The 288,358-nt window shown below is 35.2% G+C and overlaps 2 protein-coding genes across 4 annotated transcripts; one reads left to right on the forward strand and one right to left on the reverse strand.

Moving 5' to 3' along the window:
* Positions 1-14,257: 14,257 nt before the first annotated feature.
* Positions 14,258-232,192, reverse strand: LOC142344850 (uncharacterized). Of its 3 annotated transcripts, XM_075396871.1 has the most exons (27): positions 222,296-222,467; positions 219,401-219,500; positions 206,012-206,120; positions 200,284-200,421; positions 195,931-196,089; positions 192,772-192,935; positions 159,320-159,613; positions 155,354-155,584; positions 144,405-144,576; positions 129,530-129,800; positions 84,880-85,180; positions 82,040-82,071; positions 81,877-81,962; positions 81,498-81,612; positions 72,081-72,323; positions 68,956-69,121; positions 68,399-68,505; positions 65,230-65,342; positions 59,307-59,474; positions 48,147-48,274; positions 47,667-47,867; positions 47,233-47,295; positions 46,478-46,654; positions 39,984-40,134; positions 39,298-39,441; positions 37,520-37,536; positions 14,589-14,812 (listed from the first exon to the last, which is right to left on the reverse strand). In XM_075396871.1, exons 1-27 carry the CDS (start codon positions 222,339-222,341, stop codon positions 14,725-14,727), a joined length of 3,984 nt encoding a protein of 1,327 aa, XP_075252986.1. In that variant the 5' UTR covers positions 222,342-222,467; the 3' UTR covers positions 14,589-14,724. The 3 variants fall into 3 exon arrangements, with proteins under 3 accessions (XP_075252985.1, XP_075252984.1, XP_075252986.1); XM_075396870.1 differs by lacking the exons at positions 37,520-37,536; positions 222,296-222,467 and adding an exon at positions 232,094-232,192 and having other exon boundaries at positions 14,258-14,812; XM_075396869.1 differs by lacking the exon at positions 37,520-37,536 and having other exon boundaries at positions 14,258-14,812; positions 222,296-222,466.
* Positions 232,193-239,026: 6,834 nt separating this feature from the next.
* Positions 239,027-273,342, forward strand: LOC142344214 (uncharacterized). Its single transcript, XM_075395764.1, has 4 exons — positions 239,027-239,208; positions 243,770-243,942; positions 271,970-272,124; positions 272,819-273,342. The coding sequence occupies exons 2-4, from the start codon at positions 243,789-243,791 to the stop codon at positions 273,293-273,295; spliced, it is 786 nt and encodes a 261-aa protein (XP_075251879.1). The 5' UTR covers positions 239,027-239,208; positions 243,770-243,788; the 3' UTR covers positions 273,296-273,342.
* Positions 273,343-288,358: the final 15,016 nt, after the last annotated feature.

The following is a 288,358-nucleotide window of genomic DNA, read 5'->3' on the forward strand; positions in this document are numbered from 1 at the left end:
CATAAAGATTTGCAAGTGCACTTTAAGAATCCCAATCAATATTTAGTATGCAGAAGGTGTAGAGTAAATAAACACATCTCTCAGTATAGATTTAAACATTTTATTGTAGGTTATGCACATAACTTCATAGATATGGGTTTCATCATACAAAAGAAAGATTCTTGGAACATGCAAAGAAATATATTATTGAAGTAAAGCTATAACTAATTATAATAAGTTTTTTAAAGAATTAACAATTAATGATGATAGAAAGTTTATTGAAGCCGCTATTAGATAATATAATGATTTGTGATAATTATTTTTATAAAATGACTAAACTAGAAACACTCATAGAATTAAACAATCTAGAAAAACAAAAAAGAAAGAATAGATTAGAAGATAAATTAAAACAACCAGAATTTTATGGTGAAATAGAAGAGTTATTTGATCCTCTAACTAAAACTTTAAACACAAATGCTGAAACAATGCAAGCTCTTCAAAACAAAACTTTGGCTGTGCTAGACAGTATCACTAATACTTTAAAGAGTCTAGGACACCATCTACAAAACAGCTTTCTTGATGAACGGGCCGCCCTCTTAACACCCACACCCGATCCACACACAATATTAAAAGATGATAGAGGGCGAACTTTTGCCGTAGACAATGATATGATTGATATTTTATTACTAAATCGTAAACAAGTAAATAAATAATTCCAATTAATATCAGTTGATCCAAATTCAAACAAATTTAAAATAAATGATGTAGATGTATCTCTAGTCCCCGATGGTATAGAAATAAAAGGTAAAGTCTATGATTTTTCTAAGGGTTTTTCTATATTTTTTACTAATAAAGATGTAACCGAAAGAGATATAAAAGGTGATGAAATCAAAATAAAACAATTTCTAAGGGATACTGGCTATAAACAAAGAGGATATACTAAAATTAATAGACCAAAACTTATAAGAAGAATGTTTTCTAGTATCGGCGAAGCCGTTTCACGGATCGGTGAACCCACTTTTCGTGTTATATCATTACCAACTTCTAGTGAAGATGAAATATATCGTCGTGATACTAGTGATTATAAACAAGGGATAGTAGAAGAAGAAACCAAGGAAGGGGCTCTGCCCTTGGTTCCCCAAGTTGCCACCACTATGTGGACCCAAAAAATTTAGTAGAAAGACTAGAAATATTAATACTAGAAACAAAAGCTGGTCATGATGGATTATATGATGAAATGCTAGATATATCTAAGCAACTATTATCTATGAATATTATTAATCAAGAACACTTAGATAATTTTGTTTTTAATTATGGTAAATAGGTGAAACCATGACTACGTCCATGAAAAATCTGGAAAAACAACAACGACAACAACTAGCTAAAGAAGTATGTAGCCCTCAAATAACAAAATTTAGAAGAGAAAGAATAATACCATTTTATAAAGATGAAACATGGTCAGCTGATTTAATTGATAAGTCAATTCTAAGTAAATACAATAATAATTATAAGTTTATATTAACTGTTATAGATACATTCACAAAATATGCATGGGCTATCCCATTGAAGAATAAATCTGGTTTATCTATAACTAATTGTTTTAAAATAGTATTAGGCGAAAGTAGAAAACCAGAAAAGTTATGGGTAGATAGAGGTAGTGAGTTTTACAATAAAACATTTAAATCTTTACTTAAAGAAAATGAGACAAAACTATATTCTACCTATAGTGATTTAAAGGCTGTATTCATAGAGAGATTTAATAGAACATTATTACACATAATAAATAAACCTATGTTCATCAATGGTGATGGTAATTGGGTAAATATATTAAATGAAGCTGTTGTAACATATAACAATAACATTCACTCAACAATTAATATGACACCAGTTGACGCTTCTAATAATCCTGATAAAGTTAAATACACTTTTAGTTTTAAGAATATTAAACCTAAATTTAAAGTTGGTGATTATGTTTGAAATGCAGATAAACGTAATATCTTCTCTAAGGGATACACTTCTAAGTGGAATAGAGAATTGTTTAAAGTTAATGAAGTTCTAATAACACAACCACCAACAAATAAAATAGAAGATATTAATTGTGAGATAATAGAGGGTAAATATTACGAACAAGAATTATTAAAATCCGAGTTTGATTTCGAATCTAATAATAAGGTTTTGGATTCTTTAGATATAGCCCTCCGGTCATCTGCGAAGCAGGTTCCCTAATCTTCGGAGAAGTTACGCTTATAAGCCAGCAAGCTGGATTCAAATCTTTCTGTAAACAAATACAAAGATAACAAGAAAAAGATTCAATCAAGCTAAACATCAATGGCGAAGCATGACCGGAGGTCCATCGGGGAACCCGCTTCTCGGATCAACATCAACATCAACAAACAACTTAACACTAAGTAAGGCTCGTGGGTTATTCCTAGAAGATAATGATAAAATTGATATGAAGGATACCTATAAGATTACAAATGTACATCCTCCGATAGATGAAAAAGATGTTGTTAATAAAGAGTATTGTGACAATAACTTATTATCCTCTTCTAATAAAATCGAAATTTTACGTAGAAACATAACTGAACTAAGAAAAGTTGAATTTGATAAAGTCAGAACTAAAACATTGCAACTAAATGAAACACAAGTTAACGATGAGCTAATTAATGAGTTTATTGAATCAGCAATTGAAGTCACAAATACTGTTAAAATTTGTAATAAAGTTGCTGATGATACTATCTCTAAATATAATCAAATAAAACAACAATTTGATAGTAATAAGTTCAATCAGAATATCACTAATATACAACTAGATGATATGTCTTTTACGGGTCTGAAAGAATTTAAAGAAATTAATAAAAAGACTAATTCTGCCGTTGATGAAGCACTTATAAAGAATAAAAGGACAATAGTACAATATATAATTGCTATACTTTTACGAAGTACGTTAGTTGATAATAAAGAGCAAGCGAGACTTGAGATGCAATATGGTTTTAAACAAGAAGATATAACGAAAGAAATAGAAAGAATTTTTACTAATTAAAATAACCGAAACTATGACTAACCCAACAGCACCGAGTGAGAGATTACTATATCCCAACTTGTCAACCGTTAATGAACAATACATAAAAGAAAAGATTCAAGCCAACACTAAATTTAATAGTAATATTAACATTATAAAAGGTATTAGAAATTATTATGAAACTGAAACTAATAACTATAATAAGAAGTTAAGTAGACATAAAAATTATATTAACATGGCTGAGATAACAGAAATACTATTATCATCAATAGCAACAACGGCAACAACAACATCAGTTGCATTAACAGGTATAGGATTACCTTATTCTATACCCACAGCTTTTGCTACAGCAACTGTTTTTGGTTCATTATCAAAAACAATTTATACTAAAATAAGAAATAAAATTATAAAGTATTCACAAATGTATATTTTAAGTAAACAGTTTAGTGATAAGTTTAATAGACTAAATACTAAATCAATGAATGATAATAAAACAGATAATGATGAGTATAATGAATTAGTTAAGGTATATGAGGATTATAAGAAGAACAAGAAAAACAGGCTGAGTGTTTTTTTAAACTAAAGCTGTTAGTGTTTAATTTTAATAATGTATTTAGTAATAAAAATATTAGTATTAATTTTTATCCGCGAAGCGGTTACACCAATCAGCGAACCTGCTTCGCAGATCGATAATCATAAACATAATATAAATATAATCATAATCATAATCATAGTCATAAATATAATATAATCATAATCATAAGCATAAATATAAACATAATATAATCATAAGCATAATCAAATAATTATCTCTTCTTAGTACCTAAGTATAACCCTCTTCCTTTTTGTACTACCTTTATACCTTCACCAGTAGTTGCAATTTTAATTAAATCAGGTGTGGCTGATAAAGCAGCTCTAGGGTTTCTAGATGCAGCTGCACTTCCTATTTTACTTGCTATTTCTAATGCTCTTACTGGATTATTAGCAACTTTCTTTCCAAAGTTAACAGTAGCTCTACCAACACTTTTAAAGAAATCTTTCAATCCCTCGGCTTCTATTGTTGCATCACTAACAGTCATTGACTTATTTCTCTTACAGTTAACACAATTACCCTTTAACATTTCATTACCTTTTGAAGTAATAAAACCTCTTATGTTATCAGTACCACTATAATGTCTACCTCCAACACAATATGAATTAGTTTTAAATTTCTGTAAAAGACTCATTTCTAGATACAAAAAATAATGGAAATTAAAAAGTATAATCCCTTTGTTGTTATTAAGCCTAATCCTAAGCCTACGGGTTCCACCCGCGAGCGAAGCTCGAATGTTAGGCCCAAGGCTAAGATTAAGCTTGTAGCTGGAGGCTTATCTCTAGAGAATAAAAAGAAACTAGAAATTATTTATGCTAGGGCTTTTGTTAAGACAAGTAGGAAATAGTTATCAGGAACTGCTTGGCTTGCAACGGACGAAGTCCGTTCGCTGATAATTATAATTATGATATAATAGACCTTCGGTCTTTAGTCTCTACGAGACTTTATCAACCATCTTATTAACATCACTATTCACACTAATAACCTTACTAGTTAATACTAATGCATGACATATAACATCTGCAACTGCAGCACTAAATTTAAAATTAAGTTGTATTGTTTGTGGACCTATATGATCACTTTGATATCTAGTATCAAATACATATATTCTATAACTACTTTTGAATGTTCTATGATTTATATATTGTTTTATATTATGTGGTAGCCCATTATAATCTTTATTAAAGCTAACAATCTCTATAAAAGCCTCATTATAATTATTGGAACCATAAATAATATTCATTCCATCCTCGGGATAAAACTCACTACCAATCTTACAAAAACATTCAGTAACATTCATTATATCAAATTTACTTGCATCATCAGTTTGTTCACTAACATTATTATTTTCAAAACCAACTATTATATATTGCGGTCTTTCCATACCTAGATTAAACAAGAAGTTAGTAGCATTGGGTACATTCTTATAAAATGTCTTTCTTTCATAATGGCTAAAGTCTACATTATTCTTTTTAGTTAAACCCTTTTGCACAATAATTCTATTATCATTACTAGGATCGATACTAGGTACACACCATGATATATCTCTAATTTCTATATTAGCACCATTACCAACTGCACCAGGATTAGCATTAACTCTATATAGAGCTCTATCATTATTATTTCTTTTTAATATTAGTTTAAATCCTAAACCATATATAACCTTTTCTAAATCATTTACGAAACCAAATAGATCACTCATCTTAATCATCAAATATATATATGACCTCGTTGTGCAGCAATTTGATCACCTGTAAGTTGACTATCTCTATTGCCTTGATTTCTAACAAAACCACTCTCATATTCATCAACAGTACTCGTTAATAACTTATACATCAATACATTAGGATGGCAATGTCCTATGTATTCAACTGTCCTACCACCACTAGTTTCAAGCTTAATTGAACTAAACAATGCCATCATACATTATTGAATCAATCTGATGTTAGCATCATTAGCAAATACACCACCAGTATCATCTGATACAACAAACTCTATCTCTAGATAGGAATCACGCAAATTTAAATGATTCTCCTCTATTGAGAATGATATTAATGTTAGTATTGATTGTATTCTTTGTTGCTAGATTATTAGGTTTATATTTTATAATCTTACTTTTGTGTATATCATTATTATAACTATAAGTTGTATCCAAATTAAAATCCTTTTTTATTAGATAAAAAATGACAGAAAATTTAATCTTATGGGAACTGCAAAAGATACATGATGCTTAAACTAAAACTAAAGAAGAATATACACTTAACTTTAAAATGATAAAGCCAACAGAAAGTTTTAACTTTAGTGAACCTATTCTTAATACAACAAAAGTAGGTTTAATTAGATTATCTTTTTATAATTCATTGTTTAGTTTGAATAGAAGAAACAATCAATTCTTATATGAAGAAAATATTTTAGCTATTATACCAGTAGCCTATGAATTATTCGAAATAGCAGAATTAATAAAAGGAGAAACTAATGGTAATGTTATAATAGAATCTGATAAGAATACAATGAAAAGTTTAATGGAAGTAAAACAAGGTGCAATTAACTTTGACATAGAAAACTCAATAGCCCCATTACTAGGATTTAGAAAAATTGTTTATAAAAAAGGTAAAAATACGTCTCAGAAAATTGTTGTAATTATGGGTTTTAGTACTATTAACATTCATTGTAATGTGATATCTGGTGTTAAAGATAATGGGAATAACACACACATACTATATACTTTTACTCTAACAGAACCACCAGGCTATCTAATAAATATTATACCAACTAATATCCTATATATCGAAATACAACTAAAGATAGAATAGAATATATAGAGTTTCATATTAAAGATGAGCATGGAAGACCTATAGACTTTAATGGTGATGTATTAATTTTTACTTTACATCTGACATAGTCAGCAATTTCGTTGATCTACTGTAACTAGTTGGGCGAAGCCCCATCAGTGAAGTTGCTTCGCAGATCTGGTTTAACCAGCAACAACTTCGTTGATCTGACATAGTCAGCTGACCAAAGGTCCATCTGTGTTAACACAGCAACTTCGTTGATCTGGTGTAGATATAAACGTAAATTTAAACTAAACTACAAAACTCTCCGATCCCAATTAATTCTTAGTTTACAATTAATATTTTTGTTTTTAGTTATACCAATGACAATATAATTACAAGGCTCTTTCCATACCTTATTACTTATATTAGCAAAATCATTATAACTAAGTTCAACATTATTAAAGATATCTTGATATATAGATATGAGGACTTTACCTCTTTGTTCAAATAAAATAAATAGATTACAATTCTCTCTAACACTCTGCCTATCTATTGTGAATTGATTTTGATTAAGATATATCATATAACAATTATAATGTCTACCTCTACAAAAGTATTCATTAATAACTGGTTGTTTGGCTCTAACATCATCGAATATCATTAGTTTCTTTAAGTCTTTGGGTAGTTTATCAGGAGATGTTAAATCTTTTATATCTTTAAATTCTATAATTGCTTTTGGGTTTATTCTTTCTAATCCATTGTATTGTTCACCAGTAGGTACAATGATGTATAGCTTATCAAAAAATATACTAGCTAGAATTAGTTTTTTTTAATAAGAATGTCTTACCACATTCACTAGGACCAGATATTATACATCTAAAGTTATCTGGGAATGTGGCTTCAGTAATTATATCATCATCATTTAGCCATGATTTTAGATCTTCATTTATATTTACAGAGATATTGTTATTAGGACTATTGTTATTAGGTTTACCCTTTTGATGGGATTTCATCCATGATTCGCCATGGGGCTTGGCTTGCCATGTTTTACCATGTTTTTCATCAAATAGATCTGCAAAGCAGGTTTCCTGATATATAAAATTATCTTTATCATCATTATCATTATCTTTATCATTATCATTATCATTAACATTATCATTATCATTAACATTATCATCATCATTATCATTATTAGTAAAGCTACTTCGTAGATCATTATCTTTATCATTAACATTATCTTTAACACTATCATTATCTTTATCATTATCGTTAACATTATCATTATCATTAACATTTTCATTATCTTTATCATTAACATTATATTTAACACTATCATTATCTTTATCATTATCATTATCATTAACATTATCATTATCATTATCATTAACATTATCATTATTAGCAAAGCTACTTTGTAGATCATCTGCGAAACAGGTTCCCTGATTATCATTATCATTAACATTACAACCTAAACAAAAACACTCATTATATATTTCCGGATATTTACATTGATTAACTAGAATGTTCAAAGCACTTTTAATTCTAAATCCTCTATCAATAGGATAGATCATATATAAACAATAAGCCCCTCAATAAGATTCAACAAATTGTTGTATTCTTTCATTAGAGCCTAGATCATTATATTCTTCTAGAAATTATGGTAGGGTTTCTACGCCAAAACTATCAAAGTAATACACAGGGCCACCTTCTCTTCTTATAACTAAAACCCAATGTGTACCTTCAGTTGGGTGTAGATTGAGATTAATGTTGAAGTTAGGTTCATTAATCAGGGAACCGGCTTCGCAGATATTATCTGTAGTCTCATCTCTCATTACTATTTCAATTGGTGTTAGACTTATATCTTTACCTATATCTTTTATTCTGATATCACTCATAGCATTATTATCAATATTAAATATATTATTGAATTCCTCAAAAGTTATGATAAGCATTTTTATATAATAAATTTTATATATAAAAATGGATAAAGGTGGTATGTTTTTTTTACTATTGTCATAATTGCAATTTGTTATATAATATATGATTCAATACCAAGTAAATATACAAAACTAGAAGAAAGCTTTGGTGGATTTATGATTAGGAGTCTAGTTAGATTTGAATATGAAAAGTCATCATTACATACTATTATTTATGGTGGAACTGGTACAGGGAAAACATATTTTATTAGACGATACTTAAAATTATATTCAGTCCAAAACCAAGATCTGCGAACGGACGAAGTCGGTGGCAAGCCAAGCAGTTTGGTAAACCACGAACTAAATTAGTTCACTGATCAAAACCAAAACCAAGACCAAAACCAAAACCAAGACCAAAACCAAAACCATAGCCAAGATCAAGCTAAAAATATAGTTATAGTGTGTAAAGATGACAGAGACTGGATAGATCCTGAGTCTATTAAGTTCTATACTGGGTTTAATAAATGTGACATAAATATGATCACAAAAAATAATATGCATAAATTTCAAAATTGTGTAATAGTACTTGATGATATGGGTGATAGGTTAAATAAGGATATAGGTTATTATTTTACTGAAGGTAGACATTATAATATTCAAATGATTGTAATGTGTCATAAACAAGATCAAATAATTAATACAGCAAGAATGAGTTGTGATACTATTTATTTAACAACTTATAATGGACCTGACCTATTTGAAAACTTTAATGAGATATATAAATGTGAACGTGACTTCAATAAAATAATTAGTGAATTAAATAGTAACTATTATAATTATACAGATGGAATGTCAGATGAACTTCGTTATGGTATAATTAAAAATAATAAGAAGGAAAATACTTTTATTATTATTAATAGTAATAGAACAATGATATATGACTCAAGTGATGGTTTCCTTGATTTAAAAGCTCTTAGTTTAAAAGATGAATTAGAAAGAGAAGATATAAATAAACTTATAGCATATATGAAACCACTCATGATAAATGCAACAGATAGAAATGTTATTAATCACGATAACTATATATTCTCTTTTAAAAAACTTCTTAAATTAAACAATATTAAAATGCAGAATGATGTTTTAACTAAAGAAATGATTATGGGAAAGGGTATAAAAATTTATCAACTATTGGTGGAATTATAAGCTCAGGTTTAATTATTTTCAGTTATATTTATCCTGATATAATATCAAGAAATGCTGGGAGTGTAGCAATGGGAGCAAGCACAATGTTGAGTAGAGTATATACATTGGTTAATGTTGGATATGGAGAAGGGTTGGATAATGATCTGCGAATTTGCAAAACAACTTCGTTGAGTAGCTTTGCTGATAGTGAAACATGGGCAAAGCCCAATCTACGAAATGCAATACAAGAAGAATATATAAACGACGAGGATGGGACTTTAAGTAGAAAGGGAGGAAAGTTTTTAACCAGACTATATGGAAATAATAAAGAAATTAGAGAAGAGATTATAAATTTTGTTAGAGATAAAAAATAATTAGACCTTGAATTGATTTTAGATAAGAGATGTAAAACTAATACACTCAATAAGTTAGGAAATAAATATTTAGCATAGTGTATCACATCTAAAGATAATACTAAAGATTTAATTGAAATCATGGCTAAATATTATCTGCGAAGCGGTTACATCGATCTGCGAAATGATTAGATAAATATTAAATTACCCTATTATAAATGCTTTTAAAGTGTTTAGAGTGTAACTATAAATATGGAAACATTGCTTGTTTAAAATATCATTATGAATCATGTCATAAAGATAAAACTGATAAATGTATGTGTGGTAATATAATACTAAGTGGTATTTGTGCTAATAATTTTTCTCCATGGGGTTGTTCTTTAAAAAATGAATCTAGTTCTAGTTCTAGTTCTAGTTATAGTTCTAGCACTAGTTCTAATTCTGGTTCTCAGACCCTAACCCTAACCCTAACCCTAACCTTAACCCTAACCCCAACCCCAACCCTAACCCTAACCCTAACCCTAACCTTAACCCTAACCCTAACCTTAACCTTAACCTTAGCCCAGAAGTCTTAATTAGAAGTTGTAATAAATGTAATTATGTAAAACCAATAACTGATTTTGATGAGAGTAAGTATACATGTAGAAGTCGTACTTCAGCTAAAGTTAATTGTCCATATTGTACTTCTGTTGTGAGATATGATGGAATACGGGCTCATGTACAGAAACAACATCCAGATGTAGTTAATGAATTAACTAGAGGGTTTAGTAGAAGCTTATTAGATAAAAGACAAAGTCCTAGAGCTGTAAGTCCTTTAGTTGTTGTCCAAACAGAGGAAAGTTGTTGGCGTAACAAGACCGAAGGTCCTTCGTGTAAATATTATAATTTTGAATCATTTCTTATTAATACTGGGTTAAATATAGAAAAAGTAAAAGAAAATATAAATTTATTGAAGAGTATAGATAATTTGCAATAAAAGTTTAAAAAAAATTAAAAAAGAGTGATTCGCTCTTAAAGAGTGAAAAAGAGCGATCTCCCTACTCAGGAATTACCCCGAAAAGATTGAATCGCTCTTAAAGAGTGATTCGCAAAATAATAACAAAAGTTAAAATTTATAAAAGAGTTAAGCTGGTTTTTTTATTCAAGTTATCCACGAAGTGGTTACAACAATTTTCGCAAGTTGGTTTTACGTGCTTTTTACACGGTCTCACTAGTCTTATACTAGTATCTGGGATACGTTCACTGGAGTCAGTGAGGATAGAACCCGAACTATCCGTCTGATAATGGACAATTACCAGCTTAACTCTGTACCAGTGGATTGCACTAAGTGAGACAAGAAATGATAGATTTAAAATATAAAAGAAGTGAATATAGAGTAGTGGATATATAAAGGGAATTAGAGTAATGTGTATATGGGTACCATCTCGCTGGCTCTATGCTGCGGAGGTACCCATATACACATTACTCTCTAAATTAGAAGTACTCAGTGATCCGAACTGTCCATCATAACTCAAAAAAACTCAAAACATGAAAAACGACAGCGTCTGCTACGCAAATGTTTCAAAATTAGTTACCCTTTCTTGATCTGTCCAACAATTGATTCCATTTTAAGTCAAAATTACGTAATCATCGGTGTTAGGTATCGATTAGTCAGATTGATTTTTTTAATGCATCCAAAATAAGTGCACCTGAAAACTTAGCACATTCAACTACTGCTTTTACAACTGCTAATCAAAGAGTTCATGATGCTTAATGCTTGTTGTCAATTGAAAATTACAAGTGCAGATCGAAAACTAGTTTTTTCAAGTCTAATAAATAATCGGCATACCTTAGAGAAAAAAGACAAAACTTCCAACCAATTTTGCGAGAGTCATTCGCCAATCCCTCAAAGAAATCCTGGTTTAGTCCTCGACTTATGAACAGACTTTATAATTCTAGGAATAGGAAGCTGACATTGACAAAAATTACACAGTGCAGCACGTAGTTAAAGTTGAGGTAAAGTTTTTTCATGGTTCCGGCTAGGGCCTATTCGTAGCAAGTTATGGGACGAGCAAGAGTTTTTTTATAAGTCTATGAATCAAAGTCGAGGTAAAGTTTTTCCACAGCAGCAAAATTGAAAGACTGCTTGAAGTTTCGCAAAAAATTTCAAAAAAATGATTTCTTGAGATAAATTAGTTTTTGAAATTGGGCTGTAATACATATTTGTTCGCAGAATGGAATGTGTTACGCTAGCTCTAACAGTCTTGCATTTCGTAAACAATGAGTTTATTCTTTTATTTGTTGCGATTAGAGGAAACAAAAAAGCATTTGATATCTATAATAACATATTTCATTAATTAACTAAAACTTCTTGAAATTCGGAAATTATGAATTGTTGCACCAGTTCAATTTGTTCTCTGCCAAAAAAGACACTTAGATAGGATGTAAATGTTGGTTCCAAGCGTTTAAATATGGAGCTGAGCTAAACTGCAGCTTTGAATGGGATGAAACAAAAGTCTAACAGCGATAACTTGAGTCAAACTAAACTCCAGCAGCAAGAACTTGGGTCCAGCCAACTTTTAGGTGAAGACTAGAGTCTAGCCAAAATCTTTTCATGGTCAATTTAAGTCGACCGTTGTCTTTTCATACTAGTTTTTGCTGGAAATGGGTATTGTGGCTCTGCGAAGCTCTGTTTTTCTTTGCACAAAGCCTATTTCATACAAATATGCGTTTAACTAAAACCTGCTTCAAGCTCGATTGAGCATTGCACGAAACTTAAAGCCTTATTTTGCATTCATAAAAGTTTCAGTTAGAGCAACAACGTAATCAGCAATTCATGAAACACTTAACGTTGATTCAATTCACTTAAGTTTTTTAGCGATACTTCGATAAAAAATTCCATTAAAATTGGTTCCAAAAAGTAAGCGGAAGGATCGATAGTACTACTAATACTGCATCTACGCTTTAATTTAATTTGGGCGATACTTTAACTGACAATTGTAGCAAAAATAAGTTTTTTAGCGATACTTCGATAAAAAATTCCATTAAAATTGGTTCCAAAAAGTAAGTGGAAGGATCGATAGTACTACTAATACTGCATCTACGCTTTAATTTAATTTGGGCGATACTTTAACTGACAATTGTAGCAAAAATAAGTTTTTTAGCGATACTTCGATAAAAAATTCCATTAAAATTGGTTCCAAAAAGTAAGCGGAAGGATCGATAGTACTACTAATACTGCATCTACGCTTTAATTTAATTTGGGCGATACTTTAACTGACAATTGTAGCAAAAATAAGTTTTTTAGCGATACTTCGATAAAAAATTCCATTAAAATTGGTTCTAAAAAGTAAGCGGAAGGATCGATATTACTACTAATACTGCATCTACGCTTTAATTTAATTTGGGCGATACTTTAACTGACGATTGTAGCAAAAATAAGTTTTTTAGCGATACTTCGATAAAAAATTCCATTAAAATTGGTTCCAAAAAGTAAGCGGAAGGATCGATAGTACTACTAATACTGCATCTACGCTTTAATTTAATTTGGGCGATACTTTAACTGACAATTGTAGCAAAAATAAGTTTTTTAGCGATACTTCGATAAAAAATTCAATTAAAATTGGTTCCAAAAAGTAAGCGGAAGGATCGATAGCACTACTAATACTGCATCTGCGCTTTAATTTAATTTGGGCGATACTTTAACTGACAATTGTAGCAAAAATAAGTTTTTTAGCGATACTTCGATAAAAAATTCCATTAAAATTGGTTCTAAAAAGTAAGCGGAAGGATCGATAGTACTACTAATACTGCATCTACGCTTTAATTTAATTTGGGCGTTACTTTAACTGACAATTGTAGCAAAAATAAGTTCACGACCGTGATCTGAGAATGGCAAAAAACAATGAGCTAGAAATATAGGTTCAAGGAAAAAATTTGAGGGGATTATCTCGTCCCTTGTGATAAGCGGATTCAAAACTTTCATGATTCTTTCATGAATCTTGCTCAAAATGAATCTTGAAAGCAGCCAGGTAGCCAGGAAAAAAGGGTAAATGTAAAAATGTAAATTCAAAATCTTGCAATCTTGCAAGATTCTTGCATGACGGATGCTTAAGTTCAGATTCTTCAGGTTGCTCATTTGATGTGCATGCACCCTTAAACATGTTATTGCTAACGTTCCAGAAGATTTATTTAAAACCTTGGATAGTGGTAATATAGACATTGGTGTATAACCTAACGCCAACTTCTGTTTCTATAATTCTTACTGTAATTTATTACTCACTTATTAATTTATATTTTTTCTAATGACAACATCGTGCAGAGATGCCAAAATAGCTCCAATGTCACATAATAGAGAACTGGACGCAAACTCTACGTAATCAAATGCCAAATTGAGTCTTTTCAAGAAAAGCTAAAAATTTTCTGAATAGAAAAAATTAAATTAAATATACTTTCTGTAAAGGAGTTTTTCTTTAAAACAGGTTAGCAAATCAAATGAAAATGCATTATATTGCAAATAGTTTATCAGCATCGCCTTTAGATAATTTTAAAGCATATAGCTACTAAACAGCTCTATAATTTGATAGACAAATGAATTATCTCCAAAATTTGTGTCTTCATGAATTGGACTTTTTGCGACCGCTTCCATTTTCCCGGCACTAACATTGTTTTTCACCACGAAAATTTTCATCACCTTCAGTTCTTCAAAAGGAAAAACTTTCATCAGGCTTCATGGAAACGTCTGGACTGGTGAATACGGAGAATCAAGATTGGAAACAGGTTCGGGTCGTCATTAGCTATGAAGATCTGGGCGACAGTGGAGAAGTCCCAGCGATGCCTCCCCCTGTAGTTGATCCTGGGGTTCCAGGTGAGAGGGGGAACTTCGTGTTGACGAATGAGAATCCATCGAACTCGTCTCCCGAGAGGTTCATGAGGAATAGTTTGTCAGAGGGAGTCCAGTCAATCTGTTGCTGAGTGAACGAACGGTCGAAATTAGAAGTGTCCAGGTCGGAGTTCTAAATCGCATATAGAAGTGCTATAGAAGTAAAATTGATATATAAAAATTCATAGTTACAGGCATTTGGGCTAATTTAGTCATTCGTCAAAGCACAAAAGATTCTGTAATCACGCGCTAAGAATCCAAAGGTTGACTTTCTTACTAACTTCTACACCTCTGTAGCTTAAATTGTATAGGTGACTTCATTTGTTATCCTTTTAGTTATAAGTTTGTAGCTCAGTATTTAATCACTGATAAATTAATTATACATGACTTAATTCAATAGAACAAATGGTTTCTGCACTCACTAATTAGATATATACTGAACGTCGAAAGTAAGTTAGCACTCCTAGTTTTAGGAATTAAGTTTAATTGCGAAAATGAAATCAGATTGCCAAAATAAGTTGAAAATCATTGATTCCCTACGCTAGTGGTCTTTCCTACCTATGTTTGTTAACCATGATTTAGTTTGCCTTCGTGATAAATATTATGCAGAAAAAAACGTGTGATTTTGAAGTTGCCATCAAATCACATCAACATTATTTTAACTGCGAGAGTTGGATCGGCGTTGTCAGCTTTATAGTGGTGCATCTGGTGAGCTACTATTATGATTTATCTGCATCTCATAGGCAAGACCACTAGCGTAGAAAATCAACGATATACAAATTGTTTTTCAAATTGGGCTTCAAGTTGGAGCACTATTGCGTCAATATTTGCTATTTTGCTTTAAAAAAAAACCAGGTGGGTGATAACTTACTTTTGACGTTTTGCATAGAAAAACACTTTAATTCAGAATGAATTTGAATAGGGGTTGTTTTTAACCAAGGAATTCAACAGTCTTTTAGATGGCTATTGTCCGGAAATTTTTACATTTAAGAAATGAAATAAAGTGATCACTTGATCACCAAAGCAGAATACTAGATATGCTTATTATATTATGCGTCAAAATTGCTTGCAGGGCATATTTCTTCAGTTATCTTAAAACTTTCTCATGAAGACTTTAAAATCTTTTTGACTTTGAAACAAATTTCTCTATTTACTCATTAAGATGTGTAAACTGTCTGAAATTTGAAGTCTTCTTGTACAAGACAACACTAGTTTTCAACATGCGGCCCGTTAGAAAAACCCGTTAGAAACTATCCGAATGATTGTTCCGACCCTCTTGAGGGGGGAGGAACTATATAATCAAATGGGTATTTTTTTTTGTTCAGTCAATTTTGGCCGATCGATATATTCATCGTAGAGAATTGAGACTGGTATCATTAGAAAGCTTATCCGACATAGAATATAGAATTAAAAAGATTTTTTTGTTATTCGAATTTTACGGGGAGTTATCGCTGTTTAAACTTTTGAGAAAATAGAGTGAGTTCCGTTGATTTTATTCACATTTTCCGGAAATTTCGCCAATTTTCGACTAAAATTATGCCAAAATTTGTCAACATTTTTTAAGAACGTTTTGTTGATTTTATTTTTAAATAAAAAAAAATTCTGGGCTATTTTTTTTTTTTGAATTTTTTTTCAAAAAATCTGTATAAATTTTTCAAAATTCAGACTTCTTCAACAAAAACAGCTCGAAATAAAGTTTCTTTAATCCACTTTGATTAAGTTTGTAGGAAGTAGACACCCAAAGACCACAAGAACCATCTTTGTAGACTCAGAAGAGGGCTATTTTTGCTTCATTTTCCGTTGCGAGTGCTCCTTAAAACTGTACCGTTTTTTGCTAATTTTACTCGTTGATTATCAAAAAACTCGGCAATTTATTTTTGATTTTGTTAAATAGCAAAAAATATCTATATCTGTAGCATTCGAAAAATTGAGTGGTCTTTATGGACAAACAGGGTTAACAGGGTTAGTTTTGGCCTAATCTTGAACTGCTGAGATCCAAAATACTTCAGATTGTAATCAGTCGGTCTTTTTTATTTAAAAAAATTCGATCCTTTTGGTATTAAATAAATAACAGAATATTTCAAAACTCACCATTAACAGGTAAAATTGACTCCTAGTTAAATCCAAAATAGTGTGTTTAGTTTATTACTTGAAAGCTTGTGGTCGATTTGACTTTTAAAATATTTAATTTATAAATAAATAATGGCTTATTGAACTTTGCCTCAACTTTTCTCTTAATTTGGGCAACTTGTAGCTTAGGGTCGGCAATTAAAGAAAGCTTCTTATTTCTACCGAATTCATATTCAATCTTTATTGAGGTGTTATGCCGTAAGTTATGGTTTTCAGGCTTTGATAATACTAGATTTCACATTTTCTTTTTTTTTGGTATTTGCTTATTTTTCAAATTTTCTATTTTTCTAGCTTATCATGTTTTTGACAGTTGATATGTCACATTATTGGTGTTCAAGGTATAGAACAATTGATATTATTATAGTCCTTAAAGATATAAATTATGGTTTTAACGGCTTCGACACTACTTTCTCGAAGAAATGAATTGAACTTTTTAATTTTGTCTTTAACTGCAGTTTTTGGTTTGTCTTTTTAGTCGTTTAAAAATTCTTGTACATTGACTCGGTTTCATTGGTTTTTGATGGAATAATAAATAGGTCAATTTTCTGATATTAGTAGATGGCTGATGGCTTTCAAGAGTTCGAAAACAATTGTTTTCCAAAAAAAAACACGTTTAACTTCTCAGTTTTGTTCCTTTTAACGTCCTTTAGTTAACTAGTCTCGTTAATTACAGGCCGAATATGACTTTGGAAGGTGCCAAAAGAAATTGGTGTCAACAAATCTAAGTTTTTTAAAGAATTTGTTATGACTTTTTTGGCTTCGACACGCGTTTTTCATAAAAAAGTAAATTAATTTTCAAATTTGACGTTCTTTTGTAGACGTAAAACAAATTCTGGATAATTGTACGTCTGAAAGGATTCCTTCGGAAGAAAAAAAGAATCTATTGCAGTATTTAATTTTATAATTAATGGCTTTCATCTCTTTGGAAATAAATTTTTTCGAAAAAAAAGTATTACTTAATTTTGCCTTTCTTTTTGTCTATTGGTTACTTACTTTCATTAATGAGACGTCAAGTAATACAAACGAATTACGTACAAGGGCTTCCTTCGGAAGAATAAACAAATCTATTTCATTATTTCATTTTATAATTAAGGGCTTTCATCTCTTTGGAAATATTTTTTCGAAAAAAAAACAAGTTTTACTTAATTTTGCCTTTCTTTTTGTCTATTTGTTGCTTAGTTTCATTAATGAAAGGTCACATAATACTTTATCGGTTTTCACAGAATGTGCAATCAAACATTTTTTGAGGGCCAAATTATAGCTTTACGGCTTTCAAAGCCTTTTCTGGCAAGTTTTAACTGATTTTTTGTTTGTTGTCTATTTGTTGTTCTTTTTGTAACCGCATAAAAATTCAATACTGACTTGAGTTTTAATTTCCCTTCTATAATAGCATTGGAAATGGTAAACCGATGAGAAGTTTTATTTGATTTCTAATGGGATTCATTACTCTGAAATTAATTGTTTTTCAAAAAATTTAGCGAATTTTTTTCAACTTTACTGTTTTTGTTCTTTATTGTCTAATTGTTGACAAGTTTTATTATTGACTGGTCCCAGATCTTCGTTTAGTTTCAGTTTAATCTGAGAATACTTTGACTTTGTTATTAAGTTTTGTTTTTAAAACGGACATAAAGTTTTTGTTGTAATTAATGTTTGTTGATGTTGTTTGAACTTTGTTATTACTGTTCGTCTTGACTCGCTTTCTTACTATTGCCATATCTCATCAATCTAATGCATCATTTTTTACTCCACCACAGTTATTTGCTTTGGAGACTTTCTTTTCGTTCATACACCAATTTTTTTGAAAATTTGAATTTTTGGGTTTTTCTATTTGTTCCTCATTTGGTAGACAATTATGCCAAAATTGTGGATGAGCGGGGTCGGAACCTTATGTGCGATCGCACATTACTGAGCAACCTTGTTTTATATATTTTGAGATGGACCGTTTGAATTCTCCAAAAATGAAATTGAAATTCTACTTTCCAGCTTGAAAAATTATTTTCATGATATTTGCAAAACTTTGTCATGCAATATCTTGCAAGATTGTCTTTTGTTTCTGACTAGGTTCCATCATTAAATTTTTCGACAGTTGATCAAGTATTTCAGCTCTGCAAACAACCAAAACAGCCAGGTAGCCGGGGCGAAAGAATCAATACAATAAAGTTTGGATCAAAATTTTCTAAAAACGTATATCGTCGTCCTATGTCAGTGTCTCAAAAGGCTTTTTGGGGAAACGAGTGGAAATATTTCAGCGTTTTCAGGAACCAAGTGGCAACAGGCATTTTCTGGAAAAGAAGGGCAATATTTCATAACCATTTATCGTTTTCCAGATTTAAATAAGCCAACCATATCCACGATTTTGATTATGTAATTAGCCTACAACTTTTTTGACCGAAATTTATTAGTAGTTACTTGAGATAAAATTCAAAGAGTTAAATGATCTTGTTAACAGTGAGTGATATGGGTAATTGCAAAACTGTTATTTATCTTCTCAATCCACAATCAGTATCGAGAGGTACTACATTTCTAAAATTAATCACCAATTATGCTATCGTTTATTCCAGTATAATTGACACTGACTGATTTACTCATGACTCTAAATGATTTACTCATCGTAGCAATTTGATTCCGATATAACCAAATTTGATTAAAATTTGAGCTAAGTTTGCTTGCTGTTACAAGTTTTCACAACGTACCTAACTTTACCCGGGTTGACCCCATAATTCAAAAAGTTATAAAATTACAACTTCATATTATGGCTTCTATGAAAAGTTGTAATCATAGAACTCTCATTGTATGCAAGTTGTAAAATGACAAACTTTTAAAGAAATCTTGAAGAGGGCTAAAACAATGCACAATTAGTGTGTTTCAAAAAATTAAATAGAAAAAAAATCGAAAAAATTATTTTTCAGTGATACCGTATTTATGGAAAAGTTGTAGTCATAGAACTTCATAAAAAAATTTTTTTTTGAATCCTAAGATTTAGAAATCATAATTTCCAGATGTTTCGAGAATTGCAATTTTTTTACAGTCAACTCAAATCTGAGCCTCAGGTGACATTTTTGCATTACTTTATGGAAAAGTCGTAGTCATAAAACTTCATAGAGCAAAAATAAATTTAATTGCTTGTTAACAGCCAATTTTAATGTAATGCGTAACTTTTTAACTTTTTTCCAGAGCCGTCTAAACTAGTCATATGTGAAGTATGCAACAGGAGAAAAAACGCTGTTTAAATCATTCAATGTGACTGGAGACAGGGAAAGGTTTATTTCAAGAGAAAAAAATCGTATAAAACATTGTAAACAAAAAGCTGGAAGTCTCTGAAGGCTATACTATCACCTTTCTTGGTGCTCACTAGTCTTTTCACATATAGCTTAGGCAATAAAAGTTTGAAAAACAACTATAAAATTTTTTCTAGAAACCAGTGTTTCAAATACGTTATAACCGGTAGAGTAAAAATGAAACTTTCTGTTTAGGAGAGAGAGAAAAATTGATTTAAGGTAAAACAATCTATGGTCAAAGTTTTTGAATTATAGCTGTTTGCTACCCTGAGTAGGAGTGCTTTTCTGCTATAGAACGTTCTTTAAATGAACGGGAAGGCAAACAAAATTGATCATTTACGATCTTCGCCAAGTACACATTTAATCAACAAAAAACAAAAAATAAAAAAAGTTTCGAGAATCATTGTATTGTGTTTGCCCACTGCATGGTATGCAACCAGGTCTTAGAGCATGCAGTTATGTGCTAACTTACAGATATCTCTAGCGTAGATTTACAAGAGGGTGATATCAGGCAACTCCTTTGAAAATGTCGTTTACGCAATTTTTTTTAAATTTTTTGTCACAAATAGTTACTGTTTTTCCGTTACCCCAAAAGCAACAATGTCTCAAAAAGATTTCCCACACTTCTCGTAAGCACGAAATACGTTTCCAATAATGACACATTGATTTTATTTGTTTAAAGTCTTTTATTTTGTCTTTGAACTTGGAAAAATATTTTTGTTTTTCGTAATTGTTTTCCAAAAAAAGTGTTGTAACTCAATGAAAAATGAAAGATTTATGAAAAAATTAATTTCATTACAAAACTCATTAGTACTGCTCTCAAACACCATAAAAAATTTTTGCTTTTGAAATTTCTAAACATCTTTGAAAAGGCAATTTATCATGAAAAAACACAAAAATTAAGACAAATTGCTGGTTTCTGGGCTAAACTTTTTCTATTGAAGTTGTGTTTTATAACGTTTTTAATATCAAAATAAAACCTGTTTAGTGGGTCTTATATTGTTATTTATTATTCCGGTACTTTCCCCACATTTTCAATAAAAAGGCATCTGCAACTACTTTTTATAAGTAAAAAAGAAGAGAAAAACAAAAAATTGAAAAGTTTTGAGATTAATTGTATTATGTTTGCTCGCTGCATGGTATGCAACCAGGTCTGAGAGCTTGCAGTTAGGTCTTAACTTACAGATATCTCTTGCTTAGATTTCCAAGAGGGTGATATCAGGCAACTCCTTTGAAAACGTCGTTTACGCAATTTTTTTTTTTAATTTTTTGTCACAAATAGTTACAGTTTTTCCGTTACACCAAAAGCAACAATGTCTCACAAAAGTTTACCACACTTCTCGTAAGCACGAAATACGTTTCCAATAAAGAGACATTGATTTTATTTGTTAAACGTCTTTTATTTTGTCTTTGAACTTGGAAAAATCTTTTTGTTTTTCGTAACTGTTTTCCGAAAAAAGTGTTGTAACTCAATGAAAAATGAAAGATTTATGAAAAAATTAATTTCCTTACAAAACTCATTAGTACTGCTCTCAAACACCATAAAAAATTTTTGCTTTTGAAATTTCTAAACAACTTTGAAAAGGCAATTTATCATGAAAAAACACAAAATTTAAGACAAATTGCTGGTTTCTGGGCTAAACTTTTTCTATTGAAGTTGTGTTTTATAACGTTTTTAATATCAAAATAAAGCCTGTTTAGTGGGTCTTATATTGTTATTTATTATTCCGGTACTTTCCCCACATTTTAAATAAAAAGGCATCTGCAACTACTTTTTATAAGTAAAAAAGAAGAGAAAAACAAAAAATTGAAAAGTTTTGAGATTAATTGTATTATGTTTGCTCGCTGCATGGTATGCAACCAGGTCTGAAAGCTTGCAGTTAGGTCTTAACTTACAGATATCTCTTGCTTAGATTTCCAAGAGGGTGATATCAGGCAACTCCTTTGAAAACGTCGTTTACGCAATTTTTTTTTTTAATTTTTTGTCACAAATAGTTACAGTTTTTCCGTTACACCAAAAGCAACAATGTCTCACAAAAGTTTACCACACTTCTCGTAAGCACGAAATACGTTTCCAATAAAGAGACATTGATTTTATTTGTTAAACGTCTTTTATTTTGTCTTTGAACTTGGAAAAATCTTTTTGTTTTTCGTAACTGTTTTCCAAAAAAAGTGTTGTAACTCAATGAAAAATGAAAGATTTATGAAAAAATTAATTTCCTTACAAAACTCATTAGTACTGCTCTCAAACACCATAAAAAATTTTTGCTTTTGAAATTTCTAAACAACTTTGAAAAGGCAATTTATCATGAAAAAACACAAAAATTAAGACAAATTGCTGGTTTCTGGGCTAAACTTTTTCTATTGAAGTTGTGTTTTATAACGTTTTTAATATCAAAATAAAGCCTGTTTAGTGGGTCTTATATTGTTATTTATTATTCCGGTACTTTCCCCACATTTTCAATAAAAAGGCATCTGCAACTACTTTTTATAAGTAAAAAAGAAGAGAAAAACAAAAAATTGAAAAGTTTTGAGATTAATTGTATTATGTTTGCTCGCTGCATGGTATGCAACCAGGTCTGAGAGCTTGCAGTTAGGTCTTAACTTACAGATATCTCTTGCTTAGATTTCCAAGAGGGTGATATCAGGCAACTCCTTTGAAAAGGTCGTTTACGCAATTTTTTTTTAATTTTTTGTCACAAATAGTTACAGTTTTTCCGTTACACCAAAAGCAACAATGTCTCACAAAGGTTTACCACACTTCTCGTAAGCACGAAATACGTTTCCAATAATGAGACATTGATTTTATTTGTTAAACGTCTTTTGTTTTGTCTTTGAACTTGGAAAAATCTTTTTGTTTTTCGTAACTGTTTTCCAAAACAAGTGTTGTAACTCAATGAAAAATGAGAGATTTATGGAAAATTTAATATCCTTACAAAGCTTCTTAGCACTGCAATTGAACAACATAAAAAAGTTTTGCTTTTGAAATTTTTAAACAACTTTGAGAAGGCAATTTATTATGAAAAAACACAAAAATTAAGACAAAATGCTGGTTTCTGGGCTAAACTTTTTCTATTGAAGTTGTGTTTTATAACGTTTTTAATATCAAAATAAAGCCTGTTTAGTGGGTCTTATATTGTTATTTATTATTCCGGTACTTTCCCCACATTTTCAATAAAAAGGCATCTGCAACTGCTTTTTATAAGTAAAAAAGAAGAGAAAAACAAAAAATTGAAAAGTTTTGAGATTAATTGTATTATGTTTGCTCGCTGCATGGTATGCAACCAGGTCTGAGAGCTTGCAGTTAGGTCTTAACTTACAGATATCTCTTGCTTAGATTTCCAAGAGGGTGATATCAGGCAACTCCTTTGAAAACGTCGTTTACGCAATTTTTTTTTTTTTAATTTTTTGTCACAAATAGTTACTGTTTTTCCGTTACACCAAAAGGCTCTGCACCTACCCTAACAGGGGTCGAATTTTTGAAAAATTGGAAATTTTCAAAGTTTCAAAGGTTAATAACTTTTTTGTTTGAACGAGTTAAAGCTTGTATGAGGGCTCATTCTTTTGCATTTTTAATATAGTTTACTATAATAACAATGCTTTTTTTACTATAAGCTATTTGAAGGGTAAAATTGGCCATTTTTTGGAAAATAGAGCGTTTTGGCGAAAATCAGCCATCTAGCCAAAAATCGATATTTTTGTCCTGTGATATTTAACCTTTTTTCTTTGTTCACATGAAAGCCCTGTTTGTCCTGATTCCAAAACACCAAAAATTTTTAGTTTCCGTTCAGTGGTTGGCGAGATATAAAGCTTTTTGTTCAGTGAGGTGTGGGGGGGGCTGAGACAGGGGGTGCGAATACTGCGGGTGCAATTTTTAATTTTTATGTATTATCAATTTTTAATTTAGTATGTATTATCACTTGACTTGTAGTTCGCTGGTGGAGCTCGAGTAATCTGTTTTCATTTCGCGTTGTTAAAAGAGGCAGTTCAGTTAGTGCGGTTGTGAAATTTTCGTTTTGCCCTTGCCTTCGTTCAGATGACATGCTCAAGGATGCAGGCCCGGGCCAGCTCCAGCGCGTCCCGACTGCCTAAACTGAAGGTCCTCCGCTAACAACAAATGTGTAATGAGCATGTCAGTGAGTTTGAAACGGGCTGGATATAGAATTATTATAACGTTCGTACTGAATGGGGTCATTGTTTCAACACCCCTTCCCATTTAGCTACAAATCCTCGTCAGGACAAAGATGGGGTGGGGCGGGGGGAGAGACTCCCGAGAGAGCTTTCCTTAATCATGTAGCCTTGTTCCAAACTTCCATGAGATGTGCTGGGGGCCGGGGGGGTACTCTCGAGAGAATTCCCCATAATTACGGATCATTTTTCCAACTTTCAATAGATGGCGTAGGGTTAGCACACATTTGCTAAACCTTTTTTAAAAACCAATTCGGCCAACCGATATCTTGGAATTCTTAACCTCATTAAGCTCGTGTGAAATTAAATTTGTGCTTTAAATGTCGATAGATAATTACAACACTGTCTTCCATTGAGAGTAAACGTGTAAACAATTCACCGTTTGTGCCCCCCCCAGCTTAGTGGGTGCATATTATTTGCAACCCCCAGATGCACGTGCAATATTTGTACATGATGATTTACTATGTAATGACACGTGCTCTGTAACTTGGGGGAGCATAACGTACTGGGGGGCACAAACGAAAAAGATCCCAATTCACATAGGCTTTAAAATAGGGGTCTTTCCCATTATAGCCCCCCCAGCTTAGTGGTCAGATAACCTATAACCCCCCCATCATTGTATTTATACCATAATGGGGGGGCTATAATTTCATGGGGGTGGGCTATAATGGGAAAGACCCGATTAGTGATATCTGATGTAAAATTGGCTTGCTCTATCATTGACTTAAGAATCGAAGAGTATTAAAGGAGAGTCATTTTCTAAAGAAACGATGTTTGAATGAATTTGATACAGGAAATCCAGAATAAATTTGGAAAGCGGACCGAAGAGTTTTTATTTGCTCTCAAATAAAGTTATATTAGTAGTAATAAATAATTATAATAGTTCTGCGGTCTTTTTACGATAGGAAGAGGAGTATTGGTGGCGCTTCCTTTAATATCTATTGGTGGCGCGTATTGGCCGATCAGATTTGAGCGCTCATTTACTATACAGCATATAACATGTTGTGTTGTGATATTTTGTTCGGTTGTGATAGATTAACATCAAGTCCCATGGGCCGCTAAGGCATGGCCATGGCTCACGAGGCATGGCCATAATGTGGTAATTATATTGCAGCTCGCAAATAAAGCTTAATTTGAAACAATAGTGGGTTCATATTTGTCATCAACTAGTGTAACTAGTTTAGTTGGTTCATATTTTGTGCACCTCCCAGACGCACGTGCCATAATTTGACGCACGCAGAATACCAGTTGCTTTTAAATATGTTTTATTATACTTTTTAGATCATAGCAAGGTCCCAGCCACACGGGTCGAGGTGGCATAGTAGGTAGGCTAAGCAAAATAGACGTGTCAATTTTTTCAATGTTTTTGAGATAGCAATGGCACATGTGCTACTTATTGGCGACTCTCACCTTAAAGAATTGCAGATGTCTTCCGATTCCCATCGAACTTTACAATAGAAGCACGAGGAGGGGCGCATTTATGCTTCTGGCTTGAACTAAAAGACGCTATCAAAGAACACGAGGTCTGTATGGTCATGCTGGGTGGTAACAACTTAATCGCAAAGCCAAACGATCCTATACAATATAAAGAGGAGATGAAAATGGTGATCGGGCAACTTACACAGTTAAGAAACTTCTGCAACGGTAACAATGTAAAACTCATCATATGGCAAGTGATCAACCGTATTTCTTCTTGCAAGGAACCGTTCGATATAATTAGAGCATTCAACAATCGCTTGGCGGAAAATAAACTAAAACTGCACTTTCGAACCTTTTCTTATGAGGAAGATTTCCTGCCTGATAATGTTCATATGAAGGACTGGTAGTATGTTAATGCTGGATTTGATTTGGTAAACATGTGCAGTAGTGCCCCTGAAGCCCGCCCAGATCTTTTTGATATAACTTTGCCCAATTTTAATTGAAGTTGCTTTCAATGCGTTCAATTTAAAATTCAGATTTCACAATTTTTATCGCCATAAGCAAGTTTTAGAGCTGTAAAATTGAAGTTTATGGTTTTGAAATTTCAAATTTCTACAGTTCCACCCGATAGTTGGGGGACTCTTCCATTTTTCTAGTTTCACCCGATAGCTGGGGAGCACTATAAAACCAAGAGCTCTTTTGCTGTATCGAAGTCCACCCGATAGTTGGGGGAACAAAAGGATTATAACAATTAAAGTTTCTATAGCTCCACCCGATAGTTGGGGGATTCTTCCATTTCTTTGGTCTCACCCGATAGCTGGGGAGCACCATAGAACCAAGAGTTCTTTTGCTGTATCAAAATCCACCCAATAGTTGGGGGACAATTTAAGGATTATAATAATTAAAGTTTCTATAGCTTCACCCGATAGTTGGGGGATTCTTCTATTTCTTCAGTCTCACCCGACAGCTGGGGAGCACCGTAGAAGCGAGAATTCTTTGCTGTATCCAAATCCACCCGATAGTTGGGGGAAAATTTAAGGATTATAATAATTAAAGTTTGTATAGCTCCACCCGATAGTTGGGTGATTCTTCCATTTCTTTAGTCTCACCCGATAGCTGGGGAGCACCATAGAAGCGAGAGTTCTTTTGCTTTATCGAAATCCACCCAATAGTTGGGGGAAAATTTGAAAGAATTTTTGAGGACTGTTTTTAGAATTTTGAAAGATTAGTGACAATTTCGAATCGGTCTAGTAGAATATTGGTTGATTGTCATACAATCTGTTTATCGTATTCTCAGAATGGCAGAACGAGTATATAAATACCTGTATGCTGCTTGTTTCGAATTTGCGTAGTTTGAAGTAGCCGACTTCTTGAAGGTCAAGTAATGGCGAATTAATACCTACTGACTTTTATCTAGAAGACATTGATTAATTGTTGTTTATGTTTTTATAAAGTCGTCTGAGATTTGCAATTCTTTTTTGGTTTTTAGAAGAACTGTCTCTCTCTAAGTTAAGCGATAACCTTATTATCGACGGACCACACTCAACCAAAGGCATTATGCCGAATAGAAACTACGTTGACTCACCAAGTGATACGAAAAAAGCGATGAATCTGCGTTGGATCTTTTACAAAAAATATGATCCCTATCCTTTTGTGCTCGCACACAACAGTTCCTACTGGCCATGGCAGGCAATATCCACTGCCGACAAGTTGTCAATGGTGAAAGGCCACAAGATGAACTTTAAATCAAGCAATTCCGGGACTTTCAGGGCTTCTTTAGTAAAGATAGTATCTCCACAAGAAGTGGACAATTTTCTGAAAGGTGTTACACACAAGATTGCAGATGCGAACGGAAGCCTGTCGGACATTAGTTCTATTGCGTTAGTGAACCTGTTTAAATATTTAAATTGAAGAAATGTATCACAGAACGCTTCCTTTTAGTAACATAGCATTTTTTTCAGTGAGACAAGTAATCGCCAAATTGAGACTGAAAACGGTTCCCAAGACAATGCGCAAATACCAGAGATTTATACCGAGTAAGTGATAACTTTTCGTGTCAATGAAAAATCTTTTTGATAGATTGAGCAGTAATGATTCTAGCATAGCTGATAGGGAAAGGGAAGTTTTATAAAAGGTGATAACAGTTTTCAATGGGTTAGGAAAGGGTGATCTAGTTTAAATGTGGCTTTCTACTCAGGGACAAAGAAAACGAGAGAGAAACTGTAGGGAAAGCGAAGAAACGGGTTTCCAGACAAAAAACTGCCAACAGAAGGATCCATTTCTCGAGTGATGTCATGGTGGTGGAGAAGGACTATGAAAGTCCACAAGTTGATTTGGCCAAATCTCGAAGCTCAACGCCCTGCAATGCACCAACTGTTAATGACATTACAGATAAAGACCGCCCGATAGCTGACCTCATGGATATCGTTACAAGCAAATTTAATGAGGTGCTCGACGCGCAAGAAAACCATATGCGCAAAGTCATGAAAGAAAACGCAGTGTTGAGAAAGCGATTGCTAGAAGTACTGGGTGATGGCGATAAGCCGGAGTCCTTGAAAAGTCTTAGAAAGAAAATCACGGCCAACCGTGATGACAATGAGCCATTCATGTTCAACGGCAAGGACTTAATGCGGTTCAAGCCGACTGATGAAGGACCGTCAGTGTTTGGAAGAACAATTGCAGCTGAAATATTTGGTAATGAAAACAACTGTAAACTTATTCATGAGCGTATTGCCGTAAAAGTTACGAGAAAGAATACTCGAGGAGCCTGTAACAGCCAACTCGAAGATATATTTGTTCAATGTGTTTCGAAAAACTATACTAACTGTACTGAAGAGGCATTGAGTCGAGCATTTGCTGGAGCCAACCAGTTTGGCACTGAGTTGAAACAGAAATACTTTCCCTAGATCACTTTGGAGCTCAAATATATACATTTTCTTCGCGTTCTTTGTTTTATCTACTCAGAAAGGTGCAGTTGAGCTGTTTCCTCTTTTCAGCTGTTGTTGTAATATAAGCTTACTACAAAACGTCTCTCAATGCTTTTGTTTTCCATTCTAAACCAGCTTTCATTCCGATGAATCAAAACTAGTTTCCTTCTACTTTTTAAAATAAAAGCCCGAATTGGAGCAATTTGTTGTTATTTTTGTTTTGATATTTGTTAAGACCTTCCTCATGAGCGTTATCTGTTTATTTCTTTTGTTGAATTGAAACTTGAGCAAGCTCGACTTTTGCTTACTCTTAACCGCGTTCGAGTTTTCAGCTAATTATTTTTTTCTGAGCTTAATCCTATTAGAATAATTGTCTGCCTACTAAAAAATGTTTATGTCTGTTTCATGTCAGAAATGTCCTTTCTTGAAAATTCATCATCGGAAGATGAGCAACCTGTTGCTAAAAGGAAATCGGTAGAGAAGCGGGACAACGGGCCTTTGGATAGTGACAGTGATTCTGATTTTGATTTGGAAATGAGCAGCGATGAAGCTGAAACCACGCTTGTACCTTCAAATCAAAACTTGCTTGATCGTTCGCAGCGCTCTGGAAATGCTGGCCAAATTGCTGCTTTCAAACAAAAATTATCGGGAATGGTAAATGAGCATAAATCGTGCCTCAAGAGGTTGCGACAAGAAGATAGAGCCAACAATGAAGAGTTTTTTGCTCTAGTAACTTACCATAAAACGGGGGAGCTGCCAGCTGCTGATAATACAACCGCCTATGAGCCTGTTATTCATGAAGGAATTAATTTGATGCTAGTTCCGGCAGGGGCAAACGCAGCCAAATTTGGGCGGCATCTTGCATGTGCGATGTATGGAAAGGGAGAGGAGTGCAAACTGCAGAATTACATCATTGGTGCCCAGAGGCGTCGAAAAGATGTTCGGTTGCCCGTAGATGAAGAAGAACGAGCGAAGTTTGAACTGGTAGTTAGGAGAAAATATCCAAAGTTTCCTGAAGCTGCCTATAAGGATGCTCGTCATGCGGCAAATCAAATGGGTCTCGACATCAAGCTCAAGATTCTGCAAGGAAAATCCAATAATTGATAGTTCCTCAATCGTATTTTTATTATTGAGGCTGTAATAATGACCCAAAATCTATGCTTTGGAATTGTTTCATTGTTATCTCTTTTGATCAGTTCTTTGGTGCGTTTCATCCGTGAGCGTTTTCCAGAACAATGTTATGTGATAATTCAATCTTGCGCTCAAATTTCTTTTTAACTAGCTGGTTCTGTTAGGCAAGTTTTTTGATTACTTAGTTGTGAAAATTGGCCCGTTTTTGTGTTAAGATCGGGGACAAGTTTTTTTTATTAATTCTTCATAAAAAAATTTTTTGTCTTTGACAACTTGCCTCGTGACGGTACGCGTTTCTGTAGTGAGACACAACATTTTGTGGTTGAGTCAGTTTCTTTGTTAGATAAAACCTAATTTGTTTTTAGAAATGTTGAGATGCTTAAGTCTTGCACAGGCTGATGCGAAAATTACAAAAGAACTCATTGAAAATGATGGCTGCATCGTTAAAACTTTGGTTGAAATGCTTTCGCCCGCCGAATATATGGAAGCTTTGACTACTGACTCGGGGCTTCAGGCGTTCGATGCTCTATTTAGAGATTCATATAATGCTGCTCTAGAAAATAATTTCGTGTTGAAAGAAGACGCCTATGGTGGCTACGGTCTGTTTTATGTAGGTGAGAATCAATTAAGACCGCGAAAGTCTCACCCAGTAAAGATGCTGCCTTCAGTTATTGGGTTTGTTGAAAAGATTCCACAAGATGCCCTGGCGAGTTTCAAAGACATCTCGATCTTCAGGAAAACTGACGCTTGTAGCTTCGATCGGGTCATGCTGGGCCCAACTCGTTTTGCGAACCATTCCTGTCAACCGAATTGCCGATATGCCCTAAAGGAAGTCCACTCCCGGCGTTGTATTCAGTTGGAAATTCTTGAGCCCATTAACAAAAATGACGAAATCACTGTAAGCTATGGGATTAATTTTTTCGGTGAAGGGAATCAAGATTGCCGGTGTGTTCACATTGACATGCATAAAGAGAAATTGAACTCGGAAGATTCAATCTCTGAATCCAGGCGAAGACTTGATTTATGTTCAGCGAGCTATCGACGACGACGTCAATCCATTCTTCGGATTAAGCGTAGGAAAAAATATCCAAAGCAAAAAATTGAAATGCGTTGCTTTGATTCGAGTAGTAGCTCTGGCGATATTGACTCTGATGTCAGCGGTTCCTCGGAAGAAACATCTTTGTCAACAAAAGATTTTTTGCAGCCTACAAATTTAGTTTCATCGCCTAACCATGAGAACAATCATTCGTTTCCAAGTTTTTCCGTCAGCACCATTGATTGTGCAAATGACTCTTCAGAGTCTTCAGACAATTCTGAATCACATGTTGATGCAATCTGCACATTTTCTCGACATAATTTTACAATATGTGTGAACGAAATTATTGCTCGTCATGGTACCTCCGATGCAGAGGCCACAGACTGGATAAAACTAATGAAAACTGCGTTTCCGGAAAACAAGATTCCGTTGTTTAAATCTTTAAAAAGAGATGCAAGTAGGAACGTAGTCTCTATTTTAAAGACATCAACTTCATGTGGAGAAGGCGAGTGTATCTCTTTGGATTTTGTCCAGGACTTATTGGTTGTACTTAAAACTAATTTCCCCGCAATTTCTGAGTACTCCTCATCTCGTAGTCCTCTTAAAGATGTAAGTGTTCCCCAAACTTTTGGATCAAACAACATTATGACGATTTCGTTGACAATGAATTCTGACGGTGTAAGAATTGTAAATTCAAAAAAACGTTCGTTATGGCCACTGTGGCTCAGTGTGCTGAATTTGCCACCAATTTTGCGCTGCAAGTTCGTAAACATTGTGCTGGCTAAGTTGTGGCTCGGACAAGGCAAACCTGATTGGGAAATCTTTTTCAGCGAAATAAAAGACAGACTTAGTAAAGACGTGTCAATTGAGTACAATGGCATTTCCTGGAATGCAGTATTTGAAGTTAAACTACTGGTAGCTGATCTACCGGCAAAAGCGTCTATACTAAATATGCAGCAGGTCAATGCATATTTTGGCTGCACTCTATGTCTTATCGAATGTAAACCTATAGGAGACAGCAAAAAAGGTTTGTACTACCCGAATCAAAGAAATAAAATGCGGACAGCTGAGCAACATCAACCATATTTAAAATTAATGCAAAAAGAGGGACTTCAGACTTTCAGAGGCATCAAGCGGACTTGTGTCTTATCAGATCTGATAGAAAATTTACCATTGACGGCCCCTATCGATTATATGCACCAAGTTCTCCTAGGTGTAACTCGTTCAATTCTGTTTCTAATCAGGGACAAGACAAGCAAATCAGTGCTCATCCAAATTCGCGAAGTAATTGATTCAGTTCAGTTGACTTCTAATTTTAAAAGAGCGCTGCGAAATTTGGAGGATCTAGAGTATTTTAAGGCTAACGAGCTAAAAGTATGGCTTTTGTACGTTGGACCAGTAGTTTTTCATGGATTTATAGACAAGGACTTATAAGAGAGATTCTTTCTACTGAGTTATACCATCAGGTTGCTCTTATTTTCCACGGAATATTGTTCTCTGGCTGATCAACTCATTGAACGTTTCCACCTGTTGACAGCTGAATCATATACAGACAAAGTGTTTTCTGCAAATTTACATTCTCTAAATCATTTAGCGTGGCAGGTCAATTGCTTTGGCCCCCTATGGTGCACGTCGGCTATCATGTTTGAGTCGGCCAATTACCTGCTGCGATGCAAATTCACAGGAACAGTTAACCATCTCAAAGTGTTAGTTGAGCGATACATTAGGAATAATGACTCGCATCGAGAAAGCCCTCGAAAAGACACACTTCTAGACCTCTGTCTACAATTTCGCGACAAAAAAAGTTCAAGCGGCATGCGGTTCAAGAAATCCCACCTGACCTTCAAAATCTGTCCGCGCAATTCTACTCTAGCCAAAAATTTTTCTATCGACTCTGAATCTTCCTTTCCCTCCAAGAACTCTTTTGTCTCCTTCATCTCCCGTGGAAGTAAACAATTTGGTCAAGTTCGACTTTTTTTTCACTCGACAAGCAAGATTTTGCGTCTTTGTACTTGTTCAATCTAGTAAAGGAATACAAACCAATTGAATCTAGCTCAAATGTTTGCAGTTTCTATGAAGTCAAAAAATCACTAAATGTTTTAACTATCAACCAAGACGCGATCTCCGAAAAACTTCTGCCCATCTTTATTAATGAAAAACTCTTTGTTGTACCATTAGTGAATATCTTTGAACACGACTAGTTACCATTTCAACTTTAATTTCTTGCAAAAGCACTTGTGAATCATTGAACTGGTGCACTCTGTGTAAATAAGTGTTAAGTTTCAATTTGTTTTCAGTTTTCTTTTGTGCCTGGTTTGTTGATAGCTTCAGTCAGTAAACAGTTGATTACGGAATCCGTAATTGGATATTGTAACCTTTTACTAGTGATTGCAGGATTTTACTTCATGAAGCTGGTTTGCCCCCTTGATTAAATATGTTCATGCAGCAAGCTTAAATTTAATTTTCCTGTTTTCGTTTCTGATTTTAACCTTCTCGCCTCCTTGAATGTTTTCTGATCTAATGAGTATCACATGTTCTATAGATATTTTGCGCTTTTCACAGCAACTGAGCAAGCCTTTTGAATTTTTCAGTTTTTGTTGAAGAAAATTGTGCTTCGTAATGCAACCAAGTGAAGAAAACTGCCCTCTCTGTCTTGAAAAAGTTCCAGAGGAATATGTTGTGCTGCACATGAACGATTATTGGGCGCATGTTGCATGCAAACTATGTATGAAAGAGTGGGTAGAAAGCGTTTTGAGACAATTTGATGGTCGTGAGCCAACATGCCCCTTATGCAGAGGAGATCTTGACAAAAATTTCTGCGACTTTCAGTTCGAACCCTGTGTCTGCTGTAGAAGTTATGTTCCAAAATTTTATATGGATGCTGAAACGTTAGTTTGCGAGGACTGTAAGGGAGTCAGAGAAGTTTTATCGGACTAAAGTCTTAGACTTTTCTTGTTCTAGCAATAAAAAGCGGTGTCAATATTTCTGAATAAAGTTTTGCTTATCACAATTTCTCTCGACTGAAGCATTTTGAAGAGAATTATTTTGGTTTTTTTTTTCATACATGTATTTTCTATCTATAGGGTTTGTATAACACCAGAAATTTGCTTTGGGTCAATACTTCAAAAATTATTAAATGAGAAAAGTAGTTCAGAAACGCAAAAGTTTCTACTTTTTATGTAGAAGTTGTTGTCGTTTCTTGAATATTGAGTCTAGGCAGTTCAATGCAGTGAGACAATCGTGCGTTAGGCTAACTGGGGCTATAATATGAAGATATTTACGTATAGTGATATAGTCATTTTTTGCAATTTTGTTGTTTCTCAAAAAGTCAATCGTAATTAAAAAAAATTAATAGGGCCGTCTGGCTCTAGGAGTTGTTCAATGTTACCCATATTATTTTAGTAGCTCTTCCTATAATTTTGGCAATTCTTCGTATCCATAAGGATCCTGAAACACCCGGAGATTTTACTTCTCGGTCAATGCTTGAAAATCTGATACATAAAAAAAAATAGGTCGGAAACGCAAATTTTTCGACCGCTTTTTATGTAAAAATTGCTCTCATTTCTTAACTACTGGGTCCAGGCCACTCAAAGTGATAAAAAAATCGCGTGTTATGCTAAATTTGGCTATGGAATAAAGAATTTTCCCATAATTTTTAAATAACTCTAAGCTTTGCATTTTCTTCAGTTGTTTTTCAAAAAGTCAATCGTATTTCAAAAATGTATTAGTACCCTCTGGGTCAAGAAGTTATCCAATGTTACCCATATTATCTTGGTAGTTCTTCCTGTCCATAAGGATGGTAAAATATCCATAGATTTTCCGTTTGGGTCAAAGCTTGAAAATTTGACACATAAAAAACGTGTAGGTCAGAAACGCAAATTTTTCGACCTTTTTTCGTGTAAAAATTGCTCTCATTTTTTTACTACTGGGTCCAGGTCAATCAAAATGATATGACAATCGTGCGTTATGCTAACGGTAGCTATGGAATAAGGAAATTTCTCATGTGTGATATATAATTTTATTGTACTTAAAAAAGTCTATTACTTAATTAAAGTCTATTGTATTTAAAAAATATAATGGGACCCTCTTGGTGAAGGAGCTTTTCGATGTGAACCATAATCTTTTGGTAGTGCACCCTATCCATAAAGATGTTAGAACAACCCGAGATTTTTTTATTTTAGTCAATGCTTAATAAATTTTTATACAAAATAGGTGTTGGCCGGAAACGCTAATTTTTAGATCGTATTTTATGTAAAAAATTGTCTCATTTCTTTACTACTGATTCTAGGCTGCTCAAATTAGTATAACAAGCGTGCTTTAGGCTATTGTTGGCCATGAAGCAAGAAAATTTGCCAGAAGTGGTATATAACATCAAATTTTGCGATTTCGTCAAATGTTTCTCAAAAAGTCAGTCTTATTTAAAAAATGTAACAGGACTTCCTGGGTGAAGGAGTTGTTCAATGTTTCCCATAATTTTTTGGTAGTGTCTCCTATCCATAAAGATGTTATAACAACCCGAAATTTTTCTTTTGAGTCAATGCTTAAAAAATTGTTTTACAAAGTAGGTGTTGGCCGGAAACGCAAATTTTTAGATCGTTTTTTATGTGAAAATGTGTCTCATTTCTTTACTACTAAGTCTAGGCTGCTCAAAGTAGTATAACAACCGTGCGTTAGGCTTTTGACGGCCAAGAATCAAGAAAATTTTCCAGAAGTGGTATATAACATCAAGTTTTGCGATTTCGTCAAATGTTTCTCAAAAAGTCAATCTTATTTAAAAAATATAATGGGACCTTTTGGCCCAATGAGCTGTTCAATACTACCCATACTTTTTTGGCGGTGCCTCCTATCCATAAGGATGGTAAAACACCCAGAGATTTTTCTTCTGGGTCAATGCTTAAAATTTGATAGATAAAAAAGTTTGTAGTTCGGAAACGCAGATTTTTCGACCGTTTTTTATGTAAAATTTGCTCTCATTTCTTTACCAGTGGGCTTTGGTTGCTCAATTTGACATGACAATCGTGTGTTAGGTTAACGTTGGCTATGGAATAAGAAATTCTCCCATAATTGATGTATAAGTTCAAATTCTGCAATTTCGTCAAGGGTTTCTCAAAAAGTCCATCTTATTTAAAAAATATAATGGGACCTTTTGGCCCAATGAGCTGTTCAATACTACCCATACTATTTTGGCGGTGCCTCCTATCCATAAGGATGGTAAAACACCCAGAGATTTTTCTTCTGGGTCAATGCTTAAAATTTGATACATAAAAAAGCGTGTAGTTCGGTAACGCAGATTTTTCGACCGTTTTTTATGTAAAAACTGCTCTCATTTCTTTACCAGTGGGCTTTGGTTGCTCAAATTGACATGACAATCGTGTGTTAGGCTAACGTTGGCTATGGAATGAGAAATTTTCCCATAATTGATGTATAAGTTCAAGTTCTGCAATTTCGTCAAGGGTTTCTCAAAAAGTCAATCTTATTTAAAAAATATAATGCGACCTTCTGGGTCAATTAGTTGTTCAATGTTACCCATACTGTTTTGGTAGTGTTTTCTATCCATAAGGATTGTAAGGCACCAGCTTTTTTGGTTTGGCGTCTTCGTTTAAAATCTGGGGGCTAAAAATTTTTTTTTAAAAAACCGATTTTTTGTTAAATGTCCATCCCTTTGTGCCCTTACAGGCACCTTCTCCCATGTGCTGTATTTTAATTGTGCGTTGTTTCTTTCTTCTATGATGTGCTATAATGTTCCTTGCTTATCCGGGATTTTAGATTTTAGCTATATGTCTTGGAAAAAAAGAGCCTCCATTTTTGCTTATTCTTCTAGAAAAACACTCAAAACTGTTTTCCCTTGTAGTTTAAGAAGCTCATGAGGACTCACGAAAAAACCAAGACTCTTCAAATGCCTCCCTTCTGTTGTTATGGAAGAGTAGTAACCATAGAACTTCCATATTATGGAAAAGTTGTAGTCATAAAACTTCCATTTATGAAAAAGTTATAGTCATAGAACTTTCATTTATGGCAAAGTTATAATTTTACCAATCTTTAAAAACTTTTTTGAATTATGAAGTCAATGGTCCATAATATGAAAGTTCTATGATTAAAACTTTTGGTCAGCCCGGGTAAACCATGGTCGAAGAAAATAGTATAAAAATTAGCCAAATTTACTCGAAAAATCAGACACTGGCCACCTAATGGTGAGCTTGCTCGATGGTTGCACATAAGACGAAAAGTAAAATATTTTAATAATAACCTAAATTGGTTCTAGGCGAGAAGCTGCAAGATGCGTAAGAATTGTACAAATTTTCTACATGTTTTATGAAGGTAAGTCTTCCTTCTAGATCTTTCTAAGACATTTCAAACTTTTTTCATGAAATTTGCAAGTTTTTCAAGAAAAAAGTCAGTCTGTGTTTTGTCAGGAGAATTGAGATCTTTGATGTCAGTATAAAATTTATCAATTTTTGTTTCACTGTTGTTATCGTACAACTTGAAGAAAGGTATATGTGAGTTTGCTCGATGGTTGCACATTAATGTTTCAATAATAGCCTAAATTGTTATCTTAACGGCTATCTAACATGAGAATCTCAATGAAGTTTACAATTCTGGTGAGTGAGTTTGAAATGAGTTATGAAGTGAGTACTAAAGACTAATAGAAGTTAATGAATTATTGGACAAAATTAAGATCTTAATTAGATTGTGCAAATGGCAAATAACTGGAAGTAGGTAAAACAATTAACTTTACTTTCCAATACCGCTAAAACACACCGCAATATTAACACCAATTTCTGAAGAGCTTGTAAACAGCTAATTCAGGTAACTAAACATATCAAGAAATCATTAATTTAAATAAATTTAAATAACCAAATGTATGAACCAGACGAAATTAGAACAATTACTCTTTTCATACAAAAAACTTTCTGTTTACTCAAAATTGACTATAGATTAGACTAGATTCGAGTTTTTAAACAACGCAAAGATTGCACAATAGATTAGTAGTGACAGCGCTTGAGAATTATTTGTTTAAGCCGGAAGCTGTCCAGTGATGTCTCCTGAAAACATTGAACAGAAAAGAAAAGAAAACAAATCGATCTCTTCTTCTTAGCCCATCAGAAATTGACTACAAAAGTTATCTTTGCCCCAAAATTATTAATCACAACCTCATATATGTATGAAGATAGTTCTTATCCACTCAATGCAAAAAATTTCAAAAACATAGAAGCGTCAAAGTTGGACATTGAACTAAAAGTTCAGGCAACCTCGTTACCAGACATTTCTGGTTGTCGCGTCCATTCATCAAATTTTTTCGCATAAATCTCCCGTCGTAGATCAAAGATTTAGTCGAAGTATTTGAAGTTAAATCTGATTCTTGTTTACATTTTAGTTGGGAAGATTTTATTTTATCTCATGCTAACAATTCAGTTTTTTCAATACCAGTTACGCCAGTTGCGATTCAGATGGATGAGAGAGCAAATACCCAACAACACCAGTCGAGAAATTTCCGGTTTTTAAACATAAGAAATCGTCGGTATCGTTTTTTTTGCAGCCAAAAATGGACAAAAGTTCCTACAATTTTTTAGTCGAAGTAATCAATTAAGATCGGTTTTAAACAAAATTTGAACAAAACGTAAGAGAGTAACGGTCAATATGTTCGGTTTCAAAATTAACCAAACGTAAAACATTTTGCTTATAGACTACAAAAAAGTATGTCGGAACTCAGTTAAGATGAATTACTCAACAGAATTTTCTTCAATCTTCAAAAATTATGTTAGACTTTTGAACAAAATAAAAACAAGAAATTTATACTTTGTCAATTAATTTTGAAAAAGTGCTAGAGAAGAGTTATCAATAACTTTGAACAATATTTCAGATATTTTCCGTATTATGTAGTTTAAATTCTAGCAAAATACATGCTATCACAACGTTTTACTAATTTATAATCAGAAAAATCCAAATTTCCTATGCAAAGTTTTTGTCAAGTCTAAAACCGAACAAACCGACACTCTCTTACTTTTGAATACCAAACATACCAATGATGTCTTACGTTTAACTACCGAACATACCCATTCTTCTAAAACCGAACATACCGAATCTCTCTTGCGTTCAAAACCGCGAATGAAACCGAGCATACTAAAGGTTTCTAACAAATTTTTTGTAGTTTTGATCCGATCGTCTCAACTAGGGACAACAGAGATTTTTTCATCCTGAAGTTTTGCCTGCAGAAACATATATTCTATCTCTCAAAAAAGACCTTGATAGCCGCAACTGAGTAAATTGACCGGTTTAAACTGTAATAATTACTTGTAGTTTTTCTTCCACAATTTCGGGTGTGAAAAAAGACACAAAAACCACAATTTGCAGTGCAAAGAATTGCAAGCCGAAGCAGTTTTTGTGAGATTCTGTGTTTTTGTTGTTTTCTGAAACATCTATACTTCTCTTTTACACAAAACTTTTTAATCCAATCCCAAAAAGTTTCGGAGTTTAATGTTAATATCAATTTAATATGTGTTTGTCTAACCATGTTTGGTACGAATGGAGGCTGTATCTCCCGCATGGCCAGTGCCTCCCAGTCTATTCGTCTGAAGAAGGGCTGTGATTGGATGTCACTCTCCTCTGTCACTGTGTCGAATCCCAGTCTCTCTTCGGGGTCTTTCATTAGCAGCTAAAGAACACATACCTCAAAAAATAGGTTTTTAACCTCAGCAAAATTTTAACTTCGTACCCAAAGCTCAGGTCCCAAACCCAAATGCATTCGGCGCTGGCCGAAGTAAGCCCTTTGATCCAACTCCAGTGTACTCAAAATGTAAAAAAAGTCATTTTTTTTCTTGCTGACATCTAAAAATACTTTTTTGAGAGTTACGCTTCCCCCAATGTAATCTGACTTATTTCTCTAAATTATTTCTCTAAATTATTTTGCTTAAGTACCTTAACAACTTAAATTGTTTTGGGTATAATCTTTTAGAAAGCTACCCGCACCTAACGCTGAGTCGATATCTGCAATGAAAACAGTAAAATATCAGTACTGAATCAAAACTATCATTCAGTACTGATCATGTTAATTTTACGCATAGCAGACTTGAGCAAGACTCGGCTGAGTAAAGGGGGTAAGTTTATGTCCAGGTTCAGAAATGCTGAAAAATATCCAATTAAGTTACTTACAGTTAGCCGAGAAATCGCCAAAATAGCCAAAGATGTAGTTTATACCTGCTTGCATAGTTGATGTGCTTCCTTGGAGAGAATTTTAGGGAAGTTGATGGGAAGCATGGCTATACAGTGGAAGAGATCTTCCTCATCATCAGACTCAAATGGAGGGTATCCTGACAACATCTCGTATATACAGATACCAAAACTCCACCTGAAGTCGCATAAACAATATGAAAAGTTCACCAAACGTTTGAAAGTCTGCCCAGGTTGAGGTCGCGCTCGAAATCACCTCTGATCAGACCGTCCCAGACAAGTGGGACCTCTGATCAGACCGTCCCAGACCGAAGTGACCTCTGATCAGACGAGTATGCGCTCGAAGATCATTGTGCGCTCGAAGTGCGCTCGAAGCCGCCTCTGACCAGACAAGTTCCAGACCGAAGTGACCCCTGATCAGACAAGTTCCAGACCATTGTCCAGACGAGTTCCAGACCATTGTCCAGACTAAAGTGCGCTCGAAATATTGTCCCAGACTAAAGTGCGCTCGAAATCACCTCTGATCAGAGAATGATTTTGAACATGAACAAATCTCTCAATATCGTTATAATATATTCATTTCATCTATCATTTTATCAATCTTATATTCAACTAACAAAAAAAACAATCCGGAAAGTATTGTTAAAGAAAGTAAATCGAAAAAAAATCATCAAAAAATCACTGGGTATGCCATTTTTTTACGCTTTTAACTGAAAAAATGAACTTAGACAGCTCTGCAGAAAAACGTCTTGATCTACTTTGATTCAAAATCTTTACTTGAGGGGACCGGCATTTGTTATCAGCTGGACCCCTTGGTTCTGATCAAACCCGTCAGATTTTCAGATGAAGTTCCGATCAGAATGCTGTTTTATTGTTGTCTCTTACCCGAGACAACCAAAGTCAGTAACAAAAAAAAATTGAAAAAAATTTCGCTCGAATTGGTCTCTGGTCAGACTAGTGTGCGCTCGAATCGGCCTCTGATCAGACTAGTGTGCGCTTGAAACTGCCTCTGATCAGACCGTCCCAGACCAAAGTGACCTCTGATCAGACCGTCCCAGAACAAAGTGGCCTCTGATCAGGCAAGTTCCAGACCATTGTCCAGACAAAAGTGCGCTCGAAGCCTTTTCCAGACCATGTAATTCGAGCGCACCGGGAACATGTGTGCGCTCGAAACTCGTCTGATCAGGGGTCACTTCGGTCTGGCCACCTCGACCTGGGTGAACTTTTCAAAACGTCGTAAAAATTTGTTTCTAAACCCTAGTTCAAACGCAATGTTAAATTACTTTTCTGAAATAGTGTCGAAATTGCAAGCTTTTGCAAACAAAGACATGAATTGCAACTATTTCCAAATTTGTACAAAAAAAAACATTAAAAGAACCTATTGAAACAAACAGGGCTAACATCACTCGGATGCTGCAGCAAAATTTGAGTTTAGTTTCAACAACATCGCCTGGCCTCGACTCAGCTAAAGTATTGCTGTAAAACAATGAACAAAACAGAGCGTACATCTTCACCTATTGTCTAGAATCTTCACCTCAACAGGTAATAGTCTTGCGTAAAAAAATTGTTGTTTTGTCATAAAGCTTTAAAGCTATTTCAAACGTTACGCTTCTTCAGCATTTAATGATTTTCTTACGTTTTCCAAAAATAAATATTGGCATTTATTATGTCAAAACTTCTAAAAAAAATACCTTCGCCTCGAGAAGGAAAAGTTTACTACCAACCCATCATTCCAAATTTCAGAAATCAATTTTTTGTTAGTCCAAGATTCACTCTCAGACACACACACGCTTACAGGTCTTTCACTAGCCGTTTTGTTTCGAAGAGAAACATTTAGGTGAGTTGTTTTTCAATATTTTTAAAAAAAATTAATTTAGAAAAATTAAATGAAAAACAACTGATGTCATGATACATATTATACGTATGATCTGAATTTATTGATTTAATTAACTTTTGAACATTTTGAGTTTTTCTGTTGAGTTTTTCACCTTTTTAAAAAAAAAAATTGGATAATGAGCCTCAATTTCGCCATTGTTTCGTGTAGTTCTATCTCTCAGTCGACGTTTCATATTGAAAAAAAACGTATTAGAATCACTTCATTCCAATTTTCTTTGAGACAAACTAATTTTGTAAAAATGAGTTTTTAGTTAAACACATTTGGACCATGGCATGGCCATGACTCGTAAATTACTTCATCGTTTACACCAAAGGAACAAAAAACAATTTTTCATCTACTGTCTCAATTTTAATGTTTTCGGTCAATTCTCACTTCGCTTTATTGTTCCGACCCCTCTTGAGGGGGAATGAACTATATACTCAAACGGTTTTTTTTGTTCAGTCAATTTTGGCCGATCCATATATTCATCGTAGAGAGTTGAGACTGGTATCATTAGAAAGCTTGTCCACCGTAGAATATGGAATTAAAAGATTTTTTTAATTTTCGTTTTTTACAGTGAGTGATCGAGGTTCAAATTTTGTGTGAACTCCGGCGAGAATTTATACACTTTTTCCGGAATTTTTGATTAAAACTTCGCCAATTTTACTATAATTTGTTAATTTTTGTTGAAGTGTTGTTGATTTTAATTTGTAAAAACAAAAAAAAAATCAAAAAAAATATTGTAGGCAATTTTTATTATTTTTTGTCAAAAATTCTGGCTAAATATTTCAAAATAAAGACTTTTTCTTCAAAAACAGCACGAAATAAGGTTCTTTAGTCCATTTTGATTAAATTTACAGCAAAAACAGACCCAAACACCACTAACACAAATTTTGTAGACTCAAAAGGGGGCTTTTTTGTTTCAAATTTTGAGAGTGCTCTGTAATTAAAACCTCACCTTGTTTTGCTAAATTTACTCGTTGATTATCAAAAACGCAGCATCTATTTTTGATTTTTCAAATAACAAAAAATCAATATCTGTAACATTCGAATAATTAAGTGTTCTTAAAGAACAAACAGCATTAGCAGGGCTAGTTTTTGACCAATCTTGAACAGGTATAATCAAAAGATAATTCGGATTGTAAACGGTCGGTCTTTTTTATAAAAAAAAATTCAATCTCTTCTACAATAATTAAATAACAGAACTTGTCAAAGAAAGCGCACTAATGATAGTACCAATTGGGTTCCTAATTAGCTCCACATTATTGTATTCAGTTGATTACTTGAAAGCTCATGGTCGTTTTGACGTTTAAAAGTATTTGACTTTCAAATAAAAAATGACTTTTTGAACTTTTGCCTCTATTTTTCTCTTTCTTTGGTCGCCTTGTAGCTTATTGTCTGCAATGAAAGAATGCTTTTTCTTTCTATTGAAATCAAGTTCAATTTTAATTGCGGTTTTACGCCTAAAGTTATGGCTACTGGCTTTGATATAACTAGATTTCAAATTTTCTTAATTTTTAGGTATTTGCCCATTTTTCACGTTTTCTAGTATTTGCCACATTATCACGTTATTGACAGTTCATATATCACATTATTGACTTTTAAAATAACGCACAATTGATAGTATTAAAATGCTTGAAGATATAGATTATGATTTTAACGGCTTCGACAATACTTTCTCGAAGAATTTAATTGATTTTTTTAAATTGTCTTTAACTGCCGTTTTTACCTTGTCTTTTTAGTCGTTTTAAAGTTTACTGTACAATGACCCGATTTCATTGCCTTTCCATGGAAGAATAGATGAGACGATTTTCTGATTATAGTAGATAGCTGATAGCTTTCATGACTCTGAAAACAATTGGTTTCCAAATAAAAAAAAACTTTTTAACTTCGCAATTTTGTTCCTTTTATTGTCTGTTTGTTATCTAATCTCGTTAATTACAGGCCGATTATGACATTATTGTTGTCAAAGGAAGGTCTCAAAAGGGGATTAGTGTCACAAAGTCTAATGTTTCTAACGAATTCGTTGACTTTACTGGCTTCGACAATAAAAAAAGTAAAAAAATTTTTGATTTTTGTCATGTTTGACGTTCTTTTTTTTAGGTATGAGACATATTCTGGATAATTGCAATTCTCATGGGTTTTTTTGGAAGAATATACGAACCTAATTTTTTATTCTGTAATTAATGTCGTTCTTGTCTTTGGAAATATTTTTTTTCGAAAAAAAAAATAAAGTGTTACTTATTTTTGCTTTTTGTTTTCCATTTTGTCTACTTGTTACCTAGCTTCCTTAACGAGAGGTCACATAAAACATTATTGGTGGTTGCAGAAAGTGCAATTGAACACATTTTGATGGCCATAGTTTGGCTTTACGGTTTCGAAAGCATTTTCTGCCAAGTTTTATTTGATTTTTTGTTTGCTGTCTATGTTCCTTTTGTAACCGCGTAGAAAAAATTGAATACAGCAGCTCTTAATTCCTTCTATGGAAGCATTGGTAATCGTACACCTATGGGATATTTTATTTGATTTCTAATGGTTTTCATTATTTGGAAATTTATTTTAAAAAAAGTAAGCGAATTTTTCAACTTTACTGTTTTTGTTCTTTATTGTCTAATTGTTACTAAGCCTCTTCATTGACTAATCCCTTATCTTTTCTGGTGAGTTACAAGTTATTTTGATTAATATCAGTTTTTTCTGATGAGATTTCGGCTTTGTTATCAAGTTTTGTTTTTTAAAACGGACATGAAATTTTTGATTTAATTAATTTTTGTTGTTGCTGTTGTTTGATTTTGATGTTCGTCTTGACTCGCTTTCTTAATATTTGCACATATCATCAATCTAATAAGCCATTTTTACTCCACCACAGTTATTTGCTTTGGAGACTTTCTTTTCGTTCATACACCAATTTTTTTTAAATACTTGAATTTTCGGGTTTTTCTATGTTCCTCATTTGGTAGACACTCAAGCCAAAATTGTGGATGAGCGGGGTCGGAACCTTATGTCCGATCGCACATTACTGAGTCGCCTTGTTGCTTTGTTATGATTAATTTAACAGAATAAATTGAACAACAGTTTGATAATGATGCCTTGCATTTTTTGTGAATAATTTAATCTGAAAATCAGAACAATAAAGTCCACTTTTGTTTTCAAATGACCAATTGTTAGGATAAAAAACTTAACACAAAAAAAATCAGTTTCGGTACATTAATTGTCTAAGTAAAAATTTTGAAGGTTTAGTGATTCATGCAGTGATGTTGAAAAAATTTTTTGAAAAACCGTTTAACAATGCGATATTTAATAGCAGCCAAGAAAAGCGGGAGACCCACAAGTTGTATGATTACCTGCATGATTCTGGATTAATTTTTATCTTGTCAGATCCAACAAAATTTTGTCTAACCCTTCCTACTAGATTGTTCAGATAATAGAGTGATTGACCAAGTAAACTCTGTAAGAAATTTTATTGAGTCGTACACGATATTTAGTTTGTGTTACGGCTCGCATGATTCAACATTATGAGATTCAACATTATGAGATTGCACGCAATAAAAATTCTAGCTTACAAACATTTTTTTACTGAAATCTGAAACGACTGCATAATAACTTTTAGATTTGATAAGGGCTTCTGAGAACTTATTCGATCTGGTAAGACATTATAAATAAACCCAAGGCTAATCAAGTTAAATTAGTGTCTTCAAAAGTGGAGAACTGTTCAAACGTTTTAAACATGCTCTTCTTGTACATTATTCAAAGGTTTCGTACAGACATCGATTGAAAATAAAGCTTTTTCATAGGAGAAATATCTTAAAAAACATAACTTCCAAGTTTGATAGTCTAATTGCTTAGCTCTAAGTACTTAAGTGTTTTATTTCAATGAGTGATCACTAAAAGATTTTGTGATATAGCATAAGTTTTTACATGAATTTTACCAAAAGGCGTAAGGTTGTGAAAGTAAAGTTTTGAAGTTTGCTAATAATTTACTTATGGCCTATTTGTTGATTAGTTTATAATAAGCAACTCATTATTATGCATGTACAAAAAAATTGTTTTGTAAGATTTTACTAGCGAAAAATATTGTCAATACATGGGGTTTGGTAGGTACCTAATAACCTTTAAAAACCTAACAAGAGCTGCGCATTTAGCGCGTTTGGCCAGGCTTCGCGGGCCATGGGACTTGATATGAAACTATTACAACTGATCGAATTTTTAAATTGGGGGTTTATTTCCGTGGGGGTTTATTTCCGTGGGGGTTTGTTTCCGAGGGGGTTTATTTCCGTGGTGGTTTATTTCCGTGGGGTTTTATTTCCGTCGTTTTTTTCCGTCGGGGTTTTTTCCTAGACCCGAAAACTTTATAAGTTTTGATTAGTTTTCAAAAGATCTTATATGTTGTGATTAAGTATCTTATCAGATCTTATACGATAATAATTCGAAATAACAAAATTCTGTTTGATGACTCTTACTAGACAAATAGACACGTGAAGCGGAAGCTTCATCCTTCATCGTTTAATAACTGATGGTCTTCCATGATACAAGCTACAAAATGATTAGGGCACATTTTTGCAATAAGATTTGCGGAAAATTAACTAAATCTTGCGTCCGTGGAGAATAATGAGAGGGAAACTTCGATAAACGCAATGGTTTTACATACCAGTCGCATGACATTCCATATGGTTTCTTCATGACAATCTCAGGTGCCATGTAGTCTGGAGTGCCACAGAATGTCCTGGCAAAGTCCTCTCTCTTCACTCCATCTTTGCACATCCCAAAATCACCCACTTTCACGTGACCATCCTCGTCGATCATCACATTGTCCAACTTCAGATCTCTGAAAGACCGATTCCAGTTTAAGAATAAGCATTAGCAGCTACGTTCGGCATCCAAATTAATTGACCGAAAATTTATTCTTGAGTTTTTGATCAGTTCACAACAATGATAACACTAGTACGTTCGCTGATGGCAAGTTATTGGCAACTTCCAAATAATCAAATGTAAAACTTGCAATTTCATACCGTACTTTTGAATCATATTTTTTTTCAATAAATTCCTGGGAAAATGGCTTAAAGTTCATGGAAAAACAGATTTACACTAACAATTCGCGCACTTTATAAACAAATGTATCCTTTTATTGTTAAGTGTTTTAATGCAAAATGGTCAAAATAATTGATTCCCATTAGACTATCAGCTTGAAAGATTATTCTCGTGTGAAATTGCAACAAATTTTAAGTCACCCCAATCAGCAAAATATCTGATATTAGTTTGGTTTTGAGCCCCACAAAATCAAAAATCAAGGATTTGAAATGAATGATGTGGTTGAAACGAAAAAAAAACGCAATTAAAAAAATGTTAACTGAGAGATGCTGTATAAATTTTTGTATTTAAATCTATTTAAACAACAAATTTCACCTGTAAATGACTTCCTTTTTGTGAAGATAGAAGACTGCAGTGGCAATTTCAGCACCATAAAATCTAAACCAGATCAAGAAAAACTATTAAGCCTTGATTTGAATTCAAACATAACACATCATATTGAGAAAACTCCCCAAAGTTTTTTCTCATTGGAACTTTACAATGATGCTTTTCCGCAGTTGATCGCTTTACAGTGACTCGCTAAAATCAAAAAATGATCTTAAAAAGTTATCTAAAAGAACCTGAAAGAAATTCAATTAAAGGCATTTTAACACAGAAAACTCACTGGTCGTTTTGGGTCTCAAATTTCGAAAAGAGCATAATTTTATGATGCGATTTCAACCATGTTCTTCTCAAGGAAAAAGATTACATGTGGTGGACTATAAATGAGAAAATGAGGAATTAGCAAGGATTTGTTTTTTTTAACTAACACGACTTCGGGTTCCTTCATCTTGCCCTGTTTCTGCAGAAGTCCCATCAGATCCCCTCCTGGGAGGTACTGCATTACAAAGTATAGTCTGTCCATAGTCTGGAAGGATGAGAAGAGGGACACCAGAAATGAGTGGCCAGTGGATCCACCTCCACTTCCACCTGTTCCACTTCCACTCAGATTGTTGCCAGTGGTACAACTGCTGTAAAATGAGAAACTGTTTTATCAAGAGTCGCTTCACTATTGATTGTGTATATTTGACCGCGTTGTTATCACAGATATAAAAAGTTATTATAAATAATTGATACAAAATAGATTATTTCAGTGGTGATAAGCGCTACGAATCTCCAGGTTCAAGGCGTCCACCCTCTAAAATTGATCGAAAACTGGAAAAAGTGGAAAACACTTTTATCATTATTAGTTCACTGATTTTTAAGCTTTAGATGAAACACTTTAAATCAAAATCGAAAGGATTTGGTACCTGGACATGCTCATGACTCTTCGCTCCACTAGAGCGCACTGGACTCCATCCTCCTGTATCAGCATCTCTTTCTTGAGGGTCTTCACTGCTACCAAAGTGTCACTGCACTTGTGCTTAGCCAGCAGAACCTAAAATAATCAGTAGGTTGTTTTTATAGTGACTATCTTAAACACTGAATAGTTTTTTTTCCATAATATTCATCTAAGCGGGGGAGGGGCATAGAGCGTATATACCATAACTGTGGTATATAGTCTGGTATATAAAAATGGGGGTTGGGGGGTATATTCTTAAAGCATACCGACGAAAATTGGGCAAGCAAATGTCGAAAAATAAATTATTCAGAAAAAGATAAGAGAACTAGGGGGATTAGTTATATCATTTTTGTCTTATTACCACAAAATTTATATGTGAATCCTTTGGAATAATGATACAAAATAATACAACATAATGATACAAATGAAAATAATGATACAAAAACATGAATAATGATACAGTCAAAATAAAAGTTGCCAAGTCAAGAAGGCAAACTATCCGAAAAACTCAATTTTTAACCTCACATTTTTCAAGAAAATATCCAGACGAATCAACCAGAACAAGTTAGTAAAAAATTTTTAACAGGAGTCTAAAAAACTATCTGCCAGCCTGGATTGACCACCATGAAAGAAACCTACCAAGCATGAAATGCCATATATAGAAAATTAGGCCATAGAACGGACATTGTGTGGAAAATTACTAACCATAGAATTGATCATAAGTGGAATTTTACTTACCATAAAAAGAACCAAATATGAAAACTTTCTACGCATAAAAAGGGATCATTTATGGATTTATGGTTACTTATAAGTAACCATAAATGGTCATTTTTATGAGCAGTAGGTTTTCATATATAGTCCTTTATATCATTAGAAAAACTTCCCTTATGCTTCATTCTAGGGTTAGGAATTTCCCATATATGGACCGTTCTATGGTTTAACTTTCCATATTTGGCGTTTCATGATTGGTCAGTTTCTTTCATGGCGGTCAATCCGGGCTTCTAAAAACTCCTAAATTTCCTTCATCACATTTTTTCAAGACAATATCCAGACGAATCTACCAGAAAAAGTTAGGAATAAATGCTTATTTTAAGGAAATGAATAGGATTTCAAAAAGCTATCTGCCAGCCCGGATTGACCTCCATGAAAGAAACTGACCAATCATGAAACGCCAAATATGGAAAATTAGACCATAGAACGGACCATATATGGGAAATACTCACCCTAGAATGGAGAATAAGGGAAATTTTTCTAATGAGGTAAACGACTAAATATGAAAACCTACTGCTTATAAAAATGACCATTTTTGGTTACTTATAAGTAACAATAAATCAATAAATGGTCCTTTTTATGAGTAGAAAGTTTTCATATTGGGTTCTTTTTATGATAAGTGAAATTCCACTTATTATCAATTCTATGGTTAGTAATTTCCCACACAATGTCCGTTCTATGGTCTAATTTTCTATATATGACATTTCATGCTTGGTAAGATTCTTTCATGGTGGTCATTCCCGGCTGGCAGAAACTCGACACAATTTTAACTGTTAACAATTGGGTAACTCAATTTTTTCTTTTTTGCCTATCTTTTAGAGATGATATAGGCGTTTCAAGCTAGATATTTGCAGCAACTTAATGCTGAAAAATCTCCAAAAATTTTTGAAAACACTAGTTTTTGGAACTCGGCTAAGGTATCTAATAGTTAATTACTCCGACTGCGTACGAAAAAACCATCTGATGTTTGATATGTGTAATGCAACATAAACAGAATAATAGGAATGTTTCAAAAACTGCCGCTTGAAACAGCGAGAAATTTTAGTTGGTTTATATTGGGTAAATTTTCAACTTTTATCTTAACCTTTTTTAAATCCGCACAGTTCATTATTTCTGTGATATAGTCATACAATGGTCATTCATTTGTAGTGCTAAATCCCCTAATTTTATCTAACTTTAAATTTAGTTTAGTTTAGTCATTTATTATTTTGGTTGAATCTTGATCTGAAGATCAAATCTTCCTTGTTCATGCCTGTTAACTTGTTTACTTTAAAGTCATGATTTAATTGTCTAATTATGCTGTCTGTAAAATTGTTTTGCCGCAAATTTCCTTTTAAAGTTATGATATGTTATGATCAAATCGCTGATCAATTTTTTTTAGTTCATATTTATTCATGCTCTTGATTCTAAATTCAATTTTCAGTTGACTCTCTTATTTCGAATTTTGCTGCGCAGATCGCTCAATTCAAAATATCTGATATAATCCTAATTTCGCTAAGCGAAATACAAGTCTAAAAGTTTACGTTGTAATCGCAGCGCGAATACCACTCAAAAGTGAGGCTCAGAACGATTAGTCTATTAAATACAAATTTAGTAGTGGAAACGCTCCGCGAAATCACTAAACATTTCGCGTTAACTAAAATCGTAATTCCGCACATCAAACACTCTCGACTACAAAAAACAATTTCTCTACGAGATAGCGCTGTCAACTCACCCTAGAAATGGAGCATAAGGGAAATACTCACCCTAGAATGGAGCATAAGGGAAGTTTTTCTAATGATATATAATGGACTAAATATGAAAACTTACTGCTCATAAAAATGACCATTTTTGGTTACTTATAGGTAACCATAAATCCATAAATGGTCCTTTTTTATGAGTAGAAAGTTTTCATTTTTGGTTCTTTTTATGATGGCTGAAATTCCACTTATGATCAATTCTATGGTTAGTAAATTCCCACACAATGTCCGTTCTATGGTCTAATTTTCTATATATGACATTTCATGCTTGGTAAGATTCTTTCATGGTGGTCATTCCCGGCTGGCAGATAGTTTTTTAGACTCCTGTTAAAAGTTTTTTAGTAACTTTTTCTGGTAAAAATGAAAGAAAAAAATCAATTCCCATAATATATATGGATCACCATAACGTATATGGATCACTTTCTGGTAAGTAAGTTTGGACAACCTGTAAAAACAACGAAAGAGTTTAACAGCCGCTTCTTTTTTGCGCCAAAAATCAAAATTTTTCATAATGAAGTGACATGGTCAGAAGTTAGTTAGAAACTCGACACAATTTTAACTGTTAACAATTGGGTAACTCAATTTCTTCTCTTTTGCCTATCTTTTAGAGATGATATAGGCGTTTCAAGCCAGATATTTGCAGCAACTTAATGCTGAAAAAACTCCAAAAATTTTTGAAAACAGTAGTTTTTGGAAATCGGCTAAGATATCTGATAGTTAATTACTCCGACTGCGTACGGAAAAACCATCTGATGTTTGATATGTGTAATGCAACATAAACAGATTAATAGGAATGTTTCAAAAACTGCCGCTTGAAACAGCGAGAAATTTTAGTTGGTTTATATTGGGTAAATTTTCAACATTTATGTTAACCTTTTTTAAATCCCCACAGTTCATTATTTCTGTGATATAGTCATACAATGGTCATTCATTTGTAGTGCTAAATCCCCTAATTTTATTTAACTTTAAATTTAGTTTAGTTTAGTCATTTATTATTTTTGTTCAATCTTGATCTGAAGATCAAATCTTCCTTGTTCATGCCTGTTAACTTGTTTACATTAATGTCATGATTTAATTTTCTAATAATGCTGTCTGTAAAATTGTTTTGCCGCAATTTTCCTTTTAAAGTTATGATATGTTATGATCAAGCGAAATACAAGTCTAAAAGTTTACGTTGTAATCGCGACGCAAATACCACTCAAGCTAAGTGATAAGCGAAATACAAGTCTAAAAGTTTACGTTGTAATCGCGACGCGAATACCACTCTAAAGTGAGGCTCAGAAAGATTAGTCTATTAAATACAAATTTAGTAGTGGAAACGCTCCGCGAAATCACTAAACATTTCGCGTTATCTAAAATCGTAATTTCGCAAATCAAGCACTCTCGACTACAAAAAACAGTTTCTCTACGATATGGCGCAGTCAACTCGCGAATCATACAAAACTCCACTTTCAATCGAACAGTTTTGGGAACCGGCTACATCAGACCCTCCAATAAGATGGGAGAAGTGGCAAAACCAAGTGAAGCTAGCAGTTCTTGCAAGAGAGAACATAACGCTGGACACACTATTTCAACCATAACCAACACACGTAAGACTACCGAAAGAGCCACAATATGAAATGACCATCGGGGATGCAACAGACCAAACAGAACGGGATCGTCAAATCCGCACTAGTCAGTTGAAGCTTCAATGGGAATTGAAATGCCAAAAAACACGGGGGCAGGTGTCTTGTGTAGCAAAGACCATGGCCACTATGCGATCAGAAGTGTGTTCCACTTCTCTACCTCAGCATTGGAACGGAAGGAAGACGTCTTTTAACGCAAAAATTTCCCCCATGATAACATCTACGACCTTTCTACTCTCAAAAACTGGGAAATGATGGAAATAGCTTTTATTCGACCTTGAAACATCACTTTCAATCACTATGTTTTCTTCTCGAGGAAATAGAAAAAGGGTGAAACGGTAGAAGAATTCTACGGCATCTTGAAAGAATTAGCAGAAAATTGTTATTTCGAAAATCGTGAGGAAGTGATAATCAGAGACATTTTCATCACCAATATGTTGGATGATGATATTCAACGAGAAATCCTTCGTGATACAATAGATCCGGACAGAGCCCTCAGTATAGCTGTCAATATGCATCAAAACCAACTACGACTATCTTCCAGCAACAACAGCAACAATTCAAATGGCAACGCAATCAATGCAATACAATTATTCAATAGATTCCTCGGCGCGAATGACCGTGTAAATCAGTCAGGCAGAATTTCAATCAATCGAGCAGCAAATTAACAGTGTAGGGGTTGTGGCCAGAATAGGACTTCAATATATCTCCAGGTTTGCCCTTCTCTGGGTAAGAAATGTAATCACTGTGGTCTGCTCAATAGTTTTGCAAAGGTATGTCGAAAAAAATTAAATAACACAAAAAATTCTCGTATCAGATAAGATCTCGTATGGTATAAGATACTCGCATCACTAATGTAGAAAATTCTTAAAATTCAGAACAATCGGAAAGTCAAAAAATTATTTTTATAAACTACAATGAAAAGTATATTTCTGAATACGACTCTTCTGACGACAATTATGTTGCAATGTTGGAAAACCTTAATACACCACCGATCGCTTTAAAGCATAACAACAATTGGAAATACTGACTGCCATTTGCTTCTCGATTCTGGTAGTGGGTGCACTATCATAAATAGGTCACTTGCTAAGGAGATAATGTTTAACTGTATGCAAGCACAATGGTCAGAGAAAAACCACTCGATCTTAAATCCTTCTACGATATAGTTGAAACGCTCGGAACATTGAAAACACCAGTTAGCATTAATGATTGGAAAAATCAAAAAGGAAAAAACGGTAGTCACAGACGGTTTCCGACCTATTCTTGGACGTGATCTATTTGATCAATTAGGAATAACTATTTCACAAAAGCCTAGCCCAAAAACAGAAGTAAATACAATCGAACAACTTGTGTAACAAAACATTCTCTAGCTAACAAATTTCCGGAATTAATTTCGAGAATTGGAAAATCAAAACATCATACTGTCACTTCAAAGTTCCATAGAAATTATCGTGTCACACACCAAAAGGGAGAAAAGTACCAATCCATCTTCAACCAAAAGTAAAAATCGAACTGGAAAAATTACTAAATGAAGGACATAATGAAAAACTATCCAATTGGTCCGACCAGTTTTTCATTTACCCAATTGTTATCACAGTCAATAAGGACCAATCAATCAAAATGGCCTTAGATTCGAAGATCTCGAGCAAAGCAATTCATAAAAATAAGTACCAGTGCCAAATATCGATTCTTTGTTTCAAAACATTTCACAAACACTGTCAAACGCACCGAAAGGAACGGCCTATTTTACGACATTAAATTTGCAGTACGCTTATAGCCAATTAAATTTGCATAACGATACGGCCCGCCATTGTAATTTTGAAATTTTCAGCGGGGATATGACTAGCACTTACCGCTTTAAAAGGGGGTTTTATGGATTAACGGAAATGCCTGCCGAAATTCAGAAAGCAATCAATTGTACACTCTCCGGTCTGACTAATAAATTCTGTTTTCTGGACGATAGTGAGTAGAGGTAGAATTGAACACAATCACAATCTTGTACGAAAATGTTTAATAACCTGAAAATCTTTGAATTAATTTAACAAAATGCCATTTTGCGAAAGATCAAATTGAATGGCTCGGACATCGTATCACTCAATCGGGCATAACACCATTATCAAATAAAACTGACGCCATTGAAAAATTATCCTCACCTTCAAATCTCAAAAAATTGCGATCTTTTATGGGATCAGTACATGGTCTAGGCAAATTTATACCAAACTTGTCTCAAATGTGTCACCCACTTAGACCTCTACTTGAGAAAAATACAAAATTTGTCTGGAGAGATGAGCATGAACAGCATTTTAAATTGATAAAAACGCAAAATTGCAGAAACAACGGAAAATAAACACTTTAACCCAGATTTGGAAACACGAATAAAATGCGATGCCTCTCGAAAAAGTTTGGGCTGCGCATTGGAACAGCAAACTCCAAACGGATGGCATACGGTAGCTTTTGCATCGCGTTTCTTAAATTCAGTTGAAGATCGATACAGCATTAACGAGCTTGAATTATTGGGTGTCGTTTGGTCCATAGAACATTTCAAATATTACTTTTATGGTAAGCCCTTCACCGTTATAATGAATCACAGTTCATTATTATCTATAATGAGCGAAAACAGAGCTAACAAATCTTGTAATAGTCGTCTTACACGTTGGATTGATAGACTTTTACTTTTTGATTTCTCAATAGATCATCGCCCTGGCCCGAAAATGAGACTGGTGAATTAAATTTCGCGCGAGCCTCAACAAAAAGCTGTTAATATTTCCACGTATGATGAGCAATTCACAGTTGCCAAATAGGTCGTAATAAAACGCAGTCCGAAAGGCTCTTTATTGAATGCAGAAAATTATACTGATTTTGGCGCTCGAAATCGACTTATAAAACCGGCCTCGAATAATCCGCATTCCAATGAAAAAATTTGCCGAGCATTTGCACCGCGAAATTGAGAACATCCCGAAGTTACGCGAAATAGCAAACAATTAGAATGACTAAATTCTAATGACAAAATCGAGAATGTCAACATTCCTCATTCGCTTTTTGCCTGAGGTCACTCTACCGATCAGTTGGATAAAGAATTCAATAATTTTCAACGAATTGCTAATAGCGTTCACAACGTTTTGATGATGTCACAGTCTGATGAGGAAACACTTCTGCAATTTAAGCACACTACTCAATCCAAAGTACGTTTCCCCGATCAAGCAGGCCCATCTACAGCCCCATCAGTACCAGCTACACCTTCTACCCCAAAAACGGATAGAACGACAAGGACATCACCCTCAACAGACGACTTTTACACCGACGCTTTTAACTTTGCCTTTTTGAAAATCTTCTCAAGTACGCTCATGGCAAGTCTCACCTCAAAGGATGCAATCCTCAAGGAAATTCGCGACTGTATACTAACAGAAAACGAGGACACCTGCCGTCAGATCAGTACCTACATACATAGCTTTTGGAAAGATCTCCACGTCAAAAACAGCTTTTTGTGAATCGACGATCGGATTGCCATCGCCAACTCTATAAAAGACGCCTATGTGGAAGCGATCCATGCCACACATCCCCACATCCCGGGAGTTGGGGGATGACGGACATGGCGGTACATGCATGGTGGCAGTAAAAGCATCGGGACATCATCACAAAAACGGCCAAATGTAACCCTTGCGCCAAATTGTTAGAAATTTAAAGTCTATCAATCCTTCTAGAAAATGGGCACCATTAAAATTATGTAAATAACCAAATGAAGAAATTCAAATTGACTTTGTTGGACCAATTTGTAATGAAAAGATTCAAGAAGTTTAATTTCTCGTATGCATAGATCGGTTCTCTAAATTTCCTAATCGGTTCTCTAAAACAGCTGAAGTATTTGACAGAACAAACGCCAAAATTATTTTGAAATTTCTTCAAGAGTATGTTTTGCTACACGGCATTCCCCGTACGATTAGATTAGACCAAGCGCAGTGCCAAATGGGCCATCAAATTGAAGCCTTGTGTAATCAAAATAATATACATTTAATTGAAGCTCAATAGACGATGAGAGAGCAATTGGGCTAGTTGGGAGGCTAATACAAACATTCAAGAATCGTTTAGCTTGTATTAAAACGGCGGCGCGAAATCGATTTAATTTGAAAGCTTCGATAAACTCAATTATTTATCAACTCCGCATATATCGCCAAAAGACAATTAATATTTCACCGTTTGAAGCGCATTTTGGTAGAAAAAGAAATACTCCATTAAGTAATATCTCAAGTGAGCCTGATCCTCGTACTCTCACATATACACCAATTTTGAAAAAATATTTAGACATGGAGACAGTACGTTGGGACGAGTTAATCTCAGATGAACAGTGGGACAATGATGCAAGGAGCGATATCGATCTTGAAAAGAGTAGAGATCGACTCAGCAAGGACGCAGTGAGTTGCAACGAAGACCCTAATAAAGAATCGAGAGTAATCACACACCAAGATGTTGGTCAAGCAGTACCTACGACTGAGGCTTCACTGACATTGCAACTAGCGATGAAAAAATCAAAGAATAAGCCTGCTAAAAAGAGTCTGGACGGACTATACGAGGTACTAGCACCACGTTCCTCTGTGATCAAATCCGATGCATACACATCATTAATAAAAGGAACCAGAAAAACGGGAGGTGACAATAAGAAACTCTGATTTACAAACGGGAAAAATTACGGAAGACATTATAAACCAACACGCCAAAGAAGCAAGACAAAAATTAGAAGGGAACAAAAAGATTGAACATAAAACAATCGCTGATGACATGAGTGCAGTTTCGTGCATCCATTCTAATGTTTCCAGAGCATCCTAACGCATGCCGACGAAACCAAAGAAAACGATAGTCCCCGCACCGCCGCATCCACCTAGAGAAACGGTGACCGATTTCGCGCCGCCAATGACCCTGCCACAGACATCTATCGTAATCGCGGAGCCGCTCACACGACCAAAACGAAAGGCAGCTTCAAAAGCTACAGAAGCCTTACAACCATCACATAAACGCAAACGCTCGTCCCCAACACTTGTCCGCCGACTGTATCATCTACTTCTGCGCCCTCGAGACAAAAGCGAAGGCAAATGATTAAGCAGCAACAGATAAAAAATAAATCCATTGTGTCAACAATTCAAAAAACAGCTGCTCGTAACCAAAATGAAGAAACGAATTTCTCAGTAGGCCTCTGCTCGGCAGTCCGAATGTTTCCGACATAATACTATGTCTCCCAGAATTATGAAGGACCTGAACATTCAATGACAGTTCGTAAGGCGGAATGCGCTTATGAAAGTGACTCTGACGAAATAAAACACTTCAAAAACATTATAGTATTATTTATAGTAACCAGTAAGTATTTCATTAATTTTCTCATAAACATTTTTCGTTGTTTATTTTTGTTGAGGGGGAAATGTGATATAGTCATACAATGGTCGTTGTCATTTGTTGTGCTAAATCCTCTAAATTCATATAACCTTAAATTTAGTTCAGTTTAGTCATTTACAATTTTTGTTCAATCTTGATCTGAAGATCAAATCTTCCTTGTTCATGCCTGTTAACTTGTTTACTTTAATGTCATGATTTAATTGTCTAATCATGCTGTCCGTAAAATTGTTTTGCCGCAAATTTCCTTTTAAAGTTATGATATGTTATGATCAAGCGAAATACAAGTCTCAAAGTTTACGTTGTAATCGCGACGCGAATATCACTCAAGCTAAGTGATAAGCGAAATACAAGTCTAAAAGTTTACGTTGTAATCGCGACGCGAATACCACTCTAAAGTGAGGCTCAGAAAGATTAGTCTATTAAATACAAATTTAGTAGTGAAACGCTCCGCAAAATCACTGAACATTTCGCGTTAACTAAAATCGTATTTTCGCTCACCAAACACTCTCGACTACAGAAAACGATTTCTGTACAGCAATTTCGGTGCGGGTAAGCAAGAAACTCTGCTAGAATTTAACTGGTTGCGCAAAGGTTATGTAAGAAATGCGCTGAATCAGTGGAAAGTTAAGTTGATGTTAAATAGATCAAAAAAACTGTTCACACACTTCCCTCAAAATATCGTTCAAAAATTGAATCATTTTGGTATAGCTTTTTCCGAAATGTCAATTTCCCGATATTTAATTGGCTCAAAATCAACGTTTGCAGCGTATTTTTATATAAAAGATGCTGTTCAATCTCCTCCAAAATTTAAAGACAACCTCAATTCAATCATTGCACAATTTCAAAACACAATTAGCTCATGTGCTGAAAAATATTTGATCCACAATTAAAAATAGCCAAATTCTTAATTCACTGCTAACACAGTGTTCATTGTTTACAATAACTCCAATCAATTTGTACGAAAAATATCGGTTAATCTATCGTAAAAAACAAGTTATATATCGGCGGTAAAGTGATGAAAAATTGCTGAAGGAAAAGTCAGATAGCGATTAAAGAGTGATAATTATGTAATGAAAGCATGGAAAATATGCAGAGCAAGTGATTAATGTCTAAAAAAATGTGGCATGCTAAAAATAGTTGTTGTATATTTGGATGGATTGTCTGAAAAATTAATACAATTAATAATATATGATTATTACAAAAGCAGGAAAAAATGTTATAAAATTTGGAAGGAAGTTACGCAGGGGAAGCACTCTGTGGAAGACGGAAGGCTAGCGTTTTTGTGAACGTGCTTCGAGACTGAGATGGGGCGCAGAATGTTTTGTAAAACAAAGGCGTGGAACGAAAGAACGAACGTGTGGAATCAATGCAAAAAACGCCAGAAGCCGATGAAAAATTATTCATCTGCAAATAAATTTTACCGAATTATCTATTGAGGGGTGAAAACTGTTGAAGTTATGTGAGAAATGCGTTGAAAAATGATCTCATTCAATAAATAGTTATTTAAGAATTATCGGCAGAAAAATATTTCTTTTCGCAGCCTAATTGTTACATCATTTTTGGAAAACTGTCGGCTGGCTCGTTTTTTCCATTGGTTCGATCACTACTTACTTTTCCAAAGCTTCCCTTTCCTAAAAGAGTAAGGAATTCGAAGTCGGAGAGTTTTGCATGATCTACGGATGAGACTCCTGATCCACCATTTCCACCTGTTCCACCTCCGCTCCCTCCTCCACTCTGCCCACCCATCTCTGAATCACCCTCCGAATCAAGTGTCGCTCTCTGATATCAAAAAATCAATTATTATGCTAACTGACTTATTTTGAAGAAGCAATTAGCGTTTTTGCGCTCGTCTCACCTTTTATGAAATAAAGCGACCAAAGATATATCATTTTTCATAAAGTAAATATTGCAAATAAAGTTTATTTTCAAGAACTACACATCCAGAGGATGAGACGTTTTGGAGAACTAGAGATAACAGATTTTAAATTTCGTTTACTGCCTATTTTAACGACGAGCAATTTGAACTGGCAGAGTGACGTTGACATGAAACTCGCCAGGTGCAAACGTTTAAGTTAACTTTTTGAAGCGATTTAAGTTTTTTGACAACCTCCGTGAAGAGAAAATTGCTTCTATACCGTAGTCTCATTTTGTCTCCTATGGTTCATCTGTCTGGCAGCAGTCTATTTCATGTTTGCAAAGACTTAAAAAATTTTAATTTAACTTCTATCGATTGGTAATTTCGAACAGAGATTACGTTTCAGCTCTCCAATAACTTTTTTTCAGCCAAGTGGTTTCCAATAGACTGAATGCGATATTTCATTCGTATGGAAAACAGTTAAAAAGAGTGTGGAGGTTGAGCGTGACGTTGAAAACATCCTGAAACCCATGTTTTGTTCAGAGGACCACTTCTTTATCAGCGCAACTAGATGCGTTATGAAATGATTTAACACAAAGTTGTTGTCAAGTTTAATATACCGCTGGGCATATTTAGAACAAAACTTCATGCTTCCTTAATCAAAAAGAAGTCGGCTAATTTTAATATTGATGTCTGCTTTACTTATTTCGTTAAGTATGTCTTGGCACTAATTGTCGCTCCTAATTGTAATGATACCGGTATTTAATTGTATCACTCCTATTTTTTGAAACTGAGTCTTTTACTACAACTAGTACTTTACTCATTATTTGCTTTTCATCTTCTAAAACTGCTTTAGTTTTGGAGAAGAGAGTGCTAGGACATTTTGTTTGTTTGCACAGAATATTTGAGACCGCCTTCTGCCCAGCGATTTATCAAAACGTGAAGAGAAATAATTTACACGGCAAAAAACCTTTATTACATTTACGTTAAAATAAACTTCAACCGAAAAAAGTCCATTTTCACTCGAGCATTAACACTTCATCTTCAGGCTTCACAAGAAAAACAGATTGAATATAAAAATTAATTTTTAATGTTAATCTTCATATCAAGCCAAGAAGAACGAATTGTTCTACAGCACCAAAAAAAAAACAAATGCAAGACATCTGTTAAAGAAAAAGATGTCATCACTCCATGCAGTGCTTCAAAATTGGCCGAACTTCATAATTAAAAGATTAGGCAACCTGGAAAATTTATTCAGTTTGTGCTGTTCAAGATACACGAAGAACCAAAAAACAACGCAACAAAGTGAGATTACCAAATTTGAAATTAAAAATCTAAAAAAAATCGAGATTTCAATTAGGAATGTAATTTTTAACCAAAAGGAAACAAGATATTGAGAGAAATTGAAAATTTGAATATATTTGAACAATATTTGGAATCAAGTAATTAAAAGATTAATTTGAGATCTTTTTAAATTGTTATTTTTGGAGAACTAGAGATAACAGATTTTAAATTTCGTTTATTGCCTATTTTAACGACGAGCAATTTGAACTGGCAGAGTGACGTTGACATGAAACTCGCCAGGTGCAAACGTTTAAGTTAACTTTTTGAAGCGATTTAAGTTTTTTGACAACCTCCGTGAAGAGAAAATTGCTTCTATACCGTAGTCTCATTTTGTCTCCTATGGTTCATCTGTCTGGCAGCAGTGTATTTCATGTTTGCAAAGACTTAAAAAATTTTAATTTAACATCTGTCGATTGGTCATTTCGAACAGAGATTACGTTTCAGCTCTCCAATAACTTTTTTTCAGCCAAGTGGTTTCCAATAGACTGAATGCGATATTTCATTCGTATGGAAAACAGTTAAAAAGAGTGTGGAGGTTGAGCGTGACGTTGAAAACATCCTGAAACCCATGTTTTGTTCAGAGGACCACTTCTTTATCAGCGCAACTAGATGCGTTATGAAATGATTTAACACAAAGTTGTTGTCAAGTTTAATATACCGCTGGGCATATTTAGAACAAAACTTCATGCTTCCTTAATCAAAAAGAAGTCGGCTAATTTTAATATTGATGTCTGTTTTACTTATTTCGTTAAATATGTCTTGGCACTAATTGTCGCTCCTAATTGTAATGATACCGGTATTTAATTGTATCAATCCTATTTTTTGAAACTGAGTCTTTTACTACAACTAGTACTTTACTCATTATTTGCTTTTCATCTTCTAAAACTGCTTTAGTTTTGGAGAAGAGAGTGCTAGGACATTTTGTTTGTTTGCACAGAATATTTGAGACCGCCTTGTGCCCAGCGATTTATCAAAACGTGAAGAGAAATAATTTACACGGCAAAAAACTTTTATTACATTTACGTTAAAATAAACTTCAACCGAAAAAAGTCCATTTTCACTCGAGCATTAACACTTCATCTTCAGGCTTCACAAGAAAAACAGATTGAATATAAAAATTAATTTTTAATGTTAATCTTCATATCAAGCCAAGAAGAACGAATTGTTCTACAGCACCAAAAAAAACAAATGCAAGACATCTGTTAAAGAAAAAGATGTCATCACTCCATGCAGTGCTTCAAAATTGGCCGAACTTCATAATTAAAAGATTAGGCAACCTGGAAAATTTATTCAGTTTGTGCTGTTCAAGATACACGAAGAACCAAAAAACAACGCAACAAAGTGAGATTACCAAATTTGAAATTAAAAATCTAAAAAAAATCGAGATTTCAATTAGGAATGTAATTTTTAACCAAAAGGAAACAAGATATTGAGAGAAATTGAAAATTTGAATATATTTGAACAATATTTGGAATCAAGTAATTAAAAGATTAATTTGAGATCTTTTTAAATTGTTATTTTTGGAGAACTAGAGATAACAGATTTTAAATTTCGTTTATTGCCTATTTTAACGACGAGCAATTTGAACTGGCAGAGTGACGTTGACATGAAACTCGCCAGGTGCAAACGTTTAAGTTAACTTTTTGAAGCGATTTAAGTTTTTTGACAACCTCCGTGAAGAGAAAATTGCTTCTATACCGTAGTCTCATTTTGTCTCCTATGGTTCATCTGTCTGGCAGCAGTGTATTTCATGTTTGCAAAGACTTAAAAAATTTTAATTTAACATCTGTCGATTGGTCATTTCGAACAGAGATTACGTTTCAGCTCTCCAATAACTTTTTTTCAGCCAAGTGGTTTCCAATAGACTGAATGCGATATTTCATTCGTATGGAAAACAGTTAAAAAGAGTGTGGAGGTTGAGCGTGACGTTGAAAACATCCTGAAACCCATGTTTTGTTCAGAGGACCACTTCTTTATCAGCGCAACTAGATGCGTTATGAAATGATTTAACACAAAGTTGTTGTCAAGTTTAATATACCGCTGGGCATATTTAGAACAAAACTTCATGCTTCCTTAATCAAAAAGAAGTCGGCTAATTTTAATATTGATGTCTGTTTTACTTATTTCGTTAAGTATGTCTTGGCACTAATTGTCGCTCCTAATTGTAATGATACCGGTATTTAATTGTATCACTCCTATTTTTTGAAACTGAGTCTTTTACTACAACTAGTACTTTACTCATTATTTGCTTTTCATCTTCTAAAACTGCTTTAGTTTTGGAGAAGAGAGTGCTAGGACATTTTGTTTGTTTGCACAGAATATTTGAGACCGCCTTCTGCCCAGCGATTTATCAAAACGTGAAGAGAAATAATTTACACGGCAAAAAACCTTTATTACATTTACGTTAAAATAAACTTCAACCGAAAAAAGTCCATTTTCACTCGAGCATTAACACTTCATCTTCAGGCTTCACAAGAAAAACAGATTGAATATAAAAATTAATTTTTAATGTTAATCTTCATATCAAGCCAAGAAGAACGAATTGTTCTACAGCACCAAAAAAAACAAATGCAAGACATCTGTTAAAGAAAAAGATGTCATCACTCCATGCAGTGCTTCAAAATTGGCCGAACTTCATAATTAAAAGATTAGGCAACCTGGAAAATTTATTCAGTTTGTGCTGTTCAAGATATACGAAGAACCAAAAAACAACGCAACAAAGTGAGATTACCAAATTTGAAATTAAAAATCTAAAAAAATCGAGATTTCAATTAGGAATGTAATTTTTAACCAAAAGGAAACAAGATATTGAGAGAAATTGAAAATTTGAATATATTTGAACAATATTTGGAATCAAGTAATTAAAAGATTAATTTGAGATCTTTTTAAATTGTTATTTTATTGTTTAACAAGAGCACATGAAGAATTTGATGCTGCGAACACTAATACCTAAAGGAGACATAAAAATCAACTGACCACAGTTTTATAAGAGTAGACAAGTTGAAAGATTCATCAATTTTAGTTTTCAAACAATTTTAATCATTCCAGATTGGAAACAGTTTTGTTATTCCCCCCTAAAATCCATGGTCCATGGATTATGAAATTACTAAAAAAATTATTGAAAAAAATGAATTCAATGATGTTTCAAGTGTTTCTAAATGGTTCAAGTCTGGATGGCAGATAAAACAAATGGGATTTTTCGTAGAATATGTGCGACAGTTACCGTCACTACAGATCCACATGTAACACAACAATCTAAGACGAACTACGTTTCAAAAAATATCTAAATGTTTTAATTTTTTGTTCTGAATTAGCACTAAATTTAAGAAATATCTGTCCCAATCTAGCTCATTAAATACTTTAAAATTTTAATTAAATGAGGTAAGTATTTGTATTGAAGATTGCTAGAGTTGAAAAACAGAAAAAAAAGAAAAAGTGTTTTCTTTAATATTTCGATTGAAAAATGTTTCAGTGGCGGTATAAATTTTGTCCACTGAGAGAAAAATTTTGAAACACATAACAGGTAAGAATACCCACAAAGAAGATCAGTCAAAGTATTTGTCAAAAATGATTTTAACTCTTAAAAGTAGAGTATGTGTAAAACTGAAAAAGGTTCAAAGGTTAATGTCTGATTATCCGTCATAGTACAACGACATGTACTTCTCCTCTGATCTTGAACAGTTTTAAAAAGGGAATTTTTACTTTCAAGTAATTTGGAAACGATTGCTTCCAAATGGCGCGACTTTTTCTCGAATTGTTTCCAGTTCACTGCTAAAAAGACTGAATCTGTTTCATGCTAATTGAAAAATCCTTAAAGCATTTTTTTCATAGAATGATCTATAAAAAAATTTTCGTGACATATTTTAATATTTTCTTTATATATGCAAGTGTACTCTGAACTTGAAAAGTTGAGAGAAGTGAAATTGTTATGTATATAACTGTAACACCCCAACTGTGGTTTTGGCTAACTCCATGGACTCTGCCAAAGAATTTGCTCTTAGAGGAATTCAACCTACTATCTGCAGAACATCGTCCAGGCATGGTTACGTTGCACCAACGCTCTTCTCAAGTACCAAACTTTGTTAGCTTGATATACCACAAGCTTGGTTGTTACAGAAAAGTTTAAACTTCAATTTTTCGTTGAGAGATTTAACAAATGGAATTTTCTCGTCAGGGATCTATCCAGTTTTCAATGGATTTTTAATGCTAATTTATTTGATTATCTCGCAGAAAGAAATCAACCGGGTAAAGTTAACATCATGAATCAGCCAAACTAGCACAAAACTCCTACCCCTTTTCACGGAGAGTTGTAACAAATACAATAAAGTGACTCACAGTGAGGTTGATAAGTTTGGACTTAGTCTCGATGTCTACTGGTACATGGTAGTACTGGCCTTCTTCTTTGTTCAGCAGTCGATACCAGCCCGCTTTGCTCTCTCTGAACAACTCTGAAAAAGAAAATAACAGTAAAAAATGAAACATTACATATCTTGTTAGCAACAAACCGAATAAAGAAGAAAGACTAGATTAACAAATAATCAAATTCAACAAACAATTAATCAATATTTAGACCAAAGAATATAAGGTTATACATCTCACAATTCACTTGAACGAGTTTTTCTACAAAAAAGTATTCTTCACATTTAGTTTGAAATTGATGCATAATAATCAAATTGAGAACATTTTTTTGCTAATCTACACAATAGGAGTTTTTCCATACATTGTTCTACTCTACTAGCAACGTTTGTTTTGAGATTTTGATATAAAGATGATCTGACGGTTTAATTTCAATTTTGAATAACAATTTTAATTAAATTATTACAAAAATGACGGCATTTCTTATACAATGTTATTGAACCAATTTTTGGCTAACATTCTGAGATAACAAAACACCATATCTATTAAAACTTATATCGCCACATAACACATACTAAAAATCAGCGAATAGTTTTTTCATCTCGAGCGCAAAATAAGATGAAAAAGAATTTTTTTGGGAAAAATTGGACAAAACTATGTATTAGGTTCTAACAAAACTCCGAACAAACCTGGCTAAAATTTTGTGCAAACTTAAAAGTGAAAATTCGTTAAGGATTCTGTTGTGAGTTTAGGAGTCAATAAATTTTTTAAATGAACCTGAGTCAATAAATGATCTCTTACCAAAATTCGTTCTAAGAAATTATTGAATATATAGGTCTCAGACTTTATCACCTGGGTAAAATTCAACAGAAATCTCTTATCTCCGTCAAGTAAGAAATTGAGTTGATTCTAAACCTCATTTTCGAGGACACCCTCTCTAAACCTGTCGAACCAAAACCTGAGATTTGTCAAAAACTTCCCATTTCATTAAAAATTGTTAAGTTATTCGTTACAACTAGAGTTTTCGTGGTTTTCGCTGGTTGATTTTGTGAAAAAGTAGTTTTTCCGTCACAGTGTTGAGAACGAAAAATCAAATTTATTGAATATTATCGAAATCTCGCCAAGAATTCCGTCATGGATTTGAAGTCTTTTGAAAATTTACGTTTATTTCAGTAAAGTATGCTTCGAAATCTTCAATATGCTTCAAAAATATACTTCGAAAAAATCCTTCGAAGAATTCAAAAACAGTGTTCTCTATTTTTACTGTATTACCCAAAAAAGTATGGTTTTTTCACCGAACGAAAGAAAACTAAGGGAAAAATTGATTCTATAAAAGTATCAACATCTTTAAAAACGGTTCAATTATCTCAAAGAAACAGCCTGGAAGTCTGATCAAAAGTCAGAGGTTGATCCTTCCACGAATAGGCTGAGACTTCAATTAGTTTCCTTACGTAATGTTACCAGGACAGAAGTGGCGCATTTAAAAATATCATATGTTTGGCGTTTTTGGTACTAAAATGAAGTTTTTAATTACCTCTTGGTTCCTTTGAACTACATCTGGCTCGGATTTCCATCGCATGATAAAAATGATTGTTCCGAAATTTCCTTATATAGTTTACATGGTCGCACATCGGCTCCAAATTTACTTGACACTCAAACGTGCTAACTTGATTCTAGTGGAGTCAAACGGTGCTTCGCCCAGCGAATTGTAACTCGATGTTTTTGATAAAATATGAACGGTCTTGATATCTAGTGCAAAAATTGAAACATCTTGTCAAGCATTTATAATGCCAACATTTAATGCTAAGACTTGAACTTATCTTAAAAAGATCTTATCAAGAGGAACCATAAAAATTTTTGACAGCTCTTGACAAAGTCTTGACAAATCTTGATAACACTCTTCATTATCTCCAGTTGTTGTTCAATCAATCTGATCCCAATACAAGAAAACGAAAAAAATCTACTGCGAAATCAAAGTACAAAGTAAGGGTGAAGCGGAACTATTGCTGTTTTCATCCTTCGAAACATTGAAATTGTTTTATGCTATTGCTGTTTTCATCCTTCGAAACATTGAAATTGTTTTATGCTACAAATAACCGACAAAAAAAGCAAAAATGGGGTAAATCTTCTGGAACTGCAAAACAAAAACATTTTTTTTGCTTCTGCCTCATATCCTTTAGTTTCATGTCGGTCTCATCTTCATTTTTCTCTGGTAGAAAAAAATTGTGAACAGGGAACTATTAATTTCAAAAATACCAGGGTCTCAACTTTTCCCAGGCTTGATTTTGGGCACAATTTGAGGCAGCAACCACAAATAAAATGGTGAAAACGATCTGTCTCAATTATTTTATAAGCTCCTGTCGTGTTATATTTTTTCTGGTTTAAATTTGTTTTCAATTTTGTACTTAGATTAGTTATTTCTGAGGGTAGAGCAGCTCATTGGCGACATTTTTGCTTCAGTTGCGTATCATATTTTTCAAGTCGGTCTAATTTTCTTTTTATTTTTAGTTAACAGGTTATCAGAGAAACTTGAACAAGCCAAAAGCTAATGTCCAGAAGAGTTGATTATAAGGGGGAAAAAACCAATTTCTTCTCTCAAATCGAAGAAATTTCTTCTCTCAAAAGTTTTTTTTCAAGACTTAGAAGATATAATATATGTTCGTTTTCATCGTTTCTTTATGTACCACATTTGTACTAATCGCTGTGTGAGTTTTGCATTTTGCAAAAGTCCATCAAAACGGAACTTAAGAGGATGAAAAGTTTCATAAATACTATTGTAGAAACAAAAACAATTTTTATGTACTGTACTTGCTGCAAAAATTATCTATTCTTCAAAATAAAGATTTGAAATTTTTCTTTGTGTCTGACTCTGATGTTGATTAATTTATTGGATTTTTTAATGGTTTTACGTTATACTGAGAAAAGCAGGCTCAATTGTTGATTAGTAAACAAACGGCAGCTGAATTATATGAAAAATTTTGCTAACTCTTGTTGAAAGGTAGAGGAGGTGTTTTATAATTTTTACAATTTAATTTTTCTTGCCATGGCATGGTTAATCTTTTTATCCTTATCCATGTGTATCAAGTTTCAGTTCACTGGGTGACCTCAACGTGGGCTCAAAAATTGCAGCATTGGTTATAAACTTTACCTGATATTCCAAATGATAGAGCACCCATGAAATCGTTTCTCGTAGTTCTATCCCAGTCCCACACTTCAACCAGTAACCGCTTGTTCTTATCCTCCACCGCTAGAGGGCTAAAAAGCGTCATGTAGTTGTTTGAGTTTCTGTTGCACATCCGATTAAACAAAAATATGATGCCGAGAATTGATATTTTGTTGATCTTTTCTTAAGATATCCTGATCATCAACATGATATTGCTGAACAAAAAATTATGGACTATCTCTCATAATTCATACCTGTCCGGAGAAATTCCTATAATTCATACCTGTCCGGAGAGCCTTTTAATTTTGAATGTCATGCAAAGCTAGTATTATGCCAAAGTTCAAGATATGTACTAGTATTTCTATATCTTTGCATGGTTTTCAAGAAATTTCTATACATAGGTTTTATCAATGTATGTCAATTTGTATTATAAAAAGTTAGCTTTATGATTGGCTCAGACAGGTGAACTTCTAATATTGAAGCACAAAATCTTGGATATCTTGAAAAGCTGCGAAAGTTTAATTCGGAAGCAATATGCGTACATTTCAAACTCTTCATTCCAGACTGGGTTGAGAGTCTCCTTGAGTCGTTTGGATTTGTGTTTGTGAAGTTTATCTGCCTTCTTGTTGTCTGGTATCAATCTGATCTTCACATAGGGATCTGCTAATCCATTCGCATCCATTGGGATTAGATTTTTCGCTTGGAATACTAAAAACGAAAACATTGAATAACACAACAATAAGAGAAAAGCATTAGTGGTTAAAAAAAAATCGGATGCATTTTTGCCTATTTTTGAATTTTAGTACTTAGAGAATTCCTATAGCTGGAAAATAACATAGGTTTCAGAATTCTGTAGAAAAACCAAAAAATTTCTTTGGCGATTCTTCTGTTGTTTAATCGCAATGATTTTAAGTCCAACAGCGATTTTACTGGCGCTCCCAATTGATAATTTTGATATTCGAAAGAAAAAATAATTGACAATAAGAGCATAAAACAACAACTGTACAAGAAAACAACAATTGAGCAATTCTGAATATTAAAAAACACTTTCACTCAAACTAATAATTAATAATTAATTGGCGTGCTCAATCTAACTGACCCTCGCAGTGAAATTCCATAACTGGGTTGCCCATCATAAAATTTTTGTTGATTTCATACAAGGTCATATATTATCATCGGTAATCATACACGGTCATACATCAGTTCTATGATTTCCCGTTAACCATACAAGTAACATACAGAAACTAATTATGTTGTAAACAACTGCATTTGTAGCAACTACGACGCTCAATCAGTAACCCAAACAATGAGTTATTGAGTTTAATTTTTCCCGGTAATCATAAAAGGTCCTATATGATTTGTATAATTTCCAGGTAATCATAAAATTTTCATGGAAAAAAATAATGCAGCTGTAAACAACTCCAATCGTAGCAGCTACCACGCTCAATCAGGAAAAAATACACCTGAGACACCCAAGCGAAGAGGCGTGTAGTTTTTATTTTTCTCGATAATCTATTATTGTGAATTTAAAAAAAAAATTCTCGTTTGTTGACAACTTTGAGTCTTTTTTCATAGCCCTCTCAAATTTGTATAAAATTCAACAAAAATTGGCGCTTTCTTTTGATGGACTTTTTATGTCCTTGCAATTGTACAACAGCCATATACAATTGCACTTCTTGCAAAATTCAAATTCAGTTCAATAATAATTGATTTTTGGATTTCATACATTTTCGGCTGGCAATTGGTGCACATGCACAAAAATGCCCAATAGTGTCATTTTCATTTTTATTAATGCAAGGACCAGATATGGTTTCCTTGTTCTCATTTAAGGATTATTTGTGATTTCCTTGATTGCATGCCAGGATATTATTAGGAAACACGTTACGATTCGTATAAAATTATATAAGATCAATGTATGAAATCAAGGAAATGGCGTACCGCATAAACTCTTCCTTCACATAACTGGCCGCCCAACTATTGATTTCTGGCTGAAATTGACGTAGAAGTAATTCAATCTAGAGTAATCTACTTTTTCTCGTTTCTCGTTTCTAAATATTCTATGTCAATATGCATGAAGGAGCTTTTTTAATTCGTTTTTTAACCTTTATAAAATCTCAATTAACGTGACAAAAAAAACTATGAAATATAATAGCGTTTGGGCAAGTTGCACAAAAAACAGCCAACTAAATTAATGCCCATGAACTAGTTACTGGCATAGCCTTGTGTAATGATGACTAGAGACAACTGCGGTTAAATTGAGGCATAGTGATAACTTGTACGATTAAGGCGGACCCTTAAATGGGCTCTCTTTATTGCCTTAAGGTTAATAGATAGAGAGTTACTTATTTCTGCGCGCGAAGTAGGCTTACCTAACTCTAGTTGACTAACCGATTATTGCAAAAAAAACTTAGAAGAACTTCAATTGTAACGCCGAAAATTATATAAAGCGCAGAAGTCAATGCCATACACATAGATTGGTGGAGAATTCGCAAAATAGATTTCTATCTGCTGCAATGTATACAAACAGAATTGATTTGCTTTTTACAGTAGCAAGAGAAAGTTTGTTATGAATGATCTAAACAGGTATCACAGGACAACACTTGGCAAAGAGCACTCATGCTATATCTTTCCAAACGAAAGTGTCGCGGCAGTTTATTTTAAACACCATCAAAACTGGCTGCAGTGAACCAAGACGATACGTTTGGTTCTTTGACGTCCAATTGCAGCACTGCTGCTATCACGCATAGTCCAAATTAACTCCGGGCAGAACATTCGCACAAACACTCAAAATGTTTCTTAAATTATGTTAGTTGCACTTTTGTAGCTTCAAAAATTTTAAGAATTGATTTCAATTAAACTTATAAAATTGCAGTTGTGCCTAACTGCTTCATTTTAATCAATCAAAGTAGACAACTATAGTTTTTCAATCCTTGGCAAACAAATATTGACATTCCTTGCTCCTGATTTTTGTTTGTTTTCTAAATTTTCTAGAGCATCTGGGATTGCGATTAGTTTTTGTAAACATTGCGGCACTCAATGAACATATAAGAACACAAAATTTAATTTTTAATGTGCTATTACGTGGTCAATAAAAATACGGCACAGCCGCTCACGCAATGGGCAAGTGATTGGCTGGTTAAAAGATCAAAAATTCAATAAATTTACATTCCAGGGATTATTTCGGATAACATATCTCGGGATGCTCATCATACAACTTTTCTAGATTTCAAATGAAGTAATGTATGATTTGTGTGAATTCCCGATAATATTTAAAATACCATGGAATCAGTTAATAGAATAGGAACGCGTTCTTTGGTGACAAATAATAATAGCGATCTCTGAAATGTGCACAACGAAACACACAGATTGACAATCACTCAAAGGATTTTTCCGTTTGTGCCCCCCCCAGCTTAGTTGGCACATATTATTTGCACCCCCCAGACGCACGTGCCATATTTTTACATAATGATTTACTATGTAATGACACGCGCTCTGTAACGGGGGGGGGGGGGCGCATATTGTACCGGGGTGTACAAACGGAAAAGATCCCACTAAGAATTTGATTTTTTCCACTAATCATACAATGCTATATAGGAATTGCATGAGTCCCGCTAATCAAACAACTTTCAAACGCATTTTTTCATGTCTCTGGAAAGGTAAAATATACCTGTGATACGACAAATTAGCTGAGGAGGTTTGACTTCTGTTGCAGTCATCTCGTGGCCATTATGATCACTGGTTTCGTGTTTGTCCCCTTCTGTTCTGATTGGCTGCTCGTCTGTCTGTTTAGGCTGCTCTTTCTCAAACACTCGAACCTCTAATTTTATGCGACCTCTTTTTTCTGTGCAATCTTTCCCGCAGAGGTTGGGAACAAATTCAGCACATTTGCGATGCACGTTTATCCCACACTCTGAAATAAATGGATGTAACCCTAATTTTCATCTTGATCTAAGAGAAAAACATAACCGACACAAAAAAAAGATGCATGAATGATACTATTCAAGCCAAAGACGTCATGACAAAAAAAATTTGTTGGGTCCAAAAAATTTGTAGAAAAAATGTAGAAAATTTGTTTCCTCGATCCGAAAAATTATTATCAACTTTTGCTCGAATCAGAACTGCTACTGCTACGATGGAACCGAACAAAAATTATAGAGTAGCTTTTGTGAAATTATGAAATCTGAATTAGAAGAATGTCCCAATTCTCCTAGAAAAAGTCCTTTCATGCGTATCTCTTTGACCTCAAAAGTTAGCATTGACCTCTAACAGTTGCTAATGCTTACAACTTTGTCACAGTTGGTATCCTTCAACAGGTGCGGCAACTCTGAAGAAAAATTGATAGGGGTAAAAAGAATCTATGTGAAGATTTTTGTATTTATAAATTAATTATGGAAAACGACTGAAAAGCGTCCATATTCATGAAAAAAGGTTACATCTTGACCTGAATTGCCTCGGTCAATTTTGACGAAGAAATTTACTGAATTTCTTTTTGTTGTGTTAGTACAAGTGATTCACATGAACTTTATGGAATTGTGTTATATTCAAAAGCTAGGCTAAATTGAAGGAAAATATTGAGCGAATCGCCCAAGATTAAAAAAAATTAAGGATCGCTAAATCCCGGCTACAAAGCCCGCACCCTAAATTCCACTTTTGAACGTAAAGCAATTCCTTTTTATTTGTTTATAAGATGTGAAATAACATGATACGAAACAAGATTCTGTGTGACCAAAATTAGAGAGTAGCAGGAAATTTCCAAAAAACGACTCGCAATAATTTAAGGAAAGTCTAACAAAGCCTTGACATGACCAGCAGACCAATTGAGCTTTCGAGACAAACATACACAACCAAACTTAACAAACAGCGAGAGAAAAATATAATTAATTGCCTTTAATTTGAAGTTATTTACAATGATGACGTATTGAATAACTTTTCCTGAGAATACAATATATGAAAGCTCAAAAAACGTTCAATTGACTACTTGAACTCTTAAAAAACCAACACGGAGAAAAAAATCTTTTAAAAAATCAAAAAGTGTGTCAATATCATTGCTAGTTGTCTTTTTTATACATATGTTTCAAAAACTAGATATTTTTTGCCATAAAACTTTAGCCGATTCCCTTCCATTAAATTGTTCATGAGCATTAAATTGTGGTACATGAGCATTATCATTATAGACAATCTTATCCTACGTATGTTATGATGCAGTAAATTAATAATTACTTCATGCAGTATGTATATCTTAACATTGTTAACCATTTGCAATCGTCCGACGATTGTCTCTTATGTTTAAAGTTGACTGGTACCACGCACTAATGTGCAAACTGACAAAAGGTCAATTGCAGTTCTGCCTTATCTTTCATTGAATAAAGTTGTGCATTGAATATTTTCTTTTCGATTACAGCTTAGACCTTATTCTAATTGAGTAAGCATCACATAAGCATCGCAGTCAGCTGAAAAAGGAAAAACGACACTAGGTCTTGAACCATTCTGGCAAAACCCAGCTCAAACCCACCAACACCATGGGAAAAGTGGAGAAGTCAACTGAAAATGGCCCTAGTCGCAGAGACAAATATAGAACTTGACGACCTCCTAAGAGAGAAACCAACGACAATCATCTATCCCCCAGAGCCAGTAGAAGAACAACCAGTACACAATCCAACCCAGACGATGGAAAGAGAGAGGCTAACAAGATACAACCAGGCAGTAGCCAAATGTAAAAATGAGTGTAACTTAATTGACAGAATAGAGGTGCTGTGCGGCGATAAGCCATGGGACATCGCCGATAAGCGAGCAAAATCAATGATTTATCTAACCATTGGAATCGAAGGACGAAGAATGCATACAAGGAAATACGCCCATACTAACGTCGAGAACATCACGACACAACAACTGTGGGAGGAACTAGAGCTGACGTTCATACGACCACGGAACGTCACATTCGACCGTTATCTATTGCTCACAAGACAACAACAAAAAGGGGAAACTATGGAACAATTCCACTCAGCCCTAAGATCTCTAGCAGAATTTTGCCAACTGGGAACGTTGGAAGATGACTTGTTACGAGACATCTTTACAGCCAACATGATCGACCCGATGATTCAGAAAGAACTTTTAAAGGTAACACTAGAACCAGAAAAGGCACTTGAATTAGCCATTAGCATCGAGTTAGGCGCACGAAGCCAATTAGCTATACAAGCCAAGAACACTACAGACCCCTCATTGGTATCAATAGTAGGACGATCGGAGCTAGTCCTAGCCATCTCTAGTTCGAGATACCGGGGAAACTACCGAGGCAATTTTAGCCAGCCCCGAGGCAACTACCAATCGCCCAGAGGCAATTCATTCCAGTCAAACAGACAACAATTCCAGCAACATAACTGTCGTAACTGCGGACAACCTTGGACACAAGAACATCGAAGTACGAGCCAGGCAATTGGACAGACGAGTAGAAGATGCAATAAACCCAATCACTTAGCGAAAGTCTGCAGGTCCAATCTGAACAGATACACAAACAATCGGAATGTCAACGAATTAATAGAACCAGACGAAACACAGAACGAGGAACAAATAAATATGGTCTCACTAAACAATGAAATAGGAAGCATCAGAGAGGATTCGGAAGACGACTACATGGTCAACTTAATTTCCCCACCGAAACATCACCCACATCCACAAAACTTCACATCAAGTTTGAGAACACCAAATACTGGGTAATGGTGGATTAAGGTAGCTCAAACAACTTAGTAAAGGAACGAATGGCGCATGAGATAGAAGACAGAGATAAAAACAGCTGGTGGAGTCGCAAGACGAATCCCACAAACTTGCGCAGCTTTACGAATACACCAATCCGAAATGTCGGCACACTATACTGTGACATAGAATGTAATGGTTGGAATGCCAGAAGAGCTGACCTCATAGTGGTAGCCAACAACCACAGCGATTATAGGACGAGACTTATTTCAAGGGCTCGGAATACAAGTCAATCAACAACCCTCCCCAAGATCGGAAGGTAAGCAAGTTGCAATGATACAAAACTTTGAAGGACAAAACTTAAAACAGAAATATCTAAAAAATTCCCCAACCTAGTAAAAAGGATAGGACGATCAAAAACCCATACAGTTAAGTCAAAATTCAAAACAAACTTCACGCCCGTTCATCAAAGAGGACGGAGAATACCAATCCGTCTACAATCACAGGTAGAAGAAGAACTCAAAAAATTACAAAAGAATGGCAACATAATCAAACTGGACAAATGCAGCGACAAAAACTTTATTTCACCTATAGTAATAACAGTTAAACGAGAAAAAACAATAAAACTTGCCATGGACTCAAAAGTCATAAACAAAGTGATTCACAAAAACGAATACCAAATGCAAAAAATAGACTGCCTGATGGACAATATCGCACAGTCAATCTCGGAATCGTCGCACGAAAGCGAAGTACTTTTTTCAACCATCGACCTACGATACGCATATAGTCAAATACCACTCGAGGAGACAACCGCAAAACATTGCAATTTTAATATCATAGGCGGTCAAGCCACAGGAACATACAGATTCATAACAGGTTTCTATGGTTTAACAGATATGCCCGCAGAATTCCAAAAAGCAATAGATACCACATTAAGGGGCCTCAAAAACACATATAGTTTCCAGGACGACATAATAATTGTCACGGGCGGAGGAATAAAAAACCATAAAGAACAAGTATTCGAATGCCTGGAAAGACTTGTCAAGGAAAATTTAAGCATAAACTTAGAAAAATGTCACTTCGCAAAAAATAAAAAAGAATGGCTAGGATTTGAAATCAATCAACATGGTATAAAACCATTAGTCACCAAAACCGAAGCCATACAAAGCTTGAAGGCACCCAGCACATGTAAACAACTTAAATCCTTCTTAGGTAGTGTACATCATCTAACAAAATTCGTTCCGAATTTAGCAACACAATGCAGAATCTTTCGAGAATTACTGAAAAAAGATAATAAATACGTATGGACCACAAAACACCAAACAGCATTCGAAAAAATAAAAGAGCACATAAAAAACATAACTGAAAACACGCACTTCGATCAGTCGAGAAAAACAAGAGTACGTACAGATGCATTACGATTCGGACTCGGAGCAGTGCTCGAGCAGGAATCGAACAACGGTTGGGAAACAATAGCATACGCCTCGCGTTTTCTAAACAAAGCTGAAGAAAAATATAGCATTAACGAGCTCGAACTCTTAGGCATAGTTTGGTCACTCGAACATTTTAAGCATTATTTATATGGTCAATATTTCACCGTACAAACAGACCATCGAGCACTTCTATCCATACTTAAAGATAAATCAACAAAAGCACACCAAAGCAGATTAACCCGCTGGTGCGATCGGCCAATTCCATTCCACTTTAATATCGAACATATACCAGGTTCAAAGATGGGCCTCACAGATTACATATCCAGAAACCCCCGCGGCGCCGCAAAACCAATTAGTATGTACGATGAAGACTTTGTAATAGCACAAATAGATGCTCTAGTTAAAACAATTGATGCAATTAGACAACGCGGTAGACCACGAAAATTTCCTACACTGGAATCGCGCAACGATTCAAAGACATCAAATACAACGACTGTAATTAAACGTCAAAGAGGCCGTCCGAGAAAATCACCTATGCAATTGCGGGACGATTCCAAAATCAAAGTGCCTAGAGCACAAAGTCATAAGACAAAAACAAAAGTAGTTCAAAAACCGCATAATTACAGCCTACGCAGTAACCGCGTGACAAGAAGTGACGTAATTGAGCAAAAAGTCACACAACAAGCGATTGCAAAATCGCATTTGCCAACAACTCGAATAACAACCAGTTGCTAACTCAAAAACAAAATTCTTCAGAAATGCAAGCAGACCAAGATCGAACACAAAACACTCCCCCAAAGAGTCCAGGAAAAAGCCCACTCTCATTCACCACCTACCTGAGCCCCAGCAAGGAAGACAACAACCCGCTGCAAGAAAAACCAACAACAACATCAAATACAACACAAGACAAAGCAATCAGAGACGTATTCAGCTCGACATTAATAGCGGCTATGACAAACAGGGACAGTGTTCTAAGAGAGATTCGAGATTGCATCATCCAGAACGATGAACGCCGATGCAAAGCAGTGAGCAAACAGATACACGCCCACTGGAACCAATTGAGCATAAACGATGGCTGCATACTACTTGATAACCGCCTCACGATTCCCAATGCAATTAAAGAGGCAGTCATTGACGTTCTTCATGACACCCAACCGGGCTCATGGGGAATGACAGAACTAGCGAATAGACTATGGTGGCCTTTCATTAACAGAGACCTGATAAACAAGGCAAAAACATGCCGCCCCTGCACTGAATTCGGTAAGAACCTCAAATGTATAATACCAAAAACAAAATGGTCACCAATTAAACCATGCGTCGAACCAAACGAAGAAATTCGAATAGACTTTGGTGGACCAATATTAGACGGTCAAGGAAGAGAATTATACTTCCTCGCATGCATCGACGGATTTTTCAATTTCCCATCTCTTAAACTATACAATCACGCGAACGCAACAAACATAGAACATTTCCTAAATAAATATATGTCCATACATGGGGTACCTAGATCTATACGAATGGACCAAGCTAGATGCCAACAAGGTAATACAATTAGAGAATTGTGCAACAGAAACAACATAAAAATAATATTTGCACCTGCAAACGACCATAGATCGATAGGCCTCGTTGAAAGGTTAATCCAAACGGTCAAACGAAGATTAGGATGCATCAAGCTAGACCCAAACCAACACCCGTTTAACATAAAACAGTCTTTAAGACAAATCGCTCAAGAACTAAGAATATGTCGGAAAAAAGCAACCAATATATCACCATTCGAAGTGCATTTTGTACGCCCCCCCCCCCCAATACTCCAAAAACCAATTTAACGTCAAAACCCGATAGTAGAAATTTAAAATGGCCAAATGTACAACCTGATTATTTAGATGACATCATCATGGGAGCCCACGAGCTGATATCCGACGAACGGTGGGAACAAGAGGACCTCAACAGCGACGAGGAGGTGCGTACTTCAAAAGAGAGGATGCTCACAGCAGCTAAAAACGACACCGGCGAGATCCCTCGAACATTCCTAATGACCCCTCAATCAACGCTGGAACCGGTCACCGAATCCAGCAAAGGCCTAAAATTAGCAAGGAAAACAATTGCTTCGACACGCAGCAAGAAACAACTACAAGGCCTGTATGAAGCAATACCAGAAAGGGCAGCACTAGTCAAAACCTCCGGCTCAACACTAACGATTAAGTACCCGGGACAAGACTACACAGTCCTACATAAGTCAGAGGTAGCTAGATTCGGTACGCCCGCAAAACCTCAAATTCCTCTGATTCAATTTGCGGCAGGAAAGACGGTCATTAATCACCATGAAAAGCTACAGCGAACAATGAGCGTCCACCAAAAAGAACAGATGACAAAATTGAAAGGCGAACGCACCATCCGTAAAAGGCAACAAGGCTCACCTACCAACCCCAACCTGGCCAACCTCGCTAAAGTTCACCGCACAAAAGTTCCTCCAAAAAGGAAATATGTACAGTCTCCTAAAAAGGGGGGGCGAAGAAACAAAATAAAGACCAATACGCCTCCTCGCAAGAAGAAGACGAAGACGACACTATTCCAGACCACGAGGCAACGGCGGAAACCAATCTAAAAGACGCAGACTATGAACCACAAGAGCCGATAGACATTCACGAAATCAACCAAGGCAAAAAGCCGCGACGAAGTAAGAGACTCACAAAGAAGCCAACAAAATTTGGACAGACTGAGACTTTATCCACCGACGTCGACACAGATGAAACCCAATCCAGCATTTCAATCAAAGACTCAAAAGGCATCGCAAACTTCCAACCGGGTTCAAGTGCGCAGGACGATTCCACGCAAGGACAGGAAGACGAGCGTAGAAGTACCTCACCAATACAAGGCCAAACACAAGAGCCTGCGGAGACTGAGCCGGTATCACCTCGGGCCGAAGAACAGGTGCTGGAACTATCACCAGATGCAAGAGAGAGAGAGAGAGAGAGAGAGAGAGAGAGAGAGAGAGAACTCAGCCCTCATGAACTTTGACTTAGATGTCATTACAATTGCATAACAAACTTTTAAAAACTTTGTTATTTCTCCCGAGGGGAAATGTGGTACATGAGCATTATCATTATAGACAATCTTATCCTACGTATGTTATGATGCAGTAAATTAATAATTACTTCATGCAGTATGTATATCTTAACATTGTTAACCATGTGCAATCGTCCGACGATTGTCTCTTATGTTTAAAGTTGACTGGTACCACGCACTAATGTGCAGACTGACAAAAGGTCAATTGCAGTTCTGCCTTATCTTTCATTGAATAAAGTTGTGCATTGAATATTCTCTTTTCGATTACAGCTTAGACCTTATTCTAATTGAGTAAGCATCACACATATGTTTCAAAAACTAGATATTTTTTGCCATAAAACTGTAGCCGATTCCCTTCCATTAAATTGTTCAGGTTGACATTGCCAATACATATTTTTCAAAAAATTCGCCCGAAAAATTTTTATTACGCTTTTGGCTACTATGATCTCTGAATAACGTTAGTTGAAATCGCATTCAAATACGAACTAAATATAGAAGAATGTGAAAAAGGGGCTGACAAGTTTTGGTTCGAAAATTTTAAAGTGACCTTTTTGGCCTGAATTTAGGTCATCCCAACAAATTTTACACACTAAAAACGTGCAAGATTACTAAAGCCAGGTTGTTGATTTTAGTGCAACATAATGCCTTCAGGGTTGACCGCCCTTTCATATAGTTTTGAAAGCTCAAATTCACCGAAATGTATGATCACTTTCAACTAAAGACAAAAATCCAATACAATTGAAAATCTATGCATTATCTAAAATTACGCTTGCAAAAAAAACAAGCTGAGAAGATGAAGACGGCTATTAAAGATAAAGACAATTATACAAACCGAATAAATACAAATGAAGATAAAAGCTATTTTTTTAAAAAAATTAACTGAATACTCTATATTATATTCTATGTTATAACATAGCCTGCAAATTGCCGGAAAATAACCACGATAGACGCTTGTGGCCTTCCATGAATTGAAACAACTAAGAGAAGTCACTGAAGTCATTGAAAAAGTCAATTCCAAGAAGTCAGGTCTTAAGAATTGTAGATGGAGACTACGAATTAAAAAAACATAGCAGGACAAGTACTGATGTACAATTAAAAATTTTTTTTGACTAAACAAAAAACTAGACCTAGAGAGAACTATGGGTGAATTGGGAAAATCTATTTCTAAAAAAAATTAGATAAAAAAAATAAAAAAAACAGAAAATCAATGTCAAAATGCCGCATGTCAACAAAAAAACACTAGCTAGATATGAAAATTTAGTTCAAACAAAAAACTAGGCCCAGAATGAACTATGAATGCAATGGGGAAACCATTTAGAAAAAATTTTGATCCAAAAAATCAAAAAACAGAAAAAATCAGAGCGAAATTTCCGCATGTGAACGAAAAACCACTAGCGAGAAAGCGAATTTTTGTTTAAACACCGTTTTCTCACTCTACATTAAAATTAGAGCGAAAAAAATTCACGCTGCAAAACTACCCGTTTTTTCGCTCCACTTCTTGTTTCGGCGTGACCAAAATCACAACTCCAATTTGACTCCAAAAATCATGAAAATGTGTGAACAGATCTTAAAAAAAAAGATAGCGCCCCAATTCAATTCAAATTCATTGAATTGTCACAAACCACGATGTCCCCAATAATAGCCATTATCGCTTCGGGGCTATGAATTAAAAAAATTACTCCAGGTTTTGGCTCTCTGTTATGACAGTTTACTGTAATAGAACAGAAACAGCGTCAAAGTGTCACAATACTGATACGCGTCTGGAACGAATCAGCAAACTTATTGTATCTTATTCGATCAATTATATTTCCGAGCATTTTTTGGATACTTATATGATGAGAATAATTTGAATTTTTTCATTTCACTGCTTTGTACTTTAAAATGTTGGAACTCACTTTTGCACTGGGATCCTTGACTGAAGATGCCATACATGAGAGATCCACAGTGATCACAGAAGGTAGGACTGGCATAAGTCTCTGTCTTGAACTTGTGGGCAAGCCTCGCATTCCGCTGGATGAAAAAGAACAACTGTTTTTTTAAGCTATACAGATGCTTTTTAAAGGGATTTTGAGACAAAAGTGATGATCATTTCCGTCGGATATTAGAAAAGCATAGCTGCAATTTACAAAACTTGGAACATTCGGCTAAATATTTGCCCTATATGCTATGAAGTTGTCTGTCCTATAATATTCTTTGGCATCTTATATGATTTTTAGCTGCTTTTAAAGCCAATTCTTTGATATTGGAATAATTTAGTTCAAATGATGTTCAAACCTCGGTTCCAGAGTGAACTTGATCGACACCAGGACAGACAAAAGTGACATATTCGTGACATCTTCCATGGACTACAAAACTGCACACTACAAACACACAGAAAATAAATTAATAAAAAGAAAATAAAGAGGGTTATAATGCATTTAGCCAATTATTCACTCACCTTCACATTGGAATCCTTGTTTCCCAAGTCCCCTGAAACAAGTATTAGGAAACATGACATTCAGTAAGATTGCAAAAACTGATTGCTTCTGATCCGGTAATCGATTCGAATGCTTTTTTCACTGCAAAATCCAAACAAGTTTCACTGTAATTCAAACTCACGAGACACCGGGAGCTCGAAACTCAAAAAAAAAAGTTTTATGTGGTTTTCTAATCATGAGACAATTCATGATGAAAGTTTATTTCTTATTATGTTTTCTCGTTATTTAATTTGAATCAATTGTTAAATCTTTGACAACAAGGGATCCGCGTTTTTGTATTTGTGTATAATTGAAAAATTTTCACACTGTTTTGTCGATATTTAAAATTTCAGAGTGATTTGTGTTAATCTTTTTCTAAAAATTTCGCTGCCCTCTAGGACCAATCTAGTATTTGCCATTGCTTGAGTCAGTTAATATTAAAATAAAAAAGCCGTTATTTTGACCGAAAGTGTATAATTTTAGCGTTAGATGAACGCTTAGATTTGCATAGTAAATAACAAAAAAATAAAGAGTAAAAAACTATTCTACTTCCGTTAGGTCTTCAAAACAGATTTAAAAAATTACAGAGAGTACAATAAGCGCCTGGATTGAGGTCGAATGGTTAACTTGTAAGAACATGCAAGTTTTTTGCAAGTTCTTACAACGCGATGCATCGCCTTGCAATTTTTTCTTCCAAAAACTTGCTAATTCTTACAAGTTAACCATTCGACTTACAAGTTCGTACACGTTAACCAATCGACCTACAAGGCTTTTACAAGTTAACCATTCGACTTACTAGTTACTTAAAAGATAGCCTTTCGCACACACACACCAAACCCCCATACACACCACACAAACACACACACACGCACGCACACACACACACACACACACACACACGCACGCACACACACACACACACACACACACACAAACACGCGCACACACACATGCACACACACACTAAACTGTAAAAAAGACGTTGCAAGACATGAATGTAAATGAATGTTGGGAAAATATAGAATCTAAAAAAATGTTAAATGAAATTATAAAAAAAGGACATAAAAATTAAGGTCCACTAAATTATTTTGAGAAAATGCTGACATATTGGTTTAAAATCTCAATCAAAGTCAGTTTTTTTGGGAACCTTTTTTAAGAAAACAATCGCGAAGAAGCTGATTGAGATCATTGTTTTTTAAAGGAATTGCAAACGGATCTCCCTTGAATTATTAATTTCAAAAGGTAACCATTTTGTCTACTTAGGTCGAATAGTATTATGTTATCCCAGCAGAGCAGCTAGCTCCCACGCGCTTTTTACGATATATGTCTGAATGTTAAATTGAAATAACCAATAAGTGTTATGCTCGACCGGAACGAACTTGCAAGTTAGTCATTCGTCTTGCAAGGTCTTAAAGTTAACCATTCAAATTACAAGGCTTTTACAAGTTAACTATTTGACTTACAAGTTACGTACAAATTATTCATTTGTACACACACACACACCACACCACACCACACACACACACACACACACACACACACACACACACACACCACCTACACACACGCGTGCACACACACATAAGCACACTCACGCTAAACTGTTAAAAAAACGTTGCAAGACATGAAATTAAACGGTTGTTTGGAAAATATAGAATCTGGAAAAGTGTTAATTGAAATTATAAAAAAGGATACAAAAATGAAGGGCCAGTAAATTATTTTGAAAAATTGCTGACATATGGATTTGAAAGTTCAATCAAAATCAGTGTTTTTGGAAACTTTTTAAAAAAGCATTTGCGAAGAATCTAATTGAGATCTATTGTTTTTTAACGGAATAGCAAACGAATTTCTCTTGATTTATTAATTCGGTACAAGTTAATCATTCGGTCTCGAACCGGGCGGCTCCACTCAATCAAGACTGACTCCGATATTTTTCAAGTAATTTTTTGTAATTATTTTACTGTTTTTAACAACCACTTGTCTGCAGAGGGCTCGAATATCTTATTGTGATAATTTTTCAAAACAAGTCATGTAAATGACGCGTGTATCACTACAAAAATGATTTTATTGTGGTCCAAATGGGGAGAAATGGAAAAACTAATTTTTCAGTAAAAGTAGCCTTTGTGTGCCAGTCGTACGTATAGGAACAGGAGCAAGATATGTACAAACTTGAGTGAAATGTACAACATGCAATAAATATTCATCAGTTATTCGCCAATTTTTTAGACAAAAACATGTTACTTCAATTGTTAACTTTTTCATTTGACACGAAAATAACACACTTCTCAAAGCGAAATAGAAATTTTTTAAGGATGATTGTCGGCTATAAAACCAATAGTTTTTATGCTATAAACACAAAATTGTACTGTGGGACAATATTGTGGGACAATAAGCCACACTCCTCGTCACTCTTTTCCAAATCATCACTTATATCGGCGGTTATTAACCTTGATAGTTATCAAATTGTAAACTGTTATCAAATTGTAAATAGTCTAATTGGTGAGTAATTTCAGAAATATTCCTCGCAATGGTAATTGTTTATCAAAAAGACATTCAATATAAGTACTATTAAGTCCCTGAACTGGGTATCAACTAAATACTAAACAGTTCGAGCAATAAGGTTTGAGGTTAACTGAAAACTCAAACTCTTGGAAATGGGTTACAGTTATTAGTGAATACTAGTGACAAAAATTATGCTTTTCTGTCACTAAAGTCCGCAATTAACGCAACCCATTTTTACATCTTGGAGTTTTGCCACAAAATGATTGAATTTTGTAAAAAAAAATACTTTGCTGTGTAGCGATATTGATGTGTCACTAACCAAATGAAATCTGTGCAGTGTGAACAAAATCGGGGCTGTTTGAAAAATCTGTGAATGAATCTGTGGTCTTTAACAATATGAGCCACTTTCTTCCGAATAGCACCTCGTCTCCTCTGATTGGTCGACGAAACCACTTCGTTTTCGTCGCATTCTGGGATGCCGCTTGAGGTGAAATCGTTTGCAGTTATTGCACAAGATTCTTCACGAACAGCGGCGTGAATAGAGTGGAATAAATTTTCGGAATTGTCGTCTTTTCCCAGAGTCGAGGTTCGTGACATTGTACTGAATCGCCGCGATCGATCTATCGAACAACAGTTATTATCAAATGAAAAATCGAACTAATTCTCAATGGATAAAAAATTGGGCATTCAATTAAAGCAAATGAAGCCAAACAAATACTTAGCACTCAAAATTTTCTGGAGTCACTTTTTGTTGAAATTGTAACAAATATTCAGATATAGAATTATCAGATATAGAACAATTAAGCCATTACAATAACTTTACACCATTGTGACGCTTATAAGTGTAAAAAATGTTGTCTACTAAATATCGATATTATTTTGTGTTCGTGGCCCAAGTGTTCGTGGCGGGAGGAGAGGGTAAAAAGAGGGTTGCTAGTTTTAATCGAATAGAAATCCTCAAGCAGCTGATTCTATATTAAACTAAGTTTTAACCAACAGAAGTTAGAAGGTTATTATTTCAAAACAAGTTTTATAATAAAATTCCATTTCCTTTGCTTGACGTGTAAATCAGTTTATAATACCAAAGCAATCTTCACTGTAACTGGAGGGCACAGACGTGTTTGAAAATAAACAAATTTACAAGAAAATTTCCCCTGAATCTTCAAATTGTTTCTGTGGTTTTTCAGTTCAATCGGCCAAAATTGCATTTATCTTACATGCTCAGGGCGCGGTTTAACATTGTTAACAGCTTATGTAGTTTCAGCCTTGTTTTATTTGTTGTAAATTAAGTCAAATAAAGGCGAAATAACAGCAATTATTGGATACAAAAACAGTAAATAAAATCTTCCCAGCTAACTTTTTATGGGCAAATTTTCCTATTGAAAGGAGAGGGAGGGGTTCAATTTTTGTTATTTTGTTGAGGTATTGGAAGGCAGTGACCGTGAATACTCTAAGCAATGTGTTGAAATGCGTGAAAAGAAAGATCGCGTTCTCAGTTTTAAAATCTATTAATTTATCCACCACCATATCTGGGGTAATAAAATGCCTTCTGATAATTAGTCAAAGAAATATGATATCTAAAAATTCTCTATTCGGATTATCTGTCTTTTCATCTTTCTCATTTGCAGTTGCACCTCTCAACATAGATTCAGTTTAAAATCTACAGAGCATCGTTGTAAATTCGTCGCTAAAAAACTAACGTGCTAAGACAGCAGCAAAAACTCTATGAGATCAATCTGCTTTGTCGTTCCTAAAAATTTTGTAGAAAAAAATGTTTTAAACTACCCTTCTTTCTTGTGACTTTCCTGGGTCTTCTGTTCGTCTCCTATAAACTCCTCGCTCATCTCTTATTTTTTTTCTCTAATTTGTTTCTACCAGTGCGTCCTCTAATTGTCTTCGGTTGTAATATCTTTGGGACCTTTTTACTGTCCAGCTGCCCGAGTCTCAAGTGCTTCATTGACTACATCTGAGTAAATAAATTTCCAGATAGTCTGATATAGTCCAAAGTTCTCGTGAAGAAAAAATTTATAACTGGTTTATATGGCTTGTGGGTTTCAATATATGGCGACATTTATGATGAAATTTTACCGTCGTACAGTTTTTTTCTAAATATTGGAAGTCATAGAGCTTTTTTGTTGCATTTTTCAGCTTACCAGTTTTGTAGAACCTTTTCTCTTTTTTGATGTTAATGAGCCATAAGAGAAAAATTCTCGGATAACAACTTTTATTGGTCCGGGGTAAATTTGAATTAAGTTCTCAAAAATTTTTTATATGAATATAAATTGTTTAAAGAATCCAAAACAAAGTGTAGTACGATTAACTGATTAAAATGAGAGTATTTTTGGTTATTGTATAAATTACACGTTTTCTTGTGATATGCCAATGCTTTAAATATAACTGGCTCGCTTGCCAGGTCGGGGTGCCATCCGGAAGTGACCTCTGATCAGACCAAGTCCATTTCACGCGGTGTGTTCCCAGACCAAAATTACAGGGTTTGGGATTTGGTTCAAGCACACAATAGTATGATCAGAGGTCACTTCGGTCTGGGATGGTACGATCAGAGCTCGCTTCGGTCTGGGGTTGGTATGATCAGAGGTCACTTCGGTCTGGGGATGGTATGATCAGAGGTCACTTCAGGATGGGAATGGTCTGATCAGGGGCGGATTCAAGCGCACTGTAGTCTGATCAGAGACCGTTTCGAGTGGATACTTTTTGATTTGTTGTTTTATTTTACCGAGCGATGTTGTCTCTGCCAAGAGGCAAGAAAAAGCAACATTCTGATCACAGACATATCTAGAGTCTGTTGATTTTATCAGAACTAAAGGGGTCCAGCTGATAGAACATGCCAGTCCCCTTACATGGAAATTTTGTTTAACTGTAGAATACGACTTTTTATATGGAAAGCTGCCTAAATTTATCCACTGAGTTGAAGATAAGCACTAATGTATACTAAATAAATTTTTTCTCAACAGTTAGGTTTTCTTTTCTTTAGCAAACATAATTTTAGAATGGTCTTTTCTTCAGATGAATTTAAAAATGCAAGAATCAATTTTTGTGAAATAAATGTATTATAACAAAATTTGTGCGGTGAGGTGATCTCGAGCGCACAATAGTCTGATCAGGACTAACTTTTGAGCGCACAATAGTCTGATCAGAAGTGATTTTGAGCGCAAAATCTTCTGGACGATAGTCTGTGTTTTGTCTGGGCCATGGTCGCGCAATCGTCTGAAAATGGTCTGATTTTGGTCTGATCAGAGGTCCTTTCCGTCTGGAAAGGTCTGATCTGAGGCAGTTCCGCTCTTTAGTCTGATCAGAGGTTACTTTCGTTTGGCACGGCCTGATCAGAGGTCACTTCTGTATGGCACCTCAACCAGGGTTCTATTTGAATAGAAAAACATAACTTCCAGGTAAATCTTACAACGTTATGAACATCGCACATCTCAACGGTTCCGCAGCCTCAAATCTTGTATCTCATATTTCCCCTCGAAGAATTAGTTTCTCGCTGATTTTTGGTAAGCAATTCGGGCACAAGCCAAAAATGTTCAGGTTTCTCTTGGTATTTTGGCGATTGCAAACCGCTAATCTACTCTCACCTAAGTTGAGGGCAAGCTTATTTGTGCAGATGGTCATCTGGAAAAAAACTATAATAATAGAGAGTAACGATTTTCAAGGTTATGTTGAACTTTTCTTTATTTAGCAAATAAGTTGAGTTATGAATGAGTCAACTTTTATATTTTCATTTTGGTCTACCTCATGTAGATATCTTTTGTTTAGTTTTGATGGAGCGACAATTTGGATGTAACTTCAAAGAACACATTGCTTTATTTTTCTTCACTGAAGTTTTATTAGAAGTTGTTGTTGTTCTATGCATGAGTGGAAGTCATTTTGGCCACTATTATAGACTCTTTGACGCTGGTTCAAACCAGCGTAAACTGAAAATATTTGTTAATTATAAATATGCATAAGATTAGAGAAATAAAAACTGGAGTTTCACATTGTGGAATGAATGGCTGATATAAAATGTTCATTTTGGATATAAAATAGAATGATCGTACAAAAACGTTTAACTATTTTTTTAAAATTAATTGGATATTTGCGGTTATTGAAAATCGTGAAGTATTATCGACTATTTATCGCAAAATTGCAGAATGAGAATTTCTTTTGTTTTCTGGCATAGTTTTCAAACAGAAAACTATTAAGCAGCTTTCAATAATTATCACGAATGTCTTCTGGACGATAGTCTGTGTTTTGTCTGGGCCATGGTCGCGCAATCGTCTGAAAATGGTCTGATTTTGGTCTGATCAGAGGTTCTTTCCGTCTGGAAAGGTCTGATCTGAGGCAGTTCCGCTCTTTAGTCTGATCAGAGGTTACTTTCGTTTGGCACGGCCTGATCAGAGGTCACTTCTGTATGGCACCTCAACCAGGGTTCTATTTGAATAGAAAAACATAACTTCCAGGTAAATCTTACAACGTTATGAACATCGCACATCTCAACGGTTCCGCAGCCTCAAATCTTGTATCTCATATTTCCCCTCGAAGAATTAGTTTCTCGCTGATTTTTGGTAAGCAATTCGGGCACAAGCCAAAAATGTTCAGGTTTCTCTTGGTATTTCGGCGATTGCAAACCGCTAATCTACTCTCACCTAAGTTGAGGGCAAGCTTATTTGTGCAGATGGTCATCTGGAAAAAAACTATAATAATAGAGAGTAACGATTTTCAAGGTTATGTTGAACTTTTCTTTATTTAGCAAATAAGTTGAGTTATGAATGAGTCAACTTTTATATTTTTATTTTGGTCTACCTCATGTAGATATCTTTTGTTTAGTTTTGATGGAGCGACAATTTGGATGTAACTTCAAAGAACACATTGCTTTGTTTTTCTTCACTGAAGTTTTATTAGAAGTTGTTGTTGTTCTATGCATGAGTGGAAGTCATTTTGGCCACTATTATAGACTATTTGACGCTGGTTCAAACCAGCGTAAACTGAAAATATTTGTTATTTAGTGATATGCATAAGATTAGAGAAATAAAAACTGGAGTTTCACATTGTGGAATGAATGGCTGATATAAAATGTTCATTTTGGATATAAAATAGAATGGTCGTACAAAAACGTTTAACTATTTTTTTAAAATTAATTGGATATTTGCGGTTATTGAAAATCGTGAAGTGTTATCGACTATTTATCGCAAAATTGCAGAATGAGAATTTCTTTTGTTTTCTGGCATAGTTTTCAAACAGAAAACTATTAAGCAGCTTTCAATAATTATCACGAATGTTTAGTACTCGATAAAAAAAAGACTAACAATTTTAAATGATTGACAGACAATTTGTTGAGAAATACCATGCTCCAGACGAATGAGAACTTAATGATGGAATCAAATGGAATACTAGAGTTTGTTCAACTATCAGCTTGAACTGCATGTTTTGCCGCTCATTTTATTCAGCTCGCACCAAATTTTTCACGCTGGATTTTAACGTCCCGGGTCAACGATCATACAACTTTCTTTGATTTCGTACTAGGTCATATATGATTCTTAGTAATCATACTAGGTCATATATGATTTGTACGAATTCTTGGTAGTCATACAAGGACCATATATGATTTCCTAGAAATCATACAGGGATCATCCAAAAAAATTCAAAGACCAAAAACTGTATAATTTTGATTTTCCATTGAAGTTGAAAAAATTTCTTGGATATCATACAAGGTCATATATGACACATAATACATTGACTGGTGCCACAAATTCTCGTATAATGTAGTCAGAGGACTTATTAAATTATTATATCGCATTTGCAATTCACATTTGAGTCTTTGTGTGCACTAAAAGAATAACTTTGTGGTTTAACCGTATTCAGAAAACGAACTTGATGTGATATGCAATTTTTTTTCTTGATTAATTTTTTTTAAATGAGCATTTATATGTATAAACTGGCTTCAGAGTATATCAAAAATTTTGTTATCTGTTTGGACTTACTATTTTATTTTGTGCCCAACTTGCAATTGATATTGTACGTTAGGGTGTTTTGGCGGATCACAATGTGATGCCGGGGTATCATATAGGTGATGCCCTACCGAATAAAAACAAAAAAAATAAATGGTTAAAGATTTTCAAAAAATAGATGTATGATTCTTGGAATTCGTACTAGGATCATATATGATTTCTTGGTAATCATACAAGGATCATTTATGATTTCTTTGGTTTCATACAAGGATTGTACTAAGAAATCAAGTATGGACAGTATGAAATCATATATGATCCTTGTATGAAATCAAAGAAACTTCAACCCGGGGTGATCTTACCAGATTTTTTTTTCACGCTGTGTACAATAACGCAATTAAAAAGGGGATGGAATTCCTCGACCGGTAGATTGATTTGCGAAAATTGGATTGACATGAATTCATATTATTGGTCCAAGAAACTCTTATCGTGTTTTTTTTTTACATAAACAAAATTTAACTTTACTTTACCAAATACAATAAACTCAGCAACTCCTTCATTGTAATAAGGCTGGATGGAATTGCTTAATAATTATGGAAACAAAACACTTCACATTACATACATGGCTAACAGTTGGAAGCTTTTAGAGTTAGTACCAGTCAATCAAGCCAACTGGCGAACTAACCCTCAGCAACAACCAACTTATCATACGATTTCAATACCTTGTTGAAATCTTTCGAGTAAACTCAGTTTTTGATGAATTCTTAGTTTCTCAACAAAAATTTACAACATCTGTTAGGGTTCATTTCGAAGTTTAGGTTTCAATATGGCAAAAATCCAGTGTCAACAAATCGAGCTATTCTGTAAATTTTTAATGTCAGAATTTTTTCGAGGTTCCTTATCAAGGCTTTTATTATTGCTTCATTATTATCAGATGGTTTTAGCATGGAGTTCTCAGACATTGATTTTTTCACTTTATGACACTTTACAACTTTGCTTAAAAAACGTGCTTTGATGTTTTCTTATTTTTATTATTTTTCATTCAATGTTATGTTTTATATGTCATGTGACCAAAAAACGGCTTGATTTGAAGTTTCATTCAAAAATAATTATTTTTCCCCATTTCGTGTGCCAATCTAAACACCAACCTGTTTTCTTGGTCCACAAAAACTCTTATCATAAATAATGTGTTTTTCTACAAAAAAATTAACTTTACATTTGCGAGTTTATTCAGCAATTCCTTCATTGTAGCAAAGCCAAAAAATATTGCTTCAAAATTATGGAAACAAAAAACTTCGCATAATTTTTATGACTAACAGTTAACATTTTTTGTTCCGACCCCACTTGTAGGGGGAGTAAATATATACTCAAATGGGTTTTTCTTTGTTCAGAAAATTTCGGCCGATTGATATATTCATCGTAGAGAAATGTGAGTGGTATCATTAAAAAGTTCGTCCGGCTTAGAACTCAAAACTATGAAGCTTTTTTAAAATTAAATTTTTTTTCGAGGAGTTATCGAGGATTGAAATTTTGTGTGAACACGGGATATTTGGCATGACTTTGTTCAAGTTCAGTGTAATTTTTCATCAAATTAAGACTTTTTTAATTAAAATGGTAATTCAAAATTACTTTTCACGCAACAAAATGAAACGGTATTGAGTTCCGAATAAACGATAGGCGATAAAAAGACTAGTTCTGGTCTCATTGAGAAATTTTATAGCAAAAAAATTTGAAATCTATCTGAGAGGTCTTTTTTTAGAAAAACTTTCATATTTTAGTTTTCTTAGGTCACCTAGAGACTACTCATTTTTCATATCTAGGTTCCGTATATGAAAAACTTGATTTACAGTTAAATAAAGCCTAATTAACAAAAAAATCGTTTTAAAGGAATCGCTTGCGTTTTTTTTGGCTCCGTCTCTGAGCTTTCGTCATTTTTCATGTTATTTTTTAATTTCTTTTCGAAGTTTTTAGAGTCCTATGGCATAGTCACATTGACTAACACTGCATTAGGTTTCGTAATAAACATTAAGTGAACCTATTTTTGGAGCTTTCAGTGTACAGCTAATGGCTGTTAAGTCTTTAAAAAAGATTTTTTCACAAAATTTTAACCGATAAAAAACATATTTTCATGAATTGAAGGTCAATCTAAGTATTGTTAGGACTCTGATATTTTCTCTTGCAATCAAATATTATTAAATATTATTGTTTTTATTAGCAGATTTTTTTTTCTAACTGTTTGTTATATGACTTCAATGCCACAAGATTTCAAAAATTATAAATTATATATTTTGGATATTTTCTTATTATTGGTACCTCTTGAAATCTTATCACATCACCCTGAAATTGATATCTCCCAGTGGCTGGGAGAAAAATTTCAGTGCATCATTGATAAAGATTTCAGAGAAAAGCTTATGTTTTAGATGATTTCGATACTTTCTTCTAGCACTTTTCTACTGAATTTGTGCTTTTTGCAGTATTTTTGCTGTACTTGTTGCTGTTTCCCTAGTCATAAGACTTAAAGAGCAAAGCCAAAAAATATTGCTTCAAAATTATGGAAACAAAAAACTTCGCATAAATTTTATGGCTAACAGTTAACATTTTTTGTTCCGACCCCACTTGTAGGGGGAGTAAATATATACTCAAATGGGTTTTTCTTTGTTCAGAAAATTTCGGCCGATTGATATATTCATCGTAGAGAAATGTGAGTGGTATCATTAAAAAGTTCGTCCGGCTTAGAACTCAAAACTTTGAAGCTTTTTTAAAATGAAATTTTTTTCGAGGAGTTATCGAGGATTGAAATTTTGTGTGAACACGGGATATTTGGCATGACTTTGTTTTTTTTTCTAACTGTTTGTTATATGACTTCAATGCCACAAGATTTCAAAAATTTTAAAATATATATTTTGGATATTTTCTTATTATTGGTACCTCTTGAAATCTTATCACATCATCCTGAAATTGATATCTCCCAGTGGCTGGGAGAAAAATTTCAGTGCATCATTGATAAAGATTTCAGAGAAAAGCTTATGTTTTAAATGATTTCGATACTTTCTTCTAGCACTTTTCTACTGAATTTGTGCTTTTTGCAGTATTATTGCGGTACTTGTTGCTGTTTCCCTAGTCATAAGACTTAATGTGATGTCTTACTGATTACCTATGCCTGAAAAAATCCTTGTCCTCCAATCGAGACATACGCTCAATTTGAGTGCATGTATTGACTTCCGTTGAAAGCTATTAAACTTAATGGCTGTTAAAAAATTTTTTCGAATTTTTCTTTGACAATTAACCCTATCTTAAACTTATTTTCGTGAACTGTAACTCAGTCTCAGTAATGACTGGATCTCTTCCTTTCTACTTCAGACAATACGTTCTAGTTAGCGGTTTTGTCTTCTAACTACTGATGTTATGACTTCGGTGCACGATTTTTCATTTTTTTAAAAAATTTTTGAGTTTTTTCGTAAATCTCATTCCATTTGGATTCTTGAAACATTATCCTAATATTGATAGTTGCATTGGCTTAGAAATTGCGTTCATTGGACCATGCATATTGTTTTCAGAAAAAAAACCTATGGTTTAAATGGCTTCGACACTTTCTTCTCGCAAATTTCTATTAGTTTTTGGATTTTGCCTGTGTTTGTTGTCGTTTTCATGGTCAATGACCTATTGTAAAGTCCTAGTGATGACTTTTGAGTGACAGACATCTATAATGTCTCATCGAAGCGTAACTTAGCGTATTTATTAGCTTCAGTTGAAAGATAGTGAATTAATGGCCTAGATGCTACTGGTTTCTCAAAAATTTGGTGGTTTTTATGTATTTGTACGTGTTTGCTGAATAATAGGAGTCAAATTTATAAAACGAAAATCCCATTGCTGTTAAAAAATTTATTGAAGATGAAATATTGTTTCTGAGAAGATCATTTTTCAATTGCTTTGACACTTCTCGCTCAATTTTTTTTTGAATTTGCTGTTTTTGCTTTTTTTAGAAAGCCGTAAAATGCTTTCTTGTCCCATAGGCTTGTATATGAGGATTGAACAAATGATGTTGCCCGAGGCACTCAGTTTTTTTCTAATTGTTTTAAAGTTTATGACAATACACGTTTTTAATATTTTCAAGGATTTTTCGATTTTGTTGGTCCTTTCGTCACTTTCTAACTTATTCTCATCATTGAGAGCTCCCATACAACTCCAAGTAGTTTATAAGTTCACATGTTTACTGATACTTTGACGTAACTGATGTTTTGTTTGTTGGCCAATATGCGTTTTTACAAAAGTTATGTGAGTTGTGTGTTTTTTTTTCTTCCTTTAGCACAATCGCGTAATAACAGATCCCAATGACTTTCAAATGTGACTCAGTTGAACTTTTTATTCATTCAGTATAAAGTTACTTGAATTGGTATAAATAGAAGTTAAAATAAAGATACATAATAGTCAGATAATAGCTAATGATTTTAATCGCTTTACTAATTTGTGTTTTCGCACTGTTTGTAATTTGTTGTTCGTATTTTTTTGAGTTTTTCTGAATCTTTAGTCCGTTGTTATGGCTTAGCTTAACCAGAGACAGGTTCTTTTGTTTCAATTTTGTTGCGTTCCTAAATTTATTAACAATTATTTTGTAAAAGCTAATTTTTTAAGACTTTTGAAATTATTTGGTTTAAAAAATGTTAATTGATTTTTGAATTTCGCCTCATTGTTTCTTCTTTTCGTAAGTTTGTTACCTTGTCTTATGAACGGAAAACCTATCTGATGTTTAAGTAGAAAAGAAGTAAACTTTTGCATTTAGGGTTTTGTCTGATTGTAATTTCACGTTGTTACTACAAGCTTTAAATTAAGGTATTTAGTTTTTGGCGTGAAACTTTTGTTTTTGCTTCCTTTTGTAGGTTGTTGTTTTTTTCGCTTAGTCTTTTCAATGGCAGATCTTGTTGTAATAGGGCATGGCATTATTAATTTAATTATTAGTTCGCTTGTGTAACCATTTTTTTAAGCTCAAACCTCTTTTTTTGAGTATCTCATTGCAAAAATGTATTTCAAAAGACAGTTAAGTCAAACTTGTAGATGAGCACGGGCCGGAACATCATGTGCGAACGCACATTAACGAGCCTCCTTTTTATAGACAGTATCAGTCTATCAAATGAGCTGACGAAATAACCCCCAGCAACAAACATCTTATCATACGATTTCTCTACCTATTAAGTTTTCCAAAGTATTAAAATTTTCTATTTTTAGTGCATCATCGTTTTGTTGCAAATAAGGAGAAGCACATTGGCAATAAACTTTGTTTTCTGAAACTAAAAATTTTTCATGAAATGACTTTCAGTCGGTCAAAAAATGCGCATCACTTAATCAATCTTGCAGATGAGAGATATGGTTGAAATTTTTGCAGAATATATGAGGACACTTTTGCTCGACGTTGAGTAGGGTGATATGCCTCGCAGTTTTTGCCAATAAGGACCCACTGCATCGTTTTAAAACTGACAGGCAAAATAAAAAAAACTTATCCATAAAATCAACTTAGCAATTAATATAGCAAAGCACTTATTATATTGATATGTTATTGTCAGCTCATTTGACTCAGAGGGCTCATTTGACACAGACAGCTCATTTGACTAGAGACGGCTCATTTGACTGCTTATAGAACAGTCGCTCTCTCTCTCTCTCTGTTTTTGAACACTATCTCCATTGACCTTAAAGAGTTTGACCTTCTCCTCTTTGACCTTAAAATATTTTGTTTAAAACACTCATTTCTGAGCATTATTGATGCATTTTTAAACAAATAACAGCTCTCAAATCACACAGTAAAGCAATTTTATTGGTTAATAAACAAATATGATCGATGATAAACAGTATCCCTCTCTGAACAAGCAAGACATTTACCAGCTCTATGTTAAAACTTACAAAAAATTGGAAGAAAAAGAGAAATTTATAGAGGATACAATTACAAAATTTACCAAGAAGATGGAGTCTGGCTTGTATATGACAACTAGTGGGGGGTAAGACGGTACAGAGTGCGGTTCCAATTGCAAAAGAATATAAAACAGTAGGCTCCATGACGGAGGCGAACAAATTTATTCGTGATTTCCCAAAAAAAAGAAATGTAGGCAGAATGCAGAAAAATTTTTTTTGGCAGTAGTAAAATAGGCAAGCTTGGAGTTGACAGATCTATTCTAATCGACTGCGCAACTCATGCTTATCGAGGGTCCACTACCAACGAGAAAATTTAGGATTTGAACAAATACGACCCAAAAAAATCCGGACATTAGTGATTCAAGACGGAACCAACAAAGTGCTCAAGCATAATAGTAAATCTGCCAATAAAATTTTCCTTGAACACAAAAAACAAATTGGTTTATGCATTGAAAAATTCAATCCATATTTTTGCCTTGTTTGCGAAAAACCACCATTGAAAAACGTTGAGCAAAATCGGGAAAAAAAATTAAAAAATTGATGAAATCAATAATCTTATTGCATCGTACTTTTCCGATAAACCATCCTTAGGGTTGTCCTTTCCTAATGATAATATTAAAAATGTAATTTATGCATCAAACAAGGATAACGATAGTGATTCCATTGGATATAATTTTTTTAATATTTTGATAATGTGCATTTACACTAACAGCATGGCGTGCCTCTTCTCAAAAACTGGCTACTTTCTCATCTTCTTTTGACATCTAATGGTAGCATATGTCCCGAAGGACTCTATCAAAACAAAATTCTAATTAATACAATTCCTCCATACTCTTACAGCTCCTCCATACGCTTGCAGACAGAAAAAGTTTATTGACTTCTAATAACATTTATCAGCCTGTGAATCAAAGATACTCCACGCTAAACTATAAAGGTGCTTCTCATTATTATGCACAATCCTATCAAAGACCCCCATTGCAATAAAACGATTAATTGTAAGACTGACGATTTAGAGAACTGTTATTTCAACTGCTAAAAATAAATGACATTGAACATCTTCTTTCCTTCAACCCAACAATTGGAATGTTCTATTTAGTTTTGCTACTGTTGGCCTCAAGAATTCCCGCGTCAACAATGGCAATTATATTACATAGCAAAACAACATCTTCCGACGAAGGCTTTGGAAAAGCTTTAAAGTAACTTCCACAAACAGGGCTTTTGTTTGTAGGTTGTGAATTTCTTATTACTATATTTCATTTTCTGGTTAACTCAACACTACTCCTATGAGCTAGTTATATGAAAAATCCAGGAATTGTTTTAGCACACAATGAGTCTGTCAAAATAACTCTAAGAAGAGAGTCGGAATTAAAAAATTATCATCTAAATGTACAGAGCATTTTTAGCAAGAAAGAACAACTACGCAAGCTAGTGCACGATCTTGGACCTAACTGCAGTTTTTGGTTCACAGAAACATGGCTTTGTGAGTTTGATGATAAAAACGTTTGCAATCTTTACAAAGAAAGATACTGTTGTTTCAGAACTGACCGTATTTCAGACGGCCGAATCGAATACGAAAAAATGTGGTGGAGTTATAATGCTTGTGGCGAAGGTTTTTTTCTCAAAAAATTTGTAATGATTTGAATCTTTTTACGGGGAAACTTGAGAGTGTCGGGGTCTCATCCATAACACCATCTTGTTCATTACCATTGAATGTTGCTATAACCCCAATAAACAAAATAGCACTGAATTTTTGGACCAACTTGCAATTAACCTTGATAATGCAATTACGAAAAATGAAAAGATAATACTTATGGGTGACTATATCATTAACTATTTAGATACCTTGGTAAGATCTAGGCTTGAAACAGTAATACTTCCTTATGATTTGCATTTTGGGAACCAAAGCATTCCAACTCGTTAAAACCGGGGCAAAATTACTAAAAGCCTTATTGATTACATTATTACTGACTTTTCAACTATAAACGACACTATAATTGGTGATAGCATAGTTAAACGTGACCACTTTGCTACTCTTTAATCTGCTACAGCTTCATGTTGAATCTAAAAATGTACCAGTCCAGAAAAAAATTTCCCGATAAAAAGAAATTTATTGCACTTGATTTTAAACAATGCTTAGAACAACAAAACCTGCAAAAAATGTATGTTCAGAACAACTTGGATTCAATAATACAAGTTTTCACTCAAAACTTTACGATAGCACTTTCGAAAAACGCCACACTTAACAAAAGGTTTTATCCGGAATGACAAAAGTTTTTCACTTTAAGAGAGAATTGGTTAACTAGAAAATCAAGTCAATTAATGGTCGATCGAGATAGATTTTTGATTGATAAAGAGTATGAAAGTTTCTTTGATCTAAAAAACCCAATTTAGTATTTCTAATGACAACGATTTCAACAAATTTCATACAATATTTATTCAAGCAGCAGAAAATGACAGAAAAAAATGGATGCTGATAAATGAAGTAAGAAACTCTGAGAAAATAAAACCCAGAATCTATTGCTTGAGAAATGTAATTGATGATTATGTAACCCAAACAAAAAAAATTGCTAAACTGTTAAACTATCGTTTCTCTAAACTTGGGAAAATCCAAGGCCCTCAGCATCCTCTACAGATTTCTTGGATATGCAATCCTAAACAAAAATTTTTTAGCTTTCACTATGCAACGGAAAAAGACTGCCATGATGCAGTTAGGGCACCTGGGAGAAATAAACTAATCGGACTATCAAAAATTCCTGCATGGGCTATTGAAGACTCAAGCTCTGTCGTTGTTTCTCATTTAAAGTTTCTTGTGAACTACTGCATCAATTTATCTTGCTTACCCAATGAGCTTAAACAAGCACATGTAGTTCCACTATAAAAAAAGATGACCCTGAGGAACCTAATAACTATCGCCCAATTTCCATTACCCCATGATTTTCTAAGATCTTTGAAACCAAATTGAGGGATCAAATTTGTCAGTACCTTTACGACAACAAATTACCAAGTAAAACTCAGTATGGATTTAGGAAAAATTTACAACTATCGGTTCCCCATTTTTTGCAGGCAATTTATCAAAAACAAACCTGACAATAACAATTTTGTCACAGCATCATTTCTTGACCTATCAAAAGCTTTTGATTCTATCAATTACGACAATTTGGATATCAATTTAGGCAACTTAGGTTTTGATGGGAGCTCAACAAAACTCTAAAGAAGATTCGTTACAAACCGCCCCCAATTCGTTATATTACAAGATTGCATATTCGATGAACTAATGCTTCATAGAGATGTACCACAAGGAACAGTACTTGACCCGCTCTTCTCTAATATGTATATTAATGACAAGGCAACAAGAGTTGACAATGAAACTGAAATTATACAATATGCTGACGATACCGTTATTTTAACTTTTGATACATCCATTGACAAAAGCAAGATCAAGTTAGAACAAAATGCAAACAAACATATTCGATACTTTCATGAACATCACCTCACAGTTACCACCTCTAAAACTAAAGTCATGATATTTGGTAAAAGCAAAAGAAAAGATTTCAATGAACAGATAATATAGATCCAATTTCAGTACACGAGAAAACTGAAGTAAAATTTTAAGGGTCTATATTTCATATAGACAGAAACTTAACGTTTCAAGTGGAAGTGAAACATATCCTACGAAAAATGGCCCGAGGAAAAAAAATAATTTTTGCTATTAGAAAATAAATTCCACAAAAACTTTTAATACTTGTCCTAAATGCTCTGGTATTAAGTCACTTGCTCTACTCAGCAGTTATCTTTCACGCAATTGAGCAAAATAAAATAGTATCTTTTGAAAAACAGCTTAACTGGTCATTACGGGCAACCATTTTGAGACAAAAACTTAAATCCGTTCAAGATATTAAATGCAGTCGGAATATACTCCCTGTAAAACTCTTTTTAAAAATAAAAAGATTTTAATCTTTTTCGAAATTAAAAAAAAAGAGTTGCTACCTGCTTTTTCACCAACATCGGGACGTCCCCTGAATAACCTGAAATCTTCATGAGTCTATAAGGACAAAAAAAATTGTTCTGAGACCAAAAATTTTCCTCAACCAAAATGCAAAACTCGTTTATAGGTTAGCGATACTAGATTGGAATGAACTACCAAGTGAAATTAAAATCAATCAAGACAAAAAAGTTTCCCCAAGCGTTTTAGAACTTTCTTTTGATCAGCTTACAAAATGAACCCTTTTCTGTGGAAGGTTACTTGTTCAACATGGCGTGACTATAAATTTGGAAAAATAAATTAGAACTACTGTTTACTGGTTGGGTTGACATTATAAACTTAATTAATTTTTTATCTTGAGATATGCAACATAATTTGAATTACTTTAAGTTTTCTGTTGTAATATGTAAATAATAAACCAGTTTAAATAATTACACTGACTAACATCAATTGTATACTCGTTGATATGGCTCGGAATTCAGTGTTTTTTTATTATCATAGTAACATTTAAGTAATTCTTTAAATGAAGTTGCGAGGGTCAAATTTTTCAAACTTGTGGAAGAAATTTATTCAATAATTTTATTAATAGAGACGAATAATCTGCATCGGAATTAAATATACCTAAGGATCAAAGTTCAATGTAATCATACAATTCATAGTAATTCATCTAAGGAGACATTGTGGAGGCATTTATTCGTGCCTTTGAGACTGTGTCAAGTGTTTAAGTGAATAAATTTGCTGATGAAAAATTTTGATGATGCATTATATATCAGGCCGATCCACTGAACAATCATGAACAATTTGATCAAAATTGTGATCAAACATTTATAAACTTTTAGCAGTAATTATTTATGATAGTTGCAGAAGCAGGTCTATGATTAACGAGTAATTTTTGCCATTCAAATAAATAATGTTCTATTGTAAACTATGGTATATACCTGAACCATGTAATGTTCAATATATATGAACGACCGGATGTACCCGTAATACATCAAATAGGATAACAAGTCTTCACATATTATTTTAACATTACTTTGTCTTAGTGTAACAGCCCTACCCCATTCTTCTTTAGGCATTGTTAAGTTTCAAATTGTTAATCCGTTGTTCTTTAGATGCCTTTCCGCCTGAACTTCATTTTACTTTCGCGCCACTTGTGCATAGTATATTTAGTTTCTATATCGAAAATTGGCACGCAATTTATTTAGCTTTTGCGTGTTCCAGAGCTTATTGAGATTTTGTTCTGTTGGCCCTTTTCTTCGCCCTTTGATACATAATACTTTTCTGCTTCCAATCCAGTTAGTTGAGCTCTTCCTCAACAATTTATTTGTAATAAACGTATAAAACATAAATTAATTTTTTTTCAAAATTACTTTGAGTTCAAGCAAGAAACTTTGAGGTCAGTAATAAGGTAAGATCATTTGAAAGTAAAACTTAATTAATTTATCTACAACAACCCAAACCACGAATCCCGCATTCGAATCTTTTGAGTCAATTTTTAAAGTAAAATACCGGGTTGTTATATCGGTGACATCTTTCGGGATTATTTTTTCAAAAATTTAAGTTCTCGCACTTTTCGGGGACACTGAAAATTATTTTTTTTTCGAAGAAATAAATAAAATATTCGGTCGCTTTTGTAATCTGCCTGACAGATAACGGTTGTTCATTTTCCTAGTTTGACAAAAAATTGTCTTCAACATTTGGAAGGCTTTGACAAATAGGCACTGATTTCGGAGGCTTCTCAAGCGTTGTCCGATTTATCAGAAAATAGACGCTCCTCGCTTCCGCTGCTTCTACATTTTTAGTGTCTGTAGGTCCCACGTAGTAAGATTAAGGGGCTTAGAGAGGTTTCGGTGGCTGCTACGGCAACCTCGACGATATATAACTGAAGACGAGAGACCTGAAATCCTAGGTTTAAAGAGTCTCAGCGTTCATTTCTTTCTGGCGCCAAACTTGTGAACAATCGGTATCTGACTTGCCAGTCAATACCAAAATGGGATAACAGTGCTTCTTTCAAATGTTTTAATGTCAATAGTAGTAAATGGCAGACGCAGCTTCTGGAAGCTAAACTTCTTCTACCAGAGCCTTTCAACGGAACAAGTGATATTCAGGCTTATATAGCACAATTCGAACAATTAAGCTCATTAAAAAATTGGCTTAAAAAGCAAACTTTACTGATGGTACTCCGCAACAAGACAGCGCTGGTCAGCAGGTTTATATTGATAAGCGCCAAACTATTTTTCCTTTGCGCTTACGAGGCAGTGCTATTGAATTTATCAGTCACTAGTTGACGCCACAAAAATGATTACTTAGAGCCTAAAAACAATTCTTGCGCCAATACAAGGAACCACCTGAGTTTTTTCGTTCATTTCTTGCAAAACGTGTTCAAGGCGAATCTGAAAAAGTCAGTGAATTTTTAGATGAGCTCAAATTTCTAGTTAATAAGGCTTATCTACATGATACGCAGGAAACCTGAGACCATACTGTTCTTCACTCTTTCATTGATGGCCTCCACAATGTTCTTGTACGAGTAGAATTGAGAAAAAACAAGCCCAATGACATTAACACGGCCTTAGAGTCAGCACTCCACTTCGACGCAATTTATCGTCTCGAATCAAATGCAAATGAGACTCCGACATCGTCTACTTCCTAGAGTTCCATTGAAGCGCTTTCTCGTAAAGTTGACAAACTCAAGGTCGGGCAAGTTAGTTATCAATCACGTTCTCGTCCGATGAACCAAAAATCGGATCGCAGAGGCACCTCTCCTCATAAATCATCTCCGTTTAACCAACGCAAATCAGCTTTTTTTCTCGTAGCCCATCACAGCACGGAGAGTACTCGCGGCGAGAACTAATCGTTCTCGCGGCGAGAACATTTTCGGGGCGAGAACTGATCGTTCTCGCCGCGAAAAATGTTTCATGATAAAACACAGGGCCGCTCAATTAGTAATGAAAGAAAAGTCGAGTTCAGCTAACCAACTATCTGCTATGGTTGTAATAGACAAGGTCATACCAAAATTAACTGCAAAAATTGTTGGAACTGCGGTTCTTCTCAACATCAACGACGTAATTGCCCAGAATCAAAATCAAATTCTTACCGATAGCTTCTTCTATCGCCATAGTTTTCTCTGAAAGAATTTTTTCTCTATTTTAAAAATAACCCATGGCAGAAAACAAGTGTATATTTGGCATACAGTCGCTCCTTTCCAAAATAATAAGCGCCGACAATTTAATGCCTGCGCTGATTGATTCAGGTGCGGCAATAAGTGTAATTCGTGCCGATGTTTTTGGTAAGTTCAACAACTCTAGCCATTCGCTTACCTTGGAAGCATCTGATATCCACGCGTCCGCCATAAACGGCTCTACGCTCCAATTTAAGGGCATGTCCTTGCTTCCATGTCGTTGGTTTAAAAATGGACCCATGTTTTCGTCGAAGTTTCACATTTGTGACCAACTTAGTGTTCCATGTGTAGTCGGTTTTTATCTCCTATGCAAACAAAATTGTGCAGTAGACTTCTCTAAGAGCTTATTAGATGTAGGAGACGCAGTGCTGGAATGCATCAGTCCGTTGTCTCAGTGGTTTGAGGATAGTTCTCCAGCAGCCGACCTGTCGCTTTGTCCCTTCACTTCGCGTCTTCTTATTCCAGCTCGAAGCGAAGCACTTCTAAAATGTAATCTCAAGTCACATCATGCGCATAAATTGACTTCAAACAGTTCGCGTACTTTGTTGGACGTGAATGATGGTTTGGTTGATCCCCACGTAGATTTCGCAGTTTAAATCCTCTTTTAGTTGCCTCATCTCTTGTATCCGTTTCTCAGAATGAGTTTTGGCTCAGTGTACTTAACCCTACTTGCAACTCCGTGACTTTCTTTCCGTCGCAAACTATTGCGCAAATATTTCACTACAACGAGAATATTTTGCAAACTGTTGGCTTCAATGATGTTAATGTCACTTCAGCCGAAACTTTAATGCAGCCGTTTAAGTCAAACTGTAGCACTCTCAATGAAAAACAACAGAAGGAAGCAGTTTGTCTGTTCCAACAGTTCAAAGACGTGTTTGCTAACGACAAATGGGATCTAGGTTAATGTAATTTGCAAAAAATGCGTATTCAAATGAAAGAAGATGCTCAGCCTAGTCGAGTGCCTTACCGAGCAATGAATCCTTCTGAAATAAAACTTCTGAAGGATAAAAAAACAAGTTCCAACAAAAGGACCTTATTTTTCCTAATCGTTCAGAATGGGCAGCTCCAACAGTGTTAGTCCCGAAACGTGATGGGTCATATCGCTTGGTTGTTGATTACCGAAAACTAAACGCTCGAACTATTAAAACATCGTGACCTCTTCCGCGAATTTCAGATATTCTGAATAATCTTGAAGGAAGCATTTTCATCTCTAGTCTAGACCTGTGCAGTGGATTTCATCAAATGGAAATTGAAGAAGAAGATCGACATCCAACTTCTTTTATTACGCCATTCGGATTGTATCAGTGGAAACGGAAGCCTATGGGACTTTGCAACGCACCCGGAGCTTTTCAAGGACTCATGGAGATTGTCTTATCCAGATTGACCTACAAAATTGTTCTGGTTTATCTTGATGATATTATAGTATTCGGTTGATCATTTGAACACATACACCGTCTCTAACTTGTGTTCAAATGCATACGGGAAGCAAACTTGAGAATTTCTCCTGCCAAATGCTCCTTATTTCAGACTAAATTAGTATTTCTGGGACGTGGGGTCTCTACTGATGGGATACCCACTGATCCTGCCAAAAAACGGCTGTTGAAAAATACCCAGTTCTACAGATTATTCGTCAGTTGAGATCGTTCATTGGTCTTGTTGGCTTCTATAAAAAACTTGTTCTCAACTTCGATGTCATTGCGAGCCCTTTGTATCAGTTGATGAATAAGACAACAAAGATTCATTGGACAACTGAATGCCAAAGGGTTTTCGAAGAATTGAAGACAGCGCTAGTATCCGCTCCCATTTTAGGGTTTCCAAATGAAAGGGATCAGTTCGTCCCTTGTACTGACGTTAATGACATTGGAGCTGTTTTCTCTCTCAAAAACAGAAAAACGGTGAAAAAATATTGCATATGCTATCAAAGCGCTGCAAAAGGGTCAAATAAATACTCAGCTACAAAACGTGAACTCTTTGCTGCGGTATACTTCACATCATATTTCAAGGAATTTTTTCTGGGGCAAAATTTTCAGATAATCACTGATCATCGCGCTCTCGTTTGGCTCTATTCTTCCAGAGAGCCGGATGCAATAGTAGCGCGACGGCTGTTAAAGCTAAGCATGTTTAATTTTGAAATAGAAAGAAGACTCTCGCCTAGTCCCTACTTTCTATGCATTAGAAACTTCAGTTTGCCAAGCAATTTGGAGTGGCCGCAGTTTCAAATTCACAGGTTTTGCATATAAAAACTCAAAATGACTGAGGAGGATCTTCTAATCGATGGTCAGCCATACAAACCTGGCAACTTCAAGGTTTTCGACTATTCCTACTCAATCATGCATGGTGGAAAAGAAGCTGGAATTTATTTTACCTGGCCTGTTGATTGGATTACACCAGGTGGCTCTAAAATACACGCTTCTGGTGTTATAAATGCTAAACTCACTATCGGCAAAGTGGTCGCCACCTTAGACAAAACCAGTACCCCGTGGTCGCTAATTATGACCGACCCTAATGAAAGGTCAGCATCCTGCATTTTCCCAGGATCTGAATTTCAACATGACTCAATCACTTATTTACCACATTTCTACGGCCAATGCGAGATTAAATCAATGTTCGAGTTTTCTGAGGAGCATCCTGGCTTCCTGATCTCATCTGCTGATTCCATGTACTTGAGTGGAAAAACTGCTTCCAGGGATGATTCCCGCGTCTTTTATATTGAGCTTTTGAACACCACTGTTAGCGTCTGTTCGTACAAAGTTCGACCTAATCTGGCGTTTATTTTGTCATTGAACCTATAACAGGGCAGCTTCCGGAAATAGACTACAACACAGATGCGATTCCAATCTTAGTCTATGGGACTAAGATTGAGTTTGTGCATGTTAACGCGCATCTTTCGCGGCAGCGACTTGTAAACTTCATCAAAAATGAAATTTGCAATATGCGTCAGATGATATTAAATGAACTCATTTCTTTAGCGTGAAATTTGGCCAATCCAAATCTTTCCTTGGGATCTGGCTTCATGGTCGGTATACATGCGGAAAAAGCGGGTGCAGTTCTTTACGTTCACAAATGTGCAAAAGTTGAAGCTAGGATTGCGGATTTTTTTCAGTAATTTTCAGAAGTTCCCGTAATTTCGGGCAATGATGCGCAAATTCGTTTCATGAATTCGATCATACAGGTTGTTTATCCAAAATATACGGTAACTGCTTGAGATCCCATAGCACCTTACATGTACCGCACTTCTGAAAGCATCTGGATGCACTATGGAGACGATTATTCTGTCGCTCGTCAGCCCGAACCCTTGAGTGCTTTCAGCCACTTAGATTTTTGTGATAACTTACCTTCATTACATACCTCTGGTCTCTTTTCCTATCAGAAACTAAGGCAAAGCGCGAAGGCTCGAGTTTTAAAATACTCGCGCCTTACCATTTCGGTGCGAGAAGTATACCTTGGTCCTCTCAGCCAATATTCTCATCCGGGTTTGATGCATTTTAATCCCAGCATTTCCGACGAACTGGAAAATTGGCAGCAAGGAATTACTTGATTGATTTGCAATCTGTTGTTAGTGGTGGTTGGTATTACGCTGAGAGGTGCACTGTGATTTCGCTAACAACGTTGGAGCTTTTGGGGTTATTTATTTATATTCTGAAACTTGTTTGTGCGCTCAGACTCCTTTCTCATGGAGTTCAATTCTGGACGGTTTTCCGGCTTCTCAACCCTATCGCGCTTTTCACGCAAATGCTTCAAAATCATATGCATAATATACATCCATCTTTGCCTGCAAATCTTGACCACCTTGTAAATGAAGTTGACGACACTCTCGACAACCAAGTTTTGTAGTTGAATCAGTTTATCCGTCAGCACAATTAAGTTCTGCGCGCTATACAACAAAAATTCAAACACCAGTTGATCTTTTGTTTTAACTAGTGTTTTGTTTTTGAAACAGCCAATATTCTGAATTTCCTTGCTTTTTTTAAAATTTTTTCTCTTCAATCAATAGCAGCTCATATGCACTTCTGTAAACCATAAAAAAAACAATTCTTGTTTCAGATGTCGAAAAACTCGGAATCAGTCAACATAATGCCTGCTTCTCCAGGCCCTTATATTCTTCTTGACCCGGATCTGCTCTCAGGTGTTTCTTCTCCTGCAATTCCACTGCTAGATGAAAAAATGGACTCGCAATCAAGTTCAGGCATAATTGAAAACTGGGCAAGTGACCAGTCGCTGGAGTTCAGAGAGAATCTAACACAGCACCGGGATCATCAGCAGCAAACAGCTGTCTCTTCATCTGCGTCTTCGGATGAAATGACCGTTATCTTTTGACCGCCATCCAAAAACATTCCAGTCGTGCCGACTGCTTCTGCAACAGCAGCTTCGGGTTCGCGAGCCAACCCACAAGAAGGAGGAAATACACGCCAGGCTATGTGACCTCCGCGAAATGGTCTAATCCGGCTAAACGGTTTGGTCTATTCGCCATATCTGCACGCAATTTTGCGTGTTGTTGACTTTTACCGCTATGGAAAGGTTGGCTTCAGGATCCTCACAAAACAAGGCGCAGGCCTCTGCTAGATCCTGCGAATCTTGTGACAATCCCAGTCGACAACTCCGCTGAAAACCGCGATCTTCGGGATCAGCTGATAAGGCTTCGCCGGTCTCGTGAGGCTCATGAACGTGACCTTCATAATGCCACAAATGAGATTGACAAGTTAAAAGCTCGCGTTTCCGAGCTCACTGACATGTTAGACGAGTCTCGGACGGCAAATCGTCTGCTTTCCGCAGAGGTTGTTACTTTAGAGAAAAACAACCTAAGCGGCAAGAAACCTCTAAAGTCCGCAATACTGGTGTGAATACGGACACTGTCTCTGCCTCTGCGTCTTGTTCGACCACATGTCGTCACCTCAGAGGCCTTCAGAGTGAGTTTCGCTCTCTGCGTTCTCAGTTACTTAGGGAAAGTCAGAATTCAAAACCCAAGAAGATAAATAGGAAGCCTCGCTCGCGTTCTTCGAGCTCATCGTCCTCCTCGAATAGACTTATAAAACGTAAATTAATTCTGATTCAATTTTCTTTGAAAATTACCTCAAATTCAAGCAAGAAACTTTGAAGTCAATAATAAGATAAGATCATTTGAGTGAAAAATTTATTTAATTTATCTAAATCAAACCAAACCACGAATCCCGCATTCGAATCTTTTGAGTCAATATTTAAAGTAAAATACCGGTTTGTTATATTAGTGAATTTACACTGAACATCCAACTTTGGCTGTTTTCAATGCTCAAACTAAGATATTATTTCTTAAGATTTTTGTTACTCGTATGACTTTGTTAATAGGTTTTTTCTTGGATATCCGAAGTAATCGACGCTTCCAACATCAAAACACACGAAAAGACAGTTGGATACAAGATAAGGAAAGAAAATCTCTAGGGTCCAGTTTTCACGGAAAGGAATAGAGATTTTCCAAAACACGTTTTCCGTTTTTCTGCTATCAATTACCAGCAAACCTCTTGCAACAAGCGTTTTTCATTTTTTCTACCTTCCTTACTTTGTAAAAATACATTACATTGAGCAACCAGAGTATATGTTTAGGGAAAATCTGTCGTATAAGTGAAGCAAATTGCCGGCCTCAGTTTTTAAATCTAATCTTAATTCATTTCTTTGTGTAAAAAAGAAAAAAGAAACAGAACAATTGAGTTCAAAGAAAAAAAAACTAAGTAGATAATTAAAAAATAACCAAATAAACAATAAATCAAATCACAGAAGAAATAACAAAAGAATAACAAATTTTGCTTTAAAATTTCCGTGACTCTACCTTAAATTTTGTTCAAACTTAAACTTTTCATAAAATTATTTTTTAAAATTTTTTATTTATTTTGAGTATCATCAGTTGAACAGCAGAAAAAATGTACTTCAGCATATAGATTTTCAAGCAAAAGTTTTGACTTAATTATAATCTGTGAAACTCACCGGGTAAAATGTCTCCCTTTGAGCGTGAAATCTCAGACATCTTTTGAACAATTGGCATCACTTAGGCGAATAAAGACTTCCGAATCCAAAAAGACTGTTATCCGGTTTTTTTCTTGGATATCTAAAGTAATCGACGCTTCCAACATCAAAACACAAGAAAAGACAGTTGGATACAAGACAAGGAAAGAAAATCTCTAGGGTCCAGTTTTCACGGAAAGGAATAGAGATTTTCCAAAACACGTTTTCCGTTTTTCTGCTATCAATTACCAGCAAACCTCTTGCAACAAGCGTTTTTCATTTTTTCTACCTTCCTTACTTTGTAAAAATACATTACATTGAGCAAACAGAGTATATGTTTAGGGAAAATCTGTCGTACAATTGAAGCAAACTGCCGGCCTCAGTTTTTAAATCTGATCTTAATTCATTTCTTTGTGTAAAAAAGAAAAAAAAAACAGAACAATTGAGTTCAAAGAAAAAAAACTAAGTGGATAATTAAAAAATAACCAAATAAACAATAAATCAAATCACAGAAGAAATGACAAAAGAATAACAAATTTTGCTTTAAAATTTCCGTGACTCTACCTTAAATTTTGTTCAAACTATAAAATTATTTTTAAAAATTTTTTATTCATTTTGAGTATCATCAGTTGAACAGCATAAAAAATGTACTTCAGCATATAGACTTTCAAGCAAAAGTTTAGACTTAATTATAATCTGTGAAACTCACCGGGTAGAATGTCTCACTTTGAGCGTGAAATCTCAGACATCTTTTGAACAATTGGCATCTCACTTAGGCGAATAAAAACTTCCGAATCCCTAAAGACTGTTATCCGGTTTTTTTCTTGGATATCCAAAGTAATCGACGCTTCCAACATCAAAACACACGTAAAGACAGTTGGATACAAGACAAATAAAGAAAATCTCTAGGGTCCATTTTTCACGGAAAGAAATAGAGATTTTCCAAAACACGTTTTCCGTTTTTCTGCTATCAATTACCTGCAAACCTATTGCAACAAGCGTTTTTTTCATTTTTTCTACCTTCCACACATTGTAAAAATACATTACATTGAGCAAACAGAGTTTATGTTTAGTGAAAATCTGTCGTATAAGTGAAGCAAAGTGCCGGCCTCAGTTTTTAAATCTAATCTTAATTAATTTCTTTGTGTAAAAAAGAAAAAAGAAACAGAACAATTGAGTTCAAAGAAAAAAAACTAAGTAGATAATTAAAAAATAACCAAATAAACAATAAATCAAATCACAGAAGAAATAACAAAAGAATAACAAATTTTGCTTTAAAATTTCCTTGATTCTACCTTAAAATTTGTTCAAACTTAAACTTTTCTTAAAATTATTTTTTAAAAATTTTTATTTATTTTGAGTATCATCAGTTGAACAGCATAAAAAATGTACTTCAGCATATAGACTTTCAAGCAAAAGTTTTGACTTAATTATAATCTGTGAAACTCACCGGGTAAAATGTCTCACTTTGAGCGTGAAATCTCAGACATCTTTTGAACAATTTGCATCACTTAGGCGAAAAAAGACTTCCGAATCCATAAAGTCTGTTATCCGGTTTTTTTCTTGGATATCCAAAGTAATCGACGCTTCCAACATCAAGACACACGTAAAGACAGTTGGATACAAGACAAATAAAGAAAATCTCTAGGGTCCAGTTTTCATGGAAAGGAATAGAGATTTTCCAAAACACATTTTCCGTTTTTCTGCTATCAATTACCTGCAAACCTATTGCAACAAGCGTTTTTTCATTTTTTCTACCTTCCTTAGATTGTAAAAATACATTACATTGAGCAAACAGAGTATATGTTTAGGGAAAATCTGTCGTATAAGTGAAATAAAGTGCCGGCCTCAGTTTTTAAATCTAATCTTAATTAATTTCTTTGTGTAAAAAAAAAAAAAGAAACAGAACAATTGAGTTCAAAGAAAAAAAACTAAGTAGATAATTAAAAAATAACCAAATAAACAATAAATCAAATCACAGAAGAAATAACAAAAGAATAACAAATTTTGCTTTAAAATTTCCTTGATTCTACCTTAAAATTTGTTCAAACTTAAACTTTTCTTAAAATTATTTTTTAAAAATTTTTATTTATTTTGAGTATCATCAGTTGAACAGCATAAAAAATGTACTTCAGCATATAGACTTTCAAGCAAAAGTTTTGACTTATTTATAATCTGTGAAACTCACCGGGTAAAATGTCTCACTTTGAGCGTGAAATCTCAGACATCTTTTGAACAATTTGCATCACTTAGGCGAAAAAAGACTTCCGAATCCATAAAGTCTGTTATCCGGTTTTTTTCTTGGATATCCAAAGTAATCGACGCTTCCAACATCAAGACACTCGTAAAGACAGTTGGATACAAGACAAATAAAGAAAATCTCTAGGGTCCAGTTTTCACGGAAAGGAATAGAGATTTTCCAAAACACATTTTCCGTTTTTCTGCTATCAATTACCTGCAAACCTATTGCAACAAGCGTTTTTTCATTTTTTCTACCTTCCTTAGATTGTAAAAATACATTACATTGAGCAAACAGAGTATATGTTTAGGGAAAATCTGTCGTATAAGTGAAGCAAAGTGCCGGCCTCAGTTTTTAAATCTAATCTTAATTAATTTCTTTGTGTAAAAAAGAAAAAAGAAACAGAACAATTGAGTTCAAAGAAAAAAAACTAAGTAGATAATTAAAAAATAACCAAATAAACAATAAATCAAATCACAGAAGAAATAACAAAAGAATAACAAATTTTGCTTTAAAATTTCCTTGATTCTACCTTAAAATTTGTTCAAACTTAAACTTTTCTTAAAATTATTTTTTAAAAATTTTTATTTATTTTGAGTATCATCAGTTGAACAGCAGAAAAAATGTACTTCAGCATATAGATTTTCAAGCAAAAGTTTTGACTTAATTATAATCTGTGAAACTCACCGGGTAAAATGTCTCACTTTGAGCGTGAAATCTCAGACATCTTTTGAACAATTGGCATCACTTAGGCAAATAAAGACTTCCGAATCCATAAAGACTGTTATCCAGTTTTTTCTTGGATATCCAAAGTAATCGACGCTTCCAACATCAAAACACACGAAAAGACAGTTGGATACAAGACAAGGAAAAAAAATCTCTAGGGTCCAGTTTTCACGGAAAGGAATAGAGATTTTCCAAAACACTTTTTCCGTTTTTCAGCTATCAATTACCGGCAAACCTCTTGCAACAAGCGTTTTTTCATTTTTTCTACCTTCCTTACTTTGTAAAATCACATTACATTGAGCAAAAAGAGTATATGTTTAGGGAACATCTGTGGTATAATTGAAGCAAACTGCCAGCCTCAGTTTTTAAATCTAATCTTAATTCATTTCTTAGTGTAAAAAAGAAAAAAGAAACAGAACAATTGAGTTCAAGAAAAAAAACTAAGTAGATAATTAAAAACTAACCAAATAAACAATAAATCAAATCACAGAATAAATAACAAAAAAATAACAAATTTTGCTTTAAAATTTCCGTGACTCTACCTTAAATTTTGTTCAAACTTAAACTTTTCATAAAATTATTTTTAAAAATTTTTTATTTATTTTGAGTATCATCAGTTGAACAGCATAAAAAATGTACTTCAGCATATAGAATTTCAAGCAAAAGTTTTGACTTAATTATAATCTGTGAAACTCACCGGGTAAAATGTCTCACTTTGAGCGTGAAATCTCAGACATCTTTTGAACAATTGGCATCACTTAGGCGAATAAAGACTTCCGAATCCATAAAGACTGTTATCCGGTTTTTTCTTGGATATCCAAAGTAATCGACGCTTCCAACATCAAAACACACGAAAAGACAGTTGGATACAAGACAAGGAAAGAAAATCTCTAGGGTCCAGTTTTCACGGAAAGGAATAGAGATTTTCCCAAAACACGTTTTCCGTTTTTCTGCTATCAATTACCTGCAAACCTATTGCAACAAGCGTTTTTTCATTTTTTCTACCTTCCTTAGATTGTAAAAATACATTACATTAGGCAAACAGAGTATATGTTTAGGGAAAATCTGTCGTATAAGTGAAGCAAACTGCCGGCCTCAGTTTTTAAATCTAATCTTAATTCATTTCTTTGTGTAAAAAAGAAAAAAGAAACAGAGCAATTGAGTTCAAAGAAAAAAAACTAAGTAGATAATTAAAAAATAACCAAATAAACAATAAATCAAATCACAGAAGATATCACAAAAAAATAACAAATTTTGCTTTAAAATTTCCGTGACTCTACCTTAAATTTTGTTCAAACTTAAACTTTTCATAAAATTATTTTTAAAAAATTTTTATTTATTTTGAGTATCATCAGTTGAACAGCAGAAAAAATGTACTTCAGCATATAGATTTTCAAGCGAAAGTTTTGACTTAATTATAATCTGTGAAACTCACCGGGTAAAATGTCTCACTTTGAGCGTGAAATCTCAGACATCTTTTGAACAATTGGCATCACTTAGGCGAATAAAGACTTCCGAATCCATAAAGACTGTTATCCGGTTTTTTCTTGGATATCCAAAGTAATCGACGCTTCCAACATCAAAACACACGAAAAGACAGTTGGATACAAGACAAGAAAAGAATCTCTAGGGTCCAGTTTTCACGGAAAGGAATAGAGATTTTCCAAAACACGTTTTCCGTTTTTCTGCTATCAATTACCTGCAAACCTATTGCAACAAGCGTTTTTTCATTTTTTCTACCTTCCTTAGATTGTAAAAATACATTACATTAGGCAAACAGAGTATATGTTTAGGGGAAATCTGTCGTATAAGTGAAGCAAACTGCCGGCCTCAGTTTTTAAATCTAATCTTAATTCATTTCTTTGTGTAAAAAAGAAAAAAGAAACAGAGCAATTGAGTTCAAAGAAAAAAACTAAGTAGATAATTAAAAAATAACCAAATAAACAATAAATCAAATCACAGAAGAAATCACAAAAGAATAACAAATTTTGCTTTAAAATTTCCGTGACTCTACCTTAAATTTTGTTCAAACTTAAACTTTTCATAAAATTATTTTTAAAAAATTTTTATTTATTTTGAGTATCATCAGTTGAACAGCAGAAAAAATGTACCTCAACAAATAAAAATTTTTATCGATTGAGTACAAGAAATCTGATAGCTCTTTTGCAGGATTGATAACACTTATCAAAGTAATTATCGCTGTACAGCAAAAAGCGAATAAAACTCTTCTCTAAAAAAGAATTTAAAAATCAAATATATAACCAAAGATCTCAAACGATTACTTAGATTTGATTTGAGGTTTGCATTTTGTGGAAGTACGCGAAAAAAAATCGCCAATTGTTCGTGAGCTAGTGACAAGGAAGCACTTTCATACATTGAAGAAACACAAAGGAAGTTATATATTTTTTGTCAAATGTCCAAAATATGTCGCTTCTAGTCTTTAGCAGCTTGCTTGAAGAATATTTATATAAAATCTACAAACAACGGTTATCAAATATGTTTTTTTTTCAAAATGGATTTGCCTAATCTTTTTTACATCAGTTGCCTAAAGTTTAAATCAAACATTATTTAATAAACTATTTGAGCACAGATCAAATTAATTTTGTGTAACTAATTCAACAGATGTCACATCGGCTGAAACTCAATGAACTGTATGTGGGTTGAACGTTCACGTCTTCTTTGAGGGATAATTTGTGGGACCTTCTCGCTTTCTATTTTGTTGGATTTTAAGCGTTTTATACAGTGCGTTTTAGCGATGGGAATACTTTATGTTGTCTCATTGAGGGCTGGTGTAGCAAGTGCTATAATAAACATTCTAAAAAAACGTGTAGAAACAATAACTAAAACCATCGTTTTCACAAGTAGGAAAATCTGAAAATCTTTTGAAAATACTCATTTTTATGCCATTGAAAATGACTTACTCAAAAACATATCTGCCAATTTTTACTGACAGTACTACTTGTTTTGCATTTTTGACTATGTGACTTTTATCAACCATTGCATTTGTTCTGAAAAAATTGAACCTCGAAAACAATAAGATGTTAAGTGCTTGCCTAATGTTTTTTTACTTGCACTGATAGATAATGGAAAGTTCTACTATTGTTGTTTTAGATAAGTGCCATTTGAAAAGGCAAGGAAATCAATATAAAAGCTAATGACATTTCGTTGATCGATTTATAATTTTATCTTCCTTATCTGTAATTGTAAAGTTCAAACCGTGCTTAACGCCATCTCAATATCAGTACTGGGCAAGTCTAATTCCAAGTCAATGTATCGGTACTGATTCAGAGCCATGATCATAACGCATTTGACGCTTGTCAGACTTGTCAGACCAAGTCTAAGCCAAGTCCGAAAGTTCCCTACGGGGATCCAACGGCCGATCTCGCTGTCTTCAGATAGGTGTTCCCTTTACTGCTCCGCTGTTGCATTTAGAAGATTGTCTTTTGCGCCGTTAAAGTCTTAATGTCTTACACGCTGGAAAGAAGCAAATTGCAACCGAGAGAGCAAGCAAATTTTTTACATGGGAGAATTGCATTTACAATTGTCCAGTACTGATTTACAATTGGAGTTCCGTACGGGAACTATGAGAGATATTCTTTTGGACTTTGTCATTGACCATAATTAGTATAACTAGGTAGGAATTTACTTCAACTCTTTTTTACCGTTCTATTCAATGCTGATTATACTGAAATGGAAGCCAATAAAATTTTCTAAAAAATGTTTTCAATTGATGAACTAAATATTTGCGGAAATGAACACAACGGGTTGTTCAATTTCGAATATAGTATTTTTAAAACAGAAACTCGGTAAATTGTAAAAGGGTTTAATTTAGCTGCCCATTGAGGACTAACAATGCAATTCAAACTGCAAATCTTGTACTGAGTTTTTTTCTTAATAATTTTTTGCTGTTATTTGAATTAGTCAACAGTTTTGCATTGAAATAATTTACATAGTTTAACTATCCTCGGTAGACTCTGATTTAGTCTGGGATTTTGACATTGTCAAAGTGCCAGAAAACAATGGTGATGACATCAAATCTGGCTGTTAAAAATACATGTTGCAAAATGTTGTTAAATTGAGAAATTACAATTAAAATGGACCAGAAAACAAACCTGCTTCAAAGAGGTGAGACTCGCGGATTTGGTTTTGTTTAAGCAAAGTTTGAAATGCAATGGTTTGTAAAAACATCTCAGGGAAAACTTCAAAAATCCGAAATTGAACGTAAAATAAGGTGTTTAAATATTAATCGCTTTGGAAATAGGAGTGAGTACTTCAATTTATTGACTGGCCAAAAGATTAAATTGTGGACATATAGTCTTACACAAACTTTTACAATAGTCTGCCAATTTTGAAGCCACTCTTATTCATGTTTTTAAAATGTTCCGGCTCTTCGTCTACATTTCAAGCGATTAAGTAGACTGATAAAAATTTGATAAGATCTTTGCAAGTAGTTAGTTTTATAAGTTCATTCAAAGTAATGAATTGTCCTTTTAAGCTTGTATAAGGTTTTCAAATGTTTGATAGGTATCATATATGGCCTTTTACCATAAAATGCAACCGATGCGGATTTTTTTTCTGTTGGAACTGCTATGATCTTACACGCTGAAATTGCGTACCAATTGCTTAGGCAAAATTCTACGAAAATTACTTAAGGACTGGAGAAAAGCCATGAATAATCCTGATGATATTTACGGCTTCTTAAAATTTTTGCTGCTCGTTAGTCTAGTGCTCTTTGAATTTCACAAACCTGTTCAAGAAAAAAACTAATTTTTTTTTCAAACTTTAACTTTTCTAAAGAGAACTTCAGCATATAGACTTTCAAGCAAAAGTTTTGACTTAATTATAATCTGTGAAACTCACCAGGTAAAATGTCTCACTTTGAGCGTGAAATCTCAGACATCTTTTGAACAATTGGCATCACTTAGGCGAATAAAGACTTCTGAATCCATAAAGACAAACGAAACGCCCTTTCTTAACACGCTTTTCTTTTTCAAATTCAATTTCCAACAGAATTCATACGCTTTAATTATACCTCAAAAGAGTGTGTCTTTTGGCTTCACTGCAGTTGAACCAAATAAGGAAAATTGTCCTGCCTTGTGACCGCATATTTTATAATTCCAACAGAGGGAGAAATGTAATCCAAATGGAATTAAAAGTCTAAATTATGGAATGCACTTACACATTGGAAAATGCTGTCCCGTTTGAAGCTTGATTGAATTGAAGAGCTATTTTTAAGAGTGCAGAAACAACAGATATTAAAACAATTATTTGTCAATTTTTTTAAAATTTATTTTCACATCTGTAGCCTCAAAATAAGGCTTTGGTACCCGGAAAAGTACACTGAACCCAAGCACAAATAGTGTTAGGGCACCACGAAAAAGGTCACAAGAAATATTGAGACAAGATTGCTGTTATATGAAGAGATAAAGAGGTTGTAGGTTACTGCTCGATGGTAAATTCATACCTGAAAATTGAAATTAGGTTTTGAGAATTTCCAGGAAAAACATTGTGCAAAGATGTTATTATGCTCTGCGATAAAAAGACAATTGATCTTGGATGCTAATTGTGTAATAATGCGTAGAAAATTCCGGTAACTCGAAACACGTTGACTAGATAGAGAAAAAGGAACAACTATCCACTGCACTAATACAAACACTTAAAAAGAATTTGAGATCGAGCTTAAGCCATTAAAGAGCGATGTCTAATTTAAGGTTTCATCTCAATGGCGCAAATTGATTAAAACTTTGGCTTTGCAAAATATGATAGGAAAAAAACACTGGAATATAACATTACTTAGTGTCTGCAATAAAACAAAAGGGAAATAGTGCAGAGCATAAGTTACGCTCATGTCAAAAGTCAAAGCAAGTATTCTAATTTAAGATAAAAAGTAATTCCAAGAGATTTTACGTAATGGTTACGTGACTCTGCTTGAACCCACTGAGAACTTCTGGCAATTATCGAGAACCACAAAGCGGTTCAAGATATTAGGTCAGAACTTCGAAGTGGATTCTGCAGAGTCACTTAACCATGCTTAAAACACGAGACGCGCACGTTTTGAAACGACAAAAATCAAAGTATGTCAATATCAGTTTGAAAATTTTGTTTGTTTTTCTTCCTTGGCTGTTGAAAGTAAAGACAATTTCTGGAAAGATACTTTTGTAGTTCCTGCGTCAAAGGGAACTGCACATATTCAAATAGTAAGATTTTTAAGACAGAGTTTCGCTATAATTCTGGTAGGAATTTTTGCAAGATAACGATTGGTTTCTACAGATCAGATAGCTCCGCGTTATTTGTACGGAATGTAGCGAAGGTAGGTATAACATCAACAAGATTAAAAGCCTAAAAATCCCAACTTTTTCAATTCTCATAGTTAAAAGACTTTACCTATTGATACATATTTTTTATTTTCTATCAATACTTGGGAAACTACTCGTCTATTACAAAATAACTGAGTTTTGAAGATTTTATGTACACAAAAACCAGTCTAAATCAGCAGTGAACCAACAGATTGACGAATAGCTGCAGAGAGTTGAACTAGAAAAACCGCTGCAATAACAAGAGATTTAACACCCAAAAAATTTGGTGATTATTTTTTAATGCGATAATGTTGTCGAGTGTTTAACATTCAACAGACGCAAATTCAGGGTTTTCTTAACCTTAAAAAAGTTTTTGTAGCCGACTTTCAAGTTTTTGCAACAAAAAAACGCTTTTTATGCAGGGCTGTCAAGTTAAAACGCAAAATCTTTGATAAACTTTTTCCAATTAGATGCTGCCATTACAATGCTGCCATTACAATGTTTTTGAAAAACTAAGAACGATTCAAAACTAGCAAGATTAGGAAGCAACTGTTTTTGAAAAACTTCCTTGTTATTTCATGAATGAATTTTTCATTTCCCAAATAATTAGAAAAAAAATTCTTTTCCCGAGTTTATCAAAACTTTATTTCAACCATTGAGAACTACTTTTAAGGTTTTTGCAGTTATGCGTCGTTTTATAAACACTCTTGTAAGTTGAAAAATAAAAATTTGAGTTGTATATATTTTTCGCATTATGGGTTTAAAAATATATCTGCACAGAAAACAAAAAACACTTCGATTAGTTTTTTTTATTTGAAGGCATGTCACGAGATCAAACAGTTTGTCAATTATATGTTGATAAAATTATTTTTATCAAAATTTCATTTTATCTTCACAATTTTGATATGGATCCAATGGAAAACAATAGAACATTAATTGTTCTCATTTCCAGAAAAGTAACAATACCACGTACCAAGAAAAACCAAATAGAAAAATGTCATTTTGACAAAAGGAACAGTATGCATAGTTCCAGTTGAAATATGTTCCGCTTGATCATACCTCCATCGTTTTGAGGCTTTTTTGCAATACGAAATCAAGGGCTGTGTGATCAACATGAACAGATTTAACGTGGATGAAACTTTTTACTCGCTAAGAAAAATTCCTTCTGGATCTTCTTGGTAAATTGTTTTTGTCGGTTTTTTTTAGAATTTAGAACATTTAAAGTGCTACTATTTTCTAGTCAATGAAAACAGAAATCTGAATTTTACTGGAAGTTTTCGTAAAAAACGGACAATTTAGCACGTATTTTTCGATATCGACCTTAATTTTTATAATTGATTGTCACTAAATTTTATGAAATACCTGGTAGAGCTTGATCAACTGTCGATAGCAGCCCGACATCTGGAAATTTTGGCTAATGTTTTGCATTGTTTTTAACCTTCAGGAAGTCGATGATCGGATGACCCATTTTTTATGTTGAAACATTTAGGTTCGTTCCTCCCAGTTACGAACCTCCCCCAGCAGTTATAATTTACAAAATATTAAGCAGACTATTTAAAAATTAATTTTAAGATAGAATATTCACGTGCTTTCGCGTCACCCACAGACGTCATCACGTGCTTTCGCGTCACCCGGGGAAAAAGCGATGGCAAAAAGGGCAAAGATTCACAAACGTATATAGGCTATGAATGTATATTTCTTTCTTGGGAAAAGAGACGACTTCAAACAATAACTTTTCAATTTTATCCCTTCTGATAATTTAAATATTTTTAATCGAAAAATTGATTCTAAGAAACGTATCTAAGTATTTCGAAAATTATTTTCGAATTTTTAACTTTGGTTTTTATATTATTTTTTTCCAATTTTGATATAAAAGTTTATAAGCTTTTTTCAAATATTGGACGTGAGATTTGCATTAAATTTTTTCCAATTTTGATGGTGATTTTATTGAAGAAAGAATATTAAAAATTAAAACTGAACGTTAGTAAACAGTTACTTTTAATAGCAACTGGCGACTCAATGTGGAAAAGATAAAATTTGCCAGTTTCCGGTAAAGAGCAGCAAACAGAGTTCCAAGCGAAATCTGTTCTTCTTAATCATGCCTCCGTCTGTCGCTTTAACTAAGTTTCTGCTTTAAAAACTAAGGATTTCTATGGTACAGATGAACAAATTTCACGCTGATGCAACCTGCGAAAATTCCTATCTGGGTTTTCGCTGTAGTGTCGTCGATTTTCTAGGAATTAGAGCATTCGGGCCTTTCCCAGCATAGCCCCTTCAGCGTAGCGGTCAGATAACCGATAGCCCCCCCCCCCCAAAAACATGGTAATTATACCAAAATGGTGGGCTATAATTTCATGGGGGCTATAATGGGAAAGACCCGAGCGTTCGATCAAATCCAATTCGATCCATATGAATAAAAATAAAATTAAAGAAAATGTAAATTGGACTACTACTGAAAAAACGCTTAAAACAGGACTACTACTGAAAAAACGCTTAAAACTTATGACCCCCAGGCGCACATGCTATTTTCTTACATAGCAACGAGATATATAACAACCTATAATTTGTTATTGGGGGTTATAAAAACACTGGGGGGAACAGAATAGATCCAATTTCGCAAAGAAATAAAGACTTTGAAAATATGTTTTTTGAATCTATCTGAAATGAAACCGATACGAACTAATCATTATTTTTTGAAGTTTCTTCGAATTTTAAACGTGATTTTATTTAATTTTTCGGGTCTTTCCCATTATAGCCCCCCCCATGAAATTATAGCCCCCCACTATGGTATATTTACCATGATTGGGGGGCTATAGGTTATCTGACCACTAAGCTGGGGGGGGGGGCTATAATGGGAAAGACCCAAGTTTTCTAAAAATATTAACAGTTAGTTGTAAGTTAAATTCTTTGGAATATTGGACGTTAGTTTCGCGTTATATTTTTTCGAAATTTAAATGCGAGTTCTGAGTTAAATTTTTTCGATTGTTGAAGACGAGCATATTGAAGAAATAGGATCTTTTCCGTTTGTGCCCCCCCCCCCCCCCCCCCCCCCCGCTTAGTGAGTGCATATTGTTTGCACCCCCAGACGCACGTGCCATAGTTTTACATAATGATTTACTTTGTATAATATCTGGGGGGCGCATAACGTACTGGCGGGGGGGGGGGGGGGGCACAAACGAAAAAGGTCCAGAAAATAATAATAAACTTTAGAGGCGAAGAATAGCGAACACTTACTTTTTATAGCAACTTACAACTGAATGTGAAGGGCTCCGTGGAAAAGGTCAAATGACCGAAAATAGAGAGAAAATGAAGAAGAGAAATGCACAACGGGATAATACTCGTTTAACTTTATGCAATTCAATTTCAACCAAATTAGCCCCAGTGAAATTTTTACAAAGATGTCTAATAAAGCGTACTGTGGTGAAAAAAGTAAAGCCACGCGGAAATAATAGCACAATTGTCTAACATACATGCAAAATAGCCCGGGAAGCGTAATTGAATACTCAATGAAATTAAGAGCATTCAAAAGGGGGATAAGTAATACTATGTTGGGCGACCAGGGGAGGGGGGGGGGGTGTTGGTTTAGTTAGTTCCCCTAAAGGGCCATCAAAAGAAGCTATACCCTGACTGGTAATCAAATAATTACAGCACAGAGGGTATTAAGAAGCAGTATCGGTTCTTCTTGAAATGGGACCCATTTTGAAGTCTGATGCTTGTAAACAGAATTTAAGTAGGTATACTATCTCTTTAATTCACCCTGAAGTTACCGCTAGCAAGAAAGCGAGAATAACTAATATCTGAGAATAGAAAAACATGCTTTCATTAAAAATCATCTTTCTTTTAGTTGGAATACTCAATCAGCTAGTTGAGCATTTTAAGCCACAGAGTTTTGAAATGAGGTACATTTGGTCTAGAAAAAAAAACAAAAAAGTTTTGAAACCTATTTATCGTTTTTCATTTGAATTTAAATTAACTGGTTTAAAAATACTTATGGAAAAATAAATGCAAAACGTTTTCCATTTGAATAAATGGAAAACTTTCCATGAAAATATAGTACAAGTGGAAAGTTAATCAAAAATGAACTATTTCCCAGTGATCAGAGGAATTATATAATGACTTCTCAAAACAGTAACAAGCTTCTACTTGACACTGAACACGTTGTACGAAATTGGAATCCTGAAAAATTTCTTCCGAGTTAGCTGAACACTAGATGTTACCTGAAGTCACAGTGTTTCTGTAGAAAGCTGATTAATCAAATTGCAATTACATTATCGTTATTAATCTCAACAAAAGGAAGCTTTAACCGAAACAATTTGCAATTTCCTCAACTCGTAGCTTCAATACAATCCTAATAATATAGATTGTAAAAAAGCAAGTCTCTAGCAAACAAAAACTGCTTCCGATATAGAAGCAATTGCTTCAATATTGGAAGCAGTTTTCGTTTGCTAGAGACTTGCTTTATTACAATCTATAAGATTAGGATTGTATTGATGCGCTGCATTTTTTTTCAAAGTGTGCTCGGCTTTTTCGGCTTTTTCATGTCCACGAGAAGCCAAACGGCAGTGGTGATCGTAATTACAATGGATTGGTGAAGGGATCTCGATTCGTGATTTGCTCATTTTTCAATCAAAGAAACAGCTATTGATTGCTTTTTTTTGCCTATTTAACTTGTATTTCATGCCGTTGAATCATATTTTTAGAAAGCAGTTCTCTATTTATTTTTACTTTGACTTCAGTACTTTTCAAAATGATTTTGATCGTTTGCCAAATTTCTCAGTCTTCGGCATTTTGCATTGTCTGTTTTTGATGTCAACTTTATTTTTGTTTTGCGTAGTCATTCTAAGGATGAACAATGTTGCCTATAGATTAATGTTGCTGGAAAAATTGTCAGGTCATTAGTCTTACCCATTCATTGGGTATCAACTCCAAACAATCGCGGCTATTTTTTCAGCATTATCTCAAGTAAACTCCATAAATAGAATCATTTTCACACTAACTCAAAAAAAATCAAAAAATCCACGAAACATTATCTTCAAAATTATATCTATCTGAACTTCTGAAAAACACTATCAGATATAGATTAAAAAAGATATAGGTACAAAAAAATTTGCCTTGTTAGACATTAGTTGCCGAAATGTCTGATGAAACATCTGATTTTAAAGTTTAACCAGATGTGGTTAGCGATGCAAATCGTCTTTTATCTGACTAATTTCCGTCACACTCAAGGGTTACCATATCATCCAGACTAAAGTGGGCTTCAATCAGACCAACTTGAGTTATGAACAGCAGTATCGCAGTCGCTCTATGGATTGCAATGCTAACTTTTGTTGCGCACTAGTGGAGCCAGACGCACTTTGGTCACGCACTGAGGGTACACGGACTGAGACTTTTAACCACTGAATTAGCAGCAATAGTTGGTATAATGTTTTTTTTTTAAATCAGTGATACTTTTAGTGAATTTTATATATGGCGTTATTGTGTACTTCAGTAAAGTTATTAGTTTTGAGCATTGGAAAATTTTTCGATCAACGCAATTATCGAAAATGATCAAATTTTATCGCAGTTTTTGATGCCCATCATGTGCAATTGGGGAGTGCGACTCAAAAAGCAGGCCCCTGATGGTTTCTTGCTTGCAAAAAGCCGTTTTCTTCGTTGGACTTCTTGGATCTGAACCGAATTTCCAGATCCTGGCAGACTCTTGAGTGGGCTGAACAGACTTCTCAGACCATACATAGTCCGGCCATACTCTTTGGAAGGGTAGCAGCCAACTACTTGTGCGCGAACCTAGCTGGTCTAATTAGAGCTGGCTGGTGTCGCGCACCTCATCCAGGGTACCATGGCTTCTCTTTCTTTTGGCTCTCTTTTTTACCACTGATTTTTTAAAAGCTGATGCCAAACTGACTGCACTTTTATATAATTTTCGGTTGACCTTTTTTAGATTAATTCCAAATAGATGCGTGCGTTCTAAAATGGACTTTCACTTTGATTGATTTGCATATAGTGATATTAGACCAGTGGTCTTGCAACGAATTATTTTCTTAGCAACACCTTTTTTTTTCGATGCAGTCACAACAAAATGTGCAAAAATTATGAGTTTTGATTTTGAAATACAATTTCCAAGGCAACCAAAAAATTATTACACTTGTTTGTGCAGTCAATATTGATTGCCACGATTTTGGACAAGGTTCTACTTGAATAATATACTGTTTATGAATGTTTCTGTTGCCTTTTTGCACTTAGAAACTCTAAAAAACTCTAAGTTCTATCACGGGACAATTAATATAGACACAAAGTCTGTTCATCAAATATTGGTTGACCACGGTCTTTTCATAAGTTGACCTCTCAATTACGGTTGTGTTTAAAAATTGTCCCCCCGCTCTCAAAATTTTGTTCAGGTGAAACCCTTCAAGTTTTCATACTTTTTATGCCCCCAATGACCATTTGCGTGTTTTTATAGCACGTTACTTTGTAAGAAATAGCACGTGCAGCCTTGAAGAGTAGAATGAAGTGTCCACTAAGCTAGCGGGGATACAACAGAATAGATCCTATAAAATATGTGTTGTTATATAGGACGCTACTACGTATAGAATAGCACGTCTCAAAGTTTATCTGCTCACTAAGCTGCTGGTGGTGGTGGGGTGGGGGACATAATAGATCTAAAAAAATTTGAACAAACACCTTTTTGTGAAACAAAAGTCATTTCCCTATAGGACTGCTTTAGAAAACTCAATTTTTGACAAAAAAACTATGCTGACTCGGTAGGTAAGATAGTTTTCAAACTCAGTCATTTTATTGCCACTTTTATGCGCGATTTCCAATATTAACCTCAAGAACATAATTTCTAGTTTTCATAAAATCCCTTTTTTGGATGATACTGGCTCTGATACATGACATTGGATGGGAAAAGTGATTGATTTTTCCGTAGATGAAAAAACTCCACTTTTGTAATGACTCTTTAAAAAACAAGGCGGCTCGGTAATGTGCGATCGCATATAAGGTTCCGACCCCGTTCATCCACAATTTTGGCATAATTGTCTACCAAGTATTTTTCAAAAAAACTGGTGTATGAACGAAAAGATAGCCTCCAAAGCAAAAAACTCAGTGGAGTAAAAAATGATGCATTAGATTGATGAGATATGTCGATATTAAGAAAGCGAGCGAAGACGAACGGCAAAATCAAACAACAACAACAAACATTAATTACATCAAAAATTTATGTCCGTTTTAAAAAACAAAACTTAATAACAAGGTCAAAATGGCGTCAGATAAAACACAAATTACACAAAATAACTGGTAATTTACAAGAAGAAAATAGTTACTCACCAGTTCATAATAAAGCTTGATAACAGTTCGACAAAAAATAACAGCAATTTTAAAGTTAGAAAATTAGCTGAATCTTTTTTAAAAAAAAAAACAATTAATTTCAAAGTAATGAGAACCATTAGGAATCAACAAAAATATCCCATAGGTTTACAATTACCAATGCTTCTAAGGGAAGTAATTAAGAATTCTTCGTATTCAATTTTTTATGCAGTTACAAAAAGAACAACAAATAGACAACAAACTAAAAATCAATTAAAACTTGCCAGAAACTGCTTTGGAAGCTGAAAAGCCATACTTTGTCGCGGAAAATATGTTCGATTGCACCTTCGTCGAACCCTGATAATGTATTATGTGGCCACTCATTAATGGAAATAAGCAACAATTAAATAAAAAGAAAAAAATGCAAAATTATGTAATACTTAATCTTTTTTTCGAAAAAAAATTATTTCCAAAGACATGAAAGCCATTAATTACTAAATGAAAAAATTGAATAGGTTCGTCCATTCCTCCGAAACAAAACCTTGGGACCTGCAATTATCCAGAATATATCTTACGTCTACAAAAATAACGTCAAATATGACGAAAATCAAAAATTCATTTACATTTTTTTGTGAAAAACCCGTGTGGAAGCCAGTAAAGTCATAACGAATACTCTTAAAACATTAGATTTTGTGACACCAATCCCTTTTGACACCCTTCCCTTGAAATGTATTATGTGATGTATCACTAATGAAACTAGGTAACAATTAGATCAAAAAGAAAAAAAAGCAAGATTATGTAATACATGTTTTTATCGAAAAAACGTTAATTCCAAAGATATGAAAGCCATTAATTACCAAATGAAAAATTAAACAGGTTTGTTTATTCTTCCAAAAGAAGGCCTCGAGAACTGCAATTATCCAGAAAATGTCTTACATCTACAAAAAGAACGTCAAAAATGACAAAAATCAAAAATTAAATTACTTTTTTTTGTGAAAAACCCGTGTCGAAGCCAGTAAAGACATAACGAATTCTTTAAAAACATTAAATTTTGTGACACCAATCCCTTTTGACACCTTCCCTTGACAAAAATTGGTCGTCTTTAACCTTTAATTAACGAGGCCAGGTAACAAACAGACAATAAAAGGAACAAAATTGCGAAGTTGAAATGTTTTTTTTTCATTTTGGAAAACAATGGTTTTCAAAGTAATGAAAGGCATTATCTATCTTCTAATATCAGAATATCGGCTCAGCTACTCTTACAAGAAAAACCAATCCAACTGGGTCATTGAACAAGAAATTAAATACGACTAAAAGGACAAAGCAAAAACGACAGTTAAAGACAAAATTAAAAAATTCAATTAAATTCTTCGAGAAAGTATTGTCGAAGCGGTAAAAAACCACAATCTATATCTTTAAGGAGTTAAATTTTATCAATTATGCGTTATTTTGAACGCCCAAAATGTGATATATGAACTGACAATAACGTGATAATTTGACAATACTAGAAAACATGAAAAACGGGCAAATAACTAAATATTAAAAAAAACAGTGAAATCTAGTAGTATCAAAGCCAGAACACCAATACTTAAGGCATGAAACCGCAAAAAGACTAAGTTTGAATTCAACAGAAAGAGGGAGCACTCTTTGATTGCTAACACTAAGCTACAAGCTGACCAAATTAAGAGAAAAAGGGAGGCAATGTTCAATAACCCATTTTTTATTTAAAAGTTAAATATTTTAAAAGCCAAAACGACCATAAGCTTTCCAGCAGTCAACTAGATAAATTAATTTCAAGTTAATTAGGAATCCAATAGGACCAATCACTCGTGAGCTTTGATTTGAAATGTTCTGTTATTTAATTAATCGAATTATTTTTGGATTGTAACGGTCCAAGATTGGTACAGAACTAGTCTTGCTAATGCTCATTGTCCATTAGGAATGTTTATTTTTGGAATGTCATTGATATAGATATTTTGTTAGTTAAAAAATCGAAATTAAATGCTTCGTTTGTGACAATCAACGAATAAAGTTAGCAAAAACGGCAAAGTTTTATTTACAGAGCACTCTCAACGGAAGTGGAAGTAGACTTAGCCTCTTTTTTAGACTACAAAGATTGTGTTAGAGGTGTTTGGGTGTGCACTTCATGCAAATTTAATCAGAGTGGACTAAAGAAACTTACTGCGTGCTGGTTTTGATGAAAAAGTCTGAATTTTGTGAAATATTTAGCCGGAATTTGTGACAAAAAAATTCAATGAAAATAGCCGACAATATATTTCGTCTTTAAACGTAAAACCAACAACATTTTCTTGAAAAATTTTATGAACTTTTATCAAAATTGGCGAAATTTTAGTCAAAAATTCCGAAAAAAGGTTAATGAAATCAACGGAATTCACTCTATTTTCTGGAAAGTTTAAACCTCGATATCTCCCTATCAAAAACGAAAATCAAAAAACCTTTTTAATTCCATATTCTCCACTGGACAAGCTTTCTAATGATACCAGTCTCAACTCCCTACGATGAATATATCGATCGGCCAAATTTGACTGAACAAAAAAACCCATTTGAGTATATTGTTCCTCCCCCCTCGAGAGGGGTCGGAACAACAAAGCGCAATTTTTTTTTAACAATTGCACACATTTCGAATCTACTGAAGCTGTATGTAGGAGAACTTCCTTTTTTGATTTTGAGTTTTGCTTGTCTTTTATAATAATAACAACCCCATCTTGAATTCTGAAATAAACAGTTTGACCTTGGGAAATCATGTTTGGTTTCTCGACCTTGAAATGAACTTCGTTGAGCATATTCAAAAAAGACCTACGCTCATTTTTGATAAAGGTGAAAACCATGTTATAAATATAAACATACCCCTCAAACGCGGGATATACCCTGTCGAAAGACAGTACGTCAAGACCGAAGCTTAGCAATGCGGCTCCTGTGAGTCTCAAAATTAGTCGACGAAAGAGAACCAGAAATGATCTATGCCATTGTCTCAAAAAAAGCAATCAGCGAAAAGGTGAAAATAAATGAACGTAATTTAGAAGATTAGACCAGATTAGACGAACAATACACCATTCGTTAACTCTGTTGAACAATTTTTCACCGTTTGTAATATTTCTTCCATAACGAGATTTAAGATGCATTGTAAGTTTTTCAATTCATAAAGCGATTGGAACTTCTGTAGGGTTCTATAGAACGATTAACTCGTCGTTCGCTCCAATTACCTATTCTGACAATAAAAATGCACAAAAATGAACAGAAAGTTGCACAGAAAGTTGGTTAAATGCACGAAATTTTGAACATGAATGACCGAAAGTCTATGAGCGCTTGAAAGTGTGAACAATACCGCAGGAAAGTGTGAATATGAAGGCATCGAAGTGTGAATTTGATTAGTTCTCTATCATCAATATTCTATTCTGTGTACACTTACCAACGTATTTGTGACCAAACTGGTGCTCAGTTACAAGACTGCACGTGCAGGGATCTGAACTCCTCCGACCAAAAATTCCACTGAGGATGTTTGTCAAACTACTCCTCCGTCTACCCGAATGGGGTTTCATCAGGGCATCACCAGCTGACATTTTTCTGTCTATGGGTTTGTGATGGTGGTGGTGGTGATGGTGGGTTGATAGGACGGGAGGGGGTCGCTGTTTGTTGGCCCAGCCTGCAGATGCACGGCGTTCACGTGGAAACAGACTGGCCTGGGTGATCAAAAAGAAGAGTTATAAATACCAACCATATCGAATAATATGTTGACCGAAGGATTTTACCAAAAAAATAGTACAGCGCATATTTTAAAATATTGACCTATAATAACCCAGCTCTCACCAAGCTATAAGCAAATATACTTTATAATTTCTAAAACATGAAAATTAATTCCTTTAATTTTCAATTCCTCCCTGTCGGTTCAATTTAATTTCTGTACGCCACGAACTGTGCATTTGTAACCAATATGAACAAGGAAGTGAAAGTGTTGGTACTATAATACTCCAAGTTTTGTAATCCATATTTTTAAGGAAAAAATAAGAAAAGGGAAATTCATATAAACGACATAGGTGCGTGTCTGTGTAAGGAGTCTAATAACAGAATTCAAAACTATTTCTTACTTTGTCAAAATTGGATCGTGTCAGAAAAAAGGTTTCTTACGCTGAAAAACGTGAAAAAAAACAAGCAAATTTGCTTGATTTTGTCGTGGTTTCTCACGGCCAATGATTTAAATTTGTCTGCGCTTTGTGTTTTCATCTATTGAAAACTGCTTGCAAAAAGTCAATTAAGCAGAAATTAAAGAGATTCTAATTCAATTTTCATTGGACAAAGTTTTGATCTTAACAATAAAGGATTAAAAAGGCAAATCGCTGGTTTGAACGTACTCATAATACTGTAATTAACAAAACTCTCTTTCTAAACTACGTCTTAGATCATTATTATTAGTTGTCTGGTAGGTTAAATTTAAGGACCTGGCAGATTCTGGCAGGCTCTAAAGGACCCTGCATATTCTGGCAGACATTTGGACCAAAATTCTGCAAGATAACCATTTTTTTGCAAGTTCCATCAAAATAAATATTTTCCGTGACATTTTTGTGAAAAATAATTTGTCTGGTAATGATTTCAAAATGAGTCTTTTAATGAGAGTTTTGTAAAAACAACCTGTTCGTCTCAGTTAGCCAGTGTCCTCTAGATGACTATAATTGAATTTGTAATGTGTTATTGTAATAATGAAACTGTAACTATCTCTTTTTTTTCACAGAAAAAAGTTTTAAACAATTAACAATTAGCAAATTTAGCTGCAATCTGTTTCAAATCTCCAGAAAAGGTAAGTTTTAAAATGAAAAGTGGACAATATACCCTATTTGAAATATAACCACATTTTTGAAAAAGTTGAACTGATAAACTCTGGTGGTGGATACTTTTGTTTCAAAAGTCAAAGTGAGCAGAGTATGTATTATCAATCAATTAAAATGCAGCTGTTGACAAACTCTATTATGAAAACCACAAAAAGTATTGAAAAAAGAACGTTTTGAATTATTTAGGTCTGGAGAACATCAGCGTCGCACCTAATTAGAAACAATAAAAATGAAAGCATTCACCCTAATTACAATGTTTAAAAAAAGTGAGCGGAAAAATATCGGAAAAAGATGAACGATGCACATTTTTCTCAAAATTAAATACCGATGCTGTTTTGAATTTGGGAAATTGGAATCCGTGTCCGCGATCTAAGTGTTAAAAAATGTCTTTATTAGTTTTAGGTGATTTGCCTTTTTATAGCCGTTACTCTTACATTTTTGCCTTCAATCTTTACAATTTTTTTCATGACATTATAATTATTCTTGAAAGTGAAGAAATAGTTAACACAGTATTGTAATTAGGGAAAATGTTTTTCAATTGTAACATTAAACTCATTTATTTTGTAGTTAAACAAGTTGCTTCATAAATATAGACAAAGAAGGATCTATGAACTTATCGAAAATTAGACAAAAAAAGAAAAATTTGTTCATTTGTAGATTGAAGCTTTAGTATAAAAATTGCTTATATTCCCCTACTTAGAGACTAAGTAAAAAAAGTAATATCTAATGCAATCAGTCAAATTTCTTTTTGTTTTTTATAGTACTAAATCTTCTCAAGTGTGGAAATACTTGAGGACTGGACGATTTTTTGAAATATTACAAATTTTTGAACAGACTGTTCTCAGTTTTAGAGACAACAGTTTTTAGTATTTTATATATTTCAGTAGTTAGGTGTCTTACTGAGCACGTAACAGGGGGGGGGGCTTTTGGGTGTTATTGGGTTTGCAACGGGTTTTTTTTTCAAATTTTTTGCATTTTTCGGAGTTTTGGAGAGCCAAACACCAAAAAAAATACCAAAATCGAAAAAAACTTTGTCCCGCCGTTCAAACCCACTGACACTCAAATCCCCCGTTGCGTGCCAAGTAAGACACCTTACAACTTATTTCAAATGGCGCACAGTTCACAAGAGAGTTTAACAAATTTCTATATGTTTGAAAAATATTTATAATTAATAAAATGAGAAGCGAGAGGGCAACTAATTTTTGCGTTGTAAGTTTTTAACTTATAAGGGAAACTCAGATTGTTAGTAGAGGCTTTGTTGCTAATGTTGTTTTGACGAATCGTGATCGCGGTTCTTAGAGGTTGACCCCCCACAATACCCCCACAAGCCCCCCCCCCCCCCCTCCAGATCAGTCCCCCTCTCACTTCATCTCCCTTCCCTTATCCCCACCCCTGCAAATCTTTCAGGTCGTAAGGGCATGGTGCATACAAAAACCCCTACCGCAGTTGTCCCCTACGTTTGTTTTTGTTCCATTCTGGTATTTTTCTGAAGTCAATTTTGTCGCACAATTCAGCTCTCCACTTAGAATATGATGTTTTGAGTTTGCAATTTAAAACTTGAAAATGATCAGAACTTTTTTATGGGTGCTCTAAACTGATATGAGTACGTTTGCATAAAAAGAACAAGTTTCTCAGAAAAAAAGAACCTTGAGAGATTATTCTGCTTGTATTCTATTCAAAAGACTCACAATTTCTTCATGGTCTCCAGTAAATTTATGAGGTTTCTCAGAAGAATCAAATTTTTTTTGATGAACTTGACTTTTATGGTGTTCAAAATTTCTGTCTGGCACAGATTAATATGCCCGCCATTAAATGAAAAGATATATGTATATACTGTGAGAATTAAAAAATAAACGTGGATTTCTCACCCATTCTAGCCCATTCTAGTATGATCACTAACCACTTCAAATTTGGAGCGTGAAAATTAAAAATATCGAGAAAATTATTTAATATGGGGAAGCAGGAAGACGGCTTGTTCACCAAATTAAATTTAGGTGCAAATAAATCATATCGAAGCATATCAACCTTTAGAATATGTTGATTTCTAACTAGAATTCGATTTGCATTATAAATGTTAATGCAATTCAAAAGCAATAAAACCAGGATATTAAATTTGTAAATAAATTTGATTTTACGAAGGAGGGAGAATGATTTAACCAAAATATCACACAGAAAAAGCCTCATTTCGATACTAATTGCATATTTATATCGAAGGAGTAAAGACCGAAAATAACTATCATTGCCCAAGTTGAGGAGTCCGCTCAAATTCCGCTCAAAAAAATGCAAGAGATGACCGGAATGAGCGGAATTTGACCGGAATGAGCGGAATCGATAAAAAAAATGCAAGAAATGAGCGGAATTTGAGCGGAACAAAAAATGCAAGGAATGAGCGGAATTTGAGCGGAAAAAAAATGCAAGAAATGAGAGGAATTTGATCGGAATAAAAAATGCAGGAAATGAGCGGAATTTGACATGACCAAACGAGCGGAAACATTGAAATTCCAGAAACAGGGAAAGTATGTACACAAAGTATGTAAAAAAAGTTCAGGTAAATTTACTTGAACCAATTTCAGGTAAATTTTCACCTGAACAAGTTCAGGAGTGGTTATCTGAAAAATTCTACATTGAGCAGTGAAAACTAGTATTCCTGCAAAAATAGACCTCTGGAAAATTGGTTTTCACAAATACAGAAGCGGTAACGACATATGGTCCTCATTAGCTTCCATTTCTTTAAAGTCTTTCAGAATCAGATTGATAATCCTTTTAGTTCGAACTAATTCCATTTTCCTACATAAGCACTGCTTCAAAACCCTGCCAGTCGAACTAAAGTTTATTAGTTTATTTTAGGTACATGTTTCCGAAACAGGGCTCTCTACAAATTATTGGGGACAAAACAAACATTTATAGAAGTATATCCTGCTGTTTATTTAGTTTCGCAAAGTTACGGTTAAATTTAATTTAAAAGTTTTCCACTCTTCAGCCCTACTGATGTTTCTAGATTGAACCAGTAACTTGGGAACCTTTTGGGGTTCCTGAAAAGAAAATCAATACTGAAGTTTCAGAAAAACGGGTTAAAAAAACTTTAACTTCTTTGAATTGTCACAACAGGAAACGCAGTGGTTTTAAAGTGGATCAACTTGAATCCAATCTCTCTTTCTTAAATATTACATCAAAAACTAGTATTCCTGCAAAAATAGACCTCTGGAAAATTTTTTTTTCAATCGGATCTTAGAGTTGTCGAATGCTAACGAAAAGCAACGTAGGAGTCCCACTTTTTGTGTGGGTTGTAGTGGAAAAACAATTTTTGGTTTAGCTTGTATAGAAAAAAAGTTAGTCTCTTAGTTGGATTTTTCGCTTATTTGAAAATTTTATTTTAAAACGTCTTTTTTTTCAATCGGATCTTAGAGTTGTCGAATGCTAACGAAAAGCAACGTAGGAGTCCCACTTTTTGTGTGGGTTGTAGTGGAAAAACAATTTTTGGTTGAGCTTGTATAGAAAAAAAGTTCGACAATGAGAATAGTTGGAACATTATGTGCAGTCGCCCATAAACGAACCTCCTTGTTTCATTCTGGTTTTAATCTTTATTATATTTATTATTATATTTATGACATTATTATACTTTTATTATTATTTTATACTTTGTCTGGTCTGTTTAGTGTTTCTGTTTTGGAGAGAGCTTTTCGAGCCTAGTTTTTTTAGCTAGCTCTGCTCAATTCTCCTATAGTTGTTTGTTTGTAACTCCGCCGTAGCCGGTCCCCAGCCCGGTTGAGAAAAGGAGGAGGGGAACACACCCAAAACATACTGGAAAATCTCAAAGAGTTGTTCGTTAGTTCAACTGTAGATTTTTTCCGACAGTATTTAACCTATTTCAGCTCTCGAAACGTCCTCTGATCAGACAAAAGTGCGGTCGAAACGTCTCTCCGATCATTTCTTGCATTTTTTTTCCGCTCAAATTCCGATCATTTCTTGCATTTTTGATTCCGCTCAAATTCCGCTCATATCTTGCATTTTTGATTCCGCTCAAATTCCGCTCATTTCTTGCATTTTTTATTCCGCTCAAATTCCGCTCATTTCTTGCATTTTTTTTCCGCTCAAATTCCGCTCATTCCGGTCAAAAAAATGTAAGGGCTTTGAGCGGAATTTGCTAAACTGTCCGCTCAAATTCCGCTCATTTCTTGCATTTTTTTTCCGCTCATTCCTCGGCCCGGGTGTAAAAAGTATTGTATGTATTTATTGATTATAAACTAAAGGTGAGATCAATTAGAACTAACTAAATTTAAATAATCTGATCTTTCGAGAAAATAGTTCAAGTTAGAGAATTAATAAATATTGGGGAAAAAAAACAAGAAAATTAGTAGTTTGTAGCGACTGGAAGGGCCAGCTTTTGCTGCATTCATCTTTGTAGGAGTTTGCCTTGCTGTATTTGAGAAGAAGTTATAAATTAGTTTTGTAGTAAGAAGTAAAGTTAGTTCGTAATAGCTTCTCCTTCAGATATCAAAGGTTGCAAAATTTAATATGCATGACACGTGATGGGTACCATCAGAGAATACAAATCAGGAATTATTCTTTTGAAGAGCAGCAAAATATTCTTTCTGAAACTATTATTATTTTTTTTATCAGAAAAAGACTTTCAGTAGAAAAGCAAAAACAAAACTTGATCGTACAAAACATGAGGAACTGACAGTAGAGTGATTGAATTCCTGGAATTTTTCAGAGTATTGGAAGCGTTTTAAGTTGAACAAAAGCAATCATAATTAGTTTGAAGAGCAATTCAAAACATGAAGGAAACATTTAATTTTTGAAATTTCATGAACTAAACCGCTCTTAGTGATTAGAGAAACAATATCATCTAAAAACAGGGAGAAATTTTAAAAATTACTTGGTCGTTATCTTAAAACATTGAAACGACTAAGCAGATGACAAAACAGAAAAGAGTTTGCCAAAAATAGGTTAATCAGCAAGCTACAAAAAGTTTCCAAACGATATCACACGAAGTGTAGCAATTAAGTAGTAGAGTATAAAAAAATAATCAACGGAAAAAAAAAATCTTGACAATTCGACAGCAAAAAGTAAACTGTAATCTTGTTTCCACTCATTAGCCGGCACCTATCTGCTATATGTAAGGGTCAAACACGTTTGATTTGATGAAATTACAGTAATATAACAATAATTTTGTGCAAATTTTTAAAACCAAACGTACTTGGGGTGAAATGTATTGAGGTGAATGTTGAATTAACGAAAAACGATTTTTAGAATACTCCTCCGGTATTGTTTTAAAGTTAATTTGTACTCTACTTGTGTCCATTTTTTGAAAGTAGTTCTCTCTCGTGGTCCAAAAAGCAAAAACATATCTTAAAAAATTGAGAAAAATAGAATAAAATAAGAGTCATAGCAACTCTAAAGCAGCAGAGTAGTACAAAAGTTCACAGAAGCTTTTTACGGGTTTCTATAAAATTTTTGCAAACATCTAAGTTTGTCACTAGGATGAAAATTACAGAAGCAGTAAAACGCAAAACAAGAGGTTAGTATTGCAGCTTTGATTCTATCTTCTCCACTTATGCCAACTTTCAACTTAAGCTGTTCAAATTAAAATTGAAATTTGAAGTAGTAAAGAAACTTAAAGGTTAGCCAAGAACTTTATCTGAAACTCCCCCAATCTCAATGCAAAAGTAGTATAATTAAACAAGTTGTCAAAGGGGCCTTGAACTTAGCTTTAGTACCTGTGCGTTTTTTGAGTCTATGTGTACGTATTTATTTAAGTATTATTATTATTAAATTGACTTGGTACCCGGGGTGCGGGAATCACTTTGTTAAATAATTACAAAAACAGGTCCAATTAGCAGGATACCGATAGTATTTAAAGTTGACAGCCTTTAATTTCAATAGAGAGTTCAACTGTTTCCGAAATAACACTGTTGGACATGTCCACTCAAAAGTGGAGATGTCATTTCGCTGGGTGAGAACATTGGCATATTTCACAACTCTCAAAACAAAATACTCTTCCGATTTGACTGATTTCGTCCAATTAAAATTTGTCCTCAAACTTTGTTTTGCTGTAGAACCGTTAACGTGAAAACTTTCCAATAATCATCAAACTTAAGAGCAGTATCACAGTTGTAAATTATGTTCAGCATAAGAAGATGATTTCAAACCAAAAGAAAACTGATTAGCAACAAATTGTTGTAAATGAGGCTCTGATTGTAGTCACTATCGGTAAAAAATTTCTAATTCAAAGCCCCCTTGAGCGCTCGTCTTTGCATCTTTTCTAGTTTTCTGCAGTTTGGCTCATTCGGGAACCATATATTTGACGCGTAAAAGAGAATTGATGAAATGTAACTTTTGTATAAACTTACTTTAACTCTCTTATTTGTAGAAAAGGGAACGATTCTATTCACGAAAAAAGCTTTTGTTGTGCCTTCGATAGCCGCTGATTGATATGACTGTCCCATTTCAAATTATTAGTGATAACTATACCAAGATCATTCACCGAAGATTTGCATGTAGTTTATGTATCATCTGCATACAAGTGGACACTACACTGATCTAACCTTTTTACATCAAAACATATAGCTTCAAACTTTGCATTGTTGAATTCCAACCTGTTTTTTTTACCATTTGATAGCTTTGTTGAAATCATTTTGCAGCGAAAATAAATTCATTTGACTTCCAATAATTTTTGTGTCATCGGCAAAAAGATATGTGCTGTTCTCCAATAGAGATGGAAGGTCGTTAATGTACAAAGCGAACATAAAAACCGCAAACACTGAACTATGTGGACCACCACTCGTAACAGTTAACTCTGACGAATACTCATCTTTAACATATACGCACTGTGTTCTATTTGTTAAATAAACTGCAAAAAACTTGAGAAATTGGCTATCAAATCCAAAATGCATAAGCTTCAACAAAATTGCGTTATGATTTATTGTATCGAACGCTTCTGCAATATCGAGATAAAAGCTTAACGCAGCCTCTTTAGCATTCAAACAAAGAAAAAGTTTTCCACAATGTTGGAGCATTTGAGTGATTGTAGAATGCTTGGGCCTAAAGCCATGCTGGCGATTGTCTAAATTTTTCAATAAACGATCACTGAATGTTCTATACCATAACTTCTCGAAAATTAAGGAAAGCGCGCACAACATTGACACTTGTCTTTTATTTTTTATGTCAATTCTCGACTCTTTTTTATGTAGGGGTTTCATTATCGCTTCCTTCCAGCTCTTTGGATATTCTTGCTGATTTATATTTCTGTTAAATATCTCAGTAAAAATTGGGACAATGGCAGCTGAAAAAGTTTTCAATAAAATTGGCTGCAATTTATTGTATGAATCAGAACCCGAATTAAGGATCATTGATTTTACTTCACTGTTAGTGAAATACATATCTTCTAGACAAATTGTGGGGTCTGCTGAAGCGAGCGGCACTGAAAGAGGGCTCGTGTTTTCTTTGAAAATAGATGCGAAATGTTGATTGAAAGCATTGGCAATTTTCAACGATACAGAAGTACTGTTTCCAGCAAATTTCATAATGGTTGACAGCTGAGGAATACGACGAAAACTCTTAACAATTTGAAAAATTTCTGTCAAATTCAAATCCGCAAAGGAATTCAGATATACTGCTTCATCTAGTTCAAGTGAATCAGCTAAATTCTTTTCAAGTCCTTCAATTATGTTGAAGCTTCCCTTCGCCTTCTAGTTTTTCGAGGAATAAAGGCCACACAGCAAAAGTTGATTTCATCATAAAAAATTTGAAGTGTGTGGTTTATATCTTCAGCTCAGGCATCAAAGTAACTGAATCTTTCAGCAATTTTGGGAAGATCCGTATTTCGGAAAGAATAAACTGATATGAGGCAAAGTCTATTCGTGCGTGCTTGTGTGTTAAGAATGTTCTGTGTTTAGGTGTTTTATATGTGTTTGTTTGGTTGTGTGTGACCGTGTGAGTTTGTATTTTTGTCTGTTATAGTCTGAGTGATGCGTAGATTTGGCCGGATGGTTTGAGTGTTTGTATGTAGGTATGATAGTGGGATGTCATTAGCTTGCGTGTGTTTAAGTGCGCGGATCTGTGTTTTTGTGTTGAGTGTGAGTGTGTGTGTGCTTGGTGTATGCGTTCTTTTGTGTGTAAGTGAGTGGGTGAATGTGTTTCTGTGTTAATGAGTCTGTTTGTATGCGTGCAAAGAGGTATGTGCATCTTTCAGTGTTATTGGAGGTGTATGTACGTGTTCCTGAGTTCTATATGGAGGTGCCAGTGAATGCGTGTGTGTGCATATATGAGACTTTGTGAGTGATTGAGTGTGTGTATATGCGTCCGATGGTGTGAGTGTTTGTAATTTTGTAGGATGGTGTTTTTTAACAGATTATGTATGTGTTTGTGTGAGCGTGTGTGCATGGTGTGTAAAAGTGAATGTGGGTGTGTGCGTTTTAGATGTGAATGATAGAATGCATGTGTGCAGATGTATGAGTGTGTGTGTGTGTGAGAGAAAAGGTGTGTGTGTGTGTTTGTGTGTTTCTAGCGACCAAGTCTATGTGCATGTAAATAAAAATGCATTTGTGGGTGGTTCTTGAGAGTGTTTATTTGATTGGGCGCGATGGTATGTCTTCTGCCAACATATACAAATTTTAGTGCTAAAATTGGTAATATGATGAAATACTTGTTTTGAGTCGAAGAAATTTCCTGGTTTGCAACAACTACTGTGTGAAAATCGAACTGTTTTGTCCGATTAGATATGTTTTTCTTTCATATTGTTCTACTTTTTTATATCTTTTCACGAGTTTATGTGCGTTTGACTCACATTGATTTTGAGCTTCCCGAGTTGAGAAAAGGCGTTGAGACTGACAAAATAGGCGTCGTTTTTGGAGAGTTTTTGTCGGTTTTGTTGTTTGTTTTTGAAAGAAAGATCTGTAACACAGGTTGAAGTTCGGTTTATGTCTTGGAAAATAGTTTTTCGAATCAAACCATGGCTATTAACCCCCCAAAGAAAAAGTACAAGGGTGTGATAAGCGAGAGGTAAACTCCGTGATTGACACGCCAATTATCGATAGCTCAGTCCCTCGCCTCCATGAATCTCTCTGTGTGAGTATGAGCTTTTAATTAGGCTCATGTTGAACATAGCTTGTCCAATATTGGCAGCAGTAGTGGTACCACGTTTAAGTTTCACAAAAAACATTGATACTCATAAAATGAACAGTCTGAGGTTTAGGGAATAATAGAATAATTCACGCAATTACACAGAAACAAAATTATTAATTTTTTTTTACCTTTGAAAAAACTATTCAAATCAAACCATGTTTATGAACCACCACTCATCTAACTACTACGACTATATTTTTTTCTTGCCACTGATATGTTTTTTGAAATATTCTCACCTGCTATCGCGAGTAGAAATTGTGGATTATGTAACAACTGCCAAAAAAGTCATTTCTCAATTGATTAAAAAGTGTTTGGAAGGCGGATAATAAAAATAAAAAGTAAAGCGTGGCTTTGATCAAATTTGAAATGGTGCGTTAACCTCAACGTTCGATTTGTTAATTACTTGGCGGTGTATTAAAGGCTGTACTTTGCCAGCAAAGCTCTAAAAATAATGGGAACGCGAATAATTAGATTTCTTTCATTCAATTAGCTCCTTCAGAAAAAACAAAAACAGAATAAATGGGCGCATTGATATTTTTGGTGCATTATAAATATTTCAAATCAGTTACCTCTGGATAAAGAACTCTTGCAATGCGTGAACTTTAACGGTTAAAGGAAAACTTAAGTACATTCAGTTGAAAGATTTTTTCAAGCCTGCAAAGGTCGATTTGCTGTTAAGTATGCTTTTGCATTGTAGCCAGTTTAAATAGCCCTAAAAAAACTCGTAGCTATAGAAATAATAGATCTTAATGGTATAAGCTGAGTAATGGTAAAGAATATAAAAAATAAGGCCGTATAAATTGCCATCAATTGTTTCAACCAAAAGAACAACTTGAGCTCTGTAAGAGGCACTGTTTTGAGTTAGCGATATATCGATCAAACAAGATTACAATAGTCTGATGCCATGGGCATCTTTTGATAAAGAAATCTATTTTTTTCTTTAATATGCCAGCAATGGGGGCCTTTAAACCGGGCGAACATCAATCACTTGTTCTGATTATTAGGTTTACAAACATTCATTTGAAGCTGAAAATCTGGTTCAAATGCGTTGAATTTCACGCAATGTTTTTCGCATATTTGAAGAGAGCTGCAAAAATAATGTGATATTAACCTGGACCATTTAACAGGTACAAAATCCAATAAACCAGAGTATTCTAGCGAGAGCTAGACCTTGGATTAAGTTATTTATACCAGTTTTAATAATCGCTAGTATTAGGATTGCATTTCATAATCCCTTTAGTGGAATTAATATGGTAGCAGGGTCGTATTATATAGCCTTATTCAACCAAATATTAGTTTAGAGGTTTTGCGGCGACTTCATTAAGATATTATCAGTCAAAAAAATTCAAAAAGGAAATCCTCGCAGTTCACTTTGTATCAGGTTATCAGAAAAAATTGTAATATCATTCAAACTTGAATTACAGTTGGGTTCTAAGCAAAGCTAAAAAACGATTATTGATTTTATTTGGGACCGATAATTCAGCACTAGTTTTCTAATATGAAAACCCTACCTAAGACTCAGTGAGTGTCAGTACTGATTCAGTACTGAGTCAGAACAGAATCCACAATCAATGCTCTCTGAGTTCTTCTTTATCAGAGGCGAATTCAGACAGTATTTTTGAATCACTCAGCTATGACTCAGACGAAACTTCAGGAGATTTTTTTACCACCAAAAGCATGAATATTTATTCAGAGACAACTTTTTTCACTGTTTTTTTTACAGGTTTTGAACTACTTTGCCAACAGTTGAACAATAATTGGCCTACTCGTATAATTTTATTTGTTAACTCCACTACTGTCTATCCAAAATCCGGGATGATAAAAGGAGGAGAGCAAAGAGAAACAACAGTGCTGGAAAATTTTATTTTCGCTGTTTTTTTAACTTGACTGGACAAATTTTCTGACAAATTTTAGCTAGACTTAAAGCATTTTTTTCACATATCGTATAATTTTTGCACTTACAAAGACATAAATGTGAAAGAAATGGAGTAAAATTTTCTTGGCTCACGGTTTTTATGTGCATATCGCCTCATTCAGACAAAAGTCAGAACCTAAAATAGAGAAGGCATAAAAAAAAATAACAATCTGAAGCTGATTTTAATTCAGAGCCTTAACAAACTTCAGATCCTAAGCTGAATCAGACAATAAATCAGCACTGATAACTCTCCGTTTTTTCTTGTTCAGAACCGAATTCTCACTACTATACGTAAGATAATGAATCATAACAACCCTTTCGCTACATAGTAAATTAATTTTATTACTTTTGCTCCAATTAAAGTATAAACGCAAATGAATGAGCTGTATTATATATCAAAGAACGTCAAAAAAAGCAATGAAGCAACCAAATATTAGGCAAAAAAGGAAAAAGAAAAACGATATAAATTCATTGGCAGAATTAAATGCTGAGAACATCAGCCAAAAGATCAGAAACTTGAGATGAAAAACAATGGAGGTAATGAGCAATATGCACGCAGGGCTAAATGAGCAGAAACATTGGACTTATAAGAAAGCAAACAGTTTGATGAGGGCAACATGGTAATGGAATCCTAGTCGCGACCAGCTTGTTATCTTGCAGGAACGTGACAGATTCTGAGAGATGAACGGTTATCTTATAAAATCTGGCAGAAAAACGATAATCTTCCAAGATGCTGCCAGTAAAATGTTTGTTTTTGCCTAATCTACCAGAAAAAAGATTACTTGGCAGAATCTGCCGGAAGAATGGCTATCTTGCGAGATTCTGGCAGAAAAATGATTACTTTCCAAAATTCTGATAAAATTAAATGGGTTCGTTACAGTTCAGCTGCATTTAAATTGGCTGATTATATCTAATCAGCTTAAAAAAGTTTCTCAGAAAATTATTTCAAGTACAGTTGCCTGGTTGATTTTAAAGATTTATAGAAAAAATATCAAAATTTTTGAATTCTGTTTGATGAAAAGCTGTTTGGTATGATAGTTTACCAAATTGCTTTTCCAAAATTTTGATGAGTTTATACTTTATGGTATGTTCGTTGTGCATGAAATACAAACAATTAATTTTTCAACGCATTTTTTCCCTATTGCATTTTTCCTTATTGCGTCAATTATGAAGAAATATTTGAATTGATTTTTGTGTTTGATTATACACAACAAGCTCAGAAAGCGTTACGTTTTTGCAGTAAAGCTTATAAAATGGGCAAAAAAAGTTACATTAGAAAACTCCCACAGAAGAAGCCGTTCGAAAATTATCCCAAAATAGAAAAATGTTATTTTATATGAATCTGACAGAAAATTTGTTATCTTACGTTACTCTGACAGGAAAATGTTGTACGATTCAGGCTCAAAAATGGTTATTATAATATTGTGGCAGAAGGATCTATAATTCGTAGGAATCTGGCAGAATTTTTTGCCAGAAGGTGCATCGTCAGAAACTGTCAGATTCCTACAAGATAACCATCCATTCTCAAAAAGGGACTATAAAAGCAGACTCAAGCGGTTCTTTTTGCCAGAGTCAGCATTTTCTAGTAGACGATACGGTTAATTTTTGGTTGGTTATCTTGTATTTTGTTACCCGTGCAATTATTGTTTTTCGATAAGACATGTATGATCCTGACCTCTTGCAAAACTTGAAACATCTTGCCAAGAAATTGAAATATCAGAATTTAATTGTAAATTTTAATAGAATGCGATGTGAGCTATGCCATTGTTTACTTTTCTTGCTTATATTGCAAGGATCTTGTTTCTTGTTTCTCAATATCCACGCAAAAATCTTTCAAGTTCGTACAAATATTGATGTTTTCTTGTCATGTGTCATGTTAATATCTTGCAATTTACGTCGTTTTAGCATGTTTCATATTAAGGTGTAAAAAATTTGAGTGGCTTGGGTATTATAATTATAATACCCAAGCGACTCAAATTTTGTTATATCTTAATATGAAGCATGCTAAAACGAGGTAAATCTTGCAAAGATATTGTCAAATCTTGCCAGAATCTTGCCAAGATGGCACATGACAAGAAAACATCAAGACTTGTACAATCTTGCAAGATTTTGGCGTGGGTTTCGTAGCTAACTGTTCCGCGCTGAGAGCGAACTATAGCTGACACATCCGGAAATTAAAAAAGTTAATAAAACTTAGATTGCATGTTCGGGCATACTTGCTAAACTTCAGTATCATAAGAAAACGTGATAAGACCGGGTTAATGATGATTGAAATATGTGAGAAGGTTTTTTGATAGTTTTGGATCAGTTTGAGCAGCCGACAGTTTTTGAGACAACAAACAACAATTCAATACATATCATTCTTATTTCATCACTTTAACTTTTAGTAGTAATTTTTGGGATATAGGACTGTGCCAGACCTGCATCGACACACTGGGTCTTGGTGTGATGAAGGAGGTGTCATCCAGAGAGGGACTGCTCCCTCCGTGGTCAACGGATGACCTGGGTGACGTCACACAGGATGAAGAGGGAGAGCTCTGATTGGACAGTCCACAAGATGACATAGAGCTGCCTTGGTCACTCAGAGACGATCTAGGCATAAAAGTTACATCTTTCTCTGTTCATAAGATCACCTTGTTTAACATAAATTGAAGCAAATTGAAACAAGTCTCTCACTGAAGGTGCCATTGATTGCAATTGGAAAAAAAGAATTAGATATGCCCGGAATGCTGATCGCAATTTCACAACAGATGGCCAGAATTTGACCAAATATGATGAAAATAACAATTTATTCTCGCAAAAATGGTAGGGAAGGATCTGAGGTTGGCCGGAAAAAAGGAAAGATTTGGTATGAAACTTAATATTTGCTTTTATTGGCCTGCTGACCAAATTAATATCGAATGATTGTCGTGAACGATCTTACAACAACATTGCCCTTCACAACATCTTGAAAGATACCCAGGTTGAGGTGCCAGACCGAAAGTCGATATGTCCAGACCGTCCCAGACGGAAAGTGTCTATGTCCAGACCTTCCCAGACGGAAAGTGCCTATGTCCAGACTATCGTGCGTTCGAAACTTTTTGTGAGTTCATCGTGCATATGTCGTTCATCAATTGCATATGTCCAGTTCACAATCGTGCGTTCAAAATTGCATATTTCCAGACTATCGTGCGTTCAAAATTGCATATGTCCAGACTATCGTGCGTTCAAAATTGCATATGTCCAGCCTATCGTGCGTTCATTTCTTTTCCAGACCGTGTAATTTTGAACGCACAACGCCACCTTGTGCGTTCATTTCGGTCTGGAGATATCGACTTTCGGTCTGGCACCTCAACCTGGGTAATCTTCCATCTTATAAATCTGCAAGTTATCTGAAAAAAATTGAACATGATCTGCATGAGAAACACTGTCTTTCCACTAAGATTTTTTTTACGACTCCAACGACTAAAATTGCTGTTCTAAAATTCTGATTATTCAAAAAATTCGGAAATTCAAATTATTATACAAAATAACAAAGGCGTTCGGTAATGTGGGTTCGAATATAATGTTGCGTCCCCACTCATCCCTCTTCTTGTTTTTTATCTACCAAATGAGATAGAGTTTTTTCATACAAAATATTCCTAGTGATACTATAATTATACTGAAATACGGCGAGGAAAGAAAGAACAAAGGGACTTATTTCAGGAGTGTAGCACTCGCAAGCAAGATAAGAGAAAGAACATTGAAAACAGAAGTTAAACTCCTGTTTGTTTAGTGAATCTCAATTAGCTGGAATTTTCGTCACACCTATTTAACATTGTTTAAGAATTTCTTTATTAATAGCCGCACAGCGATAGCTGGGGCTATTATTGGCCTTCTCTTGTTTTTTTACAATTCAAAGAATTTGAATTGTATTGGGGCGCTGTCTTTTTTTTTTAAGATCTGTTCACACATTTTCATGATTTTTGAAGTCAAATTGGAGTAGTGATTTTGGTCACGCCGAAACAGGAAATGGAGCGAAAAAGCGAGTGGTTTTGCGGCGTGAATTTTTTTCGCTCTAATTTTAAAGTAGAGTGAGAAAATGGTGTTTGAACAAAAATTCGGTTTCTCGGTAGTGGTTTTTTTGTTCACATGCGGCAATTTCACTCTGATTTTTACTGTTTTTTCGATTTTTTGGATAGGATTTTTTTCTAAATGGTTTTCCCAATCCATTCAAAGCTCATTCTAGGCCTAGTTTTTTGTGTGAATTAAATTTTCTTTTCTCGTTAGTGGTTTTTTTGTTCACATGCGGCATTTTCACATTGATTTTCTGTTTTTTTTTCTTATTTTTTTATCAGAATTTTTTAAAAATGGTTTTCTCCATTCACTCTTAGTCCATTCTAGGTCTGGTTTTTCTGTTTAGTCAATGAAAATTCTTTGAATTGTACGTCAGGACTTGTCCTGCTATGTTTTTTTATTTCGTCGTCATGATTTTTGTTACGACCATATGACGTCACAGCCACTTTTTGTTCATTCGTTCATGCAATTTCAACTGAATTTCATGTGTGACGTCATTTTTTGCTCTTAGTGGAGCGAGCTTTTTGTTCATGCGCGTGATTAAATTTTTGGTCACACTTGACTTACCTCACTCTCAAAAATGACTTCCTCACTTTGAATTTGACTTTTTACTTTAATTCAAAGAGATAAGGTCAAATTGGTGTGTGTCACTCTAAATGAAGGTTATTTGAGATCAGCTAATAGAGGCAGCAATAACTTATACAGATTTTTAATCAAAATATAACAGATCAGCCCTCAATGAAAAGACGAATTTTTTTGGTCTGTCTTTCTTACTGTTTTTTTAGACTGCCGATCTACGAATCTATTGCGGCTATTTTCTGGCAATCTGCCAGCTATGTTTAAAAGATGACGCTTTAAAGCTAACTGATTGGATGCTCAATTTATTTTTCCAGTGAGAGTAAAATAAGCTGTAAAATATGACTTTTAATTGACAGTAAAAGTAGAAAAAGGTGCAAAACTGTCAAAAAATAGACGGCATCCAAAACAATCTAGAAACTTAGGTTGTAGAAAACTAAAAAAGAACAATAATAGCCTCCCTATCGCTTCATGGCTGTAACCAATAAATATTTTCCAAAATTTTTTTAAGGCCCAATGGACCAAAAAATGACGTTAAAATTGAACAGAACTATAGATGTAAAAGATAGGAATAGTTCACAAATTTCAAATGCTATTAGATTATAAATTTAAAAAAAGAGACAAAATTTAGCACAAACTTTGGATCAATTGATTCAGCAATGCAATCTCATTTTTGAAAAGTTGACCATTTAACCTGTTTGGTCAAATTTCAACTTATTATAAAACCAAAGAGAATTTAAGCAAAAACACTATGTAATAAAAAGAACAACCCTTGAAAATCAATCAATGTTCGCAGAAATTTAAAACCTCGATATCTCAGCAAAAGCGTGAAACTTTAGTATAATTTTTTTTATACGTTTGACTGACTCGTTAAAGATATCACTCACAACTCTTTGTGACAAACATCTTGATTGGCCAAAACTGACAAAAAAATCTAGTTTAATATAAAGTTCCTCTTCCCAATAAGGGCGAGAGAATTTAGAAAAAATTCATATAATCCTTGCGAAATAGAAAATTTTTGTAATGAACTGAAAAGATAAAACAGATAGATGGAAATTTTTATTTGTGTAAGTCCCGACGAAAAAGACCTTCTTGGATTTCATGCCTTAATCCTTAACGAAATAGTAACAATTTATACTTTGGTGGCTGAACATAACTAGTTTCCTTATTAAAAATCAATTGTGAATTAGTTTTTGTCTCTGTTGATTTCTAATGACATTCTTTCAATAAAACTCCTCGGAAAGTCTTGCAAAAAGTAAAATATGATTTTTAGTAAGGTCCAATGTTCGCCACGATACCAAGCATGAGGAAGATTTCCGTTGCCTTGCGTAATAGCCATCGTTTTTGTTTGAAACATGCAAGAAACTTTGCTGCAAGAATGTTACAAGAAAACAATCTGGTTTCATCAAATTTATCGCCATTCTGAAATTGTCACATGAATAGCGACAGATCAAAATTAGAACAAAAAATTATTTTTTTGCCATCTGCTTTGGTATTCATTTGTCGTGTTTCTTCTCAATTTTTATGTTTTACCCAGGCATGTTATAAAGACACGGGTTGACCCAATAATTCGAAAATTAATATTTACAACTTCAAATGGTGGAGTATATTATAAATTCCAGTGAAAAGATTTTCAATGAGCTAAAAGTTAAAAAAATTGTTTCGAGTAAACTGAAGTGGTACAACAAGAAAAACCAAATTTTTATTCAACCACTAAAGCACAAAAAATCCGAATTTATAATCTTCGGCGGTCGCATATTGTGGAAAAGATGTAGCCAAATAACACCAGAAACAAATCCAGAGGGAACTGAGGGACCACAGCTTACAATTCTATTGGAAATCAATGACTCTGCCTCCAAATATAATCAGTCTTCAGACAAGGAATCTTTGCACTGTTTATCGAAGAACTACAGTCTTAGAACTTCAAACGGCAAAAATTATTTCATTTGGATGTTAATCGTAAACTTTAAAAAAATAAATTGTTGTAACCCATCAACTAGCCATTAAAACTGCTCAATAGTTTTTTCAAGAACTTGACAATAATTAGAGTCACCGGAACAAAAAAACAACAACTTGATAGAAAAGAGTCCAAAATTTCCTCAGCGGATCAACTAAAAACAACTATGAACAAATCAGATGACCTCGTTCAATCGCAACGTTTTACAGATGTAAAGTCTCCATGTACGACAAAACAGACATTTCTCAGGCCGAAAAAAGCTGCTTCAGAAGAAAACAATGATCTTGTACTGCTTGAAAATCAACGTTGCGGTAAACCGGACACCACATCGATAAAAATACTCTTTCTGCAGCCAAGGAGAGAAAATGACATCCCTGAATCCATTTCGCCTGTCTATAAATAATGGCAATAAAAATCAACTGAGTGCATCAGCTGTTCATGGATGTGTATTGGCTTCACCGAGAACCCTTACTGCAACTCTTTAGCTTAATGGTTGAAAATTTCATCAAAAGGCAAGCAAAAAAAATTCCTGGCTTATGCAGGATTTGTTTAGATCTAAGCTTTATCCTTTGCAGGAAGAAGGAGCCTCAATTTTTGCATATTCGGTAAAAAAAAAACAATAAAGTTTCCCTTGTGGTTTTAGAAGCTCATGAGGTCTCACGAAATAGTCAAGACTTTTGAAAAACCTCATAAGAACTTCCATTTTTTTGCTGCAGAATTTCCAATTACCAGAAAGTTTCCAACGATCTTTCTTTTATGAAAACGTTGTATTTCTACCAATATTTCAATTCAAGTCATTGTTTCACAATATTAAAAATCCAACATTAAATTTTTCTATCTACCCGGGAAACTCATTATGAGCATTTCAATTCAACTCATTTTTTGCGTATCATTTTTTGACAAAGTTACGATAAAAATGGGTTCAAATGCAAATCAATTTCTCTCCTTTGATCGTGTCTAATAAAGTCATCTTCCAAATGATCAGAATAATTCTGCACTACAAAGTTATTGAGTTCCGGCTAAGACGAAACATCGAGTAAAATTGTTGAGTATACGCACTGTGACGCTAGCTGCAGAAACACAACATAAGACATATTTTGGACACAACAGAAGACAAAAGTTTGGTCTAAGCACGTTTCAAACATGCTCAAGTCGGTACATAGTTTTGCACAATAATGTTGCGAAAGCTTACCTGAGGTCAATTGGGTCACAAAAAGTACGCCATACGAATAAAGCTTTGAGCGAAAATGCCGTGGTCGATAACACGGGTCAAAGAATTCAATAAGTTGAAATTTAAATTAAATTTTGAACTGAAAATATAAAAAAATAAGCTTGTATTTATAGTGGTTATCTATGCGAAAATATACAGAGAAAATTTGGAATAGCTAAAAATATTTTACATGATTGGCATGTGAATAGATCTTAACTCCGAATCCCGGAGGGGATTTTCTATTTTCATCAAGATTTCATCAAAATCATGTATGGCTTGGGTAAAATCGAGTTCATTAATTGAAGGTCGGTGGAAGTTAGAATCAGGTTTCTGTTGGTGGGAGAATTTGCTTCTGACATATGATTGATAGGTCAATAAGATAATGATAGCGCCAAAACAAAATTAGAATTGAGTTTAGTTTTGTGGCCATTACATATCGACACAGCAATAAAGTTTGTCAGGTAAGTTCTTCTTTCATTCTTTGAAACTTTAATAAAGAAAAATTCTAAGTTTCTTGATGTTTCTTTGAAACCATCACATCCTCCCTCCTTTTTTAAGCAAGTTTGTGGGTATAGGTTTTCCAAATCTGTCGGGCTGTTTTCTGTTTCTTGTTGATGTTTGTGAAGGCTCTGAGGTTTCGGGTTGTTGGTGCTCTGCAGATGATGTGGCTGCAGAAGCTTCATCTTGAAGTGAAGGTCCCATATCTGTGCTCTGAAGTTGTTGTTCTGATTGAGATATGGTCTCCTCCACTGCTGGTTCAGTTTTCACATTGTCCTCGTCTAGTCTTGCAATTTGGTTGTCGCTCACTAGAATAGTCCGTGCTGAGTTTTCGCGCTGGATGAAGGTAGCAGGAGCTGTCTTTGTTTTTTTGTTGGCTTTGAATAGAATGGGTCCGCACAAGTCGAAATCTGCTATTGCTGGTAGTCTCACTCTGCGTCCCAACAAGTGTTCAACTGGAGTTTTGCTCCTCGTCTTTGAAATGTTGCGATGTGTCATCAGTGCCCTTTGCAGGAAAGCTCCAAATGACACATTAAGTTTGGGACTCCACGCTTGAAGTGCCCGCTTCACTGTCTGAACTGCTCTTTCAGCTAGTCCATTAGCTCTTAGATGATAGACGGGTGATTCTATTTTCTTAAATCCCAATGATTCACACCACTGTTTAAGGTCACCACTTACAAACTCAGGACCATTATCAGAAACTAAAGTTTTTGGCATTCCGAATCTTGCAAAGATTTGACTAAGATATATTTTAACTGTTTCTGATGTTCTATTTCCCGCGGGGAAGATAAGCCCATTCCATGTGGAGCCGTTCCCAAACGTCGGCTTCTGGCCACGTAGAGACTGTTTTTCCCAGGCTAGGCCTGTTCAATTGACAATTCTTACATTTACTAACAAAGTGTTGAACGTCTTGGGTAATGCCAGGCCACCATGCTATCATTCTGACTGATGCCTCAGTTGCATTCTTCCCGGGATGTGTCTCATGCGCTTTTGCCAAAACCAAGTGTCGTAGTTTGGGTGGAATGAAAGGAACAACACATCTGAAGATGGTTCCATTATGTAAAGTAAGTGCATCTTTCTGTTGTTCGAATCCTTTTTCCGCTTCTGAACATTGTTTCCAATTGACGCTTTTGATTCGTTTCATTATGTCCTAGAAGATTCTGTTTGTTCCAAGTTCAGTTTTGATTTCTTCTTGGGTCACTAAATCACTGTGGGCGAAGTAGATGTTATTGATTGCGAAGCACACTCGATCGTTGTCCGATTTGTCTTCGTCAAAAACCCTTCTGCTCAAAGCATCTGCATGGGGTATCTGCTCTCCCGGTGTGTACCTCAACTCATAGTCGAAACCCATTAGGGCTATTGCCCATCTTGTGATTCTCGCTGATGTTGTCTTCGGGTTCTCCTCGTGTGGTGCAAAAAGATATTTGAGTGATTTGTGGTCAGTCTGTAGGGTAACGCGTCTTCCAAGAAGGAATTGTTTTAGTCTCGTGACCACAAACACAATTGCCAGTGCTTCCCGCTCTATGTTCGGGTAGTTTTGCTCTGATGGAGTCAATTTTATTGATACATATATGACTGGATGTCCTTCTTGCGAAAGAACCCCGCCAATGGCTTTTTCAGAGGCGTCAGTAGTAACTGTTGCTTCTTTTTGTAGACTATATGGCTGTAATAGTTGGTTAGCACATAATTCATTTTTTCTTCAAAGGCTTTTTGTTGCATTTTGCGCCATGAGAAATCGCTATTTCTCATGTTATTTAGGGGTAGCATTTTTGTTGCAAAATCAGCGATCATTCTTCCGTAAAAATTAGCTAGCCCAACAAACGATTCGAGTTGTTTATTGTTAGTTGGTGCTCTTGCATTTTTTATTTTTTCAACATGTTTGGGATCTGTTGCTATTCCCTACATTGAAAGGGAGTATCCCAAAAAACTAACGCTATCAACTGGTTTTGAGTTAGATTTTTTCTCATTAATAGTAAAATTTTTCTCACGTAGTCGACTCCTGACTGCAAGCATTCTCTTGTCGAACTGCTCCTTGGTAGTTCCATACACCAATACATCGTCTTGAAAGATCACAACACCTTTGATTCCTTTGAGTGTTGATTCGATGCAATTCTGGAAGATTGAAGAAGAGTTTTTTTAATACCTGAGGTAGTCGGCACATCTTGAACAATCCATGAGATGTGTTGATTGTGCATATATCTTTTACTTCTTCGTCAAGTTCAATTTGATAGTAGGCATCTGAGAGGTCAAATTTGCCAAAGTATGAGGCCCCATGTAGGTTGTGGAAGATCGTCTCCATGTCTGGTATTGGGTAGTCCTCATCCGTGACGTTGCCATTGATGTGCACTTTCAAGTCCCCGCAAGGTCTCAGTTCTCCACTCTTATTTCTCTGTCACACCACTGGGGATGCATTAGTGACTTCTCCTGGCTGTACCGACCGGTTCAAGGATGCTTTTTCTGTTCAGCTTGTTCCAGCTTCTCTGTTACCTTGTCTTGAAGAGGTAGAGGTATTTTTCTGGCTTTGCAAAACATTGGCTGTGTTCCTGGTATCAGCTTCACATGAGCTGTGTAACCCTTCACAGCAGGTAGGTGCTCGGCTGTGATGTTGTTCACACCGTGCTTGGGTAGAAGGTCTCTACCAAGTAGTCCAAACTCCTTATCAGACTGCACAACAGCTAGCTGTTTTTGCGTGAGCTTGCTTCCGTTCCACTCAACGTCACAAGTAAGTGATCCCAGAAGCGTTAATTGATGACAATCATAAGCTTCGAGATGTCTTACCTTACTATCCAACTGAGGTTTACCAAGCTAAGTCCATATTTTTGATGATATCACTGTGCCGTCTGCACCTGTTTCTACCTGAATTTTTACTTTGCAGTTATTTATTGAGATATATTCCCATGTCACAGATATGCTAAAGATTTGTTCTTCAGTATAAAGGATTCCCATATCCGATGCTGGAGATGCATGCTCTGAAGAAACATTTTCTTCTTCGCAAAAGTTATTCTGTTTATTGTACTTACCTGAATTTGGTTGGGGTTTGCTTCTACACACTTTTGAGAAGTGTCCCACCTATTCACAGGTATTGCATTTTTTTACTTAGCGCTGGACAGGGTCTACTAGAGTGAGGCTTACCTCCACACCTAGTGCACATGTTGTTTTTATTAGCCGTAATTTTTTCATTTGGTTTTCGAAAGGTCTTTTTGAAAATGAACCCAACTTCTTCTTTCACATTAAAGGGCTTATTACCTGATGAAGAACTTGCAAAAGCCATTGCTTGACTTCTGAACTGTAAACTCTCGGTCATTTCAGTAACCGACATTGCTGGTTTTGCTTTAATACCGTTTAGTAGTCTAAGTTTTTCTTCAGGGTCCCTCAAACCTGAAATTTATGACCGAGACTTTAGATATTTCAGATTCTTCAGACTCTAAACCTAAGTCACTTTATTTTTACCAACTCCTCTTCGGGGTTGGCCGCTGTTTTCACTTTTTCGAAGTCACAATAGCGTGCTTCTTCTCTAAGACGTGCTAGGAAGTCGTCGTCTGCCTCCCCTACACCTTGTAGTACGGACAGAAATTTAGCCTTTTCTGCCGTTACTACTCTCTCTTTAGGAGAAATATAATTTTGAATCGCCAATCTGATGTCTTTATACGGAGTGTCAATCAAATTCCTAGGACTCATTAGGCTCCTAAGTTTAATAATTGCATCTTGCCCGCACATACTAAAGAAGATATTGGTTACCTGTAAGTCCTGTACAGTACCATCGTTGTTGACCTTGTCCTCTTTCTCCTTTGCGCGACATTTCGCCACAAAAGACATAATCCACGCAGTAGCTGTTTCTGCATTCTGTAGATCCAAAATTTGTTTGTCTGTACCTGGTCTGGACACCATTGTCGTGGTCGATAGCACGGGTCAAAGATTTCAATAAGTTGAATTTTAAATTAAATTTTGAACTGAAAATATACAAAAATTAGCTTGTATTTATAGTGGTTATCTATGCGAAAAACTACAGAGAAAATTTGAAGTAGCTAAAAATATTTTACATGATTGGCATGTGAATAGATCTTAACTCCGAATCCCGGAGGTGATTTTCTATTTTCATCAACATTTCATCAGAATCATATATGGCTTGGGTACAATCGAGTTCATTATTTGGAGGTCGGTGGAAGTTAGAATCAGGTTTCTGTTAGTGGGAGAATTTGCTTCTGACATATGATTGATAGGTCAATAAGATAATGATAGCGCCAAAACAAAATTAGAGCTGAGTTTAGTTTTGTGGCCATTACTTATCGACACAGCAATAAAGTTTGTCAGGTAAGTTCTTCTTTCGTTCTTTGAAACTTTAATAAAGAAAACTTCTAAGTTTCTTGACGTTTCTTTGAAACCATCACAGAAAAAAATATCAGAATTTTAGTCCAAAATAGTTCACCAAAAAGTTGATCTTTCAACTGGTCAAGCTGACTTCAATTTATACAGAAAAAATATTCCACACCGGTTATGTGATTAACTTCTGCCCATTAGGATCACGAAAACAGACAAATTGCATAAGTGTAAATAATTATTACTTAGGATTGTTTTTCCTGGATTAAAGGATGCCTAATCTTCTTTTGATCGTAGCAATACCAAAAAATTTTTCAGCTGAAAAGTTTGAAATAACTCCGCTTTCTTTCGTTTACATTCGACGTTTTTGAAGCATTCTGAACGTTGCAAACAAGTCTGACAAATAAAAAACCAACAAAAATATGTTGTATAAACTTTAATGATGAACATGCTTGGATGACTGAACATAGATGAGCAAAACATTGGCAATTTTTTGCGGAATCATGGAACAAAAAAAATTGCGCGACAGTTTTCTCTCAAAGCTCGATTTAGGAGGAAAATAGACGCATCCGTACCTAACGCTCAGAGAACATCAGTACTGATTCGACCATTTCAGCGAAACTTTGATTTTCAGTAATGAGTTAGAACGATTTCAGAGAAATTTTGTTTTTCTATATTGATTCAGAACGATTTCAGAACAACCTCAATATTAGTTTCATATGCATGATTGGTCAACAAAAACAAACAATGACTGCCTAATTTTAAACCCAGGGTACCTTGATGATAAACTGGATCCTGGAGTAAGTGCTGGAGTAGAAGTGGAGCTGCTGTTGGGAGTTACAAATCCCAGTCCCATTCCATACCCCATTGGAGACAGACCTCCGGCTGATGATGATGAAGGGCCAGCATTTGTGCCAGTGGCGATTCCAGATGCACCCGTAACACCGGTTGCAGTTGTGCTTGTAGAGTCATTGTTGAAACTACCACCTGATGATGACTGAAGGAGGCTGAAATGAAAATGCGCACGGCGAATAAACGGCAAAAACTGAGTAAAAAAAATCGATATTTGATTGTTGGGATTTCGTGGATTTGGAAAACAAAGACCAGAGGGCGAGAACAAGCTCAATTTAATTATATTTATTTTGTCTGGACTTCAGCCTGGGTAGTAAAATATACACTAAGAGTGTATATTCATTTGTTAGTTGGTAACAACAAAAGGGTATAACCAGTTTAAGAATCGGACAGAGTCTTCAAAAGCACTCAAGACTTTTGACCCTATATCCATAACTTATCTATAGGGTTTTTATCCGCAATAAATACCACTGCTCCTTGAAGAACCATACTTGCGAAGAAAAAAAGTTAGTCCTGGTGTTATACCACACAGTTTATTTCAGTGCAGATTATTTTTGACACTGAAAAGATCTTTTGATTTCGACACTGAGCATTTTCACAATAAGCAGAAATTTTTCCATTACGTCGAGTTGAAAACCACAAAAAAATTCAGACTTAGAAGTGTGAAATAAGAAAAAAACGATTAAAAAATTCTAGGGAAATTTTAAATGTTTTACCAAAGAAAAAATTACGTGTTGATTGGAAGTATTCCAGTGTCTTGTATTTAACAGTCACATCCCATCAACAACAATAAAATACGTATAATTTCCACCTACAAAATGGTCTTTACATGCCATTCAAATTTCCACGTAGGTACAATTTCAAAATTGAATTTTTGCAAATCGTAACTCCCCAGCTAACTGGGCTACCGTACCGATATTGAACTTCATATCACGGCTATCGAAGGCTAATTTCAAGTCTTATGTAGTTCGCTTGTACCAGGTATAGGTCCAAATGCAAGTTTTATTTTGACAGCCCTGAGAATACACTCGAATACACCTTTGAAACACTCAAAAATAAAATATTGTGATGTTTTTGATATTACAATAAGGGGTTCTTTGGGGCCTCGGAGCTGTTTTCAGCGCAAACTTTGTCCAAAAACAGCCAAATTCAAATATGTATTTGTTTTTCTTCTGTTTGAACGAAAATCTAATTATGCAATCAGAGGTTGTTGAAGGTGAAAACAACTTTAAAAGTGGTGTGCTAACATAACCAACAATTACCACTTGCCTAAACAAAATCGCAATAATTGTAAATTTCATCAGATTTTTGTGTCCGTTTGGAATCAGAACCTATGTATCTGATATACTCATTTCAAAATTATGTAGAGTGTTGCAGCAGAAAACGTGCCCTGCCCTAGCCAACCTTACACAACTACCTTGTAAAATTTGTAATAACCTTGTCATATCCTGTAAGAGTACATACCCTTATCCTGTTATGAGATCTCAAAAGATAAGCAGGTATAAGCCCTCTTCTTAAATTTATCTATCTTTCAAGATCTTACAAGATAATCGTTTTTGGAGCAGCTAAATATTATTAGGAACTTCGAGTTTCAAAGCGATAATATTATAAAAGAATATGTTGTATAATGAATGAGGTTGGATGGGCAGAAGTCTTAATTTTTCTCGCCTATCTTGTAAGATCTTCCAAGAATCTTGCAAGACTCTTGTAATTTTTTACAATTTGGTACAACAGTCTTGCAAGATTCTTATAAGCTCTCACAAGAGAGACGTGTAAGGTCGACTAGGGTGCGCTTGCTTTCGCATGGTCCAAGTAGCTAATTTTTTTGAATTTAGAACCTATTTGTATCCCTAATTGACGGCCTCGAATAAAAATTCTGGGTTATATATTGGGTTGAAATGAGAACAAGTGTAGCCGATATGGCAAAAGTTGAGACCCAATATCGACAGATAGAAGTACCTCTAATGTCCTCTGAGAGTTTTAATGTAGTTTTACTATCGTTTAAGATGTTGATGAAAAAAACGATTATATATTTGGTTACATATACAAAATTGATCAGATATTGCAATGAACCACAAGCTTTTTCAATGAACCACGAATCTTTCTTCAAAATTTAAAATTATTATGGAAATTGCTGGATATTTTTTGTAAGTCAAAAACTCAGTCTCGGCCAGGACTTCTAATATTTCGGCCATTCAAGTCGTGACCAAGATGAGCACTAAAATCGGGGTTTGCATATGAACTTTTAGAGCGTTATTAAATTCACAACTACATGGCAAAAATAGGATTTTTCGATTATATATAATCAATTTTGTCACTTATTTTCCCGACCCATGTATTAAGATTAGATGGGGAAGTGAGTGAAGAAACCTGTTACACCAAGAAAGTTGAGATCAAAGTTGTCTTAAAATTGGATCTATGTGCAAAGACTGGTTCGGGGTCTAACGTGAAAATTATTGACCTTATTTGGTAACTACTTCCTCCACCAAAAGTCACTAGTTCTTTTCAACAATGACACACCGTTATGGTCAGGAAGTCCGAACAGTACGTTCAGAATTGTAGTGAAGTCGGAATTCAATCCATTCCTCTGGCTTTCGAAACGTTTGGAGGATTTTCAGAGACAGTTCGTAAGACTCTCAAACGAATCGCTACTCTGGCTGATAACAGAAAATTGTTGCCGGCAGGGTTGTCGATAGCCTTCAGTAGAATATCTCAATCAGTCTCTGTTACAGCAATTCGGGGGTCTGCAATCTTGTCTCTAGCAAGGGATGCGAGGTTATAGGCACATATGAAACTGGAGCAAATGTTTTAATCCTTGTTGCAGAAGTTAAGAGGTGAGCCGGCCTTGAATAGTGTGTCATCCATGAGTGGGGACAATCTATAATGATAAGTCCTTGACTCACCCAATGAGTGGGGAGCTCAAAATTTAATGCATCATCATACTAGCTGTAACTCAGTGGCGGGTGAATTTTGATTGCCCAGAACAGGAAGTTTTACCTCAAACAATTTTTCCAAGAAGGAAACGAGTGTGATTGCATGGGTGATTGCATGGGTTGAACTGATAAACATGACCGTTTATGAACCAAGGTTTTCTAATTAGATAGATATATTCACCTCAAAAAATACACATACTGGATTTAAAAAAAAACAATTAGCAGTTTTGCCAATAACCATAGCACTATTCACAAGAACATAAGTTTTTCAACTTGCTCTTATAGTACCTGTAATAATTTTCGGGCAATAGAATTTTAGGCTGACTACAAAATGCTAGAAGTGGTTATGTTTATCCATGAAAACTACTTACAAAGCCTTTTAACAAAATATAAGTAACCTATTTCTACATTTGCGTAACTCTAATCCAACGCTGAAAATGGTTGTGATAATTTAAAAATGATGACGAAACTTTGTCACTCGTTTCCACAGAACCCAAAATTTAAAAAGTTTGCCTTTTCGGACAACGGTCACGTACTGACCTCTACCGTCTGATCATCATTCATTAGTGAAAAGGTTGCGCTTCATCTTCTATAATGAGCAAACCGTAACCTTTTGAATTTTTGGAGTAAATGAAAAGATCCAGTTAGGTATTTTTAATCATCACGTAAGTACCAGTGCTACTTCAGGCTTGTCGTATTGAGTTATTGGCTATGCATGCTAATATTTTTTTAAAGCTTTTTTGGGTTATACTTCTTGGTAATTAATTTAGACCGATCTTATTGTGATTTTATAGTAAAATTGAACAGTGAGCTCTCCTTTATTGGAAATGAGTTGCGGCTAAAGAGAGTTGAAGTTATAATTCAGTTATTAAACTTTTTTAACAGAATAAAAATTAAAAGTTTTTTGTTGTTGATGGGTTTAAGAAATTGGGTCGACAAACATGGGAAAAAACCAACCTGCATCGTCGGCAACGTGGAAAAGTCGGACTTAATGAATTCCTAGATGTTAATGCGTTGTCGCGGCTCCTTCTTGTAACATCCTCGGGTCTCAGAAGAGACAATTGCGGTGAAGGGTGGGGTGCTGCCGGTTGACTAGCGAAATTTGGACTGATGTTTCCGGGGTTTTGGAGTGCCCTCGGTGATGAGGAACGACTGCCAAGAGACGATGTGTATGTTGCGGGCTGGTTTCGGACGTCTTTGGATGTCCGACCACCAGTAGAACTTGATGATGTAGATGTCCTTTCCTTCTCACTAAAATGAATCATAATTATTTCCCATTTCTGCAAAGTTTTCAAAGTAAGTCAATGGTGAAAAATAATGTTCTTCGAAATTTTACCAGTTCTGATTTAGAGTTTACTCATGCCCTATTGGGCTAAATAGCCTTCGGGTTTTGGGCTCTGATTCATACTCTTCATCAGAAAAAGATTGCCCAGGAGGCCGTGATGACCGGCCGTGATTAGAGAACTATTGCAGTACGGGGGGCACAGCGGCCAATGTTTTGCTATCACGAGAGTGACTACCCTTGAGTTTCCATCGGCTGATCATGGACAAGATTTTTACTGATCACGACTGCTTATCTAGGTGCGTCCGGCCATAGTTGTTTTTGAGCAAGTCATCCGTCTGACATTGGGTTTGATCAAATTATGAAATCGGGTAAACAACATAAAATGATCTTACCAATCATGAAAAGTAATTATGTATGTTACTATGGCCATATTCTGATCATGTCAATTTTTACTATAGTGAGAAAAAAAATCGGAGCAAAAATTTTGGATTTCTGAAAGCCTCCTGAGCTGTTTGGAATCTAACTCTTGAATTTCAATGCGAGGTTAAAAACCTTTGAAATCCTGAAAGACCTGTTTTTTTCAGGAAGTAACTCTTTAAAAAACCGGCAAAAACACTGAACTTGCTAGAAAAATGCTTTAATATAACGGCAGCCATATATAGTAGATCCACAAAAAGTATTATCATAAAATTCAAGTTAGAAGTTAACAGGAAAGACTAAGTCTAGTTGCGGCTGCCACTTCAACCCACGCACAGACACAGACACACGCACACGCACACACACTCACACACACACACACACACGCACACACATACACACAAACACAACCGCGCATTGACCCCCATCAGGAACCCATATTAGCGTTTCCATATAATCTCCACTGGAGGTTGGTGGCTATATATAGAGTTTTTGTTTTCTACAGCCCCCCCCCCCCCCCCCACATTACAAACCACCAAAAATGTTTCTCGAAAATCAATATATTAGCTACCTTTTTTATATTCATCAAGCCAGAAAAGAAACCATACCCTGCAATCTACAATCACGGCACCTTTAATGTCATAATAATCTGAAATGAAAAACATGAAAAAGAAACAATTTTTCTGGTAATTACTGGTTCCCAACTGCTCATAATGAATCGAACTAATTCGGTTAATGGTATCCAGGTACCATGACAATAATACCGCTTATTTCTTGTTTTGGTTCTGTAGATTCATCAATTTCACAAGCATTTCTGCGACATCACATCTTTACGCAAAATTTCCAATTTTGCTCCCAAATTTTCGAAAAACTATGAATTTTTCTGACCAAGCCAACAAATTAATATGTAATGCGAAGTGTAAAATCATGCAAAATAGATTGTATGATTTTTACCGATAAATCTGATAATAAAGGAAAAACTTAGTCTAGCATGAAGTAAAATTGATTTAGCGTTTTGCTATTAGAATATAATGTGTCAGTACTGATATACTCTGACACTAAACTCCGTGTAAATTCTTACAAAACAATGTGTAAAAACGAAATTTAGCGCTCTTGGCTTAAAAAGTTTTATTAGCAAGGAAAACTTCCTACTTTTTTTTCACAGATATTAATCAGAGTTTAAACAAAAGGATTTTATTTTCTGTTTCAAGGGATGAAAAATCCTTGTAAGTTCCATAAGAGACATTAAAAAGTTTCTTGATACATCTTACAATGCTTAGTAGAAAACAAATTTTATGATCTTTGGATTCTTATTAGGAACAATATATGATCAATGTATTGCTAGTAATAAAACAACCAAACGTGATGCTTATTGTGGTCTCTTAGTTTCATATATTAAAAATTTAATTTGCTGTCCTCAAAGTTGATTATGCAGAAACAATTTCATTGAGCTCTTACTGAACAAACAAAAAGCACATGTCATAATCAGTATCTTATAGCGTCAACAAATATAATAAAAAAGTTGCCTCCGCGCATTTTTTCTAGGGCATGAAGAGTGCGCGTCACGTTATATGTGCAGTACTGTATAATTTAAGATTTTTAAAAAATTATATATTGTTCGGAGTTTTCAAACAATAAATTGGTTAGTTAGGATAATTTTGCCAAAGTTGTCTTTAATTTTGCCAAATATTGACGAAAAATGCAAGAAAAAAGTTTTTGATACCTGTTTTGGATTGGCGAATTGGGATGTTGACGAATTGTGTTCTATGCGGCAAAGCCACAAACCAGTAAACGAAAAAAAATTTTAGATGTGATGATGAACTTGGAATTCAAGCAAAAATGTAACCGAGGGAGAATCGAAATTTCAATATAAGTAATCTTATTTTTGTCTACCTGAACTGCTTGACCCGGGGACAAGAATTAGAGTGAAAAAATTTCAATAAATACCCAATTTGTCTGCATATAGCCGTATATAACTTTGAGGCGTTTTCGTCGTCTATTTCTCAGGCATTATAAGTAGAAAGGTTTCGGGTTACTTTGGAACTAATTTTTCCAAGAAAATAGGAATGGTGTTGCTAATCAGTGCCAAATATTTTTTCCAATATGTTGGGACAAAATCACTGTACACTAAATCTTTGTTAACCGTCGAGTAATATAAAGAACGATTATTAAAAAAATCAAGAAGAGGCGAAGTCTGCTTTTCAGTAGCAAACAATTTTTTTTCCAATTAAATTGAAAATAGGCAATAAAAATAACTTCTTCCTATCGCTGCTATGTTGGGACAAACTCGGAGGACTATAAAGGTATACTTTTTTTCATCAAACAGGTAGGTGTTATGTTCTGGTAAAAAAAAATTAACAGAGATTGGGGGTAAAATTTTGATTGAAAACAGGGAGCATGATGTGAACAAAGAGAATATCACACTGTTATAGTTCGCAATGTTGCCTCTGGCGTTGTGAAGCCGGATTTGCTAATTAAAGTGGGAAAAAACAATCTTTCTTCTCAAAAAGTGCGCAAAAATGCACGGAATACAAAATGTACAAAATTTCTAAGTTGTGAAACGGGACGGAAAATTGCATTATTCACAGGCTTTTACTGTTTAAATTGGATTTGAAGGGAGAAATAGGAAAAGCGTCGTCCATTTGCAATTCCATTTTTAACAATTTCAACTAGACCCCTTCTTTTTATCTGACAGGGGCCATTAAGGACATTGTGAAGTAAGAATGGGCTAAAATTGGCCCTTCAAATATCAACTTTTGCTCCAGAAATCTGTTCAATTCAATAGCTCTCAACCCTTGCCTCATTACCCCCCCCCCTCCCGTTGCGACACGACGTATGAAGGACACTGACAATATAATTGGCCGCTTCGCTTTGAGAGGTTCAAAATTTGATATAGAAAAAAAGAAAGATCGATTTTTTCACAAATCTGACTGACCTCAAAAGAAAGCACTTTTTTGCTTTAGATGTGGTTGAGCTGACAATTGATATGACCTTGAAACATTTTCTCAATCCAGCAGTTAATTAAGTTATTATATACTATATCTTCTTCGTAGTCTATATTAACGAACACATGTTGAAGTGTGAAATGCGGGGACTACAATAGAGAAACGATAGCTATACCCTAGTCATTTAACATTGCATATAGATTGCTAATTATTCTTAATTATTAATGCTTTAATCTTGTAATATCTTGCAAGAAACTGTTACTATATATTCTGAGCTAGTCAGACCCTCCAAGATTTGCGATCTTTTGCAAGCTCTCGTAAGAGTATTAAGAGAATTCCTTCCGATTTTGAACAATCTCTTCAGATTTTAAAGTTTTAAAACCACCTGAAAAATACGGTAAATGAACACTCTTTAAAACAAATTTAAAGACACTAGGAGGGACTTAAACATGGGTACCACAGTGCAAAACGAAAAAAAACTTCTGAAAATTTAACATGATAACGCTCGACTACAAAATTATTTACTTAAAAAAATTGCAGCTGCACAAGAACCTCAGCGGAACCGAAATATCACAGCCTGGTTCTCGAGCTTCAGGCCGGCCTGGCTCTTCACCTAATTCAATTGAATATAAATCTCGTCGAATCAATTAGTCGCTCGGTCGTATTAAAGGACTGTAACTTTACTTTTGAATTGTTTTCATTGAAGTTAGGAATATCCTAAGTGATGAACAATATCCAATGTCGTACTGAAGTTTGTAAGGCTTCAGTCATCGTCAGTAATGTCGCTAATTTCTCGCAGGAAAGCTCAAATAAATTGGAAAATTTTGCCAAGTGGTAAAATCTTGCAACTTTAAATTGACAAAGAATAAAGATTATTAAGACTCAAGTTATATTCATTGTGAAAATCAACTGATCTCGGTACCAGTCTCATAGAAATCTAAATTCGATACAATTACACTATTTAAATAAATGAGTTAAAGTAAATAATAAAGTGAATATCATATTTAAGATCGTCATAACTGGTTCCTGATTGGTTAATCAATTAAAATGTTTTAGGTCAATACTCACCCTGTAAATGTCATATTACTGCAATATTTGATTTTGTTGATATAAGCACGAATGCCTTTTACGCATCACTATGTGCCTCAAACATATGGCATTTGAGGACAAACAAATAAATAAGAGTTTACGTATATAGGAGTTTTCGTATAAATAGGAAATCTATAAAAAAGACGCACTTTTGCACCAAATAAGTGTTAATAGCAACACTTGTGGGTCTGATTCAACAGCGTGCATGTAGCTCAGAGATTACCCTAAACACGTGCTAAAACCCTTGGTTACTCAGGTTTTACTTTTAAAAATGCGGAGGGGTTGGACAAATTTGGATTCCCAATTTGCAAAGTTTTCTGTTCCAGTCACTTTTGAGATTTGACATTTTCTAAGTTCTCTCAATTTTAAATTAATTATTGCTGTCTGATGGCTCATGATTATGATTTGAGGGTTGCGCCAACATTGCCGGCCCTGTTTCCAATCCTGGAAGCACCATTTTAGAATACTAACTTCACGACTGGCCGGTTCTGCTCTCTATGTGCCATTTTGAATTTTGATGATCGCGCAACACCGTCGTTGCCATTGAAGATGTCGTTCCCATTTTGTACTCACTGCGTTTCCCAGAGTCATCTACTAGCCACACTATCTCACCTTCATTCAGGTTTCGCACATGTTCTTCTGACCACTTCGAACTCTGGTTCATTTTTGGAAGATATTTACGAGTCCATCTTTTCCACATCATGTTGGCACGTGGTTGAGCTGTTTTGAATGATTGTCTCAGATCCTGTTGATGCTCACTAGATGATTAGAGCACTCGCGTTTTCTCGTCCTAAACAGAACTAATTCGGCGTGAGTGCTGTCACGTCTTCAAGATCGTCACTTACTGCTGTCAGGTGTTTGCGTTGAGAGTTTGTTCCACAAGACACATTGTTTTACTAAGAAACTCTTCGGCGAGGGTTCGGTTTTCAAGGTTGCAGTCATAACTTTTTTGCAAATTAGAACTAATCTCTCCCAGATTTCATCAAAATGTGGCGCTCCAGAAAGGTTGAATTTCCATACGATCCATTTCTGGGCTAAGTCTTTCTCAATCTAAGCTCTTTCCTACGCGTCCATGAATGTTTTCAATTGTTAGCTGCTCCGACAAAATTTGTTCCGATGTCACAGAGGATGGTGTTTGGGCAGCAACGTCTTGCAATGTGGCTCGATACTGCTGCTAGACATGACTCTGTGTCTAATGAATGTGACACTTCGATGCGTTGTGCTCTGGTTGTTAGACACGTGAAAACGAAACGACATGTTTCCAGGGAACGTCGCGGGTACTTGAATTCATAGGGTCCAAAATGATCATCTCCGGTATTGATAAATGGGAGCACATGTTCATCAAGTCTATCTCGCGTTACCTCTGCCATCCGAATTGGATTCGCATTTATGTGCAGACATTTGACACATCTTTAGTTGATTTTCCATAAAGCTTTTCTCAATACAATTGTCCAAAATTCTTTTGGACGAATATTTCTTGCGTACTCTGTGACTTGGTTATAGTTGTCGCAATTTACTCTCTCCAACATAAGTTGTACGACTGGGTGTCTTGCTGACCAAAATTAAGGATGGTTTACGTTGTAACCGAGATTCGAATGTTTCAGCCAGACTTGCAATCGAGTTGTTCAATGCTCCTCTATGAAAGCAGACGATTTGGCAATGTTCAAGGTCTTTGAGATTTCTTACTACTTGTTATCAGTTTCGAAATACTCGGGAAGCTTTCGTTTTGAACAAATCACTCTGCCTGGTGGATGTCATCTGATTCGAGATATCTCTTCTGCTTTGTCTTGAAACTCATACGACAGGCAATGAAGTTTAAAATTTGATTGAAGCTACTGTATTGTCACCGGTCGAATGGTTAGTCTGAATTAAATTGTATGGCTACAGTAGTGGTAGCTTGCTCATTTTTGACTTTGTTCACAAAGAATCACAGCTTTGGACACTTTTCTTCATCTTTTTGTTACAATGCCGGCCCGATTAACCACACAGATTGCTTGTGTCTTTCAATGAACACTCCTCTGTTGCCGATATCTGCCGGGTTTCTGACGCCTTTTAAAATGTCCCCATTGATCTATAGAATAGCTCTCCAGCATTTCCAATGCTCTGTTGGCAACTAAAACTTGTTGTTTCTTGTGAGCTAATTGTAAGCATTGAAAAAGTGTTGTTGTATCTGTCCAATGATAGACTGTAACAAACTTCACATCATGTTCTCTAAATATCTTTAGTCTGTGCCTCTTTAGTCGGACTCCATAAACTGCGGCTTAGAAAAAATCTTAATTAGGAATTGTCGTGTGTTCGATAGGAGCCACACATCATTATACTATCAGTAAGAAAGTTTCAAGGTCGCTTCACCTTGCAGATATGCCACGATGCACTATGTTTCCTTTGAAGCGTCTTAGAAAATGTGAAACTCTTGCTTGCTTGTACATCCGTTTTCAAAATAAAGTCGATTTATATAGTAATTTCACCTCGCAACACAGAGCACCAATCATGAATATTTTTGTGAGCTCAGTTGACAACTCTTTGTATCATGGATTTCACATTGCTGCACAAATGTTTTTGAGAAGAAACCTTATCCTTACTTTTAAGGCTGAACTTTTCCAAAGTGGGTCGAACAATGCTGAGACAAAGGATAAAAACGATTATCTGAGTTATTTTTGCTTGGACTTCCTGCTCAGTTCCACTTCAGACAGTTCACAATTTTCGTTGGTTTATCTGCATTTGGGATCTGTGACTTGACTTATACGTCACTCATTATCCATTTCGCCAAATTAAAACCACATTTGCTGAAGTTTTTATTGAACCTGTTGGTAGATTTCGATTGCTTCTGGAGGTGTTGTGACAGACTTTAGAAGGTCGTCCATAAATGAATTTTGCTGGAAAAAGTTGAAAAATTATTTGTTGTCTCTTGCGACTTTTTGCCCCTGATGCAAATCGTAGTAGGTGGGCGAGCTCTTTGCCCCCAAAACGTGTCGTTTTTACTCGAAGACTAAAAAAACCCTCTACTCTGGATCTTCTCGCCAGAACAATTGTCTTAGAATAAGCTGTCAGTGCTTGGGACAGCAATTTGAAGAAACATTGCTTCTAAGTTGGCTCACAAAAGTAATTGCTGATCGCAGAATCGGAAATTAATACGAACCAGACTCTGTATCAGGTTATCATAGAAGTTCGGATAGAAGTTTTTCATGGACTACACTTTGGTTATTCCGTGCTGCGTTGCTTACTCGTCTGACGGTGAATCCTGTTGTTTGCTCCAATAACATGATTGCTCTCTGTTCATCTTTCGATTGAACAGTGACATCACAGTTTCAGGCCTAATGTTTGATGAACAGCCATTCACTAAACTAGATTGCTAATGTCTGTACTGCAATTGAGGTTGCTGTTGTAGCAAGAGTTGCTTCTTGTATCGTTGGTAGCTGAAACCTTAAAGACCATCTTTTTTCCGCTTTCACTGCACAAGTTTCAGCATTATTGTCCGACCTCCCGATTTCTAATGGGTGGCGGATGCCATAATAATCTTGTCCAAGAAAATCTTGAACCTCTTTTTAGATTCTGGCTCTGATTTGGCAGGTTTCTCAAATGTGGGTAGCGGTCGTTCAACCCTTGCAGATCTTCAATCTGGTCACCCAACTTCTCTTAAACAAAAAGATGTCCGGTTGTCTATGGTAGACATAAGGACTTTTTGGCCTTCTAGGTGGAGTGTAGACAGGAATGACTTGTCTACGAGAAAAATGTTGATGAGCCGGCATCATACATTGTAAGCACGCTTATGCTCAGATCACCATTCACCAAATTCATATGCGCAACAGGGAGTCCTCATTGCATGATGCCAGTTGCTACTGCCGTTGTACTATCTGATACATTCGTTGTAGCCTCAATCTTTGAGAAGTCTTATTGCAAATGCTTGATATGTCGTCTTCAACAATGGGGCACATTGCAAGTTCTACTTTTGCATTCCCTTGAACGACCAGGTCACAGGCAGTTGAACCACAATCTGAATTCCTGCACATGTTCACTCCGTTTGTTCAGTTTCATTGAAGAAAAGCTTTTGAAATTCCAGATGGCGTGCGGACATTCTGGTTTCTTCAGTTTTGTAGATTTTTCAGCTTTGGATTCCGATTGTACTCATTTTTGTTTTTTTGCGGATTTGAAACATATAGATTGTCTGGGATTACAAATCTTCGTGTTTGAAAGCAGTTGACTCTAATCAAAATTTGAAACCAATAGTGTATGATGTAGGTGTCGCAGTCATTTCTCTTTAAGCTGAGAGAAAACTTCTCTGATCCCTGAAATTAGAACTCCCTCCGTTTTCGAGTCAGGCTGAAACCTAAGCCCAGTTAAAACGTTAACTGTGTTTTTGGCTACGTTTGCACAACAAACATTGGTATTGGAGTCATCGTGTCTAACTTGAGCGTGACTGCATATCGTCTTAAGTTGAACTTCGACTGTGACTCTCGAATTGCAGAGAATATCGACTGCAATCTTTTTGTAGAGAATATCCCACGTATGATAATATGACTCTGAGTTGAAGCCCAATTAGGAAAACGCCGCTTTTGAATGACCAGCGAGGTAGTTTGCAGATACTGCATCTTCTCAGCAACGCTTAGCCCCTTTTCATACACAATGACATCAAAAACTTCTGCCCGCACGGGCAACTCCCAAAAAAAATTCGAGACCTCGGTCAAATTGAGTTTTGGTAATTCTCATGGAGCACAACTTGCTTGGGAATTTGCTTGTGGGATAGTTTGGCTCACACTTGTTTTGTTTTGGCTCTCCCTCGACTTGTTACGAGAGTTGTGTTCTGAACTCTGTCTTCTCTGTATGATTTAGAAGGCTGACGTTCCTTGGTGTTGAAACATCGTTTTGGGCAAATGTGGTTCCGGTTTTTTCACCCTATTCGATTTCTGGTTTCTTGAGTATTCTCGAGACAAGCAGTTGCGTCGAGAAAAGCGCGACACTCGGTTGAAAATGGCGAGTTCGTTTTCAGGCAGTCGCTGAAAAATTTTTCAATTCTGTCCTGTGTTACGTGCCTAGGAGGGCCGACACAGCATTTGGAATAGGTGGCAGGCTAGAGCCAGACTGTTACACCAACACTTTCTAAGTCCTCTGCCTGCAACCCAGATGCACAGGAATTTCCTTTTTTCATTTCAAATTCCAGTCACCTTTGTTCTTCGTCAGCCTCTGCTTTCTTGCTTTTGTTTTCGAGGTCATCCATATGCTGTTGGTGACCTGGCAGGTCTTCTTTTAGTTGCAACTTTTGACGTAAGCCTTCTTGTAGTTTTTGCTTTTGTCGACGTAGTTCTATTTCGTCACAATCCTTTTCTAACTCAAGCTGCAGCTATCGCAGTCGTTACTATGTTTCTCTCTTTGCTATTAGGTTTTCAATTTCTTTTTCGATCTCATGCCTTCTTGATGAGCGCGAGTTGGCGATACTGGGTTCTTTCCTGCTTCCTTGTGTAGCTGAATGATTAGAAAAGTCCTCAACGTTTCCTGTCACTCCATTTCCTGTTTCAACTAAAATCTTTTTTAATTCCATATCACCAGCTGACGTGAAAGATACTAACTACCTTTGTTTTCAATTATCCTTGGTTTGCAGGATTTGTTTTAGCATGCCTCAGAGATAGTCTTTTTTATTGCTTAAAGTTTAGGGAGCCGTCTAAATTTTCTGATCCCAACTTGTTTTCCACATTTCTCGCCACGCTATGAATCGATCTCGTTGTTCCGTTTTTTTTTGTAAAACCGCAAAAATGTCCTCCTGATAGTTGAAAACGTAGCTGCAATATTTTTCTATTTCTCGAAGTTTTGGTATTTCTTCGAAAAAGCATTTGGGTGTTTTCTCCTTTTCGCTCTACTTTCGTTCGGTGTCAGCGTCCAAACACTCCAAATACTTTTGCTTCAAGAGTCTCCGCTGTTAGTGTTTGTTTTCTTCAAAATCATCGTTTGTATCGAGGAAAATTGAATATTCTTTTCCGGCAGACACTGTTTTGTTCTGGTCTAAGTGACTTTCCAAGTCAGCGAGGTGTTTCTCAAATGTATTGAGCAACTCAGCTTGCTCTCTTTCTAGTCTCTGAAATTGCACTGATAACTTTTAATCAGCAGTTATCCAATTTCTCTTGTTCTTCACAAAAACCAATTGACTAAAAATCTCATTGAAACAATTAGTCACTCGATCGTATTAAAAACTGCGGCCTAAACTTTTGTTTGATGTGATTTATTAATGCTTTAATCTTGTAATATCTTACAAGAAATATTTAATATGTAATCTGAGCTAGCCAGACCCTCCAAGATTTTGCAATCTTTTGCAAGCTCTCGTTATGTATTAAGAGGATTCCTTCCGATTTTGAACAATCTCTTCAGATTTTAAAGTTTTAAAACCACCTGAATTATACTGTAAATAAAAACTGTTTGAAACAAATTTAGAGACACTAGGAGGGACTTAAACATGGGTACAATAGTGCGAAACGAAAAAAACTTCTGAAAATTTAAATGATAACGCTCGACTACAAAAATAATTACCTAAAAAAGTTGCAGCTGCTCAAGAACCTCAGCGGAAACGAAATATAACAGCCTGGTTCTCGAGCTTCAGGCCGGCCTGGCTCTTCAACTAATTCAATTGAATATAAATCTCGTCGAATCAATTAGTCGCTCGGTCGTATTAAAGGACTGTAACTTTACTTTTGAATTGTTTTCATTGAAGTTAGGAATATCCTAAGTGATGAACAATATCCAATGTCGTACTGAAGTTTGTAAGGCTTCATTCATCGTCAGTAAGGTTCCTAACTTCTCGCAGGAAAACTCAACTAAATTGGAAAATTTTGCCAAGTGGTAAAAGCTTGCAACTTTAAATTGACAAAGAAGAAAGGTTATTAAGGCTCAAATTATAGTCATTGTGAAAACCATTATAGTCTTGTGTACCATTTTCATAAAATTCTAACTTTGCTACATTTTCACTATTTAATTGAATGCGTTAAAGTAAATAATAGGATGAATATCGTCTATAATATCGTCATAACTGGTCAATCAAGTAAATTGATTTGGGTCAAAATATAAACTGTAAATGTTTATTTACTTTAAAATTTGCTTTTGTCAACATAAACACGGATGATTATTACGTAGCACTAGATGCGTTGAAAATATTGCAACACTATAATTCACTATAAACAAATAACTAAAAGTTTAGGTGATTATCATAAAATGAAAATTTAGCTATAAACAGGAAAAGCATGAAAAATTTAACTTTTGCACCAAATAAGCGTTTTTAGCCACACTTGTGGGTCTGATGCAAAAGAAATCGCGGGAACCATAGATAGCTTATAGGTCACCCTAACTGTGTGCTAAGACCGATGGTTGTTCAGGTTTTCCCTTCGAAAAAGCGGAGGGATTGGAAAACTTTGGTGTCCCATCTTGTGAAATTTTTGGTTCAGTCATTTTTGGCAAATTCTAATGTTTTTCTGTTTCAATGTTGTTTTTTGATGTCTGATGACTCTTGCTGATGATTTGAAGTGTCGTCAACAGTACGTTTGATTCGGGCAGATAGTTGAACTTTGCTTGATCGAAATTAGTCATTTTTCCGATTCTGAAAAATTATTGAAAATAATCATTATCGCAAAAATGATCAACTTCAACAAATTTCTATAAATATGAGCTTATTGACATTAGAGTGACTTTTAAAGTTCATATTTGAGTTATTCAAAAGCCATGAGTAAACGTGCAAATTGATTAAACAGGGGGATTCGTTCAAGTGCGTTCGAACATAATGATCTTACGCTCATTGTAAATTTGGCCTAACTGAGCATCAAATGAGGCATATACTAGAAAAAAGTTTGGATAGTGTTAACAATTGCCTTAGATGAATTCAGAGGTTTTTCAGAAAAAAATCACCTGGGAATGGACGACTGTCGATAGACACCCGCAAAAAGACACCTGCCAATAGCCTATTGTCTATGAATTGGTTATTCAAACATTTCCGTCACCTTAGCCGTGGTTAAATTTCGTTCCTAAGGTATTCTGAAGAATGTCAACGGGTCAAGAGTCACCTGGGATTAGAGGAGGGATTTTCTAGAAATAATTAAAAGACACTTCGCAACAGATACCTGTCAATAGACATCTGTCAATACACACCTGTCAAAAACCTATTGTCAATAAACTGTTAATAAGGATGTTTTCATCAACTTCGCCATGGTAACATTTTGTTCTTTAAGGTTTTCAGAAGAGTATCAACGTGGCAAAAGTCACTTAGGACGAATGAAAGGATTTTCATTAAAAAAATGATACACCTGGCAATAGGCAACTGTAATTAGACACCTGGTTAATATTTGGATACATTTGTGAACACGGGTTACGCAATTCTCCTCAGCTTTGCCGAATTTTGCTGATTTATCTATTTTCATTATTGTTGCACTTTCAATGTATGAACATAGGAAAAAAGAACAAGAGATACCCAGACCGGGCATATTTTCCCGTGACGAGCTGGGTATACCTCTGTGGCGCTATTTTGTCATTGGGGACAGTGATATTGTCAAAAATCTAACAAAAATGTGAACTTATGCGTGCCAAACTGCAAAATTCACTGATAATATCTGAGGACAGAACGCATTGCAGTGAAAAACCATTGGCTGCCCATTGGTCTCTCATAATCCGATGAAATTCTCAAATTACGAAAAACTCACTTTTCACTCTCTTTGTTGTTCCGAAGTGATTAAATAAACAAAGACAACTTTAGTCAACAAGTACAACAAAAGTATGTTGAATTTTTGAGCAAAAAAATTGTTGTAAGCTGATCTTACAAAAAAAAAACATACAACTCACCAATACAACCTAGAATCTAAACATCTTACCATTAAAACCTGGAACAAAAAATACACAGCTAACAAATACAACCATAATATTTGCAATATTTGCCAAAGAAAAAGCGAAGCACATAAAAAATGAGAACCCAAATTTAGTCAAAAACTTCCTCGTTTGTCGATCCTGCTTGAACCCGACCCGGGCCGAGGCGTACACCCGTATTCCACCGTTATTAAGCGAGAATAAGGGTGTGAAGCCAATTCCACTCTTAATTAGCAGGGATAAGAGTGTAAGAGTGTAATTTTGAGAAAACTACACTTTAATGTACAATCTTTACACTCTTTAGTACACCTTTATTACACTTTCAAAAATACACTATAATTACACTCTTTATTCCACTCTTTATTACACTCTTGAGCGAATTAGGTGAAGCAAATGTAGAACTTAATGAAAACCTTTTGTTAATAGCATTTCGAAAAAGACAAGTTAGAAAGTCTATTTTAGCCCATTTTGTTGACCTGATACTGAATTTTTTGAGATTGTGCGGAAATAAAAGCCAATAGTTTGATTTGTATACAGAATTTTTATGAAATCTCCAAATAGGTGAAGAAAATGTCGAACTTCATTAAAAACGTTTGTTAACAACTTTTTGAAAAAGACGAATTGAGAAATCTATATTAGCCCGTTTTGTTGCCCTGATACAGATCTTTTTGAGATTGTGTAGAAATAAAAGCCAATAGATTTATTTGTATACAGAATTTTTATGAAATCTCCAATTAGGTGAAGAAAATGTCGAACTTCATTAAAAACATTTGTTAACAACTTTTTGAAAAAGACGAATCGAGAAGTCTATATTAGCCCGTTTGGTTGCCCTGATACTAATTTTTTTTGAAATTGTAAAGAAATAAAAGCCAATAGATTTGAATTGTATGATGAATTTTTATGAAATCTCCAATTAGATGAAGAAAATGTCGAACTTCATTAAAAACGTTTGATAACAACTTTTTGAAAAAGACAAATTGAGAAGTCTATATTAGCCCGTTTTGCTGCCCTGATACTGAACGTTTTGAGATTGTGTAGAAATAAAAGCCAATAGTTTTGAATTGTATGATGAATTTTTATGAAATCTCCAATTAGATGAAGAAAATGTCGAACTTCTTTAAAAACGTTTGTTAATAACTTTTTTAAAAAGACGAATTGAGAAGTCTATATTAGCCCGTTTCGTTGCCCTGATACTGAACTTTTTGAGATTGTGTAGAAATAAAAGCCAATAGTTTGATTTGTATACAGATTTTTTTATGAAATCTCCAATTAGGTGAAAAAAAAGTCGAACTTCATTAAAAAAGTTTGTTAACAACTTTTTGAAAAAGACGAATTGAGAAGTCTATATTAGCCCGTTTTGTTGCCCTGATACTGAACGTTTTGAGATTGTGCAGAAATAAAAGCCAATAGTTTGAGTTGTATACAGAATTTTTATGAAATCTCCAAATAGGTGAAGAAAATGTCGAACTTCATTAAAAACGTTTGTTAACAACTTTTTGAAAAAGACGAATAGAGAAGTCTATATTAGCCCGTTTTGTTGCCCTGATACTAATTTTTTTTGAAATTGTGTAGAAATGAAAGCCAATAGTTTTGAATTGTATGATGAATTTTTATGAAATCTCCAATTAGATGAAGAAAATGTCGAACTTCATTAAAAACGTTTGATAATAACTTTTTGAAAAAGACAAATTGAGAAGTCTATATTAGCCCGTTTTGTTGCCATGATACTAAACTTTTTAGATTGTGTAGAAATAAAAGCCAATAATTTGATTTGTATACAGATTTTTTTATGAAATCTCCAATTAGGTGAAGAAAATGTCGAACTTCATTAAAATTTTGTTAACAACTTTTTGAAAAAGACGAATTGAGAAGTTTATATTAGCCCGTTTTGTTGCCCTGATACTGAACGTTTTGAGATTGTTTAGAAATAAAAGCCAATAGTTTTGAATTGTATGATGAATTTCTATGAAATCTCTAATTAGATGAAGAAAATGTCGAACTTCTTTAAAAACGTTTGTCAACAACTTTTCGAAAAAGACGAATTGAGAAGTCTATATTAACCCGTTTTGTTGCCCTGATACTGAATTTTTTGAGATTGTGTAGAAATAAAAGCCAATAGTGTGATTTGTATAAAGATTTTTTATGAAATCTCCAATTAGGTGAAAAAAATGTCGAACATAATTAAAAACGTTTGTTAATAATTTTTTGAAGAAGACGAGTTGGGAAGTCTATATTAGCCCGTTTTAATGCCGTGACAAAGTACTTTACATTCTTTACGAGTTTGTGTAGAAGTAAATGCCAATACTTTGATTTGTTCACAAAATTTCAATAAACCGCCGAATTAGGTGAAGAAAAGGTCGAACTTCATGAAAAACCTACGTAAATAACTTTTTGAACAAGACGAGTTAGAAGACCTATATTAGCCCATTTTGTTGCCGTGATAACGTCCTTTATGAGTGTGTGTAGAAGTAACTGCAAAAACATTGATTTATTCACAAAATTTTAATGAACCCTCGAATTAGGTGAAAAAAATGTTGAACTTCATGAAAAACGTTCGTTATTAACTTTTTGAAGAAGACGAGTTAGAAAACGTATAATAGCTTATTTTGTTGCCATGATATTGTACTTTTTGAAACTCTTTATTTTTATCCAAAATTTTAAGAAAACTGTCGATTTTTGGGGCAAAAATTAGTCATTTTTGTCGAACTTGGCTTAAATTATCTCAAATTTTAGGTGCAAACATACATGTTTTTGGTATCAAAATAAACTAGAGTTTACGCTTCCAACAACCATATAATTATCTTTTTAAAGTATTGCCAAACAAGAAAATGCGAGACCGAAATCAGGGTCGATTTTTGCAAAATTTTCGAATTTTCAAAGTTGTTTGGTTTAATAACTTTTTTGTTACACTTCGTATTTGAAAGTATATTATATCATTTTCTTGCCCATTTAATCCTCTTTACGAATATATAAGGGTTGAAAAGTCTCGGTTTTATTTCATAGCCTAATTTTTCGATTTTCCAAATTTTGCTGAAATTAAGCCAAATCCAGCCAAAATCTCAAAAATCGAGTTTTGATTCCTTTATTTTTTAACTGTTTTTAACCCTAGGTTGAAGCCCCAGTTCATGCTGATTCCAAAACATATTAATTTTTTTTAAATTTGGTTCAGTAGTTTTCGAGATATAAGCCTTTTTCGGACGCGTACCAGGGCCCCGGCCCCCTTCGTCCCACCCGCCATTTTTAAACCTTTTTTTATGCGTTCCCGTTCTAATTTTGAAATCCCACTTGCCATGTTAGATTCTATGTGAATCCAGCTTTCCAATGATATACTTTTTAAATTTCAATTTTAGAAGTGCTCTCTTCATAGTTGTTGGCCGTAAAGCAGGGTATGAAATTTTCGTTTGGTGTGTTGCCTCACGGTAACGTGACATGCTCATCGTGAGTGAACACAAGTGAAGACCCCGGCACCTGCCTCCTCTCACTTGACTACCATGAATAGAGCATTTGAAATTGCGCAACGTTTACGAAAGTTCCAAAAGCTCACACAGTAAGCAGGAAATAATGTAATTAGTTCCAATAAGTCGATTTCACGGCAAAGACGCAACGGATTGTTCGGAGAATCGACAGGACGGATCGATGACGGGACGGAGGATCGAGGACAGAGGATGAGTTGCGATGACGGGACGGGGTCGCGATCAGGGTGGCGGCGGCCCATCGCTCCGTTTCGATGGGACCCATACAAAAGTTATATCGTTGGAAAGCTCTCGTCAAGGCGAATTTGATGGGCTATAGGCCAGGACCCATTTTGGGCATACTATAATATCTATACTATTATACTTTTGGTTGGAAGTTTCTAATGTGATGTATTAGTCGCTAAGCGTTTATAGTTTGTGTATCGTTTTTAGATATTGCTGTTGAAAACATGGACGTAAACGAATCGGCAGACCTTATGTTTCCGCTAATGCACCTCCCAAAAAAGCCATCAAGCCGCTTTTCGCAGATGACCAAGTCAATGGCAGGGTAACAAAGTTGCAACCCAACGGGAGGAACGCTGAGCTCATCTTTAACAATTTTGTTGGTGAAAGTGTGCATACTGAAATAGTAGGGGACTCAATATTTGATAGTATTTGTATAAGGAACTGCGTCACTTATTCATTGTCAGGCGGAAGAGTCGAACAATTTCATCTGTTACTCGATACCCTCTCTGTATATAGGAACGTCATCTTAGCTGTCGGTGGCAACAATTTGTCAAATTGGAGTGAACCCGGAGAAGATCCATCAGTTGTTGTTGATAAACTGAGAATTTTGTACAATGCCATCAGGGGCCTTGAAAATCGCCCAAAAGTGATAATGTGCTCTGTATTGAAAAGGAATTGCAGCCATAGGAACATCCAACGATTCAATGCGGTGCTAAGGCACTCGCAGCTGCCCTTCTTTAAACTTCATCAAGAAGTTTACAAAAGCAATTTGTTTCTGAGTGACGGTGTCCACCTTAATTTGAAAGGTAGAAAAGCATTGGCTGGTGCAATGAATAAAGTTATGAGAGAACATCAGCTGCACTAATTTGATTGACTCTTGTTTTCGTTGTTTGTGTTCGTGCAGCAATTTTATTCAATTTGTTTTATTAAATCTTTGGTGTTTGTTGATAACTAAGTACTAGTACAATTCGCAATTTCTTGTATATACTCATCAAGGTTAATTCATCGTCTTACCTCCAATTTTTTTTCGAGCATCTGTTAAGTTAATCGCTTGATGAAAACCTGAAAAGTGAGATAATTTTGATGTGGCTTTAACAAAGGATTCTATCCGCTTCGCCAGGTACAATAGATTCGAACTTTAGGCTTGTGTTTGCGGGTGTCTCTGCCTGCATCGCTGTGTCCACTCAGTGGATTCTATTCACTTCGCCCGTTACAAACAGAATCAATAATTAGGCTCGTGTTTGCGGGTGTGTCTGCCTGCATCGTTATGTGCTCTCAGCGGATTTTATCCGCTTCGCCCGGTACAAAGATTCAAAATTTAGGCTCGTGTTTGCGGGTGTCTCTGCCTGCATCGCTATGTTCACTCAGCGGATTCTATCTGCTTCGCCCGTTACAAACAGAATTATTAATTAGGCTCGTGTTTGCGGGTGTTTCTGCCTGCATCGTTATGTGCTCTCAGCAGATTTTATCCGCTTCGCCCGGTACAAAGATTCAAATTTTAGGCTCGTGTTTACGGGTGTCTCTGCCTGCATCGCTATGTCCACTCAGCGGATTCTATCCGCTTCGCCCGTTACAAACAGAATCATTAATTAGGCTCGTGTTTGCGGGTGTTTCTTCCTGCATCGTAATGTGCTCTCAGCGGATTTTATCCGCTTCGCCCGGTACAAAGATTCAAATATTAGGCTCGTGTTTGCGGGTGTCTCTGCCTGCATCGCTATGTCCACTCAGCGTATTCTATCCGTATCGCCCGTTACAAACAGAATCATTAATTATGCTCGTGTTTGCGGGTGTTTCTCCCTGCATCGATATGTGCTCTCAGCGGATTTTATCCGCTTCGCGCGGTACAAAGATTCAAATTTTAGGCTCGTGTTTGCGGGTGTCTCTGCCTGCATCGCTATGTCCACTCAGCGGATTCTATCCGCTTCGCCCGTTCCAAACAAAATCATTAATTAGGCTCGTGTTTGCGGGTGTTTCTGCCTGCATCGTTATGTGCTCTTAGCGGATTTTATCCGCTTCGCCCGGTACAAAGATTCAAATTTTAGGCTCGTGTTTGCGGGTGTCTCTGCCTGCATCGCTATGTCCACTCAGCGGATTCTATCCGCTTCGCCCGTTACAAGCAGAATTATTAATTAGGCTCGTGTTTGCGGGTGTTTCTGCCTGCATCGTTATGTGCTCTCAGCGGATTTTATCCGCTTCGCCAGGTACAAAGATTCAAATTTTAGGCTCGTGTTTGCGGGTGTCTCTGCCTGCATCGCTATGTCCACTCAGCGTATTCTATCCGCTTCGCCCGTTACAAACAGAATCATTAATTAGGCTCGTGTTTGCGGGTGTTTCTGCCTGCATCGTTATGTGCTCTCAGCGGATTTTATCCGCTTCGCCCGGTACAAAGATTCAAATTTTAGGTTCGTGTTTGCGGGTGTTTATGTCTACTCGGCCGATTTTATCCGCTGCGCGCAATGAAAATAGATTCGATAAAAAAGGCTTGAGTTTGCAGTTGATTTTGCTTTTTGAAAATTAAATTGTTCCTTCGAGGTTTTCTCCTGTTGACATTAAATTAAGTGAGAATTAGTGAATCCTTTGTTTAATTTAGTTGACATTTAGTCGTTGAATTTAAATGACTTTATTACCATGTCTAAAGTTTGTAACAAGATTTATTGTTAATTAGACTCGTTCAGCTAATGGTCTAATTCGTTTACTATTAATTTCAGAGATGCCTTTGAAAATTGAGTTTGTGTTCCTTACGGAAGATTGCCAAGTGTTAAAATTCAGTTTGTTTGATCCTCGATGGCCCAAAACCCTGCAAATAATTGAGCGTATAAAACTAAATGATGACGATAAAATATCGCTAATGATTGATGGCTCTGAGGTTGATTGCGTTCTACTGAAGCATGGTCCACCAGGTGCGATGGACGTAGAGTTCAGAAAAAATCAAGAAATCTATGGTGCGTTTGCGGATCAGTGTAGTGGTAATTTGGACGTCACCCCACGTAAGGGGGCGCGCTGGGCTGGTAGTAGTTTGACACCAGTTGAGAGTTTTGGACCTGAAAGTCCCAGGGTTATGGTTAGATCTCTTGCTTTCGTTTTCTTTATTTTTATGAACGGTATAAAAATAAAGTAATTCGTTTTGAAACTTGTTAGGACTTTGTTCGTCAAGTTTTTGTTGTTCTATTTTGCCTACATAAGAAATTCTGTTGCTTTGTTTGATCTCTTTTCAATGTCGATTACGTTGCCCTGTTTAGAAATGCTCAAATCATGAAAAGATTGTGGAAGTCCTAAACGAAGACAAACGCATGTTCAGTGAACTTCTTCGAGTCTATAAGAAAACAGTACAGGATTGCAATAAAAAATTGGAAAGCCAGCTACAATATTTCAAAGAGATTGTGAGTATATGATTTTTCACTGGTTTTGTACAAGTTTTTGCTCATAAGCACTTCACAAATGTTCGACTTTAATCTTCAAATATGCAGTTCGAAATTATTTGGCTGTTCAGATCTGGAAATTTAATTTGATGTGGGTTGTTTTCTGGATGAAATCAATTTCTTATAGAGTTTTTTTACTTTTAGAAAGAACTCTTTTAGATGACTCTGTGGACGAGGAGACCAGTGAAGTGCTACCTAGTTTCTATGAAGACGTTGATATTGACAATCTTCCTGTACCCTCAACTCACGATGAGTTCGGAAGAGTGCTAAGAACAGCACTTTGGGGAGAAACGGGTCTTGAGCGAGAAATAATTTCTCCAACGAGAGAAAGCGAGGTGCGGAAACCCGCATCTCCGAAAAGAACTAAGCTTTTCAAGGGTATTTACAAGTACTGTTTTTCAAGAAACTTAAAATTTTCAATATGAGTTCCCTCAAAAAATTTACAGACCCTAAACGCTCATCACGGCAAAAAGTGGTTACGGAACTTTTAGCAGCTTTCGAATTTTGAAAAATTGGATTTTATTGGTTGTCTCTGTCTTCCCCAAAACGGAGAGCTGAAATTGTTAAGGTTTTTCGTATGTTCAAGGGCTTTTGAAGAAGCATTTCCCCCCTCGTCTGTGGCCTGAAGCTTACAACGACGCCCATTCGTCTGCGAATAGATCGGGCATGGATGCAGTGCGGTACAGAAAAAAGAAATCTGACCCATTATGGTGCGCACAAATGTAAGAAAAGGCAATGTCTAAGAGAAACAAACAGACAAAAAGGCGACCGAATGAAGAGTCTGACGGTCAAAATTTAAGCAATGCACAAATTGATGAGAGTGATTCTGAGCCAGGAAATGTTGAATAGAGCCCTTAAAGTCTTTGTTGCAATTTTCTATTTGATTTAAGGACTTGATATTTTGTGCTGTTATTAGGCTTTGATTAATAGCCTCGAAGCAATAGCTGAGGCTGTTATAGTCCTTCTCTTGGTTTTTTTCGCGTGAGTGACGTTATTTTTCACTCTTAGGTGAGCGAGTATTTTCGGTCACACGTGATTTTCCTCACTCTCACAAATGACTTCCTCGTTATTAAATGACTTTTCTTTACTTTCAAGAGATAAGGTAAAGTGAGTGTTTGAGACTCTACTTGAAGGTTACTATAGAACAGCTAATAGCAGGAGCAGCTAATAAATTATACAGATACATAATTAAAATTTATTATCTCAGTCCTTTGTCGCTCGGCTGTTTCCCGGCAATCTGCCAGCTATGTTTCGTTTTCTTTTGTTTATTGAATTTTGGATTGACTCTAAATGCAGAAAACATTACTATTCCATCTAATGGCTACCTCAGATTTTTAGATTGATTATACTTGACTCATTGTTCGTTTATTCTTCAAATTGTTAGTATTATGCTTAATTTTCAGCAATTTGACACTGAAATTAAAGCGGTTAAAACGTTAAAATTTAGATTGATTCTAAACATTTTGAAATTTTTGGTTTCTCTATTTCGTTGCAAATACAATCGAACGTAATAAAATAATTGAAAAGTTTTTAGATCGTTGAAAATGAAACTACCTTCGAGAACTGATCGCAAGAAAAGCAGCAACCTATTTGATTCGGAGGCCGAAAGAGCAGACAGTATCCGATCCAGTATTTTAGCTAATAACACGGCGTGGCTCTTTGTTGACAATGAAGAGCTGATTTTGATTACTGTAAGCAGCTTTAAATGACCGCCCAAGACTAAGCCATCTGAAATGTTAAGTCTAATCGAAGGTGATAGTTTCGACCTGCGATTCAAAGATGGAAATGTGCCCTGTCGTTTGTTGGTAAAAGGAAACATGAAAAAAGTTGAAGAACTCTTGAACAGCTATCAGCAGGAGCTAGATGCAGGTAAACGGCCGTCTGAGTTGCGAAAAACAGTGCTTGCTAATCCTAAGGCACCTGTTGTGGATGTGGTTAATTTCTTGTGTCGAGAATTTCGCCTGTGATGAACAGTACCGTAGTCGCTCTTGGTAAACCAGCAGGCGTCGAAAAGTCAAAAGCTTCCAATTCTGCGTTATCTCAGCCAGTCATTTCAGCAAAGAAAAAGAACAATACGGTAAAATGTGACTTTTTTTAACTAACTACAAATGGCATCTTAGAGATTGTTAAAGGCCTCTTTGAAATTGTCGAAAACTATGAGAGACTGGTTAACGGTAGAAAGGCATACTGATAAATGTCGTTGCTGTGCTTTGAAATATTTGCTTTTTTTTAGCCTGAGCCCGATCTTTCTCAACCTTCTACTTCTGCGACCACCAGCTCAAGCACACTTCCAACATTGTGGACAACGCAGTCGATTGTGGGCCAAATTGCCCTCTTCTTCAGGAGTATCTAGATGGGCGTGTTGTTGAGATGAATAATTGGATGAAAGCATTTGAGGAGCTGAAGAAAGCGGACGAAAAAAGACGGGCAAACATATGCCCAAGAATTGACGCTTAACTACCCCATCGCTCCTTTAATTTTTCTACTTTTTTTGAAATGAACCTACTTGCTAGCCTTTTCAAAAGATATCAAATTCTCAAACATCATAGAGGCTTAAGTTCTTGTGAATAAATTTCACAGTGTTTGTTACCTCTAAATGTTTAGGCTACCCAATTGAAAGAAACTCGCCTCTTGGATATTCATGGGTTCCAAAGTATCGATGACTATCCTTCGCTGAGCGCAGGTATCACAGCAGTCATGCACAACGGTGAAGACCTTATGACGATTCACGCTGGCTCAGATGTCGGAAAGCTGGGTAGAGCATTGTTTGAGAAGCTGTTTCCGGAAAATGAGCGTGGAAATTACCTTCTGGCACCAAAAAGACATGAGGCTGATCGTAGACTTGAAGCTCCCAGGGAAATTCTCGACAAGTTTACGAGTATGTTTTTAAAATTAGACATGAAGCCTTCCTTTCAATTAGCACTTTAAAAAATCCCACTTGCGCGTTATTGGCATTTTAAAAAGATCCCTCTTGCGTGTTAAAATTTTCAACCTGCAAAAACCAGCACTTCAAGACAGGTAATCGACATAGAAGTTAATAAGAGATTTTCTTCTTGCATTCAGAGGTTGTGCAGCAGAAGTACCCTGACACTCCTGGGCTCGCTTTTGAGAAAGCCATAAAATCAGCAAATCAATACGTCAAGGATTGCCGAGGCCGACATTCCAACGTAGAAGAAAATGAGTGAGGATTCTGCCTGGAAGGCGAGCATTCTGCCTGAAAATGTCTTTTTTCATTAAGGAGTGCTGTTTTATTTTTAATTGATCTCGAACGAACTTTGTAGCAATTATTGTAACCGCGTTGATCTCTATGCAAAAATTTAGCTTGAACATTTTGATTTTTTGAGTGGCTTTTACGCCCTTGACTTTCTGCGTTTTAAGTGATCATAATTTCTCTCATTCAAAATTTCAAGTTCCTAAATTCAATTGCCAGCAATTTAGTGCTGAAAGTCAAATGGTAAGTGCGCCAAAATTGATGTCAATTTTTCACTTTAAATCTTAATAGCGGTATTTATTAACCTCTAATGATCAGGCTGCAATTTGTAACTGATTAGAGCTCCCACTAGTTGTTCGAGAGCAATTTTCCCGACGTTAGTCGGTTATGTTTAGTGAACTTGAACTAACTTTTCGTAACTTTCCTATATAGTCTCCCGACGTTAGTCGGTTATGTTTTGTGAACTTGAACTAACTTTCTGTAACTTTCTTAGATCCAGTTTGTTTACTTTGTTTAAACATTCGCTGCTTTGCTGGCGAAAGAAAGTTTGTATTGTCTATTGATCCTGAATTAAACAGTTTATTGAAGCAATGATTACGTTTCCATAAAAGAACTTGTTTAAAATTTTTCGAAATTATCTCTATGACGGGCATAACGTAACCACTGGTTAAGTTTTTCAAGTGATGTGATTACAAGCGAAGATTTAGTGATTGCGGATGGACAAGTTGTGCGTCAAGTTTTAACCAGTTTTAATGTCTGTCCTCAAACGATGCTGCCCCTGAACAGCTTCGAACAGTTCGAGAGCCGCATGAAATTCGACAAAGAGCTTTCAAAGGCTTTTTTTCACTAAAAGAACTATATGAGCTTTGTATTGCATCAGGGTTTAAAATCTTGCCCGACAACTATGGCGGCTATGGCCTCTTCAACAATACGGGAAAGGTATTAAAACCTTCATTGCAACCCATTATACCTTTTCCTGTGGGCCCAATTGAAACTGTTCCTCTTGAACTGCAAAATGAGATGTCCGATTTGTCTGTAATGCGTGGCGAGCGTGAGCAGGATGCAGTAGTACTGCTTGGCCCCATTCGTTTTGCAAATCACTCTTGTTCGCCAAATACGAAGTTTTTCTAAGGATACACAAGTTCTTTTCTCCCCCACAACAAGTGCGTGTTTCTTCAAGTAATAGACTCCATAGGGCTTGGTGAAGAAATAACTGTGAGTTACTGATCAAACTATTTCAAAGACGGTAGTCTTAAATGTAGGTGCCCACATAAGGACAAGAAAGTGCCGCTAAACCGAGAAAATTTAGAACCAACGACTCCTGGATTCCAAATTCCTGATGTCCCCACTCAGCTGACATTTTCGTCAAGTACCACAAGTGCAATCTTACGATCTTGCAAGTCAGTCTAGCATTGGTACACCGACTGATTGTGAACTTTCTGCAAAGAGAAAATTTAGAAATCAACGGAAAAGGCGGGTCAAAAGAAGAATCTTGGAAGGTTCGAGTCGCGAAATCAGAACCTTCATACACCAGATAGATGCCACTCGCTCTTCGAAAGTTGAAACTGAGGAAACAGATACACAAGTGAGTTCGCAATGTTCTGCTGACGATTACCTTGAAACCGAAACCTCTTTTGGACCCGAACTTGAATTTGACCTCCCAATTGGAGAAGAATCTGAGGTGACCTCCAATGATTATGACGAAGATGATCTTGATGACAGTGATGGCACTGATGTGGCAGAAAGTTTCCAGTTTTCGTCGAATCCGTTAACGTGTAACTCGAATGTAACTGTTCATAATGCGTCAATGGGTTTATTTGCAGTTGCTGCTCGACATTGTCTACCCGACGAAGCTCTGTTCGATCTGCTGAAATGGCAAAAAATTATTCATCCCCACGACAATGTGCCTACTCCCAATTTTATAAAAAGTGAAACCAAGAAATTAACGGATCTCTACGCAAAGGACACAGAAAAAAATGCCAGCGGAGAAGTTTTTTTTCTTAACTTTGCAGAAAAACTAAAGGAGAAAGTAGAAAAGTACATCAACGAAATTATACATTACGCTAACCCAGAAACGGAAACGGATCTCAAGCTAACAAGTCTTTTCGATGACCAGACAATCAACGTGAAACTAATTTTAAACATAGATGGAGTTGAAGTTAGAAAGTCAAGTGATTGCTCAGCCTACCCTGTTTGGGTTGCTCTTGCTGATCTTCCGCCAAAATTAAGAGCCTCATTTGACAACATCTTTCTTTGCTCATTGTGGTACGGAAAAGGAAAAGTTTTCTGGGACCCTATATTTGAACACGACAGATCTGAACTTGCAAAACCCCAGATTATTTGTTACAAAGGAAGACTATACAAAATCAGTTTTACAACAATTTTTCTCGTGGTAGACCTTGTGTGCAGGCATGATGTTTTGAATATGAAAGAATTCAATGGTTATTACGGCTGCGGTCTTTGAACCATGCGAGGGTTTCAAAGATTTCCTGGAACTCACTCTTATCCAAACAGTAAATCCTTCTCAATGCGGAACCCTGCTGAGCATCATATTCTTGTTATGCAGGCTTAAAGCGGAAGTGTTGAGGAAAGAAAGTCGAGGAAGGATAAAGACCCAGAGGTGGACACACTAAGCGTTAAAGGACGCTCTAAACTGTTTGACATCATCCCAAATCTTCCCCTGACGTGTCCAGTAGACACGATGCATCAGTGCCTTAAAGGTGTGGCCAGTGACGTCATAAAATTTTTTTGCCGAGCAACTAAGTTTGACGGAACTAAGCGCAATAGACAATGCAACTTGCCAAGTAGTTCTTCCCAACGAATTCAAAAGGTCAATTAGGTCTCTCAGTTCAATTGAACACTTCAAACCAAATGAATTGAAAACTTTCTTGCTCTATTTTTCACCCTTAATTTTTCGAAAGTTTTCTGAGAGTTCTGCTGCACATGATGCGAACATGCAAAATCTCAACTACTTGGTGTTTTCACTGCGGTCAATGTACGAGAATACCTCAAATGCAAACTTATTTGGACATATTCTGGAGGCATTCTGCTATAACATGTCGTTTCGTTATCCTCTAAAGAAATTTGACTCTATCAACTTCCATTTGCTGCGACACCTGGCCTGGCAGTGCAAAACATTTGGCCCGTTATGGACTACTTCAGCTACGATGTTTGAAAATGCCAACAATCATCTGATTAAAACTCTGACGGGGAGTGTCAATACCTGCAGTTTGATCGTCAGTCGTTATATACGAAACCGACAACTTGAAAGCTTCGAAGTGAAAGATGACCATCTAAAAGCTTATATTGAAAATCTGAGGAGGAGACCAACTGGTATCACGGAGGATTTGTGCTTAGAAAGAAACAATTTTTATTATGAAACCCAAAAAAAGTTTCCTGAAGCCCGTTTGTTCTGTAAGTATCGAGGGCGCTTTTATCTTGATATTCAGAATTATACAAGATCAAACGCCAACAGTTTTGTTGCTATCGATGAGAACGGTGAAACCATAGTTGGCCAGATTTTGCTTTTCAAAGAGCAAGATTCGGAGTTGCAGTGTTTTGTACTGCTGTACGAAATTGTTGAAAAACTTGTAGTTGATCTGAGGTCAACGGATATTGCCAGAAATTCAGACTCTTTTGAACCTCTCGCTTACCGTGTTGCAAAGTCAACTGATGTCCAGGCTTTCAAACTAGATGCAATTAAAAACAAGCTTATAAAGTTTTCTTTCCTAGGGGATTTATATTTCATCAACGTGTTAAAACACTTTGAGCATGATTAGTACTGTTAGATTTTTCTTACTTGTTTTAAACTAGATGAAATTAAAAACAAGTTTATAAAGTTTGCTTTCCTGGGTGATTTATATTTCATCAGCGTTTTGAAACACTTTGATTATTACGAATAAGTAATTTTCCATAGGGTCATAGACCTGTCCAAATCGAACCAAACTGGGTATGAAGTATACCATGGATACCTAGAGACTTGAACAAAAAGAATTTTTGCTATAGCTTGCCTAGGAAAAAAGTTAGTTTTTCATACGGAAATTTGCGACTTTTCCGAATAGCGAATTTTAAAAATAGCTCTTTTTGTCGGGTCAAGAGGTTGTTCAAATCAAACAAAACTCGGCATGGAGTATCACCAGTGTAATTTAGAGTATCGCTCCTTATGTTAATTGTTAGACAAATTTTTTTGTTGCTCTTGCTTTTCTTGTCTAATTTTTCAGTTGTTATTATGCAGCAAACACAAATTGTTGTAACCAGAACTGGAAGAGTAATCTGTATGAGGCCCGGTTTGTCAACAATAGAAAATAGAGAAGCACGAGTTGAAAATGAAGAAAGTTTAAAATTGGAAGTCAATGAACTCAAAAAGAAAGTCGAAGCTTTAAACGAGAGAGTCGAAAAACTTGAGAAGGCGAACATTGAGTTGGTAGACTTGACTAATGACGATAGCTTTCAAACTACTCTTTCGGTAAATTCGGATGATTTAATTGAGCTTCCAAATGGTATCTGAGAAATTAAATTGGCCAATTGTAGTTATTCTGTTTAGCCCATTGTTCGTGCAGAGTAGATTGAATTTATAGCTTTACTTGTATTAAAAATTCAATCATACCTTAAAACAAGCATTGTTTACTAATTGATTTCGTTAATCAATCATGTTTCCTGGTAGTTTCCTGGTCTGAAAACTTCTGCGGTTAACCTAAATCTACGGTTTGAGTGTTGGACAAAAGGAATTTTTGCTCTAGCTTGCCTAGGAAAAAAGTTAGTTTTTCATACGGAAACTTGCTATTATTTTCGAATATTTAATTTTGAAATAGTTTTTTTCATTGGGTCAAGAAGTTGTTCAAATCAAACAAAACTCGGTTTGAAGTATCACCAGTGTAATGAGAGTGTAAAACAAAAAGAATTTATGCTATAGCATGCCTAGGAAAGAAGTTGGGTTTTCATACGGAAATTTGCTATTAGTTCGAATAATTTTTCGATTATTATTTTAAAAATAGGTCTATTTCGTCGGGTCCAGGAGTTGTTCAAATCTAACCAAAATCTGCATGGAGTATCCCATGTATACATAGAGTGTAAAACAGAAAGAGTTTTTGCTATAGCTTTCTTAGGAAAAAGTTAGTTTTTCATACGGAAATTCGCGATTAGCGAATTTTAAAAATAGGTCTTTTTTATCGAGTCAAGAAGTTGTTAAAGTCAAACCAAATCCGGTATTGATTATCCCCTGTGAAGTTAAAGCCTAGTATATAAAGAATTTTTGCTATAGGTTGCCTACGAAAAAAGTCGCGATGAGCGAGTTTTAAGTCTAGTTATCTTTTATTGGGCCAAGAAGTTGTTCAAATCAAACCAAACGGGGTATAGAGTATACCATGGGTACCTAGAGTCTAAAACAGAAAGAATTTTTGCTATAGCTTGCCTAGGAAAAAAGTTAGCTCTTCATACGGAAATTTGACGTTAATTTGAATATTCAATTTTAAATAATTTTGAAAAATAGGTCTTTTTGATTAGGTCATAGATTTGTCCAAATCGAACCAAACTTGGTATGAAGTATCCCCTGTGTAGTTAGAGTGTAAACCAAAAAGAATTTTTGGTATAGCTTGCCTAGCAAAAAATTGGGTTTTCATACGGAAAATTGCGAATTTCGCAAATAACGAATTTTAAAAATAGGTCTTTTTCATTGGGTCAAGGACTTGTCCAAATCGTACCAAACTCGGTACGGAGTATCCCCTGTGAACCTAGAATCTAAAAGAAAAAAAGTTCTGCTATAGCTTGTCTAGGAAAAGTGTTAGTTTTTCATACGGAAATTTGCCGTTAATTCGAATATTCAATTTTAAATAATTTTGAAAAATAGGTCTTTTTGATTAGGTCATAGAATTGTCCAAATCGAACCAAACTTGGTATGAAGTATCCCCTGTGTAATTAGAGTGTAAAACAGGAAGAATCTTCGGTATAGCTTGCCTAGCAAAAAAGTTGGGTTTTCATACGGAAATTTGCGAATTTCGCAAATAACGAATTTTAAAAATAGGTCTTTTTCATTGGGTCAAGGACTTGTCCAAATCGTACCAAACTCGGTACGGAGTATCCTCTGTGAACCTAGAATCTAGAACGAAAAGAGTTTTTGCTATAGCTTGTCTAGGAAAAAAAGTTAGCTTTTCATACGGAAATTTGCCGTTAATTCGAATATTCAATTTTAAATAATTTTGAAAAAAAGGTCTTTTTGATTAGGTCATAGAGTTGACCTAAATCGAACCAAACTTGGTATGAAGCATCCCGTTGGAGTGTAAAACAAAAAGAATTTTCGGTATAGCTTGCCTAGCAAAAAAGTTAGGTTTTCATACGGAAATTTGCGTATTTCTCGAATAACTAATTTTAAAAATAGGTCTTTTTCATCGCGTCAAGGAGTTGTTCAAAGTAAACCAAACTCGGTATGTAGTATCCCCTGTGTAGTTAGAGTGTAAAACGAAAAGAATTTTTGGTATAGCTTGCCTAGCAAAAAAGTTAGGTTTTCATACGGAAATTTGCGTATTTCTCGAATAACTAATTTTAAAAATAGGTCTTTTTCATCGCGTCAAGGAGTTGTTCAAAGTAAACCAAACTCGGTATGTAGTATCCCCTGTGTAGTTAGAGTGTAAAACGAAAAGAATTTTTGGTATAGCTTGCCTTGGAAAAAAGTTAGTGCTTCATAAGGAAATTTGCGATTATTTCAAATAAGTAATTTTAAACATGTCTTTTTGATAGGGTCATAGAGTTGACCAAATCAAATCAAACGGGGTATGGAGTATACCATGGGTACCTAGAGTCTAAAACAAAAAAAAATTTTGCTATAGCTTGCCTAGGAAAAAAGTTAGTTTTTCATACGGTAATTTGGGACTTTCGCGATTAGCGATTTTTAAAAATAGGTCTTTTTCATTGGATCAAGAAGTTGTTCAAAGTAAACCAAACTCGGTATGGAGTATCCCATTTATACCTAGGGTGTAAAACAGAAAGAATTTTTGCTGTAGCTTGCCTAGGAAAAAGTTATTTTTGCATACGGAAATTTGCGATTATTTCAAATAAGTAATATTAAAAATAGGTCTTTTTGATTGGGTCACAGAGTTGTCCAAATCGAATCAAACGGGGCATGGAGTATGTCATGGGTACCTAGAGTCTAAAACAAAAAAAAATTTTGCTATAGCTTGCCTAGGAAAAAAGTTGGTTTTTCATACGGAAATTTGCGATTAATTCGAATAGTTAATTTTAAATAATTTTGAAAAATAGGTCTTTTTGATTAGGTCTTAGAGTTGTCCAAAGTGAACCAAACTTGGTATGGAGTATTCCATGGGTATCTATATGGTAAAAATACAAAGAATTGTTGTTATAGCGTACCTAGGAAAGAAGTTAGTTTTTCATACTTAAATTTGCGATTATTTCAAATCAGTAATTTTAAAAATAGGTCTTTTTGATTGGGTCACAGAGTTGTCCAAATCGAATCAAATGGGGTATGGAGTATACCATGGGTACCTAGAATCTAAAACAAAAAGAGTTTTTGCTATAGCTTGCCTAGGAAAAAAGTTAGCTTTTCATACGGAAATTTGCCGTTAATTTGAATATTCAATTTTAAATAATTTTAAAAATAGGTCTTTTTGATTGGGTCAAAGAAATGTTCAAATCGAACCAAACCTGGTATGATCTAATCCCTGTGTTCATAGAGTCTATAACAAAAAGAATTTTTGCTATAGCTTGCCCAGGAAAAAAGTTAGTTTTTCGTACGTTAATTTCCGATTAATTCGTATAGTTAATTTTAAATGATTTTGAAAAATAGGTCTTTTTGATTAGGTCTTAGAGATGTCCAAAGTGAACCAAACTCGGTATGGAGTATTCCATGGGTATCTAGATGGTAAAACAAAAAGAACTTTTGGTTTAGCTTGCCTAGGAAAAAAGTTAGTTTTTCATACGGAAATTTGCGAATTTCGCGATTAGCGAATTATAACTATAGTTATCTTTTATTGGGCCAAGAAGTTGTTCAAATCGTACCAAACTTGCTATGGAGTATTCCTTGTATAGTTAGATTGTAACGCATTAAGAATTTTTGCTATTGCTTGTCTGGGAAAAAAGTTAGTTTTTCATACGGAAATTTGCGAATTTCTCGATTAGCGAATTTTAACTATAGTTATCTTTTATTGGGCCAAGAAGTTGTTCAAATCGTACCAAACTTGCTATGGAGTATCCCCTGTTTAGTTAGTTAGATTGTAACGCATTAAGAATTTTTGCTATTGCTTGTCTGGGAAAAAAGTTAGTTTTTCATACGGAATTTTGCGAATTTCGCGATTAGCGAATTTTAAATATAGTTATCTTTTATTGGGCCAAGAAGTTGTTCAAATCAAACCAACCTCGGAATGGACTATGCTTAGGGTATATAGAAGCTAGGAAAAAAAGAATTTCCGTTATAGCTTGCTTAATTAAAAAGTTACTTCTTTTGTTTATATTATTTTATTTATTATATTTTGTAATTTATTATGTTTTTGTTATTGTTTCCGGCTGTTCTTAGCTATTTTATTGTTTGCTTTTATTTTGTTTTGGAGATAGAGTTTAGGCCTGGTTTTTTGGCCAGTGCTTTGCTCAAAAATCTCCTATAGTTGAATGTTCATAACTCCGCCGTAGCCGGTCCCCAGCCCGGTTAAGATAAGGAGGAGGGAAACACACCCAAATCATAATGGAAAAATCTCAAGAGTTGATTTTTTTTAATCAATTTGAGATATTTCCGACACTACTGTATCTATAAATATATTTATTGACTCATTTAGTGCATCTGATTAGACTACCGCGTGCTTTCGAGACGGTTTACGATCCGAGGATTTTCTCCAAAAATAACGGGGAAAATAGTGTAAAGAGTGTAAAAAAAAACCTTTTTACACCGTTAGTGCTACCCTTAATAAGGGTGGAAAAAGTGTAATGCAAGAGTGTAATTATAAGAAGAAGAGTGGAAGAGTGTAATTAAAAGATATAATGGTGTAAAATAAGGGTGTAAAAATAAGTTAAAGGTGTAATTAAAAAGAGTGTAACCGTAAGAAATTACACCGTTATTCCACCGTTAAATCATTTTTTACACTCTTAAATTACACTTTTTCCATCCTTATTAAGGGTAGCACTAACGGTGTGAAAAGATTTTTTTTACACTCTTTACACTCTTTTCCCCGTTATTTTTGGGGAAAATCCTTGGCCCGGGGATCAGATATTTGTGCAATGTTGTTAATGCTTCGAAAGATAATGAAAAATTTCAAAGAAGAATCTTGCAGAACGGTATATCGTCTTAGAAGATCCGAAGAGATTCTTGCGAAATCTAAATCCCTTCAAATTTCTGACTATTTTATTAGAAAATTTCAAAATGATTAGAAGCTCCGGTGCATTCCGGATGAGTTGGATAGAAGTGAGATCTTTAGACTCTGACTATTAAGATCTTGCATGAATCTCTTCGGATCTCTTCAGATCTCTACAAATAGATATATGTAGATATCAGTTCCAAAACTGGGAATATGAAATGACCTGCTTGTATTGTTGTCTTTGTTGGCATCGTCCCCCCTCTCCAGTTTTTCCATCAATTTGGCCGACAGTTTCCTGCAGAGCTTCATCTTTCTACTTCCCACTGCAGCCACTCCAGCCGAGTGTCTCTCGAAGTCAAATGAGGAACTGTTGCTCCCTCCTGAAGACTGAAACAAGCGCTGGAATTAGCCACAGACCGGGTTTCGTCATCGTAAAGTTCGGACAAGTATCATATAAGATTTATACATGCATATGCCGTTCATATATTATTATAGTGCCAATTTTGCGACGAGAACAGGTCCAGCATAACATATCGTTTAAAGTCTAGCGCCTCATTTTTGTCAACTTCCTTCAATTTTCCGGCTATATTTGTTTTCCGGGCATACTTTGTTTGGTTTCCCGGCAATTTTTACCGATTTCCTGAGATTTTTTGTCAATTTGCTGGCTATTTTGCGTTTTTCAAGACGTGCCAAGACTTGATTCGAAATGTGCCAAATCTAAAATGTGATATGGTCAGAGCTCTGATACAAGAATGACCCAAGACTTGCAATACTCTTTCTGTTGAAAACACTACTTGGCCGAGCATGATCCTTTTTAATGTAATATTCGAACGCTTCTTTCGGGGATCCTCATATATACTTTCTATTTATCCAATGCATCCTTATCCGTTATCTCATTGGGATTACCGGAAATCTCACTTATAATTAATAATCTTTCATTTCCCAGCAGGAAACTTATCCGGTTTTTCCGGTTTTTCCCGGTGCAAACTTGTGCTCACTTTTTATCCTAATATTTCCAGGAAATTCTGTGATGAAAGTGGTAAATTTTAAAACAGAAACCGGCAAAACGCTTGGTAACATCATATTTGCCAAGCAACGAATTGTACCAATGACACATTGAGAGAAACCAACCGCTACTTTTTTGATAGAAAAAATGCATAAGAGACACTCAAATTAACAAATGTTGGTTAAATAAACAACATACAAACTATGGTACCAAAAAGCTACGTACAGCATGATTTCTGCTTTCAGAGCATGATTCGTGCTTCATAAGCATGATTGGCGCTAAGGCGTGAAAAAAGGTGTGAAATTTAGAAGTTTTAAGAGAAATTTCTTTCTCACTTTCTCCGCTTAAACAGAAAAGATGGTTAAACCGCTTTATTCTTTTACCGCTTGTTAAGTTGTTACGCTACGAGATGTCGCATTTTCATGGTCTAAAATACAAAAGCAACTCAACTTGAAATCAAGATCCAGTGCACAGTATGCATACAAAGGTTACCTGAAAAACAACAGTTTTGAGGCCCAAAAATCGATCGGAAGACGTCCAAAATTGTCAAAAGAATCAGAAAAAAAGTTATTTGCCGATGTTTTGAAAGATTGCACAACCTCTCTGGAACGCATTCGAGTGCTCATAACGCTTTCTCTTGCTACGAGACAATTTCCAGAGGTACAGTTAGACGAATTCTCAAAATATATGGCGTTTTTCAAGAAATGCTGCAAAAAAAAGTCAGTTTGAAGAAGAAAAGCAAGTGTTTTCGTTCAAAATGGTGTATCAATATGCTCAAAAAGCCGTTTTCGTTCTGGCAGATTGTTGTTTTTACTGATGAAACAAGGGTGCGCATCTCGAGCGACGGAATTGTTAGAGTTTTTCGAAGAAATGGAATGAGATTTCTTGAAAAAAACACAAAAAATTTGAGTTCGAACAATCGATCACTTATGTTTTGGGATGCATTACGATCAGACGGAAGCAAATTGCTTGTTATGTGTCTAAGAAAAATGCAATTCCTGGACATTATTTTTCAACAAGATAATGCATCTGTGCATAAATCGAATATTATCGGCAATTTCTTCCAATAAAACGGTTGGAAGGTACTGGAATGGCCAGCATACAGTCCAGATCTGAATCCTATTGAAAATTTATGGGCCATTTTCAAGCAACTATTACAAAAACAGACAGCTTTTGGTGAAAATTTAGAAGAAAAATTGTATGAAATTCGGAATAAAATTGACGCAGACGTCGTGAGAAACCTGTATGAAAACTATACAAACCGTCTATTAGACGTTAAAAAAGCTAATGGTGTAATGACGCGTTATTAGAGAATAAATTTGAACTCAAACTGTTATATTATTTGTTGTTTGTATTGCTTTTTAAAAAATCGTTAGGTGTATTTAGCTTTTTGGTACCATAGTGTATAATAGCTTTTAGCTTAGCGTATGGCATAGTAGACAGAATTTTCGGAATGTGTGTGTTTGACCGATACTGGGTATATTAAGATAAAAAAGACTTCTTGTGAAATCGGCCGATAATGGTCGTGATTGAACGCGTATCGACCAATTTTGTTGGTTGGAAAGAGACCATTGAAAAGACTTTTGTAACTGTATTATCTATGAAAAGACAATTACCGACTGCAATGATCGGTAATTGAGAATGAAAAAAAATAGTATCTCGATCTATAAAAATACTGTTGTTGACGATTTTTCTAACATGCATTTTGGCATATGAAATAGCTCAGTTTTCTCCTATTTTCGATTGAAGTGCGCAAAAATTTCTTCGCGAAACCTGAGAAGTTTTTTGGAAAAAAAAATTTATCATACAATTGTTAAGAGTTTTCTGAAGTAACGGGATGAAGGCTCAAAAATCTCCTCTGGCTGAAAATTATCGATCACCAAACCTGGTCTCATTGTCCACAAACTGAGCACAAAATTTGAAACTTTTGAGCATCCTTAATTCACTTATAATGTATTGCTTACTTCTTTGCGATATTGCAAGACTTAGTTTTGCAAAGACTCTTACATCTAACTTTTGAGGGAAAAAGATTCTTTTTTAGTTGTCTAGTAGATTAAAACTTGAAATGCATAAATGGAGATTGAAATGCAAAAAGGGAGATACTCGAAAGGTATGGTTTTCATATGGTCGACATAAAAATGGCTCATGTCAACTTTGGGATCTAATTTAAGTCTGGTGTAATTAAAAACAGAACTCTTCGAATCATCATTTGAGCGAATTAAAACTGTTACCATGAGTACAACGACAGTGTTACGAGGAGCTTTTCCCACAAACTAAATTACGAGAAAAAATAATTCCTTGTTATACGTAATGAGTTCTAGGCGTTGTGCTACTAGTTTTTATATGATTTGGATGACAGTTATGTGGGCATGTTACCTGACTCTGAGTACCAGTTGAGAGAGTTCCAGTGGGACTCTGGATGGCAGTAGTCTCGTCCTGTTCCACCATGGGCGACAGTGGACGAGATGAGAGAGAGGGGGGCTTGTTTGGACTGCTGCTAACACTGTCCAGTGACTTGGATGCCGACAAGGTGGTCTGGAAACAAAGAAAGCAAAGCTTCAACATTTTCAGAGCTTAAGAGGTAAAAAAAGTATAGATTACTTGACTCAGATGAAAACGCTGAGAAAAATCTGGCATTCGTCATGAGACAAGAATCGGTTTGAGACGAATGCAGATTTTTCAATTGACATTAGCATCCAAAAAACTTGCCTGATTAGCAGTCAAAATGCAATTTAAAATTTTTAAAATCGGGCACTGTATGCAGGAGAATCTGAAACAGTAGTCATCTGGGCTTTTACACCAGAGGGTTTCAAGTATGATATCTTCAAAGCTGTTTCGATAATGTTTGCACAAGGTTTGCACAAGAAAAACCAGATCCATTCTGTCCCCCCCCCCCAGCTTAGAGCATAAATTTTTTATGACCCCCAGGCGCACGTGCTATTTTGTTACATAGTAACGTGCTATATAACAACATACAATTTGTAACTGGTGGTCATTAAAAAACACTGGGGGGAATAGAATAGATCCGGAAAACCTATTTTTTGTAGAGACTCAGCGGACCACCACATGTAAAATAACCTTTAAAATATATGCATAGAGACTGCCAACCCAAAACTAAATTGTTGATTTTACATTTCCTCTTAAAAAAAGCTAATGAACGAAAAACACATAGGTCAAATGCTACGTTCTTTTTTCAAAAATTAAAAAGAGCTGCTTTTCTTGAAGACATTGAACAAAACAAAAGTTTTAATAAAAACACTCCTTAGCTTACACACTAGATAGAAAGAACTGTCACCGAAATTGCGGATATGAAATTTTTAAAAAAAACTCCAAATAAAAATTTTTTTCAGATGAACAGAAAAATAAAAGCTGGATGAATATTTATAACCATTTCGAAGTTAAAAGCAAACCAGATTTTAACAATTTGAGAACTTAGAATAACGGTTTAAGGTTAAAGTAAAAGAAAATTAAAATTATTTCAGAAAAAGTTACACGTTTTAGTTTTCGTAATTTTTTGCCTCATATAAATATTTTCCGAAAAGGCCATATGAGATCAGAGAATCATTAGAGCATAATAATAAAACACACATTTTCAAAAATATCATCTTCAAAAGTTTGATTTTTTTTCACAAAACTGGAATTTTTTTCAGTATTTAGTAGCTTTGAGAAAATATGATTGCTTTGAGAAGCGTTGTGTATTATTTTTTAAAAAGGCGAATTTCAAATCAGCAAAAAATTTCTGAAAATCAGTCAAAAATTTACCTTAAGATTAGTTTTCAGATATCCTAAACCAATTTTAAAGAAATTGAAGTTTCTGGCAAAGGCAAAATGTGGGAGAATTTGATTGACTGTTACGGTTGCTGTTCTGCTCTGTTTGACGTAATGTATGGTGTTAATATTGTTTTACACAATAATTTGGAGTCGCTGTTTTTGCATGCCAAAGACATTTTAAAATATTCAAAAAAGACAAAATTGGTGTCTGAAGAGGACCAAGTAATTCAATTTCTATATATGTAATTTGAATTGGCGACTTTTGAACGAAGAAAAGAAAACAAATGTTTAAGGGCAGTTCTTACAGCGTTTTTTGTTTGTACCTCTTGGACCACCAAAACAATTGGTCTCTTAGAAAATTATTGATAAAATTTAAGATACGGAAAAAGTAAAGCATCGCAAAGTTATGATTATTATTGATTACAGAAAACCTAGAGACAAATTAAAAAACAAATGATTGAATCGACTTCGTTCCATTAGCTTTTTTCAATAATCTACTCAAATTGTCCAAAAAAATTTTTGTTAAAAAAATTTGAACTGCAAGGAAATATGTAAATGCGCAAGCATCCAATGGGCTCGGAGTCATCTGTTACATCACGAACGACTGCAAAAATTCATGCTACAGTAGCAAAGAACATCATTTTTTCCCAAAAAGAGTCAGAGCTATTGGTTTCTGAGTTCATTTTTACGGTAGCAGATTTAAGAAAATCTTACAAGATCTCAACGGTAGCAACCACCCTAACCCTGATATTAATACCTTCTTTGCAGTCCTCTTTATTATGACGCACCAGTGCCTTAAATTGTTAGATTAAACTCAATTGCCATATTTTTATACATTAAAGATGGCCATCACATTTCTTTGAGTACAATTTGAAAATAACAAATTATACTGCAGTGTAATTGATCTTTCTGAACCCTAATTGAATTGAATGGGAACTGAAACTCAGAACAGCTTGCTACAAGTACAAAAAATTTCAATAGAATTTAGAATCTATTCTGTCTTCCAAATCCAAGAGAATCAAATTCTTCAAACTAAGATTGCAGAAAAACTTCAGAACCTTGCCAAACAACATGTTCAGCTTGATAACACTTTCGCTGAAAAAACAATAACATAACATTCATCAGACACAGAAGGAAACTATTACAAATTTTTGTAATACTTTTTCATCCGCTTAAACTTAGCTGATAATATGGCTTTCATATTTTTTGTTACGTCAAAAGACTAAAATTGTATTTACATTTAATACTATAAAAACTTTTCCACAAAACAAGAAAAAAGATCGCATATATACATCGTAAAAGACAACCTTCTGGTTTTAAACCAACCCTGTCAAACTCCTGCAGTGCTTTTTTCACAGTTTCTACAAAATGCATGCTGTCTGAACTGTGTAAGCAATTTCGATACCAAAAACATTTTTAATCAAGAATGCGTAAGATTGCTGCAAGGTCCGGAAAATTAGAAATGTAATGACACCAAAAACATGGGGCCAATTGTTTTATGCAAGAGTTATACCTCTGCCTCTCATTGTATTTGAGATCTTTTTCTTCATTTTTGATGCAAATTGCCGTAAAACTTTCTGAGTTTGGTCTTTTATTCATTTCAAAAAAAGTTTTGTCAAACTGTTCACTTTGAGATGAAGATTTTGATTCCGAACATACTATTGCATTGAAGAGAGAGTCAAATACTGATATACACAAATGCTCGATTTTTAGCAGCCATCAAAATGTTACCAACTAACCGCTGCTCTAAAACTTTTCCTCATTTTTAACAAAACCAATAACATTGAATGATATGCTGTCATGGAATCAAATTTGTGATTCTCATTACAAAAAAATGACAAAAAATAATTACTAGATCTCATACTAGGATCATATATGGTTTCTAGAAATTCATACAAGGATGATATATGCTTTATTGTAGTCATTCAGGGGTCATATGTGATTAATTTTAAGATCGTACAAGGAAATACGTTACGAACTGTATGAAAACATATATGATCCTTTCATGACCTCTAAGAATGGCAAACCGGCAGAAGTCTGATCATAGGGGGCTTAGAAGACACAAAAGTCTGGTCATCAGGTGTATGAAACGAACAAAATTCTCATCATGGATAGTTTCAGCGTACAATAGTCTGATCATAGACTGCTTCGAACGCACGATAGTATGATAAGCCAGTAATTCCATATCATGAAAGTCTGATCGCGTACCTAAGTTTCAGTGACAATCAGTACTGATTCAGTACTGATTCTGTGACAATCAGAAAATTTTCAGAGGAACTTCAAACTGTAGTACTGATTCAGAAAAATTTCAGGACCAACTGTGAAGTGATTTCTGATCTTTTCTGAATCAGAGCAAAATTCAAAGAAAGTTTTAAGTTTTTTTCTGAATCAGAAGATAATTCAGAATAAATCACTGAAGAAGCTCTGAATCAGATCAGTACTGAAATTGCCTTAGCGTTAGGTACGGGACGCTACGAGCCGACAAAACGCAAAAACTAATTAATAGAAAAGTTGCCTTATTTTTGCTTTCGATCAAAAGGAAAAACTATCAATAAAGCATATACACCGTTATCTTATTTGTCGCAAAAATTGATCACAAAACTCATAAATTGTACATAAAGTGAATTTATTGGACACAATAAAAATTTATTTATTCTGATCAGAGATTCTTTCGAGCACACTAGAGTCTGAGCAACTGCCTGAAATTTGTCTGGACAGGGGCCTCACGCACATCTGGACAATTTTCTGGAGATTTTTTGATCAGAGCTCAGTCTGACATGGTCTGATCAGAGGTGGTTTCGAGCGCACTTCCAGCGCACAAAAGTCTGATCAAAGGTCAGTTTCGAATGGGATATTCTCATTAGATGCCGCTACGACCTTGACTTGGTCATATTCTAAAAACGTACTAATATATGAACGTTCTTATATGCACCTTTTTTCCATCTAAAACGAACTTACATGTTCGTTTTTGCCACTGTCACTGCTCGGACTTCTGTCCACGACCACCTCGTGTATTGAGCCACTTGAAGTCTGGCTCGTGAGCTGCACAGTGGCACATGTGACTATTGACCCTCTGTGGATGACAGAAGAACGTCTCTAAAACAACAGAACATCAATTTGCTCAAAACTTAGAACGCATGATCAGTATAATTATTGATAGTTCTATCTTATTAACATATCGCGCTAAAAATTTTTAACAGTGATATTTGAGTTTTACAACTCGGCACTCTTCAATGTCGTGGTTAATCTTTCTCAGTTATCTTGCTATAATATCTTCTTTTTTCATAGCACCAATGCAAAGACATTTTTCTTACTATCTTGAATTATTCCTTGAAGCATTGGAACACGTCAAGGTCTTGCAATATTTACATTTTTTTAACAATGTCTTATCAAGTAATATCAGGATTCGTCTCATTTGGAAACATAACGACCAAACAGTGTATTATCTCCGGATCAGTATAAATATAGCTATAATAAGCTTGCACATCCTGCAAGTGTGCTCATTGAGCCGAAGACGGCATATCCCAAGTCGCGAACTTCACGGACTCAAAAACAACTTTTAGTCGTGATTATGCATAAAAACGACTGTTCTCTGCCAATATTGGGCATGAAAAGATCTTGCTCGATCAAAAATCTGTGTCAAAATATTTTTTTCTCCATTTTAATGCTTCCCGGGTCTAGGCCGAATGGTTAACTCGTAAAAATTTGGCAAAAACTTACAAGGCGATGCATCGCCTTGCAAGTTGTTCTTCCGAAAACTTGCAAGTTCTTACAAGTTAGCAATTCGACTTAAAAGTTCTTAAAAGTTAATCATTCGACTTACAAGGCTCTTGAAAGTTAACCATTCAACTCGCAGGGTTTTTAGAGGTTAAACATTTGACTTACACAATTTCTTACATAAACTTTTTGAATATAAGTTTTTAAAAGATAATGTAGCAAAAAAACAATAAAATGTTGCAAAATATGACTATAAACAGATGTTTCAAAAATATAGAATCTGGAAAAGTGTGAATTACAATTATAAAGTAAAAATTGGTTTAAAAAATGAAGGGTCTTGAAATTATTTTGCGAAAATGCTGACATATGAATATGAAACTTCAATTAAAATCAAAAAGGGTACAAATTGAGATCTACTGAATTTTAATTGAATTGCGAAAGGACCTCATGAGTTGATAACAATGAGAAGCGAAAATTTTATCAACTTAGGTTGCATTGTAATGTAATATCTAAATTGAGCAAATAAATCTCACGCGATTTCAACGGTAAATGATGGAGTGTTAAATTCAATTAATCAATAAGAGTCGAGCTCAGACGGAACGAAATTGTAAGAAATTTACAAGATAGTTATTCGACTTGCAAGCTCTTACAAATTAGACATCTTTTGCAGGAAACTTGTAATCTTTTACAAGTTAGCTATTCTGTCTCAACCTTGACGTTGGTGGCATGACGTTGGTGGCAAGTTTTTTTCTCTCTCCAATGGAATTGGACCATACATGGTGTCATATATTTTTATAAGATCTGAGAGAATCGTCTCAGATTTTGTTTTGGTGATAAACCGAAAAACAATTGACCCGCGAATGCGTATTGAAAACAAAAAAAACGAGCAAAAATTGAAGTCTTTTGTTTTGCGCATAAATCACATTCGAGCTTATTTTTGTGTCTCTGCAGTGTACTGGAGCCACCAGTCACACAAAGGTGACTTATATTTTTCTAAGAAGAATCCATGCAAACAAGTTAGGAATTCTCAAAGCAACTACTATAAAGAGGAGGAATTTCACCACAAAACACCGGAGTTAGAGGTAATCTAGTCAAAGTAGTAAAAAAAATTAGCTTATGGCCCTTACCTTGAAATTTGTCAATGAAAGAAGTCGCACTGAGCTATATCTAACGTTGAAAAAGTATAACCTTTCAACTAAATCGACTATAGGAGGAATTGATATCAGTCCACAAAAAAAAATAACTCGGCGCTTGAAATGAGTTTGGCTCGAGTAATCTAAACACAATGGCAAAAATCATTTAATGTAAATAAATTGTAAAAATTTCATTCTAGGGAAAAACAATGAACCAAATTCGTGAAACAAAGCTGTCTTTGTTTTTCATTCCTTACGGTCTGTTAGAGTTGCCAGTAAATTAATTGAGTCAAATTGCTTGAGGGAAACGAAGAACAAAAATGAGTCTTATGATTAAACTCAATAAACTTTGTAAAAAAAGAAATCGGATCGAGCTATATCTGTCTTTGAAAAACTATTCGCAATCGACTAATAATGACTCGTAGAACAATGGCTTGAGGCAAGACAAAAAATTGGCCCGGCATATTAAATCAATCCAACTCGAGAGCAATCTATAAAAATGCAAGAAAACAAAATGCAACCTGAAGACTGAAGTGCTATTGTAACAGTGACTTTAATGGCAGAATTGCAGCCATTGTTAACCCTTGATAATATAATTTCATCTTCTCTGACATTATTTTTTTCCAAGTGTCGAGTCCTAAAATGGGGTCCTAAGATCTTTTGTCTCAAAAATTGTAGCAGTTGTCAATGCACATCTCTCCAAAGTTTAGCTCTTTTTAGAGAGTGGCTTCCAAGTTATTGTTTAATATTTATTTATAGAAATAAATGGCAATCTTTAAAATCAAACTGCTTTCTGTGCATTTCTTACCTTATATAAAAAAAGTAAATCACTGACGGCAACAGCCACAATTTGAAGATTATTATATTAATAACAATGCTGATTAATTTGTTTAACAATTTAGAGCATGTAGATATCTAACCTTAGGGTTATAGTCTGAGTAATTTACATGATTTAAAAAAATCGTTTAACTGCATCCCATACAGTATCGTAAAATTTTTTATAGCCTGCATTGCCCTAGATGCGCAATAACCAAACGGTATCATTTTCTGCTTTCCATTGATTGGTAAATATTTGATTGCCTAATCTCTCGTCAACCTTGATATAATACCATCTCAATTGCATAAACTAGAGTAAAACCAAAACTCAAAAACTCCAAACAGTTTAGTTTAATTTTTAAACATTTCACCGTATCCAGTCAAGAGTCACAGGTACAGTCCAGTCAAAGGTCAGAACAATTTTATTGAAAACTTGATTCAAAAACAGGGATTATTTGCAAAATAGAGAAATCGGTTTCATAAGAAGGCAAGTAACAAAATTGACTGCTTTCGCCAGAGTTTGAAGCAACGTAAGACGTAAGAAACGATGGCAATATTTCGATATAACGTTCCCATTATCGGCTGTTACTGATTTTTTTGTTACCCTTTTCTTCTTTGAAACTTTGTAAAAAAAAATGAACTTCTGTACAACTATGGTTCACCTAATAATTCCTTTATTTGCTTTGTTGCGCAATGATTTTCATTATGCGAAGGAAAGAATGCTTATATCTCAAATGCATGATTCAACACACAGTCAGAAAGGAACCCAGTACGAACCTCAACATGTAGAGCAGAAATGTACATCCCGGGTTACTGATTATACAAAAATCCCAGGAATCAAACACTGTCTTAATGTGATTTGTATGATCCTGGGAAACAAACAAGGGTCAATCACATTCCTAAAGGATGCTTACAGAGCCACAATTGTGACGCTCATTTGGCCTGAACTAAGTTAGATATGGATATCAGTTCTAATTATCCCGAACATGGTAAAGTGAACATTTTTCTGATTTTTGTACACGGTCATAATTGAGAGTACAATTTCATAGTAAATACACATGGATGATAAACTAAAAATGAGTTTTTTGAAAAAAGAACCGGAGAGCAATCACGTTCCAGCACTTCGCACTGAATTTGAGATAATTTCCTCTTTTTTCCTACTGATATTACAAAGTTATTGAGGTTTCTTAATTTTTGTCGTTTACCTTGTTTTACCAACTTTATCGTCTGAGATTTTAATCAACCGAAAAAAAAAATAAATTGCAAAAAACTGACTTCTATAACAAACTAATAATTATTAGTTTGTTTTAAAAGTCAGTTTTTTGCAGTTTGTTTTTTTTCGAGTCCTTTATTCGAGTCCTTTATTCGAGTCCTTTATTCGCCAACTTTTTGAAACAGTTTTTTTTCTTGCAATGTGACGACTTAACGACTGGTTGAACGAACTAATATATCGTTTTGTACAATTAGTTTGTTGTCGTACATTGCGAAATATCAGTAATAAAAAAACTCCGACTAATGTTTTCTCTTTGTACTTAAAAAGAAACATTACTTAGCATAAGATCAAAAAGGGAGCTGATGTTTGATTTACCAGAAAGTCGAGGTTGATTTTTTTAGATGAAGACTAAACTATCAATCGAATGAAAGAAGAACAAAAAATGAAACTTCAAAAACACACCGATATTTTTTTAATGAAAAAACTTCAAGGACAGTAACACCAATAGCTATCAACTGAAGGTATCATATAGGTTCATTTAAATCTCAATAGGAAGAGAATTAGACCCCACCATAAATAATCGGAATTTTTTTACGACAACAAAAACATGCTAAATTACCGATACAATCAGTAACCAAAAATTCCAACTGTTTGTTTCTCTAAAAATAATTCTTTTTTAAATAAAAAATTAGCAAAAGATTGAAAGTTTTTTTGTCTTTATTTAGGTAAATTGAACTTTTAAAAGACGGATTTGATTGCTTTGGGTTTTTTCTAGTTACTTGTCGAATATTTGTATTTGAATTCAAAATCTTGCCGGAAACTTGCAAGATTCTTGCAAGATTTCACATTCAAAAGGCGTGTACAAAAAAGTCAATTAGGTTCAGTTTTGCTGATCAAGAATACTGATATCAGTCTTTTCATTTGGTTTTCAGTTAGTTTCAGCTACCAATTATACACAAATAAATTTTCCAGAATTCAAAAACTTGCAAGATTCTTTCAAGATTTTGAATCCGAGCTAATTTTTTTTTCATTTAATTTGGTTTTGTAATTTGTTTAATAAACAATAATTTGCTTCAAAGATGTTTCCTAAAACATTTGTACCCCGATTTATTTTTTGCCTTGATTGATATCTTGTAAGATTCTTGCAAAAATCGTGCAAGTTTTGAATCATCTTGCAAGATTCTTGCAAGATTGGAATCCGCTCATCACTAGGGAATAAACTATTTTTGAAAAAAATATATATATCTTCGTCAGGCCTTCTTGGCATATCCCTAAGTTTTCCTGAGCATTTTTATTGTATTATCTTCCTTGTATGTCTAGTGATAAGTGGCAACCCGGGATAATTAAGTCTCTTATGTATTATTCTTTGCTTTGCTTCGATATACGTACGCATATAGTTTTTGTTTATAAAAAAGAGTCCTCTCAAGTCAGATTCACTAGCAAATCCGACGAATATAAAATCAGACATACCCGCTCTCTAAAGGACTCGAGTAAATCTCTGAATTGGTTGCTGTATTTATACTTTTCCAGTACTGATTTACGATTGCGGGTCGATACGGGAAAAAGCGAGCAGCATTAACTGAAAAATTATATTTGATAAGGACCAAACTAATCAGAGTAATTTCATATAGAAGTGAAAATAATATAAAAAACACTGAGAAAAATATAATTTTACATGATATTCGTGTTGTACTTTAGACAATTGTCTAAGAACAGTAGATTTGTTACTCTGTTTCAGTAATAAAAAAAACACTCGGTTATAACTCCAGGCACTCGCATAAAACCTAATGTTTTAGACTGTTCTTACTGAAGGTGAGTCGGTGTTTGATGCAAAACTGCTCTGGGCACTGCTCCCACTGGACTGTGACCCCTGTCCCCCTCCAGAAGTGTCTATTTCCTCTATCGTGTCCAGATACCTTCAATCACAAAATAGTTTGATCTTATTAAAATCTATACCGAAGGATAAAAATACTATTCCTTGAATTTGAAAAACCCAGAGAGAATATGAAAATTTCAATTAATATACATGCAATATATTTGTATCCTGATCTAACCTGCGAATTATTACAAAGACTGAAGGTTAAATAAATTTGAAGAACTTGAAAGAACTTTCTTATTCATTTAGGTTTCTGCATCCAGCCAAATTAGAGCATTATAATAAAGCGCGTCATAGTATAGTACTGACAAAAACTGAAAAATATGATTTCTCTAAAAGAAGTTGTACTGAATTATGATCTAATGTCCTTATTAGTAGACAAAAGTCGGTTTCAAAGGTCTGCCTGATAATAATATATATCAGGCATGATTTTGAAACCGACTTTTGTTCACTAATGGTTACCCGGTTTTATTTTTTATCGCTTCTCGTTGAGTACTCAAACCAGAAATCGATATATAGCTACAACAACCAGTTCTGATTTCTAAAATTCTGCAAAATGAAATCAGTCTCGTGGGAGTAAAACTCCAGTTGCCAAGAATTCGCTTGTTATAATTTGAAATTATCAGAGTCATAATTAAAGTGGTATGCCAGAATTTGGTAAGAATGAGATGGCAGGAAAAGGTTATCTTGCCAGATGCTGACAAAGTTCAAAAGAGTTCATTCCAATTGAGCTGTATTGCAATTAGTTGATAATACCTAATGTTTATTTCAGTTTTAGGATTTTTTTGCAAAACAATTGCTTTATTGATTAAATAAAAGAGTGCAGAAATATTCGCAGTGCTTGATGTTGGGTTATGGGTTTTCGCAAGCGGAATAAAAGGCGTTTTTAACTAAGTAGAAAAAGTCCTGTGCCATTCCTGTGTAGGTCAGCAGCTTCACTGTCTGTTGATCCATCGTAGTTTGAGCAGGCAAATCAGTTGTGCAAAGAAAAGGTACTAAGCAGAAAAGGATTATGACTGTCAACAACAAATTAATTTTAGATTAGAAATTAGTATTATGACTTAGAAAATTTCTAGGCCCATAACCTGTTGGGTTATGGGTTTTCGCAAGCCGAATAAAAAGCGTTTTTTTAACTAAGTAGAAAAATTCATTTCTCAAAATGAAAGAATAACAAGAATGATATTTTACATTAGAATTTAGAGATTTACTGGAGAGATCTGATTATTAGATCAAGATGGTGATTTGATTTTGGGGATGAAAAAAGGCTCAAAAATCAGCTGTATATATACCCATTATCAGTGCGAGAAAGTCAAGACACAAAATTAATCTTAGCACCATGATTTATAGTGGGGGTCGCAAGGTTTATCCAATATGGTTTGCTTCTGCAAATTTCCCAGAAATCAGTCGATGGGGATACCATAGATGGTATGCATTTACACTTTTCTAAGATTTCGTTCATGTTTCTGGTGGTATCATAAACATTCAATACATGCTGGGAAGATTTTACAACATATAATCTTACTCTAATATTAGCTATCTAGATTCACCAATTTGAACCGAATATTGATTCTGAGCACCATTTCTTGACGGTTCATTTACATAAATTCTCTGATTAAAATCAATTTCCTTTTGTCCTTCTAATCTGGTAAGTTAAACTTTCTTTCTAATTCTCACTAAGTTAAAGAATATAATTTGATCGATATTCTAACACCCCCACTCAGACTTGAGCTGATTGCGTAGAGTCTGTTCCCATCAAAACAGTTCTGAATGTTTCAACCTTCGATACAGGTAACGATTTCGTGAAGATTTCGGCTGCCGTTTTGTCAGTAGGAACGTAATGAATTGAAATATTCCCATCTTCCGTCTTGTCCCGAATGAAGTGAAATTTTGTCTCAATGTGTTTGCTCCTCTTGTGCATGACAGTGTTTTGCAACCATTTAATAAAACTCTGGTTGTCCTCTCCAATTGCTATTGGATGTTTCTGTTGGATGCCAAAATCCTCCAGAAGTTGTTTCAGATACAATGCTTCTTGAACTGCTGATGCCATGCCCTGATATTCTGCTTCTGATGAAGAAAGAGCAACTGTGGCCTGCTTCTTGACACCCCGGCTGAGTGCTGCGCCAACCAAGTGATCCAACCAAACTTCTGTAGATCCTCTGGTGCACTTCTTCGTCTCCGTTCTGTGCTGTCTGAAGTTTCAAGTTCCAATCAGCTGGAGTTCTTGAGGGCTTGCATTGATTCATTTGAAACAGCTCAAGCATTTTTTCTATGTAGCGTTCTCGGTCGACTGTGACTTTGCCCTCCTCTCGTCTGATTCGTAGACCCAGAAACCAGTGTTATCTCCCTCTCTCTTCCATGTGAAATGTTGCTTCGAGTGCCTTTTTGACGTCGGAGATCACTGTCATTCTTCTTGATGCCACTATGATGTCGTCAACTCAGACCAAGATGAAAGTGTGACCCACTTTCTCTGCTCTTGCGAACAAGCAATGATCATTCCTGCTTCTGGTGAACCCCTGTCTAAGTAGGAAATTTACCAGTTCCTAATGCCAGTTGTTAGCTGCCTCTTTCAAACCATAAATTGATTTATTCAGTCAGCATACTAACTTCTCCCCATCTGATCCTTGTGGCTGTTCCAGATAGACTTCTTCCTCGATTGGCGAGTGCAGGAAAGCCGTCTTGACATCAAACTGGTGCATCACATGGCCCTGCTTCACTGATAGTTGAAGTAGAATCCTGAATGTCTCTGACTTACAGGTAGGCGCAAAAGTCTCAAAATAGTCCAGTCCTTCCACCTGTTTGAAGCCCGTCGCCACATAGCGTGCTTTGTATTTGTCCACTTGACCACTGGGTCCCAATTTCACTTTGACCCATTTGACCGGTATGACGTCCCTGTCTGTGGTTGGTCTCACTAGGATCCAAGTCTCGTTGTCTTGGAGTGCCTTCACCTCGTCCTTCATTGCCCGGTGCCACTGGTCCCAATCGTCACCTCTCATGGCTTCGTAGACTATTTTGGGTTCCACATAGTCACCCTCAGTCACAGCAAGATGGATCCTGACTTCTCCAAATAATTGGGAAAATTCCTGGCTCGTGTCCCGCATCGGGGCTCTGCCCTGTCCGCTTGCTCCAGTGCGTCTTCAAAGAAGCCAACTGTCTGTGAGAAGTCCTCCATTTCACTGTCTTCCAGTGACTCCGAGTCTCTGAGACTCCCTCTTGTTGCAGTAGATTCTTCATCCAGTTCTGCTTCCTCAACATATGAGGCATCTCGTCTCAGTGTCGTTTCTTGAATGTTCACGCTCTCTGCGTAATGCCACTCCTCCTTTATTGCAGTACATATGCCCTGCTCTTCTTTGTTGTCATTGTCTTGATGACCATGATCTGGATGCTAGATCCCCAGTTGCTGTGACCTCTCATCTAGCAGGTCGGGCGTGTCTGCGTTGTCAGGGATTGAGCCCACTTCGGACTCCTTGATGATCACATCTCGAACTGCCACAACTTTTCGTGTGTTGGTTACGTACACCAGGTATCCGTTGTCTCCATCAGTGTAACCCACAAACTTTCCCTCAAGTGCTTTGGGTTCAAGTTTGCTGCATCTCTGTCCCGCTTCCTCATGAAGACTGTGCAGCCAAAAATAGATAGTTTACTAGTTGAGAGCTTAGGTTTAATACCTCGCATCAGCTCTGCTGGGCATTTTTCTTCTTCTCGTCTCACAACCAAGTTCCTGATTCTTGTTGCATGGAGAATTGCTGCTCCCACATCATCTTGGGAGGACCCGAGTCAATGAACAAGCATCTTTCCATCTACAGCAGTGTCCTGTTGCACCTCTCAGCTAAACCATTCTGTTTTGGCGTCTCTGGAATGGTCTTCTCCTGTCGAATGCCTGCATCTAAACAGTACATTTTGAACTGCTCTGAGAGAAACTCCTTGGCATTGTCTTGTCTCAGCTTCAAAGTTCTTCAGGCTAGCCAGTGCTTCACTCTTTGCCTTAAGCAATCCCACAAACACAAAGTTCGTGTACTGATCTGCAAACAAAATGCAGAACCGGAACCCTGACACTGACTTTACTCTGAAAGGTCCCATCACGTCTGTTAACACCCTCTCCTGCTTCTCTTCTGCTTGGGTCTCTGCCACTCTTAGTACTGGAGTCTTTGTGATCTTGGCCAATGCGCACACATTGCATACATCATCAAGTTCCTCCACTGTCTCTGGTGCATTCCGGACCACATCCGCTTGATTCAAAGGGCCCAATTGTCTGTGCCACTTCCTTGCACTGTCAAGTTTCACGCTGTTGGAACTCATCTCGAATTCTAGAACGCTGCAGTGTAAGTAAAACAAATTATTTTCTTGTGTTAGTTTTACCCGAGTTCCCTTCTGGAGTTTCATGCAGCTATTTTCTTTCTCGAAAATGAAGCCATGTCCCCACTCCGTGCATCTTGAGAATGAAAAGAGGTTTGAAGAGTAGTCCGGCACACACAAAACCTTTTTGAGTTCGCATTGGAATTCCTTTCATTTGAGGTTATGCTGATCCTCACACACCTTCTGCCCACCACTCTAGAAGCCTCTCCGTTGGGATTTCTGACCACTGATTGAATCGGCACAAAGTCCAGGAATGCATCGATGTTCGTCACTATGTGATCTGTACAACCACTGTCCACCAGCAGTCCTGCTGTCTTCCACTGGGTAAGAATAGCCCCGTATTCCTCGTCTGGTCAGGCCAATGTTGGACCCATTGCCACTGACTCATGTTGGCCTCCATCCATTTGACTCTTGCATGCCCTGACTAGGTGGTTTTTCTCACCACACTTGCTGCATTGTGCTATCTCCTTCCTCCTGCAGTCCTTGGCAAAGTGTCCGGGGATCCCACGCGAAAAGCAGTTTCCTTTCTTGGGTCCCTTCCTAAAGTCACGCTTCATTGCCAGTGCCACTGAACCACTTTGTCCCTTGTGCCTCTGTGCTGTGCTCTCACGAAAGTTCTGTAGCCTTTTCCTCAACTCTGTGAAGTTCGTTGCAGGGTTAAAGCTTTCCTGTATAACAAAACTTTCATACTTCATTGGCAAACCATTGAGGTCCAAGGCCTTGAAGAGTGTCTCTGAGATTGCTTCCCCTGCTTCTTGTAGCCTTGTGAGCAACTCCTGTCCTCTGATGAAGAATCTATCCAAATCTGTATAGATTTGGATAGATTTGGATAGAAGAATCTATTCCAATTGAGCTGTATTGCAATTGGTTGATAATACCTAATGTTTATTTCAGTTTTAAGATTTTTTTGCAAAACAATTGCTTTATTGATTAAATAAAAGAGTGCAGAAATCTTCGCAGAGCTTGATATTGGGTTATGGGTTTTCGCAAGCGGAATAAAAGGCGTTTTTAACTAAGTAGAAAAAGTATTTTCTCAAAATGAAAGAATAACAAGAATGATATTTTACAATAGAATTTAGAGATTTACAGGAGAGATCTGATTATTATATCAAGATAGTGATTTGACTTTGGGGATGAAAAAAGGCTCAAAAATTAGCTGTATATATACCCATTATCAATGTGAGAAAGTCAAGACACAAAATTAATCTTAGCACCATGATTTATAGTGGGGGTCGCAAGGGTTACCCAATATGGTTTGCTTCTGCAAATTTCCCAGAAATCAGTCGATGGGGATACCATAGATGGTATGCATTTACACTTTTCTAAGATTTTGCTCATGTTTCTGTTGGTATCATAATCATTCAATACATGCTGGGAAGATTTTACAACATATAATCTCACTCTAATATTAGCTATCTAGATTCACCAATTTGAACCGAATATTGATTCTGAGCACCATTTCTTGACGGTTCATTTACATAAATTCTCTGATTAAAATCAATTTCCTTTTGTCCTTCTAATCTGGTAAGTTAAACTTTCTTTCTAATTCTCACTAAGTTAAAGACTATAATTTGATCGATATTCTAACACCCCCACCCAGACTTGAGCTGATTGCGTAGAGTCTGTTCCCATCAAAACAGTTCTGAATGTTTCCACCTTCGATACAGGTAACGATTTCGTGAAGATTTCGGCTGCCGTTTTGTCAGTAGGAACGTAATGAATTGAAATATTCCCATCTTCCGTCTTGTCCCGAATGAAGTGAAATTTTGTCTCAATGTGTTTGCTCCTCTTGTGCATGACTGTGTTTTGCAACCATTTAATAAAACTCTGGTTGTCCTCTCCAATTGCTATTGGATGTTTCTGTTGGATGCCAAAATCCTCCAGAAGTTGTTTCAGATACAATGCTTCTTGAACTGCTGCTGCCATGCCCTGATATTCTGCTTCTGATGAAGAAAGAGCAACTGTGGCCTGCTTCTTGACACCCCGGCTGAGTGCTGCGCCAACCAAGTGATGCAACCAAACTTCTGTAGATCCTCTGGTGCACTTCTTCGTCTCCGTTCTGTGCTGTCTGAAGTTTCAAGTTCAAATCAGCTGGAGTTCTTGAGGGCTTGCATTGTTCCATTTGAAACAGCTCAAGCATTTTTTCTATAGAGCGTTCTCGGACAACTGTGACTTTGCTCTCCTCTTGTCTGATTCTTAGAACCGAAAACCAGTGTAATCTCCCTCTCTCTTCCATATGAAATGTTGCTTCGAGTGCCGTTTTGACGTCGGAGATCACTGTCAGTCTTCTTGATGCCACTATGATGTCGTCAACTCAGACCAAGGTGAATGTGTGACCCCCTTTCTCTGCTCTTGTCTAAGTAGGAAACTTACCAGTTCCTAATACCAGTTGTCAGCTGCCTCTTTCAAATCATAAATTGATTTTTTTAGTCGGCATACTAACTTCTCCCCATCTGATCCTTGTGGCTGTTCCAGATAGACTTCTTCCTCGATTGGTGAGTGCAGGAAAACCGTCTTGACATCAAACTGATGCATCACATGGCCCTGCTTCACTGATAGTTGAAGTAGAATCCTGAATGTCTCTGACTTACAGGTAGGCGCAAAAGTTTCAAAATAGTCCAGTCCTTCCACCTGTTTGAAGCCCGTCGCCACATAGCGTGCTTTGTATTTGTCCACTTGACCACTGGGTCCCAATTTCACTTTGACCAGTTTGCCCGGTATGACGTCCCTGTCTGTGGTTGGTCTCACTAGGATCCAAGTCTCGTTGTCTTGGAGTGCCTTCACCTCGTCCTTCATTGCCCGGTGCCACTGGTCCCAATCGTCACCTTGCTTGGCTTGGTAGACTGTTTTGGATTCCACATAGTCACCCTCAGTCACAGGAAGATGGATCCTGACTTCTCCAAATAATTGGGGAACATTCGTGGCTCGTGTCCCTCGTCGGGGCTCTGCCCTGTCCGCTTGCTCCAGTGCGTCTTCAAAGAAGCCAACTGTCTGTGAGATGTCCTCCATTTCACTGTCTTCCAGTGACTCCGAGTCTCTGAGACTCCCTCTTGTTGCAGTAGATTCTTCGTCCAGTTCTGCTTCCTCAACATCTGAGGCATCTCGTCTCAGTGTCGTTTCTTGAATGTTCACGCTCTCTGCGTAATGCCACTCCTCCTTTATTGCAGTACATATGCCCTGCTCTTTTTTGTTGTCATTGTCTTGAAGACCATGATCTGGATGCTAGATCCCCAGTTGCTGTGACCTCTCATCTAGCAGGTCGAGCGTCTCTGCGTTGTCAGGGATTGAGCCCACTTCGGACTCCTTGATGATCACATCTCGAACTGCCACAACCTTGCGTGTGTTCGTTACGTACACCAAATATCCGTTGCCTCCTTCAGTGTAACTCACAAACTTTCCTTCCAGCGCCTTGGGTTCAAGTTTGCTGCATCTCTGTCCCGCTTCCTCATGAAGACTGTGCAGCCAAAAATAGATAGTTTACTAATTGAGAGCTTAGATTTAATACCTCGCATCAGCTCTGCTGGGCATTTTTCTTCTCCTCGTCTCACAACAAACTTCCTGATCCTTGTTGCATGGAGAATTGCTGCTCCCACATCATCGTGGGAAGACCCGAGTCAATGAGCAAGCATCTTTCCATCTCCAGCAGTGTCCTGTTGCACCTCTCAGCTAACCCATTCTGTTTTGGCGTCTTTGGTATGGTCTTCTCCTGTCGAATGCCTGCATCTAAACAGTACATTTTGAACTGCTCTGAGAGAAACTCCTTGGCATTGTCTTGTCTCAGCTTCAAAGTTCTTCAGGCTAGCCAGTGCTTCACTCTTTGCCTTAAGCAATCCCACAAACACAAAGTTCGTGTACTGATCTGCAAACAAAATGCAGAACCGGAACCCTGACACTGACTTTACTCTGAAAGGTCCCATCACGTCTGTTAACACCCTCTCCTGCTTCTCTTCTGCTTGGGTCTCTGCCACTCTTAGTACTGGAGTCTTTGTGACCTTGGCCAATGCGCACACATTGCATACATCACCGAGTTCCTCCACTGCCTCTGGTGCACTCCTGACCACATCCGCTGGATTCAAATGGCCCAATTGTCTGTGCCACTTCCTTGCACTGTCAAGTTTCACGCTGTTGGAACTCATCTTGAATTCTAGAACGCTGCAGTGTAAGTAAAACAAATTAATTTCTTGTGTTAGTTTTACCCGAGTTCCCTTCTGGAGTTTCATGCAGCTATTTCCTTTCTCGAAAATGAAGCTATATCCCCGCTCCGTGCATCTTTAGAATGAAAAGAGGTTTGAAGAGTAGTCCGGCACACACAAAACCTTTTTGAGTTCGCATTGGAATTCCTTTTATTTGAGGTTATGCTGATCCTCACACAGCTTCTGCCCACCACTCTAGAAGCCTCTCCGTTGGGATTTCTGACCACTGATTGAATGGGCACAAAGTCCAAGAATGCATCGATGTTCGTCACTATGTGATCTGTACAACCACTGTCCACCAGCAGGCCTGCTGTCTTCCACTGGGTAAGAGTAGCCCCGTATTCCTCGTCTGGTCAAGCCAATGTCGGACCCATTGCCACTGACTCATGTTGGCCTCCATCCCTTTGACTCTTGCATGCCCTGACTAGGTGGTTTTTCTCACCACACTTGCTGCATTGTGCTATCTCCTTCCAGCTGGAGTCCTTGGCAAAGTGTCCGGGGATCCCACGCGAAAAGCAGTTTCCTTTCTTGGGTCCCTTCCTAAAGTCACGCTTCATTGCCAGTGCCACTGAACCACTTTGTCCCTTGTGCCTCTGTGCTGTGCTCTCACGAAAGTTCTGTAGCCTTTTCCTCAACTCTGTGAAGTTCGTTGCAGGGTTAAAGCTTTCCTGTATCACAAAACTTTCATACTTCATTGGCAAACCAATGAGGTCCAAGGCATTGAAGAGGGTCTCTGAGATTGCTTCCCCTGCCTCTTGTAGCCATGTGAGCAACTCCTGTCCTCTGATGAAGAATCTATCCAAATCCTCAGCATTCTCGAGCTGCAGTCGAGCAAGCTGTGCCACCAAAGTCACCACTGTCGGCGTCTCCACGCTCTGAAATCTCTCTGCTAAAACTTCCAAGCCTTTGCTCCATCTCCGATGCCGTCATCTCCCACACAGTCATGTCTCATCAGCATGAGAAATGTTGCATCTAGAGTCAGTGCCAGATGGCACCACACATTGTTCCGTTTCTCCCTGATGTCGGCAACTTCTTTCTCATATGCATCCTTCAGCACCTTCTGGTTCTTCTTTTCATCATTGCTCGCCCCGTTGGCTAGTGGTGCAGGCTCATTGGGTTGCTCCTCTGTCCCAAGTAGTGATTTGTAGAGTCCCTTCGTCTGCATCATTGCCACAAATCTTGTGCTCCAGGTTGGAAAGTCCTGTGCAATTCCTGTGTAGGTCAGCAGCTTCACTGTCTGTTGATCCATCGTAGTTTGAGCAGGCAAATCAGTTGTGAAAAGAAAAGGTACTAAGCAGAAAAGGATTATGACTGTCAACAACAAATTATTTTTAGTTTAGAAATTAGTTTTATGACTTAGAAAATTTCTGAGGCCCATAACCTGTTGGGTTATGGGCTTTCGCAAGCCGAATAAAAAGCGTTTTTTTAACTAAGTAGAAAAATTCATTTCTCAAAATGAGAGAATAACAAGAAAGATACTTACAGTAGAACTTAGAGATTTACAGGAGAGATCTGATTATTAGATCAAGATGGTGATTTGATTTTGGGGATGAAAAAGGCTCAAAAATCAGCTGTATATATACCCATTATCAGTGCGAAAAAGTCAGGACACAAAACTAATCTTAGCACCATGATTTACAGTGGTGGTCGCAATGGTTAACCAATACGGTTTGCTTCTGCAAATTTCCCAGAAATCAGTCGCAGGGGTTGCCATAGATGGTATGCATTTACACTTTTCTAAGAATTCGTTCACATTTCCGGTGGTATCATAATCATTCAATACATGCTGGGAAGATTTTACATCAAACAATCTCACTCTAATATTAGTTATCTAGATTCACCAATTTGAACCCAATTTTGATTCTAAGCACCATTTCTTGACGATTCATTTATATAAATTCTCTGATTAAAATCAATTTGCTTTTGTCTTTCTAATCTGGTAATTTAAACTTTTCTTCTAGTTCTCACTAAGTTTAAGACTATAGTTTGATCGATATTCTAACACTTAATAAAAATTTGTTTGATATGGTGGTTTACGAATTTACCTTTCTTCGAACTGTTTCATGAGTTTATATTGCTCATGTACGCTTTTTCATTTTCAAAGATGATATTTGTTTTTTTAACTGCTAGCGAAGTTTTTCTGGCTGGTTATTTATTGCATAATCTATTCGAAATTTGAATGGATAGTTTATTTGATTACTGCGAGAATATATTACAAATGTTATGATGAAGAGTACTTATTAAATGGCATCAACGGATTACATAACAATAGTCCCATGGGAAAACCCGTTTTGAAATTCTTCATCTTGACAGAAATTTGACAGTAAAAGAAGAATAGTTTTAGGGTGGGAATCTGTCTAAAAATTGTTTATCTTGCATGAAAATGGCAGAAAAATGATGATCTTGTGCAAGACTGGCAGAAAAGAAGTCTTGTAGAGTTCTGGCAGAAAATTACCTTTTAGTAATATGGCTGAAAAAATTTTATCTTATAGGACTATAATAAGCGCAACCATTTTCCCCAAAAGATCCATAGTAATGAAAGCGTTTGTGATTTGTCAGTGAATGAAAAATGAAGAAAATCATTTATTGTTCGTTTCAAACAAAACCTTACTTCACATGCATTTCTTGAGCCAAATTTTTATACCTAGACATATAAAAATAACATTAAAGCTCTAACAGATATGGTGAATGCTGACTGGAACAACTTAGTTCAGCTGCTTAGTAAAAACTGAGCAATTGAGTTTAAAAGCTTCACAGAAAACTTCTTTATTGAACGACCTTTGCGCGAAAATTTTTTCTCATCATTTTTGCTCGAAAAATTATCTTTTCAAAAACATTTCCCAAGAATGTCCTTTTGAAGATTTTTTTTCTCAATTTCTGCATTAAAATTTTCCAAATGTCTGAAGCGTCTGTGCAGCATACAACTATCAACAGCACCTCCAACTGTCTTTTTGACACAAGTTATAGCAAAACACGGGAATTCCGTTTTAATTTACAGTGAAAAACCACAGACGCCAGAACCCCGGGTTAACCAAAGTTAAATATGATAAATAACTTCATTAGGAAGAAACAAATACTTTTATTTGTACACAAAAAGCACACCTCGATTGTCAAAACGGGCGCATCATTTCCCTCCAGAGATCTATTCCCCACTTTAACGGTGGCTCCTTACGTTTAGAACATCATAACTTAAGATAAATTTGAAGAAAAAACGTCATTAAGAAGAGACAATTTATTTAATTTCACCCCAAAAGCAGTCTCTCGACGACCTTAGAATTACACCAGAAAATTTTTATTAGCGCAAAATGACATACTCAACCGAGTACTCTCAATAGAAGTTTAAAAAAAGGCCGCAAGCCAGCCCGCAGGCTGGCTCATGGCCTTTGAACAATCTCACTATTTCTTTTCAAAGAAAAATGATAAAAACATCAAATTTTTTGACTCTTGGATAAAGAAGTAAACCCCGATTGTCAAAACGGGCGCATCATTTTTTCCCAGAGATCTATTCCCCACTTTAGCGGTGGCTCTTTACGTTTAGAACAACATAACTTAAGATAAATTTGAAAAAAAACTGAAAATGAAGATAAATGGTAAAACGAGTCGAAGACACTTTAGCATTAATTTTAAATAAATATCTATATATTTTTTCTGAACAATAGTTTTCAAAGTCTCTTAACTCAGTCTTTGTACAACCCATAGCCCTTTAATACATCAAGTACAACAAACGCTGCCTGGATTAAAAGACTTTGTGCGCACCTAACAATTGAACGGTTCTACTTCTTTTCACCCCTATTCATTTTACCGCCTATCATTTAACCCCGATTTTTCACCCCTCTATCTTTTAACCCCTCTGTCGTTTCACCCCGTCACTTAGCAGTCGACATTAAAGGCATGTTTTGTCATAATTGGGTGAATAAATCAATCCCACGTTCGGTTGTGATAGTTTCATATCAAGTCCCACGGGCCGCTGAGGCATGTCCATGGCCCGCGAGGAATGGCCAAATGATTATATCGCTGATTTAATTATACTTATTTTATAGAAAGATTAAAATCGGGGTGAAATGATATAGGGGTTAAATGATACAGGGGTGATTAAATCGGGGGTTAAATGATAGGGGAATAAATGAATAGTGGTGAAAAAGCGGGACACCCAATTGAACACCCATGAAAATGAATTTTCATGACCGATAATTTGGCGATAAGTTCACCACAATTATGACAGTTGTTTTGGCAGAACGGTCATGCAAAAGTCTTTTCATAAACATTTCTTATCTAGCATAAACCTCTCCCATGGTTTTCTGTTTTAGTCTTCGCATTTCTGTCCACCATCGTCTTATATAGTGGGACTGAATCCAGTCATTTAACATAATAAGGTTGTCTTAACTTCTAACAAACTGCGTTTAGGATACAAAAGTGATAGCATATATGTAAATTCATCAGAAGCCCTTGACGAACTGAGAAGATTATCTGCTAAGATCATGCAAGATTCTTAACGATAATAGTTATTTGCAAATGGGATAGACTGCGACAGTTATCGGCTCAGATTTTCACTATCTGCTGAGACTCTTGCAAGACTCTTGCATGATGATGTGTGAATATATAGGCAGCTTGCAAAAGCCTTAGCAGGTAATTGTGTCTCAGTTGAACCAGGGAGTCAAATGCTTTCAACAGTTTGTATTCGAACATCATTAAAAGATGCCAGAAACAGCTGATGTAGAAATGACACTTAATTAGAAATTATAGCTCTATCTAAGAAAGTGAAAATGTGAAATACCGTTCTGCGACAGGTGGTGTTGGTGGCTCGTGATGCACTATGGCCATTTGTTTGGTCAAAATATGTCGGTTGGACCCACCTGTTGTTTTACTGCGACATCCTGAAATGAGAGACACTGTCATCTGAATCACTTCCCTAGTCGAGAACAAAAGTTAATCTTGCAAGATCTTGTGATTTTCTAAATTAATTCTTCAAGATGTGTAAGTGAACCTTTACCATGCATTCGGTTGTCACCTAATGTCTCTTATGTCATTGAATGTTTTGATTTTAAGGAAATTTCAGTGGATTTTTGCAATTGTCAATTTTTTTTACTATTATGGCTGTCACGTTTAGCTTATTCTCAGTATATACAAGTCAAACTTTCTTTCAGAAAAAATACAAACTGTTTTTAGGGCGGATTGTTTTAAAGGAATGGTTCCATGAATTTGTTACTGCAAGTTGTTATACAAATTTTTTGATTTTGTGCTTAAATGCTCATTTTCGTTTTTATTTTTGTTTCTTTGTTAAATTGTACCATCTTTCAACAATCCAACTGAAAATAGCTTAACAAAATCCGCAGTTAAATTTATGTACAGTTATCTTAACGTATGGTTTTAAGGGCTGCGATGCCGTTTTCTTGCAGAATTTAGCAGAGTTTTTTTTTATTTTTGCCAAGTATTTGTAGTTTTTTTGTTGGCGTATGCCAAATATTGGGTAATTAAAAAACTCAGTGTTCAAATCTTGATACAAAAATTAACTGAGTAACTCATATCGATATGAAGCAGATGGTTTGATGCATTTTCAGATTAATTATTTCAAAAAAGTAGAAGATTTCTTCAACTTATATCTTTTTGATCTGGATTGCGTTTTTTTTCGTATTTTACAAAGTTGTATCATATTTGTAACTGAGCCACATTATTAAGAGATCTCTCTAATGTTTTGTTGAATCAAACAAAGATTTTTCCGCCGAACTCCGCCACCGACCTCCGCCTCCGACCTCCACCGACCTCCGCCACCGACCCTCGTCACCGACCTCCCCTCCGACCCCCGCTTCCGAACTTCGACCTCCGCCTTCGATCTAAGCCTCCGACCTCCGCCTACTTCCGCCTCCGACACCACCCCAAAGATGTAAATGCCCACTATATGGCATAGTTGGAGTAAAGTCCGAGACAACAACGATTTTCCTGTTGGTTGGAAGTTTTGACTGATGTCTTGAGGGCTTAGATAATTTGTTTCAGAAGAATTTTGCAAAATTTAGATACGTTTCAACTTTTGAGGTTTATTTGCTGTCATTTTGAAATAGTCGTTTTACATATAGACTTTATGACGTTCAAAGAAGACGCAAATGAGGACATAGTTTTCTCTCGGTTAACATTTTATAATTTTAATGAATTCAGCACTGTGGTTTTGTGAGGTTATGTGTGAATTTTTTTCTTTCAGCTCGTATTTAATCTCATTTTGTAGTCTAAAGGCTTAGTCTCACCGATAAAGACGAAAATCGTTGTCGAAAAAATGCAAGAACTCTTCTTGTCGAAAGCTCACGTTGGCTACAAATTTTTAAAATTTTTGTTTTTTAAAAAAAAATTGATTTCTGAGATTTGGCAATCTAATTTCTGTTAACTTGTAGCTTAGCATCCCTATAGACAATTCACATCCCTTAACTATTGAACTACAACTCGCTATTAATAGCTCTTTTCTTCTCCTCAATTGGTTTTTGTGCTTGGTACTACCAGTTTTCGTAAAATATTCGTGTTTTTTGCATATTCGCCTCTTTTTGTAGGTTTTTATTTTTTTTTCACAGTATCACAATAATGGGCGGTCCTCTGGTCATTTGAAAAATAAGTAACTTTAAAATGCTTTTAGTTCAAACGCATTCAGTGGTTTTTGCTGAACAGTTTAATGTTTAATTGGCTGGGACATCGCTTTCCTGCAAATTCCTTCGTGTATTTTTTTTTCTTTTTGACTGTATTTTTGTTCATTTTGCAGTATTGTGACATATCTTGGATAATGAAACGTCTCAATTGCTCTCTATGGACATAAATAATCTGTCAATCATTTCATTTCATGCATAATGTTTCCAAGCAGTTTGACTCTGATTGTTTTCAAAAAAGCAACGTTTTATTAAACTTTGCCCCTTTTGCTCATTTTTTGTGGACTTCTTACCAAGTCGCCTTGAAGAAAAGTCCCATATTTTTTTCTTATAAATTAGAGATTGATTGTTTTGTATAAGTTTTATCTGATGCTGTTTTGATTTGGTTGTTAACGGTTTACAAAAAATGGACAACGAGTTTTGTTCGTAATAAATATTTGTAATTATTTGATTTTTATCTCCGTCGTTTCTGGTAGTCGTATTATGGTAGTCAGAGGTCCCATAGGCCCTCTAAGGCATATTGTTTTTTTCCTTTAGTAGTTTGTAGATCGATATGTTGATATAATAATTTTTATCTCTTCCTCATTTGGTAGACAATTAAGTGAAAAATGTAGATGAGCGCGGTCGGAACATTATCTGCCAACGCACATTACCGAGCCTCCTTGTTGACTTTTGGGATCTACAAGAGTTGTAACTTTGTCATTAAATGTTTGCGCTTTTCAAAAACCTTTATTAGTTTCTTTCTATTTTAACTACTTTTCTTTCACCAAACATTTTCTTATTGTTTTTAGTCAATAGCTATTTTTTTGCAACTAAAAAATTTTTGAACGGCTTTTAGAGAAGTTTGCCTGAAGAGTTTCTGCTACGCACAGACCTCCACGACCCTCCTTTATAATATCAGATTAAGGTCGAGAGGAAAGTTTATCTATACTCACAAGTTTGTGAAAGAGGTTAGAGGTTACTAAAGCGCATTGATGAAAAATCAGTAATTTTCAACGAGGACTTATTTATAATCTAGTATTGCTTACATAATATAGTAGACTTACCCACATCGGCGGATGTTTTGAAATTGTAGCTCGCAAGATCGACCATTACTAATGCTGTTAATGCTTTTACTAAGCTCAATATGGAAATAAAAGCTAACACAAAAACATATCAACCACAGGACTTTGTAACAGAATGTTTTTAGCGTTGAAAAGCACCCTCCTGCTGAGATTGTAAAACCCTGAATAAATAGATATCATGTTAAGGTAATAATTGGATGTTGGGACAAAATGGCGAGAAAGAGAGAAAATCAGCAAAGCAAATGAAGCATAAGCTTATTTCTTTCCTTTATCTGCGAACTTATTAGTGTCTTGCTTGTCAGACGGAAAGCGCAAGAAACATTTATTTTCCACCCCCATCCAAAAAACCCTCCCCCTTCCCCCAAAACCCCCCTTATCGGACGACGTGATCAATTTATACAGACCATACCGTTCCGTAATTGCCCCCCCCCCCTTCTCCTTCGTCTCCGACGGCGTCATCAAATTATACAGACCACAGTATTCCCGCAATGTGCTTGAATTGTCACTAATCTAAAAATGTAGATGAGGGGTCACTAACACTACTTCAAAAGAAACAAACAATTATCCAATGTCTGTTCTAGTGGAAAACTTGGGAAAAATTTGGGAAAAATATTCCACATTTACCACAGAGTGAGGTTATTACGCTCGAGAAATTCAATAAGGGTTATCTTATTTGCCAAGGCTGGGATCGGTGATAAAATCGATAACATCATTGTAAATTTTTTTCGGTGCACGTAGAATAGACAAATAATTTATTGTTTTCTTTTCAATATTCTGCTAATTGCGACTGAGTGGAGTATCGTTTCTATTGAACGGGAAGAGATCAAAAAAATAAGCTCGCGGCTGTAACGAGAACAAAATGAAACTTACCGGAAGCAAAATGAAACCCCGCCATAACCCCTGTAAAGACGATCAAACAAAAACGCATCATAAACCTTTGAAAAATGCTTTTGTATATTCCATTTAAAAGTTATGACAGTTTTGAACCAGAAATGAAGACATCTACGATATGCTGGGACTGAAAAAACGAGACATTATAGTGTAAGGAACCAGTAATTTAGACTGCAAAAAAAAGAATTCTTTTGATGTTCAAAAGATGCCTTTGTTTATAATGTAGTCAAAGCCCAGGGTATATTTGAATTACTATTATTGCACATGTATGTTTTTGAAAAGACTTTCGAAACGATTTTACAATTTTGTTGAAATATTATCTAAGTTATTCAATATTTTATCGAATAGCATGTCAATTTTTCAGTTAGTCTCCTAAAAACAAATGTAGTGTATCGGTTGCTGAAAAGAAAGAATTGTTCTCTTGAACAAAATTTTTCTGATAACAATAAAATTCGACCCTAGTCAGAAGGCTTATTTCTTGGCTATTGCAGGAATCGAATGTTTGATGGTTTCGAAACCAATGTTTTGCAAAAATTCCGGTAAACTTACAACGCTAAAAATGCCACGGTATAATAATTCATTGTCATATATACTTTTTATTTAGGTTTCATGGCAATCACAAAAGTTTAAACCAAAAGGATAAACCAACAGAATTGCAAGTATTGGAATTGATAAATGGAAGAAATAAATTCTAGCGAAGACAGTTGCATACATGTCGAAAACAAAAGCAATCACGCTCCAAAACTTTGCAGTTGATTGACAGCGCATCTATTTTTTCAAGCCAATGATGAAAAGTAATATATCAGGGTATGATTAACTGGAATTCAAACACAAATGACCCAATGAAACTGAAGACGTGAAAAAAATTGATGTGGACGAACTTCTTACTTGCGCACTGCGAAGATAAAACGAAACACACTTCGCCCGCTTTTGCAGTGTCAGTGCGCTAAGCGATTCGTAGATTTAATTAGCACAAGTTAGTCTCTGAATCGCACCGCGATTCACCAACCTAAAATTCGGGTGATTTGCGTCTCGAAAACCAATTCCCCTAAGTAGTGATCAGCTCACGTATGACAAGACAAAAGAAAGATTTTGACACGTAGAGCTTAATTTCCATAAAAACTTGATTTAAGCTGACAAACTTGGCTACATTACGTTTCTCCTTGAATACTAAATCTCTTTCTTTCGCAATTAAATAAACTGACAACATCAACTATGTCACGGAATCGACATTCGATTGTAACCTGAAGTGATCTCAGATAGGTTCTGCGCCGTTATATTTAACTATGTTTGAATGAATTTATCAATATCAGCTAAAGCCACAAAAAAATTCGGATCTATTCTGTTTTGGCCCCCCAGTCTTTTTTATGACCCCCCAGTTACAAATTTTATGTTGTTATATAGCACGTTACTATGTAAGAAATAGCACGTGCGACAAAACCATTAAATTGTCATCAATGCCAAAAACGACAAGAAAGAAATAAACAAAAAAAGAAGTTATTGCAATTGATTCTATGTTTTCTTCTAAATACGCGAAATTATCGAAAAAATATCGAAAATTTCAAAACATTTTTTAACAAACAGTACTTTAAGCGCTAGGCATACATAAAATGGTTCCAGGACCTCAAATGTTTTAAGGGACCTTTTGAAAGAGAAGAAACGTGGTTTTGAGAACAAACTAATTTATGAGCATATTTCATTAAATGATAGATTTATGCTTCGGTATTTTTCCCGTTTCATAGTTAAAATTCTGCCTAAATTATGTCCAATTCATGGTACAATAATCAGAAAAGATCTGGTTATCATACAGACGCATATTTGACCACATGACTTTCGGAACATCACATTTTAGCCTTAAGGGATTAATAAGACATCACAATCCGGGATTTAAGGTATATACCAAATATAGTGGAAATTTTTTCAGGGCTGAAAACTTTTATTACTTAATTAATTAATTAATATTTGCACGAACTTTTGGTTTTTCTTCAAAAAAAACAGCTTTTCCAGAAAAAGGCCCTTTCAGTTTATATATTGCTTCTGACGCGTTTGTGACCCAGCTTTACGGATGCATATTATTTGCACCCCCCAGACGCATGTGATATATTTTAGACACCTGATCTGTAACTGTAACTGTGGGGGGGGGGGGGGTACATGATGTACTGGGGCCACATTCGGAAAATGTTTTAAAGCCGAGCATATCGTAGATTCATGCGCGCCGAAGGGGAGGTTAAAACCGCACGCATACAATCTCAAAAAGCCAGTTTTCAGCCTTAATTGAGAAAATTGCCGACAAGAAATTCTACAAATTTCGAAAACTTCGACAGGTGATGTAAGAATTTGTTTTTCTTAAGGGCTTGAGAAGGAAAGCGATTGTAGAGCATAGTTTGGCAAAGTTAGCTCTCAATTTTAGCAGATTCAGTCAAAAATCGAAATGTGATTCAGAATCTGAATCAAAAAAGTTTAGAGTCTGACTCGGAGTCTGAATAAAAACAATTAGTGTCTGATTAAATGTCTGAATCAGGGTCTAAATTAGCGACTGAATCAGATTATCAAAGCAAAATGTGACAATGTGAACAGAGCTTGAATCAGTGCTGAATTGTTTCAGAAAAACTTTCTGAATTACTACTAAATTAATCTGAAAATTAGATACGGGCAGATTAATTAAATAACTTGACCGTTGTAACTGAACTGGAACGTATAGAAGTTTGATCTGTTCCGTTTATTCCCCCGGGGACATAGTAAATCATCAAGAAAAAACATGGCACGAGCGATTTATAGTTGCAATTAATATAAACCCATTTCAACAAAGGCAGGGGTACCGGAAAAAATACTGAGCACCTTGTGCGGTGTTCTGCTTTCAGTTAATATTGAATGCGTTGAATGTCCTTGCCTTAGCCTTGAGGCTGCGCGTTCGAGCTTGGTTAGGTTGGGTCACCAGAAAAAATTGTGCAGTGTTCCTCCGGTAGCTAGTTTTGAATGTGCGGTGTTGGTGGTGCTGCGGCCGGACGTCAGAGAATCAAACTAATCAACTTGCTTCAGTGTTGCCAGTATTTTGGGTGTTCAAAAAAGACCCTTGAGTCAAGTTTTCTTTGGCACGATAAGCCTGGGCTACCCGGTGCTCACTATTGCTCCTTGGTAAGGAGATTTGCTTCACGGACTTTTTTTGCTACCGTGAAAAAGCTATCCATTTCCTGACCATTGAATTACACCTCTATAATCAACTTGATGACTTGGGGTTCCAAAGTTACAGTTTTTAGCACGTGCGTCCTGGTACACCCTTCTTGCCCCCATTTTTGTGCATCAAAAATCAGAAAAATTGTTGTCGATCTGTTGATGTTGAAGTCTGTTTGAAGTCGCTTTACGTCGTTTTGTTGAGTTCTTTTTGATCGTTTGATGCTTTTGATGTAGTCAAATTGGATATTCTTGCTTCAACTGCTGTTGATTCGGTTGTAAAGGTTGTTTGAGTCGTGACTTCATCAAAACGCTTATCTTGAAGCTATGTACCCGTCCATATCTACAAGTATGTCTAACCTGACATCGATGATGTCTGCTGTTGAACAATGTTTTGACTGCTTGTTCAAAAAATGCAGCTCTTCCTGCTGAAGTAGTTCTTGATGAAGTGTTTGCTTTTGTCGTGAATTTTCTGTTTCTCTCTTCCGTCGGTGTCGTCTGTAGATTGTTGCTGTGTACTGGTTATCAACGTGCTGCTTGTTGTGTTTTATTAAAGTTGTATGCTGCAAATTTGAATTGCTTTGTTTACTGATTGCGATTGATTGCGTACACTTATGGTTGTTGTGAATCGGCTTTGTATTGGCTGATTGGCAAATGTCAAAAATTGAAAGATTTCTGCAAGGTGGTTGTTGCTGGGTTGTTCCCTGAAAGTTGCTGGTTGACAAACTGGTGCTCCCCGTGTTCCCTACTTTACCTAAAACTACCAATATCTTGTACCTATCAACCCCCTTTGACCTGTTTTCCTTAAATTACAGTTCGTCGAAATACCAAATAATTTGTAATACTTTTACACCTCTGTTTTTTGGTTTTACCTAAGCTGTTTGATGTGCATCTACCTATACAAAATACTGTTATCCTGTTGCTTCATTTCTCTATTGTGGTGAAATAAGTTGATTATTTTTGCATTTGAAAACGGAAGCAACTGCTGTTGCTTCCAATGATGCGTCGCAGAATACATGAAGTTCCATGGTGTCCCCAAGTGATGTACCACCTACCAACCTGTTTAGCCCTACCGTTCCTAAAAGTTTCGTTTCCTGTACCCAATTCTTGATTGCCTTTCCGTTGTCTATAATGATGGCTTTTACCCATTCGCGTCCATGTCTCCATAGTTCTTGCACTAGAAGCTTTGTTCAGACGCGGAAAGGTGATATGATTCCCAGAGGATTATAAAAAAATGACACAAAAGAAAGAATATTGCGTTGTGTCTATGATTTCTTGTCCGGGTTCTTTCTGTCTCTCGCTCTGAACCTTATTTTGTCTTCGTGCAAGCTCCAGTGAATTCCAAGTACTCTTTGAGGAAAACTTTTACAGAAGAGCTCCTCGACTGGTTTGCATAGATCGCTTCGCATCTTCTCAAAAAAGTCAGGGCTGTTGCTGAACCAATTTGTGATACTGAATTTTCCCTTTTTGAGTGTATTCTTGCCATTCTTGGCTGCAGTGGAAGCTCTGATGACGTTGCTGAAAGATGCAACCATGTCGTCTATGTGGAAAGCCTGCTGAATGGTCTCCAGAGCAGTTGGGTGATGTTCGATGTCGTCTTAGCAAAGCACAATTTGGGTGATTCCCTGGCTCCAAAGATATGCCGTTGGTATTCGTACACCCCTAATTCAGGGTTGTTGGGTTGTCTCCACATGAATTGCAGATAATGTAGGTCTTGTTGTTGTTCGCGAATTTGCATAAACATCGCTTTGATGTCTCCCTGGATTGCAATGACTACCTTTCGGAGTTGTAGCAAAATTCCAAGCATACTACCGAGGAGGTCAGGTCCAGTCAAAAGTCTGTCATTGAGGCTTGATCCGCTTTGTGGTGCTTTGGCGTTGCAGATTCTCCGTACCTTGTTAGGTTTGTTTGGCCTGACAAGACCATAGTGTGGTATGTACATTTTTTGGTATGTACATTTTTTGGAGAGCTCCTGTTTTATCTCGTCCATCTGTTTGTCTCACGTATATTGTATTAGGTATCTTGTTGGCTAACGAAATCTCTGGATCATTCGATTTGCTTTTGGATTCCAACTGTATTTTCTCTGCTTTCCACCAGTGAGAAACTTCTTCAAGGTAACTAATGCAGATCAAAGCAGTATGATGCATTGAATGTTGTGTTTTGCTGTCATCCAATACTGTATGAGGTTCAGAAACAGTCCAAACAATTTTGAAAAGACTTGCGCATGTTGTTGACGATGGCCCTTGTTCAACTGTGATTGGTGAGATAATGTTAAGGTTGTCTTATTAAATCAATACTGTGATTTGGAGATGATCCAGAGTTGGAATTCTGACACTTCTAAGATTATCATACTTCCTGGCAATGTCTCCCGAGTGCTCAATCATTTTTGCCAAATTGACTTTTTCCACAAAAAAAAGTGTTTGAGGTTGCAGCGCTCGTCGTTTTCCGAATTACAAATTTCTGTTGACGTTGTGTAACAATTTTTTGTGTCTGTTCTGTTAGATCATTCCAAGATAAGCTGCTGACAACTTTCTTTCTGAAGGCGTAGTTCATCAGCTGTCTTTTAGAGAATTAATGTCAAGCTGCTTCCTGGTTCGATGAACGCGTATGTTCGATTTATAATCTCCTTGTTATGTGAAAATGTGGCATGACATATAGAAGATTTGTTGTTTTAGTCGCTGCTTCCGTCTCCTTTGTTGTGGTTGTATCTCTGCTGCTGATGACTGCAAATGAGTTGCCATTATCTCCCAAATTGTTCATTTGAGAGTTTCTTTTAAGTGTTTGGTCATGTCTACTGTTGGCACCGTCTAATATATATGGTTGTGTCGTTGTCCGAATCCTTGCTCCCTACATTCAGAGTCTGAAGGACAGTTGTTGGCTCCATGGTTCGCTCCCAAACGGTTTCTTCAAAGGTTCAACAGATAAACTCTTTGCATTATTTCATCTGATGTCTTTGCTTTAAACGTTAGGCAATGGAATAACTGATGATTACAGTCGTTAAACGCGCAAGCCAGAGGCTGGTTGTTGCTATTGATTCCTCTGGTTGATTGAAACATTTGTATTGTGCTCCGCTGGTTGTATTGGTTCCTGTTGTTTTTGCTAAAGCAACTTGTGTTCTTGTTGGTTGTTGTTGCTGCTGTTGTTCTCTGATGGAACGGGTTGGTTTGGTTGTTGATGAAACTGTCGATTTCCATTTGGGTTGAAAGTTTGTTGATGTGTGACACTGGGTGGGTTAAGGCTAGTGCCGCTTCGTCTTGGATGCGTTGAGCGTTCAGGTCCTTGATCTATTTCTTTAATCCATTGGTTGAGGTCTTCAAGTCTTGGTTGCTGAATTCGTTGTCGTAAAACAAACTAATTCCATTTGATTTCTTCGCTGTTAGGAAGTTTTTAGGTTGCATGCTTGAAGATTGTCGTACTGTTGAGATCTTTCAGCGCCCTTGTCATGCTGTTTATGAAAGTGGAGAAGCTTCTGTTAATGTTGCTGGTTTCCAATTTCTCTAGTTTTTATGTTGCTGTTGGTTGTTGAATTATCCGCTGTCGAATTGATTACTATTGTTGTCTCATTGTTTCTCTTGTGTGCTGAAGTTTGTTGTGGTGTTTTCTTGAAAAGAGTAATTCCGAATTTTAATTTTCATGTCGTCGCTGTTGTTCCACGTGTAAGTGATTTAGTCGATGAACTCCTCGTGTTGATTTCGTCAAGCTGTGAAATCAACTCCTAACTTGTTTCTTCGAACTCAGAAAATGTTTTCGCTGCCGTTTATGAACATTTTTGCTGCAATTATGTTTCCGACGTCAATCAATTCGCTCATGGTTTGCAGGTTCTTCGCAATTTTCTCATCCATCACCGTGATTTTTGCTTCCAAAACGGGCGGTTGCATGATTGCAAGGTTGGTTGCATGGTTCTCATTACATTTGTCTAAGGAATAGATGTTTTTGGCGGCCTGTAGTTAATTAGTTTTTCGAACGAATTGCTGATGATGACATTTGGGTTCCCAAATCGCTGTTTCAACTAATTTATTGCATCTTTGTACAGGTTTCCGTTGAAAGCAAATGCCTTCTTTGTTGTTTTGGTTCTTCCAATCAAACTTCTTTTCAAATAGGTGATCTTCTGTCCATCACTGAGTTGAGTGTCTTCTTTCATGAAGATGAAACGGCTGTAACAATCTGCCTATTTGCTCGGATCACCGTTGAAATTCTGAAGATCCGTCCATAGAAGAGTTTCAACATAAGGAGTAAAGAATGAAACAGATTGTGAAATCGTAGTTGATAATTGCTTTGGTTGTACTGTTGGTTGATTGAATGTTTGTGTGTCCCCCATTCGAGCTACTTTGTCCACTGGTTGTTTAGGCAGCTTGAGTAAGCTATTATATGATACCAAAAGCTGTTGAGGTTGTCACGTTGAGCAGAATTGCTGGTTTACGGTTATTCGCTGTGTAAGTTTCTATTAATTGATGTTTTCTGTTGTCCAGTTGCTCTATTGCAGTTTTTCTTGTTGGTCGTTGAGTTATCCGATGTCAAATTGTGTTCTAATGTTGTCTCGTTGTCTTGTGTGTTGAATTTTGTTGTGGTGTTTTCTTGAGAAGGGTAATTCTCAATTTCAATTTTCATGTCGTCGATGTTGTTCCAACTGTCAGTGATTTTGCCGATATAAACCTCGTGTTGATCTTTGTAAAACTGTGAAGTCAACTCGTAAATTGTTTCCTCGAACTCAGAAAATGTTTCTGCTGCCTTTTCATGATGATTTTCCTATGCATTTATGTTTCCACTGTCAATCAATTCCCTCGTGGTTTGCAGATTCTTCGCAATTTTCTCTCCTTGTACCCTCATTTTTGTTTTCCAAAACGGCTAGTTGCATGGTTTTGTTCGGCATTGCTGTCAGGCGGTTTGTACTCTGCTTCGTGTTTTGTTTGGTTGAAATGATGACTGTGCTTGGGATCTTTTTTGTCCGGTGGGGGGTCTTGATCTCTTGAGTTGATCAATGGCACGAGCGGTTTATGGTTGCAATTAATATGAACCCATTTTAACAAAGGCAGTGGTACCGGAAAAAATCCTGAGCACCTTGTGCCGTGTTCCGCTTTCAGTTCATATTGAATGCGTTGAATGCCCTTGCCTTAGCCTTGAGGTTGCGCGTTTGAGCTTGGTTTAGGGGGGTCAAAAGAAAAAACTGTGCGGTGTTCCTCCGGTAGTTATTATTAAACGTGAGGTGTTGGCGGTGCTGTGGCCGGACGTCAGAGAATCAAACTAATCAGCTTGCTTCACTGACGCCAGTGTTGGTGGTGTTTCAAAGAAGACCCCTGAGTTATATTCTTTCGGCACGATATGCCTGGGCTACCCATTGCCCGCTGTTACTGCTTGGCAACAGTTGAAACTTTTGTGAGCTTTGCTTCACAAATCTTCTTTTGCTACCATGAAAAAGTCATCCATTTCCTACCCATTGAATTACATCTCTATAATCAATATTATGACTTGGTGTTTCAAAGTTACAGTTTAAAGCACGTGCCTAATGGTACAATAATATGAACCCATTTCAACTAAGACAGGGGTACCGGATAAAAACCTGAGCCCCTCAATTTGTTGGAGGCGTTCAACCGATATGAGCCTACCACGGGTCTTTCCCATTATAACCCTCCACCTCAGTGGTCAGAAAACCTATAGCTATAATTTCGTGGGGGGGGGGCTAATATTTCGTGGGGGGCTATAATGGGAAAGACCCCTTACCACTAGCAGGTGGAATTCTTGGAGAATGAATATTCATGAAAGTGAAACTGTGTCGCCGCTCTTCCAGTTCATCAGGGTCCTCAAACTCATCTTCTAAGCCGCTCGGAACTCCAAACTGACCAATCACAGAAGAGCCACCGACTGACTTTGAAGTGTTCCTCTTGTGTTCGGAAGATTCCACTGTTGCGTCATTTGGTTGCTCATGATAACTAAGATTACGTAATTTATTCTTTGCTCGTTTAAAACTCATTTTGGGAGCTTAAATATACCACAATATTGCTAGGGTATCAATTGATTTTTTTTTTTCGAGTACGAATTTCATTCATTTAAAATATTATTGAGTTCTTCATTATTAGGGGAAAAGTTAATTCTCTTTTTTCAAATAAAATTCAATATACTACTAGCAAAAATAGAAACTTAGAAAGTGAATGAATGAATTAAAGGAATTAAAAAACGCGTTTAATTTAACCAAATTATAAAAATACCAAAGTGACGTAAAATGACTAATAGTTAGTTATGTAATAATTCAAGCTAACAATTAATTGAGGTGCGGATTAATATTTGGCTGTAAGATTTTGAACAAGCATTTAAGAGCGCTTTGCATTCCCAATTAGAAGGAAATTTAAGGAAATTTAAGACCTGGCTTAATGCACTTCCTTCGGATTTAACTCAAGTCTAATTTGAACATCCCCAATAGCGGCTATAAAATTACATTGCGCTTGAAAGCGGATATTTTCAGAAGTGATTTCATGGTAGGATTTGTAAGAGTGTTATGGAAGGAAATTGTACTAAGTACTTCAGATTAATTGAGCGTTTTCTAAATCGTTTTAACTCACTAACAAATGTCAAAAGTAGCAAATTGATTCCGAAAATGACGGAAATTGTAAAGATGACGTTTCTGTGTTACAGTATAGCAAACACAAAAGGGGAAAATAATGGCTTATTGAAAGTATCATTATCTTGTTACATTCTTACAAGACGTTGTTAAATATTACAAGAATCTTACATGATCCTCAAGATTAACCTTTTCTCTAATGACTTCAAAGTTTTTCAGGAATAGCACGATTTTTAGCATAGGTACCCTGACTTCTAGATTAAATTCATGGGCACAATTCACGCAAAAAAGTTGCAAGATCAATTTTTTTGCAAGATATTACAAAATTAACTTTGGCCTTGACCCGGGTTTTTAACTAGGCCAATTTACTGAAGCAAACTGACTGGTCGGAGAGGGGAAACTGTCCCAAATGGTTTCATGACAAAATGGCGATAGCCGGTGATAGCCGCAAATAATGTTCCCGTATCCAAGTGTATGCTGGGAAAAAGAATTTTAAAAAGTTTTTTTTGCCATATAACAGTCGATTTAAATTGATTTAATTTACCACTTTGCATTTCGAAAGCAATTTTACTCGCTTTAAATCTTTCTTTCTGCTGTAAAAACAATCAATTAAAATCAATTAAATTTAAATAAAAATTGTTTTTAAGAGAAACAAAACAAACCACATAATCGATTAATCTAAAAAAGATTTTCAGGAAGGAATCGCTTGTTGTTCTGCTTAACTGCTGCCTACGACCATGCATCTGTTAAATAAGTCTGCTCACGTACACACGGAGGTTTCTACGGATCTTCACTTTTCACGTGCTCCGTTAAAGCTGCACGCTTCTAATTGGGAAAAAGGCTTCTGAACGAATCGGTGAAGCTGCAACGTCCTGAAATAACAGCAAGACAGTTAAACGCTTGCACATAATACAACAGGTTACAAACCGCCAATTTTTAGGAAACATAAGAAAGTACGTTAACTACAATGTTAAATATGGGAACTAAGTAATCCTATAGATTTATGTGAACTATTTAATCATCCTAGTGATTAAAAAATTTAAAAACTTACAAGAATCTTGCAAGCTATCTTAAAATAGATAACATACTTCCTGCAAGATTCTTGCAAGTTTTGAATCCAACTTGCAAAATTCTTGCAAGATTTTGAATCCGACTTGCAAGATTCTTGCAAGTTTTTGAATCCTGCTTGCCAAGCTATATCAAAAAGTCCTTTTGTTTTAGACTCTGGATACACAAGAGACACTCCTTACCGAGTTTGGTCCAATTTGAAGACGTTTTTGACCCTAAGAAAAAGATCTATTTTTAAAATTAGTTATTCGCAAAATTCGCAAATTTCCGTATGAAAAACTAACTTTTTTCCCAGGCAAGCTATATAAAAAATTTTTTTTTATTTTAGACTCTCGTACACATTGGACACTCCATGCCGAGTTTGGTCTAATTTGAAGAAGTTTTTGACCCTAAGAAAAAGACCTGATTTTAAGATTTGTTATTAGCAAAATTCGCAAATTTCCGTATGAAAACCTAAATTTTTCCCAGGCAAGCTATAGCAAAAATCCATTTTGTGCTACACTCTACCTACATGTGGGATAATATGGGATATTATTTGTTTGCTATTTCTACGACAACAAAAGAGACCCTGAGTTGAATCACCGATCGGATCAGTAAAAAAAATTCAACTGTTAGTTTCGTTTTGGTGGCTCGAGATACCTCTACATATTTTTCCGAAATTTGTATTGGTATTCAAAATCTTGCATGGAACTTGCAAGATTCTTGCAATATTTCATATTCAAAAATTTTTTTACGAAAAAAGACAGTTGGGATTTAGTTCTGCTGATCAAGAATTGTCGTTTCTTTTAGTTTAAGTTGATTTCAGCTGCCAAACAACACAAAAAACTTTTCCGGAATTCAAAAAATTGCAAGATTCTTGCAAGATTTTAAATCCGAGCTTAATTTTTTTTCATTGAAATCGGTTTTATAATTTGTTTAATAAACAATAATTTGCTGCATAGATGTTTCCTAAATTATTTGTACCCCGATATTCTTTGGCCTTGATTGATATCTTGTAAGATTCTTGCAAGAATCTCGCAAGTTATGAATCATCTTGCAAGATTCTTGCAAGATTTGAATCCGATCACCACTAGTGTAACTATTAGATTCCCGGTAAAAAGTTTCGAATATTTCAAAAGATAGCTCAGCTCGGACACATGAAGAACATTTGGCGGAAAAAGCAGCTTTAGTGTTGAAGTGCTAAAATGATCAAAAATGATTACAACCAATATTTAAAATCAATTGAAATGAGGTTCCCTCCTTTGGTTTCTCCGAATCCAGAAATCACGTTGAAAGTTTTCCTGAAAAACTTCCTAATTTTAAAACAATGAACTATATACGGGTGAGGTGCCGTTTACTTTTGGCGCTCCCCGGGGTCACCAATCATAAAATTTTCTTTGATTAGATACTAGGTCATGCAATATACATCGCCATAATTGTGATATTTTAGTAATATTTTAGTGATATTTTAGTACTCCTACAAGGATCAGACAATAATCAATCTTGTTAACATAAGACTTCAATTATTACGATGTGTTACTGGTACCGAAAAAAAATCAATCAACTATTCGACACTTGTAGAAATATTTGGGTTCTTATTTAATCCTAATAAGTCTTCTGTCATAATATTCTATCGCCAAAGTAAGAAAGTTAGGAAAACTTATTTATAAGTTAGGAATAAGTTAGGAATAAGTTAGGAATAAGTTTGGAATAAGTTTTCCTAGCTTTCTTACTTTGGCGACAGAAGATTATGACAGAAGACCTAATATGATTAAATAGAAACACAAATTTTCATATATGATTTGTGTGAATTTATAGTAGTCTTGCAATTATCATACAAAAAATTTAAAAGCTTCAAAAGTTACTAAAACTAATTTTTCAAAATCGAGGAGCCGAGGATTAGGCCTAATTTTTTCTATTAACAAAGAGAAAAGCTAAAAAAAGTCGAAATTCATCCAAGTAACTCTAGGTAAAAGAAGAACGTATATAAGTAATTCTTCTAATAGCCTTTAAGCTAATCTCGTTCGAGTATTTTGTGGATAATAAACTCAAGCAGATTTATAAAAAAACTTTTCTGTATCACCAGGATGATATTTGATTATGATTTCTTAGTTTTCATTCTCGAACCAAAACTGTTTTAATAGCTTTTTAACTGAAATTCTTTTTGAATTTGGCTTATATTATTGCTGCGGTGTTTTATAACATAATTCAAGTGTCAGTTGCATATTTTTGAAATCTTTTTTGATGTCATACGGAGATCTTATATCTTTTATGATGTTTTGTGTTATGACCTAAAATTATTTTTAAGATTTGCTTCTAGAATCATTTATGATATCTTCGAGCTCATAGAAAAACACCATGACTTTTTATTAAGCGCCATTTCTGTTGTTTCATGGGTATCATTGAAAATCGGGAGAACACGACACCGAGAAACTTAAAAATTTTCCGAGTAAATTTAATCGAAAACGTACGTCTCCTTTGCGAAGCATGTTTTAGTGATGATAGTGATGAACGTCAGTGGTAATAGGAAAAACTAGTTTTATTTTCATTTTATTTTGGAAATCATAATCTGTGATGCCTATTTTTGAATATTCGGGTAAATTAGTAAAAAACCTTGTCATAATTATACGTCCTCGATTGCCGTTTTCCACATCGTCGCTTATTTCAACGGTTAAGGGATCTATTTTTCTATGTTAACAATGTGCCCTTTTTACTCAAACAAATTAAAACTTAACTGATGATCAATTGCATGAGAGGCAATCTCATTAGTATTTACTCTCATTAGTAAATGAGCATGAGCTCTGTAAAATATTATTAAATGGAAGTAAAGGGATTGGCAATGGTCATTTCCTCCCTTGACCGGGACGTTGGAGATCATGATAATGTGCTGATCTCAGCATAAAAGGCGTTGGGCCAATCGAGCGAGAAGAGAGAAGACATTATTTGCTTTGTACCACAAACGTTGAAATAAATGTTTTGAAGAATTGCCACAAAAAGAAAACACTTGGATGCTGTGATCTTTCCTCAAAAAAGCAAATTATGAAACCCCTCCAATTGTTGTTCCCAAAACTAAAAGTTCAATTACCTCAGACCGCAACACATGGCCCAAAGATATAATTTTGCATCGGTGTTTCTTGAATGAAGATGCGAGAACATGGTTGAAGTCAATGAATTGACTACTTTTTCTCTCGCATTAACTGAAACCTGGCTCTGGGAAAAATTCTCTCCTAACTGTGATTTAGCTAAACATCTGCACTACAATTCCTTTTATATCAATCGTAAATGTCTGGGTGATGGAATTGAAAATTTCTGTTAGTACTCAATCGATATGCGACTGCTGGAGAAAACAAAGTAAGAAGTTTTGGAGTTTTAAGTTGCGAATTTTACATAGGAGAAAGTAGACATGTGCATCGTTGGAGTATATAGCCGCCCTAGTGCATAATTTGCGATTTTTATTGATGATTACGTTCTTTTAGTTTCTCATTACCTTTTACAATTCAAGCTGTATAAATTTTTTGTTGATTTTGAGGTGTTAATGTGAACATCATCTGCCACGAGTCTGTCACCCTCATGTAGAGTGTCGACAAATACAGTTTTAATAGGTCTAATTTTGGTACCGGGGACTATGTCAATGGAAATGAACTTGACTACGTTTTTTGAAAATTTAATGCTTTTAGTTTTGCAGAAGTTGATAAACTGACCGTTTTTGCGTCACTTTCAAAATTAACTTTGCTATGAATAGTGACCCACTTTGCGTCAGCGAACAAAGGGAAAAGTAGATGCGGGATAGATATGTATATCAATCATTAGTTAATTCATTTATTTTAGATATGATAAAATATATCAATCAAATCATATACTTCAGTGAAATTGCCCAGAAAATATCGTCAACAAATTGTTTAATAAATTGAATAATTCGTCCATCTGCATACGCGGAGGGTTTGTCGATTGAAAGCAGAAGATTATTCAAACGATTACCCAGGTCTTTTAATGCTGATTGTGAAAAAGAAAGAAAAAGTTCCATGGAGCGTTTATCAGAAATTGTGTTAAAGTTGAAAATTTCTTGGGGTATACCAAGCAAGTTGCTCGATATAGATATGTATTTTCTCGGATGTGTCATAATTTTCATATGACAAACATGGCATCAAAAAGCCAGAAACTTTCAAGTTACAGCATGAGAGCGTTATTGAATTACACTGGAGAACTGCTTTCATATTTCTCCCGTCCTATACAAATGGCAAGTGGGTTCAAGCAGCTCTTAAGCAACAAAGTGAAGTATATAGTTAATAGCTTAGCTACGATTACTTCAGAAATAAATGCCAAAACTTTCATTAAAATTTCTCGACATTTTCAAAGAAATCTCAAATTTCGTTAAACCAGAACTTTGTGTTTTTCATAATCGGAAATCTGCAGAACAGCTATTGAAACTGCTAACAAAAAAGTTTCCTGTAATCCCTTCAGGAAAAAGTTTCTCTGGCTAAGATACAGAACATATCTGGGCGGAGTGTCTCTCTCGTTGGATTGTTTCCGTTTGTGATCACAGTTTGTTTTTCTGCCCCCGTTACAGAGCACGCCCCATTTACATGGTAAGTCATTATTTAAAAATATGGCATGTGCTTTGGGGGAGGGGGTGCAAATAGTATGTACCCACTAAGCTGTAGGGCACAAACGGAAAAGATCCCTTTCTTATCAAGGTGCTGTGTTGTGGAACTCACTTCCTTCTTTAGTGACTGACATCAATGATTTTGCTGCTTTCAATTGTGCTCTCACGACGTTCTCTTCTGTCAACCATTCTGAAATTTTGCAACTCTTGAGTTCAAAAAAGCGTGGTGAAACAAATCAACATCGTCAATAAAAGATGTGCATGTCGTAATTACGGGGTACAGACTGAAAATATCCGTTTTATAATCTTGAGTGGGCATAGCGAAAGATAACTCAATTTCTATAGGGTTGGGGGTATTGGGATTGGAAGAGAAGGCGGTGTGGGGAGAGGAGTGACAGGGATTGGCTTCCGTGAACAACACAGCGGCATTGTATCAGCCGCACGAATATTGAGTTCGCAACAGCACGTGTCATAAATTTGAAAATTGTTAACTATTGTTCTATTCAACACTACTTAAACAAAGTTTTCATCAGCTGAGGCTGAGCTATTTGAGTATATTGACAAAACCCCTCAATTTTTAAAATTTAGGCGGAAGACCAAAGTTACTGACAACCGCAGTTTGGCTTTCAGGTAAGTTGGCTTTCCTTATGACAATACGCTGAATCTGGGGAGTAAAAATTTTTGATTTATTCTCAGGATCATCTCATCATTTCCGCATTTCCGTTTGCCTTTCCTCCAGCCCAAAAAGTCACTTTTGTCAGATCTTTCACAATAAAAGTTCTGCCCTACGTGAACTATTATTGTGTAAGATATGATAAGATGCTTATTAGATCTTATAAGATAAAAATTCAGCAAAATTGAATTATTATCTTATAAGATCTGATAAATATCTTATCAGCTCATACACAATTAAAGTTCACGTAGGGCAGAATTTTTATCGTGCAAGACCAGACAGGATCTTACACGATACAAATTTTTCATCAGCATCTTATCAGATCTCACACGATAAAAATTCCAGAATCGCGGGGGGCACAAACGGAAGTGATCCAAAGTTTCTCTATTCACCGCCTCGCCCCCTCAGATAGCTGGGCTTTACTAAGAAAAGTCATGAAGACTCATCAGCACAATCAATCCCACAGAAGCGAAAATGCGGCCATTTTAAGGGCTCAAGTGGCGCTTTTAGTCAAGAAAACCTCCGTATCAAAGCCCACCAATATCAACCTGCAGCCTTTTCAGTGCTATAATAGCGTTTTCAATCTGAGTTTAGAAAAAAGTGTTGACAAAAAGTTTAGAAAAAAATTGCAGCTAATGGCTTTGGTTGTAGCTTTTTTGAGTTACTGTTGGTTTTCCGGACATATTTTGGACGAATTGTCGACTATTTTCTGCGTTCTCCGGACCTGTTTTAGACAACTTGTAGGCCATTTTTTGCGTTTTTTGGACCTATTATGGACAAAATGTCGGCTATTTTATGCGTTTTCTGGACCTATATCGGAGAATTTAACGGCTAATTTCCCGAACACACCAAGACTTGACTCAAGACTTGCCAAGTTTTGGTCAAAACTCGCCAAGTCTTAAAACTTGATCCAAGATCTGCCAAGTCTAAAAAGTGACATGATCAGAGCTCTAATACAGGACTGATTCAAGATTTGCAATAAGACGTTTTCAGTGCTGATTAAGAAATGACGTTCAGTCCGGGAGTTTTACAATAAACTTGATCTAAATCGACTACTTATTTTAAAAAAAAATTACCAGGAACTTATTCAACTCTTTTAACCTTTCGGCCAATAACGTGCTATAGTAAGAAACAATTAATAATTTAATGTAAAAATTTGGATCTTTTACGTTCGTGCACCCACTACATTATGCGTCCCCCATTTACAGAGAACCTTCTATTACATAGTAAATCATGATTTAAAAATATGGCACGTGCGTTTGGAGGGCGCAAATAAGATGCACCCACTAAGCTGGGGGGGGGGGGCACAGACGAAAAAGATCCAACTGTTTTAGCCTTCTATTTTGTTTTGGCCCCCCATCTTTGTGAGCTTATTTTTTTACGCCCCCCCCCCCCCCCGGCGCACGAGCTAGTTTTCACATTGTGACTTGCTAAATAACAACATATGATTTGTAACTGGGGGCGTAAAAATTACTGGTGGTGGGGGGGGGGGCAAAACATAATATATCCAAAAACGGTCTCTTCCATTACAGCCCCCTAAGTAGTGTACTAGTAGCATACAGCCCGCCTTGCTACGATTAGGATATATTCTGTTTTTGACTCTCGAGTTTTTTTTGCAACCGCCCGTTAAGTTTTGCAATTTATATAGTGTTATGTAGCACGTTTGTATGCAGAAAATTTGCATGTGTGCCTTAGGGATGTAAAATAAATAAGCCCATTAAACTGTGAGGGGGCATAACAGAATAGATCTCAAATTTTACTACAAAATGAGGGCTATAATTTTTAGGAGCGCTATATTGACCAAAAAGGCTTGAGTCTGGTCACGAGCTTGTATAATCCCAAAAGCACGAGCTGACAGAAGCCAACCATATCAGTTCACTAGGTTAACGCTATCGTAGATTGCTGATTTTACCAATTTGAACTGCCCAACAGAAAACTTTGACGGATTTTTTTTCAAAACTTGTAAAAAGCTATTTTTATTAGCGATTAACTTAAAACAAAAAAGTACTGAAAATACATAGGAACCGTCGTCGGATTTTATATGAACTTTCAATCCAAAAGATTAAAGTATTTACAACAAGATTTTCGTTATCAGGTCATTTTTTTAAATTTGCCGGACTGAACTGTCAAGATCAGTGCTTGGCTACTCTACATGAAATTATGTGTACTCTGTATGTCTAAAACAAGGCAGCAAGTCTGACAATTCGTTGCCAAGACAAGTCTGACAATTCTTTGCCAAGACTTCTGCAGCACCTGCAAGTTGATTCCCAAGTCAGAACTGACTTCTCGAAGTTTTCGAGCAAAAATTTCGAACTCCATCAGTTTTCGTAATGTACCGCTATTTTCATACTTTTTTTGGCCATTCTCTTGAGCTGCTATAACATGATGCGAGGTGCATGCCATGCAGTAAATAAACACGCAGGGGTCTATTTTGCCAAAGTTCAATTTAAGTGTTCAATTTGATCGTAATTGAGGTGTTTCTGGGCCGTTTTGAGACGTTTTTAGCCGTTTTGGAAAAATTTAGGATCTATTATTTTTCGTCCCCCACAGCTCAATGAGCATAAATCTTTTGTGATCCCCAGGCGCACGTGCTGTTTTCTTACTCATTAACGTGCTATTTAACAATATATAAATTGTAATTGGGGGTCATAAAAAATACTGGGGGCTGAAAAATAATAGATCAAAATTTTGCTCCAAATTAGCTCAGATTTGACAAGTTTTCAGATCAACTTTAAAATATGTAAACCTGTTGATGAAAAACTTTATGAGAAGAACTGTCTTTTTTGGAAGTTTTTCTGACTATTCTTGACGTTTGGTTTTATATTCCAAGTCTCCTTCTAACGCACGTTTAAATGCAAGTCATAGCCAACACATGTATTAAGAAATACACGTCTTAGCAAAGTATACTGGCAAATCTTAGACAAAAAGTTACAGTTAGAGGTGCACGACTTAGTCAAGACTTGCTCTTAGACGTGCAAATCGTGACTTAGACACGCGAAAGATTCGTATTTAGATGTGGCCGGTACTGATATTGACTTGGCGTTAGGCCCACTTTATCTTTAAACCTAAAATCATGACTGAGTTTTTTTTAAAATTTAAAACATTTTAGGCATTGAATTACGGGTGGGTTTTGATGAAATCAGACGTATTAACTTTTGAATTTTTTGCTCAAACAGTACAGCAGCTTTTAGCTGAAAAAAGTGCAAAAATTTCTCTTTTTACTTAATTGATGTTATTGGAAAGAAAAAAAAGACTCGTTTTAGAAAAAACATGGTGAAATGGAAAAATTTCAGTTGAGTTAAGATGGATCAAGTAATTTTCAAGCTTGTGTTAAGATAGCGTGTTTCTCGACAATTGAAGCAAATCGACATGCGGGAGTAAATCGATATATGTTTGCACATGGTTCATATTCGAGAAAATAGAACACAGACACTTTTTATACAAATGTGGAATATTTTTTATAGCCAAGTAAAAATTAGAACTATTGGTAAAATTGCTCGAATTAATTGAACCATTTTTTGTCTCTAACAACCGTCGTTTTATTACCGACAAGTTTTTTGTTTTATTTTGGGGTCCTTTTGATCAAAAAATATGTAACTATGATACTTTAAATGGCGCAGTTCCTTTCTTCATTAATTGTCTGGATCTTTTCAGTTTGTGCCCACCAGTACCGTATGCTCCCCCAGTTTTAGAAAGCGTGTCATTACATGATAAATCATTATATAAAAATGTGGCATAAGTGTATGGGGGTGCAAATAAATTGCACCCACTAAGCTGGATGTCACAAACTGAAACTATCCAAATATGCTAACCATTAAAATTTTGCATGGGTTATACCCGTTGATTACGTTTTCTGCGGTGAACCTTGTAATACGGGAAAGTTTTGGGTGAGCAATTTCGAGCCTTAGATCTAGGTCCAGAAATCTTGGACCTGGACTCAGACGAGATGAGCTCCAAAGTCGAGCTAGGACTATTTGTGTCCAGTAAGGTCTTTCCATGCCATTTTATGATCGAGAACGGTCTTTTCAAAAGTCCAGACCTGTACCTGGGCTTTGCTTCTTCATGAGTCGAGATTTTAAAAGACAAAAATTTTGCAGCAAAATTTTTCCTAATAGTGTGTTCGTGCAAACTGTCTTAGGTGTGTTCACATTTAAAGATAAGGAAGCTTTGTGATATTCAGGTCGTGTGACAGAAATACTTGTAATCTAGGGAAAGCTTCCAGATCGTAGTATTTTAACGTAAAAAAGTGACATTATGCTCAAATTTTTGGGGGACAAAATTTGTCTGGGGCTGACCACGAGAAGATCAGTTTGGGGCGCAAACGTTGGCGCAAACGAAGTTCTGGAAAACGCACGAAAGACTTGAAAACGCATTAAGATCTGGACACATTCTGATCTGGTATCTTAGCTTGGGTAGGATCGTAGCTATTAAACAGCTTAGCCCCGCTAAAACCTATAGAGCGCCCAATAATTGATTTTGTAAAAAGGGGGCCTTTAGTTTCCTAAAACTTGCTATTAGTTGATGATCGCGACTGCACATGACAATGAGGAGTCTGCCAACGAGTAGATCGAGCAGTTTGCGTGTGTTGGGACTGAAACACAATGCCAGCTCAGCCGAGATCAAAACTAAATTCAGACAACTAGCCAAAATATACCACCCAGACAAAGCGTCTATTATCTGTGACAATCCAAGTGAGTAATTGATAACATTATTGTTCCGACCCCACTTGTGGTGGGAGGAACTACATACTCAAATAGGGTTTTTTTTGTTCAGACAATTTTGGCCGATCGATATATTCATCGTAGAGAAATGTGAGTGGTATCATTAAAAAACTCATCCAGCGTAGAATTCGAAATAAAAAAGATTTTTTTAATTTTGTTTTTTTTTTCGAGGAGTTATCGAGGTTTAAAGTTTCTTGTGAATACGGATATTCGGTTCACTTTTATTCACTTTTACCGTAATTTTTGATGAATTAACTCTTTTCTATAATAATTTTAATTCAAAATTACATTTAACGCCACAAAATAAACGAATTTTCAGTTCCTAATAGACGAAAGGCAACAAAAAGACTAGTTCAGGTCTCATAGGGAAGTTTACTATTAAAAAAAAATCGAATTCTATTTGAGAGCTGTTTTTTTAAAAATTTTACATATTTTTTTTTTGTTTTTTTTTCAAGTCACCTAGAGACTAGTCACTTCTAATATCGAGGTTCCGTTGATGACAAACCTCATTTACAATCAAACGAATCCCAATGAACAAAAAATTTGTTTCCACGGAATCGCTCATTTTTTTGGATTCGTATCTCAGTTTTCGTAATTTTAAATGAAATTTTGATTCAGTTTGAGGTTTTACTAAATTTTTGGAACATTTTGGCATAAACTTGCTGACTAAAGGCGGAATGGGTTTCAAAATGAGCATTAAGTGAACCTATCTAGTGCTTTGAGTGGAGAGCTAATGGCTGTTAAGACTTTGAAAACAAAAATTTTCGAACTTTTTTATATTAACTAATCATAAACTTATTTTTGTGATCTGTAAGTCAGTCTCAGTAATAACAGGACCCCTTTCCATTCTACTGCAAACAAAATTAATCTTGTTAAGGGTTTTATCTTCTAACTATTGGTTATATGACATCAATGCCAAAAGATTTCAATTTTTTTTAAAATTTTTGACATTTCTTATTATTGGTTCCTTTTGAAATTTTATGCTGTTATCCTATTATTAAAGGCTCCCATTGACTTAGAAAGTACGTTCAATGGATCAGAGCTAAAGTTTTTGGAGAAAAACTTATGGTTTAAATGGCTTCGACACTTTCTTCTCGCACTTTTCTTCGAGAAGTTTTAAACTTTCCCTCTAATTGTTGTTTTTTTCATAAACATAAGACATATTGTGATGTCTTATTGATTACCTATGCATAAAACAAATCCTTCTATTCTTATCCTGGCATAATTGAACGTCTTTATTGACTTCCCTTGATAAGGAACCTCAGCTTGAGCATTCATTTTCCGGACTTTTGTACAAAAATTGAGCAATCTTATCATCGATTTGGTTTGCACTTCAGATATTTTGCGTTAGAAAAATTTTCCAAGTTTTGGAGCTCCTGTTCCATAGTTCTGTACTTGTGCGATAATCTCTTATTAGAAGATTTTACTTCGACCCTGAATCTTTACAGCAATCTGCCAACTCCCCTTTTGGTTCCTTTTGAAATTTTATGCTGTTATCCTATTATTAAAGGCTCCCATTGACTTAGAAAGTACGTTCAATGGATCAGAGCTAAGTTTTCAGAGAAAAACTTACGGTTTAAGTGGCTTCGACACTTCTTCTCGCAATTTTCTTCGAGTATTTTTGATTTTTCCCTCCTTTTGTTGTTTTTTCATAAACATAAGACATATTGTGATGTCTTATTGATTACCTATGCATGAAACAAACCTTTCTATTCACATCCTGGCTTAATTGAGCGTCTTTATTGACTTCCGTTGAAAACTACTGAATTTGATGGCTGTTAAGTCTTTAAAAGAAATTTTTTGAATAGTTTTTATTGAAGTTTAATCAAACTTAAACCTATTTTCGTGAACTGTAAGACAGTCATAGTAATGACAGAACCCCTGTCTTTTTTATTTCAACAAAAATTTAGCTAGTTAGCGGTTTTATCTTTTCACTATTGGTCTTATGACTTCGATGCACGAGTTTTCACAATTTTTTAGAAAATTTTTAATTTTTTTGTAAATTTGGTTCCTTTTGAAATCTTATTACATTATCCTAATATTGATAGTTCCCAATGGCTTAGAGAAGACTTTCAATGGATCGTTCAATAAATTTATAGAGAAAAACTTCTGGTTGAAATGACTTCGACACTTTCCTCTCGCTTTTTTCCACTGAACTTTTTGGATTTTGACTGTATTTGTTGCAGTTTTCATAGTCAATGACAGGTTGTAATGTCTTGTAGACGACTTTTGAACAACAAACATCCTTGCTGTCCCATCTATGCTTATATTAGCGTATTTAATAGCCTCCACGGAAAGCTATTGAATTTTATGACGTTTATTTCATGGGTTTTCTCAAAAATTTCGTGGTCTCAATGAATTTTTCATTGCCATAAGACTTATTGTGTTGATTTATCAATGACCTATGAATGAAAATTATCATTTCTTTCCCATCGAAGAAGAACTTAGTGTGTTTATTTAATTCCATTGAAAGCTATTGATTTTAATGGCTTTCATTTTAGTGGTTTTCTAAAAAAAAACTTCGTGGTTTTAATATATTTGTTTAAATTTGTTGTTTTTTACAACGTTTTGTAACAATAAAAACAATATCACTGCTGCTGAACAACTAAGTGAAGTCAGCTGTATTTGTTATCATTCAGCGTTGATCCGAACCCAAACTATAAATATTTCCTTATCAAATTCTCTCGCACAGTTTTGAGCAACTTTATTGAAATATTTAATAACAAGAAGACCGAAGCTTAAGAGGTTTTGCAATCATATCCTAGATTTGGCCTGCACTTTACATACTTTAGGTTAGAAAAAGCCTCCAGGTTTTGGAGCTTCCGTTCCATAATTACGTGTTTGTGCAATAGCCTCTTTTTAGAGGAATTTAATTCGACCCGTAATCTTTAGAGCCATCAGCCTCTCTCCCCCCATCTTTCGTACCTGGTAAAGGACTATCCCCCAGTTTATTCTACACGCTGATCGGTCAAGAAGTTGCTGGCTTAATTTCTTTTAAGCACATCCTCTTTTGCGAAAAGGGGAGATTGCTGAAGGTATCGGAACCGATTTCCTGACATTTGACCTCCGCTATCTAGATTTTAACTCTTCTCAGACGACTCCAGTTCAACGTGACCTCTATTTAAGTATGATCTGATATGTGGTTGCCTTGATAAGGAACCTCAGCTTGAGCATTCATTTTCCGGACTTTTGTACAAATAATGAGCAATCTTATCATCGATTTGGCTAGCACTTCAGATATTTTGCGTTAGAAAAATTTTCCAAGTTTTGGAGCTCCTGTTTCATAGTTCTGTACTTGTGCGATAGTCTCTTATTAGAAGAATTTACTTCGACCCTGAATCTTTACAGCAATCTGCCCCCTCCCCCCCCCCCCCCCCCCCCCCCCTCTTTGGTTACTAGTAGAGACTCGCCTCCTATCTTAGTTATACTTATAACATTTTAATTAGCCCACAGTTTGAATAGCCTAATATTACTAAAGGCGAGATAGTGGACTGCTGTTGACGTCCATGTCTCCCATGCTCCGTGCGATGTAAATTGCAAATTGCGGGCCATCAATCTCCCACCGGCTCGCCACTTAAAAATTCGTTAAGATTTATGTTCAGATTCTGCTAGCTGCCTTTGCATTGTTTAATTAGTTCTCTTCTCTTCTAGTTAATCTATCATGCGAATGCTTGGTTAGAGGAACAAAACTTGAATTACTTTTACAAGTCTTGCAAAAAAAATATTTGTCTTAACTCAACATGAAATGCTTTATCAAAAACTTGACAATGGAAGTTTTCTTGAGAAATATTGATGAAATCTGTATAAATTTCTAGCAAGTGTACTGAAGTGTGCTACACTCAGTAACACTATTTGATAATCTTAGTGCTATTTTGAGAGTTTACGTTATAGTGCGTGAACCACAAACTTGATTTGGACAAAGTCCATTTTAACGTGTGAACAAATTATTAAGTAGTTTTGAATAAGCTACTATTTTAAGATCACTAACTCAAACTAAAACTACCATGACGTGATATTGTCACGCCACGTAGAAAACACCAACTTAACCTTGGTAACTCTGTCGACACTGTTATCTCTATCCAATAGGATACTAGATAACCACGTGTCCGCAAGTATAAAAGGAGCTCGCACGCTCAACCACCACGCACTCTCTCTTCACTTCAACACTTTTTGGTCCCTGATAACTTCTGATTTAAAATCATACTCCCGTATTGCTCCCTTGCTCAATCTCAGCTTACTTGAGATATTTTTCTAACTTAGAATATTTTGTGACTTGTTCTTAACTAAGAACTCTCTAAGTGATAAAATATTAACTTAGCACAAATTTGGAAATTAGGTAAGTTCAGCTTAACTTCTCTAAGTCATAAATTAACATCTCTTAAATTCTATTTAAGTTACAAGTTAACTTAGAATATTTCAACCTGTGCTAATTTGTGCTATTTCAATCTTTATAACTTTAACTATTCTATCCCTTAATGCTCGGTTCATATTTGATGCTGTTTAACATAACTTATTAATTCATATTTGCATTTAACTTTCTTTAATACTTAACTATATACCAAGAGTAGAACTAGGGGTTGAACTCTCAAGTCACACATGTGGTCCCGCGATTAACCCCGTCGTTTAAATATCTAATGTACGGACCAGCAGTATGATGGTGGTCCCAGAAGCTACTTCAATTTAACTTGTTCAATTAATACAGAGAGACTACATAAATTTAACTTGTTCATTTAATACAGAAAAGGCAATCTCAATTTAACTTGTTCATTTAAACTATCAGAGAAGCCTGCCTAAATTTAATTTGTTCACTTATTATAGAGAGGCCACTAAATTAACTTGTGTAATTTAACTATTCAAAGGGCTTCTTACTTAAATCCTTATTTGAATTTGATTTAAACTATTCCTCTGTTCTTAATAGTTTTAATACAATAACTTCAGTCTAGTTTTAATACAATAACTTTAAATCCTTACTTAAATCCTTATTTGAATTTGATTTAAACTATTCCTCTGTTCTTAATAGTTTTAATACAATAACTTCAGTATAGTTTTAATACAATAACTTTAAACAATGACAAGTCCTGGTGGTAGTACTCCTCCACCTGCCGTTACTCCCCCACCTGAAACTCCCATAACACATCCAAATCTTTCACTTGTATCTTTTTCGGGCAATGATCCTAATCAGGATGCCACTTCTTTTTGGAACTCTGTAGAAAACAAAATACCCTTTTCACTAGGAACTAGGCCTACAGCACCCGCTGCACAAACTAGCTATGATGAGAGGCAACAATCCTTATTCGGCTCACTTTTAACTGATACAGCACTAGAAAGGTTTGAAAGTTAAGTCAAAGATGCTACAAATTGGAATACTTTAAAAGATGAATTTATAAAAAAGATTCACAGACGGTGGAGACCAATTTAGATTTAGAATTGAGGTTGAGAACACATTCAGGCAAGAAGTAGAATAAATAAAGAACTATCTACATAGAATAAAAAAGTGGAGTTGATAAAGGTTGGCCAGAAAAGATACCAACAAATATTGAAGGTGATGACAATATAAGAAGGGAGAAAGAAATCCAACAAAGACAACGAAGTCAGAAATACATAGATTTTGCTATAAGAGGACTAAGACCACAAGATTTAAAACGCAAAGCGCACGAGAAACTTATTGAGAATCCTTCAATAACTTGGACACAGTTTGTTGATCACTTAGTCGTAAAGGACTTAACATTTTCTGTAACAACAAAACCTAATGGAGCTACAGGACTAGATAAACTTAAAACACTAGAGAGCAAAATTAATGATTTAACCAGTTTTTTCAAAAGCAACGAAGTAAACGCTATAGATACTTCTAGGCCAAGAGACCTCAAAATAAAAGGCAGACCTAGCAGTACTAGATTTTGTGATTATTGCAGAAGCAATGGTCATTCCATCTCTAGATGCACAAAGAAACAGATAGATGATAGTGTTAACAAATTGAGAAAGGAACTAGTTGAACTAAGAAGGCCAAATATAACATTCTCTAATGACTATAGAAAGAACAAACGAGGCAATACAAGTTTCAATGGTCCTGGAAACCAAGGCTATCAACCAAGTGGTGGCTACTCAAACTATAATCCAAGGTTCAACAAGCCTAACTATCAACAACAAGATACATCTTTTAGCAGTTATGGCAATAGATTCACTCAACCATACGAACAAACCTTCCCTCAGCAAAACACATATAGAAATAATGAACCAAATCTTGAACAACAATCACCATCACCACAACAACAGCAACAGCCACAACCAAGTGCTAGCTTCTATACACCAAGTAGAAATTACAATCTACAACAAAGACAATCAAAACCTAACAATATTCAGCAACAACCAATCAAAAAAGTTTCGTTGAAGTTGACGATGACTATGTAAATGCCATAACAGACTTCTTTCCTTTAAACTTTTGAAGTCTCCGAACGCTACTAAAGAGAGTAGTACTAAGTCAAGAATTAACCTCAATTTATATCACTTTGCCACCGGAGACATTGAAAATAATAGTGGTTCAGAAGTAGAGTTCATGATTGATCAACTTGCACTATCATCAATCATCCTACATACATTGCACTAGTAAACCTTGGACAAAATTTGCATCTACAAAATACAAATTGCGATTGAAAAACATATACTGGTTCATCAATCAGAAAGCTTGGCTACACAACTATCCAATCTAGTTTCGAAACTGACGGAAAATATACAGTACCTCATAAAGTGTTTGTCACTAATGAACAGAGACAGAACATAATAGGTATTGATTTTTGCCATTTGTTTCTAAAAGCACTTCACTTTGATATACCCGCAGTAGAATTAAAAACTGAAAGAAATTTAATTTGCTACGGCTCACTCAACAATGAGAAAGATTATCCAAACATAACTAAAATGACTGCTTTAAACATAGCTCAACCAATCTTTCTGCAAGAGAAAAGTACCCAACTGTACAAGCAAAAGCACCCCAGTCAAGCCTTATTTCCACCAGGAACATATTTCATGCCTCACATTAATGTTGCCAAAACTGACCTAGTCTTTGTGAACACACTTTGTCCACAACCTGAAGAATTTCTACCCATATTCATGGAGAATCAAAAGAATCACCCAATACAGATAAATAGAGGAATAATAGGTTATGCTATGTGTGATATAACCGACAAACCTATACAAAGGTACAATATCATAAACTGTGCCAAATTTACAAGTACAATACTAAACGAGAGTGAGGACTATAACAGTTGCTTCATACTGAACACAGTAGTAAACAATTTACAAGAAGGACAGCAAATTCAAACCAATTCTTGCATTAGATATGTAGATGTTCGTACCCAATCTTTATTTGACTCTAATATGCCTAAAGCGCACACAATATCCTCAGATGCAGAAATGAGAAAAGGTTTTGCTAACACAATCTCCAAAAGAATACCCTTACTAAAGGATTACTGTAAAAGTAGAAACGGTGATATAGGTGACATAATAACTTTCAGTGCAGATAAAAACTTAGTATATAATCTCATCACTAAGGCTAATCATTATGAAAAGCCAACAATTGATAAAATCAAAACAACGCTACTTGCTATGAGAGATCATGCACTAGGACTAAATTTACGCTGTATAGCGATGCCAAAAATGGCTTGTGGTTTAGACGGAATGGATTGGAGAGAGATATCTACTCTAATTGAACAAACATTTAAGAATTCAGGAATAATTATCTATGTGTATACAAGCAAAGATGATATTGATAAACTACAAAAAGTAGAAACCAATACACCAGAACAGGAAGAGGTGCTCGAAATTATTGAGAATGAGTTAATAGAAAGATGCAAAGAAGATGAGAGAGAACTAGCCACAGACTTCTCTACCGAAGCCAAAGAGTTATGTAGACCTTAACTCAACGACCAGTTTCCTAAGTTTAGAGATAAACTACAAAGCAACCGAATCATAAATAAAGCAGTTAGTGATTTTGTAATTAAGCAAAATAGAAATACAGTTCAAGACAAAGAGTATCTAGAAAGGTTCTTAGATAGTTTTGATTTCACGCAAAGTGATTTGACTGATGATGAATTGTTTGAGTTGATAGAAATGATATTTCAGGATAATGATGTCTATTCACAACATAAGTATGATATTGGCAGAACTAAGCATAATTCCATTTACCCCTAAAGAAAGACGCAACCTTTAAAAAGCAACGACCAAGCAAAATGCCAATTCATCTCAGAGATAAATTAGAAAAACTAATGGATGAATTAAATCAAGCAGGGATAATCAGAGAGCTCAATGAGAACGATGATATGAATAGTTGGTTTGTCAATCCCGTTATCATATTACCTAAGAAGGATTATGTAAAACTAGTCATTGATGCTAGATACCTAAACTCCATAACTGATACAAGTAATTCTAATTGGCCACTCGAACCACTAAACGTTCTAAAGACAAGAATAACCGGAACTATATTTACAAGTTGTGATTTATCATCGGCTCATAATCAAGTACCACTAACTTAAGATACACAGAAGGTTACAAGTTTTATTGTAGGAGGCAGACAGTACACCTATCAAGTAGGATTTTATGGTCTTAAACCATTACCGAGTTTCTTTAGCAAACTAATGCGTTATGCATTTGGACCTCTTATAAAACGAAAACAAGCCATAACATACATAGACGATACTTTATTACAAGCTAAAGATAAACAAGAAACGTTCACAATAGTAAAAGAGTATCACTCTTTGCTTCGAAAGGCAAACCTTAAAGCAGCCCCCGATAAAACAATGTTTTTCTTACGAAAAGTGAGATTTCTAGGACAAGTTATATCTAAAGACGGACTATCGCCTATTGTTTCGCGCATAGATGATATTAGAAACTTAAATACGCCAGAATCGAAAACAGAAGTTTTAAGAGTTTTAGGAATGATGGGTTTCTCTCACACCTATATTTTGAACTTTCACATAGATGCAAAACCTCTATATGACTTAACTAAAGATACAACACTATTCAAGTGGTTACCAGAACAGGAAAAGGTATTCACACACCCTAAACAAAGATTCTGTCACGACATTTCTAACGCATTTCCTTCTAATGACTATCCCTTTCATATACAAGCTGATTTATCTAATTTAGGAACAGGTTGTGTTCTTATACAAGATTTTCCTGATAGAAAACGTATGACTTCAGCAAACTCGAGAGTATTTGATAAAGCTGAACAAAAGATGTCCCCTCAACATAGAGAGCTATGCGGAATAACATCTGGATTACAAACATATGACTTTTATGTTATGGGATCCCCTTTTCCAATTTACCTATATTGTGATCACAGGCCAATTCTATTTCTTTGGTCACGACGAGGACAAATGTCACATCGTTTCTTTAAGTATCAAGTTGTAATAACTAAGTTCCAAAACTTGCAAATTATATACACTGAAGGCAAAAACTTAGCGTTCCCTGATATTCTTAGCCGAAAAGTTTCTTTAGCAGATGCTAAACTTTATCGACTAGAACACAAAGTAATACCTAAAGATATAAAGTTTCATATTAACGGAACAAAAGTTAACTATTCTGTATTGCATCAAGACGATAAGGACGCAACAGCTAACGACTGTTATCCAATTATTGCTCAAGTCAAAGGCGAAAGAAAGAAACTTATTAATATAAATGATGAAGATGACTTTAGCGTAGATGATGCACCAGACTACATAAATGAACACTGTAATGCTATACACAGTTTCTCTGATTGTTTTCACTACGGCACACAAATAAATCAAATAAAGAAATTAACTTCAGAACTAACTAGCGAGAATGATAATCACTACTATTCCGAGATAGAAGAAATAGCTGAAATAAGTAATAATCACTACTATTCCGAGATAGAAGAAATAGCTGAAATAGCTGAATAAGCCGACTATATCAGACGGACAAAATTTAAGAAACTTATTGAACCAGAAGCTTTTCAAAACATCTCACAAAAGGTTGTCCGCACAGGTACATTAGCTTTACCAGCTAAAGTTACAGATTTTGCAAAAAACGCTAATCTTGACACTGATAATATTCTTGAAGAAAAAGTAAACGACTCCGTGATAGATAAAGTTAGAGATTGGTTAAAAGTAGGCAAAGCTCCAGAAAAGGACTACCTTATTAAACAATCTAAAGCACTACAAACTTATAGAAGTAATTTCAACTTGTTGTTTCTAGAGAGTCAATATGATTTACTCTGTTATTCCGAACCTTGTGAAGACGGCTCTTTTGACGTTAGGATATGTGCACCACTTTCACTATTTATAAAAATATTCGAAGTTGCACATACGCATGAACTTAGTGGTCATAGAGCAGAAAGCACACCTTACAAAAGAGTTAAGCGATATTTCTATTGGCCCGGTTTGTTTAAATGGATTGAAATGTTAATGTTAGATTGCTTAAATTGCCAAACTAATAAGTCAGCACGCAAAGACTTGAACGAAGCACCCTTAGAACCATGGGGACAATTGGAAGCTATACCCCTACATACAATTCATATTGATCATAAAGGTCCACTACGACCACTTAGTAAAGGAAATAGATTTTGTCTTGTAAAAGTAGACGCTTTCTCTAGATTTATACAAGTATACCCTAGCAAGAATGCTGAAGCTCTCGAAACAGTATGTCAACTAGAGAAATTTATAACTACATTTGGTATACTGCAACAAATAGTACATGATAACGGCAATGCTTTTATTAGTAATGATTTCGTTCACTACACAAACGAAATGGGAATTACACTATGCCCCCGAACTGCCTATTCACCGTGGACTAACGGCAAAGTAGAAGTACAAAATAAACATTTGACTAATTACCTAAGACATTTTATTAGTAAAAGTGGACCTAATTGGTCCGAGTACACTAGTAAATTTGCATTTTCAAACAATACTGCAGTAAACTACAGTACGGGATATACTCCTTATGAAATACTATTCGGAGCGAAACCGCAAATACCCTTATCACTAAAGTTAGGACCACTACGAGATAATCAAAAGAAATGCACATCAGAGTATCGTTGTAATCTACCGCCACACTCACATAGTAAAAAAACTTGTAATAACAAAAAGATAGAGAAATTGTTACTAAACAGATTATCTAACGAAATGTTAAAATGAGAGAATACATTTAAAACTACATACTCGAATACCTACACTAAATGTAGACAAACTACGAATAAAGCGCACAAGTATAGAAATAAATTTAAACTCGGAAAGCCTATAACTGAAGGTAGAAAAGTACTATTAGAAAATCACTCTAAAGGACTAATAAAGTCTAAAAAGCTACAAGAGCTACGCTCAGGCCCTTACACTGTACAACGAATGCTAACTAATACTACATATGAAATACAGCATGATAACACAAATGAAAAGAAAACAGTGCATAGAAATCATATAGTACCTTATTACCCGAAAAAAGAGAAAATACAAGAGTTAGTTGAGAACTACGTAGTTCCAGACGACATTGATGATTATTATACTCAATATAATAAGCATAATATAGCCAAATCTAATGCTCATAGAGGCGCAGAAAATATTGCTATTTCGCAGTGGCCCTTAGTAGAAACACAGTACACTGTTAATCCTAGTACTACGCTACAGCCAACATTTAACGTTGAGGCTACCCCAACAAAAGATTCAGGCTTAGAATCGCTACAAACACGAGTAGATATTACTACACACATTCAAGGCACTAGCTCTTCTAATTTTCTACCCCCACGCATTTCAACCCCCTACCCTATGCAAAATATGTATTCACCTAATAGCCTACAGAAAGAAAATTTTTCTACCCCACCTGATAATACTAGTAAATTCAAAGCTACACGCAAATTATTCCTCCAAGCAACGCATAATAGCCCGACATAATGACCTCATAATTCTACACCGACAGCTTCACCTAATGTTTCTAATTTACCAGACGCAAATGAAGTATTGAGCAGACCTCAGCGTAATACAAAAGCACCTACATTCTTTGGTGAACCTATTCCCTCTGACTTGCTACACAAACTCAAAAAGAAATAGAGACCCAAAATCTCTTTTAAATCATACCTTTTATATTAAAAAGCGCAACCGCGCACAAAAAACAATAAAAATAATAAAGTTAAAATATACAAAAATAGTAAAGGCGCCAACCAATAGTACATGCGCAGAAGATAACAAAAAATATTATTGAGCGATATTTAAGAATTTTTGTTTCTCTCCCCTTTTCAATTGCTTAGATGCTGCATGATTACACCTCTCACGGTTCTGGCAACTAAGCTCTCCGTCTCAAAGACCAGACACTCCTTGTAATTGAGCTGTATCATTTTCAAATACAGCTCCTGTAGAGTGGGCCCTGTCTTCGAATCCCACCACGCATCTCTCAGGGTCCTTAGTTGCTTCTCCCATTTCTCGTGCTTGTTGCACAACTTTGTCATGTCTTCTTCCCCCCTCTTAGCATATAGTTTTTCACAAAACTAAAATAACAAATTTTTATTACTAAAGCAAAACTACTCAGTCATAATCTCCGGACCCTACTTTTACAGTTAAATTCTTGCAACCCCGGTAAAGACCTAAATTAACAGCTAGTTAATTTGAGTAAAATTAACACTCACTTTTTTTCCGAAGAAGAACTCGATGACTTCTATAGTGTGCTTAGAATCACACTGAGTACACCTAATTTCCCATGGACTGTAGCTCCCACGTGCCCTCAGTATTCCCCACACCTCGTCGTCAGATAACACGAGAAACATATATCTATAACTTTGAGAAAAGAAAAAAATAAATTCCACTGGCCCTAAACCAGAAGTATCTTCATAAATAAGATGGAGATACTGAGAGCGTCGAATTCGCTCTAGAGCTCCCGAAACAGGTTCCAACACCACTCCACTCGAACTACATTTCCATCTGGCATTATCCAGATCCTCGCTGTTTTCAGTATTATCTCTAAGATAATTCCTAGTATCCCAATTCATAATTCTTGAGAACGAAGGAGAACAAAAAGAATATATAAACGGAAATTGAAAAAGAAATGCAAAGTTTAAAATAAATTAAAGATTGAAAATGAAAATAAGGGTCAAGAAAGAAATAAAGCTTAGAATTTACTATGTAAGAGAGATCAACTGAGTCGAAGACGCGTTTAAGGCAAAAAGCAAATAGCCCACTCAACACAAATAGTACATAAAGTACGCAATTAATCACCACTGCAAGCTGTTACACACACACTTAATCTCTATACATGTTCAAAATACCTTTTTATTGCAAACTAACGCTGAAAACACATGTTACCCAAAGCAAAGCTAAATAGAAACAAGTCCCCCATGAGCAAACACCTAATCTATGTTAAATACCCTAAGTAGAGAAATTTGCCACTTGCAAACTATTTAACCAAGCCTAAATCGCATTTAGTCAGGAAACACACCTTAAGGCAGCCCAAATAGTCAACAGATAAGAGCTATCCTTTCTAGCTTAAAGACCCAAGCAATGTTTAAATTAAACATTAGAAAACTTATGGACAAATAACTAACCGCACTTTTAAATTTCCTAAGTAAGAATTATGTCATCTAAGTGCAAATCTTACACAACTGTTAGAAAGAGCTCTTTTTTGATGAATTTATCCACTCAGACCACATAGTCTCTCAAATGCATGCTTACTCTAATAGTTCACAAAAAGTTACAACACACAAATTAGAAGTACCGTAGTATAAATCCCAAAAAAGTTTAAGTTATTGAATTTATTTCTGTTCGCGCTTTTTATTAGCAATAACGATTCTATTCAAACTTTAATGTTTCGAAAGTAAAATCTGTGATTAGTAGATATACCCTGAAATACCAACTGACTTTTGAAAAGAAAGAGAGTTAGCAAAAGTTTTAAAGGAAAAAATGAAACTTTTCTATATCGTTACCTTACAATCTTTAAAATGTTCCCCTTTAGAGGTTTTACGCGATAGACAAGTGAAAGTTCGTTGTAGAACATACAAAGTAATAGTTATTAATGTATTCAGAGTAGAATTTTCATTTTCGTCCCAAAAGTTGTCACAATTTCATATCAAGGACATGAAATTGATTAAATTATAATTTTTGCGTAGAAAAACCAAGATAAAATGAGTTAAACTACAAACAACTTGTTTTTCACTGTCTCATACACTTACTAGTCACCCTTACGATGTTCAGTTAAGCGATTGGTAGATCTGAAGCCTTAGTCTTAGAATAACAGCAATTATTAATTTTCCCCCATGTATTAAGATTGGCTATAGACAAAAAAGGTAGCCCCCAAAAATTAGCAAACTTTTTGTTGATTATTTCAATATCACACGACGTTCTGATGCACAAACTACCTTCAGCCCAAAAATCATCAACCTCGCTATCTTAGTTATGAATAAATTCAACTTTCACGATTCGCCCATGTATTAAGATTGGTTATAGACTAAATAACTAACTTCATGAAATAAATGACAATATAAGATATATTCAAATTAATATTATGCCACCTTTTGACTTAGCTACTATTGACAGACAACACTTGATACACTGTTTGTTTTCATTTTACAGGAATGGTAAAAAAACACATAATTTTTGCCCAAAAATCTGCTAATAAACGCAATTCTGTGATAAAAATAGAGAACTTAGCCGCAACATTTCAATCATATCACAGTTTAACACCATGCTATATGGCACTAGTCACGGCTAGGAATTGGCCAATCAGAAATGAGCACACATATTTTGGTAACTTAATCCTGAAAACCACTATTTAAGAGCCTTACCCAAATTCAAAATCACTTTTCTCAGTTACCTTCTGAAATCAATTACTTCTTTTGCTCAGCTCTAACTAAACCATCGCTATCTCTCTCTCTCTCTCTCTCTCTCTCTCTCTCTCTCTCTCTCTTTCTCTGTCCCAAATTATATCTTTCACATTTTGCCTCTTTCATCTAATAAACTTAGAAAACTTAGCAAAGTTTTCTGGCATTTCAATTTGTGACCAGCAAATACTTGTCACAAAACATCTCCACAACACATATATCAGGTATCTCAGTTCAATATTAGTCCTTAATTCAATTCTCAGTCAGTAACTATAGAAGGGTCCATAACCCTTCAGATCGAACATAGGACAAGACTGACAATTCAGAAAGTTTCTAAATTCTAAACACTACTCATATCGAAAACATTCATCACCAGTTAACACATCGCATAACACAATTAGAACCCCCTTAAAGCTGATAAAACCTTATTTATGGCCAAAGTCTCATTCGACGAAAACGGTTTTCTTATTTCTCTTTCTATCAACCCTCATACACTTGTGAAAGTTTTCTATTAAGGCAAATCAAAAGCTGAAATTCAATAGTGAACTTAACACATTAACTAGTTGTCAATTTTCTAACGAAATAAGAACTGTAGTGTTCTTTGCTACTAATTCAAACGAAGACCCCATTGCTCTCTTCTGGGGAAAATATAACCCTCAACATCTTAACAGTTTATTAACCCAAATTCATTCTTCAAGTTCAGTTGATTTAGATATTTCAAATTCCCTTGTTTGGTTTTAGTGCCACCAACTGATCAATGAATATTCCGCTAAACGATTATTGGGTTATAGCTTCAAGAACAACTTTCTCAACTTCTTACAGTCCTTATAACATCCCGCATAAAATCCTGAATTAGAATAACAAGTCAGCCAAAATTGATCAATCGTATATTTCATAAAAAGAAAACATTGTTATTTTCTTCGTTAAAGACAAATTTGTAGACTTAGAAAAAATTGTTTGTTGGACCCCTAACAAACCAGAACATATTGAACGCTTTCATTTCCAATTGAACAACAGAGACGAAATAGAACTTGATATCATCGAAGCTCCCTTTGCTGTAGACCCTTAATCTATGTTACCACTTTCCCTTGAAACACAAGTCCATACTGCCCTTGCATTCGACCCGTTATCGTATATTAGAATATTCCTCCTACAGAAAGCATTGAAATTCGGAAATAAAACTGTAACACTTGACAAGTGTTTTGTGTCTAACCAACAGAGAACAGTTGCATTTTTCGTAACATCAAAAAACAACGCAAATTTTGTCATATTTTGGGTACCCTATAATCCCGCTCACGTTCACGACCTAAAATAACAGATTACTTTCACGGATAATATTAACTTGAATTTGTTAGACTCACCTTATACTGTCTTCGTTTATTAAATGGAAGACGGAGAAATAAAAAAGTCACCAGCAATAGACGAAGTAATAAACCTAAGTTACAAAATGTTTCTTTTCATATTACTTTGCTTAACTCTGTTCCTACCTGTAAAAACTGACATTGAGTCTGAAATTGTTCAACTTATTGCAAATTTAGAAATGCTCTTTGAATATAACGATTCCCACCCACACTTCAAAAAATGTGTCGTAAATAGAAATAATTGTCTACCTGAAGAAATTCCGTACCTTAAATTACTAGAGCGTCCTGAAAAGCTATCAATTTGGTCAAAAAGCAACGTCCATTTGCCAATATCATTGAATAAAGACCAGTTCTTTAAAGAAAAACTTACTGATAAGAAAGCGCTTCTTTCAAAAGTGGAATATTTTATAACCTACATAGGAAACCAAATTCGTTCTGTTCAGTTTCTAAAACTTATTGCTATAATACCTCTTGCCCTTCTCTGTGTTATAACTGCTTGCTATGCAAAATATTTGGTCTTTATTATATTTCTTGCATTATTACTCTTAGCGTCTTTCACTGACGTCAGACCAATTGAAAAGATGAGTATCTATGAAAACACAGCTCCTAACCTTCATGTTAACCACTTTGACTGCTCAAAAATTATCTCAAACCAGATGTTTTCTCTCAACAAAGTAGCACCCTGCGAAATTAGCCCTGATAAAATTAGCACCTATCAAGCACGAGTCACTCTCTACCAAAAAATTAAAAAGTTAAGCTAGAAGCAACTATGTGCAAAGCAACCCAACAGCAATTGCGTTGGTTTTGCGATTCTTTTGACTCTAGCGGCATAGATGCCAGACATAATACTATTACTACTTCAGTTAAGCTTGATGCTCAGAAATTCAAACTTGCAAAGAAAGAAAAAAGATAAAGCTTTCCCCTTCTTCTAATTCAGTAGAATTCGATTTTGACAAATCTTTGTTCTCAAACTTTAACTCAGGCGATGTTGGAACTGGAAACAATGAATGTAACTCCAGAGGTTGGATTACATATTACACTTATGAAACATATATGCAAAATTTTAGCCTGAATGTAAACCTTAGAGATGGCACAATTAATAACTGGCAAAATATACGTCTACCTTGTCCTTTATCAGCAGGAGGCTGCGATTCTACAACTACTGATCCATTTGCATACACTTTGGATGAACCCAATAATTGTCTTTTCACTATGATTCGCACTTTTGACGCTCAAATGATTAAAGCTAATGACAAATACTACATAGTAAAGGATCCTAAACTTACTTCAGCTCAGTTAGATTTCGACTTACAAAGCTTTATGTTCCAAGTTTATAATAAACCACAGTCTTTATGTAGTCATCCACAAATAGTATATCCTACGCCATATGATTCTCTATTTATTAGTCTTCGTGACGGTTTCGATATGAACACTGGAGACCTCATTCACAAATATAACTCTGATACCGGTGCTATCACGCTTAAAAATAAATATTATTCCAGTGACAACAAAACAGTTGATACAAAGCATTTTTAAATTTATGAAAATATTGATTTCGAATCCCATCTTGGAACAAAAATTGACTATTTGCACTTTAATAATCTTCGGCAACTTCAAGCTTCTACTCTAGAGCTATTAAGAAATGACTGTGAATTAGAGCGCTCAACTATTCTCAACACTTCAATGATTTCTCATGAAAATCCGCGTTTAGCTGGATACACCTTAACAGGAAACAGATCTATGTTTATCAAAACAAACGGCAATGTCGCCTGGCTATATAATTGTCCTGAGTTTCATTCACCCTTACAGATTCTTAATAAGTGCTATAACCGAATATCAATTCTCTATGAAGATGAAATACATTTCGTTGATCCGATTTCTAGACAAACTTTTACTGAAGCCAAAGAACAATTGTGCTCTGATAAACATTCAAACTTATTCGTTTATTAAATGGAAGACGGAGAAATAAATGGAAGACGGAGAAATAAAAAAGTCACCAGCAATAGACGAAATAATAAACCTAAGTTACAAAATGTTTCTTTTCATATTACTTTGCTTAACTCTGTTCCTACCTGTAAAAACTGACATTGAGTCTGAAATTGTTCAACTTATTGCAAATTTAGAAATGCTCTTTGAATATAACGATTCCCACCCACACTTCAAAAAATGTGTCGTAAATAGAAATAATTGTCTACCTGAAGAAATTCCGTACCTTAAATTACTAGAGCGTCCTGAAAAGCTATCAATTTGGTCAAAAAGCAACGTCCATTTGCCAATATCATTGAATAAAGACCAGTTCTTTAAAGAAAAACTTACTGATAAGAAAGCGCTTCTTTCAAAAGTGGAATATTTTATAACCTACATAGGAAACCAAATTCGTTCTGTTCAGTTTCTAAAACTTATTGCTATAATACCTCTTGCCCTTCTCTGTGTTATAACTGCTTGCTATGCAAAATATTTGGTCTTTATTATATTTCTTGCATTATTACTCTTAGCGTCTTTCACTGACGTCAGACCAATTGAAAAGATGAGTATCTATGAAAACACAGCTCCTAACCTTCATGTTAACCACTTTGACTGCTCAAAAATTATCTCAAACCAGATGTTTTCTCTCAACAAAGTAGCACCCTGCGAAATTAGCCCTGATAAAATTAGCACCTATCAAGCACGAGTCACTCTCTACCAAAAAATTAAAAAGTTAAGCTAGAAGCAACTATGTGCAAAGCAACCCAACAGCAATTGCGTTGGTTTTGCGATTCTTTTGACTCTAGCGGCATAGATGCCAGACATAATACTATTACTACTTCAGTTAAGCTTGATGCTCAGAAATTCAAACTTGCAAAGAAAGAAAAAAGATAAAGCTTTCCCCTTCTTCTAATTCAGTAGAATTCGATTTTGACAAATCTTTGTTCTCAAACTTTAACTCAGGCGATGTTGGAACTGGAAACAATGAATGTAACTCCCGAGGTTGGATTACATATTACACTTATGAAACATATATGCAAAATTTTAGCCTGAATGTAAACCTTAGAGATGGCACAGTTAATAACTGGCAAAATATACGTCTACCTTGTCCTTTATCAGCAGGAGGCTGCGATTCTACAACTACTGATCCATTTGCATACACTTTGGATGAACCCAATAATTGTCTTTTCACTATGATTCGCACTTTTGACGCTCAAATGATTAAAGCTAATGACAAATACTACATAGTAAAGGATCCTAAACTTACTTCAGCTCAGTTAGATTTCGACTTACAAAGCTTTATGTTCCAAGTTTATAATAAACCACAGTCTTTATGTAGTCATCCACAAATAGTATATCCTACGCCATATGATTCTCTATTTATTAGTCTTCGTGACGGTTTCGATATGAACACTGGAGACCTCATTCACAAATATAACTCTGATACCGGTGCTATCACGCTTAAAAATAAATATTATTCCAGTGACAACAAAACAGTTGATACAAAGCATTTTTAAATTTATGAAAATATTGATTTCGAATCCCATCTTGGAACAAAAATTGACTATTTGCACTTTAATAATCTTCGGCAACTTCAAGCTTCTACTCTAGAGCTATTAAGAAATGACTGTGAATTAGAGCGCTCAACTATTCTCAACACTTCAATGATTTCTCATGAAAATCCGCGTTTAGCTGGATACACCTTAACAGGAAACAGATCTATGTTTATCAAAACAAACGGCAATGTCGCCTGGCTATATAATTGTCCTGAGTTTCATTCACCCTTACAGATTCTTAATAAGTGCTATAACCGAATATCAATTCTCTATGAAGATGAAATACATTTCGTTGATCCGATTTCTAGACAAACTTTTACTGAAGCCAAAGAACAATTGTGCTCTGATAAACATTCAAACTTATTTCAACTAGATGTTGACGATGACAATTCATGGGTTGAACTAACCCCACAAATATCAAAAGTAAGAGGACCTGCACTCTTTAAACCACACATAGTCATTCAGCAAATTGCAAATATAATTACTGCAAGCATTCAGGCTTCTATCTACACATATAAAGAAATGATGGCTTTCTGGAATTCAATAAATTGCAACTCCAATATAAAAGGAGTTCTCAAACACTTTACTAAGTCATTGTTAGATAGCAGAGAATCAATTTCAAATATTTCAGGCACGAATTATTATAACTCTAGAACTATTTATCTAGATTCATACTTTTCACCGGACTTCTTTAATAATCAATTTGTTGAAACCTTTGGTAAAATACAATATATAATCGAGCGATGCGGGATATTCTTTGCCGCTTTCTTATTCATTAAGCTACTCATCGACATAGTCTTATGCTTAATTCGAGCATTGCAAATTAACAAAATTATAGGTGCATTTATTCATTTTGGTAAAGCACTCTTTGCTGCCACATTTGATTTGATGTCAGTTCCATTTCTGACTTCTATCTATCAAGCAACTAATTCTGATAATAATAACACTGATGAAAATAGAGAACCAACAATGCAAGTTCCAAAATCTGATAATGCTATTACTAGAGAACGAGTTATTCAAATTCCACCTTATACAGAGAATACAGGCTTACAAGCTATAAGATTTGAGAATAAAAGTGGTTATCCAAACCTAAATGATGAGAATAATAAAGACGAAAATTGAATCGATCACAACGTTCCTACGTCTCCAGCATAGGATTAATTCCTCTATTACTTTAATATCATTAAACTATATGATGATAATATAATACAGACTGACTTCATATTTACAACTGATTTACTTTGAAAGAGAATACAAAAAAATAAGAAAAAGAGAATACTTGCAAAATTACTTCAAAACTATACTCTTAGAATAGAATAAGAGTAGAGAATACTTGATATTTCAGGAACTTTCTTCAATTCCTAACGAACTGATACCAGTCTTTCAGAAGGAACCATCGAGTGGTTGGCCCGAATACAATACACAATCAACTTCAAAACCTCAATCTGTAGTTAAACAACTTGACCGACTAGTGCAAACCACAACTCATGTTACCCCATCTACAACTTTTCTCTCAGCTATCAAGATTTCAGCAGTACAAACTCAAGCAATAAGTGCAAATTCATCAACGACGATTACATCATCCAAAAAGAGAACTAAAACCGCAGATACAATTGCAAAGAACCAACCACGTAAACAATACTTTAGAGAGACATTCAGGACAGTGACACCGCTAGAAGTAAATATACCAAAGACAAACAGTACGGTACCCAAAGTCTTAGCAAACACTACAACTACTCAATCGTCACGACCAAACTTTCTTAATCTTCATCATTACACAACTACCCCCTGCAAGACCGTCTACAAAAACAACACGAAGCTGAAATACAAGCTAAAACCCCCGGTTTTGGTGGATACCCGAACTACGATACGAATTTAATCAACCAGTTGCAACCCAACATCAATAGATTCAATCTCATTGGTTATTTGTCAAACAAAATTTCTTAACTACTAACTAATCACAACCTACAAGGACAAACAATACAAGTCCCGTTTGATAATATTACAGCAAACCTTACTCCTCAGCTTGATACCTTCACTTATCAGGTACAGCAAAACTTTCTGACAGAAAGACAACGCTCTCAACAGCTCGAACAACGGATTACTGAGCTCCAACTGGAGATCGCAAATCTGAAGCATCAACTCCACATCCTCCGCTCACCAAGTTGAGCACGCACGGAATGGAATAGATAAATTTGTGGTTGTTGATGTTCAGTACTTCCTTCTTCTTCTTTCTCCCGCGGTGAGGAAAATTATTCGTTAGTTGAAACGCCTAATTATTAGTCATTTTGATTACCTTACTCTCTTTGATTCTATTACTTTCATCAAGTAAAGTAATCCGCATTTCTTCTATCTTCATTGAAATTATTTTCAATGATTACACTCAGCGCAATTTAAAGTGAACAAGGAGTCCATTCTTATCTTTAGATTGCAGATTTGATTTGTTCTCGCTTCTCTAATAAAATCTATTCTTTATCCTTACCGATTTATCTTGCTTATAACATCATTCAATTGTTCCATCGAACTCCATAATTTATTTAATGTCTGACAATTTTTCAGTAGACGTTAAGTACTTCAAAACATATTGTGATCTCGCTGAATTTATTCAATCGCAAGTTATTAAAACTTTGAAAGCATTTCTAAATGGAAATAAATTCTATATCCCATCGTCAGTTCAATGGACATATGAGTTACAAGAGATTATCTTATTCTTGCAAGATAACAATTCCAATAAAATTGTAGTTTGTTTTCATCAAATTCCTGAGTACGATTTGTTTGAAATTCTAAAGCTTATTCATACAGAAGAAATTCTTAACATCAATAATCTAAACTTTCGACCGTTCACTTATTTCAATTAGTAAGTTAGTCTTCAATATTTTGGTGATCACGGATCCAGAAATGTTACAACCTTTCGTTAACAGGTTTTCATTCATCGCCATCCGCCATTTATAGTTTAAGTACTGTTTGAATCTTCCTGTCAGTTCTATTCAAGGATAAATTTGTGTTCCATTCTCACCATTACTATTAACACAAAAATTGATTGAACCTTATGAATGAGCACATATTTTGAAGGAGGCGTTGATATCGAATGGTTTAAAGATTATCGTCAACTCTCTGATCATGTTGAATCCGCATGGGTTAATTTTTCTAAACAGATTATTTTTAACGATAAAGTTTTCAGAATCTCCGAATTAATTTATTCTGAATTCCAATGCGAAGTCATTTTATTTCTTGAAGACTTTGAACAAAAAGAAATTGTTATTTATTTTGAATTAATGACAAAGCAAGAATAATTATTTCATGAAGCTAATTCAAAATGATAAACCAAGTCTAAATATTAATTCCTTAAACTATAGCTACAAAGCTTACTTCAATTGATTTACTCTTCAACAATACTCAAATAAAGATGAATTACGAAACCGAATTTTTTATTTGGGGAGTCATTTCAGCAACACTAGCCTTTATGGTGTTGTGCTGACTTTTATTACCTTATTAGTCCACTTCTGATATATTAACAGCACAACAGTACAAATTTTATAGAAAACTACAAACGGTCTACCACAACGGCCACCCGAAAAAATTGGATCTATTATTTTGTACAGCCTTGTATCTTAGGACATCGTCAACCTTTCTTCAAGAGAGAACTCAGAAACAAGAAGCTACGATGAACTTTAGAACTTTAACCAAGTAATCTACCTCATAAACTTTAAATGCTTAATTATTATAAAATTAAGCTAAATAATTTATTCGATTATGTAAAATTTGATGTTTTGATTTAATACCTATGGACCGGGATGGGATGTACTGAAGTGTGCTACAATCAGTAACACTATTTGATAATCTTAGTGCTATTTTGAGAATTTACGTTATAGTGCGTGAACCACAAACTTGATTTGGACAAAGTCCATTTTAACGTGTGAACAAATTATTAAGTAATTTTGAATAAGCTACTATTTTAAGATCACTAACTCAAACTAAAACTACCATGACGTGATATTGTCACGCCACGTAAAAAACACCAACTTAACCTTGGTAACTCTGTCGACACTGTTATCTCTATCCAATAGAATACTAGATAACCACGTGTCCGCAAGTATAAAAAGAGCTCGCACGCTCAACCACCACGCACTCTCTCTTCACTTCAACACTTTTTGGTCCCTGATAACTTCTGATTTAAAATCATACTCCCGTATTGCTCCCTTGCTCAATCTCAGCTTACTTGAGATATTTTTCTAACTTAGAATATTTTGTGACTTGTTCTTAACTAAGAACTCTCTAAGTCATAAAATATTAACTTAGCACAAATTTGGAAATTAGGTAAGTTCAGTTTAACTTCTCTAAGTCATAAATTATCATCTCTTAAATTCTATTTAAGTTACAAGTTAACTTCGAATATTTCAACCTGTGCTAACTTGTGCCATTTCAATCTTTATAACTTTAACTATTCTATCCCTTAATACTCTACTCTTAGAATAGAATAAGAGTAGAGAATACTTGATATTTCAGGAATTTCTTCATTTCCTAACGATCTCAATCTGTAGTTAATCAATCTGTAGTTAAACAACTTGACCGACTAGTACAAACCACAACTCATGTTACCACATCTACAACTTTTCTCTCAGCTATCAAGATTTCAGCAGAACAAACTCAAGCAACTAGTGCAAATTCATCAACGACGATTACATCATCCAAAAAGAGAACTAAAACCGCAGATACAATTGCAAAGAAACAAGCACGTAAACATTTCATTAGAGAGACATTCAGCCCAGCGACACCGTTAGAAGTAAAATATACCCAAGACAAACAGTACGGTACCCAACGTCTTAGCAAACACTACAACTACTCAATTGTCACGACCAAACTTTCTTAATCTTCATCATTACACAACTACCCCCTGCAAGACCGTCTACAAAAACAACACGAAGCTGAAATACAAGCTAAAACCCCCGGTTTTGGTGGATACCCGAACTACGATACGAATTTAATCTACCAGTTGCAACCCAACATCAATAGATTCAATCTCATTGGTTATTTGTCAAACAAAATTTCTTAACTACTAACTAATCACAACCTACAAGGACAAACAATACAAGTCCCGTTTGATAATATTACAGCAAACCTTACTCCTCAGCTTGATACCTTCACTTATCAGGTACAGCATAACTTTCTGACAGAAAGACAACGCTCTCAACAGCTCGAACAACGGATTACTGAGCTCCAACTGGAGATCGCAAATCTGAAGCATCAACTCCACATCCTCCGCTCACCAAGTTGAGCACGCACGGAATGGAATAGATAAATTTGTGGTTGTTGATGTTCAGTACTTCCTTCTTCTTCTTTCTCCCGCGGTGAGGAAAATTATTCGTTAGTTGAAACGCCTAATTATTAGTCATTTTGATTACCTTACTCTCTTTGATTCTATTACTTTCATCAAGTAAAGTAATCCGCATTTCTTCTATCTTCATCGAAATTATTTTCAATGATTACACTCAGCGCAATTTAAGGTGAACAAGGAGTCCATTCTTATCTTTAGATTGCAGATTTGATTTGTTCTCGCTTCTCTAATAAAATCTATTCTTTATCCTTACCGATTTATCTTGCTTATAACATCATTCAATTGTTCCATCGAACTCCATAATTTATTTAATGTCTGACAATTTTTCAGTAGACGTTAAGTACTTCAAAACATATTGTGATCTCGCTGAATTTATTCAATCGCAAATTATTAAAACTTTGAAAGCATTTCTAGTTGGAAATAAATTCTATATCGCATTGTCAGTTCAATGGACATATGAGTTACAAGAGATTATCTTATTCTTGCAAGATAACAATTCCAATAAAATTGTAGTTTGTTTTCATCAAATTCCTGAGTACGATTTGTTTGAAATTCTAAGCTTATTCATACAGAAGAAATTCTTAACATCAATAATCTAAACTTTCGACCGCTCGCTTATTTCAATTAGTAAGTTAGTCTTCAATATTTTGGTGATCACGGATCCAGGAATGTTACAACCATTCGTTAACAGGTTTTCATTTATCGCCATCCGCCATTTACAGTTTAAGTACTGTTTGAATCTTCCTGTCAGTTCCATTCAAGGATAAATTTGTCTTCCATTCTCACCATTACTATTAACATAAAAGTTGATTGAACCTTATTATTCAAAATGAGCACATATTTTGAAGGAGGCGTTGATATCGAATGGTTTAAAGATTATTGTCAACTCTCTGATCATGTTGAATTGGCATGGGTTAATTTTTCTAAACAGATTATTTTTAACGATAAAGTTTTCAGAATCTCCGAATTATTTTATTCTGAATTCCAATGCGAAGTCATTTTATTTCTTGAAGACTTTGAACAAAAAGAAATTGTTATTTATTTTGAATTAATGACAAAAAGCAAGAATAATTATTTCATGAAGCTAATTCATAATGATCAACCAAGTCTAAATATTAATTCCTTAAACAATAGCTACAAAGCTAAAGCTTACTTCAATTGATTTACTCTTCAACAATACTCAGATAAAGATGAATTACGAAAAGGAATTTTTTATTTGGGGAGTCATTTCAGCAACACTAGCCTTTATGGTGTTGTGCTGACTTGTATTACCTTATTAGTCCACTTCTGATGTATTAACAGCACAACAGTACAAATTTTATAGAAAACTACAAACGGTCTACCACAACGGCCACCCAAAAAAAATTGGATCTATTATTTTGAACAGCCTTGTATCTTAGAACATCGTCAACCCTTCTTCAAGAGAGAACTCAGAAACAAGAAGCTACGATGAACTTTAGAACTTTAACCAAGTAATCTACCTCATAAACTTTAAATGCTTAATTATTATAAAATTAAGCTAAATAATTTATTCGATTATGTAAAATTTGATGTTTTGATTTAATACCTATGGACCGGGATGGGATGTACTGAAGTGTGCTACACTCAGTAACACTATTTGATAATCTTAATGCTATTTTGAGAATTTACGTTATAGTGCGTGAACCACAAACTTGATTTGGACAAAGTCCATTTTAACGTGTGAACAAATTATTAAATAGTTTTGAGTAAGCTACTATTTTAAGATCACTAACTCAAACTAAAACCACCATGACGTGATATTGTCACGCCACGTAGAAAACACCAACTTAACCTTGGTAACTCTGTCGACACTGTTATATCTATCCAATAGGATACTAGATAACCACGTGTCCGCAAGTATAAAAGGAGCTCGCACGCTCAACCACCACGCACTCTCTCTTCACTTCAACACTTTTTGGTCCCTGATAACTTCTGATTTAAAATCATACTCCCGTATTGCTCCCTTGCTCAATCTCAGCTTACTTGAGATATTTTTCTAACTTAGAATATTTTGTGACTTGTTCTTAACTAAGAACTCTCTAAGTAATAAAATATTAACTTAGCACAAATTTGGAAATTAGGTAAGTTCAGCTTAACTTCTCTAAGTCATAAATTAACATCTCTTAAATTCTATTTAAGTTACAAGTTAACTTAGAATATTTCAACCTGTGCTAACTTGTGCTATTTCAATCTTTATAACTTTAACTATTCTATCCCTTAATGCTCGGTTCATATTTGATGCTGTTTAACATAACTTATTAATTCATATTTGCATTTAACTTTCTTTAATACTTAACTATATACCAAGAGTAGAACTAGGGGTTGAACTCTCAAGTTATACATGTGGTCCGCGATTAACCCCGTCGTTTAAGTATCTAATGTACGGACCAGCAGTATACAAGATCAACATGGAAAACTTATGCCGAAAATATCAAGATTGATAGAATGAATGATAGAAGTAATTAAGGAGAATTTGCAGGATTAACCAACCGGTCTCAATGCAACACCTTTGACCAAAAATATGAGTGCAATTTTTTCAAACCCTTAAACTTGACAAATCTTGATAAGATGCTGAACATTCTTACTTGTTTGTCTTCTCAAGGTTTTATTTCTTTCAATCTTATTTGAATTTCTTTCAAAGATTTTGCAATTTTGCATATCCATACATATCTTGACGTTTTCTTACCAAGAATCTTACGGAGATCGTATCAAGATTTGTCAAATTTTATTATGCTTCTTATCAAGACCAGTCAATAAATTGCTCGCTTAGTTTGTATTCAGCAGAACCTCCTCTTGCGAAAAGAGGAGATTGTTGAAAGGTTTGGAACCCCTTTCGTGACGTTTGACCTCTGCAATCTAGATTTGAACTCGTCTAAGACGACTCCAGAGCAACGTGACCTTTTTTAATATGATCTGATATTTGGTTGCCTTGATAGTGCAGTTTGTGTTGATTTAGATATTGCAAAAGAGAAGTTTCAAGAGATTAATGCTGCGTATAGATGTCTGATACAGAACAGTTCTGATAAGACACAGGAACCAACTACTCCAGAAAACCCCCAGACCAACAAACCATATCAAAGCAGAGGCTATCGATACAATTTCATTGGATCTCAGGAAAATGTTTCCTGCTCCAGTTCCGTAAAAAAGATCATTTTATCTGAAATTCGGGCATACTGAAAAGGCAGAACAAGAAGCCGAAACAATTACAGCCTGTAGCTACATTTTCATAGTCGTTCAAATAAAGCAAATTTCTTGATTGAAATCAGAAGTCTGGTTCTTAGAATGACCTCACGATTTCCCGTGTGATTTTTGATGAGCATGACCTTGACCCTTAAGCTCCCGACATATCACAACAATATTAAGGAAATACTATTTACCTTATGTGAAAGTTGTCAACTGGGGTGATTTTCATTTCAAACATCGGGGGGTTTTGGGGTTGAATTTTATGAAAGAGATTGGGGGTGTTATAGGGATTTTTTTTTTAACTTATTGTAAGTCTCATTAATTTTTGAGATGAAATTTTGGACACGTGTTCTCAAATAACTGGAGCATTTCACTATGATAATAGTGATAACAGAAACAATGGGATCTTTTCCCTTGCTGCCCCCTCCCCAGTACGTTATGCACCCCCAGATATAAGGCACGTCATTGCATAGTAAATTATGTTAAAATGTGGCACGTTCGTATGGGGATGCAAATAATATGCACCCGCTAAGCTGGGGGATGGGGGGGGGCAAAAGGAAAAGATCTAAATAATATGACCAAAATTAGTTTTTTTAAGACAGAGGAAACAAATCCGGCCCTACAGAGCTCTTCAAATAGACAATACCCTGGTCAGACAAGATTCCAGGAAGATTCTAACTTCGGAACCAACTGCAAATTCGGTCCAAATACCATTTTTGGCAGTCGCTGTTGCTTCGGTTCCAATTGTGAGTTCGGAGCTAACTCCCAGTTCGGTTCCGGTTGTCGATTCTCCCCAAAGACCAAGTTTGGCAAAAACTGCAAATTTGGATGCGACAATTCATTCGGAAACTGCACCCTTTTTGCCGAGGTTTGCCGTTTTGGAGCCCGAACCCGATTTGAACATAATACCCGGTTTGGATTTTTTTGCCAGTTTGAGAAATTGTGTAAATTCGGTTCCAGCACTCGTTTTGAAAGCATGACTAAATTCGGTGCCGTTTGCAGATTTGGCTACAATACGTATTTTGGAAACAACTGCAGCTTTGGGACTGCTTGTGACTTTGGTAATAACTGTTTTTTTGGTCGGAATGTTTTTGAATAAATTGCAGTTGTTACAATGCTGTTTTTAATAAATGTGTGTGAAACTTGTTTTTTTTTCCCAATAATCTATTCACTATTATACCCCCAATGATGCTGAATAAAATCAAACCATATGATTTTCTCTATTTCACAAAAACTCCGTCACGAATTAATTGGTGAATTTTCTTAGCTGTATACATAGCTTTTGTTTATATTTTTTTTGCCCGGGAAAATTTCAAAATTGTGCAGTGGTCATAAATAGTCTAAACAAGCAATTTCCAAAGATGGCAACTTGATAGAATTTTGTGTCGTGGAACCGGCTGATGGTGAGCACGGATCTTCCATTATCATCTATTCCACGTTCTCGATCCGTTGAAAATGTAATCTTTAACAAAACTGATTCGATTACCGGCAGTGAGCATCGGATTTATCAAAGCAAATGGGAAACAAAAATCAAAAAGTGCTATTTTCTCTAAGAAAAAGTTGATAACTTGAACATTAGGAGTGCTAGGTTACTGTAAGTTAATCTACAACTACCCAATTCAAGCAAAAAAAATTAGTCGGATTGTTCCCAATTAAATATTTAAGATTTTTAAAAATGAAAAATAGGACATTCAACTCAATAATTCCACAATAATTTTCCACAATAATTTTTGGTTACAAAGTCAAGTTCTCAAATTTTAGCACCGAACGAAAAGAATTTTAGTTTTTTCTCATACGGGACTGCTGGATGCAAACAAATTTAAATTACATCAAACACCACATAAAAGTTGCTCAAAATGTTATGCCTATTGTGTTTCCAATATTAAATAGAGACCAAAACAAATCCTAACTTAAGCAATTGACCAAACAATTTCGTGTTTTCACAAACACTTGCCATCATTACGCAGCCAAGGTCCGCAAAAACAACTTTCAATAAACTAGGAGTGTTGTGGAATCTAGAGATCAAAACGTGTCCCCACTTTCCATGGTTCATATATATTTTCAAATATGAATTTCAGTAACGAAAAACGAGGAAACAAGGTATTTAAATTGTGATAAGGGCTGACATTTTGTTACGAGGGTTCAGAGATAAATTTCCATCATTTTCAGTATTTGATTAGCCTAAAAAATATTGCCGAATTTCATTAATTTTTAATTGAGCCATAGTTCAAAGACCTGATTTTGTGAATAGTGCTATAGGTAATTGTAAAACTGCTTATTATCTTCAGAATTCACCAATACCATTGAAAGAGGAATTTCTGAAATTAATCAACAGTTTGGTTTTTTTGGCAATTAGATACTGTAACAGTGGAAATGGGTGACGTAGAAATGAATTAATTAGTGTGGTAAATTGTGACTTATGGCTGGAAACAAGAGACAACTGATAGTCCCAGGTTAGCGTTTTGTGAAACATAGAGGCACATATAAATAATCATAAAGGACATTTGAAGAAAACAAAGAGCCTCGTTAAATTGCGTTTGCACATGATGTTCAGACCCGCACTCATCTGCATTTTTGACTGACCTGTTTTTTGACTTACATTTTTGACAATCAGATAATCAAAAACAGTTTTTTGAGTTTTAAAAAATCGTTACACAACCAAACTAATAATTATAATTGAAATAAATAAAGGACATGCGACATCAAATCTGCCGTTAAAAAGACTACGAGAAAAAAGAAGAAAAAATAGAGAAAAATTAAACATTTCACGGCAAAAACTCAATATCTCATTTAAAAGCACCTAGTAACAACGTCAAATTACAATCAGACAAAACCCTAACAAAACAAATTTACTTTTTCATAACTGCACATAAGATGACATTTTTTCCTCAATGAGACTATGTAACATGTCGATAAAAAGAAGAAAGGATGAGGCAAAATTCAAAAATCAATCGAAAGTTTTTTAAATCCAAATAATTTCAAAAGTAATAAAAATAATTAGCTTTTAACGAAATAATTCTTGATAAATTTTTTAAAAAGTCTTAATGGAATCAATAGGACCTGTCTCTGGTTAGAGTAAGCCATAGGGACGGACTAAAGATGCAGACAACCTCAAAAAATTACAAACAACAGATTACAAACATTGCGAAAACAAAAATTAGTGAAGCCATTAAAATCATTAGCTATTATCTGAATACTATCTATTTTTTTTCAAATTCCAAATCAACTAATTCAGCTAAATTTGTACTGAATGAATAAATAAGTTCATTTTGGCCACATTTCAATTTCATTGGGATCTGTTATTACGTGATTGTGCAAAGGAAGACAAAAAGAAACAAAAATTTACCACTCACATAACTTCTATGAAAACGCATATTGTCCAACAAACAAAACATTTGTTACGTCATTTTATCAGAAAACACGTTAAATTTTAAAACACAAGGAATTGTTTGGGAATTTTCGATGATGACAATGTGTTAAATTGACGAAAAAAAAAACAATAAACCTGAAAAAAACTGAAAAATCCTTAAAAACCATAAAACTTATAATATCACAAAATTAAAGACTATTCGCTAAAAAATGACTGCTTCATGTAGCATCATTCATTCAACCCTCACATACAAATTTATGAGACCTGTCAGCATTTTATGGCTACCCAAAGAAAAAAAAACAAAAAATGCAAAAACAGCAAATTCAAAAAAAAAACATTGAGCGTGGAAAGTGTCGAAGTCATTAAAAAGTGAATTTTTTAAAAAAAAAACGCGTTGACTTTCAATTAACTAATTCAAAGGCGATGGGTTTTTCTTTCTGACAATTTGACTCCAATAAATCAACAAACATGAACAAATACATTAATCAAGAATTTTTTGAGAAAACCCGTACTATCAATGCCATTAAATTCAATAGCTTTCAACGGAAACTAATAAATACGCTAAGTTGTGCCTCGATGCGACAACACGGAGGTTTATTTTTCTTATGTCAACAAAAAGACATAACAATATGTAATTTTCTATGAAAACAGCAACAAAGACAGACAAAATCCAAAAATTAAGTAGACAAGTGCGGGAAGAAATCGTCGAAGCCGTTTAAACCGTAATTTTATCTTAAAACTTTTTTATGATCCAATGAACGTCATCTCTAGGCTATTTCCCTTGCAAATATCAAATTAGAAATGTGTTAGGATTTCAAAGTCATCTAAAATAACGAAAATATCTCCAAAAATTTCAAAAATATTGAAAACCCGTGCATCGAAGTAGAGATGTGCGAGAAGAATGTGTCGAAGCCGTTTAAACCATAAATTTTTCTCTCAAAACCTTACTTATGATCTATTGGACGTCGTCTTTAAGCCAATGCAACAATCAATTTTAAGATAACGTGTTAAGATTTGAAAAGGAACTAAAATTACGAAAATTATCGTGACATTAAAGAAAATTTTGAAAACACTTTCATCGAAGTAATAACATCAATAGTTAGATAAAATCACTAACTAGACTGTTTTTGGTAGATATAGCAAAAAAAGGGGTCCGCTCATTACTGAGACTGACTTACAGTTCACGAAAAGGAATTTAAGATTGGTTACTCTTCATGAGAAAAAATTCGAAAAATTCTTTTTAAAATCTTAAAAGTCAATAAACTAAATAGCCTTCAACGGAAATCAATAAATATGCTCAATGGGAGCCCCTGCTTCGATTGGAGAGCAAAGATATTTAATATTCGTAGGTAGTCAACAAGACATCGCACTAATTTTATGACTAGGACTACAACAAATACAGGCAATAACCAAAAATTCTTTAAAAAAATGCGAGAAGAAAGTATCAAAGCTATTTAATTATAAGCATTACTCTGAAAACTACATCCAAGATCCACTGAACGTATTATCTAAGCCAATGGGAGAGATCAATATCAGGATAATGCAACAAAGGAGGACCAAGAAGAACCAATAAGAAGGACCAATAAGAAGAAAATCCAAAAAACTTTTTAAAAAATTTTGAAATGTTGCGGCATTGAAGTCATATAACAAAAAGTTAGAAGAAAAAACCCTTAACCAGATTAATTCTGGTTGCAGCAGAAAATAAGGAATCCTGCCATTATTGAGGGTGGCTTAAAATTCTCGAGAATAAGTTTATGATCGGTCTATGTTAAAAAAATTTTCGGAAAATCATTTATGAAGTCTTAACAGCCATTAGCTGTTCACTGAAAGCTCTAGATAGGTTCACATAATGCTCATTGCAAAACCCATTGCACTTTAAGTCAAAAAGACTATGCAAAAGGACCCCATTTGACTGTAAATCCGGTTCGTCATTATCGAAGCCTAGATATGGTAAGTGACTAGTCTCTAGGTAACCCAAGAAAACAAAAAATTATTAACAAGTTTTCTAAAAAAAGAGCGCTCGAATAGAATTGAAAATTTTTATATCAAATTTGCCTCTCTGGCCACAACTACTCTTTTATCGCTTTTCATCGTCTATTAAAATTTAATTTTGAATTAATATTTTAAAAAGAAAGATCTTAATTTGAAGACAAATTACGCTAAACGTGAACAAAACAATGCCAAATATGCCGTGTTCACACAAAACTTCAGTCCTCGATAATTCCTGGAAAGAAAAAAACGAAATTAAAAAAAGTCTTTTTAGTTTGGAATTCTATGCTGGACGAGCTTTTTAATGATACCACTCACATTTCTCTTCGATGAATATATCGGTTGGCCAAAATTGTCTCATAAAAAACCAATTTGAGTATATAGTTTCTCCCTCCTCAAGAGGGGTCGGAACAATTACCTAGTACCACTAGTGTTAACACACGATTAAATCTCTAATCCTGTCATACTTTACCCAGGTTGAGGTCCCAGACGGAAAGTCGATAGGTCCAGACCGTCCCAGTCGGAAAGTGCCTATGTCCAGACCGTCCCAGACGGAAAGTGCCTATGTTCAGACTTTCGTGCGTTTACCAGACCTTCGTGCGTTCATGTCCAGACTTTCGTGCGGTCACCAGACTTTCGTGCGTTCATGTCCAGACTTTCGTGCGTTCACAAGACTTGCGTGCGTTCATGTCCAGACTTTCGTGCGTTCATGTCCAGAATTTCGTGCGTTCGACAGACTTTCGTGCGTTCACCAGACTTTCGTGCGTTCACCAGACTTTCGTGCGTTTATGTCCAGACTTTCGTGCGTTCACCAGACTTTCGTGCGTTCATGTCCAGACTTTCGTGCGTTCACCAAACTTTCGTGCGTTCGCCAGACTTTCGTGCGTTCATCAGACACTCGTGCGTTCACCAGGCTTTCGTGCCTTCATGTCCAGACTTTAATGCGTTCATCAGATTTTTGTGCGATCATGTCCAGCCTTTCGTGTGCGTTCATCAAATTTTAGTTCGTTCTTGTCTTCAGTGGGATGCAATTGGAACTGAAAAATTTTGAAATGACACCAAACAAGTGAACCTATTGAAAATTTCCTTTTAAAAACAATTTTCTAGATGGTGGACCAAAAATTCCATAACCCAACCTAGGTTTTTGAGTTCTTGCTGTAATTTGTTTCAAATTATTCGTTCAGTTTTTCAAAAAAAATAAGTTGGCTGCAAGTGAAGATCGAAAGTGTTGGAAGGAGACAAATGTAGCGCAAATATCAATAATTTTTTACAGAACGATGAGTACCATGAACAGTATGATCAGCATGAGCAGTATAGTCTGCATGATCAGCATGTTCACAAATACATTCATAAATACATACATACATACATACATACATACAAACATACATACATACATACATATTTACATACTTACACATATACATACATACATACATACATACATACATACACACATACATACATACATACATACATACATACACACATACATACATACATACATACATACAAACATACATACATACATACATACATACATACATACATACATAAAAACTAAGGTAAAGAACTAGGTAAAAATTTGTCCAAATTACTTCGGTCAGTCCAAATTTTTCAATTTATCACCAATTGTGGCTAACGTGGAGCATACCCATCAAAAATGAGCACAATTGGACTAAAATTGACGATTTGGTCACCAAAACAAGGTTCGGTGATAGAAAAAGTTCAGATACTTTTTTGGAACTAGGTAAAAACTTGTCCAAATTAGTTCGGTCAGTCCGAATTTTTAATTTTATTACCAATTGTGGCTAAAGTGGAGCATACCCACCAAAAATGAGCACAATTGAACTAAAATTGATGATTTGGTGTCCAAAAGAATGTTCGGTGATCGAAAAAGTTAAGCCTCATCGAGCGCGGATACTTTTTTGGAATTAATTGAAAACTTGTCCAAAATGGTTTGCTCAGTCCTTTTTTTTATTTCATCCCCAATTATGGCTAAATTGGAGCTTGCACACAAAAAATGAGCATAATTGGACTGAAATTGACGATTTGGTCACCAAAACAATGTTCGGTGATAGAAAAAGTTCAGACACTTTTTTGGAACTAGGTAAAAACTTGTCCAAATTAGTTCGGTCAGTTCAAATTTTTAATTTTATCACCAATTGTGGCTAAAGTGGAGCATACCCACCAAAAAGTAGCACAATTGGACTAAAATTGACGATTTCGTTTCCAAAACAATGTTCGGTGATCGAAAAAGTTAAGCCTCATTGAGCGCGGATACTTTTTTGGAAGTAATTGAAAACTTGTCCAAAATGGTTTGCTCAGTCCATTTTTTTTTATTTCATCCCTAATTATGGCTAAATTGGAGCCTGCATCCCAAAAATGAGCACAATTGGACTAAAAATGACGATTTGGTCACCAAAACAATGTTCGGTGATAGAAAAAGTTCAAATACTTTTTTGGAACTAGGTTAAAACTTGTCCAAATTAGTTTGGTCAGTCTGAATTTTTACGTTTATCACCAATTCTGGCTAAAGTGGAGCATATCCACAAAAAATGAGCGCAATTGGACTAAAATTGACGATTTCGTGTCCAAAACAATGTTCGGTGATCGAAAAAGTTAAGCCTCATCGAGCGCGGACACTTTTTTGGAAGTAATTGAAAACTTGTCCTTTATGGTTTGCTCAGTCCATTTTTTTCATCCCTAATTATGGCTAAATTGGAGCCTGCATCCCAAAAATGAGCACAATTGGACTAAAATTGACGATTTGGTCACCAAAACAATGTTCGGTGATAGAAAAAGTTCAGATACTTTTTTGGAACTAGGTAAAAACTTGTCCAAATTAGTTCGTTCAGCCCGATTTTTTAATTTTATCACCAATTGTTGGTAAAGTGGAGCCTGCACCCCAAAAATGAGCACAATTGGACTAAAATTGACGATTTGGTCACCAAATCACCAAAACAATGTTCGGTGATAGAAAAAGTTCAGACACTTTTTTTGGAACTAGGTGAAAACTTGTCCAAATTAGTTCGTTCAGCCCGATTTTTTAATTTTATCACCAATTGTTGCTAAAGTGGAGCCTGCACATCCAAAATGAGCACAATTGGACTAAAATTGACGATTTGGTCACCAAAACAATGTTCGGTGATAGAAGAAGTTCGGATACTTTTTGGGAACTAGGTAAAAACTTGTCCAAATTAGTTCGATCAGTCCAATTTTATGATTTTATCACCAAATGTTGCTAATGTGGAGCATACCCACCAAAAATGAGCACAATAGGACTAAATTTGACGATTTGGTCACCGAAACAATGTTCGGTGATAGAAAAAGTTGAGATACTTTTTTGGAACTAGGTAAAAACTTGTCCAAATTAGTTCGGTCAGACCGTTTTTTTCAGTTTATCACCAATTGTTGCTCAAGTGGAGCATACCCAACAAAAATGAGCCTAATTGAACTAAAATTGATGATTTGGTGTCCAAAACAATGTTCGGTGATCGAAAAAGTTAAGCCTCATCGAGCGCGGATACTTTTTCAGAAATAATTGAGAACTTGTCCAAAATGGTCTGCTCAGTCCATTTTTTTATTTCATCCCCAATTATGGCTCAATTGGAGCCTGCACACCAAAAATGAGCACAATTGGACTAAAATTGACGATTTGGTTACCAAAACAATGTTCGGTGATAGAAAAAGTTAGGATACTTTTTTGGAACTAGGTGGAAACTTGTCCAAATTATATCGGTCAGTCCGATTTTTTACATTTATCACCAATTGTTGCTAAAGTGGAGCATACCTACCAAAAATGAGCACAATTGGACTAAAATTGACGATTTGGTCACCAAAACAATGTTCTGTGATAGAAAAAGTTCAGACACTTTTTTGGAACTAGGTAAAAACTTGTCCAAATTAGTTCGGTCAGTCAAATTTTTAATTTTATCACCAATTGTGGCTAAAGTGGAGCATACCCACCAAAAATGAGCACAATTGGACTAAAATTGATGATTTGGTGTCTAAAACAATGTTCGGTGATCGAAAAAGTTAAGCCTCATCGAGTGCGGTCAGGTTTTGTGTCCGGGTCAATGTGTTGTTCAAATTAATGCAAATATGATACGAAGAGTTCCAATTGTGTGTTTAAGACAAATCAAAAGGAAAAATTAGCCTGTTTGCTTTGCAAAAGATTCTTCGGTGAAAAAATTTGCATTGGGTCTCAAAATATTATAATTTTTTCACTGTACTAACAGAAAAAACATTAAATTTATTGTTTTTAAGGGACTCCACGCTTAAAATCCGTTATGGTTTTCAAAAAATCAGGGGTGGAAAGAAAGGTTGCGCGAAAAGAAAGGGTCTTTAATGTATGTTTTACGCATGAAAATTGGAGGAAGTTTTTTAAAGTTTTCATTTTTTTTAGGTGAATTTTAAAGTTTATCAACGTATTTTACCATTACAGAACATTTTTGTGGCATATGTATGCTTGTTATTCTGCTTAGAAACTCATCTTTCTAGATATGTATAAAAAACTATCGTTTTTGAAGGTAAAGGTTAAAAAAAAGCAAAGAATTGGAAAAAAAGTGAAAAAAAACGCCTTTTTTCACAATCAGTCCTGTTTTAAAGTTGTGTTTGTACGTCGAAACTATGATTTCAAGTACGCATCGTGCAGCTTAATATTGCAGTTTTCTAACTAAACCAATTTTAATCTAAAAATACGTAAAATTTTTTGAGAAATTGGTCAAAGAGTACTACGTACTTGAGGTCGAAATTTCGAAAAAAATTCGAATTTTCAAAATTGTTTTTGTTATTATCTTCGAGCATATTTAGAGTTAGAAAGCGTTCTATGGCTAAAAATAAAGCTTAGCTAATTTGCGTTACGATCATGTATATTTTTGCATTGTTATCTGTGACCAAAGGTGTTGTTTTTTTGCTTTCACTGAAGAATGTCGAAAGTCAGCTGTTTGTGACCAAGGGGTCAATTTCATCATTTTTTTAGATCGGTCTTTCTTAACTTTTTTATGCTCCAGATGATAGCGTTTTTTTTTCCTGATTCCCAAACACTTTCATTTTTAAGAATACCCAGACTATTTTCATCACCAGACTATTTGTGCGTTCATGATCAGACTTTCGTGCGTTCACCAGACTATTCGTGCGTTCATGTCCAGACTTTCGTGCGTTTTTCCTTGTTTCCAGACCAAGTAAATTTGAACGCACGACACCCCCGTCGTGCGTTCATCTGGGTCTGGACATATCGACTTTCCGTCTGGGACCTCAACCTGGGTAATATTTAGAAAAGTAGGGTAAACTGACAATCATATCAAAATGTACACCTGTAACATCCACACAATTTTATAATTACAATAACAAAGCGTCCAACATTTGCGCTAGACCTCCAGAAATTTGTGAACTACTTCTAACACACCTATTGGATTTATGTGCGGCCACAAATCACCAATCACGTCAACAATTGGTTTTATCGAATGCGGAACAGTGACTAAATCAGTGACGTTATTCTGAAGACGTGTTGTTTAGAAAACACAAGGTCATTTTGAGTAAGTACCAATCACCCTCAGGGAACCTTTGATGTCGAACTTAATCATAATCTTTTAGATAACGTACATTAGCATGAACTCATCTGATATTTATGAGATGTTGACATTTTTGACAAATATATTTTTAAAAACTTTCTGTAATATTTGGGAGCAACTTAGATGACATGCGAATCTTGAAAAAAAATTACATAACTATTCTGTTGGGTTTGCATCGTTTGGGTTGCTTCTGCAGTTTAATGACACTTAGCTAAAAATTAAACTGCTGTTTTGATTAAAAGACGATCAATTAGAACATTTACGTGAAAAAGCTGTCTTGGTATTATAGCCATTGCAAATTAAAAGAGCGAAAAATTGTTTTCACTGGAGCAGCTATTCGATATTTATCGTTAGATTGAGAGCGTTTATTACATCACTTCCGTGGATTGCAGTACATAATGTTGCATATTGTTGACAATGACATAATATCAGACTTTACTTACCAAGACTGCGCTTGTAATTAACTGATAGGGTTCAGATTTCCCCGAATTGAGACATCCCAGGTTGAGGTCCAGACCCAAAATTGCTTCTGATCAGACTTTCCAGACCAAAATTATCTCTGATCAGACTTTCCAGACCGAAATTATCTCTGATCAGACTTTCCAGACCGAAATTATCTCTGATCAGACTTTCCAGACTCAAAGTGTTCTGATCAGACTTTCCAGACTGAAGGAGTTCTGATCAGACCATCTCCAGACCACGGTCCAGACCCAAAATCAGACCATTGCCCAGACCTTAATCAGACCATGTTCAGACTCAAGTGCGCTCGAAGAGGTTATGATCAGACCCAGTTGCGCTCGAAGCATTTATGATCAGACCCAACTGCGCTTGAAGTCATTTATGATCAGACTGAAGCGCGCTCGAAACCAGTTCTGATCAGACTCAAGTGCGCGCGAAATAGTCTGATCAGAGACAGATTTTAATTATGAACAAATCTCTTAATTAGCTATAATATATTCATTTCATGAAACCTGATGTTTGCAATATTTAATTCATGTAAGGAAAAACCAATCATAAAAGTATTGCTAAAGATTACGAAACCCAACTGTTGAGAACAAACTTTATTTACTATACCGTTCAGTGTATATTTCTGACTCAATGGATGAGTTTAGACAGCTTTCCATAAGAAACACCGTGGTCTCCAGTTAATCAAAATTTCCTCTGAAGGGGACCGGCATTTGCTATCGGCTGGACTCCTTTTTTTCTGATCAGAGCTATCGGACTTTAGATTAGTCTCTGATCAGAGCGCTGCTTTATTGTTGCCTCTTGGCAGAGCCAACATCTCTCAGTAGAGAAAAAGAAACAAAAAAATGAAAAAAAAATATGGCGCTTGAAATAGTCCCTGATCAGACCCAATTGCGTTCGAAAACATTTCTGATCAGACCCAACTGCGCTCGAACCGTTTATGATCAGACTCAGTTGCGCTCGAATGTGCTTCTGATCAGACCCAATTGCGCTCGAACTCTTTATGATCAGATCCAATTGCGCTTGAACTCTTTATGATCAGACCCAAGTACGCTCGAAGAGGTTATGATCAGACTTTCCAGACCAAAATGACCTCTGATCAGACCATCTCCAGACCATGATCAGACCGTAGTGCGCTCGAAATTCGGAAAAGACCCTGTAATTTCGGTCTGGGAACACACGGGTGTGCGCTCGACTGGGTCTGATCAGAAGTCAATTTGGGTCTGGACCTCAACCTGGGATAAGATCATTTACGTTTACACAGCAAACACAAAAAAGTGTGCAAAGATCTTTTTGCCACGCTCTCTGCTGTGTATTAAGATTGCAAAACCGAACAAACTTTCCAATCCTGGTCAATAGACCTCTTAAATGTGCCAATTGACTTTGCAATTGTCGTGCAACAATCAAGTCAGAAGTAAAACTTGAAAAAACATTGACTTTTGTCCTTATCGCAACCAAAACGAGTTGGTTGTTCCCGCAACTTAAAACTGATATAAAAAACTTAACAAACTGTCTAGAACAATGTAATTGAATCCTTATCTACATTCTCTTACATTTTATGGTTTACCCCTCGTTCAAAGAACAAAACCTTCTTTCCCCAAAACAATTTTGAGGACAAAGGTCTCCCCTGTTACTGGCAAAAAGTTTCATATAACACAAAACAGACACAGAAAAGACACCGAAAAGACACAGAAAAGACACCGAAAAGACACAGAAAAGACACAGAAAAGAAAAGACAAGCAGTTTTTTTCAGCGACGAAGCCAAGATTGGGTTACAGACGTTACCCAGCAAAGACGATTTTTTTTGGAAATTGGGTTTCAGACGTCACCCCGACGAGAGGTTCTATTTTTTTACTGGTTTCAGACGTCACCAGCAGAAGTCCGCCTGAGGTCTCAGACGTTACCTCTGATGTCCTGTTCCCCGGTTAGAGCCATCCAAAATCTCTATTTTTTTTTCGACAAAAAGCCTCCAAAAAATTGATATTTGTCCGCCAAAGAACTTTTTTTTGTTACTATAACACCTCGGTTCGATAGACCTTGACTAGTTTTATTATTTTCAAAGCGAGTAAAGGCAAGTTTCTCACTTTTAAAGAAAAATCTGCGAAAAAAAACACAAAAATCAGAACAGTTTTTTTTTTAATTCGGAAAATTCAAAAAACACAATTTAGTTTTCTGACTACATATCTGTTTGAATTGCGGGAAAAACCATTAAACCACTCTCTTGAATTAGTTTGTAATCAAGCAGAAAGCTATTTGCATCGATATATCGAATCAGTATCATATAAATGAGAAATGTCAGAAAAAAAATTTTGAATTCAGAAATTTCAAAAAACCCAATTTAGTTTTCTGACTACATATCCGTTTCAATTGCAAAAAAAACTATTAAAAAACTCTTTTGAATTGGTTTGTAATCAACAGAAAGCTATTTGCATCGATATATCCAATCAGTATCATATAAATGAGAAATGTCAGAAAAAAAAAATTTGAATTCAGAAAATTCAAAAAACTCAATTTAGTTTTCTGACTACATATCCGTTTGAATTGCGGAAAAAAGCATTAAACCACTCCTTTGAATTGGTTTGTAATCAAGCAGAAAGCTATTTGCATCGATATATCGAATCAGTACCATATCAAAAAGAAATGTCAGAAAAAAAATTTTTGAATACAGAAAATTCAAAAAACACAATTTAGTTTTCTGAATCCATATTCGTTTCAATTGCGGATTAAACCATTGAAACACTCTGTTGAATTGGTTTGCATTCAGAAAAAAAGCCATTTCCATCGATTTATCCAATCAGTATTATGTAAATGGGAAATGTCAGAAAAAATTTTTTGAAATCAGAAAATTCAAAAAACACAAGTTAATTTTCTGACTACATATTCATTTGAATTGTCAAATGAACAACTAAACAAACCCCTAAGACAAGTCATTGTCAGTCTGTTTGATTGTTTTACCTGTATAGGGAAGTAAATAGAAAGTCTTTAGGCGCCACACCAAATATCAAAACTTTCATTTGACAAAAATAAATACCATTTTATTTTTTTTTTGGAAAAAACTTCCAAAACTTTTGCAGAAGTCCTCGGTCTCAGACGTTGCCGTCTGCGAAGTCCCTTTATCCCTATTGGTTTCAGACGTTACCATCAGCAGAAGAGGAGTTTTCAAAGAAAATTGGTTCCAGTAGTCACCAGAAATTTTGATGTCTTTTTTCCTACTTTCAATTTTTTTTGAAAGGCAGATCTCAGACGCTAATTTTCGGAGAGAGCTTTGAGAGTTTAATACAGTCAATGCATTTTGTAAATAACAAAGACAGAGTGAAAAAGAGCAGATAAAGTCACACAGTTTTGAAGAAAAAGAAAAATTTGGCAAAACTCGGAAAAGACAATTTCCGAAAGAATTCTAAAGTTTCCCACAATATGACTCGTCTCTGCAAATTTCTAGCATTCAGTAGCCCTTCTGTAGCCCTTGTTGCCTAAACGCATCGCATTTTTGCTAATTTTTTATCTTTAGCCGTCAAAACAACAATAAACTCCTAGAAAAAGAACAGGTTTCAAAGTTAATTCGCAAAAACTGTGAGGGGTATTCATTAATCATAGTGTTTGGTTAGGGTTAGGGAGCTAAGAAAAAATTTTTTGGGTTGCTTTTTAAGCTTTCTGTTTGGTAATTTATTCGTATTTGAGAGAAACAGAAGAGCTTATTGAAGTTTTCAAGAAAAAGGAGTTTAATGTAACAATTATTTGAGTTCTGGTCTAGTATTGGTTCAACTGCATAATTGTAGCAAAGCACAGTTTTCCTATCAACCACAGTAGCCACACACACTAGTTCAAACAGTTAAAGTCGGCTATTTAAACGAAACTTGTGTAAAATCAAGAAAAAACAAGCAATTATTTAGGTCTGTTGAACGAAAAACGGTTAAAACGCGCGAACGTTCGGAAAAGCTTTTAGGTTTTTAGCGCAAAAGGCTAGATTTAGCACACAAAAAACATTCTAAGACATCACCTTTTGAGAAAAGTTGCGTCGCTGGTCTTTTCAACAAGAAAAAACTAGGATCATTAGCATTCAAACATTAGGCAACTTTTTTACATCAAAAAATTTGCGTCGCTCCGGTTTTCAAAGCCGTTTTTCACCTTCAGTAACGAGCTTACTCACCAACATCACCAGCAATCAGCTGAAACAGAGCAGCAGCCACCAATATGTCGAAGCAGAACAGCCCTAAATGTCAGTTTGCCATCAATATGTTCAAAGCGACAGAAATGTCAAGGAAAAAACTGCTCGATCTCCTTGAGACAACTGTGGAGCAGAAAAAGAGTTTCCAATCATTGTCTTTGATGATCAACAAAATCAAAGGCCAGGAAACAGAGCTCAAGAAACTCTCAGATGAAGTGATGAGACAGCAGCCACATCAAAGCACCGCATCATCTATATCGAAGAGGCAAACGGCACTAATAACTCGCCTCAATGAACTGGAACTGCGAGTCGATCTGTTGGACGACGATGGCCAGCTCGATCAGTCTTCCAGTCGCAGTAGAGATGATGTCAGCATGATCTCCAGCAAAAGAAACCTGTCTCGGCAATCAACACCTGCGCTCAGTGACGACAAGGAACGAATCCATCATCAGCGCGATATAGAAGAAAAGCAGACCAGCAGTAACATCTTCAATCAGCCGCCCCCACTACTACCACGGCCAAGACAACCATCATTGTTTCTACAAACATCTAATGAACCAGGACTTCAGACTCAGCATGTGCTTGAAGCCCACCAAA

This window comes from Convolutriloba macropyga, chromosome 8 (assembly GCF_964194025.1).
Source record: "Convolutriloba macropyga chromosome 8, txConMacr16.3, whole genome shotgun sequence".
NCBI classification, from domain to species: Eukaryota; Metazoa; Xenacoelomorpha; order Acoela; family Convolutidae; genus Convolutriloba; species Convolutriloba macropyga.

Excerpts from the sequence above, each read along its gene's own strand:
- LOC142344214 (XM_075395764.1), top strand. The coding sequence starts at position 243,789 with ATGACAATGAGGAGTCTGCCAACGAGTAGATCGAGCAGTTTGCGTGTG. Across the intron at positions 243,943-271,969 it reads TATTATCTGTGACAATCCAA|ATATTGCAAAAGAGAAGTTT; the intron begins GTGAGTAATTGA and ends GTGTTGATTTAG. Across the intron at positions 272,125-272,818 it reads GATACAATTTCATTGGATCT|CAGAGCTCTTCAAATAGACA; the intron begins CAGGAAAATGTT and ends AATCCGGCCCTA.
- LOC142344850 (XM_075396869.1), bottom strand. The coding sequence starts at position 222,341 with ATGGTCGATCTTGCGAGCTACAATTTCAAAACATCCGCCGATGTGG. Across the intron at positions 144,577-155,353 it reads GGATCCAGTTTATCATCAAG|ATCGTCTCTGAGTGACCAAG; the intron begins GTACCCTGGGTT and ends TTTTATGCCTAG. Across the intron at positions 69,122-72,080 it reads GCTAATTTGTCGTATCACAG|TATTCCAAGCGAAAAATCTA; the intron begins GTATATTTTACC and ends TTTCGTTTTTAG.